Genomic DNA, 286,399 nt, shown 5'->3' on the forward strand with positions numbered 1-286,399 from the left:
TATAACTTCATTAATTAAAAACAGCAAAACACACCTGATGCTCATTCTTTGTTCTTCATTTTCTTGTCGGTAATTAAGAGAATTTTAATTGGCATAAGTGACTTGAAATCACCTGACGTCGTAAACACGACTTCCCAACTCGTAAATACGAACTTCCCAGGAGGACTTGAACGCACCATGATTCCAATGATATCGTTCTTTATCTTTATAGTTAAGCTGTGGACTTCCTGATTCTCGTGTAAGTGGAACGATTAACTTTTTTAAGATGGCCTGTGAAAGGGTCTTAACTATATATATATATTTTTTTGTTCGACTATCCCAACACAACTGGCAAATGAGGATGCGGTTCAGGAAACCGATCATTAGCTAATTTTTAAATTCATTTGGTTAAGTTAGCGTTGCTGAAAAATACCGAGTTGTAAAAAAACTAATTCAGTCAAATGTGTCCAAAATTTTGTATAGTGGCCAGAATATATAGACTCTTGGGAACCTACTAATGGGATAGTTTTATTCAGTCTAGTATGTAATCGCTTAGTAACACCATTCAAATTTGGAAGCGAGTTTTGCAGTGGCAGGCATTATCCCCCATACCACCTCCCGTTTTTTTTTTTTTTTTTTTTTTTTTTTCACCTATTCATGAATGGAAAAATATATACTGAGTAAACTTGTGTTCAAGACTGCAAATGTGGGTGCACCTATGTAGTACTGATCATAGTCCTCTCTAATGAAGTCACATGGCCAACATGTGTTTTAATACCATATTTTTCCAGAGTTGAGCCTGGCCTGCAGTTGTGATGTAAGGTTGGACTATAACACTCTTAAAAATACGTCTTCCAGATGTAAATATAACATCAAATAGACTTGTGCTATCTGGGATATTTATCTGGGTTGTACTGCATATCATCTCCTCCCAAACAAACACATGTACCCCAGAACAAGCCCCTTGATGGACTTTATTCCAGCTGGTGTCCCATGTCAACGACTACACTCGGATGCACAAGGTCATTGCAGTGGATGCTCAGGTGACAGGAAATGGCTGCCAGGAGGATGCATGATGTCCTGTTTTCACTAAGGTTGCCTGAGTTATGATTGACAGGCAGTTGTGTTAATCATAGGCAGTATGTACTCCCCTCTTCAGTATAAATAGGATTTATTCTGCATGCTGATCTATTTATGGGGCAGTAGAACTATTGAGGTGCAAGTGGAAGAATGAGATCTGCAAGAATGAGAGCTTTTGTGACAGGATGTGTTCAATTAACTTTTCAAAGTTAATTTAATAAGATAATAAACACCTTTACCTGTAAATATCCAAGGAAAACGTCTTGGGTTACTTGCGTAACCTATGTTCTCTGAATAGGGAACGAGGCGCTGTGTAGCGATGACGCAATGGGAATGCCCTCGAGGCAGTGCCAATTGTCTGAACCCATATAGAATCATGCCAATTCATTGGCTGATAGCGCAGGCGCCTCCTCCTCACTCATTCTTAATGCAGTGAACGTGTCATCTGCTCCTCAGATTTTCTACCGAAGAAGCCCTCCTCGGCAGCAAGAGGAGCTTGGCAGCGAAAGCAGCGTCTCGTTCCGTATTCAGAGAACATGGGTTACGTAAGTAACCCGAGACATTCTCTTTCATAGGTTCACTCAGTGCTGCGTAGCAATGATGCAATGGGAACGATATACCACACACGCCAAGCTAAGCGCTGCCAGATGTGGCCCAAATACTTCTTTTTTTTCCGGAACCAGAACAAAGTCAACCCGGACCAAGGCGACCACTTCATGCGGAAGAATCTGGGAACCAGGGGCTGCATCCAAATCCAGATTATAAAACTTGATAAAAGTGTGCAGGGTGGACCAACTTGCCACAACACAAATGTCAGGTTCCAATAATCCGTCTAAAACAACTGACAAATCCCAGGTGGGGGCACTAACAGGACACGTAGCTCTGAAGCGTCTAACTCCATGCATAAACGAAGACACCAGACAGTGTCTACCTAAGGGACCCTCATCTGACTCCCGACGGGAGTAAACCCTCAAAGTATTCGCAGCCGCACCGGCAGCAAACTTATCCTGCAGGAATTCCAGCACTGAACCAACCATGCAGCTGAATTAATCCACTGTATACCAAGACTCAATGACCTTCCACTTAAAAAAATACAGCCGTCTAGTAGAAGGCTCATGATTGTTATCAATGGTCTCACGAACATTAGCTGGAAGACCAGAAGCCAGATCCTACTCTGAGGATGCAAGATCCTACCCTGGAGCTGAGACAACAGATCTCCCCACAGGGACCCTTCAACCAAGGAGCTCAGCTCCGAAAACCACGTCTGGGATGGCCAGAACAGGGCTACCAAAAGGACACGAATTTCCTCACTCTATAAAGGACTGCAGGGATTAACTTGACTGGAGGGAATGCATAAAGCCTCAAATCCGGCCATGGATGAGCAAAGGCATCTATCCCCAGAAGCACCTAATGAGACAGGGAGAACCACAGGGGCCACTGAGTCAAGTCTTGTGATGGAAAGAGGTCCACCTCCGCCTTGCCGAAAAGGCTTTTAAATCTGAGACAACATTTGGCGGCACAGCATCCATTCCCCTGACCTGAGTTTCTGTCTCGACAGGAAATCCGCTGCGAAGTTCAAGTCTCCTAGAACGTGAACTGCTCTCAGCGAAAGGAACCTGTCTTGAGCCCATAGGAGGAGGCAGCGCACATGCCTGTTCAGGCTGCGTGACCGCAATCCTCCCTGCCATTTTATGTGGGACATCACTGCCTTGTTGTCCATCCTGAAAATAACATAAAGGAGCACAGCTGTCTAGACAGCACTCTAGAGAGAGAGTTTCCTCTAAGCAAAAAGAGAGCATGAAGGCAACTGCGCGATAGATTCATCAGACGGAAAGCTTTCATCCACCACAGGGTGCTGCCTTGAGCCCCAGAAGTCTGCGACATATGCCCACTGCAACATAGCTGAGCCTAAAGTGGGCCAAGCACACACGGAGACTGGAAACTCGAGCAGGGGCCAACCTGGCCTGCATCGAGAGAGAATCGAGCTGGACACCCAAGAAAATGTTCCACTCAGAAGGTGGTATGGTGCTCTTCTGAAAATTCAGCCTGAGACCAAGAGACCGGAAGTGGTGAAGGACGTCTCTGTGACGACATAACAACTCTCTGGATTGAGCCAGAATGAGCCAGTCATCTAGGAAAATTTAGTACACGGATGTCCGCGGAGCCAAAGCCAGATCAAATGGAAGGACCCGAAATTGGTACACCTTCATGTCCACTGTAACAAAACAGTTCCCTGTTCGGATCTGCGCCAGGAGAGTTTTTAATGTCAGCATCTTGAATTTTTACTTTGTAGAGGGAAGAATTCAGATTACGTAGGTTCGATATGGGGCGCAGACTTTCATCTTTCTTCACCATCTTTCTTCGGAACGAGGAAGTAGTGGCTGAAAAAGCCCGAGGTTCAGGTTCAAGTCCGAAGGGGGAACCTCCTCTATTTCTCCCTTCAGGAGGATCGACGTCACTTCCTGCTGTAGAACAGAAGCCTCTAGGGCGCTGTTCGTAACAGTGGGATGAACCCCGTTGAAGCAAGGAGGATTGCGATGGAAATGGAGGGTGTTTCCGAATTGGATCGGAGAACCCAGCGTGACACACCTGGCAGAAGCCTCCACGCTGCCAGGTTGTAAGTCAAGGGTTGCATAGGAATGGGCTCTGGTAGGAGCTCAGCCACAGGACTTTCTGTGTGGCTGCCAGCAAGAGGTTGTGGGCACAAAGCTAAAGTTACTGGAGGAGGGCCTGAGGTGTCCTTGGACAGCAAAGACTGGCCCATGAAGACTAATGAGGAGGTTTTTTTCATTTTGGGGTCTGGTGTAGATGCTGGAGCATCCGACATGGGGAGAAAGCCAGATGTGTCTCCGTCGCGGGTGAAGCAGCTTGTCACACCTCCAAGAGGTCTCCTTCCTGTGTCCGAGGCGGTCCCTGGGCACGAAGGCAGGAGTGGGAGGTTCACAAGCCCTCCTAGGCATGAACTACTTAAGGGCAGCAGATTGCGTCTCAGCAGTGCGGAATTTATTGACCACTGAGCTGACTGCTTCTCCAAATAAACCTGACTGGGAGGTAGGGGTGTCCAGAAGTGAGACTTTTCCTTTTCACGAATCTCAGTGAGATTCAACCAAAGATGGCATTCAATAGCCACCAAACCCGACATTGTGCGCCCAACCGTGCATGCAGTAGGGGTTGCACAGACTAGTCGACTTTAATGCTCTGCTACGGCACTTTAAGCTTGACGTCGACTAGTCGCTGGTCATGACCTATAGAGGGCGCAACAGGATAAGAAATATTTTACGTTCCGTTTCCAAACAGTTAAAATGACAAATAAATGCATACTCCGAGAGCATGTAGAATTGATGTTACATTTTTGGAGAGATGCACGTGTAATATAGTGAGTACAAGCCATTTATGTTTGTACAATTTCTTCAATTCCATTATAATATTGTAAAATGTTATTTTTCTAATACTGTTCAATTTCTTATTTGTGCTTTATGTAAAAAAAAAGTGTTATGTGCATTTAGTGAATTAGTTTCATTTGGAAAACCTGCGTCATGACGTCATCGCACACCTTAGTTGGTGGTGCGCCCGTGATGCACTTCATTCAGAATAAAGACGCCATCAAGGAAGCCATCACTACATCGCTCTTCTCTAATTTTCCAAATCTTATTTCTGATACTTCTTTAGTACTACAAATTTGGAGGCACCGCTGGGATGATTGTTGGGTGGTCTGACTCCTTCATCAGCGACAACCACCCAGTCACATGCATCTCTACTTACCCAGACGTACAGCAGTGAGGCTGCAGAGTGAAGTGGAGAGACAAGGCTGATTTAGTTGTGCGTGCGCTTGAGGCACAGTGATCACAGAAGCGACGGCACCCAGGTCAGTGAGGTAACCACCACTTTCAACAAGTGAAAGATGTGACAAATGTGACCCTTCTCTCACTCATAAAGTATCTCAGCAGTCATTTATTGAGGGGTGAGCTGGAAGAACTAGAGGATAGTGGTATGGGGAATTATTGTGCATTCATGAAAAAATAAGTGACCTCACAGTGGCCACTGCTGACAATCGGAAAAATGGGTGGAGCCAGGGCACGTTGAAAGTGAAATGAACACGGCCCAGAGATCAGTGACAGAAACTAGTACTGTAACTGAGTCATTTCAGGCCATGCATATTAATACGGCTGTTGCACATACCAGGGGCGCAGGCAACATCAGATAGGAGGCTGACAGACCATTCGCAACTGCCCCAGAGACACAATTTGGCATAAAGAGTTTAAAATCTCTGGCTTGATCGGTGAACCAGGCCAAAAGGACAGATTATCATTTTCTAGTCTTGCTCGTCAGATCGAGAGTGGGCTGTGCAAGGGATATTTTGAACAGGAAATCATAGATGCAGTAATCAGTAATCAGATCCATTACACCTGGGCCACTAACAAGGCTGAAAATAGCCCCACACTAACACGGTAGCATAATGAGGGTCCCTACCTTCAAACCGAAGCATTGAGAACTTTGTCAGTGTACAGATAGTTTAATAAGAAGATATTTTAAACATACAGTCAACTTCGCGTATACAGGCAGAAGCCATATTTGAAATACAGCCTTTACCAGTCGATCTACGAACGCCGATCCAAGTGCGCTGGTGAGATGTGAACGAGCTATAAGTTGTGATAAGGTGAGCGCGAACAGCAGGCTTGGATCGGCGTTCGTAGATCGACTGGTAGAGACTGTATTTCAAAGATGGCTTCTGCCTGTATACGCGAAGTTGACTGTATGTTTAAAATATCTTCTTATTAAACTGTCTGTACACTTACAAAGTTCTCAATGCTTCGGTTTGAAGGTAGGGACCATCATTATGCTACCGTGTTAGTGTGGGTCTATTTTCAGCCTTGTTAGTGGTATTAACAAGCGATTTTTATTTGTCATTACACTATGCCCAATATACTAGCGTTATACTAGCTTTATAGGCTAAACTGTTTTTAGAGATAAAACTATTTACATTCGATAATCATGAAAACAAATCTCAGATAACGGTTGACTAGGTAACAATGTGTAATTAGACCAAAGGTTCATTTTGCGCCGGAGTTCTCCTTTAACTAGCACAACCGCTGAGGAGGCGCCCGCACCATCAACCAATGAATTGGCATGATTCGATACGGGTTCAGACTATCAGCACCACCCCAAGGGTGTTCCCCTTGCATCATCGCTACTCAGTGTTGAGTGAACCTATGAAAGAGAACATTCAGAGAAGATAACAGTCTTATACAATAATTTATTGGTCATATTAGGGAATTTTAACAGGCATAAAGATCCATTGTCAATCGTAGCGATGTATGAAGCACAACTCACACATAAGCAAATCAAAACAATCAGCTTTCTGTTTCTAAAAACATGTGTGTATGTGTGATCAGCTTCAACCTGTTGTGAAATTTAAATGGGAAATATTTTGCCCTCACACAAATTTCCCAATCCTGTGGATTCCTTTTGAATTGAATTCACCAGCAAAATTTTGCAGAACAACGTAAAATGTTACTCATAATTAGGTTCAGGAATGCAAACAAATCCATATTAAACTACACTTAACTCATCCTGCAATGTACTAGGCATGAATGCCATGAAATCGTGCGGTTTGTTGAGATATACTATTACTTTTCATCTGGTAAATGATAAAATGGGTGAAAAAAAATAACATAGACCTAAACTAGGAAGGCCTTATTTAAAGACCAGAATATTTATTTCGCAGTGGGCTCTTTTGATATGGGCCTACTATTTAGAGACGGCCTAAATCAACCAATCAGAACACCTTAGCAACTGCATAGTAACATGCAAAAAAAAAAAATAATAATTAGAGCAATTTAGCAACCACATAACAATGTGATAAAAAAAAAAACAGTTAGAACATCCTAACAATTGTGTAGTAACATGCTGTTACTCACAACTGATCAGAAACACCATTTTCTGCGGGAAATAATTTCCTATCTGTAGCTGAAATCTGAAATAAGCTGTTATTTTGGGCAAAAGTTCTAGATATTTTAGGTTAGCCACCAAATCTTGACATTTGTTTGTTCATCCTGAGTTGACAGCACTCTTCCATCAGGGATTATTTTTCATAAATGATGAATGTTCAGCAGGGCTGTCAACACTATGGAATGATTTTAAACAGTCACAGTTTGATCAATGAGGAAGCAAATCAGTTGAGAGGTACTGTGTTGATTCACAGTTTATTTGCAGCATTTGATTAATTTGGGGGTGAACAGGGTGCAGAAATGTCGGTAACGCTTCCTTTTACAGTACAGTACTTGTGTGTACTTACAGTGTACTTACCTAGAAAGTACTGGATAATATAAGGTAAGTACATGGGTTAGGGGTAGGTTTAGGGGTAGGTTCAGGGTTAGTACCTAGTTATTACCCAGTAATTATAATTACTATAATAAGTACATAGTAAGTACATGGGTAACAGGACTGTAAAAGGAAGCGTTACCGAAATGTCATAGTGTGAATTCATAGCGTAATAAGGTTTTATTAGTGATTAAATATACATCATTACAGAAGTTTTGTTACAAATTATCTGCATAATAATTTGAGGGAAAAAAAAATATTAGTTATTTTGAAACTATCTAACACAATTTGATTCAGTGGAAGAAAATCTGCCCTTTTGTAAATAAGTTCAAATCATTAATGTCACAATATTTGATGTTTGACCCAGAAATATTGCCTTTCACTTAATAACATTTTATTGATTTAAAGTTTCCAAAATTCTAAATAGTTTCACTGTAAAAAAAATGTTATTATCAATAAGTTATGACTACAAATGTTTTTACATTGCTTTAACTCATCAAAATAAGTTACGCAATTTTCAACTTTTTTTAGTCAGTTTAATGTAATTTAAGTTGAAATGAGATAAACAAGTTGATTGTACTAACATTTTTAAAGGAGCAACTTTTTTACAGTGTTGTTTTCAGGTTTAAATTATGGTTTCAGACTTTCTTTCTTTTTTAATGTTAGGTAAAAATGGTGTGAGCCCTTTTGAAACCACAGTGTTTTTCAGCCTGTGTCCCCTCGCAGTGCATCCAGTTGGGGGCGTCCTACATTGTTGGAGCCAAAATTAAACCAGGACGGGCCAGGGCAGAATGGAGACATTAAATTCTTTCACATTTGGCCGTGAGTTTTGTTTCCAGATAAATGGCCATCGCTCTCCATGCAGGCACGACTCTGATCCCTGCTTCAGGAACACTGGAATGTGGTCTCTCTTTTTTTTTTTTTTTTTTAGAGTGACGCAAAGCACGCTGAGGTTACCCCACCTATTTGAGTGTGCTTGTGAACTTTGGCACCTCCCTGCGTTTGTGAGCGTTATGTGTGTGGATGTTTTCTCTGTACTGCACAGGGCACAAATCTGCTTAACATTTCAGTACAAAAATCCAAATTATGTACAAGAGAGATAAATCAGCAGCTAGAACAAGAAAAACCGGCTGTTTTGTGAAGGCACGTGCAGGTATGACAAACCCTCTTTTTTTGAAGAGGCAGCTTTTTTCTTTCTTTTCCATCAGTTAGAGTTGGCCAGACTCCAATAACTTGTCCCATTGATCTAAAGCAAAAACGACCCTGAGCGCACACACAGCCTGCCGGGCGAGAGGGCAGGCGGATGTAAAAACATTTTTTCACCCTCGTGGTTTTTTTTGTTTGGGCTCAATCCCCAGTCCTTTCAGGGGATATAAAGAAAGCGCTGCCCTCAGCAGGGTCATGTGGGATAGAGCCCCGGCATAGGCGAGAGGCAGACTATAGGTGGCGATTAGGCCCTCTAATGTGTGATGAATCCTTTTACAATCACATGATATGAACTAATGTCACCATTTAATTATAAAACAACAGAGAGTGAGCTGAGGGAGGAGGAGTTTATGTTAGTTGGGGAACACAGCGACCAGCTGTACTAAAGTGAGAAGCACCAGCATGGATGACCACCACAGTTCTAACATTTTTTTATTTCTGCATGAGCCTTAAAATTTTTAAAACTTCCCTGCTCATGTAAGATGTCGGCCGGAATTACGCTCTTGGACAGCTGTTATCCCAAACAGCTCATTTTGAAGGAATTAATGTCGTTAAATTTAGGATGGTCTATCTGGGTTTAGAAGGAAGTGTGACTATCAATGTGATACAGCCCATTTTAAACAGAACAACAGACATACATTGTGAATGAACATGACCTGTGTAAGTTCACTCAGAGTCACTGTCACTGCCATTTTGCTTTTAGATACAGACCCTTGTTTAGTATAGGCTATAAGCACGAGTCCAGACATTCTCTGTACTGAACTAGAAGGGTGCAAGAGTGTGTTCACAGAGAGATCTGTGTGCCCTGCCATTGTCTTATGGTTCATTCTACAATCGCAGTGACAGAAGCTATTACTCACTTTCAGCTGGCAAAAGGTCAAACTGCAATGCACACCAATCCTCTACAATACCATGTATGACTTTAAACACATTTGATTCGAACTTTAACTTACAGTATATTTATTTACACTCTTATAATCAATATTTACAATTGTTTTATTTTTTAAGTCTTTTCGTAGGGCATGATAATATGTATGTTACTGCTCAATAATGCAGCTAGAGTACAAACATGTTAGCAAAATATTTCTAAATAATATATACATATATATAGGCTATATATATATATATACAGTATATACACTCACCTAAAGGATTATTAGGAACACCATACTAATACTGTGTTTGAACCCCTTTCGCCTTCAGAACTGCCTTAATTCTACGTGGCATTGATTCAACAAGGTGCTGAAAGCATTCTTTAGAAATGTTGGCCCATATTGATAGGATAGCATCTTGCAGTTGATGGAGATTTGTGGGATGCACATCCAGGGCACGAAGCTCCCGTTTCACCACATCCCAAAGATGCTCTATTGGGTTGAGATCTGGTGACTGGGGGCCATTTTAGTACAGTGAACTCATTGTCATGTTCAAGAAACCAATTTGAAATGATTCGAGCTTTGTGACATGGTGCATTATCCTGCTGGAAGTAGCCATCGGAGGATGGGTACATGGTGGCCATAAAGGGATGGACATGGTCAGAAACAATGCTCAGGTAGGCCGTGGCATTTAAACGATGCCCAATTGGCACTAAGGGGCCTAAAGTGTGCCAAGAAAACATCCCCCACACCATTACACCACCACCACCAGCCTGCACAGTGGTAACAAGGCATGATGGATCCATGTTCTCATTCTGTTTACGGCAAATTCTGACTCTACCATCTGAATGTCTCAACAGAAATCGAGACTCATCAGACCAGGCAACATTTTTCCAGTCTTCAACTGTCCAATTTTGGTGAGCTCTTGCAAATTGTAGCTTCTTTTTCCTATTTGTAGTGGAGATGAGTGGTACCCGGTGGGGTCTTCTGCTGTTGTAGTCCATCCGCCTCAAGGTTGTGGCTTCACAAATGCTTTGCTGCATACCTCGGTTGTAACGAGTGGTTATTTCAGTCAAAGTTGTGTCATGATTCTGCCATCATGTTATTGATTATTCCTGGTCTTGTGGCAGGATCATGACAGAACCAATGTTTTGTGTACAAGCGCATGGCCAATTGTCAAGGCCATGTGCTTGTTGTCTCGTCTCTTTACCCCGCCCCCTTGTTACCCTGATTCAGTCTTTATTGCTTCACTCTGTCACCTGTTATGTCTTGATTAGTCTTCTTATTTAATCCCCTTGTGTTTGCTGTTTTGTGTCGGTTCATTGCCAAACGTTACTTGTGAGTATCTTGTGAAAGTCTTGTCATTGAAAGTCATTGTAGGTCTAGTCATTGTTAGTATCTCTCGAAGTGTTGTTTGTTTTCTAGTATTTTGTCAGTGTTGTTGTCTAGTTAGTCACCAGAGTCCTGTCTTGTTTTGCCCCCTCGTGGGCTTTGTTTTCCCCTTTTTGTCTTTAATAAATTGTGTGAAGAGCATTCAGTCTGCTTTTGGGTTCGTCAATCTGCAATCTTGCTCTTCTATCAGCTTGAATTAGTCGGCCCATTCTCCTCTGACCTCTAGCATCAACAAGGCATTTTCGCCCACAGGACTGCCGCATACTGGATGTTTTTCCCTCTTCACACCATTCTTTGTAAACCCTAGAAATGGTTGTGCGTGAAAATCCCAGTAATTGAGCAGATTGTGAAATACTCAGACCGGCCCGTCTGGCACCAACAACCATGCCACGCTCAAAATTGCTTAAATCACCTTTCTTTCCCATTCTGACATTCAGTTTGGAGTTCAGGAGATTGTCTTGACCAGGACCACACCCCTAAATACATTGAAGCAACTGCCATGTGATTGGTTGATTAGATAATTGCATTAATGAGAAATTGAACAGGTGTTCCTAATAATCCTTTAGGTGAGTGTATATTAGTGCTGTCAATCGATTAAAAAATTAACTAATTAATCACAAATTTTTCTGTAATTAATTTAAACAAATTAATTACAGAATAATTAATTATAAAATAAAATTAATTGTAAAAAATATATATATTTTCTTACAACTCTTTGCGTTCAATTCACCTTTTAACTCATTTAGGACTGTGCTTACAAAGTTACTCGACAAAAACGAGAATTTTGGCATAATTTTGTATGTTTTTGTCCGCGAAAGGGAACCGAATGCAGAGCTGCCATGCTGTCTGAAGCGGCATTCTGTGTGCGCGATTCAGGTGTTTGTCCACAGAGAGCGGCTTCACAGACAAGTACAGATTTGAGTTCTTTTGCATCTTATCGCGCTTGAATGGTTTAATAGCACTTGAATGAATGATAGCGTGATCATATAATGTAGCTCAGCCAACAGTTGACTGAAAAAAAAACATAAACTGAAAATTTTTACTGAAAAAAGTAATCGCATCGGTTAATCGTTAATTTTGACAGCACTAATATATATATATATATATATGGTTTTGATATAAATTGAAACGTTTATTTTTTATATTTAATTAATTAAATAAAAAAAATGATTTAATGTTTAAAGGATTTTTAAAACAATTGTTACTAGTATTACTGCCATATAAAAACACCAAAGGGACTTTTATGACAATTTAGATGTCAGTTTTGTGTTACCCTGGGACTAAGATGACTTGTTGCCTTGCTGCCCTATCAGGCAATGACTGCAGGCAGTGTTTGAGCAAAATAGAGCTTTTTAGCTTATCTGTCATGGAATGAAAAGCACAGGATTGTGGGATATCGAAGGCAGCAAAGAATACATTTATGCTGCCTTCAAAAATCGATCAGACGAAAGTATCTCAGGAGACAGGAATTGAAGCTAACATTGGATTCAGACATGCCTTGATGCCTTCCTACCCTGGAATGCGTCCTCCGAAGACAGCATTTTTAAGATTTTGGTCGCAGTCTATGGACAAAAGTATTGTCACAGTCTTCGTCTGCACCTGTCTGTCTTAGTCATCTTCACTACACTTCCCAGAATCCTCCTCGTCTCCACACCTGTATTCACTCCCTCACTTACCAGCCTGTCCTTCGTTATCATCATCAGTGTCACTTGTTTTCACCTTGTTATGTCTGATTCTTGCTTGTATTTAGTTTGCTTCTGTTCAGTCTGTCCTTGTCGGTTGTTAAAGTTATATGGATGTGTTTTGTGTGTGTTTCTGCCCGTCATTCTGCCTGCCTGTCTGTACCTGTGAGTTTTGATCAGTAAAACTGTTTGATTTGGAGCTTTTGACTCAGCCATCTTCTTCTACCCGCACAACACCGTGACAGAACAACCGACCAAAACAAGAGTCAGCATGGGAATTCTTCTCACCCCGGTAAACCCAGCTCACTCTCCATTCACCCCAGTCGATCGTCTAATTCATTGCTTTCAAGACGGCTGCTCCATAGAAGAATATATCACCGGCTTCCTGGAGCTTTCTGTGGGGGTAAGCTGGACAGACGACGTCCTGAAGTCGGTGTTTTGGGGCGGTCTAGACGAGAGCCTATACCAGCTAGCCCCAGCAGCAGCTTTTTCAGGTACCTTCGCCAGCTACCTTGATCATGTGTTGTGGTTGAGTGGATCGGCCTTCACCATAGGTGAGGTTGTGGATGACATCACCACTCAATCACACACACCAGCCATCTTAACCACGCCACCCATCATCCGGAAAGCAGAGACCGTCCAGCCAGAGACCGTCCAGCCAGAGACCGTCCAGCCAGAGACCGTCCAGCCAGAGACCGTCCAGCCAGAGACCGTCCAGCCAGAGACCGTCCAGCCAGAGACCGTCCAGCCAGAGACCGTCCAGCCAGAGACCGTCCAGCCAGAGACCGTCCAGCCAGAGACCGTCCAGCCAGAGACCGTCCAGCCAGAGACCGACCATGCTGCTCTGGAAGACACGGTTCTCATTGTGGGGTCCATGGCTGTTTTGTGTGTGTGGGCTGCACACACATCTGTTACAGCCCATAAGTCCTCTTCACCGCTGGGGCCGTCCAGCCCAGAGACCCCTTCACCGCTGGGGCCGTCCAGTCCAGAGACCCCTTCACCGCTGGTTCCGTCCAGTCCAGAGACCCCTTCACCGCTGGGGCCGTCCAGCCCAGATACCCCTTCACCGCTGGGGCCGTCCAGCCCAGATACCCCTTCACCGCTGGTTCCGTCCAGCCCAGATACCCCTTCACCGCTGGTTCCGTCCAGCCCAGAGACCCCTTCACCGCTGGTTCCGTCCAGCCCACGGACCCCTTCACCGCTGGTTCCGTCCAGCCCAGAGACCCCTTCACCGCTGGTTCCGTCCAGCCCAGAGACTAGTAGTGACTCTGTCACTCTCCCCATTAATTTTTTGGGGGGGGGCCATAGGGATCCGCCATGGCCGCCCGAAGGGTCCTCACCGCCATGGCCGCCCGAAGGGTCCTCACCGCCATGGCCGCCCGAAGGGTCCTCACCGCCATGGCCGCCTGAAGGGTCCTCGCCGCCTGAAGGGTCCTCACCGCCATGGCCGCCCGAAGGGTCCGCACCGCCATGGCCGCCCGAAGGGTCCGCACCGCCATGGCCGCCCGAAGGGTCCCCACGGCCCTGGCCACGCCCATGTCCTGCTCCGCCCTGGCCACGCCCATGTCCTGCTCCGCCCTGGCCACGCCCATGTCCTGCTCCGCCCTGGCCACGCCCACGTCCTGCTCCGCCCTGGCTGCCTGCACGTCCTGCCCCGCCCTGGCCGCCTGCACTTCCTGATCCGCCCTGGAGGCTTCCTGTCCCAGTTTGGCCACGCCCTGGCCAGCCTTCAGGGCGCCCGCCCCCCCACCCCATTGATGTTCTACGGCGCGAGGTCGCGCCTTGTTGAAGGGGGGCGTTCTGTCACAGTCTTCGTCTGCACCTGTCTGTCTTAGTCATCTTCACTACACTTCCCAGAATCCTCCTCGTCTCCACACCTGTATTCACTCCCTCACTTACCAGCCTGTCCTTCGTTATCATCATCAGTGTCACCTGTTTTCACCTTGTTATGTCTGATTCTTGCTTGTATTTAGTTTGCTTCTGTTCAGTCTGTCCTTGTCGGTTGTTAAAGTTATATGGATGTGTTTTGTGTGTGTTTCTGCCCGTCATTCTGCCTGCCTGTCTGTACCTGTGAGTTTTGATCAGTAAAACTGTTTGATTTGGAGCTTTTGACTCAGCCATCTTCTTCTACCCGCACAACACCGTGACAAGTATTGGGACACATCCCTTAATTATTGAATTTTGGTGTTTCAAGACCCATTGCCACATGTTTATAAAATCAAGCACCTAGCCATGCAGTCTGCATTTACAACATTTGTGGAAAAAATGGGTAATTTTGAAGAGCTCAGTGAATTCAAGCGTGGTACTGTGATAGGATGCCATATTTGCAATAAGTCGGTTCGTAAAATTTCATCATTGCTAGATATTCTATGTTAAATGTAAGTGGTGTTATTGGGAAGTGGAAGCATTTAAGAACAACAGCAACTTGAAGCTACGAAGTGGAAGACTAGGTAAAGTCACAGAGTGGGGTAACTGAGTGCTGAGGCACTTGTGTCCCCAACGCTCTGCTGATTCAACATATGAAGAGTTCCAAACTTCCATGGCATTAATATCAGCACAAAAAACTGTGCGGCGGGAGCTTCATGGAATGGGTTTCCATGGTCAAGCATCACATCACCAAGTAATGCCATACAATGTCAGATGGAGTGGTGTAAATCACACCTCCACTGGAGCAGTGGAAACATGTTCTGAAAAATGACATATCATGCTTCTCTGTTTGTCAGTCTGATGTGCGAGTCTGGATTTGGTGGATTCCAGGAGAACATTACCTGCCTGACTACATAGTGCCAACTGTAAAGTTAGAAGAGGAATAATGGTATGCCCTTACAAAAAAACAAGAAAACTTCAAGTTCATTTTATTAAGTATACTTAAGTTTTTTAGTATACTAATACCAATGTACTAGTAGTATACATATAAGTGTACTATATATATATACTAGGGACTAAATTGGCCCACTTTTTAAAAGTATACTTTTAAATGTAACCGAGTACTACTTTTCGCATGACTTTCTTTAAGTGAACGTAATGTCATACTTATAGTTTTAATAATTATAGTTTTCTTAAAATCAATATTTTCAAACAAATCTATTGTATTGGATGTCAAAACAGGTTTATAAGACAGTATGTAAAACTTTGGCGGGGAAAGTATTTAATAGGCTACTCAATCAAAAGATTGAATACAAGTATAGACCAAATATACTTAAGTGTAATTTTAAGTTTATTTCTGAGAAGTACATAAAAAGTAGACTGAAAGTATACTTTCTTATTTTTAGTTTAAAAATACTAATAGCATTTTGTAAGGGTGGGGCTGTTTTTCAGGGGTTAGGCTGGGATCAGGACCTTACTTCCAGTGAAGGGAAATCATCATAATTCGGGAAGACATTTTGGACAATGCTATGCTTCTAACTTTGTGGGAACAGTTTAGGAAAGGCCCCTTTATATTCCAGCATGACTGTGCCCCAGAGCACAAAGCAAGGTCCATAAAAAACATGGTTGGATAGTTTTGGTGTGGAAAAACTTGACTGGCCCACACAGAGCCCTGGGGCCAGATTCACAAAAATCTTTTTAAGAAAGAAGATAAGGAATTTCCAAAAGAATGTTCCCAAGGGCAATTCTTGAAATATTCTTAAGATCTCAAATATTTTCTTAAGAACACTACACCCCCATCCCCCAACCCCTCAATTTTTTAAAAGATAATTATTGTAGTTAACAGGGATATTATTCCGTTTTTATGAATTAGATTTCAGACATTTCAGACATCTCTGCTTTCGTTAAAATCTATAGGTTAGTTAAGTGAAATCATTAAATTTGGATGTTGCTATGCCATATCTTCAATTAATATATGGGCAATTAAATATGTAAATATTCATATTGAGCAACTAAGCGATAAACATGCCTTTGAAGAGTGCAAAATGTTATGCAGTGCCAGGTTGTGGAAGAACACAGTCGCGGCATAACTTTCTTCTGCGCTGGATTTACATTGAGACTGAAATTAAAAACTATGCTGTGCCTTCAGGAACAGCGCAACACGCTTATGTGAGTAACATTTTTTTACTGTGTCACTATTGCTTTGTTACAGATCGTTTGATATGTACTGATTATGTGTAGGTGTCTAACCAAAACCAGCAGTGACCAGTGATTTCTGATATGTACAGTCAGATGTACAGTCAGATGTTCTATGTCTATTTGTCAGTAAATCAAACCAGCAACTAAACCGCCAAAAATGTTTCTCTTAGTAGGATGAAAATAATCTTTCATTTAAACCCAGACAGCAACATAGTGTCCTCCGAGATCCGGGCCACGTCTGGTACATGTGGATTCAACGCGTACCAGATGTGGGCCGGATCTGGGCCGACACTATGTTGCTGTCTGGGAGCTGTGATTAAAGTCATGATACATTCCATTATAATCAACGAATCTCTTACACTGAAGTTTCACAGCAGACATACCTCTTCAACAGAGCGTTCAAATCAGAGGGTAAAATCAGGGTAGGAAAAATGCCTTTTATTTCTAAATTAGGACAAAGTTTTATGTAAAAATCATACTAACATTATAAAATAATACAATAATGCAGTTCATGACCCCTTTAAGAATGTTTTGTGAATTGGGCCTCTGACCTTTGGGATGAACTGGATGAAGTTTGTGAACCAGGCCTTCTCGTCCAACATCAGTGCCTGACCTATCAAATGCTCTACTGGACGATTGGGCAAAAATTCCCACTGAAACAATCCAAAATCTTGTGGAAAGTCCAGAAGATTTAAGAAGAGTGGCAGCTGTTATAGCTGCAAAGGGGGGACCAACTCCATATTAAAATATATGTATTTAGAATGCGATGTCATTACATTACATTACATTATTGTTGGAGTAATGGTCAGGTGTCCCAATGGGGGCTATGCAAAAACGTCCATATTTTTCAAAACAGGTTGCATCACTTGTATGTCTTTTGTGTGTGCTTTGTTAAATATAATGCCATTTTCCTTAAGATACATTTAAAGGAGCGGGCAAAGATAACCGATGTCCTTCACATATGCAGATTGATGTGTAAAAGTTTGTTATTTTCTTCTTACTAACATTTAGATATGTAAACCGAATAAAACGGCAACAATAAAAAGAACTAGGTTAGCTGATTACCTTAAAAGTCCATAGATACCGCTGTCAGTTCATACTGCCATTAACACTTTCTCCAACAAACGGATGCAATGAGACCTGTTTTCCTGTTGTTCACATGACATTCGGCATAAAGTAAAATATACTTTTTTTTAATAAAATATACTTTCCCCCCATATAGTGTACATTTATGTTTGTTTCACAGAAGAAAGTACACTGAAAAAAATTTGGAGTAGGATTTACTTGAAAAAAGCTAGGCAACTTTTTTCACTCAGAAAATGCTAATAAATTTACAACGATTTGCCAAGTAAAAACCTAAACATATTTATCAGTAGCTTTAATTAGACATATTTAAGTTAAATTTACTTGGAATATGGAATTAAATAAACTTTACTTAACCTAGTCAAGTGAAAGTAACAAAGAAAATAAGAAATTTTAACTTGGCTAGTAAAAGGTTGAGTAATATCAATTTAGTTGAAATTTCCTTTGCATTACATTTCACTCAAACAATAATATTGAATTATACCAGTATGTGCTTTACTTAGAACTTCTAAGTAATTTATACTACATCATGTCAGATGTTAAACATCATGTGAATGCAAAGACCTCAATACTTGGTAGAAAATAGACAATGACGGTAACATTTGATGGATCGTTTTTGTGTTTGACAGTGTCATTTTGAGCAGAAAATGTACTCGAAATGTCACAAAATGGCAAGTTACTATAATCCTACCAACAAAAGCAATGATAAAACAGTGTAAATACAGCTGGAAACCAGTGAAAAATCAACCTCATTAATTATTCAAGGTCCAGTGCATGATGGGAACCCCAGTATCAGAAAAGTTGAGTAATTTTTACTTAATTTTATTAAGTTGATATTTACGCTTTCATTTCTACTCGCTTGAATTAAGTACTGATATGGAATTTACTTAGTTTTTTTAATTCTTGCCTGAACTAACTTTTTCATGTAAATTACATTGTTTTTTTTTCAGTAGTATTTACTTCACCACAAAATCATTTTTTACAGTGAGTATGTCATACAGGTTTGGAACGACATGAGGGTGAGTGATGACATAATTTTCATTTTTAGGTGAAAAATTTCTTTAACCCTGAGATTTTTCGGGTGTTACTGCTTCTGATTACAATTAATTAGAAGTAACAACAAAATAGCAAAGGACAAAACAGCATGGCAGCCAATGAAAATTATTTTAAAATTATAAATGATTTTTAGTTGTACAATTATTTCAAATACTTTTAGCCTTTTATGTTTAAACTAGAGTCAGACAATGATGGAGAGACTCAAGAAGAAGTGACAACATGTAGAAGGCAACAGGACATTTCTGAATGGTTCGTTGATGAATTTATGTAGCTTATGTGTAATTATCTTCTAGTCATTGATTAGCATATTCTGTCATGATAATCTATAAATCGTGTTCCCGGGGGCGGGGTTTATGCAAATTTTAGGTTTAGTGATGTCACCAACCCGGGAGGAATGTCGTGTAGTCCCTACCAGCCGTTTGTTGTAGTCCTTAAATGGCAATTTCTTTAAAAGAAAATATCTCCCTTTGCTTTGAACTTTAAGCGTTGTAACTTTGCAAATGTTGTTTATGCTCAAACAGCAACATTACACTAACTAAAGTTAGAAAAGTGAAATCATAAACAACCACCCCTTTAATATAGGACGGATTGGTTATCTGTCAGATGGAAGTGCCCCCACACCTTTCTTAAAAAGACTGTTGAAAGAATCTGTTGTAATGTTCAAATCTAACATCAAAACATTGACCATCATTAACTGCACATGCACACCTTGGTCCTGACTGGGCCCCAAACATATTGAGTGTCTTTCCTGATATAAACAGCACGGCACGGTGGTATTCAGGCAGAGAGGCTGCATGAATTTCCAAGGTGATTAAAGGCTATAAATAACTGCCTGTGTGTTTTTAGTTCTGGGATGGTGAAGCCAAGTGCTACACATAGACCCTGCCCTTCATAGATAGCACTGCAACCTTCAACCCGCAGACAACCAATCGAATGACACCCCTCAAACACTGGACTTAACACCTACTGCCTATCACCTCCTCTTCAATGCCTGGCTCCATGCTCTTCTTCCCACAATCCTGTACCAAAACTATCCCTTTCATTTGATGTCATTGTTTTGCTCTGCTTCGTTGTCATTGATCACTGTCCTTATTCTTATCATAACACTGATACTCCAAATTAGTTAAATGTTGTATTCTGTGCTGTATTGTAACCTTAGGAGGTTTGCCAGTTTCAAATTTGCATTGTCTCTCTAATCCTTTGGCCCTAAAATAACCCAACACACTTGTCCTCTCATAGATATCTAGACAGAGAGCACATGAAACAGCCAGGAAACAGCCAGTCGAACTTCAACTGCTGTGTATGTGTGTGTGTGAGAGAGAGAATGAGGCCGTTCCCACAACACACAGCATGTGCTGACTAAATGCAATAAGTGTCAGTTCAAACGGACCAGTGCGGTGAGAATTAAAGTTCTCTGAACTTGAACTCCAATGTCAGTTCTGACGTTTTTCAGCTGGCAGTGTTGAGATCCGCCTCCACTCAACATCTCTTAGACTTTCATTGTAGCCTCCCATGAAATGGATAAAATCATCATGAAATCAAAATTGACAATTGACATTGACATTTTTTATATGGAATATTGCAGTATTTATTATAAATTATTTTTCTATGCACATAATTTTTAATTCATGTACCCTCGTAATCTTTAATCAAAATCTAAAACCCCTCCCTACTCCGACTTCTCTTCTCTTCTCTTCTCTTCTCTTCTCTTCTCTTCTCTTCTCTTCTCTTCTCTTCTCTTCTCTTCTCTTCTCTTCTCTTCTCTTCTCTTCTCTTCTCTTCTCTTCTCTGATTACAGGTTTACTGGCTTGAGGGCGGGATCAACCTGTCACTCAAATGACATCACAGCAATAGCAAAACACAACCATCCAATCAATTCCTGATCAAGTTTCACTTGGATTTCCATTACAATAGGGAAGAAAAGATTATCACAACTTCCGTTCCATGCTTTAATATTTTTTACAGTGCTGATTTATGGCTGACAGTGTGAAAATTATTATATTTTAAAAGATTGTTTTTTAAAAGATTTCATTTGATATTTGTAGTTTATAAATTAATGTCAATTACTTTAAAAAAAAAAATTCAAGCTGGTTTCCTTATTCTTTATACATTTCCCTCAGTCTTCCGGCTTCTTCTCACAGACAAGGTTCCTCTGATCCACTATTTCCTTCATTCCAAGCCAAAACCCTCTTTTTGAGCAATCCTGTCATCTTTTTGTAGGCTGTAATATGTAATGATGCAGCAGCCTGCAAAGCTAGAGCTTATAGCTCATAATTTCAATTCCGACTAAAGTAAAACGCCAAACAGGCAAATAATTATTTTAGAGTCACAATTAGGATTCGGATTTTCTGCATGTTATTGTTGTTTATGTGTAGTGTTGGGAATTCTTTAAAAGGGGGTCTCTTCATTGAGTTTTTGAGATCACATGACCAGCTAAATACTACTAAAAAAATACAAAGATTGCGGCATCCAGGTTGGATGTGTGTAAGCTCCAAACAACTGAGATGAATGGGAATGCTAACGGACAGTTCTATCCAGGTATTACCTTATAGCTACATTACTAACAAACAGCTGAATATATTAAAGGCAACATTTGTACTTTTTTACTTTCAGATTGATAACAAAACATAGCAGCATTTATCTGACACACACAGAACAAGGATCTCAGTTGGGGCGACAGGATCAAATGGGAACACAAATACAATTCACCCTTCACTGGGAGTTTGATTGACGGGCAGTCTGACCAATCATAACGACAAATCCTCCATTTTGCCCACATACCTTCTGATGTTCACATTTGTTTATTTCTTGCTATAAACAACTAGTAGGAGATGATCGGTGTTACAAGAGATGAAGAGATGCTACAGCGATCTGTCAGGACACATTAAAGAGCCACAAAATGGTATTTATTGTTAGAATTTCTAAAAAAAAAAAAAAAAAATTGAAAGCTGATATGTTGCATCATATCAAAAGTAACCTGCTCTATCTTGTCTGTCGGCACGTTGTCAGTGTCTTCTCTGCTCCCGATGTATTTTTCACTGCACGAGAGCATCGTGACTTGTCGGACGTAGTAATAATAACGTTTGAGTAATAATCAAATATGGCCTGCATGGTTTTGGACTGTGTGGATCGTGGGGGTGGTGTGTCATTTTAGTGTCCCTCATCATTCAGTCTCATTCTCACTTCCCCTCTAGGAATCTGGAGTGGAGGACTGATAAGCATAAAGGTCAGAGGTCAACGAGTGCAAGTTTTTTGGTTGAGATGTGCTCAGACTTGCTGCAGATTAGTTTCACAGTATGGTGTTGCTCTTTATGATTTTGGCCTGAATTGCATTAAATTGCATAAATGCAGTAATGAGGATTTCAGACATTACCTTTTAAACTGTCTAATTAAATTCAGAGTTGGTTAAAAATGACAAAATTAACTTAATTAGGTGCTAACCTTTAGAAAGATCTCATAGGTCTGTGAAAGTTTCTGCCTTGATCTTTTTAATAGCCACTGACCAAGCCTTTTTAGTGAGCAGGCTTGCACTTGAGAGCACTCAACATCAGTAACATTAAACGTGAGTTTTGAAGCCTGCCGTTTACAAATGAAAAGGTAGCCTACATTTATGGTACAAAAAGTTTATTTAGTAACAGCTTTGTAAACATTTGAGGTAAATGAACATTTACATCAACTTGTTCTTATAAAATTGAATACACAAGGCACTTCTCTTAAGACAGCATCGAAACAGGCTGCTGTTCTGAGCATATGTAGGTGGTTCATTTCCCTGATTGGTCAGAATAATCAGCTCTGCTTGAGAAAATCAGTTCAAGAAATGAGCATTATCTGAGAATAATGGGCTGCAACTAAGTACACTACAAACGGATTGAGATAGGAAAGAGCTGGCTGGCTGGCCGGCCAATTCAAATTCAGAATCGATGAAATGCTATAATCCACAATGTTCAAATTTCCTGCGGTCCTTTCAGGCCACCACAACAGTCCTAAAATAAAACATGGGAAACGTGCATATTTCTTATACTCTACAAGTGCTGTTTTATAAATTACATTTGATGTTATTTAAGTGGAATAATACTGCCATCACACAACGACTTTTACCATTAAGACATTTTCCTTTAAGGATCAAAAAATATTTCCTCCTTTCTATCAATGTAAGAATTATTGAACAGTGTTTTTTGCCTAAATGTGCAAATCTTCAACTATTTACTAAAATGTAAACTTTAAGAACCAAAAAATGACAAAATAACACACTTTGGTTTTTGGATACATTAAAACAGCTGAAAATAAATAACATACATCTGTAAATACTGTGATCTGATAAAAGCAAAAGTAATTCTGTCCTAAGGACAAACCTGCACAGTCTCTGTGTGATGAAGCAATGCACCTCGTTCTATTTCAGGGCTGTCTGTCTCTTTAAATGGATTGCCGAAGTATATACCTGATAATAAAAGCATTGTACATTGTGTTTAAATGGGTCTCAAGAAAAAAATAAATCAGGTTGTGCTGTCATGTTGTTACAGTATATGTGTACCGAGGGCATGTTCTATACAACAGCAGTAGTAGTCAGTGAAAATGAGGGCCTCACAGTAACCTGAAACTGGACCAACAAAGAGGAAGAAGAGGAAAAGAGAAAGGGAAGGGGGAAGGGGGAAAGGGGAAGGGGGAAAGGGGAAAGGGGAAAGGGGAAGGGGGAAGGGGGAAGGGGAGGGGGTAAACTTCATATCAGTATCACTTGACATCTTTTATGTCCATTTTGAAGTAACTACTTTTTGGCAACCACGAACTGACTACAGAAAAGCAATGCTTAGCAATGCTTTTGATGACGTTTTTTGTACTCATTCTCAACCAATTGCTTACATTTTTAGGAATAAAAATGCTCAAACTTTTCGATATAAAGGATTTCAAATGTCACATGTAATGAGAGTTAGTACTCCCCTCCTCAGATTAACTACTTCAAAAGTGATCATGTATTCCTAATGGCAAGATGGTCATATATCAAAACTCTCAAATCCAAAAGAGGAGCAGGATGTGAACTTCAGATCATGGGATTGAAAAAAAGAAAAAAGAAACGTGGTCCAGAGAATAAACAAGCTATATGAATTAAAACTGCACCATTCAGTAGTACAACAGTTATCTATATATGTCACTTGCCTCAGTATATGTTCATTTTTTCATGTATGGATGACCTTTTGTCTGTTATGCATTAAAGTTTGCCACTTTCATCAGGCAATGTGCTTTTTTACTTTTTTTCTTCCCCAACACTTTGATTTCTCTTTAGAGTGAGGAAATGTAGAGACAGATGCTGGAACAACAAAGAGAACATTTTTAAAATGTTTCAAGATGAGTGTTTATGAATTTGACAACTTCAACTGATTTTTTTTCTCATTTCTAGCATGTTCTATTCCAGGTTTCAAAAGTAAATAAAATAAAATATAGTACTTGATAATTGTCTACTCAATTAAACCATAGATGGTATTTAAAATGTAGTTTTGTTTGTAACCTGTTTTATTGCACTGCAAACATTTTATGTTTGATGCCTTTGTTTTATCATGAGACTTGGATACAATATACTTACTAAATTGAACTGATTAAATGGCAATCTTTTTATTCTTACTTTAAGGCCTTGTCAGACTAATTTAAGTGACATTTTTCAGTGAATCACTCCAGATTCTGGTATAACATAACCTGCATCAGGTTGGCTGTTCCATTCAACTACTGCATTACACTAACCAGCATTCAGCAGGCATCTTTCATAATCCCATAAGAGATGATTGAACTCTTTGCGATCTGATTTTACATCGCTCACTTAATGAATGGAATGGACTTTTCTATTCCAGCAATCTGCCTCTCACTTCCTCTTGTTTTTTGGTGTATTTCTCTGTGTTTTTGTCCACAAAACCCTGCGCTTTGGGGTGGAGAGCCACTACACCGCCAGATCATTGGGCCTCGCTCTCGCGCTGCTGGCTTTACTAGCCCTGCTCAGTCGTCGAGCGTCAGTGAAAATGACGGGCGGCTCGTGCATCTCCACCGTGGTGGTGACGTGCCCCTCCCCCGGCCCAGCGCTCGAACCGCCGCCGGCGGAGGTGGGGGTGTCAGCGAGCTGAGCGGCGTCTTTGGCTTGCCGCCCATTATTGGAAGAGCGAGACGAGGAGGAGGAGGAAGGGGAGGGGGATGCGGCGTTCATCTCCCGAGTCTGCTGCTCGGTGGCCAGGTTGGCCCAGTTCTGTTCGGCAGCCAGCCTGTGGTTGTTGTTGCTGATGTAAAAAGGTGAGGACTCCTTGAGCTCCTCGCGCAGAGGGTCCATCTTGAACTCAGCCGTGGAGGGTGCCGACACGGGCTGGAGGAACACGCCGCCACACACGGCCACCTCCGTGTAGTCTGGCGGGTACCTGAGGGTAGGAGGCGAAGTTCTGGGAGACTCGGGCTCCGCTTCGTTCGCACCGGGCAGCGACTCGCGCTCGGGCGCGAACTCGTTGGTCATGCCCTGTTTGACCTTCTTCCATCCGAGGTGATATATTTCTAACAAATTCAGCAAAAGGGACACGCAAGCCACCACAAGCATAAATATGATGAAGATGGTCTTTTCCGTGGGCCGGGAAATGAAGCAGTCCACCGTGTTGGGGCAGGGCCACCGCGCACACTTATACAGGGGCCGCAACTGGAAACCATAGAGGAAATACTGACCTAAAATGAACCCCACTTCAAACAGGGTCTTGAAAATGATGTTGAACACATAGGTGCGCAACAAGGCACCTCTAATGCGGATTTTCCCGTGCTCATCTCTGATTGGCGGCTTCTCCTTTTTGCCGCCGCCGCCCCCACCCCGTCCACCAGACTCCCCTCCCCCTCCGTTTCTATACAGGAGTTCTTTCTCCTCCTGAAGCCGGCTGGCCTTTCGCAGCTCCTCCTCACGCTCTTTCCGCTTCTCCTCCATACGAACAATGTGCAGGACGTGGCCCAGGTAGATGAGCGTCGGCGTGGACACAAAGATGATTTGGAGAACCCAGAAGCGGATGTGGGAGATGGGGAAGGCCTCGTCGTAGCAGACGTTCTCGCAGCCGGGCTGCTGCGTGTTGCAGGTGAAGTCCGACTGCTCATCGCCCCAGACCTCCTCGGCCGCCGCTCCCAACACTAGAATCCTAAAAATGAAGAGTACCGTCAGCCAGACTTTGCCGATCACGGTCGAGTGTTCCTGTGCATTCTCCAAGAGCCGCCCAAGAAAGCTCCAGTCACCCATGCTTCACGATTTCTAGCCTAGAGAGAAAGTACAGTCTGCAACCGAGAGAGAGAGAGAGAGAGAGAGAGAGAGAGAGAGAGAGTGGAGTCAGATGAGCAAAAGGGTTAAGAGGGGAACAGAGAGGATTCATGAGAACTAGTTAAACTGTTAACAAAATAACATGTTACACTTTACATGATATGATTTGGATCTTCTCAGACTAGGCCTGTGCTGTGAAGGTATATTCACACAGGCACAGCTAAAAGTACATAAACCTATAAAACAAAACATGCTCAGCTCTCATGAACTCACACAGCATTTCACGGTTCTACATAAGATCCGAACTGTAAGCCCCGATGAAGCACTCGCCAGTCCCTCGCACGAATTCATCAAATGATGTTTGGGAAAATCAAGCAAATCAGCCTTGTCAAATATCACATTGACAAAAAAGTTTGACATAAACTTATGGATTTCGTGACCCCTCGCTATTTAACTCTCTAACTGGCAGCTATGAACCTGGCATGCACATTGTAAGCAAACTCTCTATGGCTCCCTTTCTCTCCAGCCATCACACACACACACACACACACACACACACTTTTTGAACACACTCAAACACACAGTCTCTTTCTCTCTCACCTGTTCGCTTCACTGCCCAGCAGGCATGTGCTGAGATCGACATTATAATGTTCAAAAACAGCTGAAAGCGTTGACTGGACAGTGATGTGTGAAGAGCCCTGATAGAGCCAATTTCAGGACATCAAGGGGGAAAATGCAGTGAAATATGGAGACAATAGTATACCAGGCCACTTTTTTAAGTGTGAATCTACACTCATATCATGTCTACATGATTATAATTAATTGTCAGCTAAAACAGTACAATTCATGATTTCACCCTGTAGGTGTTGTAATTGCTTTGAAAAAGAAATGAGTGTCATGATATAACTTAAGGATTTTGATCAACACAGATTAATCTTTATCATAATAAGCACAAATAAACAGCAAGATTGAACAGAACCAGGGTGAGATATTATTGGCACTTGTAAACAAAGACCCCCGAAATAGCAAGACATACAACAGGCAGAAAAAACAATTTTTACTTACTAAAATAATGTTGTATTGAGGGCGGCAAATCCATCGACTAAGGTTCTATACCAAGTCTATGACCCTGAAAGAGAAGGTGCAAGTTACATAATAATAATAATAAACATTTGTTTATTCATTTATTTAACATTTATCTTTATTTATTTAAAATTTATTTTTAGATAACTTTATATAACTGCAAATAGAATTTTTATGTAAAAAAAAAAACAAAAAAAAAACATTTAATTTATTTATTAAGATTATTTAAAAATCTTTTTAAATCCTTATATTAGCTCCATAGACAATAATAATTTTAGGCCTTTTTAAGTCCAGAAATTGATGGTATGAAATGACTAATAATTTTGATCAAATACACCCCAAAAATATTTTGATTCCTAAGGGAGCTATCATTTTCATTACAGATATTAAAGTGTTTTTTTTTATATATATATAATGATCACTAATGTTTATCGTCTTTGATCTATCTGCTAAGCATTTAATTACAAACTGCTGCTGTTAATTAACGGATGATAGTAATAATCCACCGTTCTCACTGTACATTTAGGTCAATTATCAATAATCTGTCAGTTAGAGAGGCAGGTTTTCTATTCTTTGCACTGATTATGCGCTCATACCGGTCATCTCAAACAACAGATGGTTTCTTGAAATGTGTCTAAATGATGTTAGCTGTTAGATTGGAGTCAAAGTTGCTGCTAGCGAAAAGTAACATAAATTAATATGGGATATAAAAGGATAAAATATTCCCTACATCTAACTTAAAGCATACCTTGACATGTAGGCAAACTTATCTATAGGGCCACTCAATATCCAGCGGCCACTGGTGCCACAGTTTGAGTGCGTTGGAAGCATACAGACCTCCCAAAGGCAGCAGGAGCCCTCCCCGCTCCCCCCGTTCCCAAATCCTGGCAGCACTGCCAGCTTACCAAACTCTTTTGAAAGTGGCCGGCCAACTTATTCATTCACAAAAGTTCTTCAAACATAGACCCGCGGCCAAACTCTCGTAGAACACCTAGTTTTTCATGGCAAATCGAGTGTGGAGACGGGGTCTCACCAAGCGCAGCTGTCTCCCGTTCCCAGCCATCGCTACTGTCACTTTGAGTGGTCATGCAAGAGTGCTGTGTTCAGAAAGTCATCGGCCAGTCAGCGCGCACGCCACGCCCCTGTCAACTGGGGTAAACTCATCGCCCCAACTTAACTATACTCGAACACACGATTTTATTCAGGGCTATACGGTGAAGACAGATGCTTTATTTTACTTTATAGCTACCACAGAATATTGTCATAAAATAATGATAATAAAAATGATGAATCTAGATATAAGAATAATAATTATAAAAAAATTATTAGGCCTAATAAACTTAATAATATAATTGAGCAAGATTGCTGGAAAAAAATGGGACGTTTTAATTTTTGTATCACTCCGCGTTCAATGCGTTGATTGATTGGTAATACTCGAACGTTGATTCTGCTTTTGTTTCTGTGGAAATATTCGTTGGCAGAGTAAAATTATCAATAATAATCAAAAAAAATTATCTACTAAATTTATCTAAAAATTATTTACTTATATAAACCAATAAAATCACCTGCGGCCGAATCAAAGCTGTGCGAATGCTCTCAGTAGGCTACAACTGCATTCTCGTGTAATAGTGCTTGTTTATTCTCCACTGAAGATCTGATAGAGGCTAAGGCCCAGAGTGTGGAATTTTGAAACTTAATTAGGCTATCACATTAGTAGTGAAAGCAATCACTAAAAGCTGGTTTGTGGAAGTAAACTGGTAAAAAGATAAAAAAGTAGTCTCCAGTCCAAAATTCTGGATTTTTTGTAGGCTATTGCATGGGAAAGTATCCAGTCATGCAGCAGGCCTTGCCTAAAATAGAATGGAAATGCACCGCCCTTTTGGTTTTCCCGAGAGAATCCACCAGTGAGAATCAAAAAACTGACAAACACATCAAACATTTAAAAAGTAGTTTTTTATTAAGATATTCATATAAAAGTTAAGTTGTTAGCCAAAATTACAAAGAAACGTATTTATTTGACCAATAAAAAGTATCGTCTCAGCTTGCGTAGACAGCAGAAGATTGCATCAATAGACCTAGCTGTGGAAACTATTCCAGCGGTTAAATCACAGCATTAAAAACAAAACTGTTCACCGCTGACTTAGTCCTACTCAGAGGAGAAAAACTAAATGGAAGATAACATGACAGTTGACGAAGCGCGAATCCACGTGCGCGCTCAGCGCTCTCACCTGTCAACAGACTGACTGACGTGGTGTCATAGAGTACGCGGCGCGCCACTAGTAAACATTCTCATGCATGCGACTACTGTAAGCTGATATGACTCCTACCGGGGATTTCAATGCAAGGATATTTTGAAACGACTTTAAACTTTACAGACGTGTCATTGTTGTGAAGATATTTAAATCAAGCCTACCAAAACAATCACAAATAAAAACATAAGCCCCCCTCAGCTCTCTACATTATAGCTACCGCCAGTCTAAAACTGGTGATGGGTAGGTTATATATATAAAAAAATGAAAACAAGTAAACAAAGCAAAATTCAATCATGTAAAAGTCCAAATAAAGAGAAGCATGTGCAATACAAAGTAAAATATAGCTGCGAGCAGCGATTACGGGCCCAAGCCGGTGGCACCGCAACCCCGGTTCCTTTAGTTACCTAAAGGCACCGGGGTGGCGGTGCCGCCGGCTTTGGCCCTTCATCGCTGCTCGCAGCTATATTTATATATATATATATATATATATATATATAAATTATATATATATATAAAAAAAAATATATATATATATATATATATATATATCACTTGCCTTACCGGATTAGAACAATGAAAACAATAAAAAAATAACTAGGGAATCACTAAACCGAGAGAATTAATCTGTTTTGATGATACACTCAAAATATTACACAAGCAATTCTTTAAATTTAATGATATTCAGAACAGAACAAGAATAAAAAAAAACTATAATTAAGAAATAACCGAAATAATTGAAAGCGAAAGTGAAAGTAGGTGGTGTTTGGCTCACGTAACTCTCTCATTAGAATCAAACTGTTTCAACATTTGCGATGTATTTGGATGCTAAACTATTCTTCATTATGGGCTTTGTACTTCACTCAGGTTTCAATATGTGTGTGTGTGTGTGTGTGTGTGTGTGTGTGTGTGTCTGTGTGTCTGTGTGTGTGTGTGGGTGAGGTGCGGGTGCGGGTGCGGGTGCGATTGAACTGTTACACATAAAAACATACTCCGTCATTTTGTTCATAGAGGACATCATTCAAACTGCAAAGTGTTTACTTATATTTGTGTACACTCGCAATAAAACACAACAAAGTGCTTTTGTCAAACTATAAACTCTTGTCAAACTGTAACCTACAACTGTCACCCAACTAAAATCACACGCACACACTGTCTAAAAGCAAAAAATATTTATCCAACCCCATTTAAAACAGTCTGTGGGAGCCATCTTTTGGACATTCACCATATCGCATTGATTTTCATTTATTGTCCTCAGAGCCCTAATCTGTTTATTTTTCAATTACACATTCTACATTGATTAAAAAAGAAAATTCTAATGTGTTTTTATTTTATACAGGAATAAGTTATTTATAATTCAGATGAGAATAAAGTTAGTGTTAGTTCAAATTTTAAGGAAAACAAATATATTGATCTGAAATATAGCACATTCATCTCAGGTTAAATTACCAAACATACAATCTTAATTTAATTTAAAGCAAACGATACATTTAAAATATATGGGTTGTATGCATATTTTGGAATTTAAAAAAAAGATATATATCCAAAAAGACAAGGCCTTAAACTTGAACAAGGGTTAAACTCTTGTCGCTGTAAGAGACACAATGATTCAGCATTTTGAACGAATCGATTGACTCAAAGATTCAATGACCAATCCATAAACATGTATTGTCTCATTCATGAATGACTCAGTCGTTCGAACGAATCATTTGAACGAATGAATCAATGACTCACTCATTAAGACGGTCGCCTGGCGACACCTAATGACGGTTATTATTCTAAATAATTGAATTTATTGATCAAATTTACAAATTAAAAATGAAAGATGAAGCATACATTTAATAAGACTAGACTAGGGGTGCCCAGCAGATATTACAATTGGCAGATTTAAATATACCATGGCCCCCCACCGTCAATTTGGTGTGTGTATAATAAAATCATTTAGTCACTACAATTAAAACTTGAACGTATTTGCTTACTAAATTGTGAGCAGAACGAAAGTTGCAGCAAAGATCAGCAACAGGAGTCAAAATTCATTAATCACGAGAGTGAAGAGCTGACTGGAAAAATTATGACGGAATATTTTGTGTAAAAGCGCCTATATAAGCGAATCTGTCATTTACTCTTTTGTTGTTGTCTTTTCCCTGAAAACCGGAAGCAATCGGTCCCCGATATGGCGCTAATTTTAGTGACACTAAAAAGTATGCGGCTGCACTGGAATTCATAACGGTGCGCGTCCATGGCGACGAGCGAGCAAAACAGAGCGAATGTTTTTTCATTTCTACTTCCATAGAAATTCATTCGAGCGCACTGTGAGCGCCACCACTATAAATGTCCGTGCGGACGTCCTTACTTTACTTTCACTTTTAACTTAGCGATTTAACACGTTTTACACGTCAAATAACCGGTGAGAAAATATTCTCGGAGTCACATAGGCTACCTAATATATTTAAATACAATAGGCCTACCTGATTTTGAACACAAGAGGGCAGTATAGCCCTATGTATTATTTGATATATTTATTTTTTTAACTGAATAGTGCATCCTGGCTGTTTTTAAACTTGTACATTACTCTTAAATTGAAAACAAGAATAAAATGGGTTTAGTTGTGATATTTGTATAATTTTATCTAGAAATAAATGGTGTATAATTAAATTTTTAGAAGATATGAGGCTTTTAGTGTTTATTTTTTTTTTACATGATTTTAATCCCTCGCCATAGCAAAACAATTAGAGATATTCAATAGATATTCACAATTATGCTTCTTTAATGTATTTTCATCATGTTGAAAAAGTTTGGTGGGAATAAAATAAACCACTTAAGAGGAGTGGGTAAAAATGTAGAGCCTGGTTTTGCAAAACATCCACATTAAGACAAAAATAGCCCACTTCCTGTTGGGCTGGCTTAAAGTTGTTTGGCCCGATGAGATCTATATACCGAGTTTCATAATATTACATGCAAGTGTGTTTGATTTATGGACCAAATTTTCTGACGAAGTTTATGGACCAAGTTAATTTAATTAATAAACTAATTATATAAAACTATTTTCAATGCACTACAATTCAACTGGTTATATGCCTTTACTTATTAATACAACTTATTTAAAAAATACAAGGCGTAAGACATTTATTTTCTTTTTTAATGCAGGCCAAACAACACAGCAGTCAAATGGTTAATCTAGCCCCCCTCCCCCTCCCCACACTCACAGACACACACACACACAGAGACGTAGGCTCAGAGAGAGAGAGAGACATAAAATGACAATTTTCAAACCAAAATATCTGACTTCCTGTTGGTTGGAGCTATTGAGTGTAAATTAGAAACTTGTCTGGCTGGAGGAGAACAATACACATACCGATTTTTATTACTGTAGATAAAATTAATCCCCCCACTTTTGACAAAAGGTGGCGCTACTGAGCCCTCAACACGCCCGTTTCTGAAACTTTGCACATGTCTACGGGCTAATAAATGAGATGTGTCTGTCGAGTTTCATGCAATTTTAAGCAATTTCAGGCATGCTAAGAGTCTCAAAAGCATAAAAAAAGAATATTAAAGTTTGATGCGTTGCCACGACAACAGTATCTAAGATATCAAGAATCCATTCACAGGTCTACATCTGCCGTGTGTTTACATTATAGTAGTGAAGTTTGAAGCAAATCGGGTAAAAATAAGAGGGTGATTTCAAAGCATTTAGGAAGTGACACACTTCCTTCTGCCAGTTGGTGGCGCTATAACTTTGACTCACAATAGTCACATCCATGTGATCGGGCTCTTACAACGAACACACTGGTGAAGTTTCATCAAGATCAGTTAATGTATGCAGTAGTTATGACACACTTCCTGTTTCACGTTTCTCGCCATAATTTTGTTTCCTCGCCACGGCCAAACCGTTCGAGATATCAAAAATCCCCTCGCAAACTTTCATCCTCAATGTCTTGACTTCATGCTGACCGAGTTTCGTGCCGTTTGTTTGAATTCTCTAGGAGGAGTATTTCACATTCCATTGCGTGTGTTTTACCAACAACCCTAAATAGCCGACTTCCTGTTGGGCTGGGGTAAAAAGTAAGAGTGTGAAGTATATATGAAACGAGGAGATCTACATGTGTACCGAGTTTCATATTATTACATGCAAGCGTGTTTGATTTATGGACCATGTTTTCGGACCCCGTTCCAGGGGGCGCTGTCGAGCCCCCCTGCCACGCCCGGGTACCATCTTCAGCCCGGCCCTGATGGCCGCGGGTTCTGACCAGTGTGCAAAGTTTCAGGAGTTTTTGAGCATGTTAAGGCCTCCAAAAGTGTCCAAAAGGTAGCAGAAAAATAATAAGAATAATAATAATAATAATAAAATATATATATATAAATATAGCTGCGAGCAGCGATTACGGGCCCAAGCCGGTGGCACCGCAACCCCGGTGCCTTTAGTTACCTAAAGGCACCGGGGTGGCGGTGCCGCCGGCTTTGGCCCTTCATCGCTGCTCGCAGCTATATTTATATATATATATATATATATATATATATATATATATATATATATATATATATATATATATATATATATATAAAAAGCCGGTGGCACCGCCACCCTGGTGCCTTTAGGGTTATTGTGCACGACGTGACACAAAATATCTGCTCGCTATCTGCCGAACGGCTCTGGTAGTTCCGCTTCAGCACTGATGATGTTGTAGAAATAGTGCGCTCTGGTTGGTCTGGATTATTCGGGATTTTTTATTTTATACAGAAATAAGTTATTTATAATTCAGATGAGAATAAAGTTAGTGTTGATTAAAATGAAGGAAAACAAATATATTGATCTGAAATATAGCACATTAATTTTAAATGTATTTAGGTTCAATTACCAAACATACAATCTTAATTTAATTTAAAGCAAACAATACATTTAAAATATATGGGTTGTATGCACTTTTTTTTATATAAAAAAAAGATATATATCCAAAAAGACAAGGCCTTAAAGGGTTAAACTCTTGTCACTGTAACAGACGCAATCTCTCTCTCTCTCTCTCTCTCTCTCTCTCTCTCTCTCTCTCTCTCTCTCTCTCTCTCTCTCTCTCTCTCTCTCTCTCTCTCTCTCTCTCTCACACACACACACACACACACACACACACACACGTCAAGTCACTTACATTTTAGATGCAATATTGAATAAGCAGAAAAATCGGATTTTCTGCTCTGAAAATATAAATAAGCATAAAAATTGAATAAGCACTTTGAATATTCTAAACAGAATAAGCACTAGTCGCTAATGAATAAGTACTAGTACTTAATGGAATAGATACTAGTATCTAAAAAATAAGTACTAGTAGCATGAAAATAGAGACTAGTAGGTTAAAATGATTAAATGTTAAAACGGCTTGCCATATTGGCTCAGAGAGAGAGAGAGAGAGAGAGAGAGAGAGAGAGAGAGAGAGAGAGAGAAAATGACCTTTTAGATACTAGTACCTATTAATAGATACTAGTATTTATTCAATAAATACTAGTACTAAGTCATTAGATACTAGTACATATTAAATAGATACCAGTACTTATTCATTAGCTACTAATACGTATTCAAAAGAATATCTAAAGAATAAGCACTTGTATCTAAAGAATAGGCACTAGTACTAAAGAATAAGCACTAGTCCCAAATGAATAAGTACTAGTACTTAATGGAATAGATACTAGTATCTAAAAAATAAGTACTAGTAGCATGAAAATAGAGACTAGTAGGTTAAAATGATTAAATGTTAAAGCGGCTTGCCATATTGGCTCAGAGAGAGAGAGAAAATGACCATATTCAAACCACAATATCTGACTTTCTGAGGGTCGGAGCTAATTACTTTAAATTAGAAAGTTGTTCGGCTTGAGGAGAAGAATATACACGCTGAGTTTTGTAACTGTAGGTAAAACTAACTAAGTCATAACACACTTTATATGTCCTTTTTTAGTCATGAAAATTAATTTCCTCTCCGTGGCCAAACCGTTCGAGATATCAAAAATCTGTCCACAATTTAGCATCCTTAATGTCTTGACTTCATGCACACCGAGTTTGGCAATGATTGAATGAATTGCCTAGGAGTAGTACTTCAAATTCCACAGCAAGCGTTTTCCAAACAACCCATAATAGCCGATTTCCTGTTGGGCTGGCGTAAAACTTGACCAGGGGAAAGATGTTCGGCCCGATGAGATCTATATGTGTACTAAGTTTCATATTAATTCATGCAAGTGTGTTGGATATATGGACCAAATTGTTGGACCCCGTTCAAGGGGGCGCTGTTGAGCCCCCCTGCCACGCCCGGGTACCAGCTTCAGCACGGCCCTGATGGCTGTGGGCTCTGACCTGTGTGCAAAGTTTCAATAGTTTTTGAGCACGTTAAGAGCCCCAAAAGCCCCTGAAACCTTGAACTCCATTAAAAGCAATAGACAAATCCCTCACACACAGAGACGAAGAGAGAGGGAGAGAAAATTCTCAGGGTTGTATGCTATTTTTTTATATATAAAAAGATATATATCCAAAAAGACAAGGCCTAAACTTTAACAAGGGTTAAACAATCACTGTAACAGACACAATCACACACACACACACACACACACACACGTCAAATCACTTACATTTTAGATGCAATATTGACTTTTTTTCTGTTTCAGCAGCGAAAATAGTTAAACAAAGATCACAGCAGAACCATCGAGGATCTCACAGCAACGCGTTCTCATTACTGAATGATTCAGCATTTTGAACGAATCGGTTGACTCAAAGATTCAACGACCAATCCATAATCTGTCTCATTCATGAATGACTCAGCCGTTCGAACGAATCGTTTGAACGAATGAATCAATGACTCGCTCATTAAGACGGTCGCCTGGCGACACCTAATGACGGTTTAGTGATATGTTTAAAAGTATCATTCTGTCCAACGATTGTTAATTAACTCATTTGAAACATAAGCTATATATATATATATATATATATATATGTATATATATATATATATATATATATATATATATATATATATATATATATATGTATATATATATATATATATATATATATACACACATATGTATACACAAAAATAAAATAAAAACACATTTGAAGCGTGTTTGCTTACTAAATTGTGAGCTGAACGAAAGTTGCAGCAAAGATCAGCAACAGGAGTCAAATTTCATTAATCACGAGAGTGAAGAGCTGACTGAAAAAAATGATGATGGAATATTTTGTGTAAAAGCGCCTATTTAAGCGAATCTGTCATTTACTCATTTGTTGTTGTGTATTACCTGAAAACCGGAAACAATCGGCCCCCGATATGGTGCTAATTTTAAAGTGACACTAAAAAGTATGCGGCTGCACTGGCATTCATAACGGTGCGCGTCCATGGCGACGAGCAAGCAGAACAGAGCGAACGTTTTTTCATTTCCACTTCCATAGAAATTCATTCGAGCGCACTGCGAGCGCCACCACTATGTCCGTGCGGACGTCCTTACTTTACTTTCACTTTTATATTAGCGATTTAAAAGGCCTCGCTGGTGTCTAACGTCGATTAACCGGTGGGAAAAGATCCTCACAGCCACATACCTAATATATTTATATTTAATTACAATAGCCATACCTGATAAAAAAAGTTTTATGTACTGAGTTGATATCATTTTGGACACAAGAGGGCAGTATAGCCCTTTGTATTACTTGATGTATTTATTTTTTAACTGAATAGCACATTCTGGCTGTTTTTAAACTTGTACATTATTCTTAAATTGAAAACAAGAATAAAATGGGGTTAGTTCTGATATTTGTGTAATTTTATCTAGAAATAAATGGTGTATAATTAATTTTTTAGAAGATATGAGGCTTTTAGTGTTTACTTTTTTGACATGACTTTAATCCCTCGCCATAGCAAAACAATTTGAGATATTCAATAGCCATTCACAATTTAGCTTCTTTAATGTATTTTCATCATGTTGAAAAAGTTTGGTGGGAATTGAATAAACCACTTAAGAGGAGTGGGTAAAAAATCAGAGGCTTTTTTAGCCAAAAATCCACATTCAGACAAAAATATCTGACTTTCTGTTGATCCGAGCTAATTACGGTAAATTAGAAAGTTGTCCGGCTCGAAGAGTACAATATACATATCGAGTTTTATTACTGTAGATAAAACTAACCCCCCCCCTTTTGTCAAAAGCATTTAGGAAGTGACACACTTCCTGCTGCCAGTTGGTGGCGCTATAACTTTGACTCACAATAGTCACATCCATGTGATCGGGCTCTTACAACGAACACACTGTTGAAGTTTCATCAAGATCAGTTAATGTATGCAGTAGTTATGACACACTTCCTGTTTCACGTTTCTCGCCATAATTTTGTTTCCTCGCCACGGCCAAACCGTTCGAGATATCAAAAATCCCCTCGCAAACTTTCATCCTCAATGTCTTGACTTCATGCTGACCGAGTTTCGTGCCGTTTGTTTGAATTCTCTAGGAGGAGTATTTCACATTCCATTGCGTGTGTTTTACCAACAACCCTAAATAGCCGACTTCCTGTTGGGCTGGGGTAAAAAGTAAGAGTGTGAAGTATATATGAAACGAGGAGATCTACATGTGTACCGAGTTTCATATTATTACATGCAAGCGTGTTTGATTTATGGACCATGTTTTCGGACCCCGTTCCAGGGGGCGCTGTCGAGCCCCCCTGCCACGCCCGGGTACCATCTTCAGCCCGGCCCTGATGGCCGCGGGTTCTGACATGTGTGCAAAGTTTCAGGAGTTTTTGAGCATGTTAAGGCCTCCAAAAGTGTCCAAAAGGTAGCAGAAAAATAATAATAATAATAATAATAATAATAATAATAATAAATATAGCTGCGAGCAGCGATTACGGGCCCAAGCCGGTGGCACCGCAACCCCGGTGCCTTTAGTTACCTAAAGGCACCGGGGTGGCGGTACCACCGGCTTTGGCCCTTCATCGCTGCTCGCAGCTATATTTATATATATATATATATATATATATATATATATATATATATATATAAAGCCGGTGGCACCGCCACCCTGGTGCCTTTAGGGTTATTGTGCACGACGTGCAAAAACGTAACCCTGCTTTGACTGTCGAAAAGAAGTGTGCTGTAGAGCTTGTATCAGTGTGGGCTCTGCAAAAGTGTGCATTGAGGGCACATATCAACCACAAAGTATGCGAGAGCAACCTTCTGAAAGGTCAGGTCTACATCCAGGTCTACATCTGCCGTGTGTTTACATCATAGTAGTGAAGTTTGAAGCAATCAGGTGATTTCAAAGCTTTTTGAAAGTGACAGAATTCCTGCTGCCAGTTGGTGGCACTATAACCGGGGTGGCGGTGCCGCCGGCTTTGGCCCTTTCATCGCTGCTCGCAGCTATATTTATATATATACACACACAAACACACACACACACACACACACATATATATATATATATATATATATATACATAAATATATATATATTGTTTTTTTAAGAGACAAGACAGAATATTACTTGCCTGATCTGATTAGAAAAATAGTGTTTGTGTGTGTGTGTGTGTGTGTGTGTGTGTGTGTGTGTGTGTGTGTGTGTGTGTGTGTTTGTGTGTGTGTGTGTGTGTGTGTGTGGCGTAATTGAACAATGTAGACATAAAAACATACTCCGTCCTTTTGTTCATACAGGACATTATTCAAACTGCAAAGTGTTTACTTATATTTGTGTACACTTGCAATAAAACACAACATTGTGCTTTTGTCAAGCTATAAACTCTTGTCAAACTGTAAACTACAACTGTCACCCAACCAAAATCTCTTACACACACACACACACACAGTTTAAAAGCAAAAAATATCAAACAATCCTATTTAAAAACAGTCTGTGGGAGCCATCTTTTGGACATTCATCATATCGCATTGGTTTTCATTTCTTGTCATCAAACAGAGCCCTAATCTGTTTATTTTTTCAGTTACACATTCTACATTGATTAAAAAAGAAAAATCAAATGTGTTTTTATTTTATACAGAAATAAATAATCTATCATTCAGATGAGAATAAAGTTAGTGTTAGTTCAAATTTTAAGGAAAACAAATATATGATCTGAAATATAGCACATTCATTTAAAATTCATTCAGGTTCAATTACCAAACATACAATCTTAATGTAATTTAAAGCAAACAATACATTTAAAATATATGGGTTGTATGACTATTTTTTAATATAAAAAGATATATATCCAAAAAGACAAGGCCTAAAGTTTAACAAGGGTTAAACTCTTATCACTGTAACAGACACAATCACACACACAATCACACACACACACACACAAGTCAAATCACTTACATTTTACATGCAATATTGACTTTTTTTCTGTTTCAGCAGCGAAAATAGTTAAACAAAGATCACAGCAGAACCATCGCGCATCTCACAGCAACGCGTTCTCATTACTGAATGATTCAGCATTTTGAACGAATCGGTTGACTCAAAGATTCAATGACCAATCAATCCATAAACATCTATCTCATTCATGAATGACTCAGTCGTTCAAACGAATGAATCAATGACTCGCTCATTAAGACGGTCGCCTGGCGACACCTAATGACGGTTTAGTGTTATGTTTAAAAGTATCATTCTTTCCAACGATTGTTAATTAACTCATATTTGAAACATAAGCTATATTTATATATATACATACATATACACACACATACACAAAAATAAAATAAAAACACATTTGAAGCGTGTTTGCTTACTAAATTGTGAGCTGAACGAAAGTTGCAGCAAATATCAGCAACAGGAGTCAAATTTCATTAATCACGAGAGTGAAGAGCTGACTGAAAAGATGATGACGGAATAGGCTATTTTATGTAAAAACGCCTATTTAAGCGAATCTGTCATTGTACTCTTTTATTGTTGTGTTTTCCGTGAAAAATAATAGACTATTGAACTCACAATTCAAGCAATCGGCCCCCGAAATTGCACTAATTTTAGTGACACTAAAAAGTATGCGGCTGCACTGGCATTCATAATGGTGCGCGTCCATGGCGACGAGCGAGCAGAACAGAGCGAACGTTTAGTTAATTTCTACTTCCATAGGAATTCATTCGAGCGCCACCATTTCAATGTCCGTGCGGACGTCCATATTATACTTTCGCTTTCAAGTTAGTGTTTTTAAACCCCCCAGCGGGAGGTTTACACAATTGGTTTACACAATCACACGTTGATTAACCGGTGGGAAAATATTCCCATAGTAACATCCCTAATATATAAATATATAAATTCAATAGGCCTACCTGATTTTGAACACAAGAGGGCAGTATAGCACTATATATGATTTGGATTATTATTATTTTTGACTAAACAACCATTCTGGCTGTTTTTAAACTTAAAAATAATTCTTAAATTGAAAAAAAGGAATAAAATGGGTTTAGTTCTAATATTTGTATAATTTTATATAAAAATAAATGGTGTATAATTACATTTTAGAAAGATATGAGACATGCCCTGATTCTTTTTTTGACATTATTGTCCTCGATCAGAGCCCTAATCTGTTTATTTTTTCAGTTACACATTCTACATTGATTAAAAAAGAAAAATCAAATGTGTTTTTATTTTAAACAGAAATAAATAATCTATCATTCAGATGAGAATAAAGTTAGTGTTAGTTCAAATTTTAAGGAAAACAAATATATGATCTGAAATATAGCACATTCATTTATAATTCATTCAGGTTCAATTACCAAACATACAAATCTCAATGTAATTTAAAGCAAACAATACATTTAAAATACATGGGTTGTATGCTATTTTTTTTTATATAAAAAGATATATATCCAAAAAGACAAGGCCTAAACTTTAACAAGGGTTAAACAATCACTGTAACAGACACAATCACACACACACACACACACACACACACACGTCAAATCACTTACATTTTAGATGCAATATTGACTTTTTTTTCTGTTTCAGCAGCGAAAATAGTTAAACAAAGATCACAGCAGAACCATCGAGCATCTCACAGCAACGCGTTCTCATTACTGAATGATTCAGCATTTTGAACGAATCGGTTGACTCAAAGATTCAACGACCAATCCATAATCTGTCTCATTCATGAATGACTCAGCCGTTCGAACGAATCGTTTGAACGAATGAATCAATGACTCGCTCATTAAGACGGTCGCCTGGCGACACCTAATGACGGTTTAGTGATATTAAAAGTATCATTCTTTCCAACGATTGTTAATTAACTCATATTTGAAACATAAGCTATATATATATATATATATATATATATACACACATATATATACACACACATATATATACACAAAAATAAAATAAAAACACATTTGAAGCGTGTTTGCTTACTAAATTGTGAGCGGAACGAAAGTTGCAGCAAATATCAGCAACAGGAGTCAAATTTCATTAATCACGAGAGTGAAGAGCTGACTGAAAAGATGATGACGGAATAGGCTATTTTATGTAAAAGCCCCTATTTAAGCGAATCTATCATTGTACTCTTTTGTTGTTGTGTTTTCCGTGAAAAATAATAGACTATTGAACTCACAATTCAAGCAATCGGCCCCGTTATTGCACTAATTTTAAAGTGACACTAAAAAGTATGCGGCTGCACTGGCATTCATAATGGTGCGCGTCCATGGCGACGAGCGAGCAGAACAGAGCGAACGTATTTTAGTTCATTCCTACTTCCATAGGAATTCCCTCGAGCGCTCTGCACGTGGCCATTATCAATGTCCCGTATTTAAAAGCTCTCGGTCCTCAGTCACATACCAAATATATGTATAATGTATATATAAATATAATTTTGGACACAAGAGGGCAGTATGGCCCTATGTATAATTTTGTGTTTAAACTAAAAGAGCCCCTCCCCCCCTCCCCACACAGACACAGACACAGACACACACGAATGGCAGGGTGCATTCTCTCTGTCAGAGGGAGAGGGAGAGAAAATTCTCAGAAACATCCACATTCAAAAAAAAATATCTAACTTCCTCTTGGTCTGAGCTAATGACAGTTAATTAGAAAGTTGTCCGGCTTGATCTGAACCATATGCATACCTGTGTCTGTCGAGTTTCATGCAATTTCAAGCATGCTAAGAGTCTCAAAAGCATCAAACAAGAATATTAAAGTTTGATGTGTTGCCACGGCAACAGTATCTAAGATATCAATAATCCTTTCACAGGTCTACATCTGCCGTGTGTTTACATTATACACATAAAGTTTGAAGCAAATCGGGTAAAAATAAGAGGGTGATTTCAAAGCATTTAGGAAGTGACACACTTCCTGCTGCCAGTTGGTGGCGCTATAACTTTGACTCACAATAGTCACATCCATGTGATCGGGCTCTTACAACGAACACACTGTTGAAGTTTCATCAAGATCAGTTAATGTATGCAGTAGTTATGACACACTTCCTGTTTCACGTTTCTCGCCATAATTTTGTTTCCTCGCCACGGCCAAACCGTTCGAGATATCAAAAATCCCCTCGCAAACTTTCATCCTCAATGTCTTGACTTCATGCTGACCGAGTTTCGTGCCGTTTGTTTGAATTCTCTAGGAGGAGTATTTCACATTCCATTGCGTGTGTTTTACCAACAACCCTAAATAGCCGACTTCCTGTTGGGCTGGGGTAAAAAGTAAGAGTGTGAAGTATATATGAAACGAGGAGATCTACATGTGTACCGAGTTTCATATTATTACATGCAAGCGTGTTTGATTTATGGACCATGTTTTCGGACCCCGTTCCAGGGGGCGCTGTCGAGCCCCCCTGCCACGCCCGGGTACCATCTTCAGCCCGGCCCTGATGGCCGCGGGTTCTGACATGTGTGCAAAGTTTCAGGAGTTTTTGAGCATGTTAAGGCCTCCAAAAGTGTCCAAAAGGTAGCAGAAAAATAATAAGAATAATAATAATAATAATAATAATAAATAATCCTAAGGAAAACAATAGGGCCTTCGCCCTTTGGGCTTGGGCCCTAATAATAATAATAATAATAAATAATCCTAAGGAAAACAATAGGGCCTTCGCCCTTTGGGCTTGGGCCCTAATAATCCTAAGGAAAACAATAGGGCCTTCGCCCTTTGGGCTTGGGCCCTAATGATCCCTCAAAAACAGGACACTCAATTTTGTGCAAAGGTCTCTGAACTTAATTTATGTTGTTTGACCACTAGGCGTCACTCTTGGGCTTTTCTAATGCCATTATTAGAGAGTACTGAGGCTACTGAGCAACGAGGAAAATAAAATTCAACAACCCCAACATTTTTGCAGTCAATGCAGTGTAATTGTCCCTAATCGTCTTTTGGGGAGGAATGTCAGCTTTTAAATGAACCATGCTTGAAACCTTCTCTCAGGTTTGCAGCTTTGTTCTGCTCTCAGGGTAACTTGTCAAAAACCAGCTACAAATCACATACTGTTAAAACACTGTAATCTACGTGCCTATCCATGATGGTAGAATTGAGTCACTGGATGTAGGGGTAATCTTAAAGAGTCTTATTGGTCGAGGAGTCCGAAGCGGATGACAGCAACTTTGTGTTCTTTTCGTTCTGTAAGAGCGCCTTTTCTGTGGACATTTTATCTTGGTGTACAAAGGCACGCCTCCTCTTGGTTCTGGCCGAGCACCTCAGCAATGCCTTGACAATCAAGTAGCTCAGTTCAGCCACATTGAGCACAATGCAGATGGCAGAAGATCCCACCATGAAAATGGTGAAGACGGTCTTCTCTGTTGGCCGTGAGATAAAGCAGTCAACTTTATTGGGACAGGGCCACTGCTCACACTTCACAAGACGTGCCATCTGAAACCCATCGTAGACATAATACAATGCATACATGAATCCGGCCTCGAAAAGGAGCCGGAAGAACAGGCTGGAGGTGTAGGTCCACCACAGCGGCCCAGTGATGGGAAGACGCCTCTTCTTCAGGCTCTCCAGGTCATCCCCTTTGGCACTGCCAGCACGGTTGGCCAAAAGGCCTTTCTTTACGTTGCGTTTGCGGTACGCCACATGCATAGCCACCAGCAAAGCCGGTGTAGACACAAAGATGAGCTGCAGGCACCAGAAACGGATATGCGAGACTGGAAAGAAGTGGTCGTAGCAGACGTTTTTGCAGCCGGGCTGTTGTGTGTTACAGGTGAAGTCGGACTGCTCATCTCCCCAGACCGTCTCGGCTGCTATTACAAGGATGCTAATGCGGAAGATGAAGAGGACAGACAGCCAGATCTTTCCCAAGCTGGTGGAGTGTTTATTCACCCCTCCCAGCTGAGCATAAAGTGCTCCCCAACTCATCTTGTCTACTGTTGCTCTCAGATCCTAGAAAGAGAGGAATTTGAATTAGCAACTATAAAAAGGCCAACTTTAAATCCTTTCACCATTTGTTTAGGCACGCAAACTGGAGTTGTTTTTAATAGCTTTTAAATATTTGGAGGTGTATAAACTTTACATATTGTATGTAAAGTTTTCTGTTAACTTTTGAGTTCAAAATTACATTTTGGATGATAAAAACACACCGAGAGACAAATAAAATACACTGAGAATCTAGGACATACTATTTGTTAATCATTTGTAAACCACTTTTTTTTTGTAAATGTAGGCCTGCTGTATATTAACTATAATTCCATGTCTTCAAAAAGACGCAGCATATTGAATTGCAAATAGCCTACTTTTATTAACATTTGCTTATTTATTTAATAACATTAATATAATACTTTATTAATTAGCCTAACACATACATTCCGTTCAAAATAAAAGATCTCACACATTTGGTAATATGGTCGAGCTTAAAGGGATTTGCAAATTCTGTCATTTACTCACCTCAAATTGTTCCAAACCTGTATAAATGTCTTTGTTTCGCTGAACACAACGGAAGATATTTTGAAGAATGTTGGTAATCAAACAGTTGTGGGGCATCATTGACTTCCATAGCATTTCTCCATATATGGAAGTCAATGGGGCCCATCAACTGTTTAGTTACCTGTTCTCTTCAAAATATCTTCTTTTGTGTTCAGCAGAAGAAAGAAACTCATATAGATTTGGAACAACTTGAGGGTGAGTAAATGATGACAGGATAGAAAACTATCCCTTTGACGCGTCAAAATTATCACATAAAATGTGAAAAATATCAGTGAGGATTATGGCAGTTTCACAAAAATGTACCTGTTAGCATACAAGATGATTCAGACCAAATCCATGATATATATCCGTCCAGGTGAGTAAAAATGAGTAAATTCACTTGCGGAGTGTCTTTGTAGTCTTGAGAGTGAGATGAAGTGATTGACTGAGGACAGCGAGCGCATATTTAGTGCTCTCGCTCTCTCTCTCGAGGAGAGGTGCACCTGACGTCGGGCGGAGCCACCGCATTCATTGGATGCTTCTTGAGCTCGCAAGAGACAAAACGGAATGCGTCGCGCGTCTACGGAATGCGTCGCGCGCTTTCACAGCTCAACCAGAGGCGCTACTTACCAGTTTAGAAACTTTCACACGGTAAAGGTTTATACATTTTTCAGGCCATGTGTAAACAACCTATAATCGTATAGAAATTGCTGTTTAACTGCATACTGTAGGAACGTTCAGTGGCCATAAAACTATGTAACTTTTCTTTGCCGGCAAAATTTTTAATTACTTTTACTTTTTAATAGGCTAATATATAAAAAAGCATTCAGGTTAGTTTTAACTTCAGTTTGAAATTGCTGTAAAGGTTTACAAAAGGTGGTTCAAAGTATTGAACACTCCTAAAAAAATGTGTTTGTGTTACATAAAATACAAAATATCAAACCAAATAGTAGGCCTATATTAAATAAATAAAAAAGCGCACTTTAAGAAAAACATTTCACATTATATAGGTTTCAAAAGATAAAACAATTTCAATGTCATGAACTACATTGTGTTTACTCTGGTCGTAAACCTGTGTGAATTGTCGTCTTACGCTTTGACAACACCAGTTGGATAAAAGTCATTGCTAGTTCTGAGAAAAGTTCTAGCATGATTTATTTGTATCTGACACTTGGTTTGACAGGTTATGTAATCAAAATAAATGTCCACATACTGATTTATAAATGTCACATGGGGAAAACACCACTATTTTTAATTGAGTGCATTTGCCACACACACACACACACACACACACGCACGCACGCACGCACGCACAGTAAAGGACTTGCCAACTGGAGATTGCTTTAATTTTCCCTTTAATTGTGAAATTTTACACCATGAGCAAGAAAGTGCTATATCTGTATAACAAGTAGCCTATGCTTCACAAATCTAAGACTTTTAAATATTGGTAAAATTCAATTCATAATTAAATGAACACTTATGCCATTTCTGAGGTTAGCTTTTGTTTCAGTCATTTTCGTCTATAATCAGACATATTCTGTTGCCCAGAAAGGAAATATCCAACCAAGGACAACAATGGCTCAGATGATCTATAACCACTCCTATTTACGTATTATCTTATTGACTAGCCTCATTTCTTTAGCTTAGCCAGACCCATCAGCAGTTGATCTCTTCTCTCTCTCCTGGCTGTGAGGTGCTCCTGCTCACTAGGGATCAGCTCACAGACCTCCTAAAGGGGTGATCAAATCTTTATTTTAGTGTACAATGATAAAAAAAAATAAAAAATAAAAAACACACACAATTGTGGTTATTTGGAACATCTGTCTGTTAACAACTGACTTTAGTTTTTCCATACAACAAAATACTATAAATATTGCATACTTTTATAATTCTAGCTGCTGGCTCTCCAGAAAAGTCTGGAACAGGCCCAAAAGTAGTAAGAACCCTCTTCATGCCCTCACTATAGCGCTGGAGATAGTCTTCCATACCTGGACAGACAAAACACATGGTAAGGATTAAATAAAGATGCAGTTTTGCATTTCACCAATACAGTAAAATCACAGTAGTAGACCATAAGTAATCTAATATGACCAGACTCTAAAAACTACATATTACATAAAGTGTTTAGATCTATTTTAATTCATTCATTCAAAAAACTTTTTTTTAAACCAAGCTACAAAATTCATATTTAGTATATTCAAAGACTGCTTGTCATTCTGAATATCTTTGACACTAAAGGTAAAGAGTGCATATTCAAATTGGGAATTGAGTCCAAAATGACTCAGCAAATAGATGTTTTCTAGCAGAGTTTTCAAACATGAATTGAGTAGCTCCTCGTTTGAAGGGCATGAGTGCTTTTAGAAGGGCTCTCAGCAGATAAGACGTGCACCAGTGAAAGTTCAGCCACAGTTCTTCCCTTACAGATTCCAAGAACCTGTGCCATTACAGCGAAGGAAGAAACAAGGGCGAAACTCTGAATACAGGGGGCTTTATCACCACAGTGAGAGTAGCACCTCACTCACAGTACAAGCAGGCAGGGCTGAGGATAATAATTCATCTGTCATCATCAAATGTTAGTACTGGTGTCACATGGCAAAGCACGTTTCATGGGGGGAGCAGGGTCATCCTACAGATCTCACACTGCCTTCTGATTTTCACCATGAACATGAGATCTCTTCTAAACGCATGCCCATTTACACACTTTTGAAATTGTTTCAGTTTCTTTCACTAACTCGCTCTCTCTCACACACTTATTAAAGTCATGTGAGTTTGATAATTGACAAGAGCAACAGGTTTTCAGACTGCTTTTTCGCTGCCCCAAGCACCACAGCAATTTCTTTTCCATGCATGATGAAAACAAAAACGTCTCAGTGCTTATTTACAAAAGTTTCATTATGCCATTTAAAAAAAAAGAAAATCCGTGGGTTAATAGGTAGCTTGCCTTCTGGTGCGTTGAGATGCATGGTTTCAATGGGACCTATAAAAGCGTAGCGCATGCCCAGGCCCTCAGACATCACCAGATCAATGTCCTTCACTGAGATCACTCCATCCTGGATGAGAAGAAAGAGAAGTTCATTTGGCAGCTTGCTCTGTATTACACACTTGGATGAAAGACAATGTTTCTAAAAGTGGTTTACTGATGTTCTGATCTTCTAATCCTAAAATTACAGCTTCCTGCTTAGTAGTTTGTCCAGCCAACAAGGTTTGGTCCACCTGACTGAGAGGAAAGCCCCCCTTTTTGTCCCATCTAAAGATTACTAAAGCCGCTCCCACTGTATTGGGTTTCTCTTATCATTTAACTCAGTGTCCTCTGAACAATGGGATGGTATGGCAGAGGGAGGTAAGCGTAGTTGTGCCAGGCTTTGGACCCACTTTGCACTCAAATTACCTGTGGCCACAGATACCTGTTGCCTGACTGTGCTGAAATCAAAGCTTGGATACAGAACGGGCAGTGGGGGACAAGTTTAGGAGGGGACAGGGTGGTCTTTGTTCATTTCCTGCGCGCAACAACGAGGCCGTTATCTCTGTGTCGCCAGGCGGCGGACTGGCTGGGGAAACCGTGAAAAGAGGCCTTTCCTGTACATGGTAATCAACAGGGGCAGCCATTAACTTTCCCAGCTGCTCTACTTTCCAGAGCTGGCTCTCTCTCAAAAGGGCCGCCTGAACTCTGAGACTGATGAGTGGATTTGAGCTGCAAATCTTGTGTGTAGTGCAATGTCCAAACTTGAAATGTTCCTTACCATAAAAAACAAAAACTCACCTCTGTATGGACACACGAAAAATGTAAGAGGCAAATCCATGAAAACACAAGTTTATAAGTCTAAAATCTTCAGAACATCGCTTTAAAAACTGTGAAAGGCTTGCGGAGAGCTTAGTGTTGTTATAAACAGATCAAACCTTTTTTTTGAGCTAGTAAAAAAAAAATGTTAAAGCGTCTGTGGGTACAGTTTGAAGGCCAATTCACACTGCACCGACAGACGGCGACCAACCGGACAATCAGAGCAGATTACAGTATATCACTTCTCAGAGACTCCACGACCTGCCAAACATCGATTCAACATGTTTAATCGACGAAAACAAGCTCCGACGGACACAAAAAGACACAGACAGGGCTGATCCGACAAAACCAGACAGTGTCTGTTGGCGCTGTGTGAATTAGACTTTAAACTCTGGTTAGATATTTTGGGGAAAAAATAATATGCATAAACGAGCATGCGTGCTGGTTTAACTGGTTCATCAACATGGTTTTTTAAAAGCTTAACCTTTCAACAGTTCAGAAAGCAGATTCTTTTGAAATTCTTAAAAGCATTTGCCAACAACAAGAAGTTGTTAACCCAAAACATGCAAGAGGACACAGTAATGGGAGGGTCTCTGTAAAGATTTCGGTTCTTATCTAGATACGAACCCATGGATTTGTGCCTCAAATGGTGAATGTTAAGAAATTTAACTTTTCCCTCTGACTGCAAGGAAATCACAAGACTTGGAAAATGTCAAAATTATGTCATGATATCTATAAAAAAAGAAATTAAATTTCTTACACACACTGTAATATGGACACTGCCAAAAAAAGGTAAAAGTAAACTAATGAGAAAGAACACAATAAGCTAAAGCATACTGTTGTTCCAGACCAATCTTATTAAATTATCTCATCATCAATGACTGCACAATAACACCACGAAGAATAAGAAAAGAAGGAAAATGGTTACAAGGAAGAATACTTAAATGGGGTGTGATGAATAAGATCAATGTGTATGCAATACAAATGACATTTACAACTAAATGTGACATTTTGTCTTCAGCCTCAAGACTTCCTTCAGCACTGCCTCCATTCAGTGGTTATAAACCTCTGAAAGCCGTAAAGCTGTCATGCCAGTCAAAAAGGCCCAGTAAGCATACTATTAGCATAACATAACATTTTCAGTGCTGCCATTTTAAATTGTGAAGCAAAACCAGAATGCAGAGCGTCCTTTATTCGACATACACATGCATCTGTGACCAGCTTAAAAGAATACCAAATTTGACACCAACCAACATCAGTACAAGTGGTTCGACTTTTGACCTCTAAGATGTCGGTCACTGTGATTAAGTCACAGTGTTCTCAGGTAAGAACAACACAAGGGCTTTTTTTTCAGTAAGGAACCTCTGTTTTGGCTTTACATTGAGAGCATTTCTCTGGGGAAAAAGAACAGATTTTCAAAGAACAATGGACATTTTCATCTCAAAACGTAAATCAAAATCTAGACCATGTCATTTTAAATGTTATATCTAGTTGACTCAAAAACATAAATCCTGTCATCATTTAGTCACTTGACTTTCTTCTGCTTACTGTTTTTGTATTAAAAAAAGCGCAGTCTGAACATTCTGTGAAATATCTTATTCAGAAGACATGTAGAAAATCATGCAGGCTCGAAACAACATGAGGGTGAGTAAATTATGATATAAAATTATGATCATGATGATGAATCCTTATAATTATTCCCTAAGAGATTAATTATAAGAGATAATTGAGCATACAATCCTTTGGTTAATCAGCGTTACTAAAGTAGGATAAGGGTCTTTATCAAGGACCAGACAGGGCCATACTCTCAGTATTCATAAGTACTGCATGGGCAGAAGTATGTGGCCACCGCCTTCTAAACCCTGGGTTTGCCCATTTTAGCTACACCCATTATAGTCGGGGAGCCAAAGTCTCAAAAGCTCAATAAAATGGGTTGAACCTGACATGGTCTGCCATACTTTTTATTTATGTTTTTTCTGTTAACTTTGACCCTAAGAACCAATAATTGGGGGGTCTGCTCTACCAAAAATATCGCGAAAATTTTTTTTGCCCATTTTAGTGTATGCACCCTTTATTTTTTTATCAGAAAAATGTGAAAACATTTTTTTCCTCAAATCCTTAGTGGGTTAGGTAGGCTGTCAATAAATGCATTCCAGATACACAGAACACATGTGCTGACAACATCCACTGAAAAAATAACTCTTAAAACACATTTCTACATGATTTTGCACCAATATTTTCATCTTTACTTCATTGGCAATCAACTATTCCCCCAAGTTATGACATCAGCCAATATGTCATTCTTTTCACCAAACACTATACTCATTCCACAGAAAAAATTATAAAAATCCAACCTAAATCAATGGATCTGTGTTGGCGATCAATCTACTAGTTGGCGATCAACAGGCTCAGACCTTCAATAGAATTTTAGACTACTCTCAAAATTCTTAAAAACATGCTGGATATTTAGCATCATGGCACACTTACACACACACGATCTTAGTAATTTTAATGAGTTTGGAACAACCAACCAACGGTTACCGACGGTTACCAAATACCAACGGACTTCGAAGCTGCTCATCATTGTCTGTGGTAAGTGACAGTGACTTTAGTGAATACCGGTAGGTCTGCCCCAGCGTTTTGGGAAAAGAATGGTAATATGGATATTGTAATGGTAATTAACTGAAAGGCCCACGCCAGTCTTCAAATAAGTATATTTCTGATGATTCCTCATCCCAAACGTATCCCTGTACGCTGTATCTGTACAGCACTTTGGGGCAGTAGTGACTGCTTGTAAATGTGCTTTATAAATAAACCTTGACCTGTAGCAGCAGCATTCATTCTCTACTAGTTTACTTAGCTAGCTTTAGCCGTTTTAGCTAATTTCGGTGGTTTCTTTAAACGGCCATAACTCCTCACAGGTATGGGGTAGAGACTAGGCTTTATGCCAAGCGTCACGTGACCAAACCGGAAAACGGGTCTCATTGCATCCGCTTGTCAGAGAAAGTGTTAACGGCCATAAGAACTAACTACGATATCTATGGATTTTTAAGGTAATCAGCTAACCTACTAAGTTCACTTCGTTATTGGTGTTTTATGCTATTTAAATATCTAAACGTTAGTGTGAAGAAGAAAAATTAAAAAACTTTAAAATATCAATCTGCACATGCGAGGGACATTGGTTATGCTCATTTTTGCTTGCTCCTTCTAAGTTATCTTGAGTAAAACCGCAAAAAATTTCATGAAGCACATACAAAAAACCTGAATCGGAAGCGATGTGATCTGTTTTCCGGCTTGGTCACGTGACGCTCGGCATAAAGCCTCTTACTTTTATTTTTAAATGCTCAGAATCTTATGCTCTACGAGAGGTATGTGTCCTATATGTCCATTTTGCTTCGACCGGAAGTTGAGAAATTGCGAAAATTTCAACTGGACTTGTAAAGAAATAGATATGAGAATAAATGCTGCTACAGGGATACGTTTGGAGCGAGGAATCATTGGAAATACACTTGTATGAAGGCTGGTGTGGTCCTTGAAGTGTTTTTCATGTCAGACAGATAGTAGGCTAGTAAGGATAACTAAAGGCTACACTAAACGTTAGCAATTAGCTACATGGCCAGTTGTTACGTTCAGCTTTAGAAAAGTTTTAGCTAGTTAGCTTGTGGCATGAATGGCCACACAAAAAAATGATATATAGCTATACTGGATATCAGACTGTACACAATACTGAACAATACAAATGTTCTACAGGAACTACGTCATCACGTTGAAAGGTCATGCTCGATGTCGCCGGGCGCCGGCTAAGTACCGCCCCACTGTTTACAAAGCGACCATGCGAAGGAGGATAGTTCAAATTGTATTGTATGTTGAATGGCATATTTATGTCTTTGTGTCATTATTGTTTAAAATGGTCCTTATCATATGTGTGCGTATCCTGGGTGTTTAAATCTCATCGAGCGTGACCTTTCAATGTGATGACGTAGTTCCCGCCGCGTTGCAGATCAATTTACTTTTTTTACTTATCAATTTACTAATTTGCAGGTTTTACTCAAGATAACTTAAAAGGAGCAAGCAAAAATGAGCATAACCAATGTCCCTCGCATGTGCAGATTGATATCTAAAAGTTTTTTTTTTTTTCTTCTTCACACTAATGTTTAGATATTTAAATAGCATAAAACACCGATAACAAAGTGAACTTAGTAGGTTAGCTGATTACCTTAAAAATCCATAGATATCGTAGTTAGTTCTTACGGGCGTTAACACTTTCTCTGACAAGCGGATGCAATGAGACCCGTTTTCCGGTTTGGTCACGTGACGCTCGGCATAAAGCCTATTGTAGTTAAAAAGTATATAGAAATATAATAAAAAAAAAAAAAAAAAATTAAATGACCTATCGTTTCGCTAGATAAGACCCTCTTCCTCAGCTGCGATCGTGCACAGCCGGTTAAAGCACTTCAAAGACCTTTGAAACTGCATTGATTTGGACTTCAAAACGTTGGTTGCAATTGAAGTCCATTATTCGAAGAAAAATCCATGAATGTTTTCCTCAAAAAACTTATTTTCTCTTCCACTGAGGAAGACATGGATATCTTGGATGGCACTGGGGTGAGTAAAAATTATTAGGAAATTTTAATTTTGAGGTGAACTAATCCTTTAACTGGTGTTGTGAACGCTGAAGAGAAGTGAACTTTACCCCAATGTATTTTTTAAAGCTCTCCAGGAACCAACAAAGACACATTGTCATATGGCAACAAAATCATGATTTCAACAAAATGCCTAACACTAACGTCATTAAAGGGTTAGTTCACCCAAAAATGAAAATTAAGTCATTAATTACTCACCCCCATGCTGTACCATTACCAACCCCGTAAGACCTTCGTTCATCTTCGGAACACAAATGAAGATATTTTTGATTAAATCTGAGAGGTGGATCACTGCTACATAGGTTGCCAAAGGGAATGATACTTGACGGCCCAGAAAGTCATTAAAGAAAATGTTTAAATATTTCATGTGCCTACAGTGGCTCCACTATAAGTTTATCAAGCGACGAGAATACTTTTTGTGCGGAAAACAAAACAAAAATAACGACTTTATTCGACTATTCCATTGCTTCCTTGTGGGCCTGAGACGAGAGTTCAAGAGATTTCCAGGACGCATGCGCGAGAACTGACATTCTTCTTCTACTACTATGTACAGCACGCGTCTTCCTCTGCTTGTAAGACGCGCGCTGTGTAGTCAAGGGGGTAATCCATCGACCGGAAGTTGAAGCCGGCCGGGTGCCGCCATGTTGTAGCAGAACTTCACTTGCGTTAGCATTTCCATTGACTCCCATTCATTTTGGCGTCACTTTGACAGTGAATAACTTTACATCTGAGGCGTTTAAAGACTCCATTTGTCCATTATTTATTTCTAAAGAAACACGACAATGTATAAAGGGCTCCATTACCTTCTATGTTACATTATGGCCCCGTAGAAACAGATTTAGTAAAAATAGGCTAACGATTGCGTCATAACCACTCGACTCTGTCGCGCTGTACAAAAATGACCGTACAGACAGGAGGAGAAGCTCGCAGGCAATCGGGGGGACGTCCCGTCAAGGGAGAAGCCCATAGATAATGAGTTCATAAAAGCAACGGAATACTTACTCCTGCTCACTCACGCCAAAGAACTCTTTGCTCAAGTTCCCCGTCTCTGCAAGATTAACGTTGGCAATTTTCACGCACAGCTACTAGAAGATGAACGTCTGTCAGACAGGTTTGCTCACGTCATCAAGCTTAGTTTGAGTCGGTTTGAGTCTGCGCGTCAGGAACGGAAGTGCTCAAAAATCGCTAAAAATGGGCTTCAACTGACTCAACTGAGTTCCAATAAGATGGCTCTGTCTATGTGTGTAGTAGAAGAAGAATGTCAGTTCTCGCGCATGCGTCCTGGAAATCTCTTGAACTCTCGTCTCAGGCCCACAAGGAAGCAATGGAATAGTCGAATAAAGTTGTTATTTTTGTTTTGTTTTTCGCACAAAAAGTATTCTCGTCGCTTGATAAACTTATAGTGGAGCCACTGTAGGCACATGAAATATTTAAACATTTTCTTTAATGACTTTCTGGGCCGTCAAGTATCATTCCCTTTGGCAGCCTATGTAGCAGTGATCCACCTCTCAGATTTAATCAAAAATATCTTCATTTGTGTTCCGAAGATGAACGAAGGTCTTACGGGGTTGGTACAGCATGGGGGTGAGTAATTAATGACTTAATTTTCATTTTTGGGTGAACTAACCCTTTAAGTACTACAAACTACAACTAAGGTTAGGATTAATGGTTCTCAAGAGAGATAACTGCGTCTCTTTAACTGACCTTTGAAATTTGCCATCATGCATATTAAAACACAATTTCACCACACCTCTTTCACACGATACGTTCACCACATAATTCAGACACAACAACACACCTGAGTATTAAACATAATTCAATGTAACCATGAATAATTTTCACAGTTTTGTGATGATGCCTCCACAAAATAGTTTGCTCTGTCCAGGGTGTATTATGCTTTTATCTTTAAATGTCAATTACTCGACTGAATAATGAAGTGTCGCTCAAAAAAAAAAAAGAGAGAAAGAGAAAAAGTTCAAAGATGCCCATTGTTTGTTGAAGTGCTTTCTTGACTCTGCTTTTTGTTTTTGCTTGTGGGCAGAGCTCAAAAGGGCTTGGTTTTTAAAGTGGATCACCTCACTCTACCCCATGTTCATTTGATACACTGTAATACAGGTGTACTGTACAAGCAGGACAAAACTAGCGCAGTGTGAGGAAAGATAAGCTGGCTGTTCTAAAGTTTCTCAAGAGAAACAAAGAAAAGAGATGTTTTTTCCCGTCTCTCAATCGATCATTTGTAAACAGAGTGTGATATGACTATGAATGTTGCAATGCTCTGTTTTAATAAATACAATAGTCTCTGTTTGCTCCACTAACTTCACTTCTCTTTCGCTCTAATAACAGAGTGTAACAGAGACGTACATCAAAATTTACACAATTAATTTAGGACTTTCCTGTTCAGAGATGAGTAATGAGATTTGACAGCAATATATTTTCCCCACATATGAACGATCTCATCCTGTAATGTGGAAACCTTATTGAAGCAATAAACCATGAGAAACGCGTTACAATGATTTGACCATGGGTAATCGGTCTTTACCTCATGATTTTACCCTTAACTGTGGTAAGATCACCATAACGCAGGCCTTAAGTGTCTGCTTTTATAAAATGGCAGCAATAACTATATGACAATTTTAAATTTGCTAAATTAAATGCAAGATTTACAAACAAACAAACAAATAGGTGTGTGTGTGTGTGTAATATATATTTTATACTTTGCATTTATTATATAGGAGAGTGAAGCTTTGAAAGGAAAGAAAGAGGGGGAGTGGGTTCAGGACATGACTGGGGTCAGAATAACAACAGAAGTTACTTAACATGCTATGAATTTTGCCAGAGAATAGCTTGGAAGTCAAACAATTAAACAGAATAGCCATAACTGCTATGTAATTTTGTTCCATGGCTCAACCAACCTGAACCAGCCTCCAGGACTCGGCTATGATGGCATACTGAACACGGTTCAATGCGAAACCATCGATCTCCTTCTTGAGACGCACAGGTGCCTGTCCGACATCCGTCATCAGAGAGTAAGCAACATCCATTACAGCAGGCAGCGTTTCGGGGTGTGGCACAAGTTCCACCAGACGCACATAGTAGGGCGGGTTTACCTGAGAGGTTAAAAACAAGAAGGAAATGACACCAGTATAACTGCCCCTGGACACAGACAAGACACTGTACCAATGTGTTTACCAGAGCTAGAGATAAGGGCCTACTATGAAGGTCTCTCTGACTAAAATGCCTGACCACAAATGCTTGGCATTTAGGATTAAACATTCACTAAATGCAGGTGAAGGTGAACTATTAGCCTCACACTGCTTTGAAGGACACCAAGACCAGCAAGGGCTTCCTGCTTGTAAGTCCGTCTGATTTGATCCAATGGCGGCATTCAAATTAGCGGTGAAGGTCACATGCGCGTTCCGTCTCTTCCAATGGCAAAGGGATTTTTAATTAAATGCAATACATTATCTTATGTATTAACTCGTTTCATCTGACTCCATAAAATGAAAGTGTTTTTCAATGATATCTGTGCATCATTAAGTATACGTTAATGTTTGACTATTCCTTTTAACTCCAATGAAAATAAAGTCAAAGTCTGTTAGAATAATCAAATATAACAATTTATTATGTCAGGTAAATGTATTATAACAATTCCATAATCAATTGAAAGATAATCAATGCAAATCATCAAATGTTCTAGAACAAAGAGGAAAATCTTTTACCCGGCATGAAATACATGAATGCTGAGTCTCGGCGACTCAGCATCCACGGGCTATCTGAGATACAGAAAAAGCCACGATCCCTTGCTGCCTTCCATTAAATAGCCAGACCTCATTTCATATGTAAACCTGTATTCACAGTGGAAATTTACTGTGTTCATCCCCCCAGACTTACTGGGGGCCGAAGTTGATTTACATGGTACAATTTGCTAACAGTGGAAATTAGCATTGAGTTCACACCTTCTGGGAGTAGGAGACCACATTCATTTGTGTGCCAGATATCCCTAAACTCTTAAAAACCTTATTTCCTTTTGTTTTACTTATTTGGAAATGAGACATATGTATCACTTACCCTGCGACAGTTTAAATGATACTAAACACAATACTCAATGATAATCATTCACATTAAACCATATATATATTCTTATGTGAGTTTTAGCTGTTACTGGGTGAAATGTAAATCAGGTGAGACTGCGTGAGGGGGAGGTCGAATGCTATTTCAGCAAGTTCCTTTGTTTCAATAGACCATGTGGTCAAGACAGTGTCTCCAACCAGTTCTTACAAGGCCAAATGTTAATTTCCAGCTTCAACCAGTTTCCCAGTCTTACATGCTCATGAGATCAGAGTGGAATTTCCATTGAGCATGGAAGGAATAAAAGTGCAGTAATGCCCCTGTGGGCCCGATACATTTCACTCCAGGCTGCGAAAAAACAAGCCCATCAGGGCTGACAAGAAAAACCATGTCCATGTAAATAATGCTTTAAATGCTTTCATTTACGAATGTTCTCTTCAGTGTAGGAACATTCGAAGAAAAAAAAAACAATAATGTTATTAAGGGCAATTGCGTAAGATGATCTTTAGGAGGATTTTAGCTGTAGCCATTAACATGATGACCTAAAGACATTTTTGTCTGGATGCGTTTTATTTTGGATGGAAGATGTTGGGGTTCAAACTAAAGCCGTATAGTGTGCGCTAAAACAAACAAAATCTGGACTGAAGTATACACATAAGGAATGGACTGTCAATTTTTTTTTTTTATAATAATTTTCATTATTTCTATTTCAATTCCTTTTTTTTTACATAATCATTTCTTTAAAATGTAATAATGAAGCCTAACAATAAGATTTGACTCACATTTTCAATGTGGCTTCAACCTAGTGTATGTCACACATAAAAACTAACCGGATGAGATATGATACATCGAGTTCGGTTCTGGACACGAGAGAACACATTGCTTGGCATCAGGCAGGAAGTGGAGCTGCTGATAATCACGCTTTCTGGGACTAGATTCTCCACCTCAAGGAAGACGGTCTGCTTTGCTTCCAGGTCCTCAAATACACACTCCTTTTTTACAGAAAACACAGATGACAAGAGCAGTTGAGAGTCAACAATATAGCAAAGGTGATGTTATGAAATGTATGTATGTACCATACTGAAGTTGTAGCAACAGCTTTACAATAAGAGCATAGAGCAAAACAGGGGGAATACAAGAGCAGAAACAATAATCGACATGTATATGAATTTTCATTTTGACATTAAGAATAAGAAGATTTTAGAGGACAATGGTGGGGGAGAATATAATTATAATATGAATATAATAATTACATTAATATTATTATATTCAATAATATGAACCTCACTAATACAAAAATGTGTATATTAGGACTAGGACATATATAAGGACTATATGGCATCATTAAATGCTGATGTCATAACGGAGACAAACAATCTGCTGTCAATGTATATAGTACAAAGACAAGAATGCATGATCAGATACATCATCACCTCATCCATCTTTAAAGGGTTAGTTCACCAAAATTTTTTAATTCTGTGATTAATTACTCACCCTCATGTCGTTCCACACCAGTGAGACCTTTGTTCATCTATGGAACACAAATTAAGGTATTTTTGATCAAATCAGAGAGCTTTCTGTCCCTCTATTGACAGTCAACACAACTACCACATTCAAGCCCCATAAAGCTAGTGAAGAAGACATCACTAAAAATACTCCATGCGACTCCAGTGGTTTAACCTCAATTATATGAGTGCATTGTTTGCACAAAAAAAACAACAACATAATTTACCACTTTATTTACAAAAATATTGACCAGCAACCCAGTCGGGGGAGCACCACGACGCATGCGTGTTGTGTTGACTCGAGAGCTGACATAGTTCCTTGAACGCACTTTGGATAATATTATTTAGTAAATAAAGCGGTAAATTTCTTTTTTTTTTGCGCAAATAAAGCACTCACGTCGCTTCATATAATGGATTACTTTAACAAAGTCTTTCCTATTGTACTTTGAATGTGGTAGTTGTTGTGTAGACTGTTAATGGAGGGAAAGAAAGCTCTCAGATTTCATCAAAAAGATCTTCATTTGCGTTCCGAAGATGGATGAAAGCCTTACGGGTTTGGAACGACATGAGGGTGAGTAATTAATGACAGAATTTTTGGGTGAACTAACTCTTTAATATACATGTATAAAGCATTTGACTATAGCAAACAGAGGCTTGGCTCCTAAGTGTTCAATATATTTTAATAATTAAACCTGGGTGCATTTTCAATAGTTAATCACATTAACTCAACTGAGAGAGCCATCATGGAATGCAGCAGTTTCAGAAGTAAAACCACAGACACACACTTCTGGTTTCACGTGCTTTGAACAGTGCCAAATCAATTAAATGTGGAATGATGTGATCTCTTTCTTCTCTACGCATGAAATACTGGTTGCCTTTGTTTCATAAATACCCTGAAATGTATAAAACAGAAGTAACAAGTATTTCATGTGTATTTATTTATAGTTTATTTGGTAGGGACAGATACAGTAAACATAGATTATCTTCTCGAAGCAATCCCATGTCAGTATCATGATGACGTTTATAGCCAAGGCTAATTCACACCACCTGTCCCTAGAAGGGCTTTTTATATTAAATATTACACTAGATGGATAAATGAAAAAAAAAAAAAAAAAGTGTAGAGAAGAATGTTATCACATAATATTGATCAAATCCATAATTCCACATTTAATTTTTGTCACAGTGCAAAGGACGTCAAATGCTTTATGATGTTTATCCTCTGTTTCCTCGTGTCATTTTTAGTTCAACAGGAAGTAAATCTACGCTTGAGTGGAAAACTATACCTGGACAAAGAAAGCTCCCTCCAGGGCCTGCTGCAAGTCATCATGACTGCTGAGTAGACTCAACTGCTCTGCAGCGGTGAGATTTCCTCTTAGCATTTTGGCTTGCTGAAGCTCCTCAAGCTGTTTCCTGCTCACACACAAAACACAATATTCAGCTAAAAATTCAACAAAATGTGTACAAAATTGGCCAAAATACCTATTGTGTCCAAATACAGTGTGATAAGATAACTGTTGCAGATAAAGATGTGTTGTTGTCTAATGTAAATTATGCCTTTCAAAAAACTTGTATTTGCTCCTAATAACTGAAGCAACTCTGCATGCATTACAGAAGATCATTTTTTTGTGTGCCCTAATCTGTCATTACTGCATTCAAGTCAGGGCATCTAGAGATTCATATCTAGGAGACAGAAAGCTCTACAACTCCCTCTGGTGACAGAAGAGATGAATCAAGCAAGAGGGTTTGTTAAAGGAACACGCCGACTTTTTGGGACTTTAGCTTATTCACCATATCCCCCAGAGTTAGATAAGTCCATACATACCCTTTTCATCTCCGGGCGTGCTGTAACTCTGTCTGACGCACCCACCACTAGCCTAGCTTAGCACAAAGACTTGAAGTATATGGCTCCATCTAGCATACTGCTCCCAATAAGTGACAAAATAACACCAACATTTTCCTATTTATATGTTGTGATTTGTATAGTCACAGTGTGTACAAATAACAAGGTCATATGAGACACAGGCATCTTTTAACCGTATACATACTGGGACCTGAGAAGTCTTGTGGTGAGGAGCAGAGAGTTCGCTCAGAGTGTTGCGCTAATCACGCCCAAGTAGCAGTGCTTGGCGTTATTTTGTCACTTATTGGGAGCAGTAATGCTAGCTGTAGCCATTTACTTCCAGTCTTTGTGCTAAGCTAGGCTAGCAGTGGGTGCGTCAGACAGAGTTAAGGCACGCACGGAGATGAAAAGGGTATGTATGGACTTATCTAACTCTGGGGGATACTGTGAATAAGCTAAAGTCCCAAAAAGTCGGCGTGTTACTTTAAAGAGATAGTTCACGCAAAAATGAAAAATGTCATTACTTCCTCACCCTCAAATTGTTCCAAACCTGTATGAGTTGCTTTCTTCTGTTGAAAACAAAAGAATCCCCCATTGACTTCCATAGTAGGAAGAAGAAAAAAAATACTATGGAAGTCAATGGCTACCGTCAACTGTCTGGTTACCAACATTCTTTAAAATGTCTTCTTCTTTTGTTTTCAACAGAAGAAAGAAACTCATACAGGTTTGGAACAACATGGGGGAGAGTAAATTAACTAACCCTTTAAACAGATATGGGCCGATAGTAACAAAACTTTAATTTGTGCATACCTTAATTGAATTGATTTTTTTTTTTACACATTATGTATGTACATTTGACATTTAGTCTATTTAGCTCCCCTGAGCATTGGATTTTATAGTTTGTGCCCTCAAAATGGGTCACAAACTTGCACTGACAAAAGTTGAGCAATGATGGGAGAGAATTTGGGTCAATGGGTCATTTTAACTGAGGGGTCAATAGTTAAATTTTCTTTCCTGTTTTCTACTGACCTGATCTCTGTGATGGCCCCTGATGCTTGTCCTGGTTTGTTGTCATAGATCTTGACCTTGTATCCTCCACTCAGGAACACCATGGCCCAGGAGCGGCCAATCAGTCCACTTTATGATGCCACATACATAAAAAAGAGGAAGAAGAGACAGCATTGTAAACAAGTCAAATACAAATATAGGTCAAGATTAGTGAAAATCAATGCATTATCTATATCCCAGAATGAGGAACATTTCTGATAATACTTCAATAGGAACTTCAATTTTGCAATGACCTTTAGTCTGCCTTTAGTGCATGACAAACATGAATTCTCAGATTTAATGACTTTGATGACCATGCATGCAAATCCTGTCAGAATAACCCTTACATTTTTTTTTTGCACAAAGCAAATCTACCCCAAAAAATGTCAAATGAGAGCAATAATGAGTCACGTGCTAATTTTAGTTTGATCGTTCAATATTGCACTTGTCAGATGCACTATTCTGATATGGAGAAATACATACAGTAACGTTATATTCATAAACACCATCATAGTAGAGTTCAAAGACCACTCAATCTGTTACTATCATGTCTGCTCAATTTGACAGACTGACAGGTTAACTCTCACCTTCCGACAACAGTAATGATCTTTCCTTTTAATGAACTCATCGCAGTCGCGTTTACAGAAATCAAGTTAAACTCAAGCGGCTACGTTCCAAGAGCCCAAAATCACCAGACTTCAGGTTATCATGTGCCCGTTTGCACGAAGGAAAGGCGGAGCTACGGCGTCTCACACGTGCCTAAATACATCAGGATTTTTGACTTAGGTAAAGTTAGTTTTATATTCGCACATTCGCACATTCGCGTTCAAGAACTTTTTCAATTAAATAGTCAATGAAGCAATTTTTTTTCAGATTCGAAGCAGCTACACAATATTGACAACAAAGACTGTGAACTACAACATTTTCTACAATCGATCAAAATGGGCAAGTATATTTTTAATGCATACACACTTTGTTGAATATTCAATGTAGTGTGGTAACCAAGATAGGGACCGTCTAAAAAGTTTATATTGTTTTTCATCGTGTGCAAACAGACAACTACATTTTAGCCAACTACAGATGTACCAGCAAATATCTCTCACATTATGTGTTCTAATCTAATGCAATAGAATGTCCTTTAGCAACAATAAAAACTGCATTATAATGATGGTGTTTAAAAAGGTGTTTAGGAAATAATAAAGAATGAACATGTAGGCTACATGAACTGTAATCTGGTAACAATCCAGACTGTAGAAAGTGGAAAATCATGTGTAATCTCCTGAATATAGTTAATTGCTTCATTTTACATCTGTTTATATTTATGTTTATTTATTTATTTGAAATCAAAATGAACAAGAACAGTGTTGGTGTTGGTTTTAATAATGACATATGATTTATTTCAATAGGTTTTGAAAGGATGGGCCGACTGTTCCAAAGCAAGTTGGATCGTCTTGTCTGGACCCTACAGAACATACTGTTTTATCCACCTCGGTTTTTCTGTTTTTAAGTGTAATAAAGACTTTACAGTGTAACAGTGTTCTCCAGGTGCTGAATAAAAAGAATGGCCTAACAGTATTTTATGTTTTCCTGTTGTATAGCATCTTCAATTAACATTAAACTCTCACAATAACACAATTCGTGTGCATTGATTGATGTTTACAGTCCTGCAGAAATGTCACTGTCCATTGTACTGAATCCATCAGATTATTGACAAGTACTCAGAAAGCATGACAGCAAACATGATGTTTATTTTGGGTGTGAAGGGTGTGGATTTTGGAATAAATTGCTGCTTCAATGTATATGTAATGAGTGATTATAATCAAGGTTTTCTTTCTAAATATCACATGAGTGGAATGACTTATATAGGCATGTGAGATTTTACTTAGTTATAGAAGTTACCAGTATGATTACTGAAATGTTTGTTTCATGTATTTTCTAATGTCTGTATTTGATATCTGAAAACAGTAACAGTGCTTGCTCATTTAGTGATTGAGTCTTGAAGCTGACTTCTGCTGATGAAACTGAAAACTATCTTCAGTAAATCTTTTCTTTATTATAATTCTGACTCCTGCTCTTCATTCATCATATCTGGTTCTGGGTCTTTGACTGTGCGCCCCTAACAGGTGAACATTTAAAAAACTAGCAAAACTCCTATGGGGTTTCAATTAGTTTCAATGGCACACCTTCCATCAAAAAATATTACATTATCTAAATGTATTTATTACTGTAATGGCTGAAAACAGTAACTTATTTACTTCATGGATGTATTTATAGAAGAATGATTTGCTTTAAAAGAACATTGAAACCATTAAACAAAGTACAGTTTTGAAAATATCTCCCTTACTGTACGTACAATTATCAAATGTGTATTAAAAAAAATACTGTATTTCCCCTAAAGTATTCTTTCCCGTTCCAAGGGCTGTAGTGCTTTCCTAGTGACCACACTGACTTACTACAGGTAAAATTCTGACAATAACTCCCTTACTGTACGTACAATTATCAAATGTTTATTAAAAAAATGTCTGTACTTGCCCTGGTCTAAAGTATTCTTTTCGTGTTTCAAAGGCTGTAGTGCTTTCCTAGTGACCACACTGACTTACTACAGGTGAAATTTCCACAATAACTCCTTTACTGTACGTACAATAAACTAATAAGTTCAAGAAAAAATTACTGTAATTCCCCTAAAGTATTTTTTCCCGTTCCAAGGGCTGTAGTGCTTTCCTACTGATCAGACTGACTTACTACAGGTGAAATTTTGACAATAACTCCCTTACTGTACGTACAATAAACTAATAAGTTCAAGAAAAAATTACTGTAATTCCCCTAAAGTATTTTTTCCCGTTCCAAGGGCTGTAGTGCTTTCCTAGTGACCACACTGACTTACTACAGCTGAAATTTTGACAATAACTCCCTTACTGTACGTACAATAAACTAATACGTTCAAGAAAAAATTACTGTAATTCCCCTAAAGTATTTTTTCCCGTTCCAAAGGCTGTAGTGCTTTCCTAGTGACCACACTGACTTACTACAGGTGAAATTTCCACAATAACTCCTTTACTGTACGTACAATAAACTAATAAGTTCAAGAAAAAATTACTGTAATTCCCCTAAAGTATTTTTTCCCGTTCCAAGGGCTGTAGTGCTTTCCTACTGATCAGACTGACTTACTACAGGTGAAATTTTGACAATAACTCCTTTACTGTACGTACAATAAACTAATAAGTTCAAGAAAAAATTACTGTAATTCCCCTAAAGTATTTTTTCCCGTTCCAAGGGCTGTAGTGCTTTCCTAGTGACCACACTGACTTACTACAGCTGAAATTTTGACAATAACTCCCTTACTGTACGTACAATAAACTGAAATGTTTATGAAAAAATTACTGTAATTCCCCTAAAGTATTTTTTCCCGTTCTAAAGGCTGTAGTGCTTTCCTAGTGACCACACTGACTTACTACAGGTGAAATTTTGACAATAACTCCTTTACTGTACGTACAATAAACTAATAAGTTCAAGAGAAAATTACTGTAATTCCCCTTAAGTATTTTTTCCCGTTCCAAGGGCTGTAGTGCTTTCCTACTGATCAGACTGACTTACTACAGGTGAAATTTTGACAATAACTCCTTTACTGTACGTACAATAAACTAATAAGTTCAAGAAAAAATTACTGTAATTCCCCTAAAGTATTTTTTCCCGTTCCAAGGGCTGTAGTGCTTTCCTAGTGACCACACTGACTTACTACAGCTGAAATTTTGACAATAACTCCCTTACTGTACGTACAATAAACTGAAATGTTTATGAAAAAATTACTGTAATTCCCCTAAAGTATTTTTTCCCGTTCTAAAGGCTGTAGTGCTTTCCTAGTGACCACACTGACTTACTACAGGTGAAATTTTGACAATAACTCCTTTACTGTACGTACAATAAACTAATAAGTTCAAGAGAAAATTACTGTAATTCCCCTTAAGTATTTTTTCCCGTTCCAAAGGCTGTAGTGCTTTCCTACTGATCAGACTGACTTACTACAGGTGAAATTTTGACAATAACTCCCTTACTGTACGTACAATAAACTAATAAGTTCAAGAAAAAATTACTGTAATTCCCCTAAAGTATTTTTTCCCGTTCCAAAGGCTGTAGTGCTTTCCTACTGATCAGACTGACTTACTACAGGTGAAATTTTGACAATAACTCCTTTACTGTACGTACAATAAACTAATAAGTTCAAGAAAAATTACTGTAATTCACCTCAAGTGTTTCTTCATGTTCCAAAGGTTATAGTATGTTTCTAGTGATCACTCTACTCAATTAATTATGATAAATGTATTAGGTAAAAGTATTTATTACAACTGCTGTTCCTGGTACAACACATTTCGTTCATTGATTAAAAACTGTAAAGATTTTAGCTCAATCATATTTTTAACGTTATAAATAAGCAACAATCTTATTGTAATGATTTCAATCTGGAATCCATTGCTGCTTCAGTGTATATCTAATGACAAATTGGTAACACTTTACAATAAGGTTCCATTAGTTAACATTAGTTAATGCATTAGTTAACATGTACTAACCATGAACAACATCTCTGTTCAGTATTAGTTCATATTTGTTAACGTTAACTCACACATGTACTAATGCATCAATTCACATTAACAGCACGGTTAGTTAACATTAGTTAATGCATTAGTTAACATGAACTAACCATGAACAATGCCTGTAAATAGCTTTACTGTTTTGTAAGGTTAACTTACTGTACATATTTACATTAGTTTACGTAGCAGTTGACACACACTAAGTATGAACATTTCTAACTCAACATGTTATCCTAAATGTAAAAATACTGTTGTGTACCTTATCAACACTCTTTCATATTTATAAGGCAATTGATTTGTTGGTAAACATAATTCTACAGCGTAAAAATATGTTGTTCATGTTTATACGCACTTTACTATCATTACTTGCATTCAAATAAGCATTTATTAATGGATTGACTGAAAAGTGTACACTATTTCAACATTAACTGATGTGTTACTAACATTTGTAGACTCTTTATTAACATTAATTACCATTAATAACGCATTTATTAATGGAATTTATAAACCTTATTGTAAAGTGTACACCATTTCAACATTAACTGATGTGTTACTAACATTTGTTTTCCGCTGTAGCATTATGTTTACCAACAAATCAATGCCTTATATGAAAGAGTGTTGATAAGGTACACAACAGTATTTTTACATTTAGGATAACATGGTGAGTTAGAAATGTTCATACTTAGTGTGTGTCAACTGCTACGTAAACTAATGTAAATATGTACAGTAAGTTAACCTTACAAAACAGTAAAGCTATTTACAGGCATTGTTCATGGTTAGTTCATGTTAACTAATGCATTAACTAATGTTAACTAACCGGGCTATTAATGTGAATTGATGCATTAGTACATGTGTGAGTTAACGTTAACAAATATGAACTAATGCTGAACAGAGATGTTGTTCATGGTTAGTTCATGTTAACTAATGCATTAACTAATGTTAACTAATGGAACCTTATTGTAAAGTGTTACCGACAAATTTAATCAAGGTATTAATCAATATTTTCATTCTAAATATCAAATGAGTTGAATGACTTCTCTAGGCTTATAAGATTGTACATTGTTATAGAAATTACCAGTGTGATTATCGAAAATGTTATTTCATGTGTTCTCTAATGTCTGTATTGAATATCTGAGAGGTGCACTGTAAAACCCAACACGTTAAGCTAACTCATTTCAGTTGAGACCGATTACCTCAATTCAGTTAAGTTTATAAAAACAATAGTTGTGAGTACTCTGAACTTATTTTAATCAAGTCCACTAAAACAAGGATATTTCTTAATACACAATTAAACTTCTGCATTCAAATATATTGTAAAAACAGTGAAATTACAAACTTTAAATGAACTTTTAAGTGCTTGTAGTTACTACTAGCTCACAATATCACACACAAAGTCAAATCCTTAAGTTAAGCTAACTCATTACATGTGAGGACACCGATTACCTTAATTGAATTTAAAAAACAAAAAGAAGATATACATTGCAATCAATAAGTTAAGCAATTATTTAAGTGACTAATTAAGTGATGATTGAGCATTAGTGATGAACACCTGCTGTTAACAAGCAAAATCACTGAAGGAAAGAAAAACTTGAAATGCAAATGAGCTGCTGCTCCCAGCACAGGGGGCGGAGCCTCATGAGGTTCTGTCATTTTACCTCAAACAAACATGCACTGAAACTTTCAAAAACGTTTAGCCTTTTATTGTCAAACAGGAGACAGACATAGATGGAGTGACACAAGAAGAAGTGACAGAGGTTTAGAAGGTGATGATTTATTGAGTTTCGTTCAAGGTCACCATATTGGAGATTAGCGGTTATTTTAGTTGGACTCTTGACCCTTGCAAATTAGTTTGTGTTTGGCTGCTGTAACTCGTGTGTTTATTAAACACATTTGTAATGGCACAAAAGTCAAAAGAAAGTATGATCAGGTGTCAATGGTTGTGTTTTGATGATGAATTTCATGATGAAACTACAAACTTCAGTAAAACTTTCATTAATTTATTATAATTCTGACTCTTGTCTTAAATTGACTGACTAACTCCTGGTTTTAATTAATCATATCTGCTCCTTGGGTCTTTAACTGTATACAGTGGTAATCTATATTGCAACAAGAACAATAAAGCAGAAGTTTCGGCAGATATTATTTAATGATACAAAGTTTAGCCAACTTATCAAGTATTCTTAATGTAAGACATTACAATTTTAAAAGTGGCGTTAGGTTCCACTGTTTAACTAGGTACCCAGTGAGCACAACCATTGGGCATCTTTTCAGGTAGCTTGTCTGGTGATAGTCCAAGGCATGGTACCAATATTTTGCACTGTTCACATTGCTAAACATGACAAGGACTAATTATGTAATACACCACTAGCAGTTGTGTGTGTTAACCAATTACATTATGTAATAAAGAAATATTAAATAATTTTAATATGTTCAATTGCTTCAATATTTTGGTTTACCCAAAGTAGTCCTGACTGAAAACTGTGCTGAAAACAATATTTTAATTCAAATATACACATTTTTATTCGATTTATATTTTATTGTCACTTCACTAAAAGAAAATATAGTAAAGTAAAAATTACGTGACAAAACAATCAGTTAAAGGGTTTATGATAATATAAGAACAACTTAAACCAAGAGAGGATCAACAACAGCAAAATTATGAAGAGGTGATATTGAAATATTACTCTAACCATGAGGAATTAACTACAACTTTTATGTATAATCCCAGTTGTATTCCATTGACAATTAGAAAGATAATACATATAAAACAGTGTTTACATCAACAGTGACTTTCTACGTTACTTTGGTTGAATTTGGAGGGGGGAGAAGGAACATAAAAGTGAATGTCATATAAGTTTTTTGGCTGGTGGCTATATCAGCACATGTGACTTAATATGTGAAAATATTGACCATGAAGGACAACTACACTACATACAGATTGACAGGAGAGTCAGTGTCAGAAAAGATGATGCCAACAGCATCCTCTGAACAAACCATTATTTTGGATAACCTTGCATACAAAAATATACCGGACTCGGACTCCTGCAATCAGACCCTTTATTCCTGCTGTACAAGAAGCAAAAATTACATGTTGGTCATAAAATTCTGCACTGTACAGTATCTTGAATGCCTTCTTGATCTTGCTGTACATTATCTGTCAGATTTGCTGCACCAATGCCAACAGGTTCATTCACTGCTGTTATTAATAATTTAGCCCCTATTAATATTCTACAACCTTAAACAAACAAAACCCCTTTTAGTGAATTACAGTATTATATTAGTATGTAATGTCAAAATTTCATGTGTATTAAGTCAGTCTGGTCACTAGAAAAGTACTACACCCTTTGAAACATGAAAAGAATGATTTAGGGAAATTACAGTAATTTTTTTTAAATTAACATTTGATAATTGTACGTACAGTATGGGAGGTATTGCCAAAATGTCACCTGTAGTAAGTCAGTGTGGTCACTAGGAAAGCAATACACCCTTTGGAACACTAAAAAATACTTACAGTGAATTACAGTAATTTTTTCATAAACCTTTTTGATAATAGTATATTCAGTTAGGGAGTAATTGTCAAAATTTCACCTGTAGTAAGTCAGTGTGGTCACTAGGAAAGCACTACACCCTTTGGAACACTAAAAAATACTTACAGTGAATTACAGTAATTTTTTCATAAACCTTTTTGATAATAGTATATTCAGTTAGGGAGTAATTGTCAAAATTTCACCTGTAGTAAGTCAGTGTGGTCACTAGGAAAGCACTACAGCCTTTGGAACGGGAAAAAATACTTTAGGGTAATTACAGTAATTTTTTCTTGAACTTATTAGTTTATTGTACGTACAGTAAAGGAGTTATTGTGGAAATTTCACCTGTAGTAAGTCAGTGTGGTCACTAGGAAAGCACTACAGCCTTTGGAACGGGAAAAAATACTTTAGGGGAATTACAGTAATTTTTTCTTCAACTTATTAGTTTATTGTACGTACAGTAAGGGAGTTATTGTCAAAATTTCACCTGTAGTAAGTCAGTCTGATCAGTAGGAAAGCACTACAGCCCTTGGAACGGGAAAAAATACTTTAGGGGAATTACAGTAATTGTTTCATAAACATTTAAGTTTATTGTAAGTACAGTAAGGGAGTTATTGTCAAAATTTCACCTGTAGTAAGTCAGTCTGATCAGTAGGAAAGCACTACAGCCCTTGGAACGGGAAAAAATACTTTAGGGGAATTACAGTAATTTTTTCTTGAACTTATTAGTTTATTGTACGTACAGTAAATGAGTTATTGTCAAAATTTCAGCTGTAGTAAGTCAGTGTGGTCACTAGGAAAGCACTACAGCCTTTGAAACAAGAAAAAATACTTTAGGGGAATTACAGTAATTTTTTCTTCAACTTATTAGTTTATTGTACGTACAGTAAGGGAGTTATTGTCCAAATTTCACCTGTAGTAAGTCAGTGTGGTCACTAGGAAAGCACTACAGCCTTTGGAACGGGAAAAATACTTTAGGGGAATTACAGTAATTTTTTCTTCAACTTATTAGTTTATTGTACGTACAGTAAGGGAGTTATTGTCAAAATTTCACCTGTAGTAAGTCAGTCTGATAACTAGGAAAGCACTACAGCCTTTGAAACAGGAAAAAATGCTTTAGGGGAATTACAGTAATTTTTTCTTCAACTTATTAGTTTATTGTACGTACAGTAAGGGAGTTATTGTCAAAATTTCACCCGTAGTAAGTCAGTGTGGTCACTGGGAAAGCACTACAGCCCTTGGAACGGGACAAAATACTTTAGGGGAATTACAGTATTTTTTTTCTTGAACTCATTAGTTTATTGTACGTACAGTAAGGGAGTTATTGTCAAAATTTCACCTGTAGTAAGTCAGTCTGATAACTAGGAAAGCACTACAGCCTTTGAAACAAGAAAAAATACTTTAGGGGAATTACAGTAATTTTTTCTTCAACTTATTAGTTTATTGTACGTACAGTAAGGGAGTTATTGTCCAAATTTCACCCGTAGTAAGTCAGTGTGGTCACTGGGAAAGCACTACAGCCCTTGGAACGGGACAAAATACTTTAGGGGAATTACAGTATTTTTTTTCTTGAACTCATTAGTTTATTGTACGTACAGTAAAGGAGTTATTGTCAAAATTTCACCCGTAGTAAGTCAGTCTGATTAGTAGGAAAGCACTACAGCCTTTGGAACAGGAAAAAATGATTTGATTATTGTCCTGTTGGGGGGGGGGGGGGGTGGTACAGTTGTAAGACCTAGGATCAGATATGATGAAAGAAGACCAGGAGTCGTGAAATTTAATCAAATAAGTAAAATTTTACTGAAGAATAGTTTGCAGTTAAATTAGTAGAACCAGTGTCAAAGTCACGAGGAGGTCCCAAGCCAACTCTACCTTACACAAAAATCTCACACAATTATACATTTTACAAGGACATGCATTACATAATCATTTACTTCTGATTGGCTAAGACAACATATAGTCTAAACAATAATACATTTTTGATAGATAAGTGGGTATATAGCCAATAATCAGAATATTTGTCGTCCATTTCCGAGATTCAAGTCTATGGTGACCTTCTTCCAGGGTACGAGAATGTTGTATATCACAAAGTTCAGAACCTCCAAAGAATATCAAACGCACACACACACACAGAACACTGACAAACAACAGTTCTCTTCGAGGCTGAAGAAGGCCTGAGCTCATTATCAGAACAGCAGTCTACCTTAACAGGCTGATAAAACATTTCACTCCAGGAAAGCAGGAACGATAATATTATACCCCTTTACTCCACTCGCTAAAGAAATACACATGAGATGTTCACTTAATGAAAATAAGGTGAAATTATGTATAAATTGACCTTCAAACTTATACAAGTCAACTAAGACAAGATATGTGGATATTGTTATGAAATATGCAATTATTCTATTCTAATCATGGCTTTTGGTATATGAAGTATTTATGGGTTAGTAAGCCACAATTGCAACCAATAAAAAGTGCTTTTATAATGAAAGGTATCATAAGTAGTTGTTAAACAATTTATTAAGAAAGTGTTTACTGTAAAACACTTGTATTAATAATCATTGTAACCAGAAAATAGTTTATTAAGAAAAACAACTTGTTTTTATAAAGATTTTTATTATGAAGCTGGTTTATTAAGGAAAACACTGTAACTTGTTTTATAAATATTTTTATTATGAAAATGGTTTATAAAGAAAAACATACCACACTGAATGTTGCAAGCATTTATTAAGCAGATGATGGTGGCAGAGTAGAGAGGAATTGAAAATTTATTAGAAAGAGCTTTGCAAAAGAAAGGAGAAAAATGCCATACCGTCTGTGTTGCGGACGAGATACAGAAGATACAGCGATGATGGAAAGGTCCAGAAAAAGAGGACAAAGGGACAAAGACTTTTATATGGAAAAGTCCTAAGGGCTCTTCTAGAAATAATGACAGTTCAAGATTTTGTGTTTGACCAATTGGCTGTAAAAGACTGAATGTATGCATGTCTCTCTCTCTCTCGCCGCTCTCTGAATCCCAAGACAACTATCATCAAAAGGCTTGCATGTGAACACAACCCAAGGGCACACACTGGAATGCACCTAAAAGAAAATGAATAAAGAATTGATTAGGATACATACTCGATTGTTGATTTTTTAATAAGAATAAAGTAATCATTCAAAAGGATATAAAAGGATATATAATTAAATTGAAGAGACAGGGGATTCTGACCCCAACCCTTCAGTACATACAGTAAGGGAGGTACTGTCAAAATTCCACCTGTAGCAGCAGTAAGTCAGTCTGGTCAGTAGGAACATACTACAACCTTTGGAATATGAAAAAAATGTCTTTGGTGAAGAATTACTGTAAGTTTTAAAACATTTTTGCGTACTGTATGTACAATAGCCTACACAAAGGTACACTAAAGCAGTCGTGATCTAGGTGAATACTCAGCAAATATCAAACCTGAAACTATTTTCACCCTGGTTGATTTTAAAAAAAATAACTTGACTATGTTCATGGTGCTGTCCACGTACTATGTGGTCCTGAAGGTCCTACATGATCAAGTCTGCAACTTGGGTACAGTTGCTTTTTATATTCGCTTCGCATATTTGCGGAGTTCCGCGTTCAATATCTCGTAAGCTGAATATTGTTACTACACAAATAACATTGTTTTAATATTTTAATCTCCTCAAAACGAATTTTCCTTCGGGTTTGCACTTTGCAGATGGTCCCTTCTTAGCAGCCTGCTCATAGAGATCAATGTATTTTGTCCAGTGCGAAGGAAAGATCGTTTTGAGGAAATTTATGTTGTAGCTTCTAGTGTTTTATCTGTAGTTATCTGTGATATGCGTTGTGTGTAGCAACAACGTTTAGTTCACGAGTTATTGAACGCGGAAGTCCGCGAATGTGCGAATATGCGAATATAAAACCAACTTTACCTAAGTGGATTTTTGCAGAAGGACAATTCGCTGGATTTTATCCCAGAAGTTTATACGTTTATTTAGAAGTACAATGTTAAAAGAAAATATATAAAGACACGAACATAAGCATTGCAACAACGATTAGCGAAAATCGCTCGTGTGCAGCTTATGGCAACCCCTCTCTGTATCCTAGCAACTGATGTGTTGTTGCTCAGCTTAGTTAGCGAGCTCTAACGTTAGCTATTGCTGGGCCACAGACAGTGAATAGTTGAACTTAATACGGACATTAATTTGCACTTTTCTTCGGTAAGCAAACTGTTCTGTTTACCGGGTAAGTTAAACTATCATAATTCACAACCACAGATGTTGGAAGTTTAACGTAAGTTACTCGTATACGAGATAAGCGGTATGGTCACTCGCTAGCCGTGTAAACTAACGTGTTATCTTGTCAAGAAATGGTTTTAACAGAGGAACTCGCATATTTGTTCAAAATAATGTCTAATAATGTTTCTTGTTTTGTATATGTTCCCATTCCCACTGTATAGTCTGGATAAAGTGTCTACATTGTTGCCTGAATGCCTTCTTATTACTTATAATTAACGTTAGCCTATTATGATCTTCTGCTTTCCAAATATAATGTCTCATTTACATCAGAGACTTTTATGAGTTTTGTTTTGTTTGTTTTTTCAGATGGAGAACGTGCATCTTGTCCCAGAGGAAGAGGATGATGATTTGTATACAGGCTACAATGATTACAATCCGACTTTTGACTCAGAGGTGCAAAAATACCTTGCATTTATTAAATGTCATCACTTGCTTTTATGCATGATCATTTTCCTGTCCCTACAGGATCTTCACAACGATGTGGGTTTTCAGCAGGCCGTCAGGACGAGTCATGGCAGAAGACCACCAGTAAGTGAATAGCAGCATCTGCTGCTAAAGGTGCTGTATGGAAGCACAGGCACATCAGCACATACCCATATTTCATTAATAATAGACACTACATTTGTTTAATGAATATTTTTAGATGACCGCAAAATATCCTGGCACTGCTATTGGAGGGCGACCGATTGGAACAGCGTATGGGGTGAGTAGAGCTTATGGATTTACACTACTACATTTTTGACTCAAACTAAAATAGCGTTTTAAGTTAGCGTGATAGCATGTTAGAATGTATTATGTCTTATAATCAGGAAGAAAGCTGTCAGGACAGGAAAGGTCATTGGCCCTAAGGGGGGATAGAATATACAGTCAGAATCAAGATAATCAAATATTGGGAAAATTAAATCGTATAGAATTTGGGTATAGAAATGGACTACGGTATATTGAGAAATGGACTGTATTTCATGCTTCAATAAGGGATTTCGAGGCTTAGTTTGTCAGTAAAGTAAGTTGATTCTATTTGTTATTTCCTCTTATGTCTTTATATTTCTGATGTTAATATTCCAGTCTCGGATGCCTGTTGGCACTGCAATGGGAAGGCCTATGACTGGAGCTGTTCAGGTGGGACACAATTTCTTGTTTATTTTCTCTTTATGTAATATGCAATGAAATTTTATTCGTTTTCTATTTTTTGTGTGTGTGTTGTACAGGACGGTGCGGCTCGTCCCATGACTGCAGTGCGGGCAGCAGGATATTCTTCATCTATAGCTAGAGGTGCTTTCACACAAGAAACCCTCTTGCACATGCTGTCCAGGCACTCCATGTTTAACTGTCTCATAATTATATTAAATAAATACTGTTATAGATTTTTTCCTCAAACCTACCTATTATAGATTTTTTCCCTCAACCTAACTATACTACCATAACTTATACTCTAGCGCGCCTATATATTGACGTTAGCTAGGTTCACACTTCAGCGAGTCTCCAGTCGACTACAGCATCCATCTAAATTCTATACTCTGCCAGTCTACAGTTGAGTCGACAATTCTAACTTACTTGTTTTCTTCACTGCGCAGCTTAAATGACAGACAGACTTGAGTAATTGTCCTTTAAATGCTCTTTATACGCTGATTTCACGCAGCCGCCATTTTGAAATCGAAAGCGAGGCTCCGGTGGGAAGAACCCCGGAAGTACAGATAGACAACAATGCCTTGGACTACCAACCTGAAGCTGCTGCTGCGATTTACACTATTGGATGTTAATATCCAATATAGGATATGTATATAGTTTGTTCCTGCTTCTTTTTTTACGTTCTGAATTATATATATAAAAAAAATAATTTTATTTATAAATGAATTTCACTGTATATAGACTCTAAAGTATGAAAGAAATGTATGTACATTTTTAGAATAACTAATTTCTACATTAAACACAACAATACGCCATCGCATTCGCGACTCTCCTATGATTAAAGGCGACACTTCTGGTTTTCTTCCCACCGGAGCCATTTCAAAATGGCGGCTGCGTGAAATCAGCGTATTACGGCCGGGAGTTCTCGAGCAGTTCTCAGAGAATCTCAACCAAAAAGAAGAATACAACAAGCTTTATAGGATAAAGCCAGACACATCAAAATATAATCATCATGACTAACATGTCATGCTCTATCAATATGATTGGTTAAATTATTTAAAGCAAGCCCCCCCCCCCCCCCCCCCCCTTCATTACCCTTTGTTAGTGACATCAGCAAAAAATATCCTGTATCATTAAAAAACATTGTAAGGGGTTAATATTTCAATCAATCATTTCACAATACAGTCAAAGAACAGAACATTTAGTCCATTTTCAAAGTTCCATTGACCAAGGTTACATTGAGTCAAAAGTTTGTTAGAAAGTTAGATCATATCGAAAGTTCGTCTGATGGCTACATCCTAAATAAAAGGAAGTAAGATTTATTTTGGTTTATTGTTAGATCTAGAATGGAAAGTTAGTCACCATCAGACATAAAATCGGGAAGTGTGATAAAAGTTTATCATAAGATGCTTCATCTAAAATCAGATTTTTATGGTTAGTAACATCATTAATCTTATCTATTGAAAATCCACCACAATACATTTTAACTTCTGAGTTTAACTTCCTTTATTTTAATTGTTTGAATTTGCAGGCTCAGTGTTTGATCCACTGGGACAATCAAAAGGACCAGCCCCTCCATTAGAGAGACAGAACGAAGACACGTATGCGTCCGTCTGTTTTCATAGCGCTTGAGAAGCCATTGACAAGTTTTGTTTACTAGATCCCCCTTGACATCTATAGTTTTACTTGGAAACGGACACAACTTTTTGGTTTAATTGTTTGTTTTCTTGTTCAGTCCAGAGGAAAAGATAAAGATCCTGGAAAAGAAGGTGAATGATTTGATAGAGGAGAGCTGTCTCGCTCATGCTCATGGGGATCTTCAGCTGGTGGGTATAGCTGGGTATAACTGCTATACGTGGTTTTAAAGATTTTAAAGGATGAATATTTAGATGCTGAATTATCTTTTTTTCTACAGTCTCTAGAGAAAGCCAAAGAGGCGGGCAGGAAGGAAAGGGCTCTGGTGAGACAGAGAGAACAAACAGGCACTGCAGACCACATCAATCTGGATCTTACCTACTCTGTGAGTTCATTGCTCCATATAAAATACATATCTTGACTGAAAACTCCGAAATTTCACATGTTTTATTTATGCCTTGTTCAGGTATTGTTTAATTTAGCAAACCAATATGCCAGTAATGACATGTACACTGAAGCTTTGAACACATACCAAGTCATTGTGAAGAACAAAATGTTCAATAATGCCGGTGAGCGAATTGCAAATATTATTTAAAATATCTTAATCCAAATTCAATTCCCTTTGATATAAATGGGTTTCTAATTTGAGGTTTCTTGTTACCACTTTCCCTACTATAGGTCGATTGAAAGTAAACATGGCAAATATCTATTTCAAGCAAAAGAATTACACAAAAGCTATCAAATTTTACCGCATGGCTTTGGATCAGATCTCAAATGCCCACAATGCAATGAGGTCAGTGCTTAGTTCAGTACGTTTGTTGTGTGAACTGCGTATTTGAATTGCACCCTTCAGTTTATTCGGGTTGTAAGCAATTTGGCTGGATTTTCAATATGTAACTTTCCCTTATTGTATAGGATCAAGATCATGCAGAACATTGGAGTTGTGTTCATACATATGGGCCAGTACTCAGATGCCATCACATCCTTTGAGTACATCATGAGTGAGAATCCCAACATAAAGACAGGCTTCAACCTCATCCTGTGCTACTATGCCATCGGAGACCGTGAGAGGATGAAGAAAGCTTTTCAAAAACTAATTTGCGTGCCCCTCGGTATTGATGATGAAGACAAGTATATCCCTGCAAATGTGAGTGTATCGTTAAAATCCTTGTTAGTCACACATTTAAACTGAATTATATCAAATTTTTATGTGTTTCTTTTTTACATTTCAGGATGACCCTCATGCAAACATGGTGATTGAGGCAATAAAGAATGATAAGCTTCACCAAATGGAAAGGGATAGGTATTATAATGTATTACACATTCTATAATACTGTCTACAGCTTGGCATTTATTAATCTTGCCAATGATATTACATTTCAGTGTATCTGCATCGTCTTCTATCATTTTGTTTTGTTTTACTTCTAGGAAAGCACTAGCAGAAAAATACATTATGACCTCAGCCAAGCTTATTGCTCCAGCCATTGAGTCGTCATTTGCAGCTGGGTTTGACTGGTAAGTAGTTTATACTATCATTCAAAAGTTTGGAGTCATTAAGATTTCTCAGAAAGGATGCATTAAGTTGATCAAACGTGACTATAGAGACATTTATAATGTTACAAAAGATTTTTCAAATAAATGCTGTTGTTTTTATTCAATGAATACTGAAGAAATATATCACAGTTGTATGAAAAATGCATAATCACAAAAATATTAAGCAGGATAATATTGATAATAATAAGATTTTTTTCTTAGAATGATTTCTGAAGGATCATGTGACACTAAGTACTGGTGTAATGGCTGCTGAAAATTCACCTTTGCCATAATAGGAATAAATTACATTTTAAAACATTAAAATTGAAAACAGTTATTATAATTCATGATATTACTGTAAATTACTGTATTTTTAAGAGATAAAGGTAAAGGTAAAGTCTTACCAACCCCAAACTTTTAAATGGTAGTGTAAGTTTTCCACGAGAGGGCGTCAAATCCCATGACATTCCTTTAACAATAGTATTTATTTTAAATAGTTATTATTCATCCATCTTTTTTTTAGGTGTGTGGACATGGTGAAGGGTTCACAATACGTGGAGCTTGCAAATGACTTGGAGATCAATAAAGCTATTACGTACTTAAGACAGAGGGACTTCAAACAGGTAGATCTGACCCTGAGACACACTCAAATAGCGTTGCATTTGACATATTACCACAGAAGAGAGCCATTTTGCTCTATGTCTGTGTGGAACCCTTGTTTCTGTCTTTTAACACTTTTCACATTCAATGGTCCATTTTATTTTGTTTTCTTGCCTGTCCGTCTGCATGACTCTTGAGGCTGAGGTATGTTTTTGTTTTTGGAGAACCTGTGTGTTTCTGCAGTAGGCCCTGTATACGTGTGCTAATATTGTGTTGTGCTGCCTTGCTTCTCTCATTTCATGTAGCAGCTAATGTAATGTGATGTATCTCAAGTGTATTATTCAAAGAATTATCTATTTATGTCACTCATTTCCTTGAGGTCACTGCGAACACTATATGCTTAATATGCTTAATCACTTATTTTTTTTTATTTTTTTTTTCAGGCAGTGGAGACGCTAAAGATGTTTGAGAAGAAGGACAGTCGAGTAAAAAGTGCTGCTGCCACTAATCTGTCTTTTCTCTACTTTTTGGTGAGTACAGAGCTATAAAGCATTGACATTAAAAAACTGGAAATGACTGTATTTATCACATTGTGTTAATAAGGTTCTCAGATATGCTTAATAAGATATGCTCTTGTTTTGCTGCTTACGTGTCTTCTCCAGGAAAAAGATTATGACCAGGCTGACCGTTATGCTGAGCTAGCCATGACCGCCGACCGCTACAACCCTGCTGCCCTCATTAACAAAGGCAACACAGTGTTTGTGAAAGAGGACTATGAGAAAGCAGCAGAGTTTTATAAGGAGGCTCTTCGCAATGACTCATCCTGTACTGAAGCTCTCTATAACTTAGGTCTGCCATTACAAATATGACATCCTAAGGGTTACACTGCATGAGATTTACATTATACGTGCTTTAACCTTTCTACATTTACGTTTCAGCTGAGACCAAGACTATGTATTAATAATGTAAGTCCTTTTAAAGCAGAAATCTCTGTATCCTCATGCAGGTTTGACCTATAAAAGGTTGGGTAGGCTGGAGGAAGCCCTGGATTGCTTCCTCAAACTGCACGCTATCCTCAGAAACAGTGCTCAGGTCATGTACCAGCTGGCTAATTTGTATCCTTCCCTTTAAACATCAGCATTCAAAATTTATATTAAATGAAAGTCTGTTTTATGACAGTTTGGGAATTTCAGTTGCCAAGAAATATCATGACATAAGTATGATGAGTGCTTGTTAAGAGTCATATTCCTTAAGCAGCTTTAGATATGAGATGTTGGAGGACCCTCATCAGGCCATTGAGTGGCTGATGCAGCTCACCAGTGTGACCCCCACAGATGCCCAGGTGCTGGCCAAACTGGGAGACCTCTATGACAATGAGGGAGACAAATCTCAGGCCTTCCAGTACTATTATGAGGTAAAAAAACGATTTTCCCTAAAACCACCACTTAACATGACATGTCATTAGTCACATCTCAAGTGATGTGGTTTGAATAAAATAAATGCAGGACTTAAAAAATTTATTTTTGTCATCATACATTTATACATTCATTTTTCAAATAAATAGCTGTATTTAAAATGGTTTAAATGTAACATATATAATAATGATAAATTAAATCTCAAATGAAATTATTAAATACTGGCTTGAGATCCTTTTATATCTAAACTGGTTATACATCTATAGTAGTTAATGTTTTATGAGCAGTAGAATATCCATATTCATCCGCACAGTCACGCTGTGCCGAAGCACAACCTCAACAATGTTCTTGCGCGAAAATGCATGCAGTTGAGAGGGCCGGAAGTTTCATGGTGTACCTTTAATGTTTGATCAGTGATGTCCTGGTGCATGCTGGGAAGGACTCAGAGGGGAAAATTATGGATTGTTTTGTCTGCTATGGTATGATATGGCACAATAATGGTGAATGTTTGTGGTATTTAAATGTCCTGTCATATTGCAGTTTTCTTGAATAAACTGAACAGTTCAGTCATCATTTACTCAACTTCTTCAACAGCTCTTTTTATGCAGTCAAAACAACTGTCATGTTTGGAACATGACAACAACACCATCATTTAAAAAGCACCATAAAAAGAGTCAGTACGACTTCTGAAGTCACTGTACAGTAGTGATGTCCGGAGGGGATTTTTGTTTTAAATGACCCTATAATATGAGGGAAGAACAAACTCTAAACTTGGTTAAGGTATTTATCTGACAAAATGATTTGGTAAAAAAGGCAAACTACAGCTACAGGTTTTATTTTATTATTATTATTATACTATCTTATTATACTCACAGGAAAAAGCATACATTGACTACAGCATAATCATTATTAATATTTCATTGGTTGAATGAATATATATATATATATATATATATGTGTATTCATATATATAGTGTACTTACTATCTAGTGTACTCACTATCTAGTGTGCACTATCTAGTGTGCTTACTATCTAGTGCACTATCTATATAACTACAATATTCAGAAGTAAACAGTTTAGCTGATGTTTAATGTTTATGTCAGAATGTTTATTTTTAAACCACAATTTTTAAACCACAACTCTCTCCAATGTCAGAATGTTTATTTTTAAACCACAACTTCAATGTGTGCTTTTTTTACCGATATATTTAACGATATCTTTTGCATTTCTAATCCAAACAACGTCAAACTCGGCACTGCACTTACTCGTGCCCGTAGCAAGACACCTGTCAAGTTTGAAATCCATTGGACTAACGGTTAGAGAGATATGCGAATAACAGACAGACAGACAGACAGACAGACAGACAGACGTTCCTGTAATTTATAGATAGATAGATTTAACTATAGTTCAAATATCGATATATATATATATATATATATATATATATATATATATATATATATATTGTATATGAACACCTATGCATGTCTTGCTTTCTTTAGATAACAGTTAAATATCATTAAATATAATTTTATTAAATAAAATTTATTTAAAGAAAGCAAGACATGCATAGCTGGCAATTATATAGATCGCAGTCCAGATTTTAGTGGATATTTAAAAAGAATATTCTATATAATTTATGTATTACAGTTATTATGATTGGTGTCTATTACAAAACTTCAGTTACTCGAAAGAAAAAAATCAAAAGAGGTAACATTTAAAAAAAATAATTTTATGTTGTTTATTTCAGTCGTACAGGTATTTTCCCTCAAACATTAGTGTCATTGAATGGTTGGGAGCATATTACATCGACACCCAGTTCTGTGAGAAAGCTATTCAGTACTTTGAGAGAGCTACCCTTATTCAGTAAGTTACTAAATATCATATTTATCATGAATATTCTGCATGTATTTGGAGATATTAATGATGTATAATGAATTTCAGACCAACACAGGTCAAGTGGCAGCTGATGGTGGCTAGCTGTTACAGGAGAAGTGGTATGAACTTGACAATACTAATACATTTAATAAGTTTAGCCATAAGCTGTCATCTCAGTGCCTTCAGAGTCATGATTTATGTTTTTCATTTGTTTTCAGGGAATTATCAAAAGGCACTCGAGACCTACAAGGACATTCATCGGAAATTTCCTGAAAATGTTGAATGTAATGTGCTCAACACAAGAGTTTTTCCCCCCTTTAAATCTTTGGGCTTATCTAGTAGCTTTGCATCTCATGCCACACATTATCTATCGGGCAGGTCTACGCTTCCTGGTCAGGCTGTGCACTGATATGGGACTAAAAGAGGTGCAGGATTATGCCACCAAACTGAAGAAAGTTGAAAAAATGAAGGAGATCAGAGAGCAGGTACCCTGATTTCTCTTGGTGCTGTTTATATTTGGGCCTCTTTAGCTAGAGTGAAAGTGAGGAGTGAACAAAAAAACACATATACCGTAACTGTCTAGACTAGAGGGATAAGCGACTGACTTAAATCAAGTGTGGAGTTTCATATTTTAAAATTTAAAACTAAAAGAGAGAGAGAGAGAGATTACCTGGATTTCTTCTTCACCTGTTCCTTTAGCCAGTAAACCTATGGTTGAATACTGAGGAACCTGTGTGTTGGTCTGTATATAAAATATTTGAGCACATTCCCCATATTCAGAGCTGGAGAAATGGCCAGTATTTGACAGCATGCTGTTATTCCCACACACAGAGGGTGCGATCTGGGAGGGAGAGCAGTGCTCGAGGGCGCAGGGAAGGCAGCGCTGGCAGTGGTGAGTGGACTGTTTTAACTCAACCTCATCGATCAAACTTTGAAATAAAATACTGCTCATTAACTCAATACATGCTTCTTACTTGACTTTTTCCATCAACCTGTCATCCGCCTCTCTTGGTAAACAGGAAATACATCAAACCTTACACACACTCCCCCTAAGAAACCCAGCGGTATGACTGTAACTGCCCTAGTGACTTAGTGGAGACATCCTGTGATGTGATTTTTCCAAAAGAAGATGCATGTTCCTTAGACACCGTCTTTCCTTTAGGACTAAACTAAATCACATGATTTAGAGATTTGAAATCTAACAATTTCCCTTTAGATTTTTGTTTATTTTGGTTTATTTTAATTTTATAGTCTAGAAATAATATATATATATTTCATTCTTCACTTGTCTTTTGGGATATCAGATGTGGATCTCATATCAGGTGATGTTCAGTTGTCAGCTTCAGGCAGTGCTGGGTTTAAAGGTCATGCAGTACACTCATTTTCAAACAAGTGACTGTTATCAGCCTTTTACTGCATCTCACCTCTCTCTTCTTCTAATATTGTATTTTCACGTCATCACTTCTTTAGGAAGCGGCTCAAACCCCAAAAAGCCCAGTGGTATGATCACTACATGCTTTATGTAGAATAATTCAGACATGATATAAAGCTACTTTATTATTATGGTCGGTTTTTATAAGGGATTTAGTCATAATTCCCATTTCTGTGGAAAATAAGCCAGATAAAGGACATACACTGTCATTCAAAAGTTTGGATTGGTAAAATGTTTTCATGTTTTTGAAAGAAGTCTCTTATACTCAAGACTGCATTTATTTGAGTAAAAATACAGTAAAATATTATTACAATTTAAAATAACTGTTTTCTATTTTAATATTTAGTCATTTATTTCTATGATGCGAAGCTAAATTGTCAGCATCATTACCCCAGTCTTCAGTGTCACATGATCCTTCAGAAATCATTCTAATATGATGATTAGCTGCCCAACAGACATTTCTTACAATTTGCTGCTTAATGTTTTTGTAGGAACCTTTTTCAAGGATTCTTTGATAAATAGAAAGTTTTATACGAATAGAATATTTCGTAAAACATTATAAATATCTTTGCTGTCACTTCTGATCAATCTGATGCATTCTTGCTGATTAAAAGTTTTTCAAATTTCTCTCAAAAAAATTCTTTCACTTTATATTGTCAGCTTCATCTTCGTTCTGTTGGTAATGTGTTGTTCTCTTTTATTGTTTATCTCTGTTATTCTGTTCATGGCTATGCACCTGAAAGGGAGCAGCTCAAGCCCCATCAATACCCCTCCTCTGAGAGCCAGTGGTATGACTACACTCATTACAGAATTACATTAGAGGAAGAGATCACACACTCCACCTGTATGACTATTACAACGAGCATTCTGCAGCTCAGGAATAAACTGCTGCTACTGCACCTGTTATAGCGCTTTGTTACAGATGTCATTCATTCCTCACATTCAGCCCTGCAGTCGTAACTGAACTCAACACATAATGCTAGGTTTACCACTTTATTCACAAAAAAATCTTCATTGTTGCATTGTGCAACCAAATTTTTAGGCCACACTCAGCTCTCAGCAACAGCCTTTCCACTGTCTCTTCAGAGATCTGTCTTCTTCTTTTTCCTTTCTTTTCCTAGCAGTTTCTCGCTCTGAAGCTAAGTATAGTCCTGTGCTGCAGCAGGGCAGAGGTATGTACTCTATTTCACTGTGCACTTTAGATGATCAGTCCTCTGGATGATTAAAAACAAAAAACCCATAGCTTCATGGAAAACTTAAACTTGCTTAGTCCATGTAACAAAATGATGTTTTAGTGCCTGGAGTTTCCCCATCATGATACAGCGTCCAAGGACATCATTTCAATCACAGCTCAACAGAAAGCAAACATGTGCTGAAAGCCTGAGGATTTCTTTGTGCCAAAACCACTGTTCCCAGGGAATATCCCGCTCCCACTGTCTGACAGAGTGTTTCCAGCACCTCCTTTCTGTTTGCAAAGCACAGAGTGCAAATAAACCAGTGAAATATTTCACGAGTACACTCCTGAACAACACTATCCCAGTATTAGTGCGCTTGATATCAACAGTTTCTTACTGTACTATTTTTACTATTACTTGCCATTTTGGATGCATGAACTGACGTCACAATAATGATAATGAGTTTTTTTATGAATACAAATACTCCGAAGCAGTTTTTATTTAGCTTTTTGTTTTTGTGATAAATGTTTGAGCTTGATTCTGGCATGATTCCTCAGTTAGGTGGACAGGGTAGGGAAAACTACTGTATGTCAGCAAAAGGCTTGTCATTTTAATGCCTTTGAGTTTTGTCGCTGGGACATTTAAAGATCTCAAAGTTACCTGCCTGCTAGACTCTGGTCCCACATCTGCCCCTCAGTGCTCTGTTCCTGTCATCACAGCCGAAATGTGAAATGCAGCTGTGTGCCGCTGTCTTTGTACAACACAAATGCTTTCAATTATGCTACTGTATTCATATGAACTCACTTTAATTAGGATTATAGTTCCACATAGGCTTTGCTTCAAGTGCAAGCTGGAGCTGTTGCTTTTCTTGCTTTTTTGTTGTTGTTTTGTTTACCAGTGCTCTAACACAGCATGGCTTGCATTGTCGATGGTGGCAACTTAAATGCAAATGCCCTTTTCCCCCCTTCTGTTCAGACACTACTGTAAAATAACACTCATTCCAGAAATTTTTCCATGTCCAACATGTGGATGTGTTTTCTCAGACAGTGGACAAAGCAACCATGGCACCAGCGCCAAGGGTGAGAGGCTTAGCGTTAAACTAAAAACTCTTCCCGGGTCCAATGAGCCGTATGAGGCCAGCACTCAGCAGGAAATAGGTGAGAAACAACTTTGCTCTTTATTTTTAAGGAGGTTCTTGTCATTGTGGCTCCAATACACAATCAAATAAAGATACAATTCTGGTAGAATAGTTACTTTTTCACCAAACAAACCGTGCTTGGCGTTTTGCATTCCTTTAGCTCACACAGTAGAGCATGGATCTAGCAAATGCCCTTAATCAAATAATGTTACCCTTTTCTGGCTGCTTTATATTATAGCTAAGAGTTTTCTCATTCATGTAAAGGGAAAAATGATTCTGGTCTGGCCTGTGCTTATTACCACTTAGTGCTCCCATTGTATTCATCACTTTAGATGCATCTTATGTCGATCCGTTGGGGCCTCAAATGCAGAGACCAAAAACAGCAGCAAGGAAACGCACAGAGGAAGATGAGTTTGCTGATGAAGAGCTGGGAGATGACTTACTGCCTGAGTGATGTGTGCAACAGAGATCAATTCAGTGGAAAGTCTAATATATATCCAGATACTAAAACTGTCTGCATTTTCAGCTCAACTAATAGCACTGAAGTTTAAAAATACTTCATTACATCCTTCGTTATGCTTTACTATATTTTATAATAGCAATGCATTGTATATATATTTGCATTTAGGAAAAAATGGTCATCTTATTTCATCCATTTTGTACATTAAAATGTAAAGATTTTTCTGTATGACTACACCATAAAACCTGGATAACATGAAGTTAAAGACGTGCATGTTTTGTAAGTCTGAAATATGAAATCAGTTTTATATATATACATATTTTAATGATTCAATCACCTAAATATCTGAAAGGAATGCAGAGGATCCGTGGGGGTGAATCAATGTGAGAGTTTTCGCATTGGGTTGAGCAGATCATGATCTATTCAGTATCCAACAGTCCGCCCAATATCTGGAGTCAAGTATCCTGAGCGCATTTACGGGACGGACGGATGAGGCACAGCTTTACGCAACAAGTGGGGAGTTTGTGTAAGTCGGTTTAAGAGCTCGCTGGAGGTTTACATTAATTCATCTTTCCCAACAGTCGCTTGCTGACAGTAAAGCGGGCTCAGACTCGGTGTAAACTGAAATGCGCGGTCAAGTTGTTTCGACGCTTGTGCTGGTGTTGCTGTGGTGTTGCGGGAGCGCGCCGGGTGAACGGGGACAGAAGGTGTCCAGGAGAACACCGAGGACTCGCTCCTGTCCGGACTTACCAGAGGAGATTTTGGAGCAGATGTTTGGGAGGCTCTCGGTCGGGGTGCTCAGCGCGTTTCATCACACCTTGCAGCTCGCGCCTCCAGAGCGCCAGAATCTGAGCTGTCAATCAGCGTCTCGAGTAGCGCGCGACAGACCACGTACACCAGTAAACTTCCTCAGCCTCTCGCCGTGGGCGTACAGGTAGGGCTCAAGAACCATGAGCGATGAGATGAGACTAGCGATGGAAATCTTATGGAATTTAACGATTCCGCTTTCTTATCCCTCATAATACGTTAAGAAACTATACTTTTTTGCATCCCAGGACCCAGGGTCTGTTTTAGACCCGGTGGAACGTACACTTATAAAACAGTCATAATTATTATTGTTCAGCTAAAAGCATAGCGTATCTAGTTTTGAATGTTACTGTGTTTTTTTTTTTTTTTACCATGCTATTACTTAATTTATTCCCCTTTTTATTAACTCTTTCAACGCCATTGGCAGAATTTTCTGTCATGTATTATGAGTCAACGCTTCCTCGCCATTGACGGTAGGGGGCGCTATTACGCATGCTCTGAAAGTGTACATATTCCCCGGGTTCAAAACACAGGCAAAACAGAAGCAGAAACAAGCGATAGAAGCGTTGCTTATGCACGCTGAAACTTACTCCCATTCAAGTGTTGTTAAAATAAAAGAATGCATGAAGCTAGAACAAAACTTTTTTTTTTAAGCAGAGGCTCTGTTATTTCTTTTGATTGCATGTTCAGATATTTATACAACAAAATATTCAGGGGTCCATGAATGTTTTGTGAAAATTATCAGAAATGCTGGTGGTGGCGGAGTTAATAAAATAATAAAAGAAATTTCAAATTTTTCAAGAATTACAGCAAAAAAAGTGTAATGCAAGAATATATATATATTTATTAATATTTATGAGGAATTTTATTTGAATACATCATCAGATGAAATTTTTAAAGAGCATATAATATGATAAATTCCAGTATGAACTCCATTGACCAATGGATTTAATTACATTTATTTGAAACTAACACATGACTGCTGAAAAATACATTTATGAAACCTACATATTCTTTTTTTTTTAACAAAACAACATCAATATTATTTTAATGTTATTCATGTTTCTTGTGAAAAATTGATGATAAACAGTTTGAATCTCATTTTTAATGCTGCAATAGTTTTTAATGCAGCAAAGTGAAATGTGGTCTTTTTCTTTTTGCCAAAACCTCTTTCAATTTTCAAATTTGGTCTATGAACTTTTGCTCTATAAACACATTTGTCATTTTATTTTAATTTCAGAAGTATTGTGTGTGCAGGTTTATAAACAAAATACAGTGTAAGAGTAGGAAAGAGGCTAAATTTATTTTACAGAAGTAATTTGAAATCTAGATGTACAAAAATAAATAAATACAAAATAGCTGCAGAGAAATTACATGTAAATGTTAAACATAGCCTAATAAATATGTGTCTTTCCAGGCTTTCTAATAAGTGATTGATTTCACTTAACTAAAAGATGATCAGTTGTATGGAAGCAAGGTCACCTGCAGTAATAAATTACCTTACAATTTTTATTAGTCTGAAATTTACAAAGTTTACAATTGACAAAGACTTGTCTTTGTACAAAAAACTATGGATAAAAAAATAAATATAAAAACCTCTTCTGGGACAAAATGGACCCGTATGCAATATGAGGTAACCTTTCAGTGCTTATGGTAGAAATAGTTGGAAATAAGATAAGCCATTTTTATTGTGTTTGCTAAATAATGGGGTTATTTTAGTTTAGAGGCAGCATAAATGCAATCCAGTAATTACCCCCTACCTGTATATTAAATAAAAATACAAAGATGTTAAGAGTTTATTATTTTAATATCTTTTATTCAGCTCGGTTGTGTGTTCCCCAAACCAATCATATAAGATTTGATGTCTTGCCTGTTTAGCTGCAAGGAAAATAATTCTTTTTTTTTTCATTATTGATCCAAGAATCTCCCATGAGCCAGCAAGGTACCCCCGATACCTCCCGGAGGCTTATTGTTTGTGTAAGGGATGCCTGACCGGGCCGAACGGGGAGGAAAGTGACCGCTTCCGAAGCACCCCAGTGTACATGCCCACCGTCATCCTGCGCCGTACTGGCTCGTGTGTCGGGGGTCGTCATTCCTACACGGAGAGCTACGTGTCCATCGCCGTGGGATGTACTTGTGTGCCATTGTTGGAAAGAGACAGAAAAACACTCAAGAGCAACCCAAGTGTGAAAAGAGTCGCGTCTAAAAATGCAGTTTCCAGCACCTTTAGAAAGAATCAACCGAACTGATACATTTTTTTTATTCTCTATCGCTAAACTTTTCTTCTTCTTTTTTTTCTTTTTGCTCTCACCAAAATAAAGACAGAACTTGGCACTGCATACGAGAATCTGCAGCTGTGAGGGCGAGCAAAAGGAAAACTTTCAGTGCCAAAATACAAACATTTACTAATCCAAAGTACTCGGGAAAAGCCAGTCAGCATTATGGTGTTAAATAACTAATACAGTCCAGCTGTGTGCAAGTATACAGAAGATCACTAGAAATATGCTTCTTTTAAAGGCAAGCGTGAGTGTCATAACCATTCAATGGATATCATTTACAAGAATTATTCAGCTTGACTTTGTGTCAGTCTTCATATGATTGCTTTAATAAAAACAACAAGAACACTGGTAACACAAGTCTAGTAGTGCATGATATATTACATACTAATGCATTTCAAACATTCACTTCTATGCCCCTTTTATGCTTAGAAACAAAGTTGAAATGGTTTGCTTCAATTCTATGACTGCAACTTTAAAAGATGCATGCAATGGACAATGCAAGCCAGCCAAAGCATAATCAAAGACTGATTGTGAATCTCTGATCAAGGGCCAAATTCTCAGCTGTAATATCTGGATCCTGCTATTTTCCACTTAGAGTGAGAATATTTATTGTTCCGAATAATCCTCTGCCGATGGTTGATGGGAAAAACAAGGTTCAAATGTTGTCAGATTGGAAGCCTTTTTCATGAGAGAAGGCTTGATTCATAGTTAACGTAGCAGCGGAACTCATTAGCCAGATTGTGATTGTGTTTCGGTAAAAAACTGCAGATTTTCAGATCCATAAGTTTGCCAGCATGCTCCTCCATAATAGCTCCTGTACGAATAAGGCAAAGATTAGAATACAGATCATGAGCGAGAAATATATACAGTATATATGTGTGTGTACAGAGATGTATTCACTTCCACGTGCCTGTGCAGAGCAGGATTTTGCCCTTAGTGAGGTATTTAACAGTGAGTGCCACCTTGCTGAGACACTCCTCGGACAGGTATGGAGGGTCTGCGATGACAATGTCAAAGCTCTGAGGAAGGAGATCCTCAGAGAGGAACAGAGGGTTGTTGTAATCATAAAAGACAAACTCATCTCCATATGCTGCGAAACGTCGATCAAACTCCAGCAAGACAGCAGACACACTATCCGACCTCATGGATTCCAACCGTTTCAGCTTTTGATACACACTTGGTGCACTTATACAAGCTATCCTACAACACAGGAATAGAACATTTGTCTGAGAGGGGACACATAAAAGGTCAGTAATATAAATTAATTTTTTTATTTTACAGATTTACAATTTAAAAATTTTTTACACATCAATGATGCAGCGCTTGAAAATAGGCCACCTTCCGTCAACACAACGGAACTATTTTCAGGCGCTGCGTCATATCATTACGCCTGCTGCTCTCATGGTACGGCAGTGAAGTTTCTTGATTATTACGCAGGAATGAGAGTATAGTTCCTAGCCATATCAGCCTAGAAAATCGCAACTTTACATTTTCCGTCGGTCTTAGTGCACGATGTAACTACAGAAGAGTCAAGTTTTAAATAGGAAAAATATCGAAACTCTTTGGTGATTTTTGTTTGAGAACTGCTAATGGTCTTGTCCACTTCAATGATGTATGCTAAGCTATGCTAAAAGTGGTACCGCCAGAACCGGAGATCGGCTGAATGGATTCAAAAACGGTAAAACTCAACAGTTTAACTCTGAGGGAGTTGTAAAATGAGCCTATTTCCAAAAAAAGTGGAGTATCCCTTTAACTGGCGTATCGAGGTAACTTGGCAGTAAGTGCAACAGAATCACCGTCACACTGTCTTTGAGTTTTATACATGCAAAACCTATTGCACAAATGTAAAATTTTGACCAAAGGAGCTTGTGACCCACCTTCCATGTTCTCCAGCCTGCTGCAGGACTTCCTCTGCTAACCGTGTGGCCGTGTCTTCACTGTACCAGAACTGACTCATGCGCTGCTCACAAACACATGAGCTCAGTAAGCACTTGATGTATATAGAACGATATAACGTATAACAATCAACGAATCATTACGCAAGTAAAAGCACTTCTACTACATTTACTGTACCCAGTCTTCCTCCACGGCACCAACACAGAACTTGTCTGTCTGGGTCGAGTCCAGTTCGGGTCCCGTCCTTCCACTCTCGGAGTAAAACTCCTGCAGCGCTGCAAGTGTCGCCGCGGAGAGCTGAGGCACATCATCTTCACTGTCACTCATTGCAGCAGATCCTTCTATAACAAAATGACACGGGAACAAATCGTGGAACGCTGGAGTCTGGAGAAACATTCAATGCAACGCTAATTCAATAATGATGCTGACAGTTTTTGCTAACTGTCGCAAACGATATTTAATATAGAAGTAACTTTGGTTTTAACCAGACTTTAAACTTACCTTTCTAATGAACGACGCCGTTACAATGTATTTGAAGCAGTAACTTACACACGGCACGGAAAACAGCATCACACGTGTTTGAACTACGGTGGCCGAGCGAGTACAATCGCGCTACAGCGAAACATGTACACATGCCCATATTCCCAGAACAGACTACACATTCACAGACAACATTGAAAATGTAAACAAAGCAAGCGGACTCACTTTTTATAGCAAGTTTATATACACTTTACAGATCATTTCAGGCATTCCGAAATAACAATTAGTGCTTTGAACAATGGAAATAAGGACCATCAAACGCCCTGAATAAAACAGCTGACATCCCTCATCATCATTTTTGGTATTTTATTGCTACAGCAACATTGACTGTTCCACAATTCTGAGTATGTGTATCTGCTAGTGTAAGTGGAACACTGTTGAAGTTTATTGTCGAAAATCAAAACCTTGATGGGAACGTCAGGTGACCATGTGAAAAATGTCCAAAATTGATCAGACATGAGTTTTGTTGAAAAACACTTTCTGTGATACTGCTGTGATCAGGGCGAAATAAAGGCAAAGAGTAAAACTACAATCAATCAAATCAATCAATCAATCAAAAAGAAAAATCCAAACTAGCCCCCTTTTCATTCAGCTGAAGTTGTAATAAAAAAAGTCAAAGTTCTGTCAACTATAATCTTATAAAAACTTCTCAGTCCTTTTAAACACTTTCATTTTTTGTCTTTTTCAAAAATATATATACACCCTTAAACACAAAAGTGATTTGGTTTTCCAAAAGGGCCTTCCTGCATTCAAAGTTTCATTGGGAAAGGCTTTTTCGTTGTCATGGCAAACACCGCTCACAATCCTAGGTACCGTGAGTGCAGTACCACACGGCTCTATTGTCACTGTAGACACAGCTGGGCACATCTGAGCTGTGAGAAACCAAATACGAAGGCACTCAAGGAGAAGCGTCTGCAAAAGACAGCGTGTGTGTGTGTGTTTGTAAAGGGGATGAAGGGATCAGTTTTCAGAAAGATTACCCCGCTGCACTTCATAAATGTTCATCTGAGGACCTCTCAGTGGCAAAGTAAACAACGATCAGATCAGACTGAGATGATCATGGCCCACTGGCCGCCCCCTCTCGGCCTTCGCCTGCCTCTCTCCTCTCTCTGGAGGCATGTGTGTCTGAAGGCCCATAGGCGTCTCAGCCTGTGCTGCGCTGAGCATCTCCATGGTTTGGCATGGTGAAAGGCTTCTCTGAGTGGTAGAGGGGGTGGAGAGGGGAAGCTGCTGTGGACAGTTGCAGGAGGAAGTGGTTTATTTGACACACAGAAGCCCCCCCACATTGGCAACAAACTCCTCCAGGCTCTTGAGGAAGGCCACCTTCTGTTTGCGGTCCATGGTCGGAGGCGTGCTGCTGGCAGTGAGGTTGTTGAACGCGTCCGCCAGCCGCTGGTAGATCACGGCATCCCTCTGATTGGAGAGCAGCGTCTCCACCAGCTCCGAGTACTCCGCCTAAGACAAACACCATCACATCAGTATGTCACGAGATCAAGCGTTTCTTTGTTAAAACTCACTCAAAACTTTATAAAATGTACTTCCAGGTAAGATTTATGTTTTGCAGCTGATGTTATTGAGTTAAACAGTGCTGTGTACCTGGTGAAGGCACACTAGCGTATAAAGCGCTTCTCCAGCTGCTACTGTCATCTCAGTGTTGTGCTTCTGGAGCACAAGCATGTCAAACACCAGCTATGGGGGAAGAGAGAGTGAGCGCACATTATTAATTCACATATTTTATACATGTGCATTGATCTCAGACAATTACATATTACATGAAGGTTAGTGACCTATTGGATCTTGTTTGAGCATTTTGAGATTGTTGACATCAGCCAATAATAACTCTCAATTAACATTAACTTTTTTTGCACATTCTGAGATAATATTGCGTAAAATGTGTTCACGTCAGTTAAATGTTCTCTTTTGCTGTTGTATTATGTATTCTACAGTTTAAATGTTTGGGGTAAGTAAGATAAAAAAGAATAGAAAAAAAAAATGAATACTTTTATTCAGCAAGAAAGCATTAAATTGATCAGACGTGATAAAGACATTAATAAATGTTTAAAAAAAATGTTTTAAAAATATATATATTATCACACTTTCTAGAAAAATATCAAGTACAACGGTTTGCCAAATTGATAATAACAAATGTTTCTTGAGCAGCAAAATCAGCATATTAGAATGATTTCGGAAGGATCATGTGACACTGAAGACTGGAGTAATGATGCTAAAAATTCTGTTTTAACATCACAGGAATAAATTACATTTTAAAATATATTTTAACCTAGACTATATTATAAGTTGAAAACATTTTTTAATAATATTTTACAATATTATTTTTTACTGCATGTTTTCAACGAAAGAAATGAAGTGTTGGTGAGCAGAGAGACAAAAAAAAAAAATCTTACACACTCCAAACTTTTGAACAATAGTGTTTATCTGCATTAAATTAGCCACAGTTTTTTTTATACATGTTTTATACATGTCACAACTGTTATGAACCAGTCGACTCACTTTAAGGAAATGTCGTGTGGCAATAAATAGGGGTGTGTCCTTTTCCTGTGTCTTGGCACACTGCTCAGCCAATGGGGATAGAGCCTCAAGACACAGCTGACTAATCTCTGAGCTCATCCTGCAGTGTGTGTTAAGGAAAAACACTAGACCATAGACACCATAATTCAACAAAAACTCTCAATGAAGTCAGTGAAATCCAACACAATATGCTTAGCAAGCACATACTTCATTAAATAACATGAAAACATAAGTGTAAACAGACTTTTTTTTATGCATACACAAAAACAGCAAGGATACGAGGTCATGCCCAGCTCCAGGGAGCACATGAGACTTTTGAAGAGTTCCTCAGGCAGCTGAGGAATCTTCTCTGGGAAAATCTCACAGATGAAGGTGATGAGCTTATAATACTGGTTACACAGAGAGGGGAACTGGGTGCAAGAGACAGATGGAGAGAGTATTTCAGAACAGCAGTGCACCTTTTACTTCAAACATCTGAGTTTGTAATGAACATCTGAATATTTTTCAAAATACAGGTTGAAAGTCAATTTTTACCTTAAGCAAGTCCTGAGACATGAGGGGCAGCACAATATTCACCCCATACAGCACCACATCAGCAGCAGATACGGTCCGTCCAGCACCGGAACTCTGCTCCTGCCCGCGAAACACCTCATCTGCACACATAACACAGTTACTCTTCATCTCACACACAGAGGCTCACGAGTTACAACGTGAATAATGTTCATCGTGAATGAGCGCTCGTACCGGTGTCGCTAAAGTCAATGAACTCTTTGGACAGCAGGTTGGTGAGGAGCTCCATGATGAGCAGAAGGTCCTGATACTGATCTTCCTCTCCGGCCACATCTAGTCTCTTGCGCCCCAGATTGTTCTTCGAGTAAACCTGGAGCAGCGTCAAGCACACCTCGTACAGTTTCATAGACTTAGTCTGTGGAGAAAGAGATGGGGTGTGTTCAAAATCATAAAAAAAAAAACATTTAGGATGTATATACATTGTACATAAATGTAAGGCAAATAGTGCATGTGGAAGAATATATCCAAAATGTGAAATGTGTGGTCACATCAGAATCAATGCAAGCGTGAATGTCTTACCTCCCCCAAGTAGCAGATTTGTTTGTGAGCCACTTCCACAAACACCTCTATGATGAGGTTGACCGTTTCTGGTGAGTTTCTGTAGACCTCCATGAGGCCGATGCAGCTGGACAGGAAGTCCATGAGGAAGCTGAAGAGAGATGCGACGTTGTCGATCTGCGTTGCTTCAGCTATGCCGCACAGAGCTTCCAGAGTGGCCACAATCTCCTGCTTCACGGCCTCCTCTTGACAGATCTGAGCGAAGTTCTCCTGGTTAATGAGGTTTAGGAAGCGCTGCTGAAGTGGATGCAGTACCTGCAGTGCAGAGACAGAGTAATGAGGCAACATTTCATAAACTCCTGCTTTATCTTGTGTTCTCATCAGCAATAATGCTTGGGCTTCCTTCAAAACATTTCTCTAGAATCATTTTTTTCTGACCTCAGCCCAGTATTGCTGTTTGGTATCAGAATCCATGTGAGCAAAGCCGCCCAGGACCAGAGCCTTCATCAGAGTCCGCTGGACTGAGCTGGACAGCATATGTAAGGGAGGACTGCGACTGGCAAACTGCTTAGCCAAGTTCCACCAGTTCTCACACTGCACAACAATGTTCGCCCTGAAACGTGAGAGAGCAAAAGTTAAGATAAAAAACACAGATATACAAGACAAACTTATATATCGTGTGAGCAGATTTTACTGAACAGCTTAAGGAATAGTTCACCCAGAAATCATGAATTACAGACCTGTATTCAAATGTGTTGCATCGATATTATTGATGAGATATGTTAGACATGCCAAGTTTGAATATGCTCATACACTAGCGTTCAAAAGTTTGGGCTCAGTAAAATACTTCTTTGCAGCAGGGATGCATTAAATTGATCAAAATTGACAGTAAACGTATAACTTTACAAGAATTTTATTTCTATCAAAAAATCCTGTAATAAATGTATCAGTTTCCACAAAAATTTCAAGCAGCACAACTGTTTTCAACATTTATAATAGGAAATGTTTCTTGAGCAGCAAATCAGCATATTAGAATGATTTCTTTAGGATCATGTGACACTGAAGACTGGAATATTGGAGTAAATGTATTAAAATAGAAAACAATTTAATTTGTAATAGTATTTAACAATATTGCGGTTTGTTTTACTGCATTTTTGATCAAATAAATGCAGCCTTAGAAAAACTTTTCAAAAACATAAAATCTTGCAAACCCAAACCTTTGAACGATAGTGCATTTGAATTTGATTAAAGAGAAACAATGGACTTTCTTATGGATGAATTAGAATATAGTAAACGAGTCATATGTACTACACTCATGGTGTTTTTTTGTGCTTGACAATACCTAGTTACTATAAAAGAGCTGCATTCTTAAAGGGTTAGTTCACCCAAAAATGAAAATTCTGTCATTAATTACTCACCCTCATATCGTTCCAAATCCATAAGACCTTCGTTCACCTTCAGAACACAAATTAAGATATTTTTGATGAAATCCGAGAGCTTCTGACCCTCCCACCGACTGCAACGTTGTTACCACTTTCAAGGCCCAGAAAGGTAGTTAAGACATCGTTAAAATAGTCCATGTGACTAAAGTGGTTCAACCTTAATTTTATGAAGGAACAACAATAAAAAATGGATCAGAAAGCTCTCGGATTTCATCAAAAATATATTATTTTGTGTTTGGAGCGACAAGAGGGTGAGTAATTAATGACAGAATTTTTGGGTGAACTAACCCTTTACAGTCTCTTTTGTAAATGGGTTTAGAATGACTTGAGTCTGAAACTATTCCTTCAATGGAATTACTTAAAACAGATTTGCATTGATACGCAGTGCAATTTATAGTTAATTTAATTTACATTTATTCATGTATTATTGACTTTCAGTTGCAATGCCTTAATTCCACCAGCAGGTGGGGCTCATTAAAAACATTTGGTCTTGACTCAACTGAAGGTGTATGAAGACATCAGCACAAACCACTGGCTCCCTTGAGCCTGTCAGTGAGCAGCTGTCCTGCAGGGCGTTTAGCTAATTAGACACACATTTAGCCCTCATACACATTACTCCAGCAGGCAGACACAAACCTCTCTCTCTTCTCCACCAGAGTCACTAGCAGCTCCACAGTGTCATTAGCCAGCTCAGGCTCAGAGCTCCACACTGACAGATTATTGATCACTTTCTCCAACAGATATCCCACAATCCACTGCGCCCCCTCAGTGTCTGCTCCAAACGCTGTGCTGAGGGGCATACTGATCTAAAGAAGAGAAGACAAAAGACAAACACACAGAAGAAGAGTCAGAAGAGATAAAATGTCACATAAAAATGTCTAGGTTGTGTTCCAGGAATCTGTCTGTGATTTCTAAACAGAGTTCCCAAAAGGCTTTATTCAGACATCGTGCCTGCTGTTTCCACACATCGATCAACCTCGTTTTGGCAACTCACTTGGCCGTAGAGTTTCTCGTCCACCAGCAGGTATGTCTTGGCCCAGCGCCGAAGAAACCAGACAATGTCTTTGCCCATCTGAGGACTCAGGAGCCCAGTCAGACTCGCTCGCGTAGCCCGAGATTCCACCTCTGACGTTCTTAGCACCGCCGATAACAACCTGTGACAGAGAGACCGAGAAATGGAAGTGTAAATGTTGCTAAATATATGAGGCAATTTTCTGCCAGCAGAACAACCTGAAATAGAATGACAATCTGTTCTTTGCAGGAAAATGAAGGGAGAAGAAAAACAAGTGTGAGAAATGGCAGAGGGGTTGGAAAGGAGTTCATGGCGGTTCTCTGTAGATGCTTCGAGACTCAACAAAGGCCCACAATAACAAACGGTATCATTCCTTCACACCTCCACTGGTAAAGAAAGAGGACACAAGAAAGGGATTATAGCAGCTTACTATCCTGGAAGACAGATATCACACGCTCCCGTGAAGTGCAGCACCATTAAATGTTTCACATTGTTTGTGAAGATAAAACCCCACTGACATTTCAGAGCTGCGGGGTTGGTGCCTGTTATTGGGAAACACAATCCCTTGGCCCACTGTCTTTCCAAATCCTCTACAGTCTGCTCGCTTTCACCCACCCATCACCAGCCTACGGTCTCTCCAAATCCTTTGACCTCCACATCGCCCCCCATTCAAATTCTCCATCCCTCCCCTACCCATCAACTCTGCGCCCTTCCAATCTTTCAATCCTCACCTCTATCCCATTCCACAATTTTGGAATAACTCCATCCATTAAGACCAAATCAGATTACAGGCAGATTTTTACTGACAATACCACTAGGTCTCTATGAGACCCTACCAGTAACCACATAAACAGCTTCTACATCATTAAAATTACACTATTCATTAAATTCACAGTCTGTACCCCATTCCAATCAGATTAGAATCAGATCAAATATCTACTTGGAAATGCCAGGGGAAAAAACCCTGTGTGTGTTTAAGCATAACATGCCTCTTGATCCTTCCCCATTCAAATTTTTTTTCATAAAACAAAACAAAAAACTTGTTAATTATTATTATTATTATTATTAAGTTATATGTAAATACATATAAAGTTTAAATTGTACATATATATATATATATATATATAAAATTCTATTTGTTTTATTATTTACATTTTACTTAAAATATTATACAATTATATTTTTTATTGTTTTATTATTGATTATAGTTATTATTAAATAACAACAACAATAATAATAATAATAATAATAATACACAATTTTACATAAAACCAGCCTTTAATACAACAACGGTGCACATAGACCTTGAAGAAAAAGAAAGAAGAGAAAAATCAATAAAAAAAAAATCAATCAACTAGGAAATAGCTTCTGAACACGCACGACACCGGGCCCCTAGCGCTCCCCTATGACCCTGGGCTCTGAGTGGCACCTCGCCTGCCTCTAATTGAATAATGTGTGGGGAGTGGTGTTGCAGGATTGGCTGGCGCCGGTGCCGGGGCCACTAGAGGGCTGCTGTTCGCGTGGCAGGCCTCTCTGGGCACGTGCCAGGGCATTCCCCGCTGGGCAAACGAACTGCAGATCAAACGGCCTGTGCTACACCACGCCTGCTCCCTCCAGCAGCATTTCTGAGTAATAAACTTAAAACATGAGGCGGCTTAAATCACCAAGTCATTGTTCCTGTAGACAGCAAAATCAGCCAACAGCTGGCTGGTTAATATGCTTGCTTGTTTTATGCTCGTGTCTTATTCTCACCAAGGCTGCAATTATTTGATCAAAAATAAATAATGGGCGGTAAATAATGGCCCAAATAACAGTAAATAAATGAGCGCAAACCTTAGTAAATCACCTTGCATGCTTCATTCAAATACTCTCCTCCCGTAAATTTTGCATCCGAATGGGAAACTCCTACAAATACATATGCAATAATGTCAGCCGCAAAAATAACCTTGCCCATGCCTTTTGAGCGCAAATTGCTGGCACAAGCTGTTAGTAAATCTGGCCCCTAGTCTATTATGAATCTCTGTGGCAAATGTATAAAAGAAGAGCATGTTGTGCAAAATAGATGGGTGTAGCAAAGAGGAGGAAAAAACTGACATTGTAGTATTATTATACCTCATCCACTAGATAAATTTATGACAAGCATCTATATTTAGAGGCAAAGCACTCTACACACCTACTGCATGTTCATTTTTACCATGGCATCTTCCTAATAAATATGAAATTTGGCACACTTTAGGGTACATCATGAAAAGTCATTTGATCAAATATGGGGTCAGTCCCTCTAGAGCCACTATCAAATTTCACATCCATTTTTGCTAATAACTTTTGAACTTAATGTAGAAAGTTGATTCAAGTTTAACATGCGGTGATCAGTGATTTCCTACCCGACTAGATTTTAAAAAAAAATACTGTCAACCAACTCCTACAGCCTTCATTGGATTTACCCTAAATTTGGCAAATATCATCTTCATGGTTGTAAAAAGTCAATTAAAAGCTTTTTGATCAATCAAACCACTCGCATATAATTTACATTTGACATGAGGATGCCATACAAGTGAGGGTGTATCTTAGTACAATGCAGTGCACAGAATCAGCTTGAAAGTGTTAAAAATAAGAACAAAAAGGAAACCTTCTGAATAATATTGCCTGAAAAATTGGAATAAAAAGGAAATCATAGCATGATTACCAACAACCCTGAATCTTCTTGACAGAGTAATGACACACTGGCACATGTTTACTGTGAGGACTTTTTACCTGATAACGGAGTCTGTCCTGTTGCATCCTGGGATGGAGGTGGCCTTCTCTCCAGGAGAGCCGAGGAGCTGCAGTGTAGTGTTGATATCAACCTCAGTCGAGTGTTTGATAGAGTACTCCATCACTTCTGAAGGTATCAATGGTGTCTCACCCTGAGGGTCATCAGCCAAGAGGTAGCCTGTTAAAACACCATAAGCCTTCAGAACAACTACAAAAAGCAAAAATAATGTCCAGTTGTGTATGAATGAACACTGAGGTTCAACCTGACACAATAAAATTACCTGATTGAATGGAAACCTTTATAGACATATGAGGTTAAACATGCTACTCACATTTGTGAGTGAAAACGAGGGAGAGAAAATGACGACAGAATGTTATTTTTTGGGTGAACTTATTCCCTTTGAGGATGACACGGACCTGACACTAATATGAGCCAATGAATGTCTTCGTAAAGGTCATCTAGAACTTTCCGGTCCACTGTGCCTGGGTCTGCAGTTGCCATGAGGTGCTGTTGGTGTCTCTGGAGCTGCCCGTGAAGCCGTGTGACTCTGTCCTCCAACAAACTGAAGACAGATGGGAAATGTAAGGCTCACAGTGGTCATTTATTACAACAGTTTCTCTGAAGAGGAGTGAGTGTTTCTGTACCCTGTGAGAAGAGGTATACAGTGGTCTGCAGCGATGCGGCCCAACATGCCGATACTGGCCAGCTGATCTGAGAACAGCTCTCTGTCGTCCTCCTGTAGCTCGTTTATTTCTTCCTCTTCATGAGAAGCGACACCATTTGCAGTCTAAAAAGACAAAGCGTATGACTAAAACCATGTGCGGGAGCGGCTGTGTTACTTTGGCAGAGGATTCTTTGAAGGAAAACAGTTTTAGACATTTGTTGTGTTTCATGCTTTTCCATTTGAATTAAGATGAAAAGCAAGCCACAAAGTCAACAACAACAACAAAAAATTCTAAGAAAAGCAACAAATTGGAAAGCCAAACACATTTTGGCAATGTTAACAGAATGGTGAGAAAGCGTTGTGTTTGGATGTGAAGGTGAATAAACGCAGTTGTTCTGACCAGGTTTCTCGTGCCGTCGGGAGCTGCGAGGTGACACTGGATGTAGGAGTTGAAGACCTGCACAGCGGGCTGGACGAAGCAGCCCCGGGGGAAGTGCTCGTCCTCCTGCACTAACGTCAGCCAGGACTCCAGCAGCTTATCATATGCCTCCATGTACACCATGTCATCCTTATCCAGCTTGAGACAAAGAAACGGATGTGATTTTAATCATATCACATGACGCATCCCTTTTCTATATTCCAAGACAGCACGCCCCTCTCATAGAAAAATTAAAAATATTGAATCCAAATTTTTAATGTGTATATATTATTGTTACCTTGATGTTAAAAAGCTTGAATATGTTCAATGTTATTTTTAATCCCAGTACATTACTGATCTTCTCCATCCCTACACTCAGTCACGGTCCCTGCGTTCCTCTGACAAGGACCTGCTTGCTGTTCCTAAGTCCAGGCTTAAGACATTTGGTGATAGAGCTTTCTGTGTTGGTGCTCCTTCACTTTGGAACAAGCTTCCCCATGAGATCCGCTCTGCCTCCTCACTTTTAACCTTTAAATGCCAGCTCAAAACACACCTTTTCAATGAGGCCTATGGACTCTAGCTCCCCTGGCCTTTGCCCTTATCTTAATTCTACCCTTCCCTTTCTCATGTTGATTGTTAAGCGTCCTTGGGTACTTTGAAAGGCGCTATATAAATTGAAGTTATTATTATTATTATTATTATTATTAATAGTACCTACTATATACATTATAATAATTACATACATTTTTGTGTGATTCATCACCATAAATACTGAACATTTATTTTAAATTATTTTTTTTAAAATACTAATATATGCTACTGTTCAAAAGGTTGGGGTCAGTAAGCTTTTTTTAACACTATTATTCAGAGAGGATGCATTAAATTGATCAAAAGTAACAGTTAAGACATTTAAGACATTTATCGTTTTAAAAGACTTCTATATCAAATAAATTTATGCATCTAAGAGTCCTGAAAAATTTATCAGTTTCAACAAAAATATTAAGCAGCACAACTGTTTTCAACTGATAATAATAAGAAATGTTTCCTGGCTTCTTGATTTCTGAAGGATCATGTGACACTGAAGACTGGGGTGATGACTGCTGAAAACTCAACTTTGCCATCCCAGGAATGAATTACATTTTAGAATATATTAAAAAAGAAAACAGTTATTTTAAATTGTAATAATATTTTACAATATTACTGTTTTGCTGTATTTGTAAATCAAACAAATGCAGCCTTGAGGAGCATAATAAAAAAAACAATCTTCCAACCCAAACTTACTAAATCTTACGAAGAACCAAACCCAAACTAATAAAAACATGTGAAACTAAAGTGTCCAGCCCTAAAATATGGGTGTGAAAAAGTACACTCTGGTTAAATGGTTTTATTTTTCCTTTAAATACAATAAAAAGTCTGCTGCGACAGAGCAGTTCTCTATATAAAAAAAGAATAATGAGTTTGACATTCACAGACCTCGGCTACTCTCTAAAGCAGAGATAGGCAACGTCGATCCTGGAGTGCCGCTGTCCTGCAGAGTTTAGCTCCAAACCCTAATCAAACACACCTGAACAAGCTAATCAATGTCTTCAGGATTACTAAGGCTAAAGGCAGGTGAGTTTATATCAGGGTTGGAGCTAAACTCTGCAGGACAGCGGCACTCCAGGATCGACGTTGCCTATCCCTGCTCTAAAGTGTGGTTGCAGTCTGTTGTGGCACAAATGCAGTACTCACCACCTCCTCCAGGGCGGCGCTGCGACCAAAGGAACATGTGAGCAGAGTGAGACAGTTAATGAAAGAGGCGAAGAGTTCGTTCGGGAGCGCTGTCAGAACGCTTCGGGGAAATGTGCTGATGAGGTTACTGATGATGCTGGAGATACCCACGGCCTCTGAATCTTCAATCTCAATCCTGTCAGAGGGTGAAAAAGACAGAACAATAATGTACTTACAGTGGCAAGCCTGTCCTTTAAAGGGTCATCCCACAACCAACCTCAATCAATGTTCTCTTATCTGGAAGTGTGAGATAGAGCATGAGCCTGCAGTGGTCCAGTGTAATCTGCAGATTTTCAGTTTCACGACCGGTGTTTCAGTTTCACTGAAAATCTTTGTCTATAAGCACAAATACCTCAGCTGCTATAAAGGGAGACTTGTGATTTCAACCACAACATCGACCTGCCGTTGTGCTGGCACACTACATGGATTCTGGGAACACAAGGGTTTTTTCCCTCAGAAAGAGCAGTCGAGGTCTGCCTTTCTTTACGCTCCCAACTGCGGCTCTAACCCATATCAGATGGATTTAAATTGTGAGCAGAAGAGTTCAATCACGGCAGATTGGCGGACCTGCCGCATGGTTTTCCGATGATGCAACTGGAAAAATGCTCCAGGAATAGGTGATTACAGAATGGCAGAGACAGAGAAAGGGAGGAGTGGGGAGAGAGAGACCCCGACTCACTACGCCTACTTGTTCTCAAATTCCAAACAGCAGTGTATGAGAGAATGTGTGTGTTATTTAAAGCTGCGGAGACATCAATCCATCTTTATAGACATTACAGAGAATTTACAATGTGGGTACTTACACAGAACTATGCCAACAGTGTCAAAACTTAACTGATTTATAATTTTGAGCCCCAGAAAGGACTTGCATTATGAGTGCAAATTTTCTCCATTTATGTTTCTTGCATAAACTACCCAAGTAAATAAATAAATAAAGAATTAATTTCATTCTATGAACATAAATGGAGAAAAGTAGTAGTAGTATTTTTATATATTTAACCATGCACTTTTGTTTGCCCCCAGACTCTAATTATATGGGTTAGTAGTTTTGCAACTTGCCCTGGTCATTTTCTAACCCTGCTCTTTGGTAGAATGTCCCTGTCAAGAACACGCCTGGGTCATATTTACCTCAAAAATCAAAAGAATGAAATGAATTACATATCACTTAAAAATAATGAATCCTACATTTTTAAGATCATTTAGATGTTTTGCATTGCTGCACATTTTTTTTAATCAATGGTCTTAAAATAATAACACACAATATAATTTATTTTATGGATTAAAATGATTGTGGGATGAAATGTGACCTAAGCATGTTTTTGTACATTAGACAACTACTATGCAGTGATCTTACAATTCAAAAGAATACATTTGTGAATAGCAAGCACATCAAGCACACAGTGCAGCACATGACTGAAGGTCTCAGAGAAACGCACCCATTGATCATGTTGAGCAATCCCTCCACCAGGTGGGCCAGGTAGGTCACCTGAGCGTTCTCATCAGGGAAGATGGGGCCATGCATGGAGGCCAGCTGGGCCAGGCACTGAAGGGAATCCTGCGCCATGTCTGAGTCCTCTCTGATCTTCCTGTGCACCTACAAGACAGAGAAAACAAGAGAGAGACGGGCTGAAACACGTGCCATTTCCTGACTCATTACACTGACGTAAACCGATCCTATTTTCAAAACCGCCATAAAAGGAGCATGTCTGGTATCAGATAATCTCTTCATCTTTTTAAAACTGATTTTCCTATGAACTCAGATTGCAATGTCTTCATTGACTAACTGATAGAGACCACACAAAGATCAAGACATCCTACAAAGGACCAAACGATAAACTCTCAAATCCGACATCCACGCAGCTCACCAACAGACTGAAATGCTTCTCCTCAGGAGACATGATATATGATTCATATCATAATGAGCGTATAAAAGAGAGAATAGAAGCAGTGGAGGTTGGAGAGAATGCATAAGTGACTGTAGGTATATTCTAGTGTTAAAACCAGACAGGCCCCCTCAAAGAGTCCAGGAGGAACTGCAGACCGGCCCATGGGCAGCTGACAAAACACACGGGCTGGGGAGCTCACACAGTCTCTCTGAATCACAGAGAAAAGCCTCTCTCATTGACATATAAAAACATACTTTGTCTCTCTCTCTCCTTTTTCTTCTGCTCTCTCTTACGCACAGATACGCAGGTCTGTCTTTGATTTCTCATCTCACGCAAGTCTCTGAAACCTTCTGCTCGGTGGAATAATGAACGGAGGAAAATTGTGGAATAGCCCTCACCTTCGCCAACGGCAAAACTATAGCTTCTTGCCACGGACAAAAACACCTGGCCGCCTCAACCCAAGCCAATCAATCAGATCGGCTTCTCAAACACCAATCCAGTCCGACGGGTTCACGAGGACGAGCGGCATAAAGCGAGAGCTACATAGTCCAAGAGACGGCTAACGTTTCTGAGCGGACTGACTCAAGTCTCCAGCACATATGGTTGTTTGGCACACTCCTTTGCTCATTTTCTTTCCTAAATCCCTGGAATCTTACTCTCGCTCGTCTGTTCGCCAGACGTTCTGGTGGAGATGCTGTGCGAAGAGGTGCACAGAGTCGGATGGAGCCCTCTGAATGATCTGGAAGAATGTGGATGAACCTAAAGTGGCATTTCCTCAACACATACCTACCTCCTACAGATACACGGATGAACATCAGCCACTGGGCAAAGTGCTAACGCTAACACACCATAGCACAGCCCTGTCTGCTAGAGCGGTGTGAAATCATCCTCTCTGAGCTGAAGAAGAGAGGGAGGGAGGGAGAGAGAGAGAGAGAGGAGGGGTGTGGGGGGCAGATGACAGAGAGAACTGGATAGGGAAAGAGGGAATGAGAGAAGAAAGAAAAGAGTACAAGGCCAACGCTTTGCGAGCAGCATGCTCTGTAAAAACAGCTGCGCTAAAGAACATCCACGCCATGTAAACTATGCCAATCGCCTTGAGTCAGACTATAGTTAGAGTCTGGCAGGGGGTGTCTAAATCAAAACAAGACAAGGTAGCTCTCCGAAATGAATGCGAGAGAGAAAAGAGGCAGGGAGACCTATTAATAGAGAAAAGACAAAGCCTTGTGTCTGTCCACGGGGAGGATTAGACTATGATCTGCTACTGCTTTCTATTCTCACCGCTCATTTCTCCAGCTGCATTCAGCGTGTTCAGATCCTGTTACAAAATCAGAGGCTACAATCAATCACCTTACGACAGCGTTATACTCAAAGTGCCATAACAAGCCCTGATTGTGTTTATACCATAAACAAACCACGCACATGCTCTGAGTCAGAATCTGATCTCAGCTTCTAAAACTCTTTGCCTAGCGCTAAACACATGTGGGTGAATCTCATGAAACTTGTCAAGAAAAAAAATGTGCGGCCCAAAATAAACTATAAAAGAATGTATACTAAATAAATAAATAAGTATATAAATCAAAATACAATAAATACAAAGAAACTGATATTTATTTATTTGTTTTAATTGACATTCTCAAATGAATAAATGGTCTCATTCTCATTGCTGAAATGCAAATTAATTCAATTAAACATAAAAAAAATCTTTTGAAATACAGTATTTACAATAGAAAAATTACTATAATATTGCATCTCAAAAAAAGAAGTTATAAAACTATTATAAAAAGTGTAAAATATATAATAAAATATAAATATAATATATAAATAATTCTTTAAATATACATTTTTTAAATACTGTAATGAGAATAATGGGAATTATTATTCTTAAAAAATTACAAAAAAAGTCAAATGTCTGCACTGTAATGAGAATTTTGGGGAAATGTGCCTAACTGTCATGAAAATAAATGTCACACACAGAAATCTTAAGGGTCCTACATTATGCTTCATTTTTTGGTAATACAATATATTTTTTCTTCTTTCAAAAATGTGACAGACATGTGTTTCTTAGTTTCACCCATTTTATGGATGCATAAAAATGTGACTGTTTGTTACTAAATGAGTGAGTGCATGTGAAGACAGAGGGTGTAAGAACAAACCTAAACTAAAACCACAAACAAAAACACCCTTCAGTCGGTTTGGCTGGTAGGAAAATGTTAGTGCAGCTATGGCTTTATTAGGTGCAAAGAGAAAATGAGATTTATTTTAAGTTATGCTTCATTTTCTCTCCTCTGCAAGTTTTCAAACTTCTGAGACGCAACCAAAAGGGCAGAAAGGGAGACCTCTCCTCGGACCACCTGAGGGAGGATTTGAGGCTGTTAACAGGGGCTTTGAATCCAGGGTTTAGAGTCTAATCCTGCAGCTCATCTCTGGTCACCTCTGACCCCAGCAGCGCGTGTCTGGACGCCCCCTCGTCTGTTCAGGGCACAGCTGAGAAGTGAGGACCAACAGCTGACGGGCCAGCATACACACACAGACAGACACCGCTGACAGGCCGACACACGCACCCTCACCCTCCCCTTCAATAATTCACCCTTACGCACACAGATCCCCCGGCATGGGCGTAGAAAAACAACAAGCGCACCACACAGAGCTACAAGGAGACTCGTAAAGACACACAGAGGGTGTGACAGCTGACCACTCTTCATCCTTTAACAAAAACATTCCCCCCACTCACTGTAAATACCACTAAATATCACATGGCCCAAACAACACCCCGAGAGACCAGCACAAAACCACTGAACATCATGCTCAGCACCAAAGAGACTTCAATGAACTTTCATTCAAAACCAAATTTATTTTGCATTCTATAAGAGTCATGGTCTAAACCCTAATGCAAGTGTTCTGAAGCTGTTCGAATCTGGTTTGCAATTTTTCCAGGTCTTGTTCACCTCTCCATCTTCACCTATTCTATATTGTGCGGTCAATAAAAGTGTCAAGAAGCCAATATTTACACTACCATTCAAAAGTTTGGTATCGTTAACATTTGTAGTGTTTTTTAAAGAAGTCTCTTATGCTCACCAAGGCTGCATTTATTTAGTCAAAAATACAGTACAAACAGTAATATTGTAAAATATTATTACAGTTTAAAATACCTATTTTCTATTTTAATATTTTGAAATGTAATTTATTCCTGTGATGGCAAAGCTGAATTTTCAGCATTATTACTCCAGTCTTCAGTGTCACATGATCCTTCTGAAATCAGTCTAAGAAGATTTGTTGCTCAAGAAACTTATCTTATTATCAATGTTGAAAACAGTTGTGCTGCTTAATATTATTGAAAGAAACCTTAATTTTTTTCAGGATTCGCTGAAAGTTCAAAAGAACAGCATTCTTTTTAACATGGAAATCTTTTGTACCATTATAAATGTCTTTCTTTACTTTTACTTCTGATCAATTTAATGCATCATTCATTTTTTTTATGTTTTTAACAGTACATATAAGTATTTACTATATTGGATGCTTTCATATTTTACAACACTGAACCACAGACAATTTAAAATTGCTTTTTGACAACAGTAACATACTTTAAAGTCAAAGTTAAATATAAATAAAAATGGGCAGAATACGGATTCCCTTTCCTTAGTTCTTGATAACAGTGTATTTATACATCAAATGAAACCAGTTAAATTCTTAATCAAGTAAAAAATGTTGGATTAAAATTTTTTTTTATATATATTTTAGATGACTATCAAATACACTAACATTTAAAAAGGAAATAAAAATAAATGTAATACGCAAATAAATTACATGCACTTTAGAATCCAACATACATGTGAAAAATCAAGCATATATATATCTGGTATTTCAGTACGCTTCAAACCCATAACAGCATATCCCATAAAAGACAAATGAGACACTTATGTTTGAACAGCCCTTGACCTCCAGGTCAACAGACTGACCCTTGTTAAGACGGGCGCAGTTTGTCGCCAGTTTACAGATTGCAGCCTCCTCTCAGAAAAGGCATGAATGATGAAGCAGCATATTGGCACCTTGTAGACTCATTCCTGAGCAGCAGAGTGAAGGAAAGTAACATCTAATAGAGCTGTAGAAACCACCCAAGACTGATGGTGGAAAGTAGAGCATTATTTGGCAGCAGACGCCTCAGGGAAACCGTGCAATGGTAATGGAGTAAGAGCGGAACGCTATTTGGCATGTGCATCACTGATGCCGAGGGTAACCTGACGGAATTGTTCCACACACAGTCTCACAGGCATTAGTTCTGTGAGATGTAATGACCCATTAGACTGAATTTATAATGACTTGAAGGTGTATCGTGCAGAATGCATGCATGACTAGTGATCTTCTGGAGATAATAGTCTAAAAATGTATGCTGCTTTAATATAGAGCACAAAGAAAGGAATGATTTCATTCAGCAGATCAAATATGCAAATAAAATGGGTAATTGGGGAATACTAATCAAACAATATTAACAAGAAAAAAAAACATCCACTGCTCTTGACTGGTAATGTTAATCAGCCATCTAAAACTGAACAGTAACATCAAAAAGAAACTATGGATAATAATGGTATAAGATAACAGATTTGCTACTTAGTACAATTCTAACAGCACTGGATCAGTATTCTTGCATATCTAAATAACATTTTGAGTGGAGAAATACGATAATTCATTACCTTATTACTTCACATTTTTCCTTGTGATGGTGTCATTATTGCCGTGAGCAACTCACACAAACATAATAGTTGGAAAATGGTTTGCCCTGGGACAGTTGTGTCACCCAGAGATTCGGTTACAGATGAAGAGCGCAAATTCACATGTATACACAAGTGCAGAAAGTCATCATATATACTGTACCATACACCCTACCATTGAAAATTTGGGGGTCAATAAAGGTTTTTATTTTAAAGAAATGAATCCTTTTATTTAGCAAGGATGCATTAAATTGATCAAAAGTGACAGCAAATATGCTAATGTTACAAAAAATGTATATTTCAAATAAATGCTGTTCTTTTGGACTTTCTAATCAAAGAATCCTGAAAAAACATTTTATCATGGTTTCCACACATATAGTTTTCAATTGTAATATTACATCCCAATTATTTTTTTTTGGTGAGCATAGCAGACTTCAGAAACATTAAAAGATCTTACTGAGCCAAAACTTTTATTGTGACAGACAGATTTTTAGATTTTTTGTGTGCATATTTTTACTTTACATTTTTTCCCCCACAAATCTTCACACAGACCAGACTGGACTGTGTCTTTGACCCCTGTTTCTAAGGCAACACATGATAATGAGCGTTTACTCACCACAAAAACTGCAGCTCATTTAAATCTATATGTGCCTTAGATATTATATAAATGCCTTAGATATATTTATATATATATATTTTTTATTTTTTTTACATCTGCTCAATATCGATCATTTAATACTGTCTGATGCCGTGTCATATGGTCACAACATCAGCGGTTAGAGACAATTATTTGAAAGAAAAAAGCAGGAAGAGAGAACATGAGGAATAAACGCTGAGAGAACGCAGGTAATGAATGAGCAATGTCATAAGAAAAGAGGAAAAAGGAGTAAAAAAAAGCAGGTGGTACTCACAGTGAAGAAAAGGTCCATTACTCTGTGGTCTAGAAGAGTTTCCCTCCAGGAATCAGTTGGCTTGAGCATGACATTCTGAGTCGCTTCAAACATGGCAATGTAGTGCCTCCCCAGTGACACCTCAGTTAAGGACAGAACAGACCTTTCAAAGACCCTTGTATTTCTGTCACTTCTCTCTGGCTGTTCCTCCTGGTCTACACTAAGAGGAGTATGGAAAACTGACGCAGTGAATTTCCCAGAGTCTGTTTTCTACAGCTCTTTCTCTATTGCTCTTCTACAGCGGCACCGTTCCTACTGTTCAATCGTGCTCTCCCCTCCCACTAAATGTTTACCTCAAAATCTCCCCCTTTCCATATGTAGCCCACTGGGAAAAGTGACGGGGGGGAGGGGGGGGGGGGGGGTGAAACGATAAAATGAGAGGAGGAGAAAGAGAGAGAGAGAGAGAAAAGGCTCCCACAGGAATGTCTGATCAAAGCCAGTTACCGGCAAAGGCCACGCATTCCTCTGGGCCGGACCCACAGTCACTCCCAGCAGACAAATGCAAGTGCTCTCTCGCTCACACGCACATTATAGTTTCTGCTCATAACCGCCATATACATAGCCAACTCTAAATCAACATGCACCTATGCTAAATTTGTCATATATCCCAATCATGTTGTTAACAACATGTATTCATTACTTCAATGAGCTCATTGTTTCTGCCTTAAATTAAAGCATTGTTAACTAACTGCATGATTTGTATATGTACATTTCTGAAATCCATAACTCGGACAGTCACCTCTGACAACAGATCATTCTAAATTGTTATGAAGACATGCATTTTCTGTAAAGCTGCTTTGAAACTATATGTATTGTGAAAAGCGCTATACAAATAAATGTGAATTGAATATATCAATGCAAATATCAAAGCAAATTATCTTACACCACACAAATACATGGCGACTCACCTATGAATTCACTATGCAAACACAAGGAAGTGCCAGGTGTTTGACTAGCATGCTGGAGTGCGTTACATCCCCTCTGCCTGAGTCCGTCCTAAGCAGACCTGACTTTATGGCCTCTTAAAAATAGAAAAAGGAGAACTCTGTGTGACCCGTGCTGAGGAGAGAATGGGCCTCAAGGGAGAGTGGCTGGAGCTTGTGTGCTGACCACCAGCGGGCTGATAGCAGCCTGCCACATGAGCGCAGGAGGGAGAGACTGACTGACGGAGGGACGCCAACGAGCACTGACGGGGGATAAACCAGCCGGTCATTTAATGTCACTTGGAGCTATTGCTGGAAAAGTGTACGAGCGTATGAAAAACAGGGAGGGTGACTAAAGATATGACCTCCTGAAACCCAAGCCGGGCTTAGTCATAAACGCACATGACTCGTTTCCACCAGTCCTCGTCCCAGCTGCTGAAGCTACACGAAACACATGACGACCTCAACAAGAAATGTGCAAAACTACATGTCAGGAATCAACTAGCTAGAGGTCATGACCACAAGATGAGTCTCTCAGGGGGCATTCACAAAGGACACGTTATAGTGTTCAACCACAGCTAGACTTAGCTGAAGAAAATACCACAAAAAGGAGCAGTCTCAAGATGTGTTTTTAAAAGTTGAACTACTGTAAACTTGACACAATGAATGAAAAACACTCATGGTGTAAGATGCTGAGAAAACAGCATGAGATGTGATGCAACAGCCAAAGACGCATTTTTGCATGTGCATATCCAGAAACATATATATATATATATATATATATAGCTCAGAATGCAAAGCCCTTTCAATATGGTAAAAGTTTATCCTACATATCTGTTGAATATGCTCTACTGTTCAAGTTTGAGGTCAGTCTATTATGCTAACAAATGCTGCATTTATTTGATAAAAAACCTTGTAAAATAGTAATATTGTGAAATATTATTATAATTTAAAATAACTATTGTCCTTTTTATTTTATTTTTTTAACTTAGTCCTGTGATGGCAAAGCTGAGTTTTCAGCATCATTACTCCAGTCTTCAGTGTCGCATGATCCTTCAGAAATCATTCTAATATGCTGATTTGCTGCTCAAGAAACATTTCTAATATCAATGTTGAAAACAGTTTAATATTTTGTGGAAATTGTGATATCTATAACCAGCCATAGTGAAGTCTGACAGTAATAACTCCTGTAAAAAAAGAGGTGGGGTTCGGACTGTCCTTAATTATAATTTGTACCAACATTAACATACAATACAATTCCTTCACTTTCATACGCACACACTATATTCACATAGAGCTATATACATGGCCTTTCAGATGGAAAGATTTAACATTTATCTGTTCTGTACTTATGGTGTCACATATGAGAGAAAGCAGAACAGGACATGACGACAAAATCTGACTCATGCTGTAGTGTGGAGACAGAGAGAGGATGGAGGGTCAAATGAGTTCAAGGAGTGAATATACAGAGCCATACACATACATCGAGCAGTGTTACTACATTTTAGAAGGCATAGTTTCTTTAGAGATGTGATACTTCGAGAGAAAACTGTACTTTCTAGTTTTAAAAGAATTGAACAGGATATTAAAGCTGCAGTCCGTAGCTTTTTTTGGGTTAAAAATTATCCAAAATACATATTTGAGAAAATACATAACCAGCCAGTGTTCAACTTTATCTGCTTACCTTAGCTCGATTCAAAACGGTAAGCTTGTAATAATGTTTTTAATCCAGTGGTACTGGTGGATTTCCGCGGGAGATTCGAGCATGTCTTTGCGTCATTACGTCACATCTGTACACATAAAGAAGGAGTCTCGGCTAGTATAAGCTATATTGCGTGTGAGGATGTTGGAGGTGGAGATTTACAGCCTTTTCTCACAGCACTTGATATAATTAAACTTATCAATTTGATGGCGGATCCAGAAAGGTTCAAACGACAATTACCAGTGACAAAAGATTCACCCGTAGTAAAATGCAAAAGACTTCGTTCGGACTTCGGAGGGGCTACAGAAAAAAAGAGACTGCAACCGGACCTATGCGAAAACAAGGATAAATATCGGAAGGGCATTACATGTAGTCACGCAATGCTGACGTTGTTAACATTAACAATTTGAGAACAAAGTAGCCTATAATTTGCACGGTTTTGCATGATAAGCGATTGTTAGATTTAATCAGCGCGATTTACTGCAATGTCAGAACCAAAACAAAAGTGGATGTTGCTTACTTGTTCAGATTACATTTTCCGGTGAAAATTATTATGTTGGTCATACTTCCAAAAAGAATAATCTGTGATTCTGAATGCCAGTATCCACACCGGCGCGGTGACTGACAGCCTCACACTCTCCTCAAACATTGTGTTCATCCGCGCTGTGCCGTGTCGAAGTACAACTCACGTAAAGTTGATAATTCCGCGAATGACTGCAATTACAGATTTCTAACCGAGATGGCGACAAAGAGGAAAAACTGCGGACTGCAGCTTTAACAAGCAGGAGTGTGAATGTTTGAGTTGACAGCAAATCACTTCCATTAAACAATTATTGATTTAAAAGCGATTTCTGTACATTCATAAAGATTCCATTTGTTTTGATACACTGATCAGTTTTGATTTAGTAACCTTTTAAAAGTAATCCAATCGACACTCAGTGTTTCTCATTAATTACCTAGTCCTAGATTGTGGTGTTAATTACCCACCAGTCTAAGCTATCCCACCAAAGTTTCATTACGAACCAAAAATATTTTTACACTTCTTATAATAACAAAAGATGTGTTTTGCGCCACTGCTTAGGCAAAGCATCTGTAAATTAAACTAAAATTGGTATTGTGATGATCAAATAGCAAAAAGGCTGCAATTTAATGAAATATGTAATGATTATAATCTACTGCGCAATGCGTTTCAGAGTGAAGTGCGGCACTGTGTGTTCATATACAATTGTGCAGCTAATAATCTGGTTTTCAGCATCTCAAAGTGGCTTAGTTCACAGTAATCGTTGGAGTAAATTTAACTGATAAGCGTTTGCAAACCTGTTATTTTCCGCCATAATAAAAGCTTGAGTGTGATTGAATAAAACTCTTCCAAGTGAAGAAATTGTAATTTTACTACGGTTAAAAAAAAAGCAAAGTTTGAAATATTTACTATTTTACAGTGCAGCAGCTGTGTTACAATAATAATACATTTCTGCCTTAGATTTGATAAGAAGAAAGAGGAAGAAGAAATCATTATTATTTTTATATTCAAATTGTTTGGCTTCCTAAAAACACCTGTGTGACGTCGCAAAATCCTGTGGGAAACAGTCACTACATAAAAGTTTTGTAATTAACTTTTGTTTGGATTTTTCGATTACCTCAAGAACATGTGGAAATAAAGACGACAGAAAAGAAATAAAGTGTGAAGTTTCCACACAATGAAAATACTTTTTCAGTGGTGGCCACTGCAATGAGCTGGCAATTGTGGCAACCATAGGCGTAATTTAGTAGGAACTGGTCTGTATCGGTATCGGCAAGATACTCCTTCCTCATCACAAAATCACTGAATACATGTATATTTGCAGCTCTGTATCTAATAATGATAGCCTGGCTAATAATGGCCAGGTCAATTAAACAAAAGTGGACACTGAAGTGTGATGGTGTTGTGAAGTTGCAGCTGAATGAGAGCTGAAAATGTTTAGCTCAGGACTGCAGACTGCATCAGTCAGGAGGCATTCAGCGAACATAATGATTATGAGAGTGCTGGGAGCTGCCCAGTGCCAGAGAGCAGAGGAGGGATCCAAGGATATTAGGAAGCCTGAGTATCACATCCACCCTCTTAAGATTCCCCTCACAGCCCCATGAACGCCCTTCTCCCCGTCATCGGGCACGGGACAGTGGCCTTACAAAGCTCTCCTCACTCGTGCATGTGTGTCAGAGATGAGGGCTGGCACACAGCCATCTGTCATCTCTCTTCCATTCAAAGCACCTGACCGACTCAAAGCCTGGCCACAACCTGGCCCAGGGTCACTAGGGTCATGGACAGACACACAGAACTTCAGACACTGAGGGGAATCACGTTTAAGACTCACGCAAACGTGTACATGAAAAATGTACATGCGTCAAGTGGGAGTGTGTCATGGACAAATGACACGCATGCCATGGCGGCACTTTGAGGAAAGCAGAGTCTAAGCGGCTGTCAGGAACACACACTAACACACACACACACACGATGGGTCAAGATGGTTTTGAATATGCAAAATATAAATATATATTACATGTAAAGTTACAGTATATCAAATATATAAATATTAAATATATAATAAGATAATTTGATATAAAATATTTTAGATACAATACCGTTCAAATGTTTTTGGCTTTTTTTTGGCAAGAATGCATTCAATTAATCAAAAGAGACAGTAAGACATTTATAATGTTACAAAAGATTTCAGTTTAAAATAAATGTTATTTTGAACTTTCTAATCAGAAAAGAATCCTGAAGGGGGAAAAAAGTACCACTATTTCCAAAAAAATCACAAGCAGCACAACCGTTTTCAACAATATTATAATAACATGATAATAAAAAAAATGTATTCAGCATATTAGGATGATTTTTGAAGGATCATGTGACACTGAAACTAGAGTAATGATGCTGAAAATTCAGCTTTGCCATCACAGGAATAAATTAAATTTTGCAATATATTACAATAGAAAACAGTTATTTTAAATGTATATATTTTTTTACTTATATATATATATATATATATACAATTCTTTATTCTTTTACATTTAAAATGGTGCTTTAATTAGACTTCTGTGAATGCAATAAACAGACATTAAAGAACATTAGTTGACTAGTCATTCACACAACTCAGACTAGTCAATTTTATAAATATCCACGAATAAACTCACACATTCTGTCCTCTCTGTGTCCTTAACAAATGTGCTCTTGGTATCAAAGAACCATCTCCCACTCCAGGACCCAGTGGGCAATTAATATGACTTGAAACTATGCAAACACATCAATGCACAAATGGCCGCCCGACATTCCACCCCAGCACTCAATGAGCTGTGTGTTTAAAGGCACACTTATTGAGCACGATAAGGGCTTGGCACAGGCCTCCTTTGTAAGTGATACGTGACCCTGGTTGGCATAGACGCCAGCTCAGATCTCTTTAAAGAGACACAGAGACACAAAGTCAGCCTGAGTGGGATTAACACCTCACAGAGCTAAAACACACAGACGCACGCGCACCATCAATCACAGCTCATGATTTAGGACTAACACTAGCACATGCTAACAGCAAAAGAAAATGAGTCTGACACACGAAGACAGAAGTAAAACTAAGAAAACCAAACCTTTAAAATTGATGTGAATATATTAAAAGACTGAAACTCTGGGAAATACTTTCTAATTCCTCTAAATTTGTGGCTTCAAGCAGGTGAACTTTTTTTTATGCTTGGAATAAGTTAATTTTTTAATGAGCAAAAAGAACTTTGCCTGGATCCGGTTCGGTGGGCGTGATTATTTTGCTACAACTGCTAAGAAGGTTGAGAATGATTATCACATTATAACTTGTCTATTATTAATCCAAAAATAAGTCACAGTTAATTTTCTTTCTTAACCTTTGCGCCTCTAAAACATTTGCAGCTTCAGCCCAGGTCTAGCGTTCCCTTGTGCTCTCAAGGACACAAATCGGTCCGTGTAACGCTTCACAATTCAATTTTCAGACCATACAATGCAAATGCAAAAATGAAAAATTGAAACCAGACGTTCATTTTTCTTGTTTTTCCAGTTACATTATCAATAGATAGTTGCCTTTTTCTCCCGTTTTTTTTTTTTCTTCAATTTTCCTTGTGCTAAATTGTGACTTCAGAAACAAACATTTGAATAAATGAAATCGAACTGATTTTCTGATTTTCTGTCCAAAGTCATGGCTACAAACATAAGCAAAAAATATAAAAAAGTCACTTTATGAAAGGATATGATTGGGTGGAAGAAAGTTCCAGCTGAGCACTTGATTGGCCAGTGCAAGGTAGCGTTGGAACACACAGGACATCTGAGCGTTGAGGTTCTCCCTCCGACTAAACTCCTGCAGGACCTCCATGGTGAGCATGAAGATCTGCATGAGGTCGTCCTCCTTATATTTGAAAGTATATTAAAATAGAAAATAATCATTTTAAATTGTAATAATATTTCACAATATTACTGTTATTTATTTGTAATATTACTTGATGAGCATAAGAGACTTTGTGTGTATATGTATACTTGAAATACAAAAAATAACTAAAGCTAAATAAACGACAACTAATAAATTAAAATGAATTAAAACGCCAAAAATACACAATATTACTAAAACTTTAAAATGAAAGAAAACAGAAAATGTAAAAATAAAATCCAATTCAAAATATTAACAAAAACTACAATAGTACATCAATGATACTAATATAACACTGCTTCAGGTTCACTTTTACACATTATATTTTTGCCTAGTATTACAGGTTAATGTAACAGCTAGCCCTGGGTCAATACACCTGATATCAAAAAGACACAAGGAGAATAATAGGAACAAAAGGACAAACCTGAAAGATGCGTTTGCAGCTTCCGTGGAACTCCATACTGAGGCCGATGTTACTTGTCTTACTAGAGCTGGAGAACTCACTCAACAGAGCCGTCAGGATGGAGCAGGCCAGTGTTTGCTAGCAGGACAGATACAGACATGCACAGTGACACAACCTTATTACCCATCAAGCCAAAATAGGTTAAATATCTTAGGAAACATATCCTACAGAAACGTAAAATATTTATTTCAATCAATATTGGCACTAAATATATTAAACAAGGCCAAAAGTTTTCCAATGGCTTCATTTTTGCTGTATAAAGTACAATCATGAGTCATGACTAGGCATTTGATTCACCACATATTGAATCTATTACCTGAAATTGGACAAATTTAAAACATGAAACAGGAGCGCCCTCTGCAGGAAACAGTGTGTACTCTATTTTTTGTATGTAAAACATTTTTGTTTAGGAGCACTCAAACAAATCCATTTTTAGGGGCACACTGGTCATACAGTCATAGTGTCACATACAACACATTAGGTACTCCACATGTTCTGACCAATAAAGGTTTTTTTTATTGCCATATTGATTTTTTAAACAGTCAAAGTAAAAAAAAAAAATATATATATTATATGTATTATATGTTCTCTGTAGTCTATATATATATATATATATATATATATAGACTACAGAGAAATTTTGAAGACAATGTATTCACTAATTTCCAAAACCTGACTAGAATCTGTTATGCGTATCTGTTATGAAATATGATTAAGAACTTTCAAATATGAATGTATATATATGAAATTCTATTAATAAAACTATTCGCATTTGTTGATCATTATTCATGTTTGTTAATGTTATTCATTCAAATTGCTATAAAGCAGTTAATAAAAAAAAAAATACTGCCCTCATATATACAAGCCCTACTAGAGTGAAAGCTGTGGTCATAAATATAATTAATGTTATGCGATGTTTGCCTAGACCTGGCTAAGCATTTTCAAGTAGAAGACTACCATTAATGTTATTAACTGAAGGAATCATTTGCATACAACATTTAATGAGCCTTTGTTGAATTATAGTTTGATATCGCAGTAAACTCTCACGGCTTTCATCCATGTGATACGCAAGTCTTACCACTGTGGGGTTGCCGCTGCTGATGAGCTGGCTGACCTCATGGAAGATGCTCTTACAGTTGATGGATTTGTCGAGAGAGCCTCTCTTCACTATTACCGCTACTGCTAACAGGATCTGCTCTCGAACGTACTTCTGCAGACTGCAGTGAAGCAGAAAGAGATTTACACAATTCAGTTACACTACAATGCAGTTACACAAAACGCTTTTACTGAGCCAAGCTGAATATAGGCTATACCAGAGATGGGTTTCAGAAGTTATCCAGAGGTACAATCGTATGTTGTCACACTTTCATGTTCATTCACACACTTACTTTGGTCTCTGTAAGACGTAGGTGAGGAGGAATGTTCTGAGGGATTCAATGCTGTTCTTCTCCAGAAGGATCCATTCTCTAACCACAGCCTCCATGATGGCTGTGGCTGCCTGGAACAACACATAGTCCACTTTACTAGTCTCTGAGGAGAAAGAAAGACAACATTCATTTATTATTATTCATTCATTTTTTGCTCTTACAACATTATAGTACACTCTAAACAAAGTTTAAGATGCTCCTGAAATTCACACCAGAGATTGAGTTTATGTGTTAAAAATGCTTAACACTACAAAGCGTGACATACAAGATAATATCATCAAATAAAAATCATAGAAAGTCATAAAAATCTTTTTTTTAATAAACAGTTCACTAAACTGATTTTTTTTTTTAATCTTTACAAGTTTGCAAGTGATTTTTGTTGAGTATCATATTTGATACATCATGCTTTTGTGGCTCATATAGTATGATATAGGGGAAAATGACGCTCATATTCTCGAGAAGAAAAAAAAAGTCTATTCAGAGGCAGTTGCTGATGTTTGTATGGTCTTAACATAATAGCTTGTAAGAGAGAGATTGAGAGATGTACAAATAAACATTACTGCAGTCCAGTAAACGTTCATTTTACTAAATATATTATTAACATTATAAAAGTAATTTTTACATTTACTTCATACATTTTTTTATATAAAATTTCACAACAAATTAACGTGTACAATGATCTGAAGGACGTTTTTAAAATTATATTAAAAGGGCCTTTTACATGCTAAAAATGTATGAACTATTAATCCGACAGCAAAAGGCATATAGTAGATTGTGTACAACAGGTTCTTCAGCAAAATTGGTCATGTTGATAATTTAAAGGCCTTCAAAATGTATGAATCAAATATGACACAGAAGACTTTATAGCATTAAGATTCTACCAGAATTCTCAATGAGAAGTCAAGTCAGTTTTATTTGTGTAGCTTTTCAAAATACTAACTGTTTAAAAGCAGCTTTACAAAAAATTGAGTTTCAGAGAATGTACTTACAATTTATGTAGTTTATGAGTTTTGTAGCTTTTAATCAATTTGTTTTAACTTTGACAACATTCATATTCTGGCATACGTCTAAAAGTTATACAAATTTAAAATGTATAGTCTGTTTTATGAGGAGACTGGCAAGTCACTGGTGACCTCAAAGATGTATGACCCAAAACAGGGTTTTTCCTGCATTGAAAATGTTTTGGCAGTCAGTCACCAAAATAAATCTTTGTCCCGCCAAAGAAAGAATTATTTGATCATTTAATGTGACGATACCGGCCGGTCTGCAGCACCAGTACCCGCTGATAGCCGGCTGCTTTAAAACACTCCCGTGAGTGTTTGTGTGAGCGAAGAGCGTCAAAGGTTTCCATTTACAACATGTTTATGCAGCATTGAATTTTGCAGCCAATCACAGACATATTTGTTGAGCGCATGGATGCAAGAATGGCCAATCAGATGCGTTTAATTTAGAATCTCAAAACGCCAGTTTTTTTCAGTGCGAGTTCTGCATGATTGCGAATCCTTTCGTTATAACCAACAAAGTATAAACACAATGTCAACGAGATTTTCGCAAGAGTGCAGCTTTGTTTACCTCAAGTAATTACCTGAAGTATGTCAGCTTCAGTGATTATAATGGCAGCGATTTTCACTCGCTTTGTGAAAATAATATATATTTTTCATGCTGCTTACTACACATGGCAAAGTTTCTGGATTGACAACCGTATTTAAATGCACGATTGACTCCGATTGACTGAAAACCATAGCAATGGAAAGAGCAGATACTGTTACGTCAAGTTATCTATGCATAAAGTCTTGAAGAAATGCAATATAATAGACCTGCCACCTTTTCTATGTAATGTGTCACATTGTTGTTATTTTTATTACTAACTTTTCAAATATGTCACTCAGTGAGGTTTTACATATAAATGTACAGATTTTAAAATGTAAAAGAGTTAAGCACTTTTTTATGATTTGTCTTGACAGTGGTTATTTTATTTATTTCATGAATAAATAGGATAAGTTATTATCAAAAACTGTTTCTTTGCATTTATTCTAGATTTATTGTCAGCACTGACCTCGCACTTTGTACTGCGTGCGCATATGACTGTATTCATCCGCCACCAACAACAACAACACAGTAGAGTCAGTACTAGTTGCAGTGTCTGTCAGATCTGAGAGCTGAGACTCACCGAGGATGTGTTTGCAGACAGCAAAGGGGGATTTTGACTTCCTGAAGGACAGGAATATGTGCTCTGCATGCTGCCTCTGTTCTGTGCTGACCATGGACGGCGGTGCCTGTGAACACATTCATAGGAGGGGTTAAACGTTTGTGTGCTTGAACATGTTACACTGGTCAAATATCACACATGTACACCAAAACAAACAATGAGCTAAAGTCATTTTAGATTTTGGTCATATCCATCTCTAAGTATTTAAATAAATAAATAAATAAATAAATGTTTTAAAATTTGTCTTTATTTCAATTATTATAGTCACTTCTGCTCACCAAGACTGCATTTACTTGATCAAAAATACAGTAAAAACAGTAATACTGTGACATATTGAAATAATACTCCAGTCATCAGTCCTTCAGAAATCATTCTAATATGCTGATTCACATTTCTTACTACCGGTATCAATGTTTCATTAATGCTGCTTAATTTTATTTTTTTCAAAAGAACAGCAATTATTTGAAATAGAAATCTTTTGTAACATTTTAAATGTCTTTAGTGTCGTTTTTGATCAATTTAATGCATCTTTGCTGAATAAAGTATTAAATAAAAATCTGAGCCCAAACATTTGAACGATAGTCCATATTGTATTTATTTAGTTTTTCAATAGTTCTTTAGTGTCTTTTAGTCTCAACCAAATGAGAAATACTACACCAGGCTAAATTACAAGCATTTCAAAATCATAACAGGTCACTGACAAAATGGTAAAAGAGCCTCCAACAGTTATGACAAAAATCAAGCATTTCTGTTCCCATTGAAGCAACACACAATACACATATGAACACATCCAGTCCGGTCTGCTCTGTGAACACATCATCACACACTTGAGTCATAACATTAAACATCACATTCCCTTCCTAATTACAGCAAAGCAGTCATCCACCTCATAGTAACCAGACTAGAGAGAAGAGGGCATAATTTCATACATGCACACACACACACACACAGATCACCTGACGCGCGTCACCAGGCACATAAAACGAACACAAGCTGCAGAACAGAAACATTTTCCTCAGATCCACCCTTCGCAGCATGAGAGAGCCACAGGACATGATGTCAGACTGTACAACAACTGCAGACCTCTATTCTTGAGTACCAACAGTAGGCATTAGAAAAATCTGCCACTTCTCTAACACAAATATCAAATCCCATCTGCCAGTTGAAGCCTATTAGCCTAGGCTACAAGAACAACAGTGATTACACCCAATCAACTCTTGTGAATCCTGCAAACTTCTGCTTCATTAGCTCCACGGTTTCAATCTGGTCTGATGCCATGGAAACATCAACATGAACAAGAATATAGTCCAGTGGTCCACAACAGGTGGTCTACAGCTGTACTGCAGGTTCCACTTGCGATCGTTTGATCACAAACAAATTTGTGTGGAAAAAATTCAAATGTAGAAATTCATTATTTTTTTATATATATATTCAGTTATTTTAATTTTTAGCAATTTTGTCATGCTTTTTTTCCATTTTTTTAGCTTTTTTTTTCCAGTTAGTAATTTTTAATGCTTCAACTTAAACTTATTTCAGTTATATTTGTATTTTATTTCAAATAACAAAACTGTTTTTAATTGTTTCATTATTTTAATAATTAAAAGTCTGTACTATGCTCTTGTTATTACAGGTCAGGATAAAATGTAACATTTTATGTTACATAAAATAAATAAATAAAATATACGCCAAGGTGTCCTTGGCCTGAAAAACACTGAATCCCCTGATTTAGTCCAAATCAATCATGAAAAGCTTTAATGTCATGATCTACTGTTCTTTTGAAGCGGCTCAACATGGCAGAAATAGCAGGTCCTGAACCTATATTTGTGCTCTATTTAAATGTTTCTGGTCACCAGCCTATCTGCCTACTGTGTATATTGATTGCTTCGCTCTTGCAAAAGGATCCGGAATATGGATATGTCAAGAATATGGAGAATTATTCAACACAGCGGGACAGTTGTTCTTTGGGCAGGCTGATACGAACGTATATATGACATGTCAGCAATTGCTAAATTCAAAATTATCATAGCATAAGCTATATATCAGGATTTATTTTTGCAAATAGCATGTTTATATGAATGTTTTTTACCCATACATGCTTAAAATGTGTTCTCTAGTCATCTTGACTGTGTCAATTATAAATTCTCACACACATTAGCAGTATAATTGAAATTAATTCATCAATGTATTGATTTAATACTGTGATGAAAGTGTAGTGATACTACACTTTAATGATACTAGGGGTGGGCGATATAGCCTCAAAATTATATCACGATATTTCAAGATTATTTGCGATAATGATATTTATGACGATATAGAAAATCTTTTTTTTTTCTTTTTCTCATTACCTTTATCTCGCCTAAATGTTTGCTCACTCATTGTGTTTTTACAATGGGGTAATTTTGTTGTGTTTACACAACACAAGGAAGCTTGATTTCAATCTTTGAATTAAATTGAAAAAAAGTAGCAAAAATCTATAAAAAAAAAAAAAAAGATACAAATAAAGAAAAAAGTTTTTGGGTAGGTCTAACACTAGTATTCAGAAATACTACAGAAACTGAATAAAGTAATCACATGTAAAATAACAGTCTTTTAGTTCTGATTCCTGACTAAACGAAATACATAGGCTATTAATTCTCATTCCTTACAATTAAAGCTATCTTTTGTTGTTTTGACGACAACATTAATGACAGATACATGTGGCTGCTGTCACTTTTACTGCTAGTGCACTGATCCATTGCTGTTTTCATTATACTGTCTGTCACACGCGTTTTACATAACCGACTGTGTTTACAAGTATACTTACCAAGACCGGAATTTTGACACAATTTTGCGTTTGTGACATGCGCCATACGTCATCGCGTCTTGTATCATTGATATCGCTATATCATTGATATCGCGATATGACACTTTTTTTCTTTGTTAAAATTTATACCGGTATTATCGTGAACGGTATGATATGGCACACCCCTAAATGATACACCTACTATCTAGCACCCTTTAGTGATTATTAGTATGCATAAGCATGACTGCAGTAATATCAGTGAGTCTGAATGATGATCAGGGCTCTTTAACAATAAATTAATACCTGATCTCCACTTTTAATGACTGACTTTTCAGCTATCTAAAAAATAACCATGACAAAATCTAGAGTCTCCTGACTTCATAGCCACTAATCTACTCAGGCTTCAGGCTAGATGAATGGAGAGAATTATCAAGAGATTAAAGAACTATGAATAATTAAGATACATTGTCAGGATCACTTCTACTAAGGTCTGTAAATTAATTGCAGCCTTAAGTTTAAACCTGATGGCAGCCAAAATATGTTTAAAGTATTTTAGTAATTTTATGAAAAATCAGGAAAAAGGAAGGCAGTAAACCAAAAAAAGTGAAAGACAACAAACTGGCTGCTCATAATCTCAATCTAAAAAAAAAAATATATATATATATATATATATATATATATATATAATATATATGTATATTATGATGAAATACAGAGGGCATCCAATCAATTTAAAACAGGGGATCTTTCCAGTTACAAGAAATAATTATTCATATATATGCACAACACCGTTCAAAAGTTTGGGGTCAGTACCATTTAAAAAAATATTTGTAAACAAAAATGATGCATTAAATTGATCAAACGTGACAGTAAAGTTTCTATTTCTCTACAGTTTCTATTTCACACAAAACTTTGTTCATCAATGAATTCTAAAAATATGCATCAGTTTTTCACAAAAATATTAAACAGAAAATGTTTTAAACAGTTAATATGATAATTGTGACACTGGAGTAATGATGCTGAAAATTCTGCTTTGATCACAGGAATAAATTACATTTTACAATATATATACATAGAAAACAAGTTATTTTAAATTATAATAATTGCGAAATAGTACCGCTTTTACTGTATTTTTGATCAAATAAGAAAAAAAATCTTGCCAACCTTGCCAAAAAGGTTTTGAACACTAGTTTAAATACATTATTTTCTACAGAGACCTCAGAGTATTTACATTGTTACTAAAACAGTATGAAAAATATTTTCAAGAAGACAGCAGTTTGAGATGATCGCCATAGGTCACTAACTATCCCTACTCGTTCAACAGAAGTGAAAGCTGTTCCTGTTGTTATTACCAAAATTCACCCACAGCCTTGTCAATTTATAATGCACTCGCTTTATAATAATTGCATTTATTCACACATTCAAGTTTAGTGTAGTGTAAAGTAAACAGCTCATTTAATACAAACGACTTGATGCCATACATGATCTCTACTCTCTCTAAATATCAATATCAGCAATTAAAAACTAATAACAGAAGTCTGCAATACCACTAAAATGTTATGTGAAATTAAAATCAAAACCCTGGACTAACAGCTTCACAGAGTATTACAGCCAAACTGATTCACCAACTTAAAACATTGCATTGAAAATCAAAAACGAATTTTCAGTCTTAATTCATAAGTACATGAATGAGACTGCCATGCGATTTTAACAATGCAGTAACAACCGCACACACTGCTCAATGCTCGTGTTATTCTGTCCGTATGATGCCCAGAAATGCCGCCTAGTCGGGTAACCCCCAGGTTGAGCGACACTGCTAGTGAACTGCACAGGCCATCATCTAACTACACATGTCCTGCTCTCAACTTCCAACAGTGTAACTAATCAACTCTTTTAACGGCAGAGAATTAAGGATATGGTGTTGATATGAAATAAATAATAAGCTAAAAGTTTATCTGGTCCCCTGAAGCTTTGCTAAACATGTGCTTGAGCAAACATGCGGCTGAATCAACAGCGTGTGAAACTACAGCAGCTGATGGAGAAACTCCAGCAGACACACTTCAACTCATCCAGCGCGCTTTAACAAGGCTGGAGGATCAAACTAGGCCTCTGAGACACATCACCTGAGCTCACAGCGATCATTATACACTGACTGTGTCACCAGAGTGGTGCTATTATGATGATGAAGAAGATGGTGATGATGAAGGTGATGGTGGCTGCGCTGGGCTTCTGCGGGATGGAGTGAATCGAGCACTGCGCCACGCACCGCTCCGCGTTTATCGAGGCTTTCCCCGCTAACTGACGACCAGGAAGAGCCCCTCAGAGTGAACCCACACACAGAGCTAACAGCACACTGACAGAGACGTGAAAACAGCGGCGAAATGCTCACCATTAAAACTTTGGCAGCGCTTTCCAGCTGTGAAATCACTTCTGGTGCACCGACCGCCGCCATCATGGTCGTTCTTCAGTGACGCGCCATGCACTGCATTGTGGGATTAAGCAGCACTTCGGGCCAGTGAGTTTACGGGCACTTTTTGGCAGACAGCTCTGATGCCCTCTTACAGGTTATGTAATACATGATATGGCACTCACTGGATGTTATACCTTTTGCTCATTCTGTTTTAACTAATGTATTATTTGACTTTTTTTTATTTTTTATTAATTCACGGTTTTCTTGTCGATTTGCATTTGATGTGTAGGCTACACACTTGTACAAGCACTATCAATTTCACTATCAATAGTAATTGCTTTTTTGTGTTTATCTTAATAGGCCATGTATGTATAAAACTGATTTTATACTGATTTAACATATTTATTCACTAAAAAAAATCCCAATTAAGTGTGCAGGTGTATTCTATCATTTGGATGGCTCAATGAAACCACTACATGGCTTCTAGAAGAGATTTTAAAAAGTTCAGTTTTGGTCAGAACTGTTACTGGTGGAAAATTCTCTCTCTCTCTCTATATATATATATATATACACACACACAGACAGACACAGAATACATAATGTATACATACATAATGTGTGTATAATATATACACACACACTATGAGGCAATAATTCATGCATTTGTACTTTTATTTAATGTAACATATCTTGAAATATACAATTTATGAAAAGGGGATTTTTCATACTAATCACAAATGTGACCACAGATATATTCAGATTTTTGTAATTATTGCTCTCTCTCTCTCATATAAATCATGATCTCAATCTTAACAATACCTTAATAATAGATCATTTAAATGTATGCACCAAGTTGTATTTGTATGATGACAGGTTTTTGAGATGAGCAAACTGGAATTAAGGTGCTCTGGCCATGTGGCTGTTTACATAGCCATGTCAAAATGTTCATATACATAATCAAGACTGCACTTGATATAAACTGTGTAAAATACACCCCTTCAACTTTAAAGTAAATTTAGTTATTGGTGGGAAAAAATGGAAGACATTCACGCTCTGATGTTTTACACTAGCTAAACGTATCTTGGCCCAGACATCTCTACAGATGCACACACTGACACACACACCCACCACCACTCATTTAACAATACTCAAAACAAGAGGACGATTTGTTTAATTTAATTTAGACATACATTTACACATGAGGACAGCAAAGCATTTCTTAAACATTCTCAATTCATTCATACATACATGTAAAAAAAATGAGATATAAATCCAAATGCATACTGTCTGTAATACTGTAGACATGGGGGTTCAAAAGTTAGCTCAGAAAAGAGAAAAATAAAGAAAAGGATACAAAAAATATGTATATCTGTATAAATATATGTTCAATAGTAACAGAATTGTATAATACAGGTAAAAGATTACAAACGTCAAAAAGTCCCAACCCATTCTTCCATTAAAATACAAAAACATACATTAGAGGAAAAAGTCCCGTCATCACACAGTTCTAAATACAGTCAAAGATTGTCAGTCAACATTTTCAAAAGTAAAACACAGAATCCATCATAACCACAACACACTAATTACATTCAAACCCTAAACCTGACTCTGTGAGAGATTTGTAGAAAGCTCATGCGGAGTGGTCCATTCTGACGAATATGGGGTAGCAAAACATCTGCAACACTTGCCGTCACACTCCCATTGAGCTCACTGGTTTGACTGGACCAAAGGCATGATACCGATTTGAGTTGGCATATACAATGTCTCGGAAATATATTTGTTAAGGTTTCACTTAACTTTTAGGAGTGATCGTATACTGACACAATATATAAAGCAAATGTGAATGGATCATCATCGACTTATTTTTAAGCTCTTCCAGTCAGCGGTCATACGGGGTAGTTTGACAATATTGACTGCAAGCACGGAACCACATGATTGTCAGCCAGCTTGAGAGATAATTCATGCAGTGAGCAATCATCACTACAAATTAGATCACAATTAAATGGACTTATCACAGAAATTCAAAACAATCCTTATCATTGACCAAATGCATACAATGCGTTTCCATATCCACCCTGCCATGACATCCATACATCTCCTTCAGAGTCTCAATGACAATCATTCTTGCTTCTTTTTTGTCTTTCAAAAAAGACAATCATTCATTCTTGGTTTCTTTTTTTGCCTTCCTCAAGCTATCCCACAAAAAAAACCACCGCCTCTCTTACAGTCAGGACCTGCCTGAGAGCAAGAAGTGACTGCGTTTCCATCTTCTCCTGAAATACTGATCAGCACATGGTACACACACCCACACATTCATTAGAAGGCACATAGTTCATCTTACACCAGATCAATCACACTGACAATCAAAACCACACTTTATACACAAAGAGAGAAATTATAAATGAAAGTACGATGATAATGTACTTTATAGTGTAATATTAATAATAATAATAAGCAGCATTGGGTCATGAAACTATACTGAAAATATATAAATCAATACAATATATACTTTTAGATGGCATAATTCAGTTTTAAAGTAATAAAGGCTATTTGTTGTATTTAGAAAACTATATTGTATTTTCTGTATTGCACATAGTCATACCATCAGATACATTTTTCTTTTGCCACTTCTTCACCATTTTCTGCCTCAAAGTATTCTTTACATTTCAGTCAGAGACTGTCTTGTTATAATACTGTGCTGTGTGATCACGTTGAAATGGTGCAGCAGCCTCGATGACAAAACATTTTTGCACTTGTTCCATTAAATCTGTTAAAAAGTTCACTGATGGTGACAGACAAGAACATTTCCAGTGGATCTGGATGAGCATGAACAAACAACAAAAAACACCCGTCTGACTTTTAAGATCTTCTTATGAAACTAAATGCAATTAAGATGTTCTGGGAAACAGGAAGAGGATAAAGCAGACAGAGTTATATGATGAAAAGCATAACAAGAAAAGGAAACAGCTGGAATCCCTTGTACTTTTGTTCTTTTAAGTTTTAGGTAAAAACCATTATGCTAAGAATTTGTTCTGGATAGCCAGCTGCTGAGAAAACACACCTCTAAAAACAATGAGTTAGATACAAATGAATGTAAAGCAACAATTGGGAACAGGATAAGTAAGCTTTTAAGCAAATTAAATCAAGCCGGGCAAGATAAATGTTTGTTGAATTTAAATATCAATTAAATAAAACAATACTTTGGCAACTAAACTAACACACTTAAGCAAAATTAAAATTTGTGAACACCGCAACGTTTTGTGCGGCATTTATTTTGAATGAATAAATGTTACTATGCCTATTACTGGCAAGCACGTAAAAAGCAGGGTTTTAGGATTTAATTTTCTTTCTTAGTTTAAGAGTCAATAGTGAATTTAACTCTTAATTTTCACTATTGCAACTTTTATGGCATATTTGATGTTATTACCACACATTATGTATGACATCGGGATTCAGCTTTAAAGTAATAGGTTGTTTAAACATTTAAAAGATGTTTCTATAAAATTTTCAACAATAATGGCAGTGTTAAGATTGCATGTCCTTGAAGTGCTGGCTGTACATAACATTTTGTCTCAATATTGCATCACGTCTGAGAGCACAGGTTCTCCTGATAAGGCATGAAACATAAAAAAAGATAACTGTATAATATTTACAAAAAAAGCTGTGATAAGTGTATTAACTGCAAAATACTGCATGATCTTTTGCTTTGCATGAAGAAGTGACCTAATACTGTCAGTCCATAATCTAGGACTTAGGCAGAAGAATATGCATGATTGTTTACAGTGTCACTTTGAACCACTTGGTGGCGCCACAAAATCTTCTAAAACTTAATTATTTTTGTTTTAGACAAATTATGTGAAAATGACTGAGATTACAAGATCCCACATATGAAAATCTGGCTTCCATACTTCAGAAAATATTTCTGAATATGAAGTCAGTTTGGTGTTATGAGTAAAAACCAATAGTTGTGACAGACCATTTTCATGTTGCATTTATATTTTTGTGGGATTGCGCTATGGAGGGGAATTGTAATATTTCTGTCTGCTCTCGGCACATCTCCTTATCGCAGACTAACCACAAAGCTACCATCCCAAGCCCAGCTCTCTCCTGATCCCTCACCATGACCTCTCTGGTGTTCGGAATGGCTACGTTAGCATCACCAGGCTGAGAGAGGTGAAGGAAGTGTTAACATATGATGTAAGACTGGGAAATTTTCCCCCAGTGGAATTAAGGAATGGGGCACAGTTGAGACAGACCACACTAACCACGAGAGTAAAAACCACAAAGCAGCAGCTACACATCTCTGTTTTTGTGCTCTCATATGAGAGTAGCCAAATTTATCAGTCCAACCAAAGTCCCCATGAATTAAGCTGCATAGCTTGTGTATTTCCTTGGTCCCTGGTCAGAGCTTCAGTCATTTGTAACAGGCAAAGGATACTGCATAATGGTTTGAGAGGAATAAACGCATTTCACATGGAACTTTCTGCACTCCATTTCTGATGTTCTTCCATGCACTTAACATGTACAAAAACCCCCTGAAGAAAAATTAGGGTTGAAAGGAAGTGTGGAAGATTCAGCTTGTTAACTGACAAGGTCCTCTATGGGTAAAGGCAGAGCAGCATGAACACCCAATCTGACATTCTCACACATAAACCGGCTCACACCCTTCCCCTTGCTCTTCCTCTTCATGAATTTCTTCCTCCTCCAACTCAGGCTTCAGGCTACCAGGCACACTACTGCTGGACAGGTCTTGTGTCGCCTCTGGGGGCTTGGGATAACGGAATGGACAACCATTATCATCAAAAAACCTGCGAAAAGTAAACTCGTAGAAGGCATGCTCAGGGTGTTTGCCGTGAGGAGAACAGAGGGTGTCCCATGTGCGGGTGCTGTCTCCACTGTCACTCCAGGCCCCTGGACCCCCCTCCTCTTCCACAGGATCAAAGTTGGATGTATCCATGGGGTGGGCAATCTTCGGTCGATATGGAGCAGGTTGTGTGCGAAGATTGCTGGAGAAATCCATCTCGGAAAAGAATGGGTGAGCCTTTATCTCTCCAGCTCCATTACCTCCTAGACGCTCTTCAGCTGAGCAGCAGAGCCGACCAATGATGTCAACTGCCTCTGGGCTCAGCTTTACTTGTGGGGGCACCTGCAAAGTGTTCTCCCAGTTTATCACCTGTGGAAGTGATGACATAAACATTAGCAACACTTCTTCCCAAATGTCACCATTCCATAAATCTCAAACATTTATAACTTCACCAAAGACCTTGGCTGCATTTGAAACCGCATACTTCCCTACTATATAGTAGGCTAAAAACAGTATGTGTCAAAAGAAGTATGTCAGAATTCACAGCACTCATAAAAGAGTAGGAGAAATGTACACGGTGACCTACTTCTTCCAGCGAGATTCTGAAATGTGCATACGATGGACATTTTACTATCCCAATGGGCCACCGGAGAGGCAGTGAAGTGATGTAACTGATTCTGGTAAGTTACATGATATTGACAACATGGAGAATGTAGTACGTCCGGATTACATTCATACTACACACATTCATTCTATATAGAACATACTTTTTTAGCGGTCGTGAAGTAATTACTTATTCAAAATAAGTATCATCAAAATAAGTATTTACATCACACCCTAAGGAACCTAAGAAGATGCATATAGAGCTCTCACCTTAAGTTGTGTCTCCGTTGGGGTTGGAGCAAGGAAGGGTGGCTGGCCAACCAGCATCTCAAACAAGATTACTCCCACACTCCACCAGTCACACAGCTGTGTGTATCCTGCACACGAAAAAAAGTATCACAACAGGAGAAGAGATCTATAAACACAAGCACTTCCTGTTAACTTGCTTGTACTTCCGGTTGATCATGTGCAAGGTCTTACCTTTGCGCAGAAGTACCTCAGGGGCAATGTAGTTAGGAGTGCCGACCAGAGAATGTGCTAGACAACGCTGGTGTTGTCGAGTTGCCCGCTGTTCCAAAGTCATCAGCCGGTCACCACAACGGCAGTTAGACACATCATCCCAAAAGTCACTTGGCTCCATACTATCCTGCCGGATATGGTTCCCTATTCAAGCAGTGCAGAGAGAAAACAACCAATTAATAAGATTTGATAAAACACTGCACAAGTATTTAGGCCACGTTTTTAAACCTATAAGCATTACTTTGTCTTCATGTCCCTTACCTTTTTGGTAATACTTTGAGTTGTGTGTCCAACGGAACCCAGTACACAGACCAAAATCAGTCAGTTTGATGTGTCCATCCAGGTCAATGAGGATGTTGTCCGGCTTGATATCTCTGTGGATGAAGCCCATCTTATGCACACTTTCGATGGCCAATGTCAATTCTGCAACATAAAACCTGGCCAAGGGCTCTGGAAAAACCCCCATACGAATCAGCAAGCTCATCATATCTCCTCCAGGAATGTAATCCATGACAAAGTACAGGCTGTCTCTGTCCTGAAATGAGTAGTACAACCTGACTACCCACTCATTGTCTGCCTCTGCCAAGATATCCCTTTCTGCTTTCACATGGGCTACTTGGTTTCGGTTCAGAACATCTTTCTTTCTTAGAGTCTTCATGGCATACAGTGCCCCAGTGTCCACTTTACGTGTAAGACACACCTCACCAAAGGCCCCAATGCCAAGTGTCTTGATTTTGACAAACATTGATTTGTCCATCTTGGCACGTCGTAGTCGGTTGTAATTGGATTCCTTCTGGTAAAGCATCTTTCTCATCTGTTCCTGCTCTGCCTCTGAAAGGCCAGCCTGGAGGAGAGGAAGATATAGAAGAGGCTGATTTGATTTGACAACAATAACATTTACACTCAATAGTGAACACTCAAAGAATTAATAACACAATTGTTTGAAGTGCAAATCATCGAACAGTGTGCTTTGTGTGGTTAATGAAGTTCCAGCACTGCTCACCTTGGACATCTCTTGCTCCAGCTGCATTCTGCGGTTGAGTTTCTGCTGGTAGGTTTTCATCACGTTCTCCACATGCTGTTCCATATAGAACTTGAAGGCAAAGGGAGAATAACTCTTAATGCGCGACTCTCTCTTCTCTTCATCACGGGCATTCTTTCTCACAGGCACAGGTGAGGTTTGGATCTGCTTCTTATCCTTCACAGCCTTTTCTCCTTTGCTAGTCTTCACTTTGTCTTTGGAGACAGGTTCCTCCTTTCCAACTGAGGCACTCTGGACAGTCCTACTTGTAGCACTGACATCTTGAAGTCCACCCATGGCTCCAGTCTCCAGGGATGCAGGCTCAGCTCCAGGTCCAGATCCAGGCAGGAGCAGTGTTTTGGGGTAAGGTGGAGGCGGGCAGCGATGTTCTTGATTGGGCTCCAGGGTAAAAGTCTCATCTGGCATGTATCCATGAGACTCTTGAGCATCCTGGGCTTGTGCACTCAGCCAGCCCGGGTGGCATGGTCCCACAGCTGTCTTCGGCTCAGGCCTCATGACCCGTATACTCTTAACAGGTGGCTGGATTGGTGGAGAGGTCACTGCCGTTATTGTGTTAGGTGGTCCCAATGATGCCTCCGGCTTGCCGGCAACACTAGCTGTAGGAGGCAATGCCTGCCTCACAGTCACCTTTTGGTGGTTGTTGAAAGAATTGGTCCTACTGGGGACACGTACCTCCCCTCTAAAAGGCCCCTGTGGCTGCCTGGCTGGAGGAGTCCCCTCAGGACCTTGGGTTCCTGGCCAGTGATGCTCATACAGGTCAAGGTTCAGACTGGCCCTAGAAGGGGTGAGGAGGCCTTGAGGAACATCAGAGAACTCACCGCCCATAGCTCCAGGGGCAACACCAGGGGGGCGTTGCATCAAGTGAACCTGGTGTGAGGTGGGGCTGGCTTGGCGTGGGTGTGAATGTGATGGTAGATATAAGTTGGGGGCGTAGCCACCAGAGTTTTGGCCCATTGCTCCTTTGCTTGGCATATTAACATAGTTTTCAGGTGTAAGTGGGGGCATCTTATTCTGGAAGGAAGCACTTCGTTTGACCCCATAGCTGGAGGCCTCCATCATATGAGGCCTGTAGTCATAATGAGGGCCAGGGCCTCCCGAGGGCTGAGGCTGAATTTGCATGGGTGGTCCAGGCACACTGTAGCCCATCATGGCCTGGTCTATTCCACCAGGGTATCCTTTTTGCTGGGCTGGACCAGGGGTGTACATAGGGTTCCCAGTGTTAGTTTGAGGAGCCAAGCTTGTAGAGTAGGCACCCATACTTGCAGGACGACCCATTGGGTTTCCCATGGTAGGACCCTGTGAAGTGTTGGCAGGCGGTGCCATGTAGTTCATGACAGGTGGTCCACCCATGTATGCACGAGCTATCTCACCCTCAGCCCCATAACTAGCTCCCTCATACAGAGGTGCTCCCATTTGGTGATAAGGGGGCATTACACCATCCCCAGTGCCTTCCATTGCTGTCCTGTGATCCATCATATTTGGCATGCCACTTTTTCCTGAAGGGAATTACAAAAGGTTCACTTTGCACTTAAAGACAGTGAATCATTCATAATATATATATATATATATATATATATATATATATATATATATATATAGTTTTTAAAAGTGTGCACATACCTGGGGAAGTCTGTTTGATGACACGTACAATCTGTTCATTGTGAGGGTCCAGGTAACCCATTTTGCTAATGTATTCCAACGCTGCCTCAATATTACGACTGCCAGTCTGTTTTAGGGCACGTACAGCCATTTCCTGTTTCAGAAATTCAAGCAGAGAACTATCAGAACACAGGCAACACATGCATTTTTTTTCACAATGCATTTCCTCTGATTATGCACCAGTGTGGCACAACTTCTACATTTATGTAAGGTTTTTAAATAGATATTTGAGATGATCCAATACTACTTGGAAGATGGATTTTTTTTATATGAGATTACAACTACCTGTAGACATAGCACTCTCTGTTGTAAACAAAGATCTTAATTTGGATTAATTCTGTGAATTACAGCATATATCAGCAAAATAAGATATCTTCAAAAGAAGTGAAAAGCTGCTAAAGCCATGACTGCCACTAAATTCTGACCAATTGTTGAGCCAAATATTTCCAGGTCAGATGTAGAGCAAGCAGAAGGGCCTGATTTCCTTCTTTAACATCCGCTACTTAAAAATATTTGTTTGCTGCACCAGTGTGAACTAGAGAAATGTGTGACTTTTGTATCAGAGGCAAAATAATATAATTAAAAAAAAAACTATTTTTTAGTCTAAGTCAGACTTTCATTATGTAAAGGCAATGTTTAATTTAGTTTACATTCTTGGAGAGTCACGTTAGCGTCCTTTCTGTTGAGTAGTGTACATTTTGGTAGCTCGTACAGTTTTAGAATTTATACTGGTTATGGAAAATCACATCCATGCACCCCAGTTATTTAGATAAACACATATTTGTATACATGTACACATGAACATGCATGTAATAACCATGAACCAATGTATCATGTCTCAATATAAACGTAATACAAAAATGCAACAATATGTATCGTGGATAGTAACAATCTGTATTGCATATTGTTCACCCAAAATGAAAATCAAGTTTACAGAGTTTTAGTGTCAGTGCTACATTAAACTACTATATATAATGTTGAATATAATGTATAATAATGCAATGATGGAATATTTGTTCAGATAATGCCAAATGTCACCATTAAAAAGTGAACTACATTATTTTAAATAGTTCTAGTCAGTGACTGAGTGCAAGCATATTCGTCTAAAATAAATCTGTATTTTCAGCTTCAGAATCATGAATATTTTTATTCTGGTGTCACTATGTCCTGTGCATTGGGTTACCAGTCCAAGCCTATACCCCCGATGTAATACAAAATTTAGCATTTTAATCAACAGTACATTTTTGTCAACCTTTTTACCATATGTCTTGGAGTATCTTAATAATATCGTATTGTGAGTTTAGTATCGTGATAAGTATCGAATCGTAACATGAGGGTATCGTTACAGGCCTACATATGACACATTAATATTCATTTTTTTTATTCTTCATTTGTATTATTGTTTATAGTTATACTAATTTCAAAGAAAACAGTTTTATATAAATTGAAATTATTATAAATTTAGAGACACAATTTTTTTTAAAGGAAAAATAGTTCTTCTCAACAATCTCTACTCATGATTACCCACCATGCAACAACTCTATTAATCTGTAGAGACCTTCAGATTAATCTTAAGTTTTCCTTGTCACATTTTGCAAAGCCGCAGCGATCCAAATTAAACAACTCAGACATGTACAGTCTTCTGTGAGCAGAGACCCACACCTATATGAGGAAATCCCCTTGAATGGCATATGACCTCATTCAGAAGACATTCTGCCCAAACCAAATTCTACAGCAGCACAGCAAGCCATGTTATACTGCCTCTGGTGTTCAAACATGATACTGCACAAAGCATGCCATGGAAAAAAGAAAAAGAAGAATAAGTGCAGCCATACAAACAGTGAGCAAACTCATTATGCAGTGACAATTGTCTGTCTGTGATTGCTGCTCTCAGAAGTGGCAGGGCTTTCTGTTGCATTCGATCTCTGTCCGCTCTAAGGGTGTGCCTTCTTGTCCCCCTTAGTGATTTAAAGGCGCCACTCTCTCTTTTTAAAAGACACACACAAACACAACAATCTAACATGAACTTCAGTCTGGTTTCAGGAAGGGCTGGGTCTGGTTTGGCCTTAGGTCAGGCCTGACCTCCACTGTCATGGCGACAGATGTTCAGGACATTCCATGAGCCAGGAAGCAAGAATTCCAGCTATGTGGAAATCTATGCTTCAGTCTTTTTTAAATTGTCCCTTCTCTTCCCCTCTTTATTTTTGAGATCATTCTGTTCCAGTGTGCCTTTAGCATTCATTTGGTTGGATCCAAAATATATTTACACCCCTGTCATGACCACAAGCCTCAATGCTATACTAGACAATTCAATTTCTGACTGCGGTGTTGGTAAGTACCAAGTATATTCTTCTTGACTAAAGTGACATAACTATATTCCAATGCTGTTCACTGTTCATTTTTAAGAGCTTCCACTTTGACCCAAATTCTGAAACACATTCCACCAATGAACATGAAAATGAAAGCCATATGGAGGACTCTGAGATATAGGACCGGATGGATATCATCATCAGCAGATGGAGAGGTGGAACATTATCCATACTGTAATAAAATAGCTCAAACAGCAGCTAAAACAGAAGAGCATGGTGCTAGCAACGGCAAGACCATGGGTTCAATTTCTAGTGTATGCATGAACTGATAAAATATATACAGTAATGCTCAAAAGTTTGGGGTTGGAAAGTTTTTTTTCATGTTTTTGAAAGAAATAAAGAAACATTTATTATATTTATTAATGTTGAAAATAGTTGTGCTGCTCAATATTTGACCAGTTTTTCCACAATTCTTTGATCAAATGATTTAAAAAGCAATTATTTAAAATAAAAATCTTTTGTAAGAATGTAAGTTTTTATTTTCACTTTTGATCAATTTAACGCATCCTCCATAAAATAATTTATTTTACAAATCTTACTGACTCTAATTTTTTTAACGGTAGTACACCTTGTATACAAAAGGAAACTGCTTTAAACTATACTTACAAGTGAGTAAACGTACTCGGTTACTAACGTAACCTCGGTTCTCTCTAGAAGAGGGAACGAGTACTGCGTAATATCTTACACTAGGGGAAAACCTCTTTTCCAAGAGATATTGAAGCCAAAAATTATCCTTAAAGGTGCTCTATGTATTTTTTAGCGGCCTCTAGCGGTGATGTTTCAGATTGCATCAAGAGGGCTCGTGCTCGTGTGCGTGCTCTATCTCAAGAGCGAGCATTCACTACCGGCCACACGGAGACTTTCAACGCAACGGCGAAAGCATCACACAACATGCTGGAAAGTCATGTAAACTCCCACTGTAACGTTACAATAATAGGCTACTTTTATCAGCTTGACGTTGAACTAATGCTCCATGCTCGTACCATGATAACGTTACATTGACAGCATTTAGCCGACATGTGATGTTATCTAGCATAAGGCATTTCACTAACTATTCGTGTATCTTTCACAATCAGCAATGTCAACATAGGTGAATGTATAATATGATAACGAAAACGGTGAATAGACTGAACAATGTCAGTGTAACAGTAAGACAGTAGGAAGTAACATTACTGTACTGAACGTGTCTGGAAATGTTTATTATAAACAATATGATAGTAGTGGGATGAGTAACGTTAGACAGTAGATCTAGTACATAAAATAAGTTACATCCTAAAGCACCTACTTTTTGTTATCCTGGAAGAGTCTTTTGTATTAATTTCATGACTCATGTAGTTTACCTTGCTATTTCATTAGAGTTTACTAATAATTCAAAAGCTCTGCCGATGTTGATCCGTGTTTTCGTCCTGAGTCGATCAGAATCACGTTGGGCCTGATGAGCTTCAGCAGATAAAACTTTTTTTGTTTTTTATATTTATGTGGTGTTTGTGTTGGAGTCTGTTTTGGGGTGTTATCAGACTCCATGTCGTTAGCTGAAGTGCCGTCGCATAGACTGTATATAAGGAGAGAGGCTCGGGAGCGCGCATGCAAGTCACATCCGATGTATTTCGCGGTAAATCCGACCCGGAGACTTCACATATAAATATGAATATTGGCCTTCAGAGGTAATAGCAAAACCCGACAAGTGGATCATTGTAATGTGTGATTACAACCCCTTCACACACAGGCAATAAAAAAAGGATTCATTTTAGAAGAAAAGCTACATAGAGCACCTTTAATTTTGAATGAATGTAAAACGCGTTGCGGCAGCATGTAGACATAGGCAAGACGGCTCACGTGCCTATTGGCTGTCCTGCGGCAACTGCAGCAGCCTATCGAGAGAGGCCCTTGGTGACGTCAGATCCAATGGGGGCGCTTCGCGCTCACTACGTCACGTCCCACCGAGACGGGCGTGGGCCTATAAATACAGCTCGATGGGCTGATAAAATCAGTTTTTTCATTGCCGAAGCGAACCAGAGCGTGTTGCATGCACGGCAAAGATACGCAGTACTCGTTCCCTCTACTAGAGAGAACCGAGGTTACGTTAATAACAGAGTACGTTCTCTTACGAGAGGTTCTCTCGTACTGCGTAATATCTTACGCTAGGGGAACACAGTGTAAAACGCAGTGTGTGCTGGGATCCAACACCAAAGTCCCAAGGGCAGGTGCCCGGGGCTCATATAGTGCATAAACACCAGGGACTCACAGAGAGTCTGAGAAGAGAGGCTAGAAGCGCCATTCCCAATAAGTAGCATCCTAAGGGAGCTAATCACATCAACAGTGTTCCACACAGTCAGGGTGAAAATGTTCAGCCTGAACTGGGTAACAGTATGGGTCTTACTCATTGCCCATGGAGTTATTTTATCGATCAGCGAGCGGTGCTCAAGCGGTTTCAGTATTCTGAGCCGAAGCAACGGGGCAGACAGTACTGATCTTTAGACCGAAAGTAGTTTAGCCTGTAAAGCGGGAACTTCTAGGTTATAAAACCTTATAAATTTAGATGGGGAGGCCCAGCCTGCCGCTATACAGATATCCTGTAAGGTAATCCCGCTAGACCAAGCCCACGACGAGGCCATGCCTCTTGTGGAGTGCGCTCTGACACCCAAAGGACACTGCAAGCCTTTAGAAGTGTAGGCCAGCGCTATAGCATCAACTATCCATCTGGATAGGCTCTGTTTCGATGCGGCTAGTCCCTTAGAATGTCCGCTGAACGAAACGAAGAGCTGCTCAGTCTGAAAACAGACGAACGAGACACATAAGCTCTTAATGCCCTGACTGGGCAAAGGAAGCTCGCGTCCTTTTCCTCGTTGTAAACCGGCAGGGCAGACAGGGAAATAACCTGAGCCCTGAACGGTGTGTGTTGAGGGATCTAGGCACGTACCCGTGTCTTGGTTTGAGTATGACTTTCGAGTCATTTGGCCCAAATTCCATACACTTCGCGCTTACTGAAAGCGCTTGTAAATCCCCTATGCGCTTCACTGAAGCAAGAGCCATAAGAAGCACTGTCTTGAACGACAAATGTTTCATGTCTGATAAATGGATTGGCTCGAACGGGGCACCTTTCATGGCTTCCAAAACCGTAGAAAGGTCCCACATGGGGACTGAAGGGGGTCTGGGAGGATTCAGCCTCTTAGCTCCCTTAAGGAAGCGGATGACCAGATCGTTCTTCCCCAGTGACTGGCCAGTCACTGGTTTAGTAAACGCTGCTATGGCCGCCACATAAACCTTGAGCGTGGATGAGGTTCTGCCCTTATCCAGTAGCTCTTGAAGGAAGGAGAGAACTTCCGTAACCCCACAGTCTAGGGGTGAAAAGCCCCGAGCTTTGCACCAGCCAGAAAACACAGACCATTTTGAGGAATAGAGTCGTCTAGTAGACGGGGCTCTAGCCTGTGTGATCGTGTTTAACACTCCCTCCGCGAGGTTAGCGGGTACCCGTTGATGGCCCATACATGTAGGGACCACAGCTCCGGGCGAGGATGACAAATCGAGCCCTTGGCTTGAGAGAGGAGGTCATTCCTCATCGGTATTGGCCATGGGGCAGTGCTTGTCAGCTGCATCAGAACTGGGAAAAAGCCTGTTTTTTCCAGAGCGGAGCCACAAGTAGCACTGAGCATCCGTTTTCCCTGATTCGTTCCAATACCTGAGGCAGGAGCGAGACGGGGGGAAAGGCATAGAGTGGGCAGCGGGGCCAGCGCATCCCTGCTCTTGGAGAACAACTTCGGACAGTGAGCGTTTTCTTGGGACGCAAACAGGTCTTCCTGCGCTCTGCCGAATGTCTCCCACAGCAGTACGACCGTCTGCGGGTGCAGAGACCATTCTCCTGCTGGAACATTGTTTCTGGACAGTCTGTCTGGTCCCAAATTCAGGTGACCAGGCACATATGCTGCTCTCAATGAGCGCAGATTGTGCTGAGCCCAGACCAGGAGGCGTTCCGTCAGCCTGTAAAGGTTTCGGGACCTGACGCCACCCTGGCAATTTATATAGGCCACCACTGACATGTTGTCCAAGCGGACCAAGACGTGGTGATTTTTTATCTGGGGACAAAAACGCCTCAGCGCGTTGTCGATTGCCATCATTTCCAGACAGTTTATGTGTAGAAGCTTCTCTCATTCTGACCACTGGCCAAAGAACGGTCTGCCCTCGAGCAGCACTCCCCATCCCGAGGTGGAGGCGTCCGAGGACACCACCTTCACACTCGAGGAAGTCCCCAGGTTTACACCTGACTGGTACCAGTCGATTGCTCTCCAAGGTTTCAGAGCTGTGACGCATTTCTTGAGGCGAAACAGACCGAAGGCCCATGCCCGAGGTGGTACTCGCGCTTTTAGCCATAACTGCAGCGGGCGCATTGCAAGCAGACCCAACTGGAGTACTGATGATGCTGAGGCCATGAGACCCAGCATTTTCTGAAACCTTTTGAGCGGGACTATAGTGCCGCAGCGGAAGGATTTCGCTATGCGCTGAATGTTCAGTCTGCGCTCTGGCGACAGTCGCGCTGTCATAGACAGCGAGTCCAGTTCTGTGCCCAGAAAAGATATTCTCTGACTGGGAGACAGCGAACTTTTCGCCCAATTGACTTTGAGACCTAGATTCTCGAGATGTTCGAGTAATATGGTCCTGTGTTCTATGAGCTCTGAGTGTGATCGAGTTAGAATCAGCCAATCGTCCAAGTAGTTCAAAACTCGCATGCCCCGAAGTTTCAGGGGTGCGAGAGCCGTGTCCATGCACATTGTAAATGTACGGGGTGCTAGGGACAGGCCGAACGGTAGGACTGTGTATTGATATGCCTGGCCCTCGAAGGCGAATCTCAAGAATCGCCTGTGACGTGACGCTATTTGTATTTGGAAATACGCGTCCTTCAGATCTATTGACATAAACCAGTCCTCTTGGCAAATCTGCGCAAGGATTTTCCTGGTTGTGAGCATTCTGAACTGGCGTTTCACAAGCACTTTGTTCAGCTGTCTTAGATCTAGAATGGGTCTGAGACCCCCGTCTTTTTTCGGTACCAGACAATATCTGCTGTATAGGCCCCCTTCGCTCTGAGCTTGAGATAAAGGCTCTATGGCCCCTTTGCTCAATAGTTTCGCTATTTCGGCTCGAAGTAGATGAGCTACTTCGGTTTTTACCGTAGTTTCGACCCGCGCCGTGTAGCGGAAGGGACGTCGAGCGAACTGCAGGGAATAGCCTCAATTTTATAATGTTCAGCACCCATTCTGATACCCCGGGAAGCTTTGCCCATGCATTTGCATGAATAGCTAGGGGTAGATCTGGGCTCTGGCCGCAACATAGCTTCGGTGTGCTGTAACTTTAACGCTGTGCTTGCAGCGTTTGAGGCGGGGGGCGCGCTGATCACGGCGGGCAGCCTGGCCGCACTCGACTCCCTTATGGCAGTTTGCTGAGAGAGAGCGAGCGGGGCAAACCCTGCGGGGCTTAACATGTCTGTGAGTGAAAGTGGGCGCGGGATAGCGGGCACATTTACAGCACTGAAAACACCGTCGGCCTGAGCTGACTGTATGTGTGCATAGTCGGAAGTGCAGAGTCACCATGGGCAATAGCTCGCAATAGCTCAGCGAGCGCGAGAGCTGCATGATCCTTACCCAGGCAGGAAACGCAGATGACATGGCGATCCCCGTCGCTGAGTGCGGCTCGGCACGAGCCACAGGAACGAGGCATCTTTAAAAAGACTCTGCTCTTTTAGATAGAGAGAGTGTGAGTCGCAGCGGCGAACACACACTCGGCAGAGTAAAAGGATATAAACGCCGGAAAGCGTAGCAGGTACGGTGACTGAAGGCGGCGAGATGAAGGCCAGCGGCTTCAGATGCAAAGGCTCGTCCCGCAGAAGGCTTTTCTCAGACGGCGCGGCTTCTTCACTCCGGATCCAGTGATGCGTGAGCTTCGCTGAAGAGATGAAAAATCTGATTATATCAGCCCATCGAGCTGTATTTATAGGCCCAGGCCACGCCCGTCTCGGCGGGACGTGACGTAGTGGGCGCAAAGCGCCCCCATTGGATCTGACGTCACCAAGGGCCTCTCTCAATAGGCTGCTGCAGTTGCCGCAGGACAGCCAATAGGCACGCGAGCCGTCTTGCCTATGTCTGCATGCTGCCGCAACGCGTTTTACATTCATTCAAAATTAAGGATAATTTTTGGCTTCAATATCTCGTGGAAAAGAGGTTTTCCCCTAGCGTAAGATATTACGCAGTACGAGAACCTCTCGTAACAGAACTTAAAAGATCAACATGAAATAAAAAATATTGCCCCTATTAACTTTCTTAATGCACATTGTTCTTGGTCTTATTGAGAACAATTCATTGATGCATTATATTTAAAAATTATAAATAATGATTTTAAAAAATAAAATAAAAATGGCCTTTGTAATCTTTTATAAAAATGCAACAATTCCCCAATCCCTCTTACTTTTCATTGCCATCCTACCAAACACTTGGGTAATTTTTTGATGATAACACCCACTTTAATGATCCAATCAAGTCTTGAAGAATAAAACATAGCTCTTCCCTTGTTAAATATCCTGTTCCACTCAGAAATTTCACATAACGTAAGTCGAATGGTCTTTGAATAATGCAAAAATGCTGACCAGTTGTGGTTTGAGACCCTGGAAATACTAGGTTGTGAGGGAAGACTAATATAAACATTTAGATCATGTGCAAACATGATATGCCAACACAGCACTACAAATGTAACAGTGTATATTCCACAAGTACACAAACATCACATGCATGATGTATGCAGGCAGCTTTTCATATCCTAAGCTCGAAACCACTAATCCACAACACATGTCATACTCATCTTCTTCCTATACCCTCCCACCTCCTTTCATTCCCCAACCAAAACATTTCCTCCTTCAGAGTTGGTTATGTAACCATCAGCCGCATTGCTGTGTAATTTGTGAGGTGAAAACCAATGATAATGATCAAACTAAAGAAACCCAAGGAAGGGCCAGCGGTGGCCATTTACCTTCCTGGAATGTACGGAGGGTCAGAAGAGAAACACAGGCCCCAGTCAGAGGATGAAGGAGAACTAAAAATACCATGTCACACACCACGGCTGAGTCATTTCACAATAATAATAAATATAATAATAATAAAAAAATTAAATGTATGCCCCCGGTCTTATGGGAGGTCTAGGTGCATGTGGTGTACGACTCAGGAACAAGGCACAAACTCCAATGGACTTTTGGCTATGCTAAATCTGAATACAGGAGGAGACAAAGTCAGACAGACTGAGCCACAAAACACAAATTTCATGTTTTTGTATCAACTAAAACAGAAAACATTAACCCACACGTCAAGACAAAAACATGCAAAGGACGTAGTCAGAGTGTCTGTCCATCCCAGCATACTGTCTGTTATTTCTGCTGGGGAAACTGTACCACCCATCTACAACTGAACTGAGCACTTCCTCTGAGTGTACTAATGTTGTACATACTGTCCCATAAATGCAGGGCAAAGACAATCAACCTACTGATTGTGAAATTCACAAAAGCCTGTGAAATATTAGCCTCTCTATCTTGTGAGAGACCAAATTTGTTTAAAGCAGTGGTCTTCAACTGGAGTGTTGTAACCCAAAAATGGCTATTCTGATGAGATCCATCCATACATGTGTGTGTGTGTGTGTGTGTGTGAATATGCAAAAAATTAAATCATCAGGACTGACAGCAAAAGATAAAACCGTTACGAATGTATCCAGATAACGTGATCCAAATAGAGTCTGACTCCATACTATACTTCATCTGATAGCATGTTTCAGCTTCCAGAGACCTAAAAAAGCCCCATTCCAGTCTCTATTTAGCCATGTCATAAAGGCAGCTCGGCTCCCTTCAGCTAGGCCTCGTAATTCCACTGGGCCGTGGTGGATTTCTCCGTGGTGTTGTGCACGGGCTTGAGCACAGCATTCCTCAAATGCCTAATGCAATCACAGGGCCGCTCTCAGACCTGTGTTTGAACATTAGTAGCAAAGCCCCAACACATATTCATTAATGATCTGACAAGGGGTTTGTATAAGGGGTTAGAGAGCCTAAATTAAAGCACACTAAACATATTTAGTTTTACACTACAGGACCGTTGGTCTTCTACAAGCCTGACACAAATGAACATGAACAAGCTACTATCAAAAAAGGCCACTAAACCTCTCATATATCTGTAAATTATGAAAATGTTGCAAAAGAAATTATTTTTAATAGAATACCTATAAGGGGGTAACAATTTATTTTGGACAACCGAAATAACTATCCAAAAATGAAAATTCAGTCATCATTTACTCCCCCTCATGTCGTTCTAAACCTATGACTTTATTTCTTCAATTATTTTAATAATATATACTATTATCATATTTTTTTCATATTTTGAATTGGCTTTTATTTTCATATTTTCATTTTTGTTTAAGTTTTAGTAATATTGCTATGTGCTATTGACATTTTTATCAGCTTTGGGTTTTTTTAAAATATATTTCTATATAACTTTTTAATTTATTTTTATTTCAGTTTAAGTAATTTTCAGTTAGTTGACATTCCCAATTTATTGAGTTTTTTCATTTTTTAATTTCTAATTTTGTTTTATTTCAGCTTTATTTTTAAATGCCAAATACAGTTTTTAATATTTTTAGTATAATAAGAAATAACAACACTGCTCTGTAGAACATAAAAGGAGGTACAATATCTCAGTGATTTTTATTTGTCATATAATGGCGTTCAATGGTCACCACATTCTTCAAAATACCTTCTTAGCGTTTCGCATTTTACTGTCCCTTTAATATTCAGCCACTAGATTTCAATACAAGGACCAGAACACATGTAACACATTTAACCAAGTACTGATTGCACAACAACCACTATTGCACAGCAACACAAATACACTGAAACAACGTGTTAAAAAAATACTACAAGTATATTCTAGTATAGTAGTTATGCATTAACTGGACTATGATCAACTAACAATGATATTGGCTAATACGTAAATAAAATATATGTAATATATATAATAAATGTTTGTATTTTTGAGTGTTAAAGGTGAGGAATAGCTGACTTGGGTTCTGCCACTTTCGTTGGGGCAGAGATGTTCCACTGAGCTCTTTAAGAAAAAGAAAAACTAAAATACCAAATAAGTTGTGAAAACTGCCATTTCAACATAACACTCAATATTATGTAACAAATTCATACTTAGCAAAGACAGACTGCACTGAATCTCCACTGTACAATGTTCAAACTTAAAGCCCTATATTTGCTTCAACAATGATAATTGCTCAAGCTAAAAGGATTTTCAGAAACATTTCTGAATGCATGAAGTTTATGCTCAGTAAAATATTCATATTTTTTATCCCCTGGTCTCGCCATCACAACCATTACAAATCAAACAAGATTTGCTGACCACGATACAATATATACATAAATCTATATATACAAAAAACAAACAAAAACCCCCCACATTTTTAAAGAAATGAAAACGTTTACATTGTTACACTATTTCAAATAAATGCTGTTCTTTTTTATCTCTCCATTACAAAAAAAAAGTTCATTGTAATATTCAAAAACTTTATAAAAAAAAAATTGCAACACCAAACATTTGAAGGGTGGTGTATATACATTTATGCTTTTTATTTTTTATTTAGTAGTATACAGACTATACAAATAATGACTATTAATATAAAACAAATATTTATATTTTATTATTATTGTTATTTAAATTATTGAACACACACACACACACATATCCAACAAAGACATTCCTTACCTGATCACAACCAGCGTTGACAAGATCCTGTAGCATCTGTCTGTTGACTTCACCAGGGTGGCCTGAGCTGGATCCTGGACCCGACTCATTGGCAAAGGGCATCAGAGACTTGCGGATCTCTCGCAGGGCGTTTTGGTAGTTGTTGAACTTCTGGGGCTGCCGGAGCTGTTGTTGCCTACCAGCTTGGTCTTTGCCCTTAGAGTCGCCACCTCTGCCCCCCTCCCCTCGAACGCTCCCTCCATGAAGCGCCTGGCTCACCAGCTTTGCTGGTTGTTTCAGTCCCTCCTTGATCTCCTGCAGCCGCTGGCGCGTGTTGCCCACATATGGGGCGGCAGGGAAGGTCTTAGGCCTCATGAGTGAACGTGGCCTGCACTCTCACACAAACTCTTCACACTTGGAGAAGGCAGAAAGATTCAGTCAGTTATTCACTCACAACAGTAGTACAATCATACAATAAGACACACAACTGTACACACCCAGGCTCAGTCTGACCTCAATAGATAACAGACTGCAGTGGGAAAGATGCAAGTGAAGATTAGGATTCCTGTTGTCGCTCGTCTTTGTCGATGCTGCCTCTTTGGCTCTGGCTCGTGCTGGATGCTGGCCTACTCACATCCCAGCACCCCTTTCAGGGCTCACACTCCCCCTCCTCCCAAGACATGTGAGGGGTTATTCCATCTGTGTGCTTGTTCCATCCCAGTCTGGAATGCATCTTTGCCTGTGGAGACAGTGTTAGACAGAAGGGTCAGGGTGCGGTCCAGGCAAGTCCAAAGCCCTGCATCACTACTCTATGACAAATACCGGGCTGAACGGACATTAGCACCTCTGTCGTAGGTTTAAACACATGTAGATCATCTTGATATAATTGTGCTGTTACTCTCTTATAGCAGAATATGCAGTCAGAGAAAGAGCGGCATGTTCCTTTGCTCACATGAAAAGCAATCTATCTAAAGTCAAAGGGCAAACGCTTATTTTAGATATAAAATCATCAAATAACAACTAGCCTACAACACAACACAAACACTAACAACATCTACAACATATTTTGTGGAACATACACTACCGTTGAAAAGTTTGGGTCAGAAAAGTATTTTTTGTAAGATTTTTAAAAAAAAAAAGTTTTTTAAACAAATTCATACTTCAGGATGCATGACAGTACAAAACAAATATTTCAAATGTTGTTCTTTTGAACTTTCTATTCAAAGTATCCTGAAAAAAATGTTTTCCACAGTTTTCACAAAAATATTAAGCGACAGTTTCTTGAGCATCAAATCAGCAGTGATTTCTAAAGGATTTCTAAATCATGTGACTGGAGTAATGATTCTTAAATTAACAGGAATAAATTACATTTTAAAATGTTTTAAAATACAAAATGGCTATTTTAAATTGTAATAATATTTTAATAATATAGCTGTTTTTACTGTATTTTTTGGTCACATAAGTGCAGTGTTGGTGAGAATAAGAGAGAGAAAAAAAAAAACCTACTGACCCCAAACTTTTAACCGGTAGTGTGTGTACCTATGGCTTTTATTATATTTTTGCTGAAGATGTACAGTGTTCTATTCTGGGGAAACAGACCAAAAAACTACTAATCATGGTTCGTAACTGTGACTGTTCGTAAGCAATCCCTTCGATATCCTGCTCAAAACTTAATTTTTCTATAGGAAATACCTCATATTCACAACAGGAGAGAAAATGGATCTAGTCAAGATATTTTATGGGGTGTTCAAATTCCAAACGTTTTACATCATTAAATCAGATTTTTTTTTTGTCTTCTGGTGAAAGAAGGATATGACCATAAAAAAGAAAGGACTTTTAGGACAAACATATTTCGGGAATGCTGGTGCTCAATACTGAAAATGCATCGCCCAGTCTAGAACAATAGTCTAATTCCCATTACTGTCTATGCCTTCCATTCCACAAGTAACAACAGCAAAATGTGTACCGCTGCATTCAAATACTAATCCAAGCACACTTCAGCGATAATCAATGAAAAAACAAAAACATTTACAGACTCATATTCATTACACAAGCCATTATGCTACATCTGCAGTTGGATTGATGCAGCTCATTAAAGGGATAGTTCGGCCAAAAATGATATTTAAACCATGCATTACTCACCCTCAAGCCGTTCGAGATGCATATGTCAATCTTGTTTCAGACGAACACATTTTCAGTTATTTTAGAAAATGTCTTAGACCCTTCAGTGGATATAATGTGAAGCAATGGGGTCCACCTCCTTCAAGTCCCAAAATGTGCATATATCCTTCACAGAAGTAATCCATCCGGCTCCAGGGGGATAAACGAAGGCCTTATGAGGGTAATCCGTGCGGTTTTGTCGTAAAAATATACATATTTAAAACTTTATAAATGAAAATATCTGACTTCCGGCAACGATCGACGCACGTTCACGGGTTATGTTTTGCTCTGCTCTCTGGCTGCGCGGGCGCGTTCGTTCTACGTCACGACGCTACGTCCTACCTCGTACGCCGACTTCCATCACCCGTGGACGCGCGTCGATCGTTGCAGGAAGTCAGATATTTTTATTTATAAAGTTTTAAATATGTATATTTTTACGACAAAACCGCACGGATTACCCTCATAAGGCCTTCGTTTATCCCCCCGGAGCCGGATGGATTACTTCTGTGAAGGATATATGCACATTTTGGGACTTGAAGGAGGTGGACCCCATTGCTTCACATTATATCCACTGAAGGGTCTAAGACATTTTCTAAAATAACTGAAAATGTGTTCGTCTGAAACAAGATTGACATATGCATCTCGAACGGCTTGAGGGTGAGTAATGCATGGTTTAAATATCATTTTTGGCCGAACTATCCCTTTAATGGGATACAATGTCCATAGCTGGCAATCGACCATAAATACACTGCAGAAATAATCCACAATTCATGTACAACTAGCACAAACATGCATGCACAGTTCTCCAGCAATGTTCCTCAACAAGAGTTAAAGAATATTTCATATTTTCTTTCATTGTAAGACACTAGTGGTTTCAACCTTACACAATTTAGTTACCAATAACTCCATGGGCATCCATGGGACATAAACGATGCCCAACAATTTATATAGATTCTTTACCATTGTCTGTCTAGCATTATATTCTTCAAATCATTACAATTTTATACTTTTGCTTGATTATTGTAGCTAGTGATAGGGCCTCAGGGTCCCAGGTAAAATCTGATTGGCCTTTTCAATGCCCCTGTTCTGAGAAAAAAAAAAAGAAGAAGATTAATAATAGGAACTGGAGGCCATTCCGTTTTTATAGCTTGATCCTTAAATCATGGAGGTTTATGTTCTTACTTTATGAAAATTTAGCTTATGCATTTTAAAGTATTTGCAAAAAGATCATGTTAACCACACAATGATGTATCATGTGCTATATTGCCTATACATTTAAGTAACATAAGCAATCAATTCACACCGTCTAAGCAATGTAAACAAATTCTGAGAGCATATCCTATACATATCCACGGTAACTGCCCAATACAAAACTGTTTCAAACATAAAATGTTATGATAATGGGCCTTTTATTTATTTATTGTAGTAGAATTCAATAAAAAAAAAAGATTATTGTATAATAGGCTACTTGAGATTTGTCTGTCTTCCCAACCCATTAGAAAGTATAAGTCTCATGAAGAATCATACTGACATATTATATTAATTTGGCTCTTCTCTGTACATTTTGGCCCCTCTGTGGCCCTCGCTAAAAAAGGCTTATATTTGCCACAGTTGTTGCTTAAATGTAGTAATTTTTAAACAAAGCAGACAACACAACAAGCGTAAATATGAAGACAGATCCCACCACATGTCATCATCGCACAACTTATGCGCAAAAAAGAGAATCATTTTGTGGGTGGGGTGAATTATAAAATTTCAAAACAATCAATGTCTAATGCAATCGGACCGTTGTAGTACATCATCTTGGTATAGCTAAAACATCTGACTTTGGGTAAACATCTGACTGCGCGCGACACATAAAAAAAACGGAATGTAGGAATGGTTTGTTACGCACGAGTAAAAATACAATATTAACTGCAGACAACGGTCAATTTCATGAGATTTTAACATAACTATAATGTATTGAGCTGTTTTATCAGTGAAAGCAAAGATATATTTACGTTTAGTTTCAGTATAAAGATTCGGTTTTATCATTTGTCTGCCATAAAAATGTTTTTACGTAACGTGAAACTACATAATCTCACATTTTTCTCATTGGATTAACAAACAGCAACTATTCAAAATGCTTTCATAGACACAAAGTAACTTATAGAGTTACGGGGCCTAGAGGTTCCAGCGCTTTGAGGGACTGCGAGAGAGAGAGGAACGCAGATCCGCTGGAGCAAGTCCGCATTCCAGCACAGGGAGAATGTGCTGTTCACTCCTATCTCACTTTAAATGAGCAATACAACTCCCTTCCTAAACTTACAAAGGATTTGCGGCCGCATATCGAATATAGAAATTCCTGAAAACTACTAATACTAATACTAACGTTTTGAAAAAATAATAAAGTTTTGAGCGACTCACCATGTGATAAGTGGTACCTTAATCCAAGGAACTGATTTAAACTTCAGTAAAGTTGTAGATTATCGGTCTGGTGTTTTGTTTCCCAAGGATCGTCTTTCGATGTCCTCTCATAAAAAGCACACAGGGAAAATCATGGGATTGTCCTCCATTTTCTCGCCACTCACGGCAGAATTAGAATGCAGTACAAAGTTGGACACTTACTGCATTGTTAACATTCCAGAGGAGTCACGTGAGGCGGCCATGGACGTCAGCACTGCACATACCCTGGGCGGGGCTTCCTACATTTACAACGTTGAGATTCTGATCTGATGTACACTAGCTAGCAGATAAAATCATTGGAATGGGAAAATATTGGCCGATATATGTGCTAGACATGCGTTGTTCGCATAGACATTGACTCATGCTGGTAATTATTAATGATGTTATTATGAAATATTATTGTTCTCTTGTTCTTTACTGGCTCCTGAATTGTCCTTTAATTAGTCTAATCTCAAATCCTAAAGGAAATCACACAAATATCACACATAATTAAACCAAGCACAACAAACAAAAAGACAGAAAAAACACTCTGCTTATAAGTTTTGACCATGGTTTTGACATGTTCTGATGAATGATTGTGAAACAGGAACTGTATAGTTGACACATTATGGCACATACATTTCTTCAACATCAAGGTTTAAGAAAACACATATATTTGATGTCATATTACTGGTAAACCGCTTTTCTTTTACAACTTTTTGTTTATTTTAAATAATACTGCGTTGGGACAAATTCTATATATATATTTAGATGGAGTACAGAATGTCACAACGCAGGACAATTTCATGTCAACTACTTAAAAAGTACTGCAAAATTAGAAGAAGAAAAAAAATCTGTAGCCTATCTTGTTGTTTTTGTGTAATAAATTAGAAATTCATGAGAATAAAGAAACGGAAAAGGATAGTTCACCCAAAAATAGTATGGAGAAAAAAAATACTATGGGGCCAATCAACTGTTTGGTTAACAACATTTTTCAAAATATATTGTTTTGTGTTCAGCAGAGGAAATAAATTCTTTGAGTAAATTATGACAGAATTTTCATTTTTGGGTGAACTATGCCTTGAAGAGTGACAAAATACCAGTTCCAATTACAAATACTCAATTTTATGGAGACATTTTCATACATGTTATACAACAGGATGCTACATTTTGATGATTACAGTTGTGTTGGTGAACTTTACACATTGTAAAGTATAAGTATAGAACGTATAAGTAAAATGGAACATTCAACACAAGTATTGTCTTCACAAACCATAACATAGATAAATGGAACAGACACACACGCACACACGCACACAGTTAAGAGATAGCCAGGATACAGTACTGAAACATGTGCAATGGTATATATTCAGAGTGAAAATATAATTCTAAATGTTATTAGAGTTGATTTACAACAACAATGATCATATAGCAATGCTAACAACTAAACTGTAATTTTGTGGTACTTACATAATAATCACATTACATGGTAGAATGACAAGGCATCATCAGAAGGAAAGAACAAAGTACTGCTGGATTAATGCAAAAATATAGTGTATATCTGTACAGAAGCAAAAAAAAAATGGTATAGGCCTCACATGGACAAAGGCACTGGAACTAAGGGCAGCTGATGTCACAATACACATGATTATAACTGTCTCCGACTGAGACGCCTTCTTCGGTGCCTTGAATATTTTACATTCTCAGCATACAAGCTCCACTCACAACAATAGCAACTTAAAGTTAAGCTATGGATGGAATGTCTCTATCAAACCAAAGCATGAACAAAAGTTAGCTCAGAGACTGAGGAAGATCCTCATGTAAAAAAGACTAGAGAGAAAATTGTCCAGTGAACTGTGCCTGATGAATATGTTTGGTATAAACTGGTCCTTAGGTTGCATAAATGTTCTCAGCCCTCTTTTAATAGCAGAAAATCTATTCTCTTCTGTAAAAATGGGGAAACGATAAAGGTGCATTCAGCCATTGTACAGGTAAAAGTCGCTCTTGCAAAAAGTGTGGCGAACATGAGCAATCATTCCAGGGGTGCAGCAGAAATACACAGATTATTCAAGGCACAAGCAACCTGCACTATCTTATCAAAAGTGCTCACATTGGAAGTGCGTTCTATGACTGTAAAGGGACTCTCCACAGGTCCGGTCAACATACAATATCTTCTTTTGACCATGTCTATTACATTCCCAACATGCCTATGAACATTCATTTTATCTGAAAGAGCACCCACCAGTGAAAAATCTTCCTCACTCTGACTATTTTCAGTGTAACTGCAACTAGTGATTTTGAGTTCGGCTTTGCAAGCCCCTACCAAGCCCCCAATGTCAAAGTCATGCTCGGCCAGAACAACATCACCGGGCAGGAGCTTACAGAGAAGGCCAGAACCCTCGACTAAGTGCTTGTCGCTGACGTGACCCGGCGATCCCCTCGAGACAAACGTGACCACACCCTGAGGAGCAACACCTATCACATATTTAAGCTCATTCACCGTGGACTGAGCTGGGACAGTCAATGCTGTAGATGCAACCTCTTGGTTTACATCCACACAGATAGCTTTTTCCAGAGAAACCCTAAAGCAGTCAATGATCACTGCACAGTCTGGGTATGTGCAGCGCAAAGCTGCAGGTAGGTTTTTTCTGAGCTCTACTCTAGATGGCCAAAAAACAGCAGTGGGCACGAGGGTGGTGAACATTATATTAATAATCCGATGGACAGTCTTGGTCACTGTGGCAACCTTGACCCCAAAACGATAGGCCAAGTCTTGATTTCTAAGATCAAGCCTGAGTCGCATGAGAGTCAAGAGCAGTTGTTGGAATTTTGAGAGTTTCGCATTTTTGTCCCCTTTCATGTGTGGCACGAGAAGCAACATCACCGTCTCGAACACGAAGTAGTTTGGCAATCCTGTATAAAACCGAACCTTTTCTGGATCATGTTTGAAGGACGCCTCAGTGAGAGACATCTTTTCTATCGATTCCCTCAGCTCCATATTCTCTTTCTTAAGAGCCTCAAGACTGGACTCATATTCAGAGGGAATGCTTTGCACTGGACTTCCTCTTTGGTTTACACTTGTCAGTGAGATATCTTCTTCTATGCCATCTTCAGTCTTATCATCCTCTTCATCACAACTACTTAGTGAAGAGGAAATACTCTCTGGCTCTTCTTGACTTCTGATCTGGCCATGATCCTCCAAGAAACGCCCTTGTCCTTGCAGGAAGAGCAAAGCATTGGCTGCCTCCACTTGTGCCTCTTGTTTATCATACATCTCACAGGCACTTGCTTCTTTCGTATTCGGCGACAGTGGCGCTGAAGTGAAAACCGAAGGAATATAGTCTGGGGATCGAGGATTTTTCACTTGTTTTCCTGTAAATGGAACAACAATACATTTATTTTCTATAATAAGTTTTTTAATCATACTGCAAACAGTGCTATAAACCTAGAACAGAGCATTTCTGTTCTGATCCCTAAGTGAGGAATGCCAGAGGGTTAAAGCCTATGAAACAGAGTGCAAATTTTTCATTTAACCCAAACCCCAAAGTGTATAAAAATGGTAAAGTTAACATGACGCCCCGTTATCTACATCAGACATGGGCGTTGCAAACATAAAAACATACTCCCCCACTACCAGAAATATCTACATTCACCCCAGCGATGTGCATTATCCCTGCAAAAACAAAACAATACAATACCCATCACATCCCATTTAACATACCTGAAATGAAGTGAGTGCTGCAGAGTCTACTGCCCTCGTTTGGCACCCACCCTTCACGATTCACAGCAGCGATCCAGCGCTGCTTCCGCTCCGGGTCCCGTGGAAACCTGTAGAAGGATAATGTGGTCCCAGGAGTCCTCCTGTTCCGACACCCGGCCACTACACACGTGTGAACCATATTAAGGCCACCGAATTTGTGGACGTATTTGCTTTTCGTCACTAGTAATATTTACAATCTGACTCCCAAAATGGCGGTGGGGGTTGCGTAGACGACGCGAGTGTGTCGTCATTTCGCAGGTTGTCATCGGTTGGCTGTGATTGGTGTTCCCAGTCACTGCTGTGGTGATATCATCTCACTGCGCCGCGATCGCTCATTACTAACAGGCGTTGTGAACAGCGATTCATCGGCGATTTTCCAAAGAAATTGGATTAAAATGGCAGTAGAATCGAGGGTTACACAAGAGGAAATCAAAAAAGAGCCAGAAAAGCCAGTGGACAGAGAAAAGGTTAGTTTTTCGTTGCTTATGTTCGTCAGTTGCGCAAAAATTCGTGTACAAACGACGCGTCTTGCATGCTAAGCTAAATTGTAAATTTAACTAGTAAAACTTTACGTTTATAGCATATTATACTAAAATGATATGCTACTGAAATGTCTAGTTGCACCATAGTATACTACAAATCGTACCTTAATAATATAAGTGTATAGCATTCAATAAAAATAACATTAAAATATCAAGTATCTAGAACATAATTATTAAAGATGTGACACAAACGCATTTTACTCCATCTGTACTACAATCACGGAATTACAAACATAAATATTGTTATAATCAATATTGAATAAATGCACATACTCGTCTGTTGATTGAGTTTCGGGGGAGATTGTTTGTTATTCATTTCTGCATGTGTCTGTTGTCCCACAGACATGCCCACTTCTCCTGAGGGTGTTCACCACCAACAATGGAAGGCACCATCGCATGGACGAGTTTGCCCGGGGGAATGTACCATCTAGTGAGCTTCAGATTTACACCTGGTAGGTCTTATTATAAAACTTGATTTTTTTTTTTAAATTAAACCATATGATTCTGAATTGTATCTGCATTGGTTACAGGATGGATGCTACTTTGAAAGAACTGACAAGCCTGGTGAAGGAAGTCTATCCAGAAGCTAGAAAGAAAGGCACACATTTTGGGTTTGCCATTGTTTACCCAGACCCTAAACGACAAATCTACAGGTAATGTATACAGGGGCATTATATGTAGCTTGGTCAGTTTAGATTTGTAATTGTGAATTGAGTAACCTGGCTGGCTTTTGTTGTAGGGTTAAAGAGATTGGCAATACTGTTTCGGGACGCAAAGGTGCAGATGACTCCATGACGCTTCAGTCTCAGCGCTTTCAGATTGGAGATTACCTTGACATCGCGATCACTCCGCCGAACCGTGCACCACCTCTCCAAGGACGCATGAGACCCTACTGATCCTCCTGAAACAAGACTTGCTTGCATTTAAATAGAGGGATATTTTCTGGAAATCTGCCTTCCTACAGAGTTTGGTTCAATCCCTGCCTGTGCTTTTCAGGTGAACCTCAAGACTCTGATCATCTGTTTGTGAAGTCAGAACTAAACTCTGCAGGAAGGTCCATCTCCAGCAGCAGGATTGGGTAGATATTGGGGGTTGGAAGTTATATAGATATTTTTTTCATATTTTACGTTTTTCATGGGGTTTTATACAAGGTCTGCCTTTTAAGTTTTAGCCCTGTTACCATGATTCCCATAAAATGTTGAATAAATTTTTTTTTTTTCAGTATCTTGTCTCTGGTCTAAACATTTATAAACTGACTTTTTTAATTAAAAGAAACTAATTGTGTGAACAAAATACTTTGGTTTCACATTCAGAATTAACCTGTTAGTTTTAGGTTTTCATAGACATGAAGCTAAACTTTAACAAAATGACCTACATAATATTTTTTTAATTATGGAGCCAAATGTTAGGCTTTTCTGCATTTTGTCCATCTTGCCTCATTTGGAAACTAGTCTGGAAATAGTGAATTAAACCGATAACAATAATCTGGCATTTGTGCTATAGCTGTGTCCCCACATTACTAAAAGGGTTACACTACATTACTCTGCACATTTACCAGAAATGCACATAAGGACCTGGATAATTGTACTTATTTATATAATTCTCTGATAATAAGTGCTAACTCATTCCAATGTAGTTAGTTCCTTTTGAATAACCATCAATGCCATCATTTTGAATTCTCTTTATTAAGTATTATTTAAAAACCTCCTTAAAAGTGTTTTGCACTTATCAAAAAATAAGTCAATAGAGTCATGGTGTTATGAAAGCAATCTGCTGTTCTCCTCTTGGTGCCACTTTTTGAAAGCTAGACCTAAAGGTCTGCAGCACAGATCCAGTAGTGAGCGCTTACGATTTGCACTGAGCCACAAGCTAAAAAGGGGGAGGAAAATAAAAATTAACAACCATATTTGAAAGTTTTCTTTGACAAAAGTCCAATTTGCAATAGCCATTTCAGCATTACAAGGTTGTAGTGACTCACTTTTAAGATATCCTGAGTGACTGAACTTATATCTGGCATCTCTGGTGTGCATGGCTCTGTGGGAAACTTCATTCTGACTTTTGGAGTTGCAAGGCACCAATCCTGACTGAAGCCATCTTCAGGCCTTGGGACAGGGGTTTGCTTCAGCTCTAACACATTACCTGCCCCCATCTTCATCCCAGAGAGACTTTCACCAGATGCATTTTTCTGTTCAGAGTTGATGGAAGGGAAAGCATTATCTGCATCTCAATAAATGAAACTATAAACCAATACATTTATGAGGTTAAGCATGGAATCTAGGGTATAATGATTCAAATATATTTAAAACATGATTGCTTACAAAAGCAAGAGAACTCCCAAAAAGTGACTGCAGGGACGGCATCTCTGGCATCGCCTCATCCTCGTAACGTAGCACTTTTGGCATCTCTGGAGCGTCAAACGAAGGAGCTCTGTTAGTGTTTGAAAGCTCTGGTAGGTGAAAGCTGTCCTTCTGTGATCCCCTGTGCCTCTCGCTTTCTTCCTGCTTATCGTTATCGTCCTGTGAAACCATAATTGCAGTGAATAAGTGAAACCATTGCACATTTTGAAAGGTATTGTATGTGATCAGGGTTTAATGTAATAAATGTCTCTTGAGGCAGATTTACACATCAGTAACAAAGGTATTGAGTTAAGGGGCACATCACACCTTTTTTATTAGCTTGCTGACAAAAGGTGTCTCAAATGCAGGGAGCTCTGGGGTAGAAGGACAGTTATTAGGGCGAGGAGGAGAATCGAGATAATTTTTTTCTTTCAATGGTGGAGAGGACGGGATCCGGTGCTTCTCAATCTTAAATCCTGGGGTGCAAAACACAGGAGGCTCTGGGGATTCCAGACTCTCTGAAATAGTTCAACACAAACATGCAAATCAATAAAAAAACTTTATAGCGAATATAAAGAGCCAGCTTCTTTTGTAAACAGTTAGTAAAAGTAACCACATATTCAGGATTTCAGAGACCAATGCCTGGTTTCATGTTTGAGCCGTCTTAAATGAAATGAACTTGCACTGACATATCTTAAAATATGACATATCTTAAAATATGTCAGTGCCATTGTTTTGTCTCAAGATGCACACCAGTAATGTTTTTCTTTTCTAAGGCACGTTTATAAAAAGTCCTAATTGAATTAAGGCAGAATTAATCCTGGCTTAATATAAACCCTGTCTGTAAAACCGGGCACAAATTTAATAGTTAAAGAATCAATTATTCAAACCATCATATAGGTTAACTACTAATCTTAATATTAAAAAAAAACAAAAGTCTAAATGATTTACCTCTGGCGACACCTTTGTTAGGCACAGAAGACAGAGTTCTTTCACTGTATAAGACACAAAACACACACATATTACTGCACTTCAGTGCACTACCATTCAAATTTGACAGCAGTAAGATTTAAAAAAAACTTTTTTTTTACTTTTTCAACAAAGGCACATTAAATTGACCAAAAGTTACAATAAAAACATTTATTATGTTACAAAACATTTCTATATATAAAAAAAGATCTTCTATTCATCAAAGAATCCTGAAAAAATCCACAAAAATATTAAGCATAATAAATGTTTCTTAAACACACTATCAGCATATTAGAATGATGATCATGTGACACTAAAGACTGGAGTAATGATGCTGCATTTGATCACAGGAATAAATTACATTTTAAAATATATTGAAATAGAAAACTGTTATTTTAAACAATATAATAAAAATGTTTTTTTACTGTATTTTTAATAAAATGCAGCCTCGGTTAGCATTCAGTAACACTTTATTTTAAAGTGTCTTTGTTAAACATGTTACATGTAGTTACTATAGTAATATAACTATAAATTATACACAATTACATGCAACTACTAACCCTAAAGCAAACCCTAATCCTAACCTTATAGTAAGGACATGTAGTTAATTAATATTACTCACTACTTAAATGTATAATTAAAGTAACAGGGACACCTTAAAATAGTTAACGAGACTTTTTTCAAAATCATAAAAAATAATGTATATTGTATGTATAGTAACAGCTGGCACAGAAATACGCAGAGATCTGTTCGATTATGTCACACACAATCACTGTAATGATTACTTCACTTGAATCTTTATCATTTTTTACTTTCAAAATGTTGTTCAAAATGTCATAAGGTTGTAAAGATCCTAGCAACTTTATTACTCCTAAAGATGTAAATTCAACTTAGACAGCATTAAATCTACCCATGAAGCTGAATTTTGTGACTTTAAATTTTGAAGCACATTTTCAAAGTGGCATATTTAGTCTTTTCAGAAGACAAACATGCTTGTGATTTTGCATTCACAACCAGACACAGTAAGCAGCATACCTGCAGGTCTTTGGTGGTTTCTTGTTGAACAAATCCATGGTAAAATCATTGTTCCAGCACATGGTATACTCAGAGATGCCGAAGTCCTCTAGTCTTGGGGTCGGAGCATCTTCCTCCATACGCAGAGAGCACTTGGGTGTCTTTGGCTGCCGTGGATGCATGCTCATGACAAACGGTGGAGGTGACAGAGCCACAGCTGGGACAGGAGCGGCACTGAGAGACTGCTCTGCTTCACCAAGCACTCTTTGGAATTGAAGTGCAGACAGACCAAAATCAGAGAGCTTTGGGGTCCGCAGCTGGTCAACGGGTGGTGGCATCTTTTCAGGCGTCTCTGACTGCTCAGCATCTTCACAAACCCCTTGTCTCATTCCTTCATCTTCCTGTGCTTGCTCTTTTGTCCCGTTAATCTCTAGAAAAGTGAGCAACATTTCCATTGACATATACATTAATTGTAGCAAAGCCTTAACTGAAAACAAAACAAAAAACCTATTTTAATCATTAAATAGAGATAATTGCTATAAAATCCAAGCAGAGGCAGCACTGGGATGTTAACATTCTCAGATGTGATAAACATTTACCTATACACCCCTGTCTTGCTATTCGTGGTCTGTAGCCATACTTCTCATAGTGTTTCTTCAGCATGTCTATGTCTTCTGTGGTCCTCTGCTTCAGCACCAAGCATCTTCTGATGAAGCTCCTCAGCTCAGTACTTGTTGTATCGTGTGTAGCAACCTGATCTTGAACTTGCCGCTGCATATGATTTTGTGACAAATGTAGCCCATATTTAAAAATACACTGAAATCATGGACCATAAGTGAGCATACACATACCTTCAGTGTCCTGACTTCAGAGTGCAGCTGATACAGTGCTTGAGCCCCATTCTCTTCATCCTCTGAACAACCACAGACAACAGTCAATGGATGCACAATTATGACCTGATCATTTTATTACTTACTATAAAACATGTACTGCCAATTTACCATCGTCGTCTTTGAGGTTCTGACTTGTATGCAGGAGATTGTTGCTTTCAGTCTCCAGATAAACAGTCAGTTTCCGAAGCTTTGCAAAGAAACGCTCTGAAGGATTCATGCTTAATGTCAAACTGAAATGACAATTCATAACTAGTCATAACAAGAAAATCAAATATATAAAAAAAAAAAAAAAAATCAAATAGTATTATATAAAAAATATTAACATAAAAATACCGGTAGTTCTTTTCTGCATAAACAACAAACTGTAACGTTAACTGTTTTGGATTGTACGGCTAATGTGGAAAGTGTACAATAACAAGTAAAGTTAATCACAATAACAAAACACAAGGAAGCTACTGTCTTGAGCACAGTCATTTAAGAAACACATGGTAACCGACAACGAATAATACCTTAACAGAAGTACTGTGGTTTTATGAACTAGATCCAGAAAGTAACATATTAAAAAAATACCTCTGAACTGTTGTTTCAAATTTCGCGGCACATCCGGGTTCGTTTTGACTGACTCGTTAGACTTGACGCACATCCAAACACAATGAGACTCATTACTGCCACCCAGTGATGCTTTGCAGTCATTCTACGCGAATTATGTTTAAAAGATAGTTCACCTAAAAATGAAAAATTTGTCATTACTTTGTCTCACTCTCACCCTCAAGTTGTTCCAAATCTGCATGAGTTTCGAAACAAAGATCTTTGTTCTGTTGAAAAAAGAAGATATTTGGAAGAATGCGGGTAATCAGATTTTTTTCCTACTATGGAAGTCAATGGGTGCCTTCAACTGTCTGGTCAGCATATTTATTTTTGCCAGTGTGGTTAACAGATCAATGTTGATCCACATGCCTTTATGTTTCTTAAACTTAATTAAAAATATAGTTCTCAAAAAACAAATTCATAGTTTTAATTTAGGCTAATAATTGTGTAACTGCAATGACCGCTTTTTGTCTACAGATTTTTGATATATTGTTGTGCAACCAATGACCTAATCCTCGGTTAACATTGGACGCACAAACCGTTTAGTTTCATTCATCCTTTTAATGTGCCCCAGACTTCAACTTCAAATACAGGAGCTTCAGCGCCTTTATTCCACCCTACATTAACACAATCGTCATGACAGGATATCTCCTCAGTGTTCTGTATGCTTCGTTTAATTTCTGGACACCTCATTCTTTTAAATTACATTTACTGTTCATCTGGTTTATAATTACTAAATGAACTGAGTCTTTCCATTTATTTAAAAAGCACTTGTAATAAATGGAGGTCAAATTAAATAATTGAAAATCTACACACTATGTAAAATGTATTGATTGCATTTTAAATCATTTCGATGTGGAAAAAAACTCAGGGACAACTAATTCATGTTTTAAAAAGTCTTTATGTTCTTTATTAATTCATGTTTTATATTTCCTTGACAGAAGAGAGACTTCTAAACTTGAATACTTGTTCCTCTAAATCTGTGCGAGTAACTTTAATACATATGTGACTAATGAAACTTTCTCTTTGAATGCCCACAGAGATTTCTGAATGCACATATTAACTCATGGACAGCCAGAGTGTTATCAAACTGCTGTCTTTGTTGATTTATGGGCCTGATTTAAACATGGTAGCACACTACCCTTGAAAATAAAAATGCATTTTTTGTGTGTTGAGAGAAGTAAAAATATAATGTGATGATCTTTAAAAAAAGAAATAAGAACAAAAATAAGAAAAAAAAACATGTAATGACGGAGTTCTCTGTTTAGCCTACATCTTTTTAAAATAAAACTTTTATAAACATCTGACCTTTTAAAAAAAATATATATACATATAAAATGTAAAATATGGTGGATTATTTCTAGGCCCTGACCAAATTTGTGCATTATCTACGCTGATTTTTGGGAAAAATCTGCTGACTTTTGTGGGACATTTAAACTAGCTGAGTGAAAATTAGCTGAGTGTACTACATTAGTCGCTGAAAGCTAATCTGACTGAAATGAAGGTCACCGGTGGGCGCTGTTCTGGATACCTCAGAGAACAGGCTAAGGAAGACTTAAAGAGGCAGATCCTGGCGGTGGGGAGAAGCAGAAGCCTACTAGAAGAACAAGTTGCAAAGATCCACTTGCAGAGACCCACAAAGAAACATTAGAGTGAAACTGTGACTGGTTATGCTGAGCTGTGATGGTGCATCCTGCTGTGGGCACTTGGAAAGTAGTAGTCTATGGCAGCAGAAGCCAGGAGGGAGGAGCTGAGCTGGAGAAGGAGGCCTACAAACAGTCGAATATCATCCTATCAGTATTCTCAGAAGAACTGCATTCCAGTGTGATGCTGAGTTACACCTTATTCAAAGCCTATTTTCCAAACCGCTTGTCCGGAATAGAATATTCACAAACCACAGCCAGAAATCTATGCCGATACAGAGAGAGGATCCAATAAGTAAAGCAAAGCTTAATCTGGCAAATTTGTAGAGGAAGCTGCAGGTATCATGTATCATGTATCAAGTATCATGTAACATTGAAGACTGGAACATTACATAAACACTAACAAATCTTCCCGACCCCAAACTTAGTACATGTATATATGTGGGAAGATGCCCCCTTAAGAACAATGTGGATTTTCTTTTAAACAGTATTATAGGATTATATTATTATAGGAAATAAATATAAACATTTCCTAATTTAGTTGTTATAGCACAAAATGTAACATATTGAAAGAGGGGGTAAGTAATTACTTATATAAATGATAAATTAATAAATAACTTTTTAATTCAATTTAATTCATATTTATTTGTATAGAGCTGATATATTTACATATCTAAAGTATCATTATTGTAAAATACTAACTCTATATAGATTTTTTTTGACAAATTAGTCGATAATAATTGAATAACCAATGACAGACCAAGCAGAATCCCAGTAAAATAGATTTATCGGAAAGGTAAAATTATTCTATGACTTATGTACAGGCATATAAATATTTACATTTTTAATTGCCCATATTTTAATTGAATCATCTATTATTTCATCATACCTCAAGGGTCTAATTTTATCTTTTTACTTCAAAATAAAATCTATAACCTTTACCCCACAAATCCAAAAAAAATTGATGTGTCCACAAACCCCTCATTAACAAATAGACACAAAAAAATTTGATATTCAACATAATAAAATGTCATACATCACTATTTTCCAGAGACACAAAATTAGATCTATGAACCTCAAAACTGTTTCGGCTGACTAAATCTCACAAATGTTGATATGTAGATGAAATGACAAAATTATGAATAGCATATCCATTCATCAAAAGTCCTGATATGAGATTTTGTGTCATCTATGGTCAGGAGGAATAATTTAGGGGGGGGGGGGTCATCTTATCCCATGTTACCAGCATATGTTAAATCAGCTACAAGTTACTTGTGCTCTTAAGTGTGTCATTAACAGCACTAACTTACTTTCTCAACATAACAAAATGTCTTTATCCTGTTGAGATGTCTCCAGGTCTCTCTTGATGTCTGGATAGTCCTCCAGAACACATTGAAAGGTGTCCACTGACAAGGAAAAGAGCTGACAGATAGTCAGAGCTTGTACTGTGTCCAAACGCCTTCCTCTTGTTAGGAGACATGAGTCTGGAAAGGCAAGGACAGAAATTATTAGGGCCCAAGCCCTGAAAGGGCGCAGAGCCCTATTGTTCTTCTAAGGATTATTTATTATTATTTTTTATCAACCTTTCGGGCACTTTTGGGGCCCTTAACGTGCTCAAAAACTCTTGAAACTTTGCACACGGGTCAGAACCGGGCTGAAGCTGGTACCCGGGCGTAGCAGGGGGGCTCGACAGCGCCCCCTTGTTTAACATTAAAATGAACATCTTACCAATGAGTCTGTTTCAAGACACTGACTACAGTATATTACAACACAGAATAGAGTACATAATATAAACAGATATTGCATTGACAAAGCAAAGATTTATATATATCGAGTCAAACCTCCAAAGTAGTCTCCATCACACAGTTCCCTCTGGAAAAACTCATTCTCCACAAGGACCTGCCCGTGCTCGATGAAGAACATGCGGTCACCAGGAGCATTCTGCTGGATGATGATGTCACCCGCCTGGAAGACCTCATACAGCAGTTCCAGAAGAATGGCATTGATGAAGTTTATGTCACGGTTCCGGAAAATGGGAACTTTTCTCACATGGTCCGAGCACATGGTCAGCAGAATTTCCTAATAAAACCATTTAAATCATCATTAAATCGTTATTAAATCATTAATAACACAAGCAAGCTTCTTTTAAGTAATCACTTCTACGAGTATGAATTCCAACAGTAAGCAGCACCTCTCTGAGAGATGAGGACACCCACTTCAGGACATCCTTCTCATCATACCATTTCCCTCCATAGCGAGCCTGATAGTAGTTGTTGATGCGCATACGAAGGGCTTTGGGAAGCTTCATGAAAGTCATATAATCTTCCAGATGGTTTATCTATGTAAAAACAAGCAAATAAGAAAATGGCATACACGATAACCATCTAATATGTTGCTTTATCAAGGTATTTGTTTTTCTTGCACCTTGTTCTTGTACGCTCTTGCTGTTATGTCCACATCAGACATCATAGCAGCAGTGTTGGCAACCATCACTGTGTACATGATGGCTCCAGACACAATGCTAGTCATGACAATCCACAGCTCAACCTCATCTAAAAACAAAACAAAACTTCAGGCATTAAAAGAAGTATCAATTGTGCATTTGTGATTGGTGAATGATAAAATTAGCATATTGCTAAATCGGCTGATCAAAAGTATACTCCTTGCTTGTGGGTGTATCAGAGGAACCATATGATATTGCAGTCATATGAGAGAGGGCCCGAAAGACTCCAAAGGAGTACTTCTCTCCCACTGTGGCATTCTGACAAATGAAAAACAAAACAAAAAAGTTGACATTAATGCATTCAATCTATCCACTAAAACCACAAAACAGCTCTAAAATAATATCACATACACTGTATGGCTCTCTGTAATACCTTGTTCTTATCGGTCAATCACAGTATATGCTTTTGGTTCCAGGAGAGCCTTTAAAATTCATGGAACCCTTCCATTCCACAAAAGGTTCTTTATATTGGTAAAGGGTTGTTTAGATTTTTTTTAATGTTCTTCACATTATACGAAAAAAAAGGTTCTTTTAAGAACTGTTCACTGAAAGGTTTGTTGGGTGAACAGTCCCCCCCCCCCCCTTGAAACTTTTATTTTTTAGTGTATCAAAGCAAAAATTCCCTTATCGAGGACCTCAGTATTAATATACTGTAATAGTGTTGGAGCATTCAGCTTTAAGATGTAAGATTATAATATAATTTCAACACAAATCAATACTTCATATTGAAACATTTATGCATTAGGTATGCATTTGGTATGCAATAGCCATTTAAATCGCAGGATAATGTACAATGTAAAAAATGATTGCTGTGATTATTTATCACAACTTAAAATTCAACATATTCTTCAAATATTGTGTTTCAACATAAAAAAAATATGTGTTTGTGCTTGACTTAAAGGGTTAGTTCAACCAAAAATGACATTTTTGTCAGTAATTACTCACCCTCGTGTTGTTCCAACCCCATAAGACTTTCGTTCATCTTCGGAACACAAATTAAGATATTTTTGATTAAATCTGAGAGCTGGCTCACTCCTTCATAGGCTGCAAGGTAATTTCATTCTGCCAGCCCAGAAAAGTTAGTAAAGACATCGTTAAAATAGTCCAAGTGACTACAGTGGCTCAACCTTATGTTTATCAAGCAACGAGAATACTTTTTGCGTGCAAAAAACAAACAAATTAACTATTCATTTTCTTCTGTGTGGGCCTCTGACGAGTTCACGAGAGTGCAGGACGCATGCGCGAGAACTGAGAAGATGACGCAGATGGGTCTCCATGTGGTGTTTAAAATGGTTCTAAAGTGTGCATTTCCTGGATGTCCGAATCGTGAGAAACCAACGAGAAAACGTAAAAGTGCCTTACCAATCCCGCAAAATGAATGGCTTACCTTTCACACTTTCCCATCAAATGATCGCGAGCGCCATCTTCTCCGCATGCGTCCTGCGCTCTCGTGAACTCACGTCAGAGGCCCACACAGAAGAAAATGAATAGTTGAATAAAGTCGTTATTTCTGTTTTTTTTCTAGTCGCTTGATAAACTTAAGGTTGAGCCACTGTAGTCACTTGGACTATTTTAACGATGTCTTTACTAACTTTTCTGGACCGGCAGAATGAAATTGCCTAGAAGCCTATGAAGGAGTGAGCCAGCTCTCAGATTTCATCAAAAATATCTTAATTTGTGTTCTGAAGATGAACGAAAGTCTTAGGGCCTGTTCACATATAGCGCCTAAAAACGCGTAGAAAACGCTTGGCGCGCCACATTCTCCTTTTTCCAAAGCGCTAGGGCGGTTGCGCTCCGGAGGCGTCTGTTGGTTCTTGTCACGTGACCTATGGTGCGCTTGAGGCTGTTGAGATGTTTTTATCTCGATGCGGCCGGCATACCGCGTGCCTACATTTGAAATAACGAACTTGAGCGCGCAAAAGACGCAATATGTGAACAGGCCCTTACGGGGTTGGAACAACATGAGGGTGAGTAATTACTGACAGAATTTTCATTTTTGGGTGAACTAACCCTTTAAAATGTTAAGTTTATTTAACTTTAGTTTAGTTTAGTGAAGTTGGATATTTAAGTAATCTCAACAATTTTAAGTTGTTATAAGTAATTGCTGCAACATTACCAATAATGTTTAAAAACCATTTAAAGAAATTTCTTTAAGGCATATCTGGAAACGTTGAAAAACTTTCTACAACAAATCTAGATTTTTTTTTATACATTTCACAATTAAAATTTTCATGACTATAAAATATTATTAATTTCCATGACTTTTCCAGAGCTTGTAAGTTCAATTTTCAAATTCAATTATATTTTCATAACTGTGGGAGCGCCGTTCTGTGTGAACGCAAACAAGTCTCGGGATTGATCCCGGGATCGATGCAGGGATGGGCACCTAGTAACATTGCTAGGATCAGTCCCGGGACGCACCCTGTGTGAACAAAAAAGGACCAATGCCGTAAGGGGTGTGTCGTAGTGATGACGCACGTGCCATCGCACAGGCCTTTCTACAACCTATGCTACAGCATATGTGGAACGAACCACTCGGCAAACCCAGTGGCGCTACTGGGGAGTATGGACTCGTCTTCATGTAGAAGAGGAGTTATCAGCAGAACTGACATCTGACAGGAGTTATCATATCCTGATGTCACGTGTCTTTACCGGATCTTTACGGGAAAATCACTGCAGTGTGAATGAACCAAAATCAAACGATCCAGGGACAAATCCCGGGACACATTACCTGTGTATATTCCGGAATCTCTGTGTGAAAGGGGCTATAGATACATACCATTAGATTCTCTCTTCTAACCCAGCAGTCTGAGGGAAATTCCTCAAGCATAGGTACGAAATACTGAATACAGCCATTCCAGTGGCACAGCAGGAATATCATCATAAATAATGACAAGATTCTTAGGAATACCCTCATCACCTCCAAGTTGGCATTTGAAACCTATGAGGCAGAGATTCAATATAAAAATCAAAGGCATTATTTAAAGAAATAAAAACACTTTCTGAATGATGACTTCCTATTTGTTGTACAAACAATTCAGTTTTGTTCAGATGAGATCAGTTTCACATGTTCAAGCTATTCATTACTTACTCTCTCCACCTCATTGAAAAACCTAACTAGCCTTGACACACGCAGCAGGCGGACAAGACTGAGGATTCTCACAAACATCAAGATGCGCATCATTTTGCTGGCTCTGGATGAGGGAGAGTCACCATGGTATTGTAGATCCTGTCATGAAAAGGGCACAAGACACAAGTTTTCCAATTAAAGTGATGTAATTTCAATACAGTCAAAGGATTGTAGAAAAAGACAGATTACCGCAATAAGTAGGATATAACCAACTGGAAATGCTGCCACCATATCAGGTATAAACCAGCTCTTTAGATACCGTTGTCGAATGCTTTTCAAATCCAGAATGGCTCCCTGTGTAACATACAGAATGATTCATTGGATTTGTTTAAGCAATGGGATATTTGTAAAGTCTAGGGCTAATCCTTACATCGCTGTCCTCATTAATGATCCCCATGCGAAAGTTAAGCCCAACGTCAATCAGGAATAGAGTGTCCGAGAACACATTAAAACCCTCCCAACCTACTCCACTGTTCCCATCTAGAAAGGCAATCTCCATTGGAATCCCAATTAGATTCAGAAATGTTATGGCCACCATACACATGATGTAGTAACTCCTGTATAAATAAGAAAAAAAAGAGATACATTGGGGTTTTTTGCATGGCATTTCATGTGGTTTTACCTTTTCAAAGTATATTTTATTTGATTAAATATTTATTAGCCCATTAAAGACATACACTTAAGTGTATTAAAGGTTTTTTATTGGCATCGGTGGTTAAATGAAGAACCTTAAACATATGTAATTAACAAACATGTAATCTTTTCATGCCACAAAATGTTGTTCAAAGGTTATTTAAATCACTAAAATGTTCTTCACACTAAGAAAAATGGTTCCTTTGTGAAGTGTTGACTGAAAGGTTCTCTGGGGAACCAAAAATGGTACGTGCACATTACCTTATACGACTGAAGGGATGGATGACGATCACGTCTCCCTCTTTCTGTCTATTGCGCTCCTTCTCCACGGCCACCTCACTGCCGTAGACATACAGCGAGCGTCTGTTCAACTGAGGCAGCAATAGGTTTTTCCACCCGTTCCATCTGAAGCGCCTGTGATTCTCAGGTGCGAAACGCTGCATTTTCAGACCCTGACTAAGCACCGTAATCACCGAAGCTCCTCTAACATCTCTCACCGAGCCTCTGTGACAACTTTATTTCTGGACTTTCTTTTATGCTGACCATATTATCCACTTTTCTTCTTCGCCTTCAAGCTCGCTCCCTTTCTTTCTCTCTCTCACGCACGCACATGCACAGTCACAGAGTAATTTTCCATCACAGTTTTTCTGGCTCGATCCAGAATGTAGAAGGAGATAAGTTCCAGACTTTCCATTCTTCCCCCCCTGTCAAACTAACTATTGTCTCATCAACTATTCAGTATCTCTGCCTCGTGCTCACATCAGCTCAGCTCATCTGGACTGTGGGGCGGGGCGGTTCTTTGACACAAGGTGGTTTTGAATATCACAAGTAGGCTATTGTCATCTGAACCAGACAGATGGTTCTGATAGAACCGGACAATGGGAGGAGATAGAATTACTTACACTCTCATTGTGTGTAAATGACTGTACTGATATCACAAAGAGATTCTTTCTAATGAGCACATAAAAGTGCACAGAGAATTTTGCTATTCCAAAAAGAGACAGAATACAGGTTTATCTTTTCTTCTTTTTTTTGCAGATATTTATGCTTTATAAGAAATCAGAGATTAACCCTTGAATTCATGAATGTTTTGCCAATTAGCGACCCGGATCTATGTCTAACACGGATGTCTCTCTACCAACTCTCCTGTTATTAGAGTAACAATTAACCTACAGAAGAATAAACTAAAACATATTTTGTTACCTTTTGGAGCATGGCAGGGTTCCGTTTGAGTATATGTTTTATACCATCACAGAGCTCATTTCCCATCTGGCTCCTATTCGCGACCTCAAACATATTCTAAAAACTATCATTTTCAACATCTTCAAAATCAATATTTTGATCGCTGACAGCTTCTTCACCAGATCAGCCATCAAGTGACAGTGACAGTAATATTTGATTGCGTTCAGTAGGCCCATTCTGCTCTGCAGTAAATCGCTGAGCCATTTCAAGTTTAGCTGATGATACTTCCTATTCTTTTGTTTTTTTGTCTGCGGTATGAGTGAACCATGTGAACCGATCCTTGTGTATCAAACACCTTGTGGAATAAAGGTGAATTGCACTTACTTAAAGGTGCTCTAAGCGATGTCACGCGTTTTTTAGGGCAAAACATTTTTTGTCACATACAGCAAACATCTCCTCACTAACCGCTGGCTGCCTGTCCCCTGAACACACTGTAAAGAAACGCGATCTCTGTAGACAGCCCATGCTTCACAAACAGCACCAAAAACAAACTGCAGCGACCCGCTCCCTGAAACATAATAAACTATTCCAGCCAATGACCGACAAGAAGGGTTTGGGGGTGTGGTTTGGGGGGTTAGTGTGCGGATGAGGAGGAGGGAGGGTCTAGCTAGCCTCCGTTTTGTTTGACAATAGTTCGAACGTCAACAAGAAGTGACGTCACCCAGGATCGCTTAGAGAACCTTTAATTTAATGGGAAAACAGGCATTCTTTTATAATTGTATTTTTTTTTCTTGTTATATTGTTTATAATGAATTGATTGAGGAATACTAAGAAGGTTGCTGTCTAACTTAAAAAAAATTAATGAGGAGGAGGGTAGTGAATGACGTCCCGGGTCACTAGGTATGCATTTAAGGGTTAACATGGGGGTAGCCTATACATCTGGGAAAACTAGTCTGTGTTTTTGTTGAGGATGTGTTTACATAAAAAACAGTAACTTCAGCTTTCAGCTTCAGCTTTCCACATAGCAATGGTGGAGCTCACTAGATCTCCGTTAAACTGAATACAGTATTGTATTGCACTGGCAGGCCATGTTTATGAGAGTCACAATACAGTGTTGAATTTCAAAGTCGTATTCAAGTAATGTAACTGGTAACTGATCTTACATTCTCAGAAGGAAACAAACACCTAAACTACATTCATTTGTTGTACTCACATTGCATTCAGTTATCTATAGTGGGTCAATAAATTCATCAAATCAATCAGTAACTGGTTTTATTAACAAGTTCATCTGTGAAGCTTCTGTCTATTTCAAATACTAAACGATGCATCCATTCAACAATTTTATCTATATATCTAATATAATTATTATTATCATTAATAACCAATTTGCCAAATGACTTTAAAACATATAAAATTATATATAATGTAGGTAGCTAATATATATAGACCTGGAAACATGTCTGAAAAGGAACAACATACATTACAACTAAATTATACATGGTCATACCTCAACAGTTTTGAAACTGTTATGTTGTTTAAAAATGTAAATTGCTACAAAAGCACAATGCTGTCTGATTAATTACACATCTGATTATAGCCTAAGCTTGACAAATTATGTGTAATTAATCCGGCAACACTTTCAAATGTCACGTTTGAGGTAGGCTATAGCTTTGCAAAAAAAAAATAAAAGAAAAAAAAGGCACATTTTATACTCATAAATTGAGTACGACATACAAACAAAAATATACTAAACACCCAGCAGAAATTCCTGAGGGAACCCATGCTGCGTTAGCGTTCTCTGTTGGCCTACAAATTCACGTCATGATTGAAAAGTTCTATTTCTGCTGCTCATATGCTGAACTTAGCAAAAAATGCAGAGAAAATGCAATACAGACATTTTATTTTGTGTTATAAACACAATATTTTGCTATATAAGCTGTTACAGTGTACATCTAAAAAGTCAGACTTGACGCAAGTTTCAGACTTAGTGACACATTCAAAACATCACTGGTTTTGCTACACTTTGGAGTTCTGTTTCAGAATTAGGCAGAATTGGGTTCTGTAATCAAATCATGTATTTTTATTATCCTCCTCATGTAAAATAATTTTTTAGACAATAAGTCTGTCATCAAAAGCTCACTCCAGATAACCATTTTTTTAATTTAAGGTGAAAATCAAAGGAAATAGCCTACCCAATGTAGTAAACCTGCTATCTGTATAGAGATTTATCTCTTTTACACTTTAGAAACAAGCTCTATGTGCTTGCATTTCATTTGTAGTTCCGCTCGTTTGCTGAATACGTATAGCCTAAAGTGTGAAACAGGTCTAGAGTCAAATAACTTCTGAGCAGTTCTTAAAAACAGCACAAGCCAATATAATGCTGTTGTGCTAAATAAACATGAAGTTGAGAATAAATTTGCACTTGCACTTTCATATCAGCCTTGACACAGAGTTTGTCAGGGTTCTGTCACTCCTGTATTTTCCTGTCCTTGTGTGAGCGTGCAGCTTCAATTACTCTCATCTGCTAAATGCAATGTGTTTCTTTTCAGTGTCAGGGAATGGACATGCTACAGGTTTTGTCTTTTGTTGAGCACACGGGTTGAGTGTTTTCTTGTATTTTTGCTTATTTTTGCTATGTAAATAAAGCGCCTTATCCCTTACAACAAACCTGACAGAATTCTCAGGAAAAAAAAATCCCACCAATATCAGAAGCCATCCGTGAAGCTGTATCAGTATGAACATATTTGCATTGTAACTAAGTTGTAAAAATGTCAAGCAAAGTTGTGTTGCAGTTGCCTGCAAATATTGACTCGTTGTTTGTTAAAGTATTTTTTATAATACCCATCTGACATAAATTATATATGAGATAATGTCATTATTAAACCACTAAATATTTTATTCCTTTATATTAAAAATTATAATACTGAAATGTTAGCAAATTATGAAATAATATTATGATAAAATAAATAATAAAGTAATAGGCTAGCTTTAAATGGCTTTTATTCTGCACAAGACCTTTATTTTGGTTTGTTCGGCAATCGGCATGTTGTTATTCCCATAGAGTCATAGACAGTATAAGAAAGGTTATTCCCTGTTTTTAAAACCGCGTTTCATTTTAGCTCTAGCCATTAATGTGTGTAACTGTAAATCATATTTAGGTAATAAATGGCTATAGCTTAGTTGTTAAATTAGTAATATTGTTTGTTTTAATGAAAGATCGTAACCCGGAAGCTACGGAAGATACTTCCGCGTTCACGGGGTTGTACTTGTGCTGTTATTAATTTGACAGCAACAGCAGGTTGTGTAAGAAAGGACGCACGTGAGCTCATCAGTCTCTTCATCATATACATTAAGTAAGTCAACGTTTTTCAGTTATATGTTTTTTATTTGATCTTACCTGACAGCACGATTTGAATATCTGTTACCTCCGATTAGGCACAGCATCTTTGACAGCGAGGTATAACAGCTGTATTTCAACGAAACTAATCGTTAAACAGCAGAGGACATGATGTAACTTTTAATATGGCGGCTAGTTTGCTGCCCGCTGCTGGTTGTTCACAATACGTAGTGTTGAAACTGAAGTTTAGAGCTGGACTAAATCATTGTGTTCCCTGCTCTTTTGTTTTTCTCAGACAATTGGAAATGTCTAGCCTGTCAGCAGCCAGTGTGGAGGCTTCACCAGCAATAGAGAGCACAGAGCAGAAGAAACCTCTGAAACCATGCTGTGCGTGTCCTGAGACCAAGAAAGCACGAGATGCCTGGTGAGGAAACCTTTGTCTATTTAGTTCACGCTTTAAAGTGTAAATTGCAGGTAAAAAAAAATCACGAAGATAATGCAATGTGCTTACTAAACATAAAGATAAGAACCGTCCACCATTGTTTTTTTATGTTTTTTATACCAAAATGCTGAATATAATATGAAAAGTTGGTACGTTTTACAGTGCTTTTAAGCACGCCCCCTCCCTTCCACTAGTTGGGCGTGACGTCATAAAAGGTACTCCAAGCTTTGCCTTTTACTGTCTATGCTACAAGCCTAGAGTTACGTTATATTGGAGACCTAGCTTGCAAAAATGGTTAACTATTGTGTTTGTGCGGGATGTACGAAAACATCAAAAACGGGGGAGAGGCTCCACAAGTTACCCAAGGACAAACGGCTGATTCGTGCCTGTAAGTGTTAGCATAACTTACCCGAGGTAGAGCTTAGATCGGGCCCAAAAAAATCAAGCAAGACCCTACCCGAGCCCGCTGTGTCCGAGCCCGGTCCGGCCCTGCCCGTCACATTAACTGTAATTATGAGCCCGAGCCCGGTTCAAACCCGACTATTTTTTAATACGTGGGTCGTTATAACTGACGTTCTCAACTACTTTGTATATTACTTTCTCCCGCCCGCAACATGTATGTTTTGTCCCGCTCCCGCCCACAAAAAGACTTTTTTTCTGTACCTCCAAATACTTTCACGTTAGCCTACGTGTCGCCACCATACACATCAGCATAAATGCTCCTGATAAATTATTCGTTATAAAGCATTAACACACAAACCACTGTTATAACATAAAAGCAAGCAGCTACTGCGTGCATGGTTTGGCATGTCTGATGCACGCTCCCATAATAATTCCTAAAAAGCTGACATCAGTTCATTGCGATCTCACACATCTGTTATTATCAATGAAGCTTTCATAATATATACACTATGTTTGTTATAATTAGAGGATTTGCCAGCATACAGAATTCATCACTGAACAAAAAGTCCGTTTTGAGCGGTGAGGGGAGTCCATCGTAAATGCTTCTGATTGGTCATTATTGCGTTCAAGAAATCAACACATATGGCCATCCTTAAAAATATATTTTGGTTTGCAGTAACAGCAAAAAAAAAAAAAAAAAGGTCTCTATTTTTTTTTTCAAGATTCAATGTAAAAAAAAAAAGGATAATTTTGGTCATGGTGATTACGTCGGTATGAATTTAAACAAATTTGCATATGGTGACGTCACTGACTGGGTCTTCAACCCATGCCTTCGGGCGCACCATTGCGAACCTCATTCTGATACAGGTTATAGACCACAAACAATTTGAAATCTTTGTCAAAAAAATCATATTTATTGCATTAATTCCAGCTGCATTAATTTGGAAAAAAAATAGGCAGAATCAAAAAAAAAAAAAGAGCCACTAGATTTCAATGAAAGTGGATTTTCAGAGGGAAACAAATAAATTAAAATGACTAATCTCACCAGCGCCGCGCCGACCAATAAAACAGCGCGTTTGGCACCATTCGTTTACATTTGACCCATATTGTTACAAGCCCCCTTTCTGGTCTAGGGGCAGGAAAGGAGGGTAACAAAAAGTTGCAGGGAGAGAGTGAGAGATTTGACCCATAAACATCTGCTATTATTAACGGAAATCAGTGAGGTCAAATGGCTAGGCGCATTGTAGGAAACTATAGGCCTATTAAGTAGTCCTGACATATTATGGAATGGTCGATTTTCTTTAGTGCAATTTAGTACATTTCGGTATGGGATGTGCTGTTTTATTGGTCAGCGCGGCGCTGGTGAGATTAGTTTGCGCCGCTCTGACAATCGGCTGGCGCAAGCAAACACTTCTCCCTGCGCTGTCGAGTCTGTCGCGGCTCGGTCCATTGAGCCACGCAGATTACAAGTCAGCGCAGCGCGAACTCTGTAACACACCGCGCCGTTTCATCCCCCTTTCGGTGTGTTTGGCTTCCCATACTTGTGTGTGTTTGTTTGTCAGAGCCTGCAGTTGCTGTGTGACGCGCGTTCACGGTGGGCATATCGTGACGAGCTGGACGCGCTCCGAGAAAAGGCCGTTAACATCGATTCCCTATTCTCCTATTCCATATTTGACCATTAAGAATTTCGAATAATGAGCGACTAAATGTAGGCTCATACAGACGTATTTCACAAGCAGCCGCGCCGCAGCCATCATCACCGAGCGCGAACCATTGACCGTGAATGAAACGAAGCGAACGCACAGGCCATAGTGTGACATGCGTAAACCAATGGTGTAAACATAATCATAATAGATGACGCCACGGGTTTTTATTTAAAAGAAAGAACATAGCCTACGCAATTTATATTCACAATACTTACTATAATAAATGTATATTATTTTATTGCATTTGTATTAGTTGTTTGAAGAGTAAAAAAAAAATCGGTCGGTCTTAATGCAAGTTTACAACCGGCAAGTCGGTCGGACTAAAAGGGAAAAAAAATAAATAATTGGGTCGGTCCTAATTTGACAGGGTCGGTCGGGTTACGGCAAACAAGAATATTTTTAAGGATGGCCTATGTCTGTGATTGGCTACATCGCCCAACGCTGCAAACATGTTAGAAATAGAAACTCTGCCTGTAAATCGTTTCTATTTTGTTTTAGTTGTTCTTATTGCTTTTCTGAAACAGATGAATACAAATGTATTAGTTTTTATGTTTTATTCATAGATATTTCTAGTTTGCGGGAGTCCCGCGAATCGTTTTATTCTCCCACATCCGGCACACACAGAGTGAGTGCATTACCGCCCGCGCTCCCTTTTATGACGTCATCACCCAGTTACGGTAAAAACATGCTACCTTTGAAGAAACCCCAATAAATGTTATTTTAAGGCATTTTAAGACGGAAATTTTTAAATGTATACATATTAAGCACTTTAATTTGCACATTAATTGGTTGTGGTGGTTAACCTGCAATTTACACTTTAAAGGGATATTGCACAATACAAATTAAATGCTGTTGTCATCATTTTTCTCATGTTGTCCCAAACCTGCATGACCTTTTTTTGTGAAGCACAAATTGAGAGAAATAGGATTGTGCTGCTCAGTAAATACATTACAGAAAATAGGTTTTCAAATTTAGAAAAGGATGCAAATCACCATAAAAGTAGTCGATATTGCTTGTACACTACTTTGAGTACTGATGAACTAGTACCTTGTATTGTGGCAGATGCAATTCTTAATGTCTCCTTGTGCGTGAACATCAAACCGGTTTAGTGCAACATGAGGGTTGGTAAATAATGACCGAATTTATATTTTAGGTAAGCCAATCCTGTGCATTTAAGCAAGATACTGTGCAGCTATGACATTTTATTGTCTTCACTGCAGCATAATTGAAAAAGGAGAAGAATGCTGCACAGGTCTCATCGAAGCACACAAGGAGTGCATGAGGGCGCTTGGTTTTAAGATATAATACCACCATCATGTTCAAATTGAGTGAATGGTAAGTTTATTTTCACTGTCTCTTACGAAGAAGTGATATTTCTTACATACATTTTTTTCCACATTTTGGCCACCACAACCTTAAATCTTGTTAATGCAATTTTCAGATATCTCTGTGCTCTGCAAATTGAAAAGGGTTTGTTCACCCCCAAATGATCTTTGTGTAGAATGTCTTCTACGTCACTTTCTTCAGTGGAATTATTTATAGCACATTGTCAAAGCTGTTCTCTTCCATTCAAAAAAAGTGAATGGTGACCACAGCTGTCAAGATAGACTAAGGAAATGCACAAAGCTATTATATGGCTTCAGAAGACTCTGAATATAGTGCAAAACTCATAATACTATATATATTTTTTTTATATATGGCTTTTTTGGAACTCGACAGCCTGGTCCTCATGTCTTTGTTTGACAGCAGCTCTGATATTCTGCTAAACTTATCCTTTGGTCTTCCATTGAAGGGAGTAAATAATGACAGAATTTCCATTTTGGTGCGCTTAAATATTATTTTAAAAAAAATCTTAATTTCTGTATTTTATGTTCTTGAGGACAATTTTGTTTATTTGAAGAATGAGTTACAATATGTTTCCTAATTGTCTTTTCTTTCCCTTTGTAGTGTCAGCCTGTGTGAATTGGGACCTGGTGTGCTCATTTATTTATATTTTTACACTGGAGGGAAGATTATACAGGGTGAATTTGTTCCTCTGAGGGAAATGTTGTCCGTCTTTTCTTTCTCTTTCTTTCATATGTGCTTTACATACGTTTATGGTCAATAAAGATTCTATGCAAGACGTTAAGCCATTCTCTTGTATCTTTACTTTGTCCTTTTATTTGTATGAAATATGCATACATACTTATAACAGGGCTGACTTTTTCCTTTTTAAGCCCATTTTAAATGATTCAGTCTAATTAATATGTGTCAGATGCCTGATTTGCTTATTTTATCATATTCAATTATTGATGATGAAATATTGTCTGTTGCTTGACACCATTCAGGCCAAGCAGTTTCACACAAACAGACTCTTCCTTCAGGCTTCCTACTCGGTTGGCCTTTGAATTCCCTGTACCAGCGTTTGGCTGGTGACAGCTGCACTTAACTATGCACGCAGGCTTAAAATAGAGCTGCTGCTCCCAGCACACTCTAATCTGAGGTCTACCCGCAGAAGTGCTTTTATTCTGTGTGCACACCTGGTGTGAACCCAGCAAATGCAATTCATAATTTGCATTTTCTCCTAAAGATTTCGCACAAAGTTCATGAGCATAGATAGTTACTGACACAAACACAAGAACAGCTTGCTTATTTCACTATTCGTCCTGCTTATAATTAGATAAATCATGGTCATTTTGATGTTCAATTCATTAAATCCCAGCATAGGCACAGTATGTGCAAATGCATAATTGATATTTCTCAGATGTGAAATGTGTAAATTGGTTTATTTCAGTCATTCAAAACAGCTTTTAATGGTGCTTGACTGCAATGAGAATGTATCTGCATGCTTCTCTTGCAGGGTACATGTCAAATTGACAGCTCTGAATAGTAGCTTTGACACTCTCTTATCAACTGTATCAGCTAGTTAAGCTGCACAAGACAACCTATATATATTGACTTTCATTGTGTATTTTAGTTATGTTTTAAAAATCTACCTTTTTTTGGCAGAAACATAGAAGCTTGTTTTTGCCATGGAATAAAAAAAACACAATTGCGACGTTTATAACTCGCAATTCTGACTTTTTTTTCTTGCAATTCTGAGTTTATATCATAATTCTTCACAATTTAATTTGTAATTCTGAGCTTATATCTCACAATTCGGAGTTTCTGGCAATTCTGAGTTTAGGTCTCTCTTTTTTGTTCATTCTTAAGTTTATATCTCACAATTTGTTTTCGTAGTTCTGAGTTCATTTCACAATTCTGAGATTAATTCTCACAATTTTGACTTTTTTTCTCGCAATTCCGAGTTACGCACAAAGTCCGAATTTTTGAGATAGAAACTAGCAACTGTGAGAAAAGGTCGCAATTACTTTATTTTCTATTCCATGTCTTCCATAGTTTTATAAAAAGCAATATTCAGTACAATTCAATAAGCAAATAGCCCATGCTGTATTGTCAATATAGATAAATTCTGTGTCATGCCTTACAACAGCAATTACCACAGTAAAGTTAGTTTGCAGTTTGACATTCAGATTTTTTTTGTGTGCTATAAACACAGAGTGCATGTTTACTTTACATATAAATTATATTGCATGTCACTCTTAGCGATTTTGACAATATAGGTATCTTATTATTTAAGTAATAATAATATAAAAGAAAAAAAATCCACTCACTCCTGCACCCCATTGCTAAACCAGCAGAATAGTGTATTAAATTATCTACCAACAATCGCTGGGCCAAGTTATGTGAAACTACACACAGGAATGGCCAGGGAGGGGGAGGTAAACAGTGTTACATGATCTCCTCTGTTATTTGATCTGTCTCAGATTCTTTAAATATGCTGCCCCCCTATAGCCTAGGACCCTCCTTCCCTCAAACACCAGAAGAGATGGAATACAAGTTTACTGTTTGATTGTGAGAAAATGAGTGTTGGTGACATCTGGCAGAGCTTTCAAAGATCTTCCCAAATGTCAGTGAAAGCTTCTCTTCGTGTCACTTGTTATCGTAACCACTCTGCCCGGCCATCATTGTGTTATGTTAAGTAGCGAGTCTGCTTTCTGTCCGTGGCTCTTTCCTCCTTGGGTTTCAATTCCAAACATGGTTATCCTTCTCATGGTCTCTACCCCCGCCTCTCCTGCTCCATGTTTCCAACAGTCTTCAGTCCAGTGTGGGTCAGGGAACAGAAGCAGAGACGTTATAGTGCTGAATTTTTAAAGGAGAAGTGGGTGTCAGTGGAACGGAATTATGAAGCTTCCTTCATTCCGACTGTTTTTGGCAGTAAGTGGTGCATTGACTGTTAGAGGCTGTGGGGAACAATCTTTTTGAATCTAATATCTAGTCTTTTTAACAACCTTTTTAATACATTGGGCTTATGAAGCACTACTTTTTCCATCAAGGTATTTGATGACACTTTTTTTTTTTTAATATATATTCAGTATTCCATTGAATTGGAGACAGCAGAGGCACAAACATGAATAGTGGTGACTTTATTGACACCATAATTTACAATCACACACTCTGCAATGGATGGACCAACAGCACTGAAGGTGCCATCTACCATCTGGGTAACACCATTCTTTTTTTGGGCTATATGGGTGGTAGTACAGCATATGGGGCTCTGTACATCTTCAGTTTTTTGGCTCCCGCTTTCCTCTGTTTGGCTATGTGGGGCTGGCTGACAGTGTGCGGCCTTGATGTCTTCATCTGGAACCTGCTGCTGATGCTGCAGTGTTTGGCCCAGGTGTGTCATCTGATTTTTCGGCTGATGCAGGAAGGTTTAGCCAACGAGGAGCTTTCTGCGCTTTACACGGCGGTCTATCTGCCGCTGGATGTACCTGTGCAGGTGTTCAAGGAGATCACGGCTGCCAGCGAGAACAAAGTGCTTTCTCTAGCGACTGAGGAGACGTATGCTGTGGAGGGGAAGACGCCCATTGATCAGCTGTCTTTTCTCATTTCTGGCAGGTGAGAAACAGAATATATCAAAGAGTTGTAGACATATGGTTCTCTCTCTATTAGTGGTTGATCTTGAACTGGTCTAAACACTGTAAATATCTACTTTTTTTACCTAAAAGTGTACCAACGTCAATGTTTGTTTTAGCTCGCAATACAAGCTCAGTCGTTCAGTGTAATAAATAGCACAAAAAATATTTGTTGGGGTCAATGACATGATGTTTTTTGTCCTTCCTAATAAATAATGAAGAAAAAGCGTCATTAGTAGTATTTCGGCGTAAACTTTTATAATATAAAATATTTTAATAAAACGACTTCACTGCTTATGAAACACTTTTGTCTGCCAAATCATGTGGTGAAAAAAAAAAAAAAAACAGGAAATTATATCAGAGAGGACCCCTGCAGACCCTCATGACTGTGTCAAGGTCAATAAAGGCCCGTTCACACCAAGAACAATAACTATAAAGATAACTATAACCAACAATATTAGCATTCTGTTTGTAATAAGTGATTGCTGCAGTTATGTCATCTGCATAAATCCTCTAGTTCTGTAAAGCAGGATGGATTCTTGGCTGTCAAATGTTTTTATCATTCATCAGCTGGGGAAAAAAACATCTTGAAAGTGATTCACCAGTTACTTTCCTCTGTGCCATAGTTGAGGTTTGGACTGCTTTTCTTTTAAATGTAGAATGATTTGTATAACCATATCTTTATGGTTATAGTTATTGGTGTGAACAGGCCTTTAGTCTCTTAAAATCTCAGATAATTTGACATTTAATAACAAAGCAAGATTAGTTCAGGTTGTAAAATTTCATGGTGAAACTCCCCCAAAATGTAATAGTTATGAATTATTAATTCATATCTGTGTTGAAAATTGTTGAAAAGCATTGTCAAAAATAATGATGTGTACTCTCACATGTAAGGTTAAAATACATGTTTTTACTTTTTAGCTCATGGTTAAACCACATGACATTTTTAGATTCATTCAATTTAAAGTGACATCTTTAAATCCATATTGTTTATCTCAGTGTAATGAATTATATATATATATATAAGTAGGACTTGGTTCTATCCATCAGTTGTTGATTGGATTTTGAGATGTGGGAATTCCTCTCAAAAATAAATGTGAGCTTGCAGTCAGTTGTGGAGGGGTGGCGTATTTTTGTAGGACAACCCGGAAGTTTGCATCACACTGGTTCCCTCAACAAAAACCCAATAATATTTTTTCATTGACTTTTGGATTATTGCAGAAAATAAGGTGTGTGACTAAAAAAAGCTTATGATTCTTACACGTTTTGTTCATCATGATAATCTTCGCAAATAAACACAACTTTTCTTAAAAAAGCTTTTAAAAAAAGCACCAGAGGGTATTAGGCTACTGATGTATTTTATGTCGTAGAATAAAATGTGAAAATATGTTGAGCTTGTGTTCATCACAGACCTTATTTCAGGCATTTAACCAAAAACCCATTAAAAAAACCCATTGACTTCAAGACTATGGAACCGGAAGAGGTAAAATGTGAACTTGTTTCTGGGTTTTAGCCTACAAAACATACGTCATCCCTGCACCACTCTATGATTGGAGAAAATCTGGCACACGTCACCAGAGAGAAGTCTGTCGTTTCAACGGAAGGTTCAGTTATGCCATTTTGATTAAACATTAAAGGGTCAAAACATTTTAAAAAATGAAACATACGCATGGATGAACCCTTCACAATAAGATCAATAACATGCATTTATAAAATAGGCAAATTTTCATTTCATGCTGACTTTAAGCTTATTCAAAACCATATGAAACCAACATTAATACAAAAAGGACACTTCTAAGAACGTGCCATACGTGTTTCTGCTTTTACAGGATTAGAGTGTCCTTAGAAGGTCAGTTTCTCCATTACATCTTTCCTCACCAATTTCTTGACTCTCCTGAATGGGAGTCTCTAAGACCAACAGAGGAGGGCAACTTCCAGGTATGAAAACATACTGGTTGCTTGGGTACATCATGGCAACATCTTTTAGTCAGTGTCATTTTGCAAAATTATTCAGTTCATGCAACCATGAAACATGGCTTGCCCTTAAACATCCCATGACCCTTTTTACCTCAGGTGACACTAACCGCAGAGACTGACTGCCGTTACATCTCTTGGCGCAGACGTCGGCTTTACCTTCTGCTGTCTAAGGATCGTTACATTGCTCGACTTTTCTCTGTCATGCTCGGAAGTGATATTGCTGACAAACTGTATTCTCTCAATGATAAACTGTTTGCCAAGAGCGGTGTGCGCCTTGATATTCGTCTGCCCAGTCTCTACCACGTCCTCGCCCCCTCGTCACAGGGCAGTGAGGGTGGCAGCACTAGCTCACCGCCCAGGGGAAGCCAAGGAGATCCTACAGTCGTGAAGGTTGATCCAGCACCGTCTAACCAGCGCTCAGATGGAAGAAACTTCCATCCGGACCAGGGAAAGACCCCTGTGCCCAAACCTCCACACCAGCTCTGGCCCTCAGACACAGAGATGCCCTCTGGTGAGGACTCAACCAGCTTGGTTCTGGACGACTTTGCTGATATGACAGGCTCTCTAATGGATTACGGGAGTGAGAGGGAATATTTGAAGTAAAGATTGGGGTTTTGAAGCATAACACACTGGAACACTTCTTAAATCACAATGTAAGTACACAAGTAAGGATTGACGGGTGGGTCGGTATAGACGGGGCTGGTTTGCATGAAGAGGCACAACTGCACTAACTGGACTTTTGAGCTGCACAAACACTGAGTGATTAAGAGAATGCAGAGTGATGAATGTGCATGATGAATTGTTATATTTTGTGCTCTTTTTAGACCTGGATTATATTTATGTCTTTAGTGTCATCTGCTGAATTCATATGGAAGGAAGGCCCATAGTTCATTCATATATAGTGATTATTATATTACATTGAAAATTGAAAGACGTCTTCAAAGGTTAAAAAGTTAATGGTTTTTCCTTTAAAATTTATTTATCTTATTATTATATTGATAATACTATTAATTTAAAATTTAATTATAATAAAAAAAAATTAAAAGATGACATCTAGTCGAGAAGACTAGTAATAATATTCACATTAATCAGATATTGGTTGTGTCCAAAATCACCCCTATACCCTCATATCAATATCAAATTTATTTCTAAAACACAGTTCCGTGGGATTGAATGTGAGATTGAATAAGTGCACTCAATAACGTCCACAATGGTTTCGGACACCCAAATGGCTGTTATTCCCTCAAATAGTGCCCTATTTAAAGTTTTTTGGCTTTTAGCATGAATATGTTAGCCTTACTGTTATCTGTAAGCTAGTGTGCTTCAAAACAATGATAAAGTTCGCATTTAGAAGACCAAACCAAACATTGAAAATGAAAATCAGGTTGATGTCAGAATCCAACGCCAGATTGATGTCAATCTCCAACGTTGGACAGACGCTGTATTGTGGTTGAAAATGAAAATCGGGTTGACGTCAGAAATCAACATCAGTCGGGTTCTGACGACAACCCGACTTTCATTTCCAACTAAAATCTAACGTGTCCGACGTTGGATGTTGACGTCAACCCGACTTTCATTTTCAACCAAAATGCAACCCCTGCAACCAAACTGACGTTACTACTTTCTACTCAAGGACGTTGACAGAAATGCAGTGGAGTAAAAATTACGATATTTGTCTTTCAAATGTAGTGAAGGTAAAGTAAAAAGTTTCCAGAAAAAATATTCAAAAGGTGTTCTTAAGTCCACCTCTGATTACTATTAATTTATGATTTAATTCAAATGAATCATATTTGATTATTTTTACATTCATTTTGCAGTGTAGGCTTTGGGTTACTCTTTAATAATTACAGTGTGTTTAACTTTTCATTGTTTTACCACAAAGAAAGTCTATGGTATGTCCTAATTTAACATGTGTGTCCTTTCTGGCAGAGGAAAGGCTCCCTTTGGTGAGAGATGTGTTTTATTTAGTATAGGGTAGTGGAGTTATATTCAGTGTTTCCTTCTTAGAATATTTTGTGTTAGATGTTTCTATGCCTAGAGTGAGGCTGGCTTTATTTGACATACACTTGTGCCGCCGGAGGCTGAATGAAAGACTGGAAGGGGTTTGGGATATCCAGGGATCCAAACATGCCAAGTCTGTTCATCCAGCAATCCAGCACTCCTCCCTCTTCAAATACTTGGCTTTGCCTGCAAGGGGCAGATTGCACTTTGTAGGGTACTGGATAGTGGGACAGGTGTGGGAGGAGGAGAGTTCCGCTGTCATTTGAGACATGACCTTCACATGCTAGTTTCCAAAGGAATGAGGTATATGGATCATGTCCAGAAATACAGCCTGTCCTACCGAAACTAATGTGAGAACTACACCGATGGATAAAATCATGTCTTTAAATGTGATTATGTTGTGCTGAATTGTGGAATTTATTTCAGTGTTCTCAATGACATTTTGATATGCAATCTTTTTCCATAAATCTAACAGAGGATGATACTCCAGGAAGTCTTCCACTTCGTTTCCAAAGAGGACGTGCCCCACTGGCCCCTACTGACACCCCAAAGCTATAGGAATGGTTTCAGCAGTATAAAGACCATAACATCTGAACGATTTCTCCATTAAATCACCATCATAGCGGTTTACTTTTATATGATTGAAGACAACATTAGCACAGAACAGTAAAAGATCCATCAAATGTACTTTTGTTTAGGACAAAACAGAATCACAAACCTTTTTTTTTTCAGACAGATACTGTGTTATATATGATTCCACATCGCTGTGATTTCAACATGGCTGTTTTATATTTATTAGAAATGGCATGTGCTTGTTGGTTAAATCTGTTTCGAATACTGTACAGGATTTGTAAGTTAAAAGCAACAAATTAGTCTTTTCAACACAAACAAATCAATTTTTATTTAACTTAAACACCTCAGAGTTTATTGATAATAGGTAGATAATGAGATTTATTACAAAAGTGTGTGCTTTATCATAATAGGAATTTAGTAAACACTTCATCATCATGTACTGAGACTGTATACTGACCACGTTATGAAAATGTATTTTCATGGGGCCAACTGTTAAAAACGTGACTTGATATTCCTCTTAAGACGCCATTTCAAAGCAGAGATTAGCCTTATTACTAATTGTGAATGGACAGATACTAATTTGTAATATCAAGTATGCAGTGTGCAGTTATAAACACTAATCAGAGTGCCAAAATATTGAATTTTTGTACCTTGAATATACATTTTTAATAATTGAAAATGAACCAGTACGTTCAGCACATATATTAACACATAAAATAACTGATGTATGTTGAATGACCGACTTTCATAATTCACAATATTTTTGTTGTTGATTGTTGTCTAACAAAACACAACACAGAAATTCAGGTACGTTAAATTCCTCTCGATTGAAATCTCATTATAACACTCTCTGGAACAGTGAACATAAAAACAAAAGTATCTGAAATCATACTTTTTTTGTGTGTGAAAACAATCATTTTGTGAAAACACAATAAATATATCTAACAAAGCATTTCAGTCCCCTTGTATCCTATTTATGTCTTTGTCGCCAAGCTTTAATGTCTCCTAACCTAAACATGCTAAAAAAGTTTTAGTGTGTGACCTTCGCTTGAAAGCTGGTTAATCTATAAGCTCTCAAGTAGATTGTGTGTTGTTTTATTAATTTAGCACACTTGTACAAAGTCGTGTGACCATGTTATTCCCCGTCCAATATTAATGTTCTTCACACATAATGGATCCAACCCTCTGCACACAGAGCACAAATACAATATTATTAAATACAGTATTACATTGGAAGTGCACATTTGATGTCTAAATCAATATATTTTGTAATTCCTGAAATGAGTGTGCAGAAAGAGTAAAGCAAGTTTAAAGGCAAATATTAAGGCTGCATTTACCTGGTGTGAGGGACTTCAGAGATGCATATATACTCAAAATGAATGTCTCCTTGTCTGTAGAATCGTGCTCCTGTGTTTTTCAGCTGCACTGAGTCAATTTTACACAGTCGCTCTGGGTGTGCAGCCACCTTTTTATACGCAGTTTCATCTGTATTTCTGAAAAATAGTGTACAAACATATTCACACACATGTTTTAAACAGTTAAAGGGCTGAACCTGTAATAAATGAACACAGGCTATGGCTCATTGATCATGACTTGCTGGTAAAACTCGAAATGGAATACACACAGTTTGAGTTTTAGCTCTGTCTCAGGGTGTCCTGTAGAGATCAGGGTGAGCTGAACCTCAGCAGTCTTGTCTAATGGGGAAACCTTCAAATCCATAAGGATGTGATGCGCTGAAAAAGATTATGGGCATGTGTCATTGACATAACACTTCATTTATTTACTGTTACATATGGCTGTATAGTTTCTATTGATTTCACTAAGCCTGTAGAGACTTACAGTCTTACTTTTTATTTTTTGGTGACTATATTCTACCATTCAAAAGTTTTTGAAAGAAATGCTAACCAAGGCTTGTTTTATTTGATCAAAAATAAATTTAAATATATTTTCAAATGTAATAATGTAATTTATTCCTGTGATGGCAAAGCTGAATTTTCAGCCTCATTACTTCAGTCTTCAGTGTCACATGATCCTTCAGAAATCATTCTGATATGCTGGTTTTCTGCTCACGAAATCTTCTTATTATCAATGTTGAAAATAGTTGAAACCATGATCTATTTTTTCAGGATTATTTGTAGAATAGAAAGTTCAAAAGAACAGCATTTATTTGAAGTCTTTACTGTCACTTTTTTGTATTTAATGTATCCATACTGAAAAGTATTAATTACTGACCCCAAACTTTGGTGTAGGTAGTGTAGGTGTTTAAAAAGTACACAACAGGATGAGTTAATATGAAAGACTGTATAATTAAAACATAAATCAAGGTGTTAATACATGCAGTATCTGAGAGACATACCACAATACGGCGCCGTAGCGGTGGTCAGGAGATAGACCTTCTCTTGATCTGGCAGTGGAGTAGCTGTTATCCCACTGTTCTTTAACAAGCCTAAAATACACACACATATAGAAACAGTCACACTCGGAGAGCAATTGTGCAAAGGCATGTGTCGTACATTACATGAAACAATTTGATCCTTTTGTTACATAATCAGCCTCAAGTGAAACATTTTCAGCAGTTGGAGTCACTCATGCACACAAAGAAAAAGTCAAGCCTGATTAAACACCTAAATGAACTAGAACATCAAGGTCATTACCATCCAAAATTAGATTAGCATGCAACCCCCCTCAGAATTATTATTCACATTTTCACTAATTGAGGACATGAGTGTGAACCATGGCCATCCTCCTTATGAAGACATCTCACCATTCAGCACAGAGTCTTTGAACTACAGAAATGTTTGCGCATCAAGGTTATTTTAGTAAGAAAATGTACAATGTTGATTTCATCAAATTCAAAGGCTACAGATTTTTTTCAAATTTTTAAATATAATTTGTGTTCACAAACAGACTTAAATATTTTAAAATATTACCTATTTGTGGGCATGTGCCATTGAAGGGTCCCTCACAGGTGATGCATTTTCCTGACAGGAATTCCTCATAACTGGAGCAGGGGAAACCAACAAGCAGACAGGAGCCGTTCAGGGCGCTCATGTAGACATGCAGTGCCCTCATGTGGTCACAAATGACATAGCCATACACTGGAAAGTAGATAAAAACTGACAAACATAGACAGATTCTCAGGTAGCATGAAGCTACGGTACATTTTTAAGCTTAATGCCTCTGTTAGTGTTTGGTCAGCTTTCGCGGTCTACTTACTTGAAGCAAACCTTGAGCGTGCGCAACCGGCTTGGTCCATTCCACCATTTAAGAAGAAGTCCACATGTCCGACGGGAATGGATATTCCAAAGTCTAGCAAATGTACACATTTTCAGTTCAGTTGTGTTATAGGCTACTTCTGTATTAAAAAATAGCACCAGTGGCATACTTATATGAACTCTTGTAGTTTAGTTATAAATCAAGAAAATGTCCTGTTCAATATTAGACGGCGTTCCAAAATAAATGAAAATAGATTTACAGTCTGAGTCAGTGTGGATGGCCTCAACAAACAAGGCATCAGATGAATCCAGACGGTCAAATGGATCAGCACTCTTAAACATGGGTCCTGCTGGGTCCAGACCTGTGCACACAAAACTCACATATACAGTATGTTCTGTATGATACAAAATTATTCACATATAGGCACTTTTAGGATTCTGCTTAAACACATTACAAACTTTAGTTAAAAGTTTCAAACAACATCTTGTTTTCTCACCAAGGTTGTGTGGTGTAACAATATGTCATTGTTTATTTGGAGTGCACTCGTGGCCTCTGCTTTTGTCTGAAAGACTCTTTCAGTGTGGTGCAGTGTTGGTCTTTGTTCCACTCATAAGTCTAGCATCTTCGTATCAGGAAAAAATTAACAGCCTATATGGTCCTATGGCAGGCTTTATTATTACATAGAGTCATTATGCAATTGCATTACGCAAATCAGAAGAGATTACGTAGATAAGCGCACAAATGAAAACCTGTTTTTTATTTTTTTTAAAGGTGCAGTGTGTGATTTTTAGCGAGTTTGCACTAAGGGCTCAGCCCACTGCTCACCCCTCCCTTTAGAAGAAGCTACGGTGGCTAAAACGGGACAAACATATCTTCATCTGAGACAGCAGAGATTAGCCAGAGTAAGCCAAGAGTGTGTAACATTGTCACTGTTTCTGTACCACAGCACAGTCCAAAACCACATCATGGATAAAGTTTACAAAGCCATAGTCAGGTGAGGATCAAGGGTCTTAATATATAATATAATAATAGTAATCAGCTGATTGTCTCACAAACGTAACCAGCACATTTCTCCCCACATAGCAAACCCATAATACAGCGAGGGAGAAGAACCACATGAAACTATCCAACCAGAGTTTCCGCTAGAAAAAAATGGTGCCGGTCAAAGTGACCGGCAGAGGTTTCGTTTAACGGACATTTTGATGATATGCCGGTCAAATATCGCCTCTTAATTAGTCAAGTTGAGGAAAACTGGAGGCAGGCTATGTAACTTAAAAAATGACATAATCAGGCCGTATAGAATGCAACATGTTATTATTAGCCTAACTTTCAAATAGACGGAAAAAAACATGAAAGTCCGATTGGCGTCAATCAACACCAATTGTTTTTTATATGGTTTCACACACATTCACTTTTTGAAACATTGAGGCAGGGATGTACCTAATACAAATAAATAAAACATCTCCAGTTAACTAGCAGATCATTAATTTAGTTCGCTATTAAATAAGAGATCTAGCGCTAAAATCAGTTGTTTTTGAAATCAAGCTGAGCGCTCGTGTCCGCTGCTATCAGTTGCATGGACGACGCGCTGCGCGAATTGCGCAATCTTCACTCGGACGCGCGTTTCAATCTATCGCCGTTGCGGACAGGCGAATAGAGCAGCACACACAATTTATTCAAGACGAAATAAACTTTAAAGAAAGGCTTTACAAAACTTAATATAAGTGGTCAAAATCTGACCCATTCCAAATGTTTTCCGATATATTTCGGTCATCTTATGATCCTATCTTAGTCATCTCATGCGGTTCTCTTTTCATACAGGCTAATCAACATAGATGAAATAAAAAAATACTAACATTATATTATTTATAAATATGAAACGTATGTTTAAGTTTTTTAACTTATAATAAGCGTCACACCGCTCCGCTTTGCTCACATGCTCTGGTGTGTAGCCATGTGTGCGTGCATGTGGTGGATGCGATTTTCGAATAATAATCAACCCAGCGATCTTCGAATATTATTTTTGCTTGAAAATTTCGTTTTGTATAAGTTGTATCTTAATTTTAATCAATGTTTCATCAACAAATTTGCCTGGATTAATAAATAAGAAGGAAATATAGTGGACAATATAATCAGGACGGAGTCGCCGGCGCGTGCACACTTCTCTCTATAGGCGCGTTCACTACTGCGAAGATGGCGAGTCTGCATCGTCAACTTTATCAATTTATCAATAATTCAAATGTTTCATGCATAGGCCTAATCATTACTTTCGCCGGTTTTGTGTCAAGCTTTATTTCAGGTGTTGCGTGATATCTCTGCGCCCAAGTATCAGTGCTTCGCCTGTGCTTCCAAAAATGCATTTGCCCACCTATCTAAATGTAGGGGAGACCGTGAATAACCCCAATTTAAAAAAAAATGGTGGAGTGTTCCTTTAAGGCTAGCCTGCCTGGGCCTGGCCATATCTGAAACGTCTCACTCAATCGTTCGTTGTTTAGGTCTATATTACAGCCGTTTTAGGCGTGCGCTTTATTTGAAATGCATGCGATGTTGTTTAATAACTTTCAAACGGTAGAGCCTGTTCCTTTATAACATAGCCAAAGGTCGGTGTATTTTTGCTTTATACATTTTAGGCTTATTCTCAAATAAATTCAGATTGTGTTAGGGGGGCGGGATTATTACGCAATTTTAATCGGACAATTTGACCGGAGAAATTTAATTTTGTCGGACATTTCATTTTTTTCCCGCACAACCGGCACATCCGGGAACTTAACTGTCAATTTCGTCCCCGCCCTTTTTGGGGGAAAACAAACTAAATAACGGCAAAAACCAACGTCCTTAGACAGCCGACAGGAGTAAATAACTTAAGAAATCACTTATATAAAACATGTCAAGTAATTATATGTCCACCCTGCCTGCCATAGAGCGTAAAAGATACATACACAAACTTAATTTGGTCAATTTAAAAACATGTCCGTTTATTCTCCCAGCGTCAAATTGGTGTAACAACCCCACCCAGTGAGGTTATATATATTAATGTATATTATAAGACAAAATATATACATTTAAAGACGTTTACTTTCAAAAACGAAGTAAAATCATTCACTGGCTTACCATATGGTGACTCGAAGTACGATACGAGTAAATGTCAGGGTAAGACCATAGACAGTAAAAGAAAGACACCTCTGGCCACTGGGTGGGGTTGTTACACCAATTTGACGCTGGGAGAATGAAGGGACGTGTTTAAATTGACCAAATTAAGTTTGTCTATATGTATCTTTTACGCTCTATGGCAGACAGGGTGGACATATAATTACTTGACAGGTTTAATCTTAATGATTTCTTAAGTTATTCACGCCTTTCGGCTGTGTACGGACGTTGTTTTGTGACGCTATTTTGTATTGAAGTCTATAGTTTATTTCCCCCAAAAGTGGGCGTGAATCTGTTCAGAAACATTCTATGACGTAGCGCCGGTTGTGCTTATGGTAGAAACATGACGTCACAATATGTCGACCTTCATAGAAGGGGGTGCCCGCGGTTAAGTAGATATAAATGTCTCATTCTAAGGTAATAAAAACATTACGGTTTATTAAGTAAGTTCTTTATACACCACTGAACACATAGTTATGGATGTCATATTGCATTTCTGTTAATAGATACTCAAAATTGTTACACATTTATGCACCTTTAAATAGTTTAATAATTTTATCTTTTTTTCTTGACAAATGATATTGTCAGCATAAGAATTTGAGGGACAAGCTGAATTGACAATTTAACATGAATATTAGAATTGAATTATGCATTATCTTCATTATTTTGTTGTACATTTACATTTTATTGTATTTTATTATTTGATATTTGATCAATTGTGAACATATCTATTAATAACATTTGATTTAATGACATTTAGAAGATTCTGATATATTTTCAATATGGTCTCTAATTTGATCAACTTATATATCAATTTACTTTTATTTAGGCACTGAATTAAAATATTACCTGTGATTCGACCCAGCTTGCCTTCAAATAGGGTCCCCACAAATCCACACACATGTGCTCCAAGACTCACACCGATGAAATGGAAAGATGCCAGTGTGCTTCCATACTTCTACAAAAGAACATCAGTGTACTTTTAAATGTCATATACTACTCTTTACAATGTACTTTCTGTGTGTTGACTGTTACTATTGATCATTGTGAACAAATTTATTATGTTATTACTTCTGCCAGATGAACACTGCTTACAGAGGACTCTACAGCTGTGCAGCCATTTGTAGTGGTCAAGTGTTCTATAAATGACTGGATTCTATAATACTTTGACATAATCTAAAAAAATACCGTCAGCTGATTGATAAGCACTGATATCTGCACTGCCACCTCCTTGTAGTTCTCTACTACCAGGTTATAAGCAAAGGAGGCTCCATAGACCCAGTCCACCACCAGAACGTTCACGTCCTCTTCCCGCAGTAGAGCCTGGGCTAAGCCACTCACCCAGGAAGGTTTACTGCCCATGGCTCTGAAACGCAGTAAATCAAGGAATCATCTGTGTAAGAGATCATTCACACGGACTTCTTTCCGGTTACAACATGCTGCTGAGTAAATGCTTCACCTGTATCCATGAACAATGACTTTAGTGGGGAGTGATGAGTTGAAGTAAGCCGTGTGTTTCTGGGTATGGTTGAGGCAATCCTGCGTGAATAGGCTGGCACAGTCTGCATTCTTTCGTGTAAGGAGAAGGTACTGAACCTGGAGCTTGGTGGCCTGTCTGTATTCCAGCCAGGTGGTGTTGTTGAAGTCAGCACACTTGGTTCGGGATGGTTCCTCATCACCTGTTAAGTTGTACGCATGTGAGAGCTCATGAGTATCCCAAAAAGTAAAAAAAACACAGTTTCGAGATTTTAATAACCTATAATTTGTAGTTTTACCGGATTCACCTGACACTGATTTCCCTGCAATTCCCAGATGGGCAAGTTTGACATATAGAGGCGAATTTGTAAAGTGAAATATTATATATTGTGTATAGAAAATTAAGGAAGAAAAGCAGAAGATATTTTGGAAATGAACTTTGAAAGTTTAATCATTTTTATCGAATTTAAATACAAATATATTAAATTGCAGCCACCAAAAGTGCAAGCACTATTAAAGAAAATCATTTTTCATTTTGATTAGTGCAATTGATTTTTTTTTTAATACCAATAATTTTGTACCACTGTAATTCTCAGTCTGCACCTTTAGATATTTTAAAGAGGTCAAATGGTCTTTTTCAATGAAACAATAGATTAGTAAACATTCAAAATCACTTATCAAATTCTGTACGCACTTAATACATTCACAATTGTTGATCTGTGAACCACTTATTGAAACACTATAACTTCAAGCAACTCCAAATAAAACAGCTGTCATTTAAATACATTTGGGTGTGGTGCGTTCACATAACTGGCATAATTAAAAAATTATTCTATGTAATATTGAGCAAAAATTATCTTACCCACAGCAGAGGAGACACACACTGACAAATAAACAAAAGTTTTCCAAGCCATCCATTTCCAAGCCATGGCTTTATTGATCAACAGTGCTAAATCAGCTGAGTGAGAAGTTTCTGCTGGTTAGATTCCTGTTCAAGTGCAAAATCGTTCTTTGTCTTTCTGCATCCTTTCAGCGTATTTTGTTCCTTTTCTTCACCTAGTTGCCTTAAGAAGCCTGGAATCCACTTAATAGCCAGCCTCAATCTGTTAATGACTGTTTCTGAGAAAAATGCTACAATATCCGATTAAGTGAGATGAAGGGCTTTTCCTTCCGTTCCTGGTGTGCTGTTAAACCATGTCAGCATGTAAACCTGAGAGAAATTAACTCCATGCATCCATCCTGTGATAGCTTAGCTAGTGGTGGTGACTTTGTTTTGGACTACAACAATGAAAAACAAATGATCAGTCCACTGGTATGCAGCTGGTTGAGAACCCATGACCTCACAGTCACAGATGAAATGTTTGATTGTTTATCCAGTGGCTGGACTCTGGCCTCTTTAGCACAATGTCGAGGCGAAACTCTCAGAAGGGTTTTAGATTAATTGAAGTGAAATTAACACAATCAATTGGCATCACTTGAAATACATTATTATCAACAGCTGTTTGTTTGTTCAGACTCGCCCAAAAAGCTGTCTTCTGCAAAAGTGTAGTTCCTTAGAATACAATTGCGATTGCTTTAAGTGTTTTCTAAAGGCAAGCATCCACTAGACGACTTTTAAAATCGAGAACTTTTAAATTCTAAAATCCACTCAAAGATCAAACATATTCGAGCCATCAACTCCTCCAGATTGTAAAACGAGGCAAAAATAGTGTAGTGTAGTGTAGTCCAGCCTTAAATAAACATGGTCTGGACGCACGTCTTTGACTGTTGCGCTGCATCTACATCAGAGTTTTGCGCCTGAGATTTTAGGAAGCCAGCCTCATCAAATTCAAAGTTCACATTTTGTTCAGTTTCAAAATAGTCGACCTTTGCGATTGTTTCCATTCCTAAACACTGCATCTCACGTTTTTAAACGCACAAACAATCTGTGCCTCTTACGTTTCTTACACAATATTGCCATTTACTTTGTCAATTTTTACTCCGCCAACGAAAATAGTTCCTGAACAACACAGAAGTGTTTTTGAACGAATCGGTTGAGTAAATGAATAGATTCAGTCACGTGTCGCCACCTACAGGCGTAACAATTACAACAACAGACAGACTCAAATAGGTGGGCACAGGGTCTAAAATGAACACTAGCTGTAATAAGGTTAGTTAATAAGGAAAAAGGAGGCGGAACCGGCGAACATTTAACACACTATAATTATAAAATAATTTATAAAATAATAATTATACACAACACAAAATAAAAGTAAAACCAGCAGCCCCTCACGGACGACTGCCACACACACATAAACAAAACACAACATAAATGCCCCAGGCCTGGTCCTCTCTCGTCCTTCACTGCCATCACTCCTCCTTTAATCCATACGGAGATCCTCTGTGAGACACACAAGGCTGACTGGCCGAGCGCAGTCTCGAGGGTCGCCACGGCGTGCAAGGGGCCATGGGGGTATGTGGCAAGCAGGGCAGGGCCGGGAGCAGTGAGAACGGAGACAGAGAAGAAAGAGGGGAGAGAGAGAAAAATAATGATAATCTTGGTCCGGTTCCCAAAACGCACTGCCATCTGGTCCTCCACCAGCTGAGCGAACTCCTCCGCGATGCCTAGCGGTGGAGCTGGATATCCCTTGGTGGACGGCCCTCTAACTCCTCCGACACCCGATGGACGGTGACGGATCCTCCGTGTTCCGGCAGTCGGCAGTGACTCCCCCGTTCCCTGCTCCTCCCCATCATGGCGGACGGCAGCAGGCTCCAGCCTATGGCGAATGTTGGTGACTTCCTGCTCCCTCTCGGACGGCAGCTGCCCCTCCAGAACCCAGGTGGCCGGCAGCGAGTTTGTCCGTCCCCCTGGCAAGTCACTCCAGCCCATCGCCTTGATGGCGGCAGACTCTATCCATGCTTGATGACACAGCGGATTTCCCACAGCGGAGAGGGCTCTATGACAGCGCGTTCTTCCTTCCTCTCGGGTTTCGGCACCAGTGTAATAAGGTTGGTTGATAAGGGAAGGAGGAGGCAGGAACCGGCGAACGTTTAACACACTTTAATTATAAAATAATCAAACAAGACGAAAGTAAAGCGGCAGCCCCTAACGGACGACTGCCCCCCCCCCCCCCCCCCCCCCCCCCCCCACAAACACAAACAAAACACAACGTAAATGCCACAGGCCTGGTCCTCTCTCTTCCTTCACTGTCGTCACTCCTTTTATCCATCCGGAGCTCCTCCGTGAGTAGGCTACCTCGTGCTGGCGCGCTGGTGTTACTCACTCCGTTCTCACGGCTCTTGGCCTCGCCCTGCTTGTCACACTCGCCAAGCGCCAAATGAGAGTAAAATCTGTGTTGGCGAGTATATGAAACGGTGTCAATTGCCAGTTGGTCTGTAACATTTTTATGAATTTTAACAATGCAATGTTTTGAGAACATAAATGTGAACGACACTCGAGACAGATGAGGGAACAGTGCTGCAAGGGAACTCAATTCGTTTCTCACACGTTGTGTGTATGGAAAGTGTTGTGTGTGCACACATCCGAACCACATGCACATAAATTCGTGTCTCAGACAGCGTGCAATTTCCGAACACTGAATTGAGCTCTCTTTCACGTCTTGTTGCACTTGAACAGACATATTCAAACAAAATTGTAAAAATGCCGTCTTGGCAAGTATCCTCGTAAACATAGTCAGTTTTGTCTTAAGTGAACGCCAACATTTAAGAAAGAAAATGCATGTGTAAACTGTATCCGTGCATTAGCTCTTAAAGTGACAGCAGCCTAATATTCCTGCTGCTGTCTGTGTTTTTAATTTGAATCAAACCACAAAAGACAAAGAAAAAACACTCAATGCTCTTGACTGGATACATTTAGTAACTTTAATAAGGATTAATCTAGATGCTTCATAGTTGGTAAATTATTTAAAGCAGGTCATTTTTCTTAAGTCACCAGCCATTGGCAGGTTTGGCACAAAGTTAGTTTTAGGCCCTGGGTAGGCCTATGAATTACCACATTATACAGTCATTTGCTTATAAGTCATTATTTGCAATCAAAATTCACAGATTATTTAGTGCCTAACTAGCATTGATACTTTTTTGTCTTTATTTCTGAAATGATTTTTTCATTTTAAAATACATTCATTCATTCAATAAAGCAATCCTCTGTTGGAATGAGTAATAGCTTATCATTTTTTCTTTATATGGATATTTATTTCTATTTTTTGAGACAAGTGCAAACACAATATACAGTCATTTCCAAGTTTTTTCAAATTATGTAAAACATGCATTATCCAAGTCTAGTTTATTTTACTAGACATCTAATGTTTTCTTCTCTAATTAGTAGGAAATATTACTATAAATCAACAGGCAGAACATGGCTGCTGAAAAAAACAGTTAGCACAGTATTCATAAACATGATGTTAGTTTATTTCAAGTTAATTTGCTGTCTCTCTGTGGGTAAGACAGACGCTAGCCAATCGGTAGTGCGCTTGCGTGCCTCTTCCCAGTCATAACGAGGGCAATATCCGAAATCTCTGAGAGCTTTTTGATATGAGAAACTAAATGGTGTGTTTAACATGGTCAGTAACTGCCTATTTAGGGGTGGAGTGAACCTCAGGAAGGGTCGGAGCACAACATGCAGTAATTCCATGAGGAATGACAGAAGATATAGAAGTGGAAAGGGCAAAATGGGCCTTTCTTGTATCCCAAAGCCTAATGGTGAAAGAATAGCATAGTTGAAGTCAGAGTAGCTGACAGGTGGTGTGTTGTCTGAGATGTAATAGAAGTTTCCACCCATCACGGCCCTTTTCTGAGAATCTCTGAGTGCCCGACCTGCTTGTAGATGTGCCAGGGCTGCGTTTCCCACGTATACAGGATTCACTTTTGCCTCACGTCTTGATGTTCTCAGCAGCACGTTTCCATTGCGGATTCCATCCCTCATGTGGCCTAAAGTAAATCGACAGCCTGGTCCATAGATGAACATGGGCCGCAATGCACAAGTAGCCAGCTGACCTCCATTGCGGAGCAGCTCTCCATTGGCCTGAAGGCAAATCTGTTCAGCCTCCTGCTTGGTTTTGCTGTAGCTAAACTTAAGACAGGCGGAGTAGGGGGTGTCCTCATCGCCGTTAATGATTGGATCACCGCGGGCATTGGGACCAGCCACCTCAATGCTGCTAGTATAAATGAAGGAGGCTATGTTTTCTTGGATGCAGGTATCCAGCAGCAGTTGTGTTCCTGCCATGAAAAACAAAACAAAAAAACATTTTCATTGCCTTTGAACCTCATTATTACTATATTGTGTTGTGTTAGCATATTTTGATTAGTCAGAGTGGATCTTTTATGGTTTTATTTGTTTTGCTAAAGCAAGTATCTTTTATATCAGTAGTTCTCAACCTTTTTGACTCCATGGTCCCCCATTGTCCACAACAATAACCGAAGGCCCATGCGGCTAATAGGATTCCTTTGGTAAGACAGTTTTCAAAACTTTTCTTATTTTGCAGTGTCTATAGATTAAGATAAGTTACTAAAATTAGAATAATTACATTTCAGGATTCCAGAAGTTTTAAGAACTGAATATTTTTCAGGTGTCCCTCCCTCCCTTTTAAACAATGAATTCACATGAATTTTTCAGTCGTTGTGATTTAAAGGATAAGGTTTAAGGATAAGGACATTAAGGATAAGGATATTTTATTTTACAAGGATAAATTATTTGAGAGCTTGGCATACCTACAAAAATGTGAATTCCTTATAAAAAAATTATGCTGTTGTTATTATTTGATAATATCCAGTCTTTCCAAGACCATGATAATCCTGGTTCTTCAAAGACAAAGCACAATTGTTGAGAAGATTAATTAAAATAAGAAATATCTTGGTTTTTAATTCAGCTTATTTTAAAGCTTGTTTCTAAATTTCCGGTGGCGCCCTAGTGGGCTCCGGCCCCCCAGTTTAAGAACCATTGATACAAATGCTCACTTTTTGTTTCAATCTCATTTTACTGTGAAAAAATAAATTGTGACCAAACTCTATATTCATCCTGAAAGTTTTTTCCTCTTAGCTCAAATTCATTCAGACTTGTTACCGTGTGCCAAAGACCAGTACAGATCCCTCACCTTTAACATTGACTCCATATAATTCACTGTATTCAACTGCTCCAATGACATCGATGAGAGATGCAGTGTGAAAAACAAGTGCTGCTCCTTTACAGGCTCTTCTCAGCAGATCACGGTCCCTGATATCCCCCTCAAAAACACTCACTTTAGTCTCTCCCCTGCAATCTGAGGACACAGACAGAGAAACAAATCAAAGCCAGTGTTGATTTTATGTATTTTTCTAATTTCCATCATTTGTTGCTTATAAAGAGACGAAAAAGTAAAAAAAGACAGAAATGTCATGTGAACGGTTTATATATGTGTATATTATCTGTTTTCTTAATATTATCAAGCAAAGTGCAAAACAGGAAGAAAAATGTCAACTTAAGAGACACCACAAAACCAATGAATATAAATAGAGACCAACAGATTCCACAAAAAGGAGAAATACAAGAGGGATTTTCTATTTTAGATGGGAATACACTGTAATGGGACTTACCATCAAGAGACTGTATTAGCTCAGATCGGATGTTTCTATCCAGCAGTCGGATCTCAGCAAGCTTCTCTTCCAGCAACAGTCTGATCAGTGTTTCTCCCAGAAACCCGCAGGCTCCTGTCACCACACACACTTCTCCTGACAGAGCCATGGCAACTTCCACCAGCACCACTTCACTCCTTGTTATGCCGCTATATATGCCACTATAGAACCGTCCTAGAGAGCAGGACTGAAAACCACAGTGACGCGATGAGACCTCGGAGATGGTGGAGCAGACTGGGAGGGTGGTGTGTTTTTAAGCCGTGCTATCTGCCAAGGACAGCCTCAATGCCACAGGCTGGGCAGAGGATTTGAGAAACAATGTGAAGGTGCAAGTCAGCAGTCTGCTTATTTTTAAGATTCCTGTTTTTACAAAGACAGCAACTTTTGACAATGAATCAACTGAATAGGTTTTCTTTATGCAAGGCTTTACATGTTGTCAAATGAGAGATACATAAGGGGATCTTAGGGGTTTAATAACAATTTTACAAGTTTCATTTTCTCTCATTTTTCTTAATTGTATTTTTAGCATATTTGTATTGTCTTAGTTTTGTGCAAAATAAAAATAAAATATAGACACAAAACCTTTAGGAAACGTCTATTTTATATTGTCGTGGAAATATTTAATACGAATACAACCTACTTAATCTGGTTTTTGATACACCGTCTGGTGCACCGGGACATATCATCAGTGATGTAACCTAGGATCACGGGGGGTTTCGGGTCTTTCAACAATCAGACCCCCTCCCCTAGGCGACCCAGCCGGGGTGATCAAGTCCCAGCTTATGTCCAGGTAGCGCTACTAGCCTACATGCCATGCCTCTCCTCTCTTGATCCACAGCCACCTTGATGCTACTTCTGCAGCATCAGTGGCCAACTTGATGGCCCTTCGCTGACTCGCCCCTGTGATGCCAAGCATTTTGTAGGCCCTGCAGAGGGAATGGCCCACAAACCCTCGACATCCCACTTCGAAAGGTTGGCATATTGCCCGCCACCCATTGCTCCGGCAACCCTCCACAAGCTGGGAGTACTTTGCCCTCTTTCTTTCGTTGGCCTCCTCCATACGGTCCTCCCAAGGCACTGTTAACTCTAAGAGGATTACCTGCTTGGAGGCCTCTGAGGTGAGCACAATGTCAGGCCTTAATGTTGTTATGGCAACTGCTTCAGGAAACTTCAGCTGCTTGCCCAGATCAACTGCCAGCTCCCAGTCGCGCGCCGTTGCCAACAGGCCAGAGGAGGTACCCCGGGCAGCTGGTGTTAACTTCTCCCCAGCTCTGACAAAGGCTGTGGTCTTCGCTGGGCGAAGGCTCTTGCTGTGGCTAATTCCACTGCAGATAGAATCCGCTACGGCTTTTAGGACCTGGTCATGCCGCCAACGGTAACGCCCTTCGCCCAGGGCTTTTGGACAGCAGCTCAGGATGTGTTCCAACGTTCCTCTCCTCTGGCAGAGGGGGCATGCTGGTGTCTCCACCTTTCCCCAGGAGAAGAGGTTGGATGGACTTGGCAACACATCATAGACCGCCTGGATCAGGAATTTTATCCTGTAGGGTTCAGCCTTCCAAAGCTCAGTCCATGTGACTTTGCGCTCCACTGTTCGCTCCCATCTTGTCCAGGCGCCCTGTTGCCGCATCCCAGCCATCTGGCAAGCTCGCTTCTCCTCAACTCCTGCACGCACCTCCTCCAGGATCAGGGACCTCCTCTCTTTCCCTTCTGCCTTGTCGTAACGAGGAGTTCTTCTGCTTCCCAGGCCAGCTCTCCCATGTGCCACTGAGCCCACCAACACCCTTTGCCGTAGCCTTGACTCTGCGTCGTCCACTGCCACGGCAGCCCTCCACTTCCGCCCTGTCCTGACCTCAATCCCAGCCTGGGCAACCTTTGGATCACTGGAATCCCGATACTGTAGGACCTCCCTGGACCGCGTCACCATGAACTCCTCGCTCAGGCTGCTCATGGGAAGCTTCAGCTTGTTGTTCTGCCCATATAGTGCGATGCTGCTCAGGCTTCGAGGCAGTCCCAGCCATCTGCGCAGAAACCTGCTAATCCTCATCTCAAAGCTTTCCACCGTTGAAATGGGAACTTCATATACCAGGAGGGGCCAGAGGATCCGAGGGAGGATGCCGTGCTGGTAAATCCAGGCCTTGAACTTGCCAGGAAGGCCAGACTTGTCCACCGCGGCCAGCCAGGTCTCCAGGTCTTGGTTGGTCGCTTTTATGGAAGCTGCGTCTCTCAGGCTACAATTGAACACCTTCCCCAGGCTCTTCACAGGTTCCTCTGTCAGTGATGGTATCTTGGTGGTACCAAGTGAGAAGTGGAACTTGTCAGTGACCTTCCCTTTCATCAGCACGAGGGACCTTGACTTAGCCGGCTTGAAGTTCATGCGAGCCCAGGACATCAGCTCCTGAAGGCCGTTCAGGATCCACCTGCAGCCTGGGACAGATGTTGTGGTCACTGTCAGGTCATCCATGAAGGCTCGGATGGGTGGCTGTCTAACTCCAGACTTCGAGAGGGGCCCCCTACAGTGCTCCGCAGATTTCACCAGCATGTTCATGGCGAGTGCAAAAAGGATGACTGAGATTGTACAGCCAGTGATGATTCCCTTCTCAAGCTTGTGCCAGTCTGAGGTTGTTGTTCCGGAGGAGACTCTCACATGGAAGTTGGTATAGTAGTCCAGGATGAGGTCTCTGAACTTCTTCGGGGTATGATGCCGGTTCAGTGCCTCTTCGACCAGTTTATGGGGTATGGATCCATAGGCATTTGCGAGGTCCAGCCACAGCACAGCCAGGTCCCCCTTGTTCTCCCTGGCTTCCCTGATAAGCTGAGTGACCACACCTGTATGCTCCAGACATCCAGATACCTCTGGGATTCCTCCCTTCTGGACTGCTGTATCGATGTAGGAATTCTTCAGGAGGTAGTCTGTCAGTCGCCTGGAAATGAGGCTGAAGAAAATCTTTCCTTCAACGCTCAGCAGTGAGATGGTCCGGAACTGCTCGATCTTCTGAGACTTCTCCTCCTTCGGGATCCAAACACCCTCTGCCTGTCTCCACTGGTCTACTACCTTTCCCTTCCTCCAAATCACCTTAAGGATCTTCCAGAGTCTGTGGAGCAGTCTTGGACAGTTCTTATAAACCTTATACGGTACTCCACTGGGCCCCGGAGCGGAGTTTGCCCTTGCCCTTCTAACCACCTCCTGGATCTCCTTCCAGCCTGGCTCTTTCCCGTCAAAGTCCATAGCCGGTGCAGGTGGATTAATCAGGAACCTGCAGGGGCCTAGGTCTTGCTCTCTGTACTCATCACTGTAGGATTGCTTGAGGTGGTGGTCAACCTCAGCTTTAGAGCAGGTGAGTTGGCCGCTGCGCTTCTGTCCTAGCAGCTGTTTCGTAAATCCAAATGGGTTCACTAGAAAGGCAGCTCTCCTCCTGGACCTCTCCTTCCTCCTCCTCCTATGCCACTCCGCTCTCCTCAGGGTAATCAGCTTTTTGCGGATTATGCTGCGTAGCTCCGCAATCGGTCCCCTCTCCTCTTCGCTTGCAGCCTTGAACTGCTGCCTCAAGTTCTTCAGCTCCTGCCTGAGCTGATGGATTTTACTTGCTCTGTTGTTCATGGTATAAGGGGGCTTCGCTGCTCGCTTCTCCTCAAGTCCAAACCTCTCTGCAGCTAGGCTGATGATGATTGTAGTCATCGTTTTGAGGCGTCGATCAGCTCTCCCTTTGGCAGTTGCCTCCAAGATGGTATCTGCATCTCCATCAAACTGGCGCCACTCCTTCTCCTTGCTAGCTTGGGGCCACTTCACCCGACGATGTTTTGATGTCCTGTGTGCGTCAGGTGGTTGCGTCACCTGGAGGCTCCGGGCACTGTGGGGTGACTCCGGGCCTGGCTCCTCCTGCGTCTCACCAGGCGTGGTTCCTGTGCGCTGTGACTCTACCTCCTTCTGCATACACTTCATCTTGGCCTGGTGGATCCGCAGGCCATGTCGGTTCTTGCATATCTTCCCACATATGCATTCCATTATCGTCGTCGTATTTTCATTGCCATGTGTCGTCATCCTTTGATCCGTCCTGTGGGATTCTCTTCCGCCCCCCCTCTCGGGAATCCCTAGGGGTATTCACCACGGACAATTTAAACAACTTCCAGTTGTAAAAAAAAATAAAAATAACTACAGTATCTCAAGGTAATTCCCTGAATTCCCTGAATACTTACAATACAATAATTCCCTGAAGTATGGTGACGGCGTCCTGTCAAGAAGCTACTATCACTACCTCAATCACACTTGAGCTGTTTCTTCTGTTGTCTTTTGAGCGTAGAATCTTTAGTACTTCTATTACTACCTCAATCACACATAGATGTTCTGTTGTTGTCTTTTGAGCATATAATCTGTTTCTCAGCTGCGCAGCATATACCTGACACGACTCCCAAGTTGCTCTTTGTAGAAATGAATTCAAGGCCGGGAGATCACTGGCCACCACAACAACCAAGTGAGTCTCCTGAATAGAAAGGTACATGTACATTTAAATCATACAGTTGGGTAAAAAACAATGTCACTCAAGTCTTCTTCACTGTGATTTGTTCTGGTGATTGGTTTGTAATGATCTAAGCTAATCACATGACTGTTGGTTCTACTGTGTTAAGCACCTTTTGGTTAATTATTATATGGCCTTTGACCTGAGCATCCTTAGTCTGCATCTCTCTGTACATTTAATGTTGAAAATACCCATTACATAAAATATTTCTATCACAATATATATATACACCTTTACTGCCTTTATGCGGATGAGAGAGGGAACATTCAGTTTCGACTGTAGTCTTTCACATTTACTCAAGGTATGACTTTGGCATAATTGTTCTTTGGCTTCAGACGCTCTGTCTAATGACTTTTTCAAAACATGAAATCATTATATAATGTTGAAAACAGTTGTGTTGCTCAATATTTTTGTGGAAAATGTGATACTTTTTTTTCAGGATTCTTCGAAGAATAGAAACAGAACAGCATTTATTTGAAACAGAAATCTTTTGTAACCTTATAAATGTCTTTACTGTCACATTTGATCAATTTAATGGATCCTTTCTGAAAAGAAGTATTAATAAAATAAATAAATAAATAAATAAAAACCCTTACTGACCCCAAACTATATATAGCTGTAACGGTCAACAGCTGGAGTGCCCTTGAGAGCCACCAGAGGGCCCTCCACATCAGACTATTGTCATTCCTTCACAAACTACATCTCCCATAACTCACTGTCCGGACTCTTCATCCATTATCACTTTTACCTGTGTCTCATTATTACCCCATATAAGCCTGGTTTTCGCATTCATTATCTGCGAAGTCTTGTTTAGTGTTACATTGCAATTCCGAGCATTCTCCCTGGTTTCATGTCTCTTAGTTTTTGCATTTCTTGCCTGTTCCGTGGATTACTCTTTTGCCCGTGTTCCCTGCCTTGTTGTGTTTGTTATTGTTTGGACTGATTAACCAGTGTTTATGACCTTTGCCTGTTTTCAACTACGATTGATACCGTTTCAATAAATTACGTCTACAATTGTATACGTCTGGCAACACTGGTCGAGCCTGACGTAGTATCAGCCAATAAAAAAGAAGAAGAAAGGGGTTATACAAAAGCCAATCAGAAAATAGCACTATTGTATCTGGGTAAGATTCAAGATAAGTCATGATCTCCTGTTTTAATGTTATACAAAATCACAACTTGTTTGACACAAACAATGACAACTTGACTGCTGTTAGAGAACGTTTCCCAGATAATTAGCATCAGTTTTTCATGAGTGTCTGTAACTTAGCCAACAGTTTTACAGCCTGTTCACTGACAACACCTGCTCAGAACTATAGTCTAGGCCTAATCATATTTTCGTTATCACACGATGACTGACATATTGTCACATTATAAACATCCCTCTCTCCAAATAGACTTAATAATTTTATAAGCACTAAATAAATTAAAGTGTATTGCATAGTCGATGTTATAGGTCACTTTTAAAATCATGTCATATGTCACTCTTACCGGTCTTTAAAACTTGAGAGCCCTGTATTCTACATCACTTACCTATCAAAAAAGCCAAAAAGCGGACGATCTGACGGGTTTTAGAAGATTAAATACAACCCGAAACTAAAAAACAGACCCGGCCTCTATTTGAGACCGGCCTTTATTTACCCCCCTACGGTGGCAGCCACACCAGGCGTTTGGGACTCGGCTATTATTTGAAGTTTTACGGTATATAGTGTATATTCTCTAGCCTTTACTAAAAAGGTAATTAACCCTTATGCACTATTCATTTTGAATGTACACTCCGGCTCAGAGACCCCAGTCAATAAAATGTGATTTTGTAACATAATAATGAATTAAAAAAACAAAACAAATGTAGCTAATATCACTCACTTTATTAATGTTTTATCTACATTTGTGCAGTGTTGAGGACTTAAGGTATTTTTTAAAATGTATATATATATATATAAAAAAAACAAAAACAACAACAACAAAAAATACATATATATAAATTTCATGCTTACATACAACCATGCGGATATCATTCTAATTTTATTTTAGAGCTAGCAAGTGTCAACCACGACAACAAGTCATTTTTGTTTTTAAAATTTCAGCAAACATCATTTGGGGTAAAAAATACCCCAATAGCATATAATTAAATATTATAATGTAGGATTGTTTTTTTTTTTAATTTTTGCTTGAGTGTAAACATTAGAAATGTTGTTCTGTTAAGATAAATGTATACAAAAAGGCACCAAACACAAATTAATTGATTGAAAAAAGTTTATTTTTGCAAAGCATATAAAAGTATTTGAAGCAAAAATAAAACAGAATAATTTAGAGATGCAACATATCAGTCACTGAAAGAGAGCAGCATTTAAGCACCGTCAAGCACATTCAAAAACACAGTACAGTACGGTACACTAACAGCTTTTTTTTACAAGCAAATTATTTTACCTTGCCCCAAAGTGGCATGTACAATAATCAAACCATTAAAACTGTTTTTGCAAAACACATCACTAGCAATGTGAAGCTAATTTCAGTATCTCACATGTAAAGGCCAATAGTGATATCCAAACATCTGTTCAGCCTTTGGATGTTGAAAGAGGACACTCTTGTATTTCAGCCTCATCTGTTGAACCTTTTGGACAATGAACTGTCATAGTGCAGGCCCGTATTCCTCCCAGTGGCTCGAGGACATTGAAGACCTTCTCCCACTCATCCTTCTCAGGGTCATAACACTGCACGATATCCACCATACACCTGCTGTTCCAGGAGTAACCACCCACCACGTAGATACGCTCCTTAAAGACGGCCACCCCAACATCGCTCTGACCCCTGGTCATCGGAGCCACCACTGTCCACTGGTCAGACGCAGGGCTGTAGAACTCACAGCTTAGCACATCATCGTAGTCATTAGTCCCCCGGAAGTGGTTTCCACCCATGACGTAGAGACGGTCGCCCACGGTGCACATGCAGTGCAGACCACGAAGCTCCATCATGTCTGCTCGTCTGCTCCACAAGTTTCTATCGGGCTCATAACACAGCAGCTCTTTCTGGAAAGCATCTCTTGTGATCCCACCTGATGGTATAAAAGATGAATGCAACTTAATTAACTTATTGAGGAACAAATGGATATTCATTTGACTTTCTAGAGGAAGCTTATTTATTTGTGCAGAAACACAAATCAGCAGAAAGGATGTGGTTAAGAGGCTGAAGAATAGGACATTTAACCTCAAGTCTTATACTGAGACCAGACCACCACTTGCACAAAACTCAATCCACCACCAATGTCCAACAGTGTGTTTATATATATATATACACATCATAGAAACATTCTGAAAAAAGTCATAAAATGTCACACCAGTGTCATTTCTACTACAACTCAAATGATGTTTTGTGTTTAATATAGCATACGGCAAGATTTTTTTTTAAAAACTTTTTGGAGAAAATGACTGACTCTCAGCAGTCTTGATAGGTCTAATTTTATAGTTAGTATTTAATAGAAAAATAATAAATTTAAATGAATACTTAAATTAAATTAAAAATATATACTATTTTATTTATACTTTTTAATTAATATAATTATAATTTCACAAATCTTATTTCAGCTCAAGCTGGATTTTTACTTTGTTAAATAAGTACACAAACTTTTGAAAAACTTTGTGTGCTGATGGAAATGACATAAAAAGTGCCTCTATATTATTCTTTTTATCGTTCTCTTCAAATGTCCTTATTTTTTATAATGTTTGGATGGTATGCAATTCTTCAAGCAACATGCTCATGGTTTCACAACAGGCCTGCCGTGCCCTTTTTAGACTGTGGCCTAACCTCAGATGAGTGACCCAATTCAGCTTGACGCAGCTCTGTTTCCTGGTTATCTGTTTCATGTTGCTTTTGATTCTTTTTCTGGGAACTTTGCCATTAGGTGAAGATTGCAAAGTTGCTAAGAGACCTCTAAACAGTATTCTTTCTTTTTTAAAAAAAAGAGTAATAAAAGAATTCTTGTGCAGTGCATTCATTAGACTCACGCTGAGGACTGTGGTGAATTAAGGCCACATGTTTTGTGAGCCAGATTTAATTAGTTTACAAAATCTCCCCTAATTATGTAGGGCAGATGTTACCACATTAATGCACAATATAGTTGTCCTTTTCACATTGATCTCACATTTTTGAGCTCCCAGTGTGGATACTCACCTGACACATACATCAGACCTCCATGTACCGTGCCAGCGTGTCCATAATGAGGTTCATGCATCGGTGCAACAAAAGTCCACTCGTTCTTGTTCAAGTTGTAGCACTCCACCGAATCTAAATGACAGACAGTTTTCTGTTTTTCCACCGTATTTTAAGCCAGAACAGAACATTTTGTACAGTGTAATTGCTAAAACATGTCCTTACCAATCTCCCCAGTGGCATTTCTCCCTCCAACAGCATAGAGCTTCCCCTTCAGAGCACTCAGATGGAAGAACGTCCTCTTCTCATTCAGAGAGGCCACCTGCAACCAGCGGTCAAAGCGAGGATCATACCTGTATGCGCTGTCAACAGCTGTCTTACCCTTGGTGTCATAAGTGCTCTGACCTCCTACAATGTAAAGAAACCCCCCTAGAAGAGCCACTCCGTGCTGGTAACGTGGGACCTCCATAGGTTGGAGGGCCCTCCAGGTGCCTCCGTCTTCCTCATCGTATAGCTTGAGCTCTTTGCTGACCACGAGTTGCTGCCTCATTACCCCACCCAGAACCACCAGGTGAGTGCAGTCGGATCGAATCCGGGTCCGTTCCGTCTGCAGCGCCGGCTGGAGGAAGGGAAGCATCTGATAGTTGCTGGCCTCCAGGAGGAGGTTGACACAGGCCGTGTCCGATCGCATGAACGGCACCACTTCCTCCTTTGCCACGCTTGCTGCTCCTTCTTCCATCTGGTCCTCCTGAGAGATCTGGAGGAGCTCAGCTGGGGACATCAGAGGGAAGCGGATGTGGCGCATCAGGGAGTAAGCAGCAGAACGACGCTCGCTTTGTTTATGGGACAGCCAGGCACGGGCGATGCGGTACAGCTCCATCTCAGAGAACCCCCTCAGAGAGTCGCTGGAGAGGGCGTACGTCATGCTCGCCTCGGACAAGTGCAGGAGGCGGCCGCTCTGCATCAACGCGGAGAAGTTCTCGCACACAAACATGTGGACGTGCCTTTGGACGTCTTCCAGAAGAAGATCTCTGGCAATGCGCTCCACTTCCACGCAGTTTTCGATAGTGATCTGCCATGTAAAAAAGGGGCTTATTTGAAAACTCGCGTCATGCGCAGATGAATAATTAATGCAAAGGAAAAATGAACACCACATCTTAAGTGTTTGTACCTCACTGCTAAGAAGCTGGTTGCAGAAGCTGAGAACAGGAAGCACCTGGAGGAAGCTCGCCGCCTCTAGTGTGTCCTGAAGGGTGCCGAGGCTCAGGCTCAGACGAGATGTGTAGATGAACTCGATGATGTTCTTCAGGCCAGTCGTGCTCACGCCATGGAGCTTAATCTCCTTCAGCTCCTGCTCTCTCATGCCTCCTGACACACCAAAAGAGAGAGGGAATTGATTTGATCAGTGTGAAGTAGAGTGCAAAGCGAAAACGCTTTTCCTTGGTAACCGAATTATAAACTACAATGCAGGAAAAATAAATAGACACGTTTGGACAAAATACTACAAATATTAACATTTTGGTGGATACTTGATAAGTTACAAATACACAGTGGATTCTGTGAATGTCAGTTTATGGCTTTTCACTGTAAATCATACGATGATTTGTTCTGTTTTTACTTCCCAAAAATGGTACATTTAGCAATATTTTACTGTCAATTACAGTTTAGATATATTACAGTTTTTTTTCCCATGTATGCATGGTTACTGTTAACCAATTCACATTTTTAGTGTTTTTACAGTGTAATAATTATTTTGATGTTATGGCTGATCACCAATATACTATTTTTGTCTATATACTGTAAAAAAATATATGATCAATAAGTGATGACAACATATGTTTTTACATTGCTTTAACTCATCAAAATAAGTTAAGCAATTTTCAACTTTTTTTATAAGTTAAACAAGATTCAACTTATTTTTACATACGTTTAGTGTAATTTAAAGGAGTAGTTCACTTTAAAATTAAAATTAGCCCATGATTTACTCTAACCTGACTCCGCCAGATGGATTTGCTCCGCATATCCATCTGGAAACCTCCCGTTGAAGTAGTTTTGGTAAGGGACGAAAATACTGGTTAGCTGATTGGCCTATGTTGGTGATAGACGGGCCAAATCAACCAATCAGATCAACGAAGTATATGACGTACTAACAGAGCGTATCTTTTCCTCTGAGAAAAGCCTCCAGAGCAGTGTTTTGCTCTTCTTTCAGTGAAGAAATGTAATTCCGATAAAACTTGCTCGATAGCCACGCTGATGCTAGTTTCATCCGCTGAAGCCGACATGTTCTTTAGACTGAACTGACGCGCTTCTCGTTGCGTCACACCTCAACCCGCCTCAAAGCCAACGCTGATTGGACGTTCGTTTGGTGAACTGCTCCCAAATTTTCTTTAACGGAAAGTATCCAGACTGATCTGCGAGTGAAACCTTGAAAGCTCGCGAGATCAGGATGGTCTCACGAGGCTAGATTTACTCACCCTCAAGCCATCCTAGGTGTATATGACTTTCTTCTTTCAGACGAATACAATTGTAGTTATATTAATAAACACCCTGACGCTTCCGGGCTTTATAATGGCAGTGGATTGCAACCATCAGATTGAAGCTCAAAAAAGTGCATCCATCCATTATAAAAGAACTCCACACGGCTCCGGGGGGTTGATAAAGACCTTCTGAAGCAAAGCCATGAGTTTGTGTAAGAAAAATATCCATATTTAAAACTTTATAAAGTAAATAACTATAGCTTCTGGCCAAACGAACATACGGATTTGATTACTCAAGTGTAAAGCGCAACTTATGCGAGTAATGCGACGTACTGCTGATATTTACGCTATGCCATGACATACTACGCTACTTCATAAGTTGGGTAAGTTGCGCTTTATATGCAAGTAGACTGTGTATGGCCCTTTGCCCGGAAGCTAGAGTTTTACTTTGTAGCGTATTAAATATGAATAAATTCATATGAAATTTTTTTCTTTCTTATTTTTTTCATTATTTTATAATGGATGGATTGGATGCACTTTTTTGAGCTTCGATCTGATGGTTGCAATCCACTGCCATTATAAAGCTCGGAAGCATCAGGGTGTTTATTAATATAACTCCGACTGTATTCGTCTGAAAGAAAGTCAAATACAGCTAGGGTGTAAATCATGGGCTAATTTTCATTTTAAAGTGAACTACTCCGTCGAAATTACTTAAACATCCAAGTTGATTGTACTTAAAAATTTAAAGACAGCAATTTTTATTTACAGTGTAAATAAATAAAAAGTGAAAATGATTAATTTATGCATCACAATGTTATAATGTACAGCATGAGGAGGGAGTATACATATATTTACTAAAAATGTAATTTAACAGTGTTTAAAATTATTAGTGTTTTTAAAGATTATTTTTAAGTGAGTGATAGATGACGGCAAAGGTAATGTAAATCTAAACATAGGGGAAATGAGCATGACCAAGGAACTATCCAATATCAATCAGTATCGATAAATTAAATAAAACACCTTGACTGATAACCAATATGGTACCAATATATAGTGGATCTCTATTTTTTGGGGGAGGGAAAAATAGAGCCAGATTTAGCCAGAATCATACAAACTGATAAACAGCAGTTATATTAAACAACATATAAAAACAAAACAACAACTGTAATAAGCTTTGCTAAGAGAATATTCTCCTCATGTTTGGCGAGACTCACCCGTGAACATGGCTTTGAAGTAGTCACTGGCTGAAGCCATGATGACCCTGTGAACTGGGAAAGTTTCACTGCTGTCACCAGGTACCAGTCTCACATCGCAAAGTGTCTCATCACCACGAAAATGATCCAACCCCTGCGACACGGCAAAATCTGCCATTAATATATACTTTTTGCAGTGAAATACACCAGTCTTTGTAAGTACACTGTATTCCTCTGTTTAAGGAAGTCAACTACCCCAGTAACAGCCTGTTTTCATAGATGTCCTTTGTCTTACCTTGAGTATGGCAGTGCCATGCTCCGTGCTGTTGAACACTTGTATTTGTGGCCTCGGAGGGGCACTGGGCTTTTGAGACACTGGTTTTGATGGGATTACAACTGGTTTTGGTGCAGGTTCTGGGGGTTTTGGAGTGGTCTCAGGTGGTCTTGGAGGAACCACCGCTGGGGGCTTGTCTGTTTGAGGAGGGGGTCGTGGCGGCTCCCTCTGCGATCTGCTTCCTATTCGTGAAAGTCTGCGATGCAGTTTTCCTTCCTCCCCACTGTTTCTGAAATAAAATCATTTTTAAAACTTCTACAGTCAGAGGGCTCGCAAAGGTGTGAGAGGTCCTATATGCGATTGTTAGATCACATGAAAGACCCACATTCCTCATTTCATCTTATTGTATATTATTTTATAATAATAATTAAAATAAAATTTAGTTGACCATTTTTATTCAATTCATACAGTTCACTAACCAACTGCATTGTTTTATGTACTTTATTTGAACCCTTTTCTGATTTCTGTATCCTGGGAGGCGCGGCCTCAACAAGAAAACGTGTTTTTTAAAAACAAAAAAACAAACAAAAAACTAAACTAAACTTAAAATCTATTTTAAGGGATACAATACAACAACGAAGAAATGATGTATGAAAGTACAAAGTTAATAAATATAACATGAATCCACCTGTCCTTTAATGAAAGGCCCATGATGCAATATCTTGAGGCAATCAGAACTTACCCCATGTTTTTTGTGTCTGCTTATTTGCTGTCCACAAAGGATTTCTGGTAGAAAAATGAGAACAAATGTGTCTAAGTTTCAACAGCAAGTTCAGAAAGCAGAAAGGGGAAGTTAGCGCTGCCATCTATGTGCAACGAACACAAAAAAGATGCCGATTAGACAGACACGGCCTCATCTCTATATGTGTGTGTGGAATGAGGGAGTTTCTTTAGTTAAGATCACAAAGATAATAGGCAGATAAACTTAAGCTAAATACTTACTTCTAAGTAACAGTACTACTCTTACCCATCCTCTTCAAAGCACTGACACACAAATGTAAAGTTCATAAGAGGGGGGAAATTCAGGAAAGATGGACTACATGAAATGAAAGGAGCTTACCAAGACGTGGTGCTTTCTCTGGGGGTTTCAAACGTGTCTTCTCATTATAACACAAAACATCATGCTGTGATCACATTCAGTCGACACAACTGGGTATGTAGAGTCTGTTTACCACAACCTCATTGACTTCCTGTGTCACTTCTCTCTCTCTTTTTAACACACACACCCTTACATGTTATTTCAAAACGTTCTCTCTTCCTCCTTTTGACATGTTACTTATTATAGGCTTCAGTTCATGCCTTAGCTCTTCCTTCGGCTGCATCTGCACTGTGATGTTGTGTTTGATACTCATGAGTTGAACCCATAGCTGGTGTTAAAAGAGGAAGCCCGATAGAAGATTTGCATTTCTTTTATGTGCTGCTTTAGCAGTTTGTTTACTGTATAGTGACTGTAAAAATGCCAAACAAAAAAGCTTCATGTTAAAGACCCAAGAGAAGAACCAATTACCAATTAAACTACAGAAAAATGCATGGTGGCCCTTTAAAAGCTGTACAGCCATTGAATTAGTTTTTTTCAGAGTGAAAAATCTAGTTTACCTCATACAAAAAGTATAGGAAGACAGCAGAAAGAGTATAGTATTTATTGTCAGATAAATATTATTACTGAAGAAATCGAATCAACAAACACCATTATTACTTTCGAGAATCTCATATTGTTTAGTTTTACCACACTGGATATTTGAACCAAATAGTAACTTAATGTTCAATATCCATTCAATACTGATCATAGTCTCACTTTGTTACAAAATCAGAAACTTTTCCCATTGCACATTAGTTTGTTGCCAGCTACAGAAGACATCTTGAAAACCACAATCATAAAGACACCTTTGTTATCTTTGTGCATTACTGACTTAGTCAAGTGAATCGCTCTCTTCCATAGTCAAATACATACAGTGGAGCACGTAGAGTCCAAAAAAAGCTCATTTACCAGACTATTATCCTCTATAGAGCTGCTTTATAGTTGAAATAAACGTTGTAATTATAACTGAAAAAATTAAATCCTGATACAGATGATGTTTTGTCTTCTGTATTCGAAAAAGTGCTATATAAATAAATGAGACTTTTACTTAATTACTGAGTGGAGATTCATCAGGTACTAAAATAATTCACTCTCAGTCAAAATAGTGTGGAATTTATGTAGTGCAGTTCATAATAAACAAAAACTGTATTAAAACAATGCAGACACAGTGAACATTTGCTTTAATGTCATTCTTGTGACTTAAAGCAACAATAGTTTCCTGAATACATTTAGTATTAATAGTGGATAAAGTGGACCTTTGCAGTGCTCTGCTCTCTGTGCTAAAGTAGAAATTACTAGAGTCCCTTTTGCTGTTCAAAGTCTGGAGAACTGAATGAGGTTCCTGTTGATCTCAGCAACATTTCTGCAACCTAGAAGAATAAGAGGCGATTTGAGGTGAAGAGAAATGTCAGACAGCAAAACGTGACCCATTTTTTGTTATGAGACATGCGGCACATTGCATTTTACACAGTAGACTGACCTGACAGCGCCATGGATAAACGAAGCTCATCCTGTAGTATCTGCAAGATCTCTCTCAATCCTTCCTCACCCTGTTCAAAACATACCTTATATGAACATCTTATCTGCACCAATTACACACAAGTATCCCACAATTTGTTAAAGGTAACTTTAGAACAGGCTTAAAGGATTAGTTCACTTTAAAAAAAACTTTTGCTGATAATTTACTCACCCCCATGTCATCCAAGATGTCCATGTCTTTCTTTCTTCAGTCGAAAAGAAATTAAGGTTTTTGATGAAAACATTCCAGGATTTTTCTCCATATAATGCACTTTGCTGGGCACCAAACGGTTCAAGGTCCAAAAGACAGTTTCAGTGCAAACTGCAAACTGTTCAAAGGGCTTTAAACGATTCCAGACGATGAATAAGGGTCTTATCAAGCGAAACGATCGCTCATTTCAAAAATAAATAAAGTTTAAGTTTAATAATGTCAAATGCTCGCCTTTCTCTGTTCTGTGATGCACGTTCGTGACTCTCCTGTTCGAACTCGTTCATCAAAATGAACAAATCTTTTTTCGAGTCATTTGGTTCATTTAACGAACGAATTGACTCGGAAAAAGATTCGTTCATTTTGATGAACGAGTTCGAACAGGAGAGTCACACAGAACAGAGCAAGGCGAGGATTTGAGCTTATAAAACTTAAACTTTGTTATTTCTTTTTTAAATGAGCGATCGTTTCGCTTGATAAGACCCTTATTCATCGTCTGGTGTCGTTTAAAGCCCTTTGAACAGTTTGCAGTTTGCACTGAAACTGTCTTTTGGAGCTTGAACCGTTTGGTGCCCAGCAAAGTGCATTATATGGAGAAAAATCCTGGAATTTTTTAATCAAAAACCTTAATTTCTTTTCGACTGAAGAAAGAAAGACATGGACATCTTGGATGACATGGGGGTGAGTAAATTATCAGCAAAAGTTTTTTTTAAAGTGAACTAATCCTTTAAGCCGACTGGTGCAAATTTTCAAGCATCAGAAACACTAAAAAAAACACTGATTTCCACACAGTTACCTTGTAAGCGAGACCCCAGATTGCTGGTCTGCCAATAAACACACATTTGGCTCCCAAGGCTATGGCCTTCAGCACGTCATTGCCAGTGCGGATCCCTCCATCCATGTAGACCTCGACCCGGCCCTGCACTGTATCCACAATCTCAGGCAGACAATCTATCTATGTGACATGTAAGGTCAAGATGTAAGCGTCTGTATGATGGGAATCATATTTAAACTACAGACACATTGATAGAGTCCCTTACTGTTGCGGGACCTCCATCCAGTTGTCGGCCCCCATGATTAGACACAATTATTCCCTGGACGCCATGCTCTACAGCCAGCTCTGCATCCTCTTTAGTAAGGATGCCCTTGATGATTATAGGCAGCCGTGTTATAGACTGGAGCCAGCCCACATCCTTCCAGCTGATCGACGGGTCCAGGGTATTAGCTGGGGTCCCGTACTTCTCCTGGGATTCTGCCTGGTCCTGTACAGAGATCCAGAGGGATTCATACAAACAGACAGTGCATACAGTAACAAGACATGCTCAAACACACAGTGTTCATACAGGGAGCGCACATTTGAATCCAGCTCGCAATATTTCCCATTACTTCTCCCCATTATTTCACTGCCTTCCTCTACAGCAAGGAAGAACCCTTGCTCTACTGTATTATAAATGAGAAAAGTCCAAAAATTAAACAATAAATAAACAAACAAATAAATTAGTGCTGTCCACGTTAACATGCGATACATTTTTTCCAATTTAACGTGTTAAAAATATTTAGTATAAAATATTTATCAGCGCAGTATCGTGTGCAAAAACAGTGCGCAAGAATAGAGTTCTCTTTCGCGCTTGAACGAACAATAACATGCACAATTATGCCAAAATGCCCATTTTGTCGAGTGTCCTCATAAGAGTATATGAGTGAAATAAAGTCTTAAATGAACGTAAAGAGTTGTGAGAAAATGTGTGCCACGCATTACGTCATCACGTTGGAAAGGTCACGCGTGACATCGTTAAACATCCGGGATATGCACACGTAAGGACCATTTTAACAATAAACTTACACAAATACATATATGTGTCATTCAACATACAACATACAACTTTGAATGGTCCTCCTACTCCAAACTTGTAAACACTGGGTCGTTACTTCCGACTACGTCATGCGTGACCTTTCCAACGCAATGACGTAATGTGTGGCGCATCTCAGAGATAGTACAAGACGGGCATTTGTGGTTAAAAAGTATATAATTCTTTTTTTTTTTTTTTGAAAATGACTGATCGTTTCACTAGATAAGACCCTTATTTCTCGACTGGGATCGTGTCGAGCCTTTGAAGCTGCATTGAGACTGACATTTGGACCTTCAAACCGTTGGTTGCCATTGAAGTCCATTATATGGAGAAAAATCCTGGAATGTTTTCATCAAAAACCTTAATTTCTTTTCAACTGAAGAAAGAAAGACATCTTGGATGACATGGGGGTGAGTAAATTATCAGGAAATTTTTATTTGAAAGTGAACTACTCCTTTAAACAGGACAGCAGCCACTAATGCTGTCTGTCATTAATGTTAATCAGTGAACAAATGGAACAGAGAAAATGAATAACTGCTATTGACTAAAGAACTTTTGTAGCTTGAATAAAGATTAATCTATATTTAATTTATAATACTTTAAGTGCAGACTGTTTGTATATTTCCTAACTGTTAGACAGGTAGGAAGGGCACAGGTAAATATGACATTTATTATGGAAAAAAGATAGCTTTCAATTACACTGTAATGTTGAATGGCTATAATTAATGTATATATATATATATAAAATAAATCAATTTCATCGAGAGATCATTAGCTGTATTAGTATTTGTGATACTGGCCTTCCTTCAAAAAAAAGATGCCATTAAACAAATATTTAAAATATACGGTCTTTATGTTGATTCTACATTAATTTGGAGATTAACTGTGAAATTATTAAATTATAAAATGTACAAAAACGTAAGTGTTTTTAATCGTTAATCAAAAAACAATTGTGAGTTAGGGTTCTAGTTAATTTTTTGAATCGTTTGACAGCACTAAAATAAATAATTAGTTCCCCTACCTGAAACATCCCATCAAAGTTCTTGACCTTCAGGTGAGGTGGGAGCTTAAACTGGTTGCGTATGTCATTGCGGCGTTTGCCGGTGTAGGGCACGTCCACTGTAAACACCAGAGCTTTGTAGCCAAGTGCCTCCACTCTGTGTATAATCTGCTCCGAGAGCTTACGGTCCCGGTACAAGTACAGCTGGAACCAACGATACCCGTCAGGTGCTGCTTCTGCGATCTCCTCCACTGAACATGTGGAGTATGTGCTGGTTATGTAACAGGTGTTCACTGCTTCAGTGGCTGGGAATTGAAAGAAGACCAGAACGGAGAGATAAGATGGAAAAGAGTAAAGCTATAGCTTCAGATTTAGTGTCCATCTTGGCCAAAATGTTGCATAACACAGGAATTAGTGCAACTAAATCACTTCATCACACTCAGTCCTCCTCTCACCTCTAGCAGTGGCTAGTTCTCCCTCATGCCATGCAAGGCAGTGGAAGGCTGTGGGAGCAATTCCCACAGGAAAGCTTATTTCCGTTCCCAGCACAGTGGTCTGAGTGTCATTGATCGACACATCCCGTAAGATCCGTGGCCTGAGGCGGATCCTGAAAGAGATGATATTTTCATATTGTATGAGATTAGTTACAAGTTTGGAGCATAGAGTTGCCTAATAGAGTATATGTGGATTTAAAAGCAGAATGGTACCGTTTATAAGCCTGCAGGTTGTCATCTCTGGTTGTACATTCATCAGCTCCGGCTTCATAATAGTCCCATGCTAACTTTGAGAGGTGCTGCTTGGCATATTTCTCAAAATCATTCAAACAGACCATAGTCATTTCTGCACAAACGCCTTCCTCGCTTAAAAAAAAAAAAAACACACACATCGTCATGACATCATCAGTATGTACACAACTGATATAATTTCAGCATTAATATCACATTATCACTGATGCAGAGTTTACATCAATATTATATTCCCATTTAGATTATTTACCTTTCCAAGGTCAATGAATAGATATATCAACAAAATGAGTTTCATATTTTTCACGTGATACTTTTCCAAGGCCAATTTTACACTAGTAAATGATTTAAACACATTTAAAACTTCGCTACATAAAAATGTAGACATGGTATATTAGTACTCAAAACCACTGAACAAATGACCTGCATTCAAACAAATAATCAGATCTAAAGGTTTATGCATCTTATTTGTCAATTTCAGGTTGAATATTACAGTTAAATAGTATCATATGCAACAACTCTACCTTGAAAACACAAACAAGAGGTCTGTTTTACCTTTTTCTGGTGGTTTAGACAAATTTAGGTCACAGCACAGTGGACTGCTCCGGTGCTTTTAGCCAACTACCTTTGGCAGTCAAAACACTGATTAACATTAAAGACTGAACCAGGGTGGAAACACAAGTGGGTTGGGATTAACTTTGGAACTCTAGCTATGAGCCAGAGTTTGGCTTTTACAAGACCCTGCATTCCCGTACTGAGACTTTATGATTACATAGTGAACTGGAAGGTATTGTCACGCTAATATTTGTTAGAAAAATCAGTGTTTCAATTAGTCAATAAACTTATGCACTAATTTTTATGCACAACCACTGAAAGTTAATAATTAAAGCAGGACATCAGATCTGTTCTTGTAGTCCTCAGAAACTCCTGACCTATGGACTTAATCAAGTACTGCTTTTAAAGGACTGAAGCAACCCGATGTTTACTCATCTATCAGTTCATTTAACTCTGAAAGAGCCCAAAACAACCTACAAATACTGGAAGAAATGATCAGCATTGTAACTCCAACCCAAATCTCTGGTTATATTGGACTTACAGTATCTCACAAAAGTGAGTACACCCCTCGCATTTCATCAAACATGTTAGTATATCTTCTCAAGGGACAATACTATAGAAATGAAACTTGGATAGATTTTAGAGTAGTCAATGTGCTGCTTGTATAGCAGTATATATTTACTGTCCTCTGAAAAAATTGCGGGCTTTCTTGTGAGCCAGCTTCAGAAGAGGCTTTCTTCTGGGACGACGGCCATGCAAACCGACTTGTTGCAGTGTGCGGCGTATGGTCTGAGCACTGACAAGCTGACCTTCCGCTTCTGCAACATCTAAAGCAATGCTGGCAGGACTCATGCGTCTGTTTTTTGAAGCCAGCTTCTGCACCTGATGCACAGCACGAGGACTCAACTTCTTTGATTGACCCTTGCGAGGCCTGTTCCAAGTGGAACCCGTCTTGGAAAACCTCTGTATGACCCTGGCCTGTACTGTAACTCAGTTTCAGGGTGTGACCAATCTTCTTATAGCCTAGGTCAACTTTGTGGAGAGCAACAATTCTATTTCTCAAATCCTTAGAGAGTTCTTTGCCATGAGGTGCCATGTTGAACATCCAGTGGTCAGTATGAGAGAATTGTACTCAAAGCACAAATTTTAACTGCTTTGATACAAGATACACAAATTTGTAGGTCCTGTCAAGCAGACAAAAACATGAACATGATGAATAGGACATGTGGCTTTGCGTGGTTAAACGACGTACAGCTATTATCACTAAGGGTGTACTCACTTTTGTTGCCAGCTATTTTGACAATAATGGCTGTATGTTGAGTTATTTTCAGAGGACAGTAAATACTACTATACAAGCAGCACATTGACTACTCTAAAATATATCCAAATATATGTGAGGGGTGTACTCACTTTCGTGAGATACTGTATATGCAACCAGCCTGTGTGCAATGTAGTTTTGCTAGCAAATGGGGCCTGGGACTGACCCATGGTGTTTATTGTGTTTGCAGTGGCTGGAAATGTGCTGACCATAGAATAAACTCTGGTGCACGTGCACAAGTGTAGCCTCCCTCACAGTTCTCTACATGTGATGCAACCACCTGCTCTGTCCAACTAACCAGTGAGATAGCAAAGTCTGAGTGAGAACCATTTTTTACAGCCTATGGTGAGAACATGTCAAATAAAATTCTGACAGGTGGCCAAAACTGATATATTTGTATATACATTTATACCATGTTACATTATTTCTTCAGATATACAAGGCATATCAAGTTTTTTTCCCAACTTTTTTTTAGACATAAAAAAAGACTAATAATAGTAAATATACACATTCAAAATGATTAAATTGTAATGCTACCATACAAAAGTATGGGGTCAGTAAGATTTTTTAAATACATTTTACACAAGATTTTCTATTTAAAAAAAATGCCGTTTTTTAAAACTTTCTTAGAATCCTGAAAAAATATGATATTAACAGCACAACTGTTTTTAACATTGACAATAATAAGAAATGTTTCTTGAGCAGCAAATCAACACATTGGAATGATTTCTGAAGGATCATGTGACACTGAAGACTGGAGTAATGATGCTGAAAATTCAGCTGTGCCATCACAGGAATAAATGGGATTTTAAAATATATTCATTTTGAATTGTAATAACATTTAACAATATCAGTGTTTTTATTCTATTTCTGATCAAATAAATGCAGCCTTGGTGAGAATTGTAGCATTAGAATTCTTTGAAAAACATAAAAAAAATCTTTTGAACAGCAGTGTATTAATCCCCTAGTTCACGCGCGCGCGCACACACACACACACAATTATAAAAAAGTTAATCTAGATGTTTATGAAAAAGAAGTATATGAAACCTTTACTATTCTGCTAAAAAGTGCATACTGTGCCAATTTAATAATATAAAAAATTAAGTAATTCTGCCCATTTTGCCCGTTTGACACTCAAGACTGCCAAGTTATTTATAAATTTACCAGTTTGGCATTGTGTACTGCATGTCACCCCTTACAGTGTTTTATTTCACATCACAAGCATTACTGAGTCGTTTAAGCAAGTAATTTTTGCTTAGATTACAAATACTTATGTCAGAAATTGTCACACGTATGTTTTTGGGGCAGACAGCCACTATACTGAGTAATGAATAACAAACATACTATTCAAACAAACATCAGATTCCATTTGCAACAACATGCTAATGCAACTTTTCTGTGTATATCCAGAAAGATTTAGCCTAACCTTTGGACATTATTTTTTCAAATAAAATGCTGTATTTATTTGTCTTTTGTTGGCAGAGTCTGTCATTAGAAAGAATTATGCATTGTACAGCATCAACTAATACAGCAGCAATAACTCGTCTCACTGATCCTGTTTCAATCCTACCACATGGTTTTCTGATACATGGCCTATTTCCCCTTTTTAACTCTCTTATCTAACCATCTTCCTAGAGTTGGGTTGTTCTACATAAAGCCTCTCATTTTGGCATCAGCATCTTAATTCTGTGTTTCCGGCAGATGTGTGCTTAATGTGTTAGCAAACTGCTAGTCACTTACCCACTAGAGCTCAATATGTTCATATTGTTATGACACTCCAGTTCTGCATGTGTATGACGTTCACAGTCTAGGAAAAAGCATTTAATAACACAAGATTAATTATTTTGTCTAATTCTTTTTCTTTTATGAACCTTCATCTTTTGATCCATATGTTGTCATTTGCCAGACAACACACAGGCCTCTGAAACAGAACAAATGAACACTAGGTGGCGATAGTAAGCAAATAAAGACATTTTTAGAAAGATTTTGAGCACATAAACAAAATCTTGATGCACACAACCCTACTTATCAACGTTTCTGCAGGGGACTACAAGCTCCAACCAAAGTCTGGTCAAATCTTAATAACAATTTTTCCTCTATGATGATAACCTCATAATAGCAATGTTCAGGAAAAAGTTTACATGAGATAAACGAAAAGTATTAGTAGGCCTATTGCAGTAAAAGTTTCCTAAGATCGACTGTAGTGATTGGCTTCTATTCATGTGACAGCTCTTATCTCACACAATTTAGCTGCTGTCACTCATGTTTTAAAGCATTTCTTTGTTTTTGAGATCTTATATTATTTACCAAATGTAGCCTATCTTACTGGAGGAATCCATATCTAAGACAGGATTTAAAATAGAAAATGCTTTACTTAAACCAAATCGAACAATATTTTTTTTTTTTTTTTTCATATCCAAGTTAATTACTTTTTGCTATACACTCTTAAAAATTGCCATCTAGATTCCATGATGAACCTTTAACATTCATGGAACACTTCATTTCACCAAAGGTTCTTTATAGTAGTAAAAGATTCTTTAGGTTTTTAAAATGTTCTTAGTTTTAGAAATGTTCACTGAAAGGTCCTTTGGGGAATCAAAAATGGTTCTTCTGTGGCATTGCTGCAAAAATCCCCTTTTGGAACCTTTTTTTAAGAGTGTGTGAAGTCATTTGTACCCTTCCTGTGTGGGTGTGTAGTTGCTTACCTTGTCACTGAAGCTCTTGATTTGCTCCTGAGATGTGTACGGTGTTTCCCTGCCTCATGTGTTCATGTAGGACAACAGTGGCTCAACAGGGCCTCCGGGCTGCTGTACGCACGCACGCACGCACGCACGCACGCACACACACACACACACTAAGAGTCACTAAGCCCTACAGTCAGCACTAGCCCAGTCCTCGTATTGTACAGGGGTGAAAAAGGGACCAGAAACAACTTTTTGTTTCAATTGTATGCTTGGAATGACTGAGGGTCACTGGCATTCCATCAATGTGCTTTTGTGTGTTCTGACTTTCTTTCGGAATATTTTTCTGAATCTAGCCGATTAAATACTATATTGTTGGCTCTGTGACGAATTGCTTTCTATGTTTTGTAAGTCACTTTGGATAAAACATGTAAATATTTTGGACAATATACTATTTTAATTATTGTGAGTACAGTTTTACAACAATGAGGATTTTATGCCACCACTTGATTCAGTGACTTTTTTCAAAAAAGAGATACACATAATAGATACATTTATTTAATAATTAAATAATAATGGAGAGGATACACTAGCGTTAAAATGTTTGGGGTCTGTATATGTATATATAAAATGCAATGTATTGCTGAGATGTCAAAGCTGTATTTTCAGCATAATTACTTCAGTCTTCAGTGTCACATGATCCTTCAGAAATCATTATAATATGCTGATTTGCTGCTCAAGAATAATTTCTTATAATTATCAATGTTAACAACAGTTGTGCTGCTTTCTATTTTTGTAGAAACAGTGATAGTACGTTTTTAAGGATTCTTTGATGGATATAAAGTTTACAAGAACAGCATTTATTTGAAATAGAAATCTTTTGGAACACAGTCTTTACTGTCACTTTTGATAAATTGAATACATCCGTGGTGAATAAAAGTATTGTTTTCTGTAAATGTTTGAATACAATGTATTATAAAGTATTACAAAGAAAGCTTTATATAGAGACTATAAAGGTTGGAAGTCCCCATGTTAGAGGAAAGTATCAGTGTCTGAACTCACCATGAACGAAACAAAACTCCACTTAACGGCATTCATGCCATGCATGTGCTAAAACTAAAATCAGATTCTCCCTCTATTTCATTACCTCTTTATTGCACTTACTTAATTTAAATCAAATTACAATATTGACACACAGTATTTCTGTGAGTGCGTGTTTTTATTTTGGCTTTGCAGAGAGAGTTTTGAGGGCCAGGCTCTTTGGACTCAGGTGTTAATTGTGTTAATCCACAGGCTCTGATGTTAATCATATCTTTCCATCTCTTTCTTCTTGGTTTCTCTACCCTGCTTCAAATACACAACCTCGTAGTCATCTCAGTTCAACCCCTCTCTCTTAAATTTGAAGTGAGGTCTGGGTGGAAAACCTTTTTCACATGCTGCTGCTGCTGCTGCTGCTGTCTGTGCCCCTGGGCTACTACACCGTTAGCCCACAACATATGTGTTAGATTGAGCAGAGTTCTCCTGCCCTGGTCACAATCTTTTGTCTTTACCTCAGCGCTCGCTTTCTCAATCTCTCCTTCCATCTCTCTCTAGGTCTAGTGGTTGAGTTCAGTTTGAAGAGTTAATGTTTTTTTTCTTCTCTGTTCTTTCGTTTCACATCTTTGTGAATCAAAACAGCGCCTACTGCTCGTCACAATACAGCCTCCGGATCAAAAACACCCTCCTCTGTCTGTCAAACACAGTTTGAGTTCATCACACATGGATCCTCACCACACATTATTGAATGTATGACTGTGTTTATGCATGTATGAAAGAGAGAGACAGGGGTCAAATGGTCAGAAGCTCTTTTTCAGAACTTAAATCTGTAAAAAAAAAAAAAACGGACACAATGCAATGCGTAATTCAAAATACAGGTAAAACACATGTGGAAAATCAATACAAAAAATCCCTCATATTAACACGGTACATTGGATAACCGTATCGGATAATCGTAATCATAATTTTACTTATCGAGTGCATATTTCAATCCCTGAATTAAAGGAGAACTCCGGTCAATTTTAACATTGAGCTAATTTTTTTGTACATTTGGAGTGCAGTCAGTACAGACAAAAACGACAAAAATCGGTGTTGCCTACACCGTGTTATCCTCTTTTTAAAATTCGCACCCTGTTGACTTCAATGGGGCAAGTTCTAAACCTGCTTTTAGCCTCTTAACAACCTTAATGTGTCATTACAAGTGCACAGCCATGTGAGTGGTGTTATTAAGTGTGACCACGGTCAATCTGACTGCAGTAGATGAGCAAGATATTAATAAAAATGATGTTAATTCAGCCAGCTCACATACCCGTATTTACTTCCTGTTCTCTTACGAGAGTATCTCTCGTACTGCGTAATAGCTTACGCTATGGGAAAAACTCTTTTCCGCGAGATATTGAAGCCAAAAATTATCCTTAATTTTTTATTAATGTAAAACGCTTTGCAGCAGCAAGCAGACATAGGCGAAACAGCTCGCGCGCCTATTGGTTGCTCTGCAGCAAATGCAGCAGCCTATCGAGAGAGACTCTGCGTGACGTAATGACCAATGGGGGCAATTCGCGCCCATATCGTCACGTCCCGCCAGAAGGGGCGTGGTCTCACCCTATAAATATGCTCGTTAGGCTGATACAAGCTGATTTTTACCTCTTCAGCGAAGCACACGCATCGCTGGATCCGGAGTGAGAAGCCGCGCCGTCGAAGCAAGCCTTTCAGCGGGACGAGCTCTGGAGTCGCTGGCCTCGCCGCCTTCAACTGCCGTACCTGCTGCGCTTTCCGGCGTTCTATATCCTTTCATACTCTGTGTGTATTTACTCTGTTGAGAGTGTTTGCTCGCTTACTTGACGCGACTCACACTTCTCTCACAAAAAGAGCTGCGTCTTTTTAAAGATGCCTTCCTGTGGCTCGTGCCGCGCCCCGCTCAGCGATGGAGACCGGCACGTCATCTGTGTTTCCTGCCTGGGTGAGGATCACGCGGCTCTCGCGCTCGCTGACGGCGGATGCCCTCATTGCGAGTTTTTGCCCATGGTGACTCTGAGGACTCGCCTGGCATCATTCTCCGAGCCTTCACCGCAGCCCGCCGTGGTGCCGCGCCGCAAGAAGCGCCGCGCCCAGCGCGCTCCCGAGCTTTCTCCAGCCCGCCAAAGCTCGCCGGTTCGCCCGCCAGCTTCGCCGGCTTCGCTCGAGTCGCTCACTGACGGACAACGGCTGCCGCCTGCCGCCGCGTCCATCCACGAGTTTGACGAACCCACCGAGGCGTGTTCTCTTCTGGCATCCGATAGTGAGGATTGGGCGAGCTCCGTGGATCTCCCCTCCGCTAGCGTTTCCCGCCAGACCACTGGTAAGAGAGCCGGCATTGAGACTGAGCTGATGTGTCTGCTCTCTCAGGCCGTGGAAAGCATCGGCCTCGATTGGGAGGCGCCCGCGCAACCGCCGCGCAACAGGCGAGCTCTGTGGACCTCCGCCTTCTGTCCGCGAGTCGTCAAGGAAACGGGCCAGCACCAAGACCGCGAGCCCTAAAAACCGCGGCTAGCTTTCTTTACGTTATAAGAAATCTACCCCGCCCCCCATGGGCGTGCGTCACCGGCAAATGAGAAAAGAGTGTGTTTTAGTCCCCGCCGAGGCCGGACTAATCTCCATTTCTCAAACATTTCTCAGCTCCTAGTTTGAGCGGCTGAAAATGTCATTATTGCAGCAATGAGCCTGTTGTATAACACGCACACCTGCATACAAACGCCGACACACACAAAACTGTGATGAGGCTCTCTTATCTGCTTGCAGTGTAGTTCTCCCTGTGGCCCAGTGGCGGAACCTGAAGCTTTCACGCGAGAGACCCGTGTTCGATCCCGGCTCTCGCAGCAGATAAAAATTTAGTCTCGCCGCGGCCAGACTTCCACCGAAATTTTTCGCTCGTTCAGTTCCAGAAAATGCGACTGTTCCAGTGTATTTTGCAGTAAACAAGCTGGTACCACGGCCCGCTTGCCTGCACATAAAGGCCGTTTCCATGGCGACCCAGAAAAATCATTGTATTTCTGGTTTTCCGGCCACAGCCGATGGTGTTATAAGTGTAATAAAATGCTCACAGCCCAGTGTTCATTTCTACACACAAACACAGCCCGCCATGGTACAGGGCTCGCACAAATGAAATCGACGCATGTCAATTGTGCATTAAATGTAGTGAATGTGCCCACAACCCAGTGCCCACAAACACTACCATGGTTTCTGTAAAACGAAACCAACACAAGTCTTCCTAGCCTCCTAGGAAATCGACGGTGTTTCAGTCTCGCCGTGGCCAGACTTCCACTGAAATTTTCGCTCGTTCAGTTCCAGAAAATGTGACTGTTCCAGTGTATTTTGCAGTAAGCAAGCCAGTACCATGCCTGCTTGCCTGCACACAAATGCTGTTCCCACGGCGACCCAGATAAATCACATAAATGGTGTATTTTCTGGTATTCCGGCCACAGCCGATGGTGTTATGAGTGTATTGAAAATGCCTACAACCCAGGGCTCATTTCTACACACAAACACAGCCCGCAATAATGCAGGGCTCGCACAAACAATCCGGCCACGGCCAATGGTGTTATGAGTGTTGTAAGAATGCCCACCCAGTGCCCATTCCCACACCCAGACACAGCCCGACACGGTGCAGGGCTAGCACAAATAAAATCGACTCAGGTCGATTGTGCAAACAATGTAGTAAACGCGCCCATGTCACCATGCCTGCTCACACTACATGCTGCGTGTCCCTTGGTTTCTGTAAAAACGAAACCAACACACATTCAGTCGGCCATGACCGACAATGTTTTCAGTGTAATAAATGTGCCCGCAGCCCCGCGCCCACATTTTCTCACAGACACGCCGATTCCTACGGGATCTCCCCCGCTCGCTTTTTCTGCACAATCTGCCATAAAAAAGCTGAGCGCGGCCAGGCCGCCCGCTGTGATCAGCGCGCCCCCCGCCTCGAACGCTGTAAACACGGTGTTGTGTTCCCAGTATGCCCGGGCTCTCGAGCTGCCGTTTTGTCGCGGCCGGAGCCCGGATTTCATTCTACCTCTAGCTATTCACGCAGATGCGTGGTCAAAGCTTCCCGGGGTATCAGAATGGGTGCTGAACACTATAAAGAGAGGCTATTCGCTACAATTCGCTCGACGCCCGCGCCGTTATACGGCGTGTGTCGAAACTACGGTGAAAAACGAAGTGTCTCATCTACTTCGTGCCGAGATAGCGAAACTACTGAGCAAAGGGGCTATAGAACCTTTATCTCAGGCTCAGAGCGAAGGGGGCCTATACAGCAGATATTTTCTGGTACCGAAAAAGGATGGGGGTCTCAGACCCATTTTAGATCTACGACAGCTGAACAGAGTGCTTGTGAAACGCTAGTTCAGAATGCTTACGACCAGGAAAATCCTCGCGCAAGTGCGCCACGGGGACTGGTTTATGTCGATAGATCTGAAAGACGCCTATTTCCAAATACAAATAGCGTCCCATCACAGGCGATTCTTGAGATTCGCCTTCGAGGGCCAGGCATATCAATACACAGTCCTGCCGTTCGGCCTGTCCCTAGCACCTCGTACATTTACGAAGTGCATGGACGCGGCGCTCGCACCCCTGAGACTTCAGGGCATGCGAGTCCTGAACTACTTGGACGATTGGCTGATTCTAGCTCGATCACGATCGGAGCTCATAGAACACAGGACCGCATTACTCGAGCACCTCGAGGAGCTGGGCCTCACAGTCAATTGGGCGAAGAGCTCACTGTCTCCCAGTCAAAAAAAATTCCTTTCTGGGAACCGTGTTGGACTCGCTGTCCATGACAGCACGCCTGTCACCAGAGCGCGGGCTAAATATTCAGCACGGCGCGAAATCCTTCCGCCACGGCGCGATAGTTCCGCTCAAAAGGTTTCAGAAAATGCTGGGGCTAATGGCCTCAGCAGCCTCTGTACTCCAGTTGGGCTTGCTCCGCATGCGCCCACTGCAGATGTGGCTGAAAGCGCGGGTTCCACCCAGGGCATGGACAGCGGGTCTGTTTCGCCTCAGGGTCGACCTTCAGTGTGTTTCAGCTCTGGAACCTTGGAAAATAACCGACTGGTATCAGTCAGGTGTGAGTCTGGGGACCGCTTCGAGTGTGAAGGTGGTGTCTACGGACGCCTCCACCTCGGGGTGGGGAGCGCTGCTCGAGGGCAGACCGCTAGCTGGCCTGTGGTCAGAACGGGAAAAGCTCCTTCACATAAACTGCTTGGAGATGATAGCAGTCGACAAAGCGCTACGGCGTTTTTGTCCCCAGGTAACAGGCCACCACGTCTTGGTCCGGTCGGACAACATGTCAGTGGTGGCATACATAAATCGCCAGGGCGGCGTCAGGTCACGAAACCTTCACAGGCTGACGGAACGCCTCCTGGTCTGGGCTCAGCACAACCTGCTCTCACTGAGAGCAGCGCACGTGCCTGGTCACCTGAATGTGGGACCAGACAGACTGTCCAGGAACAATGTTCCAGCAGGGGAATGGTCGCTGCACCCGCAGACGGTCCAGCTGCTGTGGAAAACGTTCGGCAGAGCACAGATGGACCTATTCGCGTCCCACGAAAACGCTCATTGCCCGGAGTTTTTCTCGAAAAGCAAGGACGTGCTGGCTCATGTTTGGCCCCGCTGCCCCCTATATGCTTTTCCTCCTGTCTCGCTCCTGCCTCAGGTGTTGGAACGAATCAGGGAGAACGGATGCCCAGTGCTGCTCGTAGCTCCGCTCTGGACAAACCAGACGTGGTTCCCTGCCCTGAGGCAGCTGACCAGCACTGCCCCATGGCCTGTACCATTGAGGAGAGACCTCCTCTCTCAGGCGGAGGGCTCGATTTGGCACCCTCGCCCGGAGTTGTGGTCCCTGCACGCATGGGCCATCAACGGGTACCCGCTAGCCTCCCAGAAGGAGTGTTAAACACGATCGCGCAGGCTAGAGCTCCGTCTACCAGGCGGCTCTACTCCTCGAAATGGTCTGTTTTCTCTGCATGGTGTCAAGCCCAGAGCTTTTCACCTGTGGAATGCGGGGTTTCGGAAGTGCTTTCCTTCCTTCAAGAGCTACTGGATAAGGGCAGGACCCCATCCACGCTCAAAGTATATGTGGCGGCCACAGCAACGTTTGCAAAACCGGTGTCTGGCCAGTCGCTGGGGAAAAACGACTTAGTCGTGCGTTTCCGTAGGGGAGCTCGGAGGCTGAACCCTCCCAGGCCCCCTTCAGTCCCGACGTGGGACCTTTCCACGGTCCTGGAGGCCATGAAAGGCGCCCCGTTCGAGCCAATCCAGCTGGTGGACATGAAACACCTGTCGTTCAAAACAGTGTTTCTCATGGCTCTCGCTTCAGTGAAGCGCATAGGGGACTTACAGGCGCTTTCAGTAAGCGGGTCGTGTATGGAGTTTGGGCCTAATGACTCGAAGGTCATTCTCAAACCAAAGCACGGGTATGTCCCGAAATCCCTCAATACACCGTTCAGGGCCCAGGTAATTTCCCTGTCCGCCCTTCCGGTTCTCAGTGAGGAGGAGGATGCGAGTCTCCTTTGCCCCGTCAGGGCATTGAGAGCTTATGTGTCACGCTCGTCTGTTTTCAGACAGACGGAGCAGCTTTTTGTTTTGTTTGGCGGGCGTTCCAAGGGACTCGCCGCCTCAAAACAGAGCCTATCCAGATGGATAGTGGATGCCATTGCGCTCGCTTACTCTGCGAAGGGCCTACAGTGCCCCTTGGGTGTCAGGGCGCACTCCACGAGAGGCGTGGCCTCTTCGTGGGCATGGTCGAGCGGGGTTTCCCTGCAAGATATCTGTACGGCCGCGGGCTGGGCCTCGCCGTCTACATTTATAAAATACTATAACCTGGAGGTACCCGCCTTACAAGCTAAGCTTTTGGCGGTCTAAAATTCAGTGCTATCTGCCCCGCTGTGCGGCCCAGATGCTGAGTTTACTGCAGCCCCATGAGTGTTGACACACGTATGGCCACCCAGATCAGGCTGAAAGCTTTCACCCTGGCTGCGCGTTTTATTGTCATATAATAGCCCCGCTGGGTGCTTTTTTATAGGGAATGATGCTTCCAGCCTCTCTTCCTCCACTCTATATGAGTTTATGGTGATTATGCACCACATGAGCCTTGGGCTTCGGCCCCCGGGACTTTGGTGTTGGATCCCTGTACGCACGGCGTGTTGCATTGTGTTCCCCTAGCGTAAGCTATTACGCAGTACGAGAGATACTCTCGTAAGAGAACGTACTCGGTTACTAACGTAACCTCGGTTCTCTCTAGAGAGGGAACGAGTACTGCGTATCTTGCCGTGCTTGGAATACGCTCTGGTTCGCTTCAGTGATAAAAACCAGCTTGTATCAGCCTAACGAGCATATTTATAGGGTGAGACCACGCCCCTTCTGGCGGGACGTGACGATATGGGCGCGAATTGCCCCCATTGGTCATTACGTCACGCAGAGTCTCTCTCGATAGGCTGCTGCATTTGCTGCAGAGCAACCAATAGGCGCGCGAGCTGTTTCGCCTATGTCTGCTTGCTGCTGCAAAGCGTTTTACATTAATAAAAAATTAAGGATAATTTTTGGCTTCAATATCTCGCGGAAAAGAGTTTTTCCCCTAGCGTAAGCTATTACGCAGTACTCGTTCCCTCTCTAGAGAGAACCGAGGTTACGTTAGTAACCGAGTACGTTTTCGTTCGAAGTCCACAGTAGTCGATTGTCGAGTTCGCGCGCGCGATCATTGGTAACTTATAACTAATGATCGCGCGCGCAAACTCGACAATGAATCGACTACTGTGGACTTCGAACGAAAACAGGAAGTAAATACGGGTATGTGAGCTGGCTGAATTAACATCATTTTTATTAATATCTTGCTCATCTACTGCAGTCAGATTGACCGTGGTCACTCTTATTAACACCACTCACATGGCTGTGCACTTGTAATGACACATTAAGGTTGTTAAGAGGCTAAAAGCAGGTTTAGAACTTGCCCCATTGAAGTCAACAGGGTGCGAATTTTAAAAAGAGGATAACACGGTGTAGGCAACACCGATTTTTGTCGTTTTTGTCTGTACTGACTGCACTCCAAATGTACAAAAAAATGAGCTCAATGTTAAAATTGACCGGAGTTCTCCTTTAAGCATTTAGCAATAACATAATTTAACTGAATGAGACAGATTTGACTTGACCAAACTCACTTTATAATACAATCTTCATGTGCTAACTGTGGCGTCTGGGGTCTCTTGCCTCTGTCACTTCACTGTCTGAGAATTCAGAGGATGTGGGACCAAACTCACTAATAAAACCCCGCCTATTCTTCTTAATTTGTCTATGTCATTCTCCGTCACCCTAATGCCGTTAGATCTTTCTTTCTCTTTCTTTGCCTGAGACAGCTCATAAATCTGGAGTTCAGATTGATTGATGGATATATAATTGTCTGGTTTTTGCATGTGAGAGGATACAGAAACGCAAGGGAAAGTGCACACTCAGCACAGTTTACATTGATGATTTACTCAGAGACATTGCTTATTCCATTTTATTTTGAAGATAAATGGATTACAGGCATAAAAATCAAGGGAAACCACCACCAAAAATGATACTTTGATGGCTTAAGTTGTGACGATCCTGCTTGCAGTATAACATTTGCGCCCGTTTTCACAGACAAGGCTTAAGTCTAGTCCAAGACTAAATGTTTCAGCTATTTTAACTGAAAGCAACTTGCTCTGATATCTCTAAATATGACAGTGTCATTGTTTTGTCTCAAGATGCACACCAGTAATGTTTTTTTTCTAAGGCACGTTTATAAAAGCTAAATTTAGGACTAACCCTGGCTTAATTCCCTGTCTGTGAAACCAGGCCTTGGTGTATTTCATTATATCCTACGGGCCTAGTTACATTTGTGAATTCACTGTCTGAATGGGAACTGTTGTTCAACTAATAGCTAACATGAAGACACTTGTATGTGAAGAAAACACTCCCTGCTACTCCAAAACAACAGAATATACAGTTGCAGTAGACAGTAGAAAGGTATAACATTTAAAATAGTGACATTTCATGTATTCTAGCTGTGTTTACTATGCCTTATATATTGTGCAAAACCACTTTTATTACCGATGGTCATTTGATTTTACAATTAGCAGCCATAAATTTGTTCAGAATTTATTCTAACCCTAATATTCTTTTCATATAAGTATTTGACACACACAGAAGAGTATATGGTTTATATGCTTAGAAAATACCCACTAAAAATTGTAAAAAATAATAATTTCAGACTCTGTTATACTATATTCTGCTTTGTCATAAATATATGACGCATTCATAAACACGTGCTTAATAACCTACAGTCTAGCAACTGCTTACTTTAAAACATTTTAAAATGTGTACAAGACATTTACATGTTTAATTACTGTACTGTAAGTCTCTGCTGTTTAGAAAGTATTAATGTTAATTGTGGTGGTTCAGCACTCTGGATAGCTCAGAACATGGGCTCTTAATCTGGATTGAACACTCTCTTATGTAGTGCTTTCAAAAAATATATTTTATTACATTCAAATTAATAAAAAATAAAAAAACGAAGTAAATGTATCACTTTATTTTTAATAACGTCTTTAATTTTAGCAGTATCTAAAATTAATAGTATCTGAAGCTGCTTTCTGGAGGGTCTCCGTACTTTAATTTTACAAATGGAAATATTTGCATCTGAACTCTTAAATGAGCTGTCTAATTGTACTTTGTGAAGTTGTATAAATACCACACCAACATTCTAACAAACTGCATCTAAAGTCAATTCATATGAGAGCACCATCTGACCAATCCACATCTCCCTCATAACTTTGGATCAATTTCATATAAATGTTTCTCCTCACTGGCAGAATTATTATGGTCCAGGTAGTACCAACCACCCAAAAAGCTAAATGAGTTCAAGCACCTTGATTACGTTAAACTAAATCATGGATATTTGTTCTAACTGATGCGGTCATTTTCCCTACTAAGTAATACTCATACACTAAGAAAAGGAGAGTGGAAAAATTGAGTGCTCATTTAGATTCAGCTGCTATCCTGAGTAATTTGGAAATGATCCTTAGGGTCATTTAAACTAGTGTTGGTATCCAGTTACAGAGCAGTAAAAAGGAGAATGATGTCAGATTGACTTCTCTTGTTGGGACGCTCCTCTTCTGTCCTGTGACGGACCTCAGTCTCAGTGTCCACATCTAATCAACTGTGTGTGTGTGCTCAGCTACAATTATGTAGTTATGCAAATTTCCATATAGTTTGTCCAGCTGGAAGCATCAAATATGCCTTTATTCCATGGTTTGTGTGTGTCCTCATGTCCACCTTAGAATGGATTTCTTTCCATCCTTTACTAGCAAATTCATACACCATTTAAGAAATAAGGGATAATGTCAGGGCTGTCCAATCCTTCTCCTGGAAGGCCACTGTCCTGCAGCGTTCAGCTCCAACCCCAATTAAACACCTGAACCAGCTAATCAAGGCCTACTTATAGGCATACTAGAAACTTCCAGGCATGTGTGTTGAGTCAAGCTGTAGGCTGATTTATCATCTCCTGAGATGAGTCCAATCACTGTAGTATCGTCTGCAAATTTGATGGTTTTGTTGGTTGAATGGATGGAAGTACAGTCATGTGTGTACAAGGAGTAGAATAGAGGGCTCAGTACATAGCCTTGTGGGGAGCCGGTACTGAGCGTGATGGTGGATGGGAGGTGAGGGCCAATCTTAACAGTTTGTGGGCGGTTTGTGAGGAAGTCCTTTATCCAGGTGCCGATGAAAGGAGAGAGGCCCAGTTCAGTCAATTTGTGTACTAGAGTGACTGGGATAATTGTATTGAACGCTGAACTGTAGTCTACGAAGAGCATTCTTACATAGGTCCCCTGCTACTCAAGATGGTTAAGTGCAGTGTGAAGGGCTATGTTGATCGCACCCTCCGTAGACCGGTTTTGTCTATATGCAAACTGGTGTGGGTCCAGGGTGGAGGAAAGGTTGGATTTGATGTGCCGTGAGATCAATCTCCCAAAACACTTCATGATAACTGGTGTTAATGCTACCGGTCTGTAATCATTTAAGTTATTTGTGGTTGCTTTCTTAGGAACAGGGATGATGGTAGCAGATTTTAAACAGGGTGGGATGATGGCTAATGTCAGTGAAAGGTTAAAGATCTTTGTAAAGACCCCACCAAGCTGAATGGGACAGGGCTGGAGTACTTTGGCTGATACTCCATCCGGGCCAGCAGCCTTCACTGAGTGTTCTGAGCACTCGTCTAACCTCGTGTTCCTGTATAGGGTGAGATGGCAGGTGTCAGAGGTTGGCGGAAATGTGATGAGTTTCTTAACCTCAAAGCGGGCAAAGAAATGGTTAAGTTCCTCAGCCAGTGAAGCATCAGCATAGAAAGTGCTGTGATCGTTGTTCTTATAGTTGGTAATGTTTCGAATCCCTTGCCACACTCTTCTCTGATTTTTGTCTGAGGGATGGTCCTTGATTTTCTTTTTATAAGACTCTTTGGTGCGTTTGATACCTCTTCTCAAGTTGGCTCTAGCAGCACTGTACAGCGCCTTGTCACCAGATCTGTAGGCGCAGTCGTGTTCTTTGAGTAATGACTCCTACTTGTATGAAGAGCTCCTACTTGTATGTGACCTCTGTACCACATGACTGCTACAAATTTATTTAAGCCATAATTCCCAGTCCGAGGACGTGAACAGCTCCGAATTGATCGTCCTGCGTTGTCATCTCGAGACTACGGTAATTACGACACGGTGTGAACGCAGCAAAATCAGACCACCATTGACCAATCAGAAATAAGTATTACAGAAAAGTTTGTAATGAATGAATTTTAATGTTACACTTTGTTCAGATGCATTTTTAAAGTTCCATGTTCATTTAATGTTAATGCTCTTTTCTTTTAGACTTTTTTTTTTGTCAGTGCTTGAATTTCATTTCATGCCAGATATTTCTCAATGGACCCTTTTCACATTTCGGGTTTTTCAGAAGAGGATGTGGTCATAGCTGTGTAAACTTAATAAATGTACATTCAATTCTTAAAAAATTTAAAACATATATACATTTATTTGTTTAGATTCATTATAAGCCTGTGTAAACGCAAACTCAAGCTAATAAATAATTTTTCTGTAAACTGTTGCATTAGATGCCTAGTCTCCACAATTAAATGCAATAAATATATCAAATATCATGCACTCCCATGTCAAGTTTGTTTGTTTCGCTGTGTCTTTTGTTTTTTCTCTGTATAGAGAACAGTAAAGGCAAGTCACGAAGGCCACATCTCTTGCATTCACCCTGCTCATACGGGGATGCTGTGTGACATTAATTCATCACAGGACTGCGGGAAAAGCTGATGATGAGAGTCAGACATTCAATTTGTTACAGCTGTACAAAAAGAGAGAGAAAGACCATTTTTCAGGACACCAATCACTCTAGAGTCTCTAGAAGTCTATATAAATGCACTGCAGAGCAGAGGCATGTGAATGTTTTCACTGGGTTTTATTTTTAATGATACAGAGCAGATGTTTGCATGTGAGTGTGTTCATTTTAGAGAGGAAGAAAAAGAAAAAAACTTCACAGAGAGATGTAAAGCTGTCCATCAGAGAGTGACCACTGCAGTGCACTGGAACGTTGGCCAAATTATTGGCAACTACATTGCAGTAACAGATGAGTAAAGCATGCTTTTTATTGGCTCTGAGGACTCAGTGGAATGTTAAATACGATTAAATATCAAGGTGCGTTTGAGCATCTCTATGGCTGTGCATGTCCAAACCATTGCTCATTAGCTCATGCCAGCCAGAATGTCAATCACCGATTAGCTTCAATGCTAAAAAATTATTGTCCGTTCAGCTCCACACACCAGACTTGCTCACCAAGACAGATGTCTCTGCACACACTGCACTGACATTAGAAAAACAGTCTCAGGGTGACAGAGACAAAAGCATATTTGCTCGAATGAAAAGTGGCGCCACATTAGCTTTACACAAGTTTTGTTTTATTAAACAAAGCATGAAATCCTCCAAAAATCAGCACTATCATATGACAAATGGAAAACAAACGCCTTGGCAGGGCTCAAAGGAGCAAACCTGCTCGAAGACACCAGTTTTGCATCTGCGTGAGTGAATGTTTTTTGTTTTTTTTTACACTGCAAGCCACTGCAGAAGATCTTTAGTCAAGTATACACACCAGTGTTGGAGAAGTTACTTTGAAACTTTTGCTTTCCAAGCTACGTGTTAATACATTTTTAAAGTAATGCTGTAATGATTTAATTTACCCAAAAACCCTTTGTTTTTGTTTTTTGCTTAAAACTATCTGAGTTTTTATGAGAATTTTTAAAGAAGGCAGGAACTGGGATGACAAAGAAAAATAAGAAAGCGGTAGAAAGAAAGGAGGAGAGGAGAAGAATATGCCACGTAGAAGGGGGGACCTCCTGAGGCATCCTATAAGAGCAAAAGATAGCAAATATGCTTTGAGCTTACTAGCGCTCTGCTTAGCCAATGAAGATTCAGCAGTAACGTGGCAGTTATTACTGTAACCAGAGCAGATAACAAATCTCCGCCATACTTTCATATGTCCAAATTTGCAAGGTGACAGCCTTAAAGGGATCTTATCCTCACAACTCACACCATAATGTGGCAGAATACGCCGGCAGTATCGGACGATCTGATTATTTAAGAATGAAAGTGAAGCAGGATATAACACACATCACGGTTGCGTCTATGTGAATGCACAATTCTTGCTTGTCTGTTACAAACAGGTTCCTTCAGACCTGTTTCCTATTAAAAGTTGAAGTCTCCACTACAGAGATTGAAGCTAGCAAGATCCTTAACGAGGAGAATATCAGTTTTCCTGGCTCTTATGATCTGCCACTCTTATGTTTCACTTTCAAAGCTCAGCTCATTCGCCAACTTCCCACAACTTCTCTCCCTCGTCCTGTCTCACTCCTACAGTTCTGCTTCTTAGGGGGAGCTGATAGAAACATAAAAACTAAAGCACAAAGACACGCACACGCATACCGCACTCGTCTACAAAGCTCTTTATCATCTGATGAGCTGTTTATGGTCAGGGATGTCTGGATGAAAAGATTTTTAGGAATTCTTCTTAGGCTGCACTGAGATACATTGGGTCCTCCAGGATAATGAGACAGACAGACCTCAGCTTCTCCCTGGCTAAACTCTCAAGTTATGCAACAGCATGGAAACCTGCACTCTTCACATAAGAAACATTTACTGTTTCACATTTTTTTACCGATTTTGTTTTATTATTTGCACTTTTTAAAAAATATATTTTAGGTATATTTTAACTGTGTGCTGGAAATGATCATTGTAACAATGCATTGAAAGCACTTTCAAAATACATTTTAGTAAACAATAGTATTTTGTACAAAGTACACAGCAAAATCCCCAGTGTTAATTTAACAATGCTCAGTGTTTATTTAAGTCCACACTCAGAGAGTGTTAAATGAACACGGAAGCAGTGTTAAAGGCACACTTGTTAAAGGCAGTGTTAAAGGAATTTTTGGCCACTAGGGTGCGCTCGACCTGTAATTTTCACGTCTAGTTCCCCTAGAGGCCACAAGCGCCGCAGCATTGTCGCAAAAACAACAAACAGTCAACCGGTCAACCTCCCGTGTCTTTATGTGTGTGCAGACGGCATTTGATTTGTATGTTGGAGAAAGTTAATCGATTCACTACTGACCAAAATAATAATAAGATTAATAATATAAATCCTATAAAGAAAACAAATTGAATAAAAGTAGCATACGCAGAAAACAATGTCTGATCAGGTAGTCGCATTGACAAGGGTTGCCCAATCCTGCTCCTGCCGATCGTCTGTCCTGCACAGTTCATCTCCAACCCTAATCAAACACACCTGAAGCAAACAATTATAGTCTTCAGGATCTCTTTGCAATGGGTTGGAGATGAAATCGAGTAGTCGGGAAATCGTGTAACAAAACTGATATAACTCACTACATATTTCCGTTATTTGTAGTCTTCAGTTTGTTTTTCCTTTTACACAAATACAAACATATATGAGCTGAAAGGAAAAAAAAACATTTACATTTACATTTGTATACGGCAGTATGTTGTGACTTATATCAGTTTTGTTACACGAATTCGCAGTAAATATTACATTATATATACACTTTTATGCCGATGTTTATTTTAAACTCTCCCTTTTTCTGGTCTCCTCTGACAAAATCTTTGCTTTCTTCCGAGAAGCTGTTGATTCAGCCATGACGACAACATACAGACGCCGGCAATCAAACGCGAGTTGAGCTCTCACGTTAGAATTTGAGGAAGTTGGGGTGGTGGGGGAAGTGACGTATGCCGTAAAGCGGTCGAATTTTGTAGTTCTTTTTGTGCTCGGGTTCCTACCCGAAACCCGAAGTTACATAGTGCTAGTAAAAGCGATACAGACAACTTCAGGCTTCGGCAGACGTGTCATTCAACCTATTGTAAGTCGATGTACCATCTCAATGGGTGTTGGTAATATATTATAAAGGTTGAAAAGTTCCACAGTGTGCCTTTAAAGTTAATGAGATAATTAAGTGATTAATAGAGTTAAGATTGAGCATTATTGAAGACACCTGATGATAACAAGCAGAATCACTGAAGGAGAAAATTAATGTAAATGGTCATCATTATGGTGATCGGTGTTTAGTTTCGTTGGGCTCTTGACCAATGTTCCCTCTAAGCTGCGCGCGTGCGCGGCCGTGCACTTCTGAAGCCGCGGCCGCGCAGAAAAGAATAAAATGCCACGCAGAGGACTGACGCGAAATGTGTGGGGAAATCCATTTGATTGTAGTTTAAGTGAGAAATAATTTCAGTGCTCTGGTCAACCGCTATAGAGTGAAAACTGGTGAATGCAGTTTACATGTTTCATAAGAGAATGATGTGAGCACGTGTGATTGACAGTGAGTCGTGTGTGCGGACCAAATAGCTCAATACGAGAGGCAACGAGAAACGCAAAGACATGTGAAATAAAATCACATCATAATGTTTTAAAGAAGAGTGGTTTGATTAAAGTGGTGGAAATAACGGTTGATGGACACAGAACTGTATCAATTACACACCCACCCACCCGCGTGCAAATTCAAAACACATCATTAGTTTAAATAGATGTTTTTGAGTGTGGGGTGTTTCAGGGATGGTTAGATTACTATAAAAGAGTTCACATATTCACTTTTCTTGAAAATATTTAGCTATTAGATCTATTTAAATGCTTCAGTTTGTTTTCATATTATAATAATATAATTTGTAAACAAATTGAAGCATTTAAACTGATATATTACTTCAAATACTTCAATTCGTTTTTTTATATTATATTATATTAGGCCTATATTTATTATATTATAAGCTTAAATAAAGAATCTCACATGGGTATTGTTTAGGGCTCATTGCCATTAAAAAGTTTGAACCCCCCTAAAGAAAATATTGGAAATTCATAAGGAATAAACAATCATTTAACTTTGATGGTTTAATGCTTCCTGTACACAATTAATTGACTGTACAAAAACACTTTATGGTTTTCCCCAAACCATCTCAGTGTAACAGCTTACTTTTCTTTCATACTATATTCTATTATTGTAAAGAATTGACCTGTCCTGCAGAAGATTTTGTAAATTATATTTCATATTATTGTAAAGAATTGACCTGTCCTGCAGAAGATTTTGTAAATTATATTTCATAGTATTTCTTGGTAAAAACTGTACAGTTAACAGCACTGTAAAAAAATATCAGGTAACCTAAAATGTGCTTCATTTAGTGACTTCTTAATTAACTGCTTGTTTTTCGAAAATATGATTTAATACCAATAAGTTACATCAAGGGTCAAATAAAATAGAGATGGCACATTCAAGTTAAAAGTTACAACTGAATGTTGAAACCATTGTGTTTCTACATATCCTGTACAGGTCAGGTATAAAGAATATTTTTGCTCAGGTGGCGAAAAATGTCCGCCCAATAGAAAAAAGTTTTGCTCAGCAAGAAAAAAAATTAGAGGGAACATTGCTCTTGACCCTTACTTTTATAACTTTAGATTTTGTTTGGCTGCTGTAATTCAGTTATAACAGCCAGATGAACAAAGAGAAAAGGTGATCTGATGGTGTTGGTTGTGTTTTAACATAATCAATAGTTGGCCTGAATCACTGAACTCATTGAGAGCATAATTTCAGAGTTAAGTTTACCTTATGGATTATAGCAGCACTGTCCTTGTAGAGTGTGCATTTTTTTGCCTTTTCAATTAAATCCAAATGATCAAATCAATTACAAAAAAAAAACGTCTTAAAAGTATTTCAGGTAGGCACATACAGACATCAAGAATTAGCGTATGAATCTCAACAATGGTGACAAACAGATCACCTCTGAACATAAGCTCATTATTTATTCATGCAGCAATGCATGATGGGAGCCATGAATGAGATTTGATTGGTGGTATCCAGAATGCACTGCAAAATGCTTTATAATTGTCACCATTGTTGAGATTCACAGGCTGATTCTTGATGTCTGTGTTTAAACGTAATAGGTAGGTGTGCGCGGAGGCTTCGCCTTCTTTTACATGGAAATCTTTTCAGGTTCATTTCTCCTGTTCAGTCCGTAGAGGTCAGACGTCCGTGAGTGAAAACATGAAAACACTGGAGAGCTGCTTTACAGTAGAAAATGAAGTTGTACTTCTGATGAAATGAGACACTGACACTGTTTTTCATGTTTAATATGGTAAAGTTGCTTGATTTTAAACAATCTATAGTATAAAGTGTTATGTAAATAAAAGTGACTTGACTTTACTAGAGTGCTGAATTGCAGAGCTCATGCAAACATATCCATGTTGCAATTTTGTTGTGTTTATTTTGTTATTGAGATGAAAGCATGCAGCACATTTACATATTCATCTAAATGCGGCGTCAGATATTCGCCAACAGTATATCGCTTGTCACGTATATTTCAAACTTCGTTTTACCCCTAAGCGAACAAAAAAAGAACTTCGCTGTGAGTGTATCGGGGCCTTTACCACAAATCACTGAAAATCACTTTTTTGCAGCTCTCAAATTCATTCAGACGATTTCCTGTCAATTATGAATGTATTTCTCATAATCTTGACTGTATATCTCACAACTTCTCATAAGTGCAACTTAATTTCTGACAACCTTATTTCTCATAATAGCAACTTTTGTTTCTCATTATTTTGACTATATCTCACAGTTTCTCACACTTTATATCATATTTCTTTATATCTCTATTTCTCTTGTACTTGTGAGTTTATTTCTTTTTTTAAACTTTATCTCACAGTTACACTTTTAACTCTGAGAAATGGGCAGAAATGGGCTTCCATGTGTGGTTGAGTAAATAATGAGTAATTTTTAGTTTGAACTGAACAAATCTCTTTAAGAATAGCACAACTTTTAATGATTCCAAAGCTGTGTGAATCATTCAATAATTTCTTGACCCACACATGTTCAATGGCAAGAATGATATAGCAGTTCCTGTTTGTGTGTGTTGTGCGTGTGAGATCACCTACAGATGGTTACGCCTCATGCATATGCTGGTACACACTACCTCTCAGTGTGACTGCTACACACCAGATGAACTGCTTGATGAGTGAAAGGCGAGGAGATTTCAGCTGCAGCTACGGTGCGTACTACTGATTTCATATGCTGTCCAGAACTGTGAGCTGGAGTCAGTGCCCATGGTGCAGAGGGAGGGCTATTATTCATCGATGTGGTATTTATGAGAGGAAGGAAAAGGTCTTTGATAGAGAAACTCTTCTCTGCTCCTCTCTACCACATATACTCGTGTTCCTGGAACCCTACACTCTCCTTTGGTCCCACCCAGTATTTGCATATCTCTAATGTCCAGCCTTTTCCCATTCACTCCATATTGTGTGAAATGTGATAGAGAGATTGAGTAATAATAGGTGTGCATATATTTAAGAAAGAAATCAACTGACTTACTGATCTGTGCACGGGCCAGAATTGTTGAGTCTGGTACCAACGATGATGAGAGTCTGGTGTTGTAGCTCAGGACTGCTGGTATTCTTCTGGCTTTCCTGTCAGAACAGAAACAGGAAAAACTCAAGGGCTCATAATCAATGCACACTATTTATTTGATACTTTTAGTGCATGAGAGATTCAAACAGAAATAGCGAAAGAGGAGCAGAGATAAGAGATAAATTTGCACACTGAGCTCAAATTCCAAATGCCATTTTTATGCACATGAAGGGCACTGCAGGATTTGGCTGGCATATAGTTATTTATGACCTTAGCTGTCATTTTAAAATGCTAGGTTGCTTAATGCAACCAAAAAAAAAATGGTTTCAAAGAAAAAGTTCTAAATATGCGTAACTTCCTGTATATATTTTCATTTTTGTTCCAAGGAGAGACAGAAGACTATAGGACAATATTTTAGCTATATAAATGTTGTTGCTGTTATTGAAATAAATAAATATTCTGATTCAAAATATATCAGCAGTGACGTACGGCATGGCTTTGTAGGGTTCTCCAAACAGCTACATATGAGACAGTAATACCCTGATCTCTTAAGGATGAGTACAGCATAATGGAGCTACCTTTTTAACAGAATTCACCCTCAGACAATTTACAAAATAATATATTATGGATGAAGACAAAGATATACGCAATAAACATAGCCTGTTTACAGTCAGCTCTGCTTTCCCACAAAGTTTATTCTTACTAGACAGCTTAAGTTTAGAAAGACCAGCAGGTCTCAGAAGTGATAACTTCATCGCTCCCTGTGTCTCATCATCCGTGTCCAACTGAATGCTTTATGGTAAACCTCGTTAACCCATCACCCTGGACAGTAAAATCATTCTGCGCCTTTTATCTGTTTTAAACTCTCTAAATAAAAAAATGAATGCGGCAACTGTGGCCCAGCTCCACATCTGTGTGGCAGATTGGGCAGAGCAAAAAGGTGCTGTGAAGTAGATGGACAGCAGTCTGTCCAGCATGTGTGCACTGCAGGCTTTGTGATCAAATTACAATTGCTTTGCCAAACAATAAAAGGCATATTGAACTTGATAATTTTCCTTTCCATATATGATAGTTTTTTCTTACTATGTGATTTATGTCTAGCAGAAAGACTGAGGCCAAGTGTAATTTCTGAGCTCATAGCTCCACCAAAATAAATGGTCTCACATAGGGCTGGGCGAAATATCACGATATTTTTTTTTTATATCAGTCGAAATCGATAACGATCACGATAAATGTCAAATCTTTATTTCTTTCAAGTTTAAAGGCAGATTTTTGCTCCTAAGTGAAAGTTGTATAAACCAGAGTGTTAATTGTGGTTTTAAACTACTCTTTATTGTTAGAACATATCATGACAAACACTTGCCAAACAGGTGAATATTTCACAAATCTGAGGTAGAACATTCAAACATTTGTCATTTTTCCTTAACAAAATTAATATCTAAATAGAAAAATATTTCTTCAGCACAGTTTGCAGTGCAGGCTGCAATATTCAAATTACATGTTTTGTCTCGAAAAAATGCATATTTGACAGTGAGTTGACAGTAACTCTGCATCCTAACTCAAGCTAATACTACTATGTTAAATTTATGTTCATTAACAAAAACAGTAACATCTGTTTAAAAAAAAATGTAACGGCCACATTTTTATTTGGTAAAATGTAATATTCTGACTGTTTGAGTTTTATTAAAATTAACCATTGGTCATCCAGTATCATGCATTTAGATCATGATAACCACAGATAAAACCAGGCATAGCCTATAACTTAGCACCTCACTATCATGGCAAAATGTAACTTTATGATTTCTATGGTATTTGTATGAAAAACAGTAGCCTAACAGTTAAATACATGATTAAATACTGTAATTATATCCCATTAGTCATTTAATACATTGTCTGCATAAGTAATATTATACAATTCAATATGTATATCCCACATTTCATGGTGCAGTTAATATTACTAGGCTAACCTTACAGTAAATCCATGGTAGGCTAAATGGATTCAGTATCAATTCATATTCTGACGTATCGTTGCGCGCAGTGTTTCTCCTGTTTGTCAGCGGCGTTTCATCTGCGTTCTTCGCTGAACTCAAGCGCTTCTCACTGGATCTCGTGAGCGAGGCCGATCAGAGTAAACGCGTCTGCTCTTGTGAGCTCGCGCTGCCGTTTGGACTTTGAGTCGAGCGGATAAACAGTCCGTGAGGCGCGCGCGGTTCAAATGAGTTTCGTTCCGCTTTTGGCACATAAACATTAGGCCTATCGAACATTTATCGACCTCTTGATATCGTTTTATCGAGAAAAATTATATCGCTATAATTATCGTTATCGTTTTATCGCCCAGCCCTAGTCTCACATCTCTCGCTGTCGTCTCATCGATGTACTGTGTGCTAACCTGTCTTTGGTTTGCTGCATTCACGCCATGTAATTACTGTAGTCTCAAGATGCCAACCAAGCGTGCCGCACAAGCCCTCAAAAGTGAAGCCAAACGTCTCGATCGCCCCCCAGAGGCCGGTCCTAGTATAGGTCATAAGCCCCGCCTCCCCGTGTTATTCAACGGGACGCGAGACCAACTAAACAATTAAATTACACTTCACATATCTTTTTTCTAAAGATAGTTTCTGTCATTTACTGTAGTTTCTATCACGTTGATGTAATTTCAAGTGTTTGTTTTTAAAATAAGGTTGTTTTTAGTTAGTTATTTGATGCTATAAAAACGGTGCTGTGACATCATGATTGACAGCTGTGATTGACAGGTTCTCTGTGCGAAGTAGTCACTGAAGCACCAACGGACTTTTTTTCATAATGTTGACTATGTGGTTAGTAGTTGTATTTACCTTATTTTATTGAGGTACTGCAATCAGCAGACATCATCTTTACTTCCTGCTCACTACTGCGCATGACTGGTCCCGAAAACCCAACTGCGCAAACTCAAATTCCAATATGTCAGCACCATATCGGGACACTGGCGGCTTCAGTTCTCTCCAATGGAAAACAGCGAAGGGGCGTCGTCCATCTTTTTTTACAGTCTATGATGCCAACCAACACGTGACGTTACATTCGGAGCTGTTCACGTCCTCGGACTGGGAATTATGCGATTCTATGGCACCACTATCAACGCTTAAATTAATTGCAGCAGTCAGGTGGTACAGCAGTCATGTGGTACAAGGAGCTCTCAGACAATAGGCTTGGGCGACTTCATGCAGCTCTGCGCAGACCGATCGGCGGCTGACTTGAAGCAGTGCATGCCGGTGAGAAATTTTGTCTGACTTGAGACAGCACCGATGGCACATCACTGTGACGTATGGCATCAAAGAACCGTGAGAGCAATTCGAGTGCAGACGGCTGACTCAGCCGGCGCAGCTTCTCAAGAGCGGCTGCGCGAGCTCTGGTGGCGACACAGCTGTTCCGTGATTGGCCACATGACAACGATCAAGTGTGTTTTGTGTTTATTCTGACACCTTCAGTTCCACTAATGCTCACAAATCTTTATTTGTGAGTAAAAGCAATTTTCATGTAGTCACGATGTTATATTGTGTCATGTTTATCAAAATAAAATTGATAAAAAATTAAGACCTCACCTCATTGGGATTTAAAAAGTATATTCTAATGTTGAACTTGTACAAAAAGACGTTGTATTAAGCAGTCTATAAAGTATTGAATGAAAATATCTCTGAAACATCTGTGAATTTGATGATTATTGAATTTATTTCACTTCAACTGTGATAAAGTATGCAAACATAGCGCGATCGTCACTACAGGAAACAGAAAGTGTCCGACTTAATGTCTCCGTTTTCAGCTACTCTCAGTAACTCTCTTTGATCAGCCAAAGTCGAATGCACCTAATTTCCATCTTACTAGCTGTAATTACGAGCTCTACGAGGACGTGAACGCTTTTTACAAGTTGAAATCATGTAATGGGCTATAGACGAATCCGGCGAAACTACCGGAAGTAAGCGGGCGCCATAACTGAGCTGTTGCTGGGTAGCGTTGCGCCATTGCCTCCTATTGTTTTATTTGCAACTTGCGTCCACTGGAATAAACAGCCCGCGATTTACGACTGTCACTAACGTTACAACTTTTATAATGTCGAGTGGGAAAACATGTTGGCATTTTGAAAAATCATCGGATGCCAGGCGAAGGAGAAAATACTCTTGAATACCTTTAAAACAACAGAAGGGGCGCATTGGGTAGTAACGTTAGTAACAGTAGCAGCTACTGTTATGTCTGTTGTTAATGTTTGATTTGCTTGACTGTGACAGATTTTTTTTAAAAATAAATTAAATTAAATATGCATTTTTTGTTATAATAACAATTATTTAATGACATAAGTAAAAAAAAATATAATGAATATGTAATATAGTGCTCAGCAAAATCTCCTCTCTAGCTATTTTTTCTATTCAATTAACATGCTATGGTCATTAAATGGCTTTCCTGAGCTAAATGTAACGTTATGTGACATAATTGTTCTCCTGCTGTTATATTGACCTCTTTCCATGGTTTAAAAACACTAATTGGTCGATATTATGTATACTTTCTAGCTGTACCTTACCCTTGCCTTTTGCAATGTGAAAATGAGATAAATAATGGACACAAATGAAAAACATGAATTCGTTTATTTGATGTCATTAATTTATTTATTGTTGCCAAATGGACAGATCTTATTATAATTTCCTCGTTAGCCTAGCTAGCTTGCCAAGCTATTTTCATAAATAATCTGTAAGATAGTTTGTACCTTCATCTGTGACTGGAGGCCACTGTCTAACATCATCAACCCAACAAGTCATTCTGCCTGGCTGTAGCTGTCACATAGAGCTGTCATCGAGGGTGCGTTATCACCACAGTCTATGGTTATCACGGAGGTTTGTTTACATACCGGTAACAGCTCAGTAATGGCGTCGCCACAAGATGGCAGCCTACACAGAACGCTCGTCGGATTCGTCTATATGCACGCATAACTTCCGCGTTTGATGCAAGGATGCTCTTGCGTTTCCGGTTGGGGAGATTTAAAGCGGAGGAAAACCGAGGAAAATGGGATTATGGCAGAGTCTTCAAAATTTACTGTCCTCTCGTCTTTGAAACGAAACTTTAATACGTTTAGATGTAATTTTATATATAGTTATGTTTATTTAAAATAATAAACAAAGAAGCATAAACAAAATGAGGGGTGTCTGTTTTGTCTGTTTTTGTGACTAACGTTTCTTTAGTATAGCAATAGAGTATAAAAACCAATATAAATTCTTGGTATAGCATTGGACTCTACGATCGGCGGAGTAATCCAGCATCCTTAGACCTTCACCGGAAATACCGCCGTGCATAGAGCCCATTGCAATAATTACGACATGGCGTGAACGCGCCTTTTGGGGTCCAGTAAAGAGAAACCTTGAGTGACCATCCACAAACACAGTTATAAATTGGCTAAACAAATAGCTTGTGTCTGAGGCTACTTGGAGTCTGTAATTTTTCCTCAAGTGTGGTTTAAAGGCACAGTATGTAAGTTTCCCCGCTGGTTGCACAATAACTAAGGCATAGCTTGATGAGACCGTGATAGCCGATGGAAAGTAATCTGATCTGGTATTAAAGTTTTATTAACGTTACTGTAGCTGCTGCTCCTTTCGTTTTGTAGTTTATGCATATACGATTAAAGTTACGCTTACCTGAACTTGAACTTTGTTACAGTTGCGTTTTATCACTTACATTCATATTTTATTTCATTCTAATAAAACAGTCTAATAAAAATATCTAATAAAAAAGTGCTGCAAATTACTACTCACAGGTCACTTTATTTGATGAATTAAAATTGTGGGGTATGTGGTTTACTTGGTCAAAACATTCATAGCCTGTTTCACAGACAAGGATTAAATCTAGTCCCAGACTAAAATGCATGTTTGAGCTGTTTTAACTGAAAGCAACTTGCACTGACATATCTTAAAATATTTCAGTGCCATTGTTTTGTCTCAAGATGCACACCAGTAATGGTTTTCTTTTCTAAGGCACGTTTATAAAATCTACTTAAATGTCCTAATTGAACTAAGGCCTAATCCTGGCTTAATCTAAGCCCTGTCTGTGAAACCAGGCCATTGTATGGTGGAGAAAATGCTCTATTACTGTTACTACAAATAAAGCTCCTTATGATTATGCTATAGGCTGTTGTCTCTGAGGCATGATACATGGTTACACGTTACTCACGGTAAATCAAGACAACAAGAGATTCAAACAATAAGACTAACCATGTTGAGCTATATATTAATTTTCTGTCGATAAAAGTATTCAAACAGTTGCTTAGGCCTACCTAATAAAATGTATAATTTTTTTAAGCGTTTTTGGTTTCTCCATGGTTTCTACGGAAGTAAAACTGGAAATCGAGGGTAATCCTGATTTTTTTGTGTGGCTAGAATTCATCTATATGCCTACAAATACCTGGCTTTCTCACAGTTGTTTCTGCATATTCAACTGGGCCAGGAGAATTAAGAGATTAAGTTTAATATTGTTAGGTTCAGGATTACCTACAATGTATGCAGGGTTCTAAATTAACACCCGCCAACCCGCCAAATGCGGGTTAAAATTCATTTTGGCGGGTGTTAATAAAAACTTACTAGCCAGTTTGGCCGGTGATGCATAATGGCGCTTTTCCACTACACAGTACCAGCTCGCCTCGGCTCGGCTCGGCTCGACTCGACTCGCCTTTGTTTGGTTTTCCACTGTGTAAAAGTTGTACCTGTACCTGCTTTCGGGTACTTTTTTTCGTACCACCTCCGGCGAGGTTCCCAGCGAGGGGACATTCTAAGGCCCCATCCACACTACTGCGTTTTAGTTTAGAAACGGAGAATTAAAACGAATACGATCTCCGTCCACACCAGCGTTTTAGCTGCGTATTTGAATTGATCTCCGTCCACATTAAAACGACTGAAAACGCGGATCACGTGACCATTCACCAACACTGGGCATGCGCGTGCCGGTGTAAACACAACTTCATTGATAAAATTATCCCACCATGCTCTGGGTTAACCCCAAACCGACGCTCATGTACGGTCAACGGCGCCGCTGCACACGGGAATTGTCACAGATCGCTGGAATAATAGCTTGACTCCGGCGCATGTCGGCAGTTATAGCGTTGTAAAATGCAGAATTTACTTGTACAACAGCTGCTAGCAAAGATATACGCCATGACTGATGACACCCAATCATAGAGCCGAGCGTGAGCCTCTACTATGTCAACGTTTCTAAAGTCCTCCGTTTTGACCCGTCTACACTAAAACGCCCTCCGGAGATTCAAAACGAAAAACGGATCGGCAGCGTTTCTAAACTTCTCCGTTTTGGCTCTCCGTTTTTGCCGTTTTAGTGTGGACGGGAGGTGCAAACGTAGCAAAAGGTCTCCGTTTTTAAACGAAAACGCAGTAGTGTGGACGGGGCCTAAAACGCATAACGTGAAAAACGCTTAACGTGGCTTACTGCACTAAGGCCCCATCCACACTACTGCGTTTTAGTTTAGAAACGGATAATTAAAACGAATACGATCTCCGTCCACACCAGCGTTTTAGCTGCGTATTAGAATTGATCTCCGTCCACATTAAAACGACTGAAAACGCGGATCACGTGACCATTCACCAACACTGGGCATGCGCGTGCCGGTGTAAACACAACTTCATTGATAAAATTATCCCACCATGCTCTGGGTTAACCCCAAACCTACGCTCCATGTACGCTCAACGCCGCCGCTGCACACGGGAATTGTCACAGATCGCTCGAATAATAGCTTGACTCCGGCGCATGTAGGCAGTTATAGCGCTGTAAAATGCAGAATTTACTTGTACAACAGCTGCTAGCAAAGATATACGCCATGACTGATGACACCCAATCATAGAGCCGAGCGTGAGCCTCTACTACGTCATCGTTTCTAAAGTCCTCCGTCTTGACCCGTCTACACTAAAACGCCCTCCGGAGATTCAAAACGAAAAACGGATCGGCAGCGTTTCTAAACTTCTCCGTTTTGGGTCTCGGTTTTTGCCGTTTTAGTGTGGACGGGAGGTGCAAACGTAGCAAAAGGTCTCCGTTTTTAAACGAAAACGCAGTAGTGTGGACGGGGCCTAAGACAGTGATATTAAAAGACCAAACTCAGTACACATCATATTAATAAACCATACTATGTATAAAAAAATAAGATGAGTCCAAAATATGAACGCAACGCGTTTAATTACACGTTAAGCATTTTCTTCCCATAGAAAACCGTTATAAGAAAACGCTTAACGTGGCTTACTGTACTAAGACAGTGATATTAAAAGACCAAACTCAGTACACATCATATTAATAAACCACTATGTATAAAATAATAAGATGAGTCCAAAATATGAACGCAACGCGTTTAATTTCACGTTAAGCATTTTCTTCCCATAGAAAACCGTTATAAGAAAACGCTTAACGTGGCTAAACGTGGTTAACGTGGTTACCCATTGATAACCCATTTATCAATGGGTGTCCAGCCACATCGCATTTTCTATAATGGATATGGTAAGAAAATAATTAAACGCATTGCGTTCATATTCTGGGCTCATCTTATTATTTTATACATAGTATGGTTTATTAATATGATGTGTACTGAGTTTGGTCTTTTAATATCACTGTCTTAGTACAGTAAGCCACGTTAAGCGTTTTCTTATAACGGTTTTCTATGGGAAGAAAATGCTTAACGTGAAATTAAACGCATTGCGTTCATATTTTGGACTCATCTTATTTTTTTATACATAGTATGGTTTATTAATATGATGTGTACTGAGTTTGGTCTTTTAATATCACTGTCTTAGTACAGTAAGCCACGTTAAGCGTTTTCTTATAACGGTTTTCTATGGGAAGAAAATGCTTAACGTGTAATTAAACGCGTTGCGTTCATATTTTGGATTCATCTTATTTTTTTATACATAGTATGGTTTATTAATATGATGTGTACTGAGTTTGGTCTTTTAATATCACTGTCTTAGTACAGTAAGCCACGTTAAGCGTTTTCTTATAACGGTTTTCTATGGGAAGAAAATGCTTAACGTGTAATTAAACGCGTTGCGTTCATATTTTGGACTCATCTTATTATTTTATACATAGTATGGTTTATTAATATGATGTGTACTGAGTTTGGTCTTTTAATATCACTGTCTTAGTGCAGTAAGCCACGTTAAGCGTTTTTCACGTTAAGCGTTTTAGAATGTCCCCAAGCGAGCTGAGGCGAGCTAAGACGATACTAAAATGTGACGTGAAAACAATACCGACTGCTGATTGGTCACAGAGAATCTGCGTCATCATTGCACGCGCCAGATGGAGTATTTTAAATAGTTTGGCCAGAGATAGTTACTAAACTTACTACTATTATTATGGCAACTCGGAAGAATACGCCGTGGTCAAACGAGGAGGTGCAGACATTCCTTTGTTTGGTTGCCGAAGAGAGGATCCAGCGAGAGCTTGATGGGGCAACGAGGAACGAAATGCGTCGCTATGACGACCGGGTACTATTTGTGGCGGTACTTTCTGCAATGGAAAACGGAGCGAAAAGCGAGCCGAGTCGAGGCGAGCCAAGGCGAGTCGAGTCGAGTCGAGCTGGTACTGGTAATGGAAAAGCGCCATAAGGCTCTGTTCTCGGTCATTTATCCCCTGGCCGTACTTCCTACATTTCCCTTGAACACTGTGCCGTAATGCTACGTGATGACGTTTCATACGCCCATTGGCTGCGCGCGCAGTTTGCAGTGAAACCAGCGCGAGAAATGATCATGGAAACGAACGGAGCGTCCGTCCACCAGAAAACACAAGGAAGATGAAGAACGAATGGAGCCAGAGCAGGGAGCATAGACTGAAAGAGGAGGGAGCTAGTAAGTAAAGTAAAGTAAAAAGTTAAGATTAAACTAAATGCGGAGGTGGTTGGGACAGACTTCTGGGTTTAAATTTAAATGTCGTTTAACGAGAGATACGTTATTTTTTTTTTTTAAGTTTAAGGCTTTTGTCATTATTTCTGAACAAGCTTATACATTAGGCAATATACACAACAAGCTTACTATATATCTTAAGGTTTTCTTTTAGTTGAAAACATTAAACAATATGTGTAAACAAAAAATATAAACAGCAAAAGCATTTAAGCTCAAGCAGCGTGAACGGGAAAAAAACGCTAAAAAAAGCAGACTGCGCAGTTATCGTACAGAACGTACATACTCGAGTAAGCATGATTATCGTGTTTATATTGTTTCACGTTCATGTTGAGAAAAACAATAATATCCACATGCTCGAGTGAGAAAACGCGCTGCGCTGACACAGACGTTGCAGAGACACGTGTGTGTGTGCAAAGTGAAGTAACCGCACTTTGCGTTTTCTGTTCTTAAACCTGTCTCCCTCAACGAAATTTAAAGGAAGCATATGTCTCAAAATCATTTTGCTACCAGAAGATATCATCTCGGATCATGATTCCCTTGGGGTACAGCTGATGCTGTCCTGCAGTCGTTAATGCAGTGATGGACAGCTGCTTCCTCAGTCGACTGGTGTTTCTTTGTATTTCATGTGATTTCTCATAGGCCTATATATTGTGGTGGTGATATTATGATAACTCAGTTTAATTAATAATTGATTAAAAGTAATTCCATTTTGTAATAGGCTATAATTTTCATCAAAGTAATTCCAAACTTCGTGAGGCAGACAACGACATTATGTGATCAAATACAATCCACTTGCTAAACACGCTCCACTCCATTTAATTATAACTGGGAAAAAAAAGAAAAAAAAATTCGAATAGTATTTTATTTTTTGAATTACAGATCGAAAATTTGAATATTCGTGCACATCCCAAATAGATAGATAGATAGATAGATAGATAGATAGATAGATAGATAGATAGATACCAAACTTGAAATGAAATGTTTGCACTTTCTGTGTTGTATTGTACTTTATATGTGTTTTTCATGCCAACAATGTTAATAAAATGATCAAATGCATTCAGTGGCACTCATAATTTCTCTTATTTTCACCGGAAAAAAATTTGGCTAGTGGAAATTCTGATTGGCTGGTAACTTTAGAAAGTTACCAGCCACATTGGCTGGTGATCAAAAAAGTTAATTTAGAACCCTGAATGTATGTATTTTTTCCCTTTGCAGTTACCATATATGGTTGCAACCCCCAGATGCCTTTACATATCTTTTATATGTCATTTGACAATAACAAAATAATTTCCCCAGCCTACCTTATGGCTCTACAAAAGGATGCCAAATGAACAGGTTTGCATGTAACTTAAAGCTGCAGTCCGTAGCTTTTTTAAGTTAAAAATAATCCAAAATAATTATATAAAAAAAAACTTATTCTGCCAGTGGTCAAAACTATCTGCTTGCCATAGCTAGATTCAAAACGGTTAGCTTGTAATAATGATTTTAATTCCAGTGGTACTGGACTGGTGGGTTTCCGCGGGAAATTCGAGCATGTCTTTGCGTCATTACGTCACACCCGTACACACAGCCGGATTATCCATAAGGGCACTTGGGCCAGTGCCCAGGGGCACCAACCATTCACAACCACTAGGGGGGCACCACATGAGTCAAGCATTAAAAATGTTTTTCGTAAATTGTTATATTATTAACTTGGAATTCTTGACAGACCATAAATAAATCGTTTATGAACACCAATTTAACAATAATAATAACAATAATGATTTAATAATAAATTATAAATAAATAAAGATTACATGACCACTATCACTCCCCCCTCCCCAATCTGTCAGAGTTGCGTTGGTCCACAACAAATACGTGCAAATGTGTCATTTTTTTAACGGCTACAAAAAAATGAATTAAAATCAAAACTGGACAGACGTCAATTGAGTGGTTTTGCAAAAAGAAAGTTAAAGGACAGACGTCAATTGAGTGGTTTTGCAAAAAGAAAGTTAAAGAAAGACAAGGACGCTAGACGTAGCTACAATTCACAATGTTCCAGGTATCGAAAGATTTTTTGTGAGAACATCACGGGAATTGCGATCACTAGCAGCGCTGAGTCTGACGAAGCCGGAGCTAACTGTGGAGACGGTAACAAAGAAATGGACTTTGGGGATGTAGTTGACACCTTTGCTTGCGCAAAATCAAGGAAGGAGCAGTTCTGCTAAACTTAATACATGAAAACGTTTTACCAGATTTAGTGCTACACTTATTGTCTCTTATTTGTTCCTCACTAAATAATGTTTTTTTTTCCACTAAATGTTCGATTTTATACAATTATTGTGCACTTGTGATTTTTCTAGACTAAATTTTACTGCTGAGTTACCCACTAATCTAGTTTATATAATAGAATTTTTGTCATACACAGTAAAAATAGAAGTGTTAATTTAACTCCTATAGAGTTGAATTTGACTCTGTTTCAGATAACATTTGGTCCCACTCGAAATCAGTGTAAAATTTACTCTTTGGTCAGTGTCAAGTTTTTAGAGTTAATTCTACTCAATATTGTGTAAAAAAGAACAATGAAATGTGTAAAAGTATTTAACACTGTAGTTTAATTGCACTGTTAAGAGTAATATGATTACACTGTATAGAGTTAATTTAACAACAATTTTACTTTTAAAAAAATGACACTTTTCAAGTGTAATATTTACTTTTCATTTCTCTAGTGTTTAAAAAAAATATAAAATCATAAGATGCAGTGTTACTGAATTATAGAACTATCAACTAGTATCAAATGAAAACAAGCACAATAGATCACAGCACTCACCATTTATTGTAACAAAAAATAAGACAGGATTTTACATTGCAAACCCATTGCCTTGTCTCTGACAGAAACATGTATATCTTCATCATAAAAATGTTTACCAGAGAAAGCAAGATCTCTTCCACGAAAATTATTACAGAATTCAGTGTACTTTGAGCAACACCTGCTGCCTTTAGATCAGAAATTACAGCTGAACGACTATTAACAATGTATGGCGAAGATAACTGTGACTCAGCCTCTAAATGTTCAGTCGACTCTTCAACATGAGAAACATTACTTGTATTAACGGTACTTTGAGGATATGAAAGATCATATTTTGCACAGAATCAACTAAACTGCTTCCATGGCACAAATTGAGATGCTTTCTTAAACCAGAAAAACTACCAAAAGAACGTGAGCATCCTTCTGGACCACAATTCAAAAAAAGAGTCCTGCCTGTACATAGCCCATGAAGTACCTTAAAGTGCTTAACAAGGTTGTTTGGACTTCCATGGTCACTTTTGCAAAGAAAACACTTCATAGTTGTATCTCAACTAACGCACCATTCTTGCTCGCAACTCCGCAACTCTAGGAGTCTCCTTTGTTTCCCCCATGTCGATGTTATAGATGGTTGTTTGCACAAAAGTGAAAAAGCTGCTCAGGGAAGAACTGTATGACGTACCAAAGACGTAATGGGCTTTAAAGAGTTCGTCAAAAGCGCCAACTGAACCTTTTGCCTTGCATGGAAGTGCATGCTTGTCAACCACAATGAAGTAGGAGTGAATGGTGCTCTGTGTGGATCCCTGGGCGAGAAGGTAGGGCTGACTGCTTTGGGTGATGTTGTCTAGATGCTGCTGCACACTGGTTCCAACCTACAACAAAACACATTTAACAGAATTGTTTTGGTGACTAACTTCTGACAATAGATCAGATCACCTCAAACTGTGCACAAGATTGAGGTGATGGAAGATATATTTTAAACAACTGTTAAAGGATTAGTTCACTTTGAAAACATTATTTGCTGATAATTTACTAACCCCCATGTCATCCAAGATGTTCATGTCTTTCTTTCTTCAGTCGAAAAGAAATTAAGGTTTGAGGAAAACATTCCATGATTTTTCTCCATATAATGGACTTCCATGGTGACCAACGGTTTGAGGGTTCAAATGAGGGTTCAAAGTCTGTCTCAATGCAGCTTCAAAGTCTCGACATGATCCCAGCAGAGAAATAAGGTTCTTATCTAGCGAAACGATCGGTCGTTTTCAAAATAAAAATAAAAATAATATACTTTTTAACCACAATTGTACGTGTTGTAGAATCTCAAGATCCGCCACACATTACGTCATGACGTCGGAAAGGTCACGTGGGACGTAGGCGGCAAAGACTAATATAAACGCCCTTTACAAAAAAAATATATTAATAAATAATAAACAATGATGTCGGACGATTTTGAAAGTAAAGGAGAAAATGAGATTGAGTTTTTCACGCTTCCCTACCTTTTTGAACCGGCTTACATCTATGTCCCGCGTGACCTTTCCGACGTCATGACGTAATGCGTGGCGGATCTTGAGATTCTACAACACGTACAATTGTGGTTAAAAAGTATATTATTTTTATTTTGATTTTGAAAACGACCGATCGTTTCGCTAGATAAGAACCTTATTTCTCTACTGGGATCATGTCGAGACTTTGAAGCTGCATTGAGACAGACTTTGAACCCTCATTTGAACCCTCAAACCGTTGGTCACCATGGAAGTCCATTATATGGAGAAAAATCATGGAAAGTTTTCCTCAAACCTTAATTTCTTTTCGACTGAAGAAAGAAAGACATGGACCTCTTGGATGACATGGGGGTTAGTAAATAATCAGCAAAATTTTTTTTAGAAGTGAACTAATCCTTTAAGCATACCTTTTGAAATCTGATGAGCTGATCTACAGCTTGATATGCAGACAGCTTTCCCGGCCTCTTTCTACCTTGTGCAGATGGTGGTAGCAAATGTAGCAGCAGCAAGATGGCAGACATGTCACTGTCCCAGCCTAAAAATAAGTAAATAAAAACCTGGTTAACATTATACCATAGCATAGCATTCAAATTGACAACTTGCACCAATACGAAAACGTACACTACACACCTACATTTCCCACAATAAAAAGTAAAACGGTTCCATTCATACCATTCTCAACTTCAGCAGCTGACTCAGCATTGCGCATTAAATCCAAGAGTTCTGTGGTGGGTACAAGTCCATGGCTTTCCTTTATTACTTTTGCTTTGAAAGTGGTTGGCCACTTCTCCAAGAATTTGTTGGCCGTGGCCTCACCAAACAGAAGTCTGAAATCTTGTTCTATCTGCAATGTAACACATAGACAGAAGTGATGAGTGATACCTAATGCTACATTGGATATTTTGGTGATGCAGTGAATTATTAAGATGTCATACCAGTCCTGGTGTGTCCAGAAATCGTGGAAAGACCAAGAAGACATCTGATGATTTGGCTTCATCGTTGACCATTGCTTGCCGATAAATGAAGGTCATTTTCATCTTCTCACGGACAGTCTTTTCATCAGCAGAGTGTCTCAAAACAGCAATAGCTGCTTCCACATCCTCATCAGATAGCTCTCTGTCATAGGTGAAGGGCTGACGACCACGGCCTGGCCCACCAACTTAAGACAAAATACAATGTTAAGAACTAATTTCTGTACAATTCACAGGTCACCATTATAATCACATGTCACTGATCAGTAAACATATCTTTAGGAGATTTGCTGACTGAGGCACCTCTTTCCTCTGCTGTTTTTCTTTGTATGGTCTTCAATCGCCATGCAAGGTATCCCGAACCACTCTCCGGATCGTAGTAATGTTCCTATGTGATTATAAATAAATTATAAAGGAGTACTATTAACATTTCAAAGAGTGAATATGTGCATAATGTTGCAATAACCCATTTACTTACATATCCATGTTGTGAGTATGGGTCTTCTAGATAGGGAAACAAAGCTACTATCCCCTGTGCATACATCACTCTGACACTTTTGGGGGGGGATGTCCTAGCAAATGAATTCAAACATCATACTTCAATTGACATTGCACAAAACAATTTACATAATTAATAACTGTAAAATAATAACAATGTTTCTTTACAGCCCCTTAATGCTTACCCATGTGTTTCTGTCATCTCAGCAGCAAGTATGTTAATCATCTGTCTTCTGGTGGCATCTGTCAGAGATTTGGTTTTTCCATACTCTTGCATAATGCGTTCACCACCAGGCTTTGATGTTAGGATTTTTTCAATCAACTATAGGTGGAATAAAATGTGCTTTCCGTTATTGTGAAACCATATGTAATGCATGTGAAACAACATTCAGATTGGACTTAACAGCAATTTCCACCACTTACCGCTTTTGCCTCGTAGTTTATGTGGCATGGCCTTTTAGGCTGGCTTCCTTCGTCAGCGGCTACTTCTTCAACAGGGTCACACATCATTAAATTCAGGATGACGGTGTCATCAGATGTACCCGAGCATGATGATGATTGAGAGGCACCTGTTCATTATGAAATTTGTACAAAATATAAACATATTACAAGAATCAGTTATTTTTAAGACAATAAATATTCTCATTCCGGCCTTTAAACTAAACAAAATAATTTGTGAATTGTCTGAATGAATACCAAGTCCTCCATTGCCCAGCATGATTCTGAAAGTTCCAGGTGACTCCTTCACTATTTCTTCAAAAACCTCTGTGTCAACTTCTGTGTCTGACTGGTCATAAACCTTAATGTCTGGCTGCCTGCTTTCTGGTATGTTGAATTTTAGACATGCTGTTTAAAAAAGTTTATTAAAAAAAAACATGCATTCCCTTGTCACAAGAATCAGAAGGTCATATTTAAGTTTGTATTCACAAAAAGATGAAAGACAAGTATCTGCACCCGATTTTGAACACACATGATTATTGACCTAACTATATCATAACATAATAGGTTAATGCTTTATTATTTTGTAATTGGGTGATGTATATTGCGTTAACCTAATGTACCCACCTTCTTTCAAGAAAGCATCGAATGTCAGCTCAGACAGCTTGACGTATTTCTGCTCTTCGCCGAATTGAACACGCAACAGCATTTTGCCCCTGTTAACAAAGAAAATATATATATTCAAAATCATCATTCAGGGCTGGTTCAACTAAAAGTTACTTATCCATTTCTCTCAGTAGTGGCAATGCACTTCGCATTACTTAGATATACACTGCAAATACAAAGGGCGGCTGAAGAAGACAAAGTTGTGCTGGTTGAATATAACGTTAGGCTATTTTCTGCAGCAAATAGGTTTAGGCTAGTTAAAGTTTAGAGGCACGTACGGTGTCCCATTAGCTACCAAATAACTGTGCCAAAGTTAGCTAGCTCATTAGATATTTTAGTTCGAACAACGTTAACCCATTAAAATAGCTATGTTAAACAAACACGTCATGCAATCAGTGATCTAAGTTATCGTTTCATAAGACCAACATTAACTATCAGAAGCATTCAATTGCTAATATTACCAGTAACGTTATATAAAAAAAAACAGATTAACGTTGCCTGGGAAGCTAAAAAAAATACGTTAGCTAAGAAAAGCTATTAACTCTATTAAATCTTTTGTTGTTATGGCGACCTAGCTAACGTTATTTTACGCAAATCGTTCCGACCAACTTCAATCGTGAAAATATTGCAACACATTACTGACACGGATTGCTATAGAAACAGTTACCGACACGGATTGCTATAGCTGGTTATAACCTTACTTGTAATATGATGACCCTTAACTAATATCAGCAAAACTCTAAAATGATGTAATGTTAAAAAAACACCGTTTTGGTGTTGGCAACACAGGGATGTTAACTTTACTTACCTAGTATATCAGTCGTATAACGCTCAATCGCAATCTTCCTCCACCGACATACGTGCCAAACTTCAGCACAGCAGAGTGGCGGGTATTCATCACTGCTGTAGAGTTGAAATTGCTGCGTTTCTACAGATTTTTTTACACTCACTTTTAACTCCACTGATAGAGCAACTTTACTCTCCAAAATGTTGAAAATACTCTATCTGGGTTAAAATATGTTTACTCTGAAATATTAACACCCCATTTTTTACTGTGTAGGTTATGATCATATTTTTTTTTATTTGTTGTTTTTCTTTATAATGAAGTTGTCTGTATTAAGTAGATTGTGTTTAACAGAAAATAGTGATTATCAGTTCAACACACAGAGTTATAGAAATTCTACTTGATTTTTTTATTTTTATTTTTAACTGCGCTGGTATCGGATCGGTATAATTCAATACTCAGACTTTTTGGTATCGGATTGGATCGGTTCAGAAGAAATGGTATCGGGACATCCCTAATATTTTCTGGTAGGCTATATCTAAGTTACCCAGGAGCTCTGTTGACATAGGCTTTGCTAACGTTAGTTACAGCTTGATGAATTGAGTTGAACACATCAGGAGAGAACGCAACATTAGCCAGCTAGCTAAAGCTCTGGTGGGAAATTATTAGCTAACGCTACGGAGGCCATAATATTTTTGACTCATGGCTGAAGTTAAGTTTCTCCAACTCTCCCCAGGTTGGCAAAAAAAATGCATCTCAAAATGCATCAGATTGATGCTATAAAATATGGAATATTTAAAAAAATTCTTCCGGGGGGACATGCCCCCGGACCCCCCTAGAGGGGTAATATCCTTCTCACCTTTTTCACCCCTGACCCCTTTTCATGCCTGTAGAGGTAAGAAACCTGATAGATTTATTATTATTTTTGGGCAAACGTGAATTAACGCTGTCAATTAATTTATGTACATTTTTAATTGACACATTTGAATATAGGGGGCCTTTTGAGGTATAGTGCCCAGGGGCACCACACTGTCTTAATACGGCCCTGCGTACACATACCTGTAAGGTAAAAGTATTATTCTGGTTGAGTACCCACTGTAAAGAAGGAGTTTCGGCTAGCCGGCTATACTGCGCGCGACGAGATGTTTAGATGTATAGGCTTTTCTCGCAGCACTTTACATAATTAAACTTATGGCATCCAGAAAGATCCAAACAGCAATCATCAGTGTCAACTGGAGATTCAGCAGTTATAAAACCCAAAAGACTTCGTAGCCTACTTCGGATTTAAGGTGGCTAGAGAAAGAGAAAGAAACCGTCTCATGCGAACACAAGGATTTAAACATCGGCGGGGCTTTTGAAAAGTGCGTGAACTCCGTGTTTTGAAGGGTTCAAAACGGAAGAAGTGACGGCTTTTTTCTGCTGAACAAGTAAGTTAAGACATTTCAAATTAGTTAAATTGTGTAACAGTACGTTTTCTTAATTCACAGTTATGGAGTTTCCTTTGTTGTGCCTTTCTCGTTTTGCTATTATGGAGAATATGAATTCTGAACTACACAGGTAACCATAAAACACATTAAATTTAACATTATTCACGCAATGCTGATGTGATGTTGTTAACATGAACAATTTGAGAACAAAGTAGGCTATAATTTGCACGGTTGCTGTAAATCGCGTTGATTAAATCTAACGAAGCTTATCATGTCGAATGCTTTTTCCCCCTTAGTTGGTCAGAACAAAAATGGATGTTACTTACTTGTTCAGAAGACATTTTCTTATGAAAATTTTTATGTTGGTCAAACTTTCAAAAAGTGAATCTGTGATTCTGTATGACAGTATCCACACAGCGCGGTGACTGACAGCACCACTCGCCTCAAAACACTGTGTTCATCCGCGCTGTTTCATGGCGATTTACAACCCACGTAAAGATGATAATTCCGCGAATCACTGCAGTTACAGATTTCGAACAGAGAGATGGCGACAAAGAGGAAAAGCTACGGACTGCAGCTTTAAGACAGAAGAAACAGCAGCATGACACCCCTATCTTCTCTACTGTCCTCTGGCTACAGGGCAGAGAGATTGGACTTGGCATCTCACACCCTGGGAGCTCCAGGGGAGGTGGCCTACCCCGGGGAGGTCCCGGCCAGCCATTTCAGGGTGAAGGATCGCAGGGGAAAGGAGACCTGGCAGCCCCACTTCCTCTTGGCCCGCAAGAGGCCCTAATTGGCGCCACTTTTCCCATTCAGAACATACTTCTCTTCTCCATTATCAGTACAGGTATCCGAATGAAATATTATTCAAAACAAAAATACTTATTTTTTTGCATTTTTATACGCTTCATCCTTTCAAATGTGTATTTGTGTATAAATGGGTATAATGTCCTAGACACACAGTTTTAAAAATCTGCTCTACAACCCTCACTACTCACATCTGATAGGTAAGTTGAGGACAGAGAAAGAAATATCAATACCAGATGATGAGAAAAAGAGAGGGAAATACAAAGAACAAGAGAGAAAGAAGCCTTTGACAGACTATGCTATACCCCCCCCCCTCCCCCCCTCCCCCCCCCCCCCCCCCCTCCCCCCCCCTCCCCCCCTCCCCCCCCCCCCCCCCCCCCCTCCCCCCCCCTCCCCCCTCCCCCTCAAAGGAAGATGTTTGTTTTAATGATGACAGGAGCAGGTGTTTGTCTATCATCCATCATTTTCTTATCTCTCCTCAGCAGGATCTCCGGATCCTCTCTGGTTTTCCCATCACCTGGTCCTAATTGGCTTAGATATACAATATGTAGGGACTTACTGGACAGAAGTCTGTGAAAAACAAGCATGCCATGATAAGGAAGTACTGCCTTAATTACTGGCCAAAGCACTGAAAATGCACAGCAAATTAACAAATTTTACTAAACAGAAAGTGACTAATGTCACAGACACTCCTAAGCAGCTAAAGGACATAATAGGCATCCTTTTCTATTGCATCATTACTCCAGTGTCAGGGTAACATCATGATCCTTCAGATCACTCAAATGCGCTGATTTGCTGCTCAAGATTTTTTTTTTATCACTATCAATGTTGAAAACATATATAGATGTGTGTGTATTTTGTTAACCTCATAAAGAAAAAAAAAAGAGGAATGATCCCAAATACAAAGTATTGTGTTCCATGTGTAGGCTATTTTAGAGCCAAATTTGAAAGTTATAATTTGAGAAGTGTTTCAGAGAGGACATTTGTTCACCTCTGTCTCTGTTGTGTGACCACTCATCACTCTTGACTTCATGAGTACGTTAAGTTTATCTGCACAGAGGGTGAACTAGATAAAAACAGAGGTCAAGGGATGGAGAATCTGTTATTTTGTGACACTGAAAGGAGGCGAGGATTTCAGGAGGGAATCTAAATGGGAAAAGCAGTCTGAACAGTAGATAAAGTGAGCTCACTGTAAACTCACTTTCAAGGCTGCTGTCAGTCTGTGGGCCAGACCACTTCACCAGTCCTTACTTTGAACACATGGACTGCTGCTTCATCAGGACATGACTGGAAGGGCAAAGGAAGAGTCTTGCATTCGTCGAAAAATAAGCTGGATGACACCAGTTACCATTTTTACAGAGCTGGAGCGGGACCTCATGTTTGTGCCTCAAGCAACTCATGTATGATTCTCTGTCCAAGACTGCGAGTTTGATGGAGTAGCGTCGCTTGACTCTTCGTCCCCCTCCCCCATCAAACTAGATTTTTCAAATATGATAAATACCATGGCCAGATCCCACCCCCTCACTGCTCTCATAGCAAAAAGACTCACCCCCCAAAAGTCTGGATTCAATTTTTGAAAAATGGAGAGCTTGTGAAAAAGGGAGCGAAACACTCTTGTCTTGTAAATCCATTATTGTTCAGGCTATACTCCAAATCCTGCTTTAATATACGTGTTTGTTTAGGATATACTCTCAATCCGCCACTACATAATCCCATTCAAGGACTAAGTTTAGCAGCACAAATAAATATGGTAATGGATCCCCCTCCTATATCGGTAGAGAGGCAGTTACGGCACCAAGGCCCAATCTTTTCCAGATGGCATCGATAGATCACATTATCTACATGCTGAGTATTCGGTTTCCACGGCAACGCTGGCCACTCTCGCGCGCGACTCTGCAGTGCGTGGCCTATTCTATGCCTTGCGGGTCCTGATTGCTCAGGAATGAAGATTGTTTTCATTAGGATGCTGATGCACAGATGTAGTGCCCCATAAATGCACCTTCTCCGTGCTGTCTTTGCATTTCCTATGATATCTGATACCCTCATTCAGCGCACATTACAGGCTAATCATGTCTATCATTTCCATTAGCGCAGTGCGCTGTCGGCTCATTCACCCGTGCAATGCGGTCTAGATGAGCTTCATTATATGCCCCGTCCCTATCAGTGCTCTTACGGCTAATTAACTTAGAGCAAGATCCTCTGTGTTTGTTCTGTATTGAATGACTGATTGCAGTCTCTCTCCACTAGATGGTGACCTATGATCACGCAACTGACCCACGACCTCCGAGCTGTGAGGAAGAGTTTGTTTACCATTGGTTGTAAGGCGGTTAAGAATTTTAAACGCAAAAAACACTAATATGAGCTATGAATTAAAGTTCATAATGAGTAGGCTATTAGGCTTTAAACAGTGCTCGTAAATCTGCGATCTAGTTCAAAAACATTTACAAAACCCATAGGCTATATTTGTGTTGCTTTTGTTTTGTAAGTCTATCTTCTTGTAAGTCAACAGACCTCTGCAGCTTACCTTCATGAATGTTCAAAGACTCTTAGTGGATTTGGTAATTGTGTATTTGATTTTTTTTTTTTTTTACTAGAATAGTTGAATAGGCTATAGTTCCTTTTTCATTTAAAATTTTCATTTGTTTTGATTAATTACACTATTTTTCATTATTAAAAAATAATGTTTCAGTTTTAATCTCTATTTTTCATTATTAAAAAATAATGTTTCAGTTTTAATCTCTATTTAATTTAAAATTACATTACCGTAGTTTCACATTTGTGTCAATTGTAAATCTGTGCACTGTGCCATTTTTTAAATACACTGGATAGTGTTAGAAGAACAGTCCCCATCTGGTCATTTACATGATATGGTGATCTATAATTTTATACAAATCACATTATAAACCACGTGTACAATCTAACTTTTTATTTTAAAAATATTTTATCCTGTAAATCCTTTATATTTTTCCTCAGGATGGTGATCATGTATGGTGCTGTTACCACTTACGTTGTCTCAACCGATCTGAATGTTCCAAGGCATTTTTTTATTTATATTACCTTGCCTATTACTACTCAGCATGCTTCCTAATACTGGGAAGTATTAGTGTCCAAGAAAGAAACTACAAATGTGTCAGATATTTTGACACTTTGAAAGTTTGTTCCTATAAGACCAGTAGCTCACGCCTTTATTTTGTAACACTCACACCTATTTAACCTTCATGTAAAATCCAGGACTTGGACAAGTAGCTAGAAATTGTAAAAGTTGAATACACATAGTGATTTCATTAATGGGGAAAAATATACATATTCAGATTGGCACGGAAATGTTTTCAGTTAATGGTCTGAGCTATCATAACCAGCAGGTTCTGGGCACAAGCTCACATGATCTTTAAACAAAATTAAAAACCAGCTGTAAAAATGTGCAGGTAATACAAAATAGTTGTTTGGAAATGTAAATTCAGTTTTTATGCTTTAAGATTTACATTTTGCAGTAAAAATCGCCAGCATAGAAAGCTTGTTGACTAGCACACTGCAAGTCTTTCTCAGGTATGAATGGGATAATGTCTCTCTTCTATATTTGTTTTTCAAAACATATTATTATTAATCTTGTTTATGGAAACTTTATTTTATGTAGGCTATTAGGCACTCCAAAGAGACGTATGTATGTTTATATTAATATATTTATATGAATAGTAGATACACCAGCAATAAACCAAAATATCTGCTACTTCTTTCAAATATAAATTTATCATCATTATAGTGAAATCTATGTAAAAATGAACACATATAGAAGCTATAGAAAATGATTGGTGCTGTTATATTTGTCACTGCTTGTAATGATTTACTTATCCATCTGAGATGTTTATGGGTTCTATTAAATTATTGTTAATCTTTGGACAGCCGTCTAGGATATGAAACAAGATTCCAGCTGTGGTGGGTATGGCTGGCTTTCTCCCCACTAAATTGTTCAGGAAAACAGCTGTAAACCAGCCAGCAGATCCTGCGTCTTCTCAGAGCCACATATTGTACATTTTAATTATGTTTCTAATTACATGCAAACGCTCAAAGAGGTTTTTGTCGTCGCCTTGTGTGTCATTGAACCAGCTAATTTCCTTGAGAGTCAAGAAGAGTCATGAACCTAAAGAATATTGGCGCTTCTATTTTGGGCTTAGTGATTTTGTATCGCCTGCAGTCATGTCATTTTCTGTACATTTGGAATTATGACAGTAGAGCAGCAAATTATAATGTGGACAATGTCTTCTCTGAATTTCAGCCTAGCCAATGAACAGTTGTCACCACAAGGTGGACGGCAGGTCGGCAGCTACTGTGTATCTGTTTCCTTGATTCTGTTCATATACATGGGCTGTACAATGTACATCCTCCTTAAACTGAGACATACTGTACCATTTAACTATCTCTGCACCTTCTTCTATAAGATGCCAAGGTCTCCCCCCACTTAACAACAACAGCAGCTTTGTGTTTCCCGTGAAGAATGTAAAGAGATTACGTTGAAATAAGATGCAAATAGAAATTACAGGGTTTGCTGCAGAGAGGTGGTTCCAGGCCTGTGACTTCACTGTAAAGTGATACCCTTTACATACTCTGAAGAGGAGCCTGCTGACAGCAGCAGGGCCTAAAAAGGGCACACACACACACACACACACACATTGATGCATGCTTTATAATGTACTGCTTAGAGCAGCGTGTGTGTGTGTGTGTGTGTGTGAGAGAGAAAGTAGATTCAGAAGAGGGGTACTTTGTAATGATGCACTGTGGTGAAACCAGGCTATCTGGATATAATCAGAGTCCTGTTCCAATGTTACAGTGCCTCCTTTTCTCTGTCTGTCTTTCTCCTCCCTTCTTTCTCTTATTCCGCAGTAACACCTATAAAGACAGCTGTTGCTCCTTTCCTTTTAAAGTCGGCATGAAATGGAATCTGCAAGCCTTTTCTTCTCTATTGTGAAGTATATATCTGAGTGAAACAGCTTCTCGAACAAGAAATAACGTAGGACGGGACTAGATTTTGTCCATTGGGAATTGATTGGATCAATGGATGGTTGTAGTTGCTATTGCTGTGATGTCATGTGAGTGACAGGTTGTCCAGCCCTCACGCCAGTAAACACATCATCAGAGAAGAGATTTCATTGCAAAAAGGAGGGGAAGTTATTTTGATTTAAGGTTATAAGGGCACATTACTACAAAAAACAATGATGTGCATGGATAAATCACAATAAATACTGCAATATTTCCATAACAAGAAATATCCATTTTGATTTCATAGTGACTTTAAACATACCTTTTATCATCTTATGAAATAGCACATTTGCATTTTTCCTCGTTTTCCTTACTTTTAGATTAGAATACAGCGATTTTGTGCAGCTATGCAACATACATCAGAAAGTGATTATGTAATGTACAAAAACAATACAACGAGTTCAATACAACAATAGTACAAGTTCAGACTACGGCATGATTGTATGATATTGTATTTGACTTCATGACTGTACATATAGCTAGCTATAATTGGATTCCTTACAAAAGAAGGAAACCCAACTTTTGCTGGATTTTGATGTGTAACTGAGCAGTGGTAGTCTATCAGTCATCAGTTTGGTATGCGTGAAGTGTGATGGGGCTATTAGCAATGCCTAATGTAATGATGCCTGAACCAATAAATGATTTAATCATCAAAGAGCTGCATGCACGGCCAAAATAAACCAAATCTCGCTGGTCTATCCAGAATCTGCCACCAGTCCATGCTGCTGAGTCAGGAAGTGCAAGAACTAGTTAACCCATCAGGTTATGTGTGAAAGAAAGAAAGAAAGAAAGAAAGAAAGAAAGAAAGAAAGAAAGAAAGAAAGAAAGAATGAATCACTGTCTAAAGCAATTGTTTTCCTACATCCTGAATCTGAAAAAACATGCTTTTGGAATAAGAGGGAAATTTTGGAAATACTAGAGTGAAATTTCCATTTAAATGAGGTTTTTTTTCACATAAAAGGGAGACCGTGATAATAATGTCCATCCACTTATAACCAGTGTTTTCTGTGGTCAAATTGGAAAAAGTCTAATTTTTCCTGTATCAGCGCTCTACACATCATTATGGATTCAGAGACCTGGAAATCATAATTCCAATAATTAACATGCAATCATCAAACCTAAAAAAATGATGTAAAAGAAGTATGAAAGTAAAAAGAAAAAGAAAAATGAAGCTTGTCAATTTATTGATTGTGACATCTAATCAAAAGCATGCAATTTTCTTTCTTTGCGATCTCCGTCATGGCAGCCACCTGATATCTTCTGATGTGCACAACTTGTCTTGATGTAAGTCTTTTTCATTACCTTAATACACTTATAGTATAAATAAAAATGTCAAATGTACTCTAACATTCAAATGTTTGGGGTCAGTAAGATTTTTTTTTATCTAAAAGAAATGAATACTTCATGCAAGGATGCATTAAATTGATCAAAAAGACATTAAAGACATTTATAATCAGAATCCTGCGAAAAGTGTATCAGTTTTTGTAAAAAAAAGGTTTTAACATTGATAATAATAAATGTTTCTTGAGCACCAAATCAGCAAATTAGAATTATTTCTAAAGGATCACTTGACACTGAAAATAATAATAAATGTCATTTTTTAAATATATTAAAATATAAAACTATTTTAAATTGTAACAATATATCACAATATTACAGTTTGTACTGTATTTTTGCTCGCATAAGAGACTTCTTTCAAAAACAATAAAAATCTTACAGACCCCAAACCTTTGAACAGTATAGTGTAAGATGTTCCGTTGTGTGTGCGAGTCTCTACTGGCTGAGATCGAAATGCTCCTGAATTATATGAAGTTTAGCTTCTCCGAGCACATGACCTTAAACGTGATCTTTAACCCCACTCGTGCTCTACTGTATGATAGCGGGAGAGTGAAGACAGCAGATGGGAGTGAGAGAGCAGAGACCCTTTCTCCACCCCCGTCACTCCTTCCCTCCTGTTCTGTCAGCGCTAAAACAGAGAAGGAGACAAGGTGCTGAAACACATCCCTCCTGAGGGACGACCCCCTCCCACCTCAGCACCACACAGACACACACGGCTGGCTGCTTCCCTGCCTGTTTGAAAACAGTCACGCATTCGCCTCTGACAGGCAGGAGGACCACAGCACATGTTCCCCACAGCTGAGAGGGACGTCTGGTGGCCTGAGCTCGCCGTGAAGCCTCGGGTCTCAGCGAACGGAGCAGAAGTGTGCCGTTCTGAAGTAAGAACACTGAAAGAGATAACTCCGCTATAGCCCACCCAAAGTCCGGCCCTGTCTGCTTGGACTACTGTGTCTTTCGGTGCTGCAGGCTAGTCAGACCTAGCTGTAATGGAAAGCAGACTCTTCTCTCAGGAGCAAACATTGCTTTACACAAAATACTTCTCACCAGCTGTTTATTTTCCTTAACGGACCGAAGTAGGAGGGGAAAAAATAAATTAAAATACGTGGAAATTTCCAACGGCGCTCTTTAGAACTTTTCAATTAAACGGAACTGTTCATTCAAGTAGCCAAGTCATCCATCTAGCTATCCATCTTCTCATCAATCCATCTATCCATCCATCGACTTGGGTGGCAGGCGCCCTGTGGGCTGCAGTGTCAGAGGGGAAGGCCTGTCTGTCAGTGTCAGGATGCTGGCGAGTCAGGGAGCTGTTGATGCAGGCTGAAGTCCCTGCGCTCCCCAGGCCCGTGCCCTCCTAGCCCTGCCCCGTGGTGGGCCATGGCCCCCTGCCTCTATATATTATCACAGGTGGGCTGTTGGTTACAGCCACCCTGCCCATTCTCTCCACAGCACATCAGGGGCGGTCAATAGGCCCTGGTTCTATTACTTGAAACTTGGCCAGGATTTTTAGAACAGATCCATGCAGATAGATCTGCGGTGAGGAGATGAACAATTAGTGATCGGGGAGGGCGATGAAAGAGGTCGACGTTCACGCAGCAGACGGGCAGCCTTTCAGCATGCAGCTGATAGAAGGGTTATGTGTCATTCAGAATAGAATTCAATTTTAAATTCCTGAATTTTAATTGAGGAAGCCAACATGAGACAGAATTGCAATTTGAATTTGGACATAAGAAAGCACAATTACAATAGGTTGAAATTCAAATAAATTGACAAGAAAAGCATTTTGAACATTTTTTTAAAAGTATTTTGAAGATTTGAAAGGTTTATGGGCCTTATGTCAATAAATACATAAAGTTGGCATTAAATGAAAATCCCCCCTATCTATTTTCTAAATGCATGTTATTGATCGTATTGTGAACGATTCATCCATGTATGCGTTTCATTTAGGATTTTTTTTTTCTGAGCTCGTAATCTTTCATTAAAATGTCATAACTCAATCCTCTGGTAAAACCACAGACTTCCCTCTGGTGCATGTCGGACTTCTCCAATCATTTAGTCCACATAACCCTCTTCTTCTAAATCTCTTACTAACAATCGACTTGCATTAAGATATGCCTCCATCAAAAACCGATGGATAGAATCAAGTCCAAGTCAACGTTTTTTTTTTTTTTTTTTATAATCAGCTTCACTCGGATGCATCAGGATCTGAAGCTCCTTCCATAACATCACAACATTAATAAAGTAACTTTTTGGACCAGGGTGGAGAACACTTAATTTCCAAGAATGTATTATATAGCTGTGTTGAATTGCAAGTTAATTTCTCTTCCTGTGATTCCAGTTCAACTTCTTGTTTGGAATAGCCAAATCATCAAAATTATTTACCAATTAAAAAAAAAAAAAAAGGCAAGTTCTGAACACTGGTTGAAAGTTAAACTGTCACACAAAAAATCAGTTTTGAGCCATTATTTAAATAAATGCATAAAAAGATAATCTTTGAATTAACCAAAAATACATGCATATTGAGCATATTATGTTTCTATTTTTAACCACACTCTATTGAAGTTACATATATTTGGATTTTCATTTGCTTAAAAATATAAATAAACTAATACTCTTTCTGTAAAACAAAGGAACCTCAGTCAAGTTGGAGATGTTATTCATGGACCACACACACACACACTCAAACACAGAGATTAGCCACATATTATTTTCCTTAAGTCTATCACAGTAGGGTGCTGCCAGTTCTGTCTCTGCACCCTGCTTTGCTCCCTCTCTCTTTCTGTCTCTCCGTCCCTTTCTTTCTGTCACACATACTCAAACACACACAAAATGTCAACTGTAAGCATAAGTGGTTTTTCCAAGCACCACAAACATTTTATTTTTCTGCAGCTCATTAAATTAAGAAATGAAGTGGGGGGCTTAACAAGATGTTGTAGTAAAACCACCTTTTCGGGGAACAGAAAGAGAAATATCATCATCATCATCATATCATGAGAAATTCCTCTTCAGAGAACAAGGCAATGCAACTGGGTGGCCAGGAAATAGATGCCAAAGGCACTAACAGCCAACAGAGAGAGCGGGAATCACAGGGCATGATGCAAACACGAAGTGAGGTTTTGGTATAGACACACTGCTTGATCACGGTCTATGTGTTACAGCGCACAGTGCCGCAGGAGACGGTCTTGAATATAGAATATGTGTGTGAATACAACCAGATGCAAAGGTGAGAGAATCAGCAGCAGATGTGGTTGAAGGGAATGCAGAAATACTGCAAAACACAGAACTGTTTGTCCCTTTTAAAACCATCTGTTAGAAAAACCAGCGGGTCGATAATTACATCAAATGAAATGCTAGAGTTGGACTTTAATACTTGCTGTATGCTGTGACATATTTAGGCATAGAGTGTGCCTTTAATAAACATTTACAATGTGAATGAAGGATTAACTTGAAGGGTGGTTTAATGGAATAGTTCAGAAGTTAATAGTTCAGAAGTTAAAATGATATCATCATTTATCTTCACTTTCTTTTGTGGTAGAATATGGCAGTGTCAGTTTCCATTCACTTTCATTATATGGGAAAAAAAAAAAACTATGGAAATCAATGGGGCCCATCAACTGATTGGTTACTGTCATTCTTCAAAATATCTTCTTTCGTGTTCAGCAGAAGAAATAAACTCATACAGGTTTGGAACAACATGATTGTGAGTAAATGATGACAGAATTTACATTTTTTGGGTGAACTATCCCTTTAAGTTATTTTTTTTCTTTTCTAAATGGATTAAATCTTCGTTTATGAGATTTTGTTGCGGTAAAGCATTTTTGCGCCCTTCAGGAAGGGCGCGCCATTTGTACGTTCCAAACAAAAGTGAACACCTGAATCCCTCTATAGCGAAGTATATCGAAGGGAAGTCATTTTATGGTCACGTGTGTATACCATTGACTGTAAAAAAAAAGTGTATACATATAGATAGGCCTATTCATTAAATTTTTTTAATGTTTTTGAAAGAAGTCACTTATGCTCAGAGGCGCCTCTGGGAAATTTTTAATGGGGTGGCCAGTGGGGGGAAGGTAAAAATCCTAGGGTGGCACACTAAAATGTATCACTGGAAAAAAGTGGTAACATGCATTTGTAATCCATATCTACTTTATCTAACCCACAAAATTAAATTTAATTCTTTGACGTAATTTGTCAGGTTGATATGCAGATTAAATTGCATTTTTGACTAGCATTAAACCTGTTGATTTAGATGTTCTTACATAAAGCACATTGTTTAAGAATGAACTGCAAAAAAAACAAAACACAAAGTGTTTTGGACAGAAAAACGAATTAATTCCTGTGTAATTCCTGTGTAAATATATTTATACTACTGATGCACCGAAATAAAAATTCCGGATGCACTCGGCCAAAATCGAAACCGGAAATGAAAATAGTTTATTTAAAGCTGCAGTCCGTAGCTTTTTTGGGTTAAAAAATATCCTAAATAATTTTTTGAGCAAATACATAACCAGCCAGTGTTCAAAACTATCTGCTTGCCTTAGCTCGATTCAAAACGGTAAGCTTGTAATAATGTTTTTAATTCCAGTGGTACTGGTGGATTTCCACAGAAGATTCAAGCATGTCTTTGCGTCATTACGTCACATCTGTACACATAAAGAAGGAGTCTCGGCTAGTATAAGCTATATTGCGAGTGAGGATGTTGGAGGTGGAGATTTACAGCCTTTTCTCACAGCACTTGATATAATTAAACTTATCAATTTGATGGCGGATCCAGAAAGGTTCAAACGACAATCACCAGTGACAACTGGAGATTCACCCGCTGTAAAATGCAAAAGACTGTTCGGACTTCGGAGGGGCTACAGAAAAAAAGAGACTGCAACCGGGCCTATGCGAAAACAAGGATAAATATCGGAAGGACATTACATGTAGGCCTAGTCACGCATTGCTGATGTTGAACATTAAAAATTTGAGAACAAAGTATAATGTGCACGGTTTTACGTGATATGATAAGCGATTATTAGATTTAATCAGCGCGATTTACTGCAATGATTTTTTCCCCTTAGTTGGTCAGAACCAGAACAAAAGTGGATGTTACTTACTAGTTCAGATGACATTTTCCGGTGAAAGTTATTATGCTGGTCATATTTCCAAAAAGAATAATCTGTGATTCTGAATGCCAGTATCCACACCAGCGCGGTGACTGACAGCCGCACATTCTCCTCAAACATTGGATTCATCCGCCCTGTTCCGTGTCGAGGCACAACTCACGTAAAGTTGATAATTCCGCGAATAACTGCAATTGACCGTTCGCAAAGACCCGCCCCCCTTAGTTACTGTCGCTATGTCCGACAAGCTACGCTGCACTCTCACACACACACACCATGTTCTCACGCAGCGAAAAATACATCGCGGACTGACAACACGCTGAAGGACAGGACAGACCAGGTTACTTTTCGGTTACTTTTGATATTAAACATATTAAACAAAGTCTCACCTTTCAAATTTGGTTCTTTTTTTAAAGAAATTTAAACAATAAATACCGTTTTGTGGCTCTTTAATGTGTTGTGACAGATCGCTGTAGAGCATCAGTTAAAGCTGCTCGTGATCCGATCATCTCTTCCTTCTAGTTCATTTATAGCATCAAATAAACATGAATGAACATAAGAAGGAATGTTCAGTGGCGGCCTTAAGCATCTGGGGGCCCGTTTCAATAACTAATATGGGGCCCTACATAAAACATAAACATAATAGAGCAGAAAAAGCAAGGATTCCTGTTGGTTTGCATCAATGGTATATTATTTTATTACGTGCTCTTTCAGCTTTATGAACAGGCAGCTCAACATATAAATAATCCAACCTTATTTGATTAAAACTATACACAATTATATATCATGGAATAAGCCTCGCCCTTTCACGCAGGGTAACTTCACTTTTGGTAGACTGAATAAAGCTTTTCTTTTGTTGTCCGATATCTTTCGTTTTTCAGTTTCATTTCCTCTTAAAATTCTTTTTCTGTTCAAAATAACATTTTAACCTAACGGCAAAAAAAGGCAAAGGTATAAATACATAAACTACCGATATTATACTTCAGATCGCTTAAGCCGTTCGCGGGAGTGGTAAACGTCGCCATGGTAACCGCAAGTTCTACCAATCAGACGTCAGTGTTTTGCAAATAACAAGGTTGATTTCGTAGCTTGTGGCTTTTAAAGGAGCAGAAACTTTCATTTCACAACCTCGTAGCTCGTGGTCAATCTACCTTGAATGGTTTAGACATTATGGCTGAAAATGAATATCCTACGGAGAAAATGAATGGGATTTTGCCGGTCTGTTGGGGCCCCGTTGGAGGGCGGGGCCCGTTTCAATTGAAACGGGTGAAACATAGGTAAGGCCGCACCTGGGAATGTTGTTTTAACCGCAGTAAGGCATCAGTACATTCCGTTTTTCAAGTTCAAATCCTCCCATGTTAATCTACTAACTCTCCTGACTGCTTTGTCGGACAAAATGGCGGATGGCGAAGTATGATTGGTCAGATCACCTGTCAATCAAGCTCCCTGCGAAGGGTCAATTGCAGATTTTGAACAGAGATGGCGACAAAGAGGAAAAACTGCGGACTGCAGCTTTAATAAAATGTAATAATCAATTAATGAATTAAATTTATTCAAAAATTAACTCTCAAATAATAAGAGTTGTACAAACATTTAAATGACACCTATGGCAGTTTTTATATCAACTTTTTAATAATAGAATTATTTTTTTACTCTATTTATTGGTGAAATATCAACATTTAAACAACTAATGATTTTGTAATCTCGTGTATTTATCAAAATACTCCTCTCTGGAGTTATTTTTTTCTAGTTAACCAATGAGTTATGGCCATTGAATAGCTTTCCTGAGGTAGCAATGTGACATATTGTTTACTCGCTGTTTTATTGACGTTTTTCAGTTGATAGCCTACATTACAGTAATTTGTACTGTATCTTTCAACATACCTTCTGATGTTTATTCATGTTTATTTCGTGCTATAACTAGTAAAGAAGATATGATAGGTTCACGTGTCGCTTGAACTGAGCGCCAACACACATTGTTTGAATTTTAAAGCGGGCCATTCTTTCACATTAAAAGTAGCAAAGCTTATTGTGGTTTTTGGATATCAACCTTATAATGTTTGTTTTGTGATGTTTTGTTCACACATCAACTGAAAACAGACTGATTTCCTAATTATAGATAGATAGATAGATCAGTGTTTCCCAACCCTGTTCCTGGAGGCACACCAACACTACACATTTTCCAACTCTTCCTAATCAAACACACTCATCTGCTCGTTAGTAGATACTCCAAGACCAGAAATATATGGGTCAGATAAGAGAGACATCCAAAATGTGCACTGTTGGTGTCCCTCCAGGAACAGGGTTGGGAAACACTGAGATAGATAGATAGATAGATAGATAGATAGATAGATAGATAGATAGATAGATAGATAGATAGATAGATAGATAGATAGATAGATAGATAGATAGATAGATAGATAGATAGATAGATAGATAGATAGATAGGCTAGTTCAACACTCTGGGATGACCATCACCCGAGACTAAAACCACCAAATTAATCTATTTTAGAAGGGAAACAAACATGGTGTAAATTAATGTATGGCTTACTTGTTAGTTTTGTCCGTTTCAAGTTCAAATTGATCCTCACACGAACACTGAAGTAAACGTCTTCATTGTGAGACACAAGTGCCCAGCTCCCTTCAAGTTATCTGCTCTTCGGAGTCAGTATGGCATATAAATATAGGCATTAACATATTAGACGAATTCCTATATAGATGTTCACTTTGATTGGAATTCGCCGTAGCCCAATATTTTCGCTGAGATGGGATTTTCAAGGGCAGTTCCTTCTGAAATATGAGTGAGTTGCCGACCTGTTGCCGTATGTCCCTTATTGCACACCGTACTTGTGTGTTTATGATTAATTCAAGATGGCGCTGTCCATGAAATGTAGCATGAAATCTCTGTTTCGTTTTATTCACACGAGTAATTCCCATCGACGATTATTTAAAGCTGGGAAAGCGACGGGAACAATGGTAAGAAGGTCTTTTCTTTTTACTATTGTTTTATTTGCCAGTTTGAGAGCTTTACGGAGGATCTGTTATATGTTCACCTTCAGTGGAAACCTCAGTTCTGTAATGCATTTGAAAGTATCCGACAAGTGTAATTGTCAATCTAAACACATAACAGTAGCCTATATAGTCTTTTGTGTGACTAATAGACTAATGTGTGAAAACGGCATTGTTTAAAAATCGCCTTGCTATTGTTAGTTTTTTGTCTTGTTAGTTGTAAGTGCCTTGTTGCTAAAGCTTTTAAATGTCTAGAATAGTTTGATATTAGTGGCAGTAACATGTATTTAGCCAGGATTACATGTGACATGCAGTTAAGCATCTTGACATCGTTGTTAACTGCAGTGAGTAAATTAGGATCTGTGGTGCTGCAGAAATGTAGCTTATAAGCACAAAAAACCCTTACACTATCAGAAATTATTAAGATTTTTTTATTTATCAGAATATTTAAAGGATTTCTTTAGGATCATGTGAAAACTGAAGATTGGATTAATGGCTATATCATAATATAACTGTTTACTGTATTTTGAATCAAATAAATGCAGCTTTGGTGAACATAAGAGCCATCAAAAACACATTTTCCCCTCATGTCCAAGAATCTTTCACTTTTTGTGTGATCACACAATAACAACATAAAGATTATCTCATGATTAAAATATTACACTTTTTGCAGCAGAGTTTGGAAAAACAGCATCATATTGTAAATTCCATTTTATTTCAAACATACATTGGGAAATGTTTTGTTGTGTTGTTCAACTCTGCTGAGAGGTTATAGGTTCATGACATCCCTTATTCCAAAGACTTTGTCTATTCCCTTGTGCTGAATTTAGTTGTTTTAAATTATGAAAATAGTGAAAAAAACCGAGTTAAAAGAGGTTGTGTCTCCCCCCCCCCCCCCCCCCCCCCCAAAAAAAAATTCTTAGAGTACTGTGGCTTGGCAAATTAGTTGTGGCAAATCTTATGTTTTTCTCTGTTGTATCTTTCATGATTTCTGTGAAACAAATTCTCTCATTTTGTATTACAATACTGTTTAAGCATTTAGGTCTTTGAATTTTATTGTATAGATTTACGCCAAAGGACAGAAACTTTCTTGGAATATTTTCAAGTCGAATAAAATAAAATTTGTGATAGCTATAGAATTCCCTGTAGAACATAATTATGGTAGTGCAGCTAGTGCCTATTTAAATTTTGACAGGAATGAAACCGAGGCTGTGAGGGATTGAAGTACAGTGGATTATACAGTTTATTAACAACATACATGAAACGTCTTTCCGGAAATACATACAAACTAGTTGAGAAAAACTCCTTAAAACAGTTTTGAAAGTTGTGAGTTCTGAAAATGACTTGATCTAGAGTCTAGACCAGGGGTGTCCAATCCTGCTCCTGGGGGGCCACTGTCCTGCAAAGTTCAGCTTCAACCCCAATTAAACACCTTAGCTAATCAAGGTCCTAGCATTCTAGAAACTTCCAGGCATGTGTGTTGAGGCAAGCTGGAGCTAAACTCTGCAGGACAGTGGCCCTCCAGGACTGAGTTTGACTTTATACACCCCTGATCTAGACCTACAGTGCTTGCCATTGTAAAGACTGTAAGTCTATCCCTCACAGCCTTGTTTTCTTCTGTGTTAAATTCAATATGGTGTCTAACCTGACTAAGGTCTATTGTGATGTGTATCCAATTGAAGAAAAAGAGTGAAGACTTCTTGAACAAGAAACAACTTGGGGCGGGACTTGATTTTGTCCAATAGGAATTGTTTGGATGGTTGTGGTTTGCTATTGCTTTGATGACATATGAGTGACAGGTTGTCCCGCCCTCGTCCCAGTAAACACATCATTAGAGAAGAGATGATGTCGCTGCAAGATGGAGGGGAAGTTATTTTGATTAAAGATTACGAAGGCACATTAATTTAAAAATAATGATGTGCATGGATAATTCATTTATAATAAAACTGCAATATTCCATTAAAAAAAACCATCAGATTTGATATCATGGTGGTTGAGTAGTTGACAGAAAATGTACATTAACTACTTTTTTATTATTATTTATTAAAATCTAAACCTATACCACTTTTATATTTAGATTATCTTGACCCTCCTTGCAAAACTCACTTGCTCATTCTTGCTCAATTAGCCATGTCTCACTGTTAGGAACCATCCTAAAATAACAGCCATCACAGCCTTTTTTTCTATACGGGAATCCCGGTACTCAAAGTGAACTGGAGTATGTTAAGGAACTGTTAATTAACAATGCAATTCCCTAAGTGTATGTAACTCTAACTGGACCTAAGCACAGTAAATTATAACTGGTGTGCGTTTTACTGAGCATGTGAAGCCCCCACTGCCTTGACTTGATTGACAACCAGTTTTATTTGATGGCTTCAGCACACTTGCCATGTAGGAATGTGCGTTCACCGCTGGCAGCCAGTCTCTGTTTTGTTAACTACAGGCAGTGTGTCGTTTGGGACGCTAAAGTGCAGAGTGCTGCGACTGTGGGAGTAAGGTTACAGAAAGACGTCAAAGCCATCCCAACAGTCCTTTATTACCAGCAACAACATTTGAAATGAGGTGTTGGTTTTCATTTGTTTTAATTCTCTCCAAATGTCGGGGACTGTGTGCTAGTGTGGATGTTCACAATGCTGCTAGGTGTGATGTGCTAGGTGTGAAGTGTATTCCTGGCAAAGGAAGGGTTATGGAAAGTCATTTAATAATGGTGTGAAAACCCAGAGATGAGCACAGATTTGAATAGTTCAAATAGATTTCTCCCCAAGAATAAGTGAGAGGGGAATTTAACTTAATGAAATCTATGCCTATAAATAAATTTTGTATTTAAAAATGTCAAAAAGGGTCTCAAATCAATTCACTTGGCAAAGGAGCACTTCAATAAGGGGATTAGTCACTTCGATTTTCTTACCACCAAAATCAGCAAGTTTCGACTAACAAATGTTAATGAAATTCAGCATTAACCTTTCACTCTGTGTTGAAAACTCTTGTTTTGTTTCTGGAGCTGCTGAAATGCCCCTGTTGTGTAAGTGTTTTATGCAGTTATTTAGACAATAAAACTCATGTCAGTTTTAAGCTTTTGTTCCAATCACATCACATCCATGAAACTTCCCTGATTATCCTTCCATACGTTGCTCCAAGCTGTGTTATAAAACATGACGCTCCCTGTTCGGCCCTTAATCGCCTGTGGTCTTAATGGCTGATATCAGTCATCGCAGCCTTGTGTTGCACAAAAAGGAAACGGCTCTTAATTCTTCTTCGGGTCTAAATGCTCTAACTCTCATGTCAGCTAAAACCATTAAACCTACTCCCAGAGCCGCCCGGAGAGGAAACCGTAGGAAAGGAGGCGCACATGAGCTGGGACTGATTATATTTATTAATTACCCGATTTGTTTTTACATGTCAGCTAAGCACTTTATTTCACACTCCGCTGTGTAATTCAGTTCATCATTCTGAAGGATGAACGCAATATGTGCTGAATAACCCCTCCAGATCCCTCTAGCGCTCATAATATTTTTGATAATTTAGTGTATTTTGGCTCTAAATTCCTGTCGAGTAAAGCGGGAGTTTTGTGCCATACTCTGGCCTGTAGACTTATGGTAACAGAAAATCTGACGTAGTTAATTGAATTGCACCCACTATCTGGTATCAAGCTCAAACCAACAGTCAGCTCTGCGGGAAATTAGAGGGAACGAGGAGAAAAAAAAAACCTCTGGATCATGAGTTCCTGAGTGTTACCATAATTACACATTGATAAATTTATGAGGTGTGTGCAGGTTATTTCTGCATCGTTGTGACTTTTATGTGTTTCATTTGTCATTAGTAGGCTAGTGCCTCTGCGTTTTTCCTGTCGAGGCTCAAAAGGGAAAAAAGGTTGAAGTGGATTTGTCCTTTATTTGCTTAGTAGTTTATAAAGGGTGTCCAAATATCACAATATAATCCATGCAAGACATTTATCCTTCTCCATGCCAGGCCTTGGGTTTTGGTTTAAGATTTCGGCAGCCATTTCTGGGTAGCTTGCAAATAATTATATTTCATGTCAGACTAAGCGTAACCTATCTTTTAATATGTAATGCGATCAGCAGAGGGAGGATTGTATTGAAACAAAAGCGATTGGTCCTAAACGGTTCAGGGTTTGGCCTCCGAGCCGCGGTCCGTAGTGGAGCGTCTGTCCCGTCCTGGTTATTTTTGGAGCGCGGTGCGGCCCTTTCTGCTGGGAGCGCTGTTTTTGAAGGGACTCCAGCCCCATTAATCAGGCCGGGGACCCCACGGTGTGAGAGGGCCCCCAGCCCTGGCTCTCCACACTGCGAGTTTCTGTTCCTCTCCCTGCGCTCTCCGCACAGTGTGAAGCGTAGAGGAACCTCATCAATCTCACCTGTCCGAAACGTCAACCGCAGATTTAATCAAACGCTCCGTCTCCTGCCCCCCTGCCACCTCCTGTACACCACCCTCCTCCCCACAAAATACCTCTGTCTCCTGCTTATTCTTTCTCTGCTTTTTTGGCTTTGTCACTCATATTCTCTAATGTGTTTTCCCCTCGAAACGGGTCTCGTTCCTGTTTTATTTTCAGTCGTTCGCACTTCGCTTCAAGCTGAGTGTGTTTCAGTACGGCAAAAACACACATTCCCCACCGTTTCGGGCACGGGAAGGTGCATAAAAATGATTTTCTGCTCTTTACTTCACCAAAGCGGGGCTTTGTTGGGTAGCCCAGCGGAGAGTGGCAGGATTAAGGCATGTGTTTCTGCTGTTCAGCGTGATGTCTGTTTTAATAGGGTGAGTGAGGCGATGCTGATAGACACTGTAACAGTAGGTTCTGTGTGTCTGAAGCTTAGTGGGGGACAAATGGACTGGGGCGGGAGGGTCAGAGGTGCCGTTCAGAACCGGCCTGACGCTCCCTCTCTGATATCAGCTCCTGTGGAGAGCTTCTCCACATTTACTGAGCTGCTGATGCTTTCCTGCAGAACCATAAAGGGTGGTGAAAGGTAGTGTTGGAATTGGCGTGCAAAGATGGCCGTCTCTGCCGAGATGTCAGAGTCCAGCTAGGCTGTCTGTTTCGTCAAGGTCTTGATGGCTCTTTAGGGTTCTTATCGTTTCTTTGTGAATGTCTCCTCACTGTAAAAATTAATTCATGGCAACAAATTTTTTTCCATTACTTTAACTCAAAATAATTGAACTACTTTCAACTTTATTTTTAAGTTATAAGAGATACAACTAGACAAGTATTTTTTATTTTTTTTATGAGTTGAAATGACTGTAGCCCGTTTATTGTACTTAATTTAAGGCAGCAGCTGAACTTAATTTTTTAATTCAGTGGGTGTTTTTTTTATTTGGTGGAATTTTTTTCGCAGTGTGTGCATAGCGGTGGCCAGTTGTTGATTGCAAGCTCATTGTGTCAGTGGAGACCCAATGCTTTGCCTAAATAAAACGGTAAATAAAATGTCTCTATAAATCAAACAATGAAATGATTCTATAATTTTTATGTATTTATTATTTTATAGGGTTTGTGAGTGTCTGTCACTTTTACCAAGTGACAGACGAAAAATTTAGATTTTGATTGGACACAGCCTTTCACGTCAACAAATGAAGTGTTTTTTCCCCTCTATTTGAAAACCACTGGGTTATAACATAACAGTCCTTTCTGAGCATTAAAAACCTTTAGTATAATTGCTAAATATTAAATTGTTTTTACAGCTAATCTAATCTGTTTGCAATGAAGATTTAAGTGTTAGTTGTTATTCTGTCTATTCTAATGGTGGCATTGGAGCCTAATTTTACAGTAATACTTTCACAGTAATACTTTTTATATACTTTTTTCCAATACTTTCACTATGTTTATAGAAAAGAGTCAGTCCATGTCAAGTGGTCAAAATGGAGGTTCTTGACCTCTTTTTGTGTGCGTGTGTGTGTCTGTTGGTATTGCAAAACCACCAGTTTTTTTATTTTAATTTTGATGCAGAACTTTACCATTTTTGAGCCACGAGATGGAATCACCCAAAATACTCTGGACCTCTACTCACTGGCAGTTGACTGAAAAGCCAGTATTATCATATACTGTATCTATTTTTTTCTAGACTAGCTCTCTCTATCCTGCACCTACTGGAACACACACAGACACTCTTACAATTAAATACTCCTACAACGTGCCTACATGAGTGTAAGAACAGGGACCGTAGGTGTACCATGTAACCCATCAGCTTGCGCACACACTTGTACGGTTTAATGTGTACTCCATATGCTAGACCTGTAGGGATTTCTTT

At 38.9% G+C, this 286,399-nt stretch overlaps 22 protein-coding genes across 39 annotated transcripts in view; 6 read left to right on the plus strand and 16 right to left on the minus strand.

The window, feature by feature from the left end:
• Positions 1-24,594: 24,594 nt before the first annotated feature.
• gja3 (gap junction protein, alpha 3) lies at positions 24,595-28,307 on the minus strand. 2 transcript variants are annotated; one of them, XM_056241158.1, is made up of 3 exons: positions 28,108-28,307; positions 27,057-27,120; positions 24,595-26,008 (listed from the first exon to the last, which is right to left on the minus strand). In XM_056241158.1, the coding sequence occupies exon 3, from the start codon at positions 25,971-25,973 to the stop codon at positions 24,660-24,662; it is 1,314 nt and encodes a 437-aa protein (XP_056097133.1). In that variant the 5' UTR covers positions 25,974-26,008; positions 27,057-27,120; positions 28,108-28,307; the 3' UTR covers positions 24,595-24,659. The 2 variants fall into 2 exon arrangements, with proteins under 2 accessions (XP_056097133.1, XP_056097141.1); XM_056241166.1 differs by having other exon boundaries at positions 27,823-28,307.
• Positions 28,308-43,422: 15,115 nt separating this feature from the next.
• gjb8 (gap junction protein beta 8) lies at positions 43,423-45,649 on the minus strand. Its single transcript, XM_056241179.1, has 2 exons — positions 45,469-45,649; positions 43,423-44,625 (listed from the first exon to the last, which is right to left on the minus strand). The coding sequence occupies exon 2, from the start codon at positions 44,599-44,601 to the stop codon at positions 43,801-43,803; it is 801 nt and encodes a 266-aa protein (XP_056097154.1). The 5' UTR covers positions 44,602-44,625; positions 45,469-45,649; the 3' UTR covers positions 43,423-43,800.
• Positions 45,650-46,465: 816 nt separating this feature from the next.
• cryl1 (crystallin, lambda 1) lies at positions 46,466-62,761 on the minus strand. Its single transcript, XM_056241332.1, has 8 exons — positions 62,613-62,761; positions 62,008-62,115; positions 60,422-60,548; positions 58,464-58,625; positions 56,478-56,672; positions 48,086-48,194; positions 47,026-47,132; positions 46,466-46,873 (listed from the first exon to the last, which is right to left on the minus strand). The coding sequence occupies exons 1-8, from the start codon at positions 62,651-62,653 to the stop codon at positions 46,775-46,777; spliced, it is 948 nt and encodes a 315-aa protein (XP_056097307.1). The 5' UTR covers positions 62,654-62,761; the 3' UTR covers positions 46,466-46,774.
• An 11,411-nt stretch (positions 62,762-74,172) lies between these two features.
• On the plus strand, positions 74,173-87,132 carry ift88 (intraflagellar transport 88 homolog). Of its 8 annotated transcripts, XM_056241280.1 has the most exons (29): positions 74,174-74,447; positions 74,732-74,818; positions 74,891-74,953; positions 75,069-75,128; positions 75,491-75,544; positions 75,634-75,697; positions 77,085-77,154; positions 77,289-77,379; positions 77,469-77,573; positions 77,655-77,757; positions 77,867-77,981; positions 78,104-78,335; positions 78,421-78,491; positions 78,617-78,703; positions 79,245-79,344; positions 79,765-79,851; positions 79,984-80,170; positions 80,328-80,436; positions 80,585-80,735; positions 82,487-82,602; positions 82,681-82,733; positions 82,833-82,898; positions 82,993-83,099; positions 83,446-83,506; positions 83,634-83,678; positions 84,790-84,834; positions 85,171-85,218; positions 86,265-86,378; positions 86,692-87,132. In XM_056241280.1, the coding sequence occupies exons 2-29, from the start codon at positions 74,732-74,734 to the stop codon at positions 86,811-86,813; spliced, it is 2,613 nt and encodes an 870-aa protein (XP_056097255.1). In that variant the 5' UTR covers positions 74,174-74,447; the 3' UTR covers positions 86,814-87,132. The 8 variants fall into 8 exon arrangements, with proteins under 8 accessions (XP_056097241.1, XP_056097249.1, XP_056097255.1 ...); XM_056241227.1 differs by lacking the exon at positions 83,634-83,678 and having other exon boundaries at positions 74,175-74,447; XM_056241245.1 differs by lacking the exon at positions 83,634-83,678 and having other exon boundaries at positions 74,175-74,372.
• A 254-nt stretch (positions 87,133-87,386) lies between these two features.
• il17d (interleukin 17d) lies at positions 87,387-89,878 on the plus strand. The gene is made up of 2 exons (XM_056241360.1): positions 87,387-87,753; positions 89,548-89,878. The coding sequence occupies exons 1-2, from the start codon at positions 87,446-87,448 to the stop codon at positions 89,873-89,875; spliced, it is 636 nt and encodes a 211-aa protein (XP_056097335.1). The 5' UTR covers positions 87,387-87,445; the 3' UTR covers positions 89,876-89,878.
• A 380-nt stretch (positions 89,879-90,258) lies between these two features.
• On the minus strand, positions 90,259-92,162 carry eef1akmt1 (EEF1A lysine methyltransferase 1). Of its 2 annotated transcripts, none has more exons than XM_056241344.1 (4): positions 91,979-92,162; positions 91,783-91,865; positions 90,816-91,105; positions 90,259-90,719 (listed from the first exon to the last, which is right to left on the minus strand). In XM_056241344.1, exons 1-4 carry the CDS (start codon positions 92,126-92,128, stop codon positions 90,589-90,591), a joined length of 654 nt encoding a protein of 217 aa, XP_056097319.1. In that variant the 5' UTR covers positions 92,129-92,162; the 3' UTR covers positions 90,259-90,588. The 2 variants fall into 2 exon arrangements, with proteins under 2 accessions (XP_056097319.1, XP_056097325.1); XM_056241350.1 differs by having other exon boundaries at positions 90,806-91,105.
• Positions 92,163-92,502: 340 nt separating this feature from the next.
• Positions 92,503-127,961, minus strand: xpo4 (exportin 4). Its single transcript, XM_056241193.1, has 23 exons — positions 127,855-127,961; positions 122,645-122,750; positions 120,436-120,577; positions 120,126-120,264; positions 119,009-119,125; positions 118,413-118,566; positions 111,503-111,615; positions 105,436-105,593; positions 103,961-104,135; positions 102,212-102,388; positions 101,792-101,934; positions 101,564-101,709; positions 101,147-101,324; positions 98,375-98,534; positions 98,017-98,186; positions 96,377-96,551; positions 95,960-96,253; positions 95,615-95,795; positions 95,405-95,523; positions 95,150-95,280; positions 94,853-94,970; positions 93,938-94,030; positions 92,503-93,796 (listed from the first exon to the last, which is right to left on the minus strand). Exons 1-23 carry the CDS (start codon positions 127,918-127,920, stop codon positions 93,599-93,601), a joined length of 3,453 nt encoding a protein of 1,150 aa, XP_056097168.1. The 5' UTR covers positions 127,921-127,961; the 3' UTR covers positions 92,503-93,598.
• A 4,216-nt stretch (positions 127,962-132,177) lies between these two features.
• On the minus strand, positions 132,178-153,419 carry lats2 (large tumor suppressor kinase 2). 2 transcript variants are annotated; one of them, XM_056241213.1, is made up of 9 exons: positions 153,199-153,419; positions 149,146-149,371; positions 148,654-149,046; positions 136,464-136,596; positions 134,805-136,339; positions 134,063-134,645; positions 133,763-133,945; positions 133,553-133,659; positions 132,178-133,048 (listed from the first exon to the last, which is right to left on the minus strand). In XM_056241213.1, exons 3-9 carry the CDS (start codon positions 149,005-149,007, stop codon positions 132,518-132,520), a joined length of 3,426 nt encoding a protein of 1,141 aa, XP_056097188.1. In that variant the 5' UTR covers positions 149,008-149,046; positions 149,146-149,371; positions 153,199-153,419; the 3' UTR covers positions 132,178-132,517. The 2 variants fall into 2 exon arrangements, with proteins under 2 accessions (XP_056097188.1, XP_056097179.1); XM_056241204.1 differs by having other exon boundaries at positions 149,130-149,371.
• A 1,177-nt stretch (positions 153,420-154,596) lies between these two features.
• Positions 154,597-157,206, minus strand: LOC130076279 (uncharacterized). 2 transcript variants are annotated; one of them, XM_056241319.1, is made up of 2 exons: positions 156,938-157,206; positions 154,597-156,531 (listed from the first exon to the last, which is right to left on the minus strand). In XM_056241319.1, exons 1-2 carry the CDS (start codon positions 157,113-157,115, stop codon positions 155,249-155,251), a joined length of 1,461 nt encoding a protein of 486 aa, XP_056097294.1. In that variant the 5' UTR covers positions 157,116-157,206; the 3' UTR covers positions 154,597-155,248. The 2 variants fall into 2 exon arrangements, with proteins under 2 accessions (XP_056097294.1, XP_056097286.1); XM_056241311.1 differs by having other exon boundaries at positions 154,618-156,588; positions 156,938-157,204.
• An 83-nt stretch (positions 157,207-157,289) lies between these two features.
• Positions 157,290-158,743, plus strand: sap18 (Sin3A-associated protein). The gene is made up of 4 exons (XM_056241370.1): positions 157,290-157,443; positions 157,861-157,970; positions 158,049-158,171; positions 158,258-158,743. The coding sequence occupies exons 1-4, from the start codon at positions 157,372-157,374 to the stop codon at positions 158,412-158,414; spliced, it is 462 nt and encodes a 153-aa protein (XP_056097345.1). The 5' UTR covers positions 157,290-157,371; the 3' UTR covers positions 158,415-158,743.
• A 532-nt stretch (positions 158,744-159,275) lies between these two features.
• Positions 159,276-163,392, minus strand: ska3 (spindle and kinetochore associated complex subunit 3). Its single transcript, XM_056241381.1, has 10 exons — positions 163,301-163,392; positions 162,839-162,960; positions 162,689-162,750; positions 162,437-162,608; positions 161,859-162,267; positions 160,806-160,849; positions 160,182-160,372; positions 159,837-160,034; positions 159,497-159,703; positions 159,276-159,387 (listed from the first exon to the last, which is right to left on the minus strand). The coding sequence occupies exons 2-10, from the start codon at positions 162,945-162,947 to the stop codon at positions 159,364-159,366; spliced, it is 1,416 nt and encodes a 471-aa protein (XP_056097356.1). The 5' UTR covers positions 162,948-162,960; positions 163,301-163,392; the 3' UTR covers positions 159,276-159,363.
• A 1,398-nt stretch (positions 163,393-164,790) lies between these two features.
• hcn5 (hyperpolarization activated cyclic nucleotide-gated potassium channel 5) lies at positions 164,791-172,246 on the minus strand. 2 transcript variants are annotated; one of them, XM_056241297.1, is made up of 11 exons: positions 171,489-172,246; positions 170,965-171,151; positions 170,784-170,888; positions 170,556-170,693; positions 170,244-170,405; positions 167,629-167,722; positions 167,386-167,513; positions 167,153-167,299; positions 166,803-167,040; positions 166,272-166,445; positions 164,791-165,226 (listed from the first exon to the last, which is right to left on the minus strand). In XM_056241297.1, exons 1-10 carry the CDS (start codon positions 171,668-171,670, stop codon positions 166,276-166,278), a joined length of 1,551 nt encoding a protein of 516 aa, XP_056097272.1. In that variant the 5' UTR covers positions 171,671-172,246; the 3' UTR covers positions 164,791-165,226; positions 166,272-166,275. The 2 variants fall into 2 exon arrangements, with proteins under 2 accessions (XP_056097272.1, XP_056097265.1); XM_056241290.1 differs by lacking the exon at positions 164,791-165,226 and having other exon boundaries at positions 165,927-166,445.
• A 3,435-nt stretch (positions 172,247-175,681) lies between these two features.
• On the plus strand, positions 175,682-180,422 carry LOC130076936 (cytochrome c oxidase copper chaperone). The gene is made up of 4 exons (XM_056242243.1): positions 175,682-175,762; positions 176,042-176,170; positions 179,517-179,631; positions 180,244-180,422. Exons 2-3 carry the CDS (start codon positions 176,052-176,054, stop codon positions 179,599-179,601), a joined length of 204 nt encoding a protein of 67 aa, XP_056098218.1. The 5' UTR covers positions 175,682-175,762; positions 176,042-176,051; the 3' UTR covers positions 179,602-179,631; positions 180,244-180,422.
• Positions 180,423-182,502: 2,080 nt separating this feature from the next.
• popdc2 (popeye domain containing 2) lies at positions 182,503-188,167 on the plus strand. Of its 3 annotated transcripts, none has more exons than XR_008805634.1 (4): positions 182,503-183,237; positions 185,084-185,192; positions 185,328-185,884; positions 187,708-187,796. XR_008805634.1 is itself a non-coding variant. In XM_056241426.1 (4 exons), exons 1-4 carry the CDS (start codon positions 182,747-182,749, stop codon positions 187,788-187,790), a joined length of 1,098 nt encoding a protein of 365 aa, XP_056097401.1. In that variant the 5' UTR covers positions 182,503-182,746; the 3' UTR covers positions 187,791-188,167. The 3 variants fall into 3 exon arrangements, 2 of the variants coding, with proteins under 2 accessions (XP_056097401.1, XP_056097393.1); XM_056241426.1 differs by having other exon boundaries at positions 185,328-185,742; positions 187,708-188,167; XM_056241418.1 differs by lacking the exon at positions 187,708-187,796 and having other exon boundaries at positions 185,328-186,233.
• Positions 188,168-188,703: 536 nt separating this feature from the next.
• pla1a (phospholipase A1 member A) lies at positions 188,704-197,063 on the minus strand. Of its 2 annotated transcripts, none has more exons than XM_056241393.1 (11): positions 196,507-197,063; positions 195,628-195,847; positions 195,357-195,534; positions 195,018-195,126; positions 191,281-191,382; positions 191,022-191,114; positions 190,736-190,921; positions 190,162-190,251; positions 189,430-189,538; positions 189,143-189,298; positions 188,704-188,990 (listed from the first exon to the last, which is right to left on the minus strand). In XM_056241393.1, exons 1-11 carry the CDS (start codon positions 196,571-196,573, stop codon positions 188,909-188,911), a joined length of 1,392 nt encoding a protein of 463 aa, XP_056097368.1. In that variant the 5' UTR covers positions 196,574-197,063; the 3' UTR covers positions 188,704-188,908. The 2 variants fall into 2 exon arrangements, with proteins under 2 accessions (XP_056097368.1, XP_056097377.1); XM_056241402.1 differs by having other exon boundaries at positions 190,736-190,903; positions 196,507-197,060.
• A 2,750-nt stretch (positions 197,064-199,813) lies between these two features.
• hsd3b1 (hydroxy-delta-5-steroid dehydrogenase, 3 beta- and steroid delta-isomerase 1) lies at positions 199,814-202,457 on the minus strand. Its single transcript, XM_056242254.1, has 3 exons — positions 202,212-202,457; positions 201,734-201,898; positions 199,814-200,858 (listed from the first exon to the last, which is right to left on the minus strand). Exons 1-3 carry the CDS (start codon positions 202,357-202,359, stop codon positions 200,050-200,052), a joined length of 1,122 nt encoding a protein of 373 aa, XP_056098229.1. The 5' UTR covers positions 202,360-202,457; the 3' UTR covers positions 199,814-200,049.
• Positions 202,458-203,049: 592 nt separating this feature from the next.
• Positions 203,050-206,291, minus strand: LOC130076370 (uncharacterized). Its single transcript, XM_056241436.1, has one exon. It carries the CDS (start codon positions 206,287-206,289, stop codon positions 203,050-203,052), a length of 3,240 nt encoding a protein of 1,079 aa, XP_056097411.1. The 5' UTR covers positions 206,290-206,291.
• Positions 206,292-209,095: 2,804 nt separating this feature from the next.
• Positions 209,096-216,898, minus strand: si:rp71-68n21.9 (kelch-like protein 9). 2 transcript variants are annotated; one of them, XM_056241459.1, is made up of 8 exons: positions 215,978-216,898; positions 215,600-215,643; positions 214,879-215,140; positions 214,605-214,737; positions 212,085-212,281; positions 211,139-211,985; positions 210,935-211,048; positions 209,096-209,819 (listed from the first exon to the last, which is right to left on the minus strand). In XM_056241459.1, exons 2-8 carry the CDS (start codon positions 215,602-215,604, stop codon positions 209,323-209,325), a joined length of 2,055 nt encoding a protein of 684 aa, XP_056097434.1. In that variant the 5' UTR covers positions 215,605-215,643; positions 215,978-216,898; the 3' UTR covers positions 209,096-209,322. The 2 variants fall into 2 exon arrangements, with proteins under 2 accessions (XP_056097434.1, XP_056097423.1); XM_056241448.1 differs by having other exon boundaries at positions 214,879-215,146.
• Positions 216,899-217,122: 224 nt separating this feature from the next.
• hao2 (hydroxyacid oxidase 2 (long chain)) lies at positions 217,123-225,944 on the minus strand. Of its 2 annotated transcripts, XM_056241469.1 has the most exons (9): positions 225,893-225,944; positions 224,928-224,994; positions 221,279-221,431; positions 221,027-221,178; positions 220,593-220,876; positions 218,762-218,983; positions 218,518-218,676; positions 217,476-217,545; positions 217,123-217,365 (listed from the first exon to the last, which is right to left on the minus strand). In XM_056241469.1, the coding sequence occupies exons 2-9, from the start codon at positions 224,948-224,950 to the stop codon at positions 217,310-217,312; spliced, it is 1,119 nt and encodes a 372-aa protein (XP_056097444.1). In that variant the 5' UTR covers positions 224,951-224,994; positions 225,893-225,944; the 3' UTR covers positions 217,123-217,309. The 2 variants fall into 2 exon arrangements, with proteins under 2 accessions (XP_056097444.1, XP_056097451.1); XM_056241476.1 differs by lacking the exons at positions 224,928-224,994; positions 225,893-225,944 and adding an exon at positions 221,870-221,893.
• Positions 225,945-258,995: 33,051 nt separating this feature from the next.
• Positions 258,996-261,234, minus strand: LOC130076414 (uncharacterized). Its single transcript, XM_056241494.1, has 4 exons — positions 261,010-261,234; positions 260,747-260,918; positions 260,482-260,609; positions 258,996-259,444 (listed from the first exon to the last, which is right to left on the minus strand). Exons 1-4 carry the CDS (start codon positions 261,109-261,111, stop codon positions 259,127-259,129), a joined length of 720 nt encoding a protein of 239 aa, XP_056097469.1. The 5' UTR covers positions 261,112-261,234; the 3' UTR covers positions 258,996-259,126.
• A 52-nt stretch (positions 261,235-261,286) lies between these two features.
• Positions 261,287-262,712, minus strand: LOC130076405 (uncharacterized). The gene is made up of 6 exons (XM_056241484.1): positions 262,609-262,712; positions 262,240-262,389; positions 261,967-262,112; positions 261,729-261,865; positions 261,524-261,617; positions 261,287-261,433 (listed from the first exon to the last, which is right to left on the minus strand). Exons 1-6 carry the CDS (start codon positions 262,688-262,690, stop codon positions 261,302-261,304), a joined length of 741 nt encoding a protein of 246 aa, XP_056097459.1. The 5' UTR covers positions 262,691-262,712; the 3' UTR covers positions 261,287-261,301.
• Positions 262,713-279,978: 17,266 nt separating this feature from the next.
• wars2 (tryptophanyl tRNA synthetase 2, mitochondrial) overlaps positions 279,979-286,399 on the plus strand; it is a 15,265-nt gene continuing 8,844 nt past the window's right edge. The window contains exon 1 of the mRNA XM_056241502.1: positions 279,979-280,112. Within this exon, the coding sequence (XP_056097477.1) occupies positions 280,008-280,112 (105 nt within the window). The 5' untranslated portion in view covers positions 279,979-280,007. The remainder of the gene's footprint in view (positions 280,113-286,399) is intronic.

The sequence above is a fragment of the Rhinichthys klamathensis genome, unplaced genomic scaffold (genome assembly GCF_029890125.1).
Source record: "Rhinichthys klamathensis goyatoka isolate OS25496 unplaced genomic scaffold, OSU_Roscu_1.1 h1tg000021l_1, whole genome shotgun sequence".
Lineage (NCBI taxonomy): Eukaryota > Metazoa > Chordata > Actinopteri > Cypriniformes > Leuciscidae > Rhinichthys > Rhinichthys klamathensis.

What these genes read in the sequence shown, in the direction of transcription:
- popdc2 (XM_056241418.1), top strand. Translation starts at nt 182,747, where the DNA reads ATGAATAGTGGTGACTTTATTGACACCATAATTTACAATCACACACTC. An exon ending in TCTTTTCTCATTTCTGGCAG is followed by an intron (nt 183,238 to 185,083) that starts GTGAGAAACAGA and finishes CTGCTTTTACAG; the next exon opens with GATTAGAGTGTCCTTAGAAG. An exon ending in CAGAGGAGGGCAACTTCCAG is followed by an intron (nt 185,193 to 185,327) that starts GTATGAAAACAT and finishes TTTTTACCTCAG; the next exon opens with GTGACACTAACCGCAGAGAC.
- xpo4 (XM_056241193.1), bottom strand. Translation starts at nt 127,920, where the DNA reads ATGATGGCGGCGGTCGGTGCACCAGAAGTGATTTCACAGCTGGAAAGC. An exon ending in GCTGCAAACGCATCTTTCAG is followed by an intron (nt 118,567 to 119,008) that starts GTTTGTCCTTTT and finishes TTCAAATATAAG; the next exon opens with GAGGACGACCTCATGCAGAT. An exon ending in GAACTTTCTTCCACCCAATC is followed by an intron (nt 111,616 to 118,412) that starts ATATCCTTTCAT and finishes CTGAGGTGTCAC; the next exon opens with TGGGGAGGCACTACATTGCC.
- LOC130076414 (XM_056241494.1), bottom strand. Translation starts at nt 261,111, where the DNA reads ATGAAAATGACCTTCATTTATCGGCAAGCAATGGTCAACGATGAAGCC. An exon ending in TTCTGGACACACCAGGACTG is followed by an intron (nt 260,919 to 261,009) that starts GTATGACATCTT and finishes GTTACATTGCAG; the next exon opens with ATAGAACAAGATTTCAGACT. An exon ending in AGCTGCTGAAGTTGAGAATG is followed by an intron (nt 260,610 to 260,746) that starts GTATGAATGGAA and finishes ACTTATTTTTAG; the next exon opens with GCTGGGACAGTGACATGTCT.
- LOC130076936 (XM_056242243.1), top strand. Translation starts at nt 176,052, where the DNA reads ATGTCTAGCCTGTCAGCAGCCAGTGTGGAGGCTTCACCAGCAATAGAG. An exon ending in AAGAAAGCACGAGATGCCTG is followed by an intron (nt 176,171 to 179,516) that starts GTGAGGAAACCT and finishes TCTTCACTGCAG; the next exon opens with CATAATTGAAAAAGGAGAAG.
- eef1akmt1 (XM_056241344.1), bottom strand. Translation starts at nt 92,128, where the DNA reads ATGAGTGACAGTGAAGATGATGTGCCTCAGCTCTCCGCGGCGACACTT. An exon ending in GTGCCGTGGAGGAAGACTGG is followed by an intron (nt 91,866 to 91,978) that starts GTACAGTAAATG and finishes GTTTGTGAGCAG; the next exon opens with CGCATGAGTCAGTTCTGGTA. An exon ending in CAGGCTGGAGAACATGGAAG is followed by an intron (nt 91,106 to 91,782) that starts GTGGGTCACAAG and finishes CCTGTGTTGTAG; the next exon opens with GATAGCTTGTATAAGTGCAC.
- il17d (XM_056241360.1), top strand. Translation starts at nt 87,446, where the DNA reads ATGCGCGGTCAAGTTGTTTCGACGCTTGTGCTGGTGTTGCTGTGGTGT. An exon ending in CTCTCGCCGTGGGCGTACAG is followed by an intron (nt 87,754 to 89,547) that starts GTAGGGCTCAAG and finishes TATTGATCCAAG; the next exon opens with AATCTCCCATGAGCCAGCAA.
- ift88 (XM_056241280.1), top strand. Translation starts at nt 74,732, where the DNA reads ATGGAGAACGTGCATCTTGTCCCAGAGGAAGAGGATGATGATTTGTAT. An exon ending in TGAAGCTCTCTATAACTTAG is followed by an intron (nt 80,171 to 80,327) that starts GTCTGCCATTAC and finishes ATCCTCATGCAG; the next exon opens with GTTTGACCTATAAAAGGTTG. An exon ending in CCTTCCAGTACTATTATGAG is followed by an intron (nt 80,736 to 82,486) that starts GTAAAAAAACGA and finishes TGTTTATTTCAG; the next exon opens with TCGTACAGGTATTTTCCCTC.
- LOC130076279 (XM_056241311.1), bottom strand. Translation starts at nt 157,115, where the DNA reads ATGGTTCACACGTGTGTAGTGGCCGGGTGTCGGAACAGGAGGACTCCT. An exon ending in CAGCACTCACTTCATTTCAG is followed by an intron (nt 156,589 to 156,937) that starts GTATGTTAAATG and finishes TTCCATTTACAG; the next exon opens with GAAAACAAGTGAAAAATCCT.
- cryl1 (XM_056241332.1), bottom strand. Translation starts at nt 62,653, where the DNA reads ATGAGTTCATTAAAAGGAAAGATCATTACTGTTGTCGGAAG. An exon ending in AGGGAGCTTTCTTTGTCCAG is followed by an intron (nt 58,626 to 60,421) that starts GTATAGTTTTCC and finishes TCTGTAAAAAAG; the next exon opens with GAGTGTGTATTTGAGGACCT. An exon ending in GATGTATCATATCTCATCCG is followed by an intron (nt 56,673 to 58,463) that starts GTTAGTTTTTAT and finishes TTAACCTCTCAG; the next exon opens with GTAAACCCGCCCTACTATGT.
- LOC130076370 (XM_056241436.1), bottom strand. Translation starts at nt 206,289, where the DNA reads ATGACGACACATGGCAATGAAAATACGACGACGATAATGGAATGCATA.
- lats2 (XM_056241213.1), bottom strand. Translation starts at nt 149,007, where the DNA reads ATGAGGCCTAAGACCTTCCCTGCCGCCCCATATGTGGGCAACACGCGC. An exon ending in CTCAAAGTATTACCAAAAAG is followed by an intron (nt 133,946 to 134,062) that starts GTAAGGGACATG and finishes CTGCTTGAATAG; the next exon opens with GGAACCATATCCGGCAGGAT. An exon ending in CAACGGAGACACAACTTAAG is followed by an intron (nt 133,049 to 133,552) that starts GTGAGAGCTCTA and finishes TCACTTCCACAG; the next exon opens with GTGATAAACTGGGAGAACAC.
- hao2 (XM_056241469.1), bottom strand. Translation starts at nt 224,950, where the DNA reads ATGAACATATTGAGCTCTAGTGG. An exon ending in AACATATTGAGCTCTAGTGG is followed by an intron (nt 221,432 to 224,927) that starts GTAAGTGACTAG and finishes TTTTTTTTTAAG; the next exon opens with CGAGGAAGGCGTTTGTGCAG. An exon ending in AACCTGCAGGCTTATAAACG is followed by an intron (nt 221,179 to 221,278) that starts GTACCATTCTGC and finishes CATCTCTTTCAG; the next exon opens with GATCCGCCTCAGGCCACGGA.
- hsd3b1 (XM_056242254.1), bottom strand. Translation starts at nt 202,359, where the DNA reads ATGGCTCTGTCAGGAGAAGTGTGTGTGGTGACAGGAGCCTGCGGGTTT. An exon ending in GCTAATACAGTCTCTTGATG is followed by an intron (nt 201,899 to 202,211) that starts GTAAGTCCCATT and finishes CTGTGTCCTCAG; the next exon opens with ATTGCAGGGGAGAGACTAAA. An exon ending in ATATGGAGTCAATGTTAAAG is followed by an intron (nt 200,859 to 201,733) that starts GTGAGGGATCTG and finishes TTTTCATGGCAG; the next exon opens with GAACACAACTGCTGCTGGAT.
- gja3 (XM_056241158.1), bottom strand. Translation starts at nt 25,973, where the DNA reads ATGGGTGACTGGAGCTTTCTTGGGCGGCTCTTGGAGAATGCACAGGAA.
- ska3 (XM_056241381.1), bottom strand. Translation starts at nt 162,947, where the DNA reads ATGAATCCTTCAGAGCGTTTCTTTGCAAAGCTTCGGAAACTGACTGTT. An exon ending in GAACCTCAAAGACGACGATG is followed by an intron (nt 162,751 to 162,838) that starts GTAAATTGGCAG and finishes GTGGTTGTTCAG; the next exon opens with AGGATGAAGAGAATGGGGCT. An exon ending in TTGGGAGTTCTCTTGCTTTT is followed by an intron (nt 159,704 to 159,836) that starts GTAAGCAATCAT and finishes AACTCTGAACAG; the next exon opens with AAAAATGCATCTGGTGAAAG.
- si:rp71-68n21.9 (XM_056241448.1), bottom strand. An exon ending in ACCAGCTTCTTAGCAGTGAG is followed by an intron (nt 211,986 to 212,084) that starts GTACAAACACTT and finishes TTTACATGGCAG; the next exon opens with ATCACTATCGAAAACTGCGT. An exon ending in AGGTCTGATGTATGTGTCAG is followed by an intron (nt 209,820 to 210,934) that starts GTGAGTATCCAC and finishes TTATACCATCAG; the next exon opens with GTGGGATCACAAGAGATGCT.
- gjb8 (XM_056241179.1), bottom strand. Translation starts at nt 44,601, where the DNA reads ATGAGTTGGGGAGCACTTTATGCTCAGCTGGGAGGGGTGAATAAACAC.
- LOC130076405 (XM_056241484.1), bottom strand. Translation starts at nt 262,690, where the DNA reads ATGCTGTTGCGTGTTCAATTCGGCGAAGAGCAGAAATACGTCAAGCTG. An exon ending in GCTGGGCAATGGAGGACTTG is followed by an intron (nt 262,113 to 262,239) that starts GTATTCATTCAG and finishes CATAATGAACAG; the next exon opens with GTGCCTCTCAATCATCATCA. An exon ending in TAAACTACGAGGCAAAAGCG is followed by an intron (nt 261,866 to 261,966) that starts GTAAGTGGTGGA and finishes TTCCACCTATAG; the next exon opens with TTGATTGAAAAAATCCTAAC.
- pla1a (XM_056241393.1), bottom strand. Translation starts at nt 196,573, where the DNA reads ATGGCTTGGAAATGGATGGCTTGGAAAACTTTTGTTTATTTGTCAGTG. An exon ending in CGCTACGGCGCCGTATTGTG is followed by an intron (nt 189,539 to 190,161) that starts GTATGTCTCTCA and finishes AATCTTTTTCAG; the next exon opens with CGCATCACATCCTTATGGAT. An exon ending in ACAGAGCTAAAACTCAAACT is followed by an intron (nt 189,299 to 189,429) that starts GTGTGTATTCCA and finishes ACTATTTTTCAG; the next exon opens with AAATACAGATGAAACTGCGT.
- hcn5 (XM_056241297.1), bottom strand. Translation starts at nt 171,670, where the DNA reads ATGCAGCGTTTCGCACCTGAGAATCACAGGCGCTTCAGATGGAACGGG. An exon ending in CAAGAGCGTACAAGAACAAG is followed by an intron (nt 167,300 to 167,385) that starts GTGCAAGAAAAA and finishes GTTTTTACATAG; the next exon opens with ATAAACCATCTGGAAGATTA. An exon ending in TGATGGAGACTACTTTGGAG is followed by an intron (nt 166,446 to 166,802) that starts GTTTGACTCGAT and finishes TTGCCTTTCCAG; the next exon opens with ACTCATGTCTCCTAACAAGA.
- sap18 (XM_056241370.1), top strand. Translation starts at nt 157,372, where the DNA reads ATGGCAGTAGAATCGAGGGTTACACAAGAGGAAATCAAAAAAGAGCCA. An exon ending in GAGCTTCAGATTTACACCTG is followed by an intron (nt 157,971 to 158,048) that starts GTAGGTCTTATT and finishes CATTGGTTACAG; the next exon opens with GATGGATGCTACTTTGAAAG. An exon ending in CCTAAACGACAAATCTACAG is followed by an intron (nt 158,172 to 158,257) that starts GTAATGTATACA and finishes CTTTTGTTGTAG; the next exon opens with GGTTAAAGAGATTGGCAATA.